Genomic DNA, 288,358 nt, shown 5'->3' on the forward strand with positions numbered 1-288,358 from the left:
AGTGGATAGCATCAATAGCACCTGAGGAATAACAGCCAATGTTGTCTTCTGGCCTCCACAACTAGGCATGTACATATATGTGAACCTGCACCACATGCACATAACACACACACACACACACACACACACACACACACACACACACACACACACACACAAGGTTCTTGGGTAATTCTGCAAATCCGAGGTGTGAGAAGCAGTCCTATTTGAGAGAAGCACAGGGTACAGAACACATATAACTTTAAGCTTTCTTGTAGTCAGATTGCAATGTTAAAGCAAATTAATGAGAATTATTTTAGCCTTAACAATCTATTTTAACTACACATATATCATAGATTGATGCAGAATATTGCATTATCATTGAGTCTTGGCATTTGAAATTTAACACTTACACATCTCAGTTCAGAGAAGACACTTTTTATTGACTCTGACACACTCTATGGGTGGGCTAGCTCCAGAGCAGGGTTCTTGAAGGCTATCAGGGATCAGAGCCAACTGAAGGTCTGGTGGAAACACATGCTGTATCTTCTTCCTCCAGTTCTTTATGTAGATCTGGCTCTGATACTGCCGATTCCACTTCTGAGAAAGTCCAGGTGGTGCCCATTCAGCTGACACTAGACAACAGTGGTAGCCATTGCTTCAGAACTATGTTTTACATATCCCAACAGGCACAAGTTTCTACAATTAGGAGGGAAACAAAGAAGAATGGGGTGTATGGGAGAAAGAGAAATGACAGTCAGAATAAGAAGGTTAGCTCCTCACTTCTGAGACACAATGGCAAAGGCTGTGTTTTGGAAGTCACATACAATTGATATGGGGGTTTTAATAGGTTAGCCTCCATAGACTCATATGTTTGAATGCTTAGCCCTTAAAGAGTGGCACTGTTAGGAGGTGTGGCCTTATTGGAGTACTTGTGGCCTTGCTGGAGGAAGTGTGTCACTGTGGGGGTAGACTTTAGTGCTCCTATGCTCACACAGTGTATGTGGCACACAATCTCCTTCTGCTGCCTGCAGATCACGATGTAGAACTCTCAGCTTTTCTCTAGTATCATGTCTGCCTGCAGGCTGCCAAGCTCCCTGCCATGAAGATAATGGACTAAATCTCTGAAACTCTAAGGCAGCCCCAATTAAATGTTTTGTTTTGTTTTGTTTTGCCTTAATATAAGAGTTGATGGGGTCATGGTGCCTGTTCACTGCAATAGAAATCCTAAGACAGCTCTTGCTCCTCTTTTGCTCTTGCTCTTCTCTTCCAGTTCCCATTCTCTCCCCAACCCCCCTCCTTCCACCTGCTCACTTCTCTAATTTCTGTCTTTCTCTGTCTCCATGTCTCTGCCTCTCTCTCTCTCTCTCTCTCTCTCTCTCTCTCTCTCTCTCTCTCTGACTTACTCTGCCTCTACTACTGTCTTGACTCCCCTCCCCATACCCTGAATAAATTGTATTCTGTACTAAAAAAGAATCCTAAGACAGTTGTCCATGGGAAGAAAAACTAACCATCTTGACAGAAATGAATATATTTTTGAGATACTTGTCCTGTCAGTGATAGCCAAATTAGACTATTAAGACAATGGCTACAAGGAATTGGAATTTTTCTGGGAATTTCATGCAGGGAAAGGAAAAGGGTGAGGTATGGTGCTTTTCTCACACAATTCTGGCAACTTGTCAGACCACCTTGCAGGAGAGATTGGAGTCAAGGCTGATTGGCTAATGATAAGCAGAACTAAACCTTGACCAGAACTGCTTAGTTAATAGATAACTCTTGCCTTCTATTTAAAACCTAAACCTTGTAGTAGAACCATGAAGATAGACTTAGGAATTCACTGGTATTCTGTGTCTGTTCCTCTTCCCAATGTGGCCACATGCAATAAGTCTGATTTTTCTGCTTTTTAGTATTGTTTGTCTGTTTATTTGGACTGTTAGGACTGCGAGGACCCAGGTTCTGACCCTAACAACTCTTGCAACAAAGTCAGCAGACTGATTTGACCATGTTTTTACTTGACTTAGAAAACAATACAAAACTGTGCCCCTGTGACTTGGGGTCACACCTCATGCCCCAAAACTAGGTTCAGTCTCCAAGCTTCAATAATAAAAGAGCCAACTTAATAGTAGAACACATAAGAGGGGAGATGTCGGCTCAATGTAGGCTCTTGGGAAGAGGAACAAAAAAATTCACTACCTCCAGCACCCCAAATCCATCAGGGTCCTGAAATCAAAGTAAAGTTTAACACAGGGCTAAGGATGTGCCTACCTACATAATCCTGGTCAAGTTGTGATCTGGCCTATCATTGATCCATCATTGCCTAGGCCTCAGTCTAATTCTGTAGGATGGTCTGATGATAAAGAACTAGGATTTAGATAGATTCCCTGGCAGGCTGACAGAGAGGAAAGAGGGCTGTGACTGGATAATAAAGATGACAAACTTTGCAGATGCTTGGCTGCTCCTTTATCCACCTGACCTGAGCCAAGAGTTTGGTAGACTTTTTCTCTAGCTAATAGAGCCCCTGCCTGTGGGTGGTCCAGCAATTTCAAAACCAGACCAGGATGTGCTTACTCCAAACTTGTGGACTCATCAGCATCCCTGTCAATTTTTCAAACTGACCAACCCTAAATTGGGGGAGGAGGACCTCCTCAAATTCTTGAAACCTCCATACCTCAAGGACAGATGGGGCCTTTGGTTTCTGGAGTCCCACCTCAGCATTGTGAAACATCTTTCTCTTTGTGTGCCTTGGTGTGGTGGTGGTGGTGGTAGCGTGTGTGTGTGTGTGTGTGTGTGTGTGTGTGTGTGTGTGTGTGTACCCCTGCCCATACAAACACCACACACACACACACACACACACACACACACACACACACACACACACACACACACTGCTGGGGATTTTTCCTTCTCCCAGAATGATACTCCTGGGGAAGTTCCCATTCTGGGGAGGGGGGCTGAATAGTTTGATGTATTGAGACACTTTTAAGAGTACCTTCATCTCTGTCAGTCCAATTATATGTCTGGACTTAGTGAATACTTCTCTAAAAGTTTCTGAAGTGTGTCCAGGGCCCATGACACTTTATGACACCATCTCTTGCATTTAGTGTCTTCTTTGAAGTTTCCCTTGACTCTCTTCTTCCTGTCCATCACATTCAATGAACTTTTTTCTATTCTGTGGAGGAGAACCTACCAGGGCTATCTGCTTCTCAACTTTTCCCATTCCCAGTTTGCCCTGCACATTGCTACCAGGAAGACCCTTCGGGAAGGTAAACCTATTCATATCCCGCTTTTGGTATAAATGACCCAAAGCTTCCCTTTACCTTCAGAACAAAGCTAACCTGTTGTTCTGATCTTTGAGGCTCCCCATGAAACCCTTGCCAGCCCTACTTCAGGACATTGGCTATTGGTGCTCACTCTCTCATTGGATGAGCTTTTATCTGACCTGGAACTGTATTCAGTGAGCCTTCTGTTTAAAGTCACATGTCTCCTGGCTTAATGGCTAATTCTCCATTTAGCTCCAGTTTAAATGTCCTCCTAGACCAGGAGGTACAGGAAGAAGTCACTGCAGGAACTGAAAGAGAGCAGCCAACCCTGGGTCTCCTCAGGGCACCGTGATCCTTCATACCACTTACCAAGCTTTGTTGGTTACTAGTGTCTCCCTCAGGAGGAGCTCAGGAGGAAAGGGGACGTGAATTTGGTCTGTTTCACACTTACTCCCTCTCAGTGCAGAACCTGGCACAGAGGTAACTGGCATCTGTGTATGATCTAACTGGACAATTCTGCCGTGTTAATTACAAGGAAACAACAATATTAAAGATTCTCTCTTGGATGTGTTTTGCTTAGGGCCATTCACAGGTGAGAAAAGGGAACTCAGCAGTATTGATATGAACATATTAGAATGTTCAAGGAAGATCTAAGAAGACAGAAAAGGGGATTGCAGCAGGCTGGCTGCACCATGACGGCCAATGTCTAGAGGAAAATGTATCAGTTATTTGCAGGAAAATGCTCACCAGGAGATCCAGGCTGATGGCACAGAGGACGGTTTTCATTTTCTTTATTTGGGCAAGCTCCTGTGCCATTTTAAATTAAACTAAATCCCATATGGTTGCTTGCTGTAGAATTTATTTTTAGGCTTCAGCTATCATCTCTGGGGTGTATCCTGTTTCTTTTTATAGCCAGACCACAGCTATTGATTCCCAGGATCGTTGTGTCTTCTTTGTCTAGGTGCAGGCAGTCTAGGCAGCAGTGATTGCTCCCTACCAGGGGAGCTGCCTGAAAATACCAGGGCAGCTCCAAGGCAGCCTCTCCTTTGCTGCTTCTGCTCCATGCCCACAGCAGAGGACCAGCTGGGGGTTTCATTGCCAGAAAAGCTGATATATCAGCTGGAATCCCACAGAGGGAGGCCCCCACCAATTCAGACATTTACATGTGGGCAGACCTTAGCTCCAAACCCATTCTTCATCCTGCCCCATACTTGCCTCCACAGTGGTGTCTTTTGTTGTGCCTGTGCTAAAGGGAGTCCTGGAGCCCCAGCTATTGTGAGCCTCCAGTCTGCTATCTGTGTAAGAGGGGTGGGGGTGGGAAGTACTCATGCTCATCTGCCTTTCCTCCCTCTTCTTTTTATTATCATTAATAATGAAATATTGAGTCCAGGCTGCTAATGAGCCTAAACTCCCCTCTGTTCGTTTATTTTTTTGCCTCCACACTGTCACTTCAGAGTAAATTACTTTTCTCTGCATCTTGTTCAGGGTATATCACACCAGTATGACCCTCCCCCTCCCACCCTTGTTCTAATCTCAGGGTTATTCAGTTTCTTTCACTGCAGTTTACTGAGCAAGGGAGGTCAACCCATCTATCATACTTAAACCTGCGCAACACGTCTTCTGCTGCAATTGAGACATCTTTCTTGCTGCACTGAGTTGCCTTGGGTTTTAAACACTTATACAATACACATAGCTGTAACCTATAAAAGAGTAAATACATAATATATGCTGATATCTCTGTGTTATGAGTCTAATGGAAAAATATTTAAAGACCAAGAGCAGAGAGAGACCTGTTCTGGAGGGAGGGGGCTAACTGAACAGCTTCCTACACCATGCAGACACATCTGCTGGGCTCTGGCTCCGGCTTATGGCATGCTAAGCACTTTCTTATCAATTGGGAGATGTCAGGATGTGAAAGCAGCTAACAGATTTTGTGCCAGGACAACAGCTAGCACCTCCACTATGCTTTTGTCTTTTGTTCAAAAAAGCTAAAGTAACCTTCATCCCACAGCCATTTCTTCTAGTCTACTCTGCTGCTCGTCACTGCAAAGCACTACTCAGTCCTCCTCCCTCCTTTTCCTTTCCTGATTCCATGCTCTTTACCTGCTTCCGGTGACATCCCACCTTTGCCTGTCAGAGTGTGACGTTAGACAAAGATCACAGCCTTCTTAGCTGAGTGTTAGCAATGCCGGTGCTTCCTTTGGAGTGCTTTGGAGCTGTGGCATGCTTAGTAGACTTTTAAAACTTTTCCCCACTAATTTACAGTTTCCCCTCAGGAAATCGTTTTCTGCCTCAGATAGGTATGTACAATAAATACATATATCAAACACCTGCTGATGATAAGCCATAAGAAAAGTATCTTAAACAATTTTTGTATGCATATAGTTCTACCATTTGTTAAAGAATGAAAGCAGATTGAGTACTAATGAGATGTAAGTGTTTGTATATTTTTACATAAAGATTTAAATCTCGACAGAGTATTCAATAGTAGAGGGGTATAGAGCATATTCAGTGTTTTTTGGAATTGATCGATATTTTAATTTTTCAATCATTGCTGAGTGTTGCTTTGCATAAATGCATAGTATATAATGACAGAAGTGTGCTTACAGACACTTCTGAGGTTGCTAGAAATTCTGTTCTAATCCCAAGCCAAAAATTCATACAGAGATTTCAAATGCAATTCAAGTCAGCAACTCAAACAGTAATTTTAAAAATCAAACATTTTAGCATAATATAACCCAAATATGCACTAATTTGGTACTTAAATGCCGAGGAATGATGTCAGGAGCATATTAAAAATCTTTGTTTCTTGTAATTGAACCATTATGTTTCGTTAAGGGCAGAACACTGACCCTCTAAAATAGTCTCTAATCTGAGCTGAGGAGTTCTAGGTGGTTTTTATTGTCCTTACCTGACAGTGTGCACAGTACAAAGTGCATGCTGCCTGTTCAGAAATGAGGTTGCTGCAAAGTTGTTTAACACAGCATGGTCAAACACTGCCACAAATTCCTGAGACTTATCGCACAATTGACTTTAGGTTAATTTTTGTTCATTGTCCATTCAGAACATTTTGCTGTGACCCCCACATTCAGTAATCCCAGGTAGGGTTGCAAGCCATAGTTTAGGAATATGGGCTCACCACAGAGCCTCATGCCTGGAAAATGCTTAATAGATTTTTTTCTTCTTTGGCTTCCTTTTCATATTTGTCACTTCTTTTGTTATCAGTATGAATTCTGACTCAGAGAATAAATGTTCTCCAATCACTCCTCCATCCTATACAAAATAGTACAAGTTTTATGTTGTGGTTGATAAAACTTTCAGGAGCTGAATAGATGATACACATCAGAAATTCGAAGCTGTCTCTTTATTTAAAATTTTAGTATCTTGTTTATTGTTAATTTCTTGCTTTAACTTTTAAAAATTACAGTACGAAACTATTTATCTTAAGTTTAGAGCTTTCGGTTTTTTGCCTGTAATGAGAGAGTCCTGGGCGTTAGTGGCTTTAATGAGCCCCAGTTCCCGCTGTCACAGAAGCATGTTTCTTCAGTTTCCTTGACTTTTCTACTTTTGCTATGTGTATATACTTGTAACATTAGACACATTCTTTATACGTTTATTTTCTAATTGTATATGTGTGATATGTGTGGCTTTGTATGTCAGTGAAGGGCCAAATGGTGTCAGTTTCTGTGGAAATGAGGCTGTAGCAGGTTGTGAGCTGCTCAATATGAGAACCAAACCTGGTCCTCTTCAGGAACAGTATGTGCTCTTAGAGGATAAACTATATACATTCCTGTCAGCATGCACTGTCTGGATAAAAGGGTCACCCTCTTTGTACTGCCATAGGAGAGCAAAGGAAGGAAGAGTCCATTTAACCCACAAAAGAAGAGATCATTGGACTGAGCATGAAGGAAAAGCAAGCAGAAGACACATTTGAGATCTCTGAGACCCAGATGACAGGTTTTCAAATCTTCCCAGCTGATCCATGAAATCTCATCTTGCATTCCTTGATAAGTCATGACTCACTTAGGGACCAGCCTAGACGTGGGATTTCTTATGAACACGACCTTGTGGGTACAAGACGTCCTAGTAAAAAGATTAGTTCTTTGTATATTTTGGATATAAGGCCTCTATCTGTTGTAGGATTGGTAAAGATCTTTTCCCAATCTGTTGGTTGCCGTTTTGTCCTAACCACAGTGTCCTTTGCCTTACAGAAGCTTTGTAGTTTTATGAGATCCCATTTGTCGATTCTTGATCTTAGAGCATAAGCTATTGGTGTTTTGTTCAGGAAATTTTTTCCAGTGCCCATGTGTTCCAGATGCTTCCCTAGTTTTTCTTCTATTAGTTTGAGTGTATCTGGTTTGATGTGGAGGTCCTTGATCCACTTGGACTTAAGCTTTGTACAGGGTGATAAGCATGGATCGATCTGCATACTTCTACATGTTGACCTCCAGTTGAACCAGCACCATTTGCTGAAAATGCTATCTTTTTTCCATTTGATGGTTTTGACTCCTTTGTCAAAAATCAAGTGCCCATAGGTGTGTGTAGACCGCAGGGAGACAAATAACCCTATTAAAAAGTGGGGTTCAGAACTAAACAAAGAATTCACAGCTGAGGAATGCCGAATAGCTGAGAAACACCTAAAGAAATGTTCAACATCTTTAGTCATAAGGGAAATGCAAATCAAAACAACCCTGAGATTTCACCTCACACCAGTGAGAATGGCTAAGATCAAAAACTCAGGTGTCAGCAAATGCGGGCGAGGATGCGGAGAAAGAGGAACACTCCTCCATTGTTGGTGGGATTGCAGACTGGTACAACCATTCTGGAAATCAGTGTGGAGGTTCTTCAGAAAATTGGACATTGATCTGCCTGAGGATCCAGCTATACCTCTCTTGGGCATATACCCAAAAGATGCCCCAACATATAAAAAAGACACGTGCTCCACTATGCTCATAGCAGCCTTATTTATAATAGCCAGAAGCTGGAAAGAACCCAGATGCCCTTCAACAGAGGAATGGATACAGAAAATGTGGTACATCTACACAATGGAATATTACTCAGCTATCAAAAGCAATGACTTTATGAAATTCGTAGGCAAATGGTTGGAACTGGAAAATATCATCCCGAGTGAGGTAACCCAATCACAGAAAAACACACATGGTATGCACTCATTGATAAGTGGCTATTAGCCCAAATGCTTGAATTACCCTTGATGCCTAGAACAAATGAAACTCAAGACGGATGATCAAAATGTGAATGCTTCACTCCTTCTTTAAAAGGGGAACAAGAATACCCTTGGCAGGGAATAGAGAGGAAAAGATTAAAACAGACACAGAAGGAACACCCATTCAGAGTCTGCCCCACCTGTGGCCCATACATATACAGCCATCCAATTAGACAAGATGGATGAAGCAAAGAAGGGCAGACTGACAGGAACCGGATGTAGATCTCTCCTGAGAGACACAGCCAGAATACAGCAAATACAGAGGCGAATGCCAGCAGCAAACCACTGAACTGAGAATAGGACCCCATTGAAGGAATCAGAGAAAGAACTGGAAGAGCTCAAAGGGGCTCGAGACCCCATATGTACAACAATGCCAAGCAACCAGAGCTTCCAGGGACTAAGCCACTACCTAAAGACTATACATGGACTGACCCTGGACTCTGACCTCATAGGTAGCAATGAATAGCCTAGTAAGAGCACCAGTGGAAGGGGAAGCCCTGGGTCCTGCTAAGACTGAACCCCCAGTGAACTAGATTGTTGGGGGGAGGGCGGCAATGGGGGGAGGATGGGGAGGGGAACACCCATAAAGAAGCGGAGGGGGGAGGGATTAGGGGATGTTTACCCGGAAACCGGGAAAGGGAATAACACTCGAAATGTAAATAAGAAATACTCAAGTTAATTAAAAAAGAAAAAAGAAAAAAAAAGATTAGGTAGCAGAAGTCAAATGGCATGGCTTAGCTGTTTTCATTTCCATATGTGCTAGTAGGACTGCAGGAGGTGGGGGAAGGGATCTTCTCTGTGTCCCATGATCAAGTAGGGGACATACAGTGTAGTTCCATACAGTACTTTTGGTTTAAGGATAAAGAGTAGCCACTAGTCAAGGAACAAGCTGACTCTTTGAGCTCCCAGGACTATTTGCCAAAGTAGCATGTAACACAGTTCTGTGTTTACCTTCTATGAGCATTCAAGATACTGTTGGAAAATTATGCAATTATTTTCCACGTCTTGCATTTCTGGCAGAGTCTTAGAAGTTTTCATAGTTTTTGGATAAATCTACTGTCTATTAAAACAAAGAACCTGTAAGTCTCACATAAATCCCTCAGCTAACCCTATTGCACCAGCCAAATCCAGCCAGTGTTTAGGCTCAGCTCCATATAAGTCACTAAGCAAACCTAAAATTCATTAACCGGATACAAACTTCTTTTTCTGTTTCTTCAGATTTATTCTGATTTGAAGCTAAGTGTCAGTAGCACTTTTGTTCCAATTTGTTCTTCTATTGTTTGTAAATATGCCTGAAGAATATATTAAAATGTCACAACGGAAGCATCAAACCACTTACCTTTATAATCACGATTTAAGATCTAGCCTGGTGCTGGAGTCTTACTGGGTAGTGGTCTTCAAATTCAGCAGACATCTACCAGAGAGATTTAACAGGAAGAATTATTATTCCCAGTGATTGGGATCCACATTCTAACTTAATGGGTCTGGAATGGTATCAGAAAACTGGCATTTTCAACATGTGCCCATGTGGGATGGTTAGTTTTACAGCATGTGTCCAGATGGGACAGTTAGTTTTGGTTGTCAACTTGACTGATTGGGAGATAGCTAGAAATCTGGTGTGGAAAAGAGTTCAGAAGCCTTTGGTATTGGCTTGTAGGAGGAATTTGGGGGAGTTTGGGGGACTATAGAATGCTGGTAGCAGAGCTCAGTGGATGATCCTGTTGAGGATCAGTCATGGTTGTGCTTGTGAGGTTTCAGATAGAAATAAGGACTCTACTGGGATTCCAGCTATGCAACCTGTGGTGTTACAGTCTTGGCAAAGAACTAAGATCTATTTACCCATACCCCAAAACTTTATATAGGCTAAGTTTAAAGGTGCTGGGTAGCTTTTTGGTAGAAGAAATTTTATGGCAGCCTAACATTAAAGAAGCATACTGGATGCTCCTATCTACCTTAAGCTAGATTTACAATGAAAGTCAGGAACAAAAGCCAGTGTAGAAATACTTTTTAAAAGTGTAGCTTGGACAGAACAGAAGTATGTGTGAATTTCAAGTTTAAAATGGCACAGTCTCCAAAAAGAGTTATAGCACTAAAAAGAAGTCAATTAGACTCCCTACTGGGAGAAAAGGGAAGATGTCTTGAGGAAATTGTCAAGATACCACCCTTACTCCAGTACAGTTCCAAAGGCGTGAAACTCACACTCATTTCAAAGGCTTTCACTACAAGTGAGAACAATAGGCCCCATTTGTACAGGGTTACCTAGAAAATAATTTTTCTTTGGATTTATTTCTATTTGTTCATCTATAGAGATATCAAAGACTGCTTAAGACATGGCTCAAGTGGCCTGAATACAGTTTGCATTAGTGCAGACATTGGTATTGTCCACATGGTGCTAATTCTGTTAATTATACCAGATGCAGGAGTTAGGGGATTATGGCAGCTTCTACCTAAGATTTCAGCAGAAAGCTCAGAAAACTAGGTGGTATATGATAGTTTTCTAAGATATTTTGTGTTGTTGTGATAAAATGCTGAAACCAAAAGCACTTCTCTCTCTCTCTCTCTCTCTCTCTCTCACACACACACACACACACACACACGTTAAAAATAAGAATAAAATCTTAAAACTCTGCAATAGCAGGATTGAGTTGCCTAAAGGCGAACTTTTAGAGGATGATTTGAATAAAGTCAAGCAGAGGCCCCAAGAAATTAGAGATGCCAGGAATGTGGAATGGAATGCTTTCTAAGGAGGCCTGGAGACAGCCAGAACAGCAAGTCCATGGGTGTGGTCCTATGGGCTTCAGCCGACAAGGTTGTGGGGACAGGGCTTCCTCAGCCTTTGGAGCTCACACTTTACTATCCTGTGTCCTGCACACCTGACAGGAAGTTTCAGGATTTAATTATTACACTGCTGGATTTTACTCTTGCTTCCATCTGGACTTGGCTTCCTCTTTCTCTTTTCCTATCTTCTGAAATGAGGATACTAGTGACATATCTGTGTGTTCTGAAAGTGTGTGACATTAAGTTTATACCTGTTTTTGCTTTGAGTTTCAAAGGATACTTTGTGCCTGGATGTTCAGGAATGCGGGAACAGTGACTATTCTATAGAATCTTAGGGATGAGCTAAATTTATTTTCACTATGAGATAGAATTGTGCTTCATCCAGGAGAAGAATTCTACACTTCACTTTGGGCCCAGAATGTCTGCCAAAGAAACCACCTCACCAGCTCCTGCCTCTCAAATATTGCACCACTGACTACACTACTAACTAGTAACTCATGGTAGTGTAAGTAAACTGTTCCTCATGAATTCAAGAATTTTATCTCATGGGTTAGTTCATGAGGAACAGGTTACTTAAAGTACTTCAAGCCAGTTTTTGGAATAGAATGGTGTGACCTTAAGAAGGACATTAAAAAGTTTGTCTTGTCTCTTTTTCTTTTCCTAGATATCATGAAGTGAGCTTCCTCAGCTATGTGCACCTCTATGAGGTAGTGTACTGTCTAAGACCCAAAGCAATAGCTCTAAGAGACCATGGGATAATCTTCCTAAAACCAAGAGCCAAAGTAAATCTTTCCTAACTTTAAGTTGATTACTTAGGTGTTTTGCCACAGCAATAGAAATCTGATCATCATCATCACATCAAGTATTGTAGATGCTGATTATCTGGAGACTGAGATCTGAAGACTATTGGTGTAGACCCTGGATGTATCAGTGATGCTACTGATATTTGGATGGTCCCATAAATTCAATAATCTCATAAACACAAGATCCTTTAGTCCACCATTACAGTAACCTGTGCTGCTACTCTTACACATTCCTTTCCAGTGTATTATCTGCTCTATCCTCAGTCTTCTCTTTTCTACCCAGCCAATGGGTAGAATACCACCCAGCCAGTGAGTAGAAAAATATGAAGGGCAAACTTCTCCACCTCTTAGCCATCTTATCCCACAGGAAGCATGTGTCATCAACAGGATGGTTCTTGTTGTCCAGATGTACCTAGGAGGAAGCAGAAATGTATTCGGTTGACTTCATATAGATCCTTCTGTGACACACCTAAAGGATGTTTGGATTTTATTTTGTTTGTGAAAGTTTAGTTAATGGCCTCAGTTTTCTACTTTGCATCAGTACTGATTGCATCCAAGCCAGGTTTCTATGTTTGTGTTTCTTTCTTAAATAATGGGTACTTTACCATGCTCTGTCTTGTCTTTGCAGAGAACAGGAGCCCTGATGGTGGAGCTGGGGTTTGAAAAGGATACCAGCAGAGGAAGAAGCACATACTACTTCAAAGAGCCACAGCTCCCTTCTGTAAGATCTCCCATGCATAGTAAAGCTAGAAACTACACCCATGAAGTCTCACCAACATGACTGCCTAAACATGAGCTGAACAAGGGCAACAATAGACATGCTAAAATGGACAAGGAAAGTCCACAAGTACTTAGCTCCACACAGAACTATAGGTAGCTAAGAAATGCCGAGGGTGGAAGAAATAATCATGCTCTTTTACTTAATGGGGGAAGAATATAAGCAAATATGGGGTGTGGAAAGGAGGAGAAGAAAGAATCTGGTTTTCTTGCTTGTTTTACTCATGCTGCTCCTTCTGTGTTTCAGTTCCACATGGTTAGTGTGAGAACTGGAGAATGAGCATCTGGCTGAGGCTAATTTTTGTTACAATCATGATTCTGACAAGCTGAATGGTGCCCAACTATATATGTAGGCAGCGGTGCTTAAAATATCCATGCAACCACCACCAGCTTGAAGAAGCATTATATACAAGTAGAAAAGATAGCATTGTGTGCCAAGTAAGGTTCAAAGGCAGACATTCATGTTGAAATCAGTTTCCTTCCCACGCCAGAGTTTACTGGGAGAGAGGAAATAGCTGCACACTCTATTCTGGCTGCTGCTTATTTATACACACATCCCTTTTCCTTCTGGGATGTCTTCTACACAGAAAGTCTGAGCCACCCTAAGTGTCTGTTCTGCATAGCTTTTACATTACATAGCTATCTAAGAAGTTATACCCAATGTTTAAAAGCTCACTTGTAAGGTGGGCATTCCTTGCCCTCAAGGATTGGTAGAAAACAGTGTACCTCCAAGGCAGAGTGACTCATGCTTGAAACTTGAACTGAGTCTAGAATTAACATTCTGCTCCACACAACAATGAACACAGGTTTGTGTCAGTGAACCTTCAACCCTAGCATTAAAGGGGGCTGATTACTCTCCCTTCCTACAGTCTACCCTATAATAATGATTTGTCAAATTATTTCTTATATAACTCCAGTAAAATTTAGATCAAATAGATCTTTTTAATGATAAATTATCAATGTGCCTAATATCTGCTTCAGTAAAATCCTACATAATAAATGTATGGACATCTAGCATTGATTGTGTCCAAAGCTATCCTAGAGATATTTATTTATTTATTGGAGAAATGTTCCTCTCAATGCTTTCTCTCAACCTTCATTGTTTCCAAATACCTCATGTAAATGTCTATCTTGTCACCCAACATACTTTGATATTATGTCAGCAAGTATCTGGCTAAGGCCAGGTTTATCACAGAAATTTGCTATGACTTATATATACCACTCAGTAAGGTTTTCTCTTTTTCCATGTCTTATAATCACTATTAAGAGAATCCACTCTTCTCTTTTGAATTCCAAGCTCCAGCTCTTGTTCCAAAATCCCTGCATTATCAAGACATCTAGAAATGTCTAACATCATCATGCAAACTGAGTGAACACTATGAGGGGAAGTAGTTAGTGTTTGTCTTGATGACCTTCAGACAAAGGGCAGAAGACTGACACAAAGCAAAGGCCAAGCACACTTTCTTATGTTTCTTTTCTCTAGAACAGACTGCTTTCCACATGTGTTCACTAAGGACTCTTTCTCAGGAAGTTTTGTGTCATAACAAAATGGCAGCTTATCTGGGGCACCAGGAAGCCTGCTTTGACATTTCCTGTGACCTCTCCTCAGATTGTGTTTTGACCTCATTCACTGCGAGTTTCTGGGTTTCATTCAGAGCAGAGAGCTGGTGTTGTGACTACTTTTTTTCCCCCACATTTGATCTTACTGTATTAAACGTCAGGTGTTTTTGTTTGTTTTGTTTTCACAAGTTGCTAAATTAGCATCCTTACCATTTTGGCCCATTTTCATTTCACTATGATATACACAGTAAACTATCACCTAGTGAGGTGGCCGTTTTTGATCTTCTATGCTTCTCACCTCTTTAGCCTTCACTTTTGTGAAATTAACCTAATGAAGATCCACTGGTTTGTTAGGAAACTATATTACTAACAAGAGGAAAAGAAAATACTACTCTGTCTATCAATAGATTGACATGTTTTATGAAGTGCAAGTGACAGCCTTTCATGCAGGCACTAACAGCATTACTGGTAGAGGGCTTTTAAAGATAACTAATATACTTTATGACATGAAATATATTAAAATGTCAATGTTTTAACCAATGTTTATAGAAATATATTACAGTCATTTATTGAGTTTATTAAACATGTTATGGACTAACAAGATAAAAGATGATTTACAAATAAAGTTGCTATTATTTGGATTGAGTCTGATATCTGAGATACATGGAGTGCTTTTCTTTTTCAACAGAATGGAGCTACATTTTTTGGAAAATAAATTAATGTGTGAAAGCAATGTTCCAAACTCATTTAGTCAAATTTATCTGTGCTTTTATACAACTACATTGATGTGAAGACTTGTACACTTTGAACTGTTTTGGAAACTCTCAGAGAAATTAATTCACAAATCCAGCCTATGCACTGTAATTGCTGGGTGCTTAGCTGTTGTCCTTATCCAACTCCTAGATCTGAATCTTGCTGAAGGTATGGTTTTCCTCCGTAGTCTCAACAGCTTGTTCAGGGAAGGACACAGACTAGGCAATCAGAACACATTTCTTAAATAAATTGTGGGAAAATTAATGACTTAACTCCATCTGAGATCTGTTGGTTGACCGTCTTTCTCACAAACTTGAATGATCAGGACAGGACATCAGTTGCAAAGAATGGCTTCCTGATGGAGTATACATTAACGAATCAGACTTTCAAAGTAACGATGGTTAGCCAAAAAGCCATAGACTCAGGCATTCAGATTATTAGCTTGAATTTAGCATAAGACTGTGAGTTCATTTTGTGGTAAAAGGACATTGCTGAGTAAAGGGCCTCTTGAGTGGAGGTCTACATAGCAGGTTGGATTTCATATGTCAATAACTTTTCATGTAAATTCTCCATAGTTTAAACAAAACCATGAGGGGATGGGGAACTTGCCTTGACTTGTCTTAAAATACCTATCTAAATTTCATTACAGCCCATCTGGCTATCATCCTTCGTTTCCCTGTTTTTCTAGAAAATTTTGGTCTCTACAGCACCAGAGCAATGCCAGTTTCAAGAGGAGTGAAGCAAAGTGTGAGCATGGAAGATGTTTTATTTTGCTGAGAATATTCAGCATAGGGAAATGTTGTAGTTAGCTCTGAAGGGGTCAAAGTGAAAGACTGGCATCTGTGAGTCTCTAAAACTAAACTTGGGCTTAAGAGGACTGCTGACTCAAGTAAAGTTTTTCTAAAAAGTCAATTACATTTTAAAAGAGTTGAAAATTAAAGTATGAGGAGACAGTGTTGCTATACCCCAAGGAAGTAGCCACTGTTTATCTTATATATTCGTATACATGGCCTATCGATGCATCAAACACATAGATACTTATAAGTGCAATTTATTGAAAGAGAAGCTTATACTGCTTATTTAATTTTGTGTTCTGATTTTGTTTTTTACCATTTACTTGTGTGTGTGTGTGTGTGTGTGTGTGTGTGTGTGTGTGTGTGTGTGTGTGCGCGCGCGCGCGTGCTCTTGCTATAGCATGCACATAGAGATCAGAGGACAACTATTCTCTCCTTTCACCATGTGGGGTCCAGAGATTGAACACAGTCCTTTTGCCTTGGTGACAAGCATCCTCATACCTCTGAACCATCTTAATAGCCCAGCCTGCCATTGTCTATCCAGCTGTATAATTAAATGCTGAGATGGATTTAGAGTACATTTATCTGTTGAGAGGAATACTACCATTGCACATTTAGAATGAGGAACACCTAGGGTTTAAAGGTAGCTTAGAAATCACTTACTTGAACCTGACTCCCTTTCTCACTCCACAAATTAGGAAAGCAATGACCTGGCAGTTATCAGCTGTATTTGTGTATGCTTTCCTATGCACTGTGGGATATGAGCACAGGGCATGGGGCAATGTGCCAGCTCCCAATCAAAGCATTGCTCACAGCCCGAATCAGGTACCTGTTAGCTTTATGATACAGGATATCATTAAAATTATATACACTACCCTCTCCCCCTCATGGTGTGTACTGGAGGGTCATTGTGAAAATTAAATGTGTAAGTATATAAGAACCATGAACAGTGGACAACAGATGACATGTGCTCATAAATGTTAACATTTTAGTCTCTGTGTGAGGAAATACAGTGGCAAGTTCATGACTATGACCTTTAGCTCTCTCAAAAGACTGACATAGACTGACTATAAAAGATGGTTATAAGCCCATGTTTCTAATCCCACATATCTAGATGTTGAGACAGAAGTATTGTCTTGAGTTAAGGATGGTATTGGTTACATTGAAAGCTCCAGGACAGCCAGAAGTATATTGCAAGACTATCAACCACTCTTCCCCCATATCAACAATTCGATTTTGTAATCAGCTCATCAGCTAATCAGAAACACACTGTGAGCAAATGTAGTAATGAACTAGGCCTTGTGGAATACGAAAGGAATTCTAAAGGGGCTTAGCAATTCCACTGTATGAACGAAACTTAAAGATGAAGCAAGCAAACTCAATAATTCTAATAACCATGTCTAGTCACGTGCGTCCACCCATGTGCACAATTGCATATTATTAACTCCGATAGGGGCCTTTATCCATTCTAATGGCTCCTGTTGGGGCAGGAACAGACAGAAGTGGTATACCCGCCCAGGAGCTGAACCACAGGATATATGGACTCCTAGCCCAATGCTCAGTGGTTATATTCATGTGATAAGGCTATGGTTTGAATTTGAGATATTCCCTAGAGGCTTATAAACATTAGTTATAAGCTTTATCCATATCCACAGTGCTAACAGAAGGAGGTGTGACCTTTAAGGGATGGAGTATATTTGCAGTGCCTGCCCTCCTCTTCCTCTACTGTGTCTATTACATGCTCATGTGCACAGCCTCAAAAGCAACAGAGTCAACCAATTATGGACAATCTCTCTAAAAAAATTGTGAGCTAAAATGAGATTTTCCTCTTATAAGTTTATTATTTAATCATATTTTATTTATAGTCATCAGAATATATGTAGTCAGAAGCTGATGGTTGTAGTATTGATTGGAATATAGTCGGAAGCTATTTATTGGAATATTATTTGGACATATTTATTGGAATGCATATAGTTGTAACCTGAATGGCATATTGGTTCAGAGGCAGGGCAAATTTAGCACGTGTGACTCAGAAAAGAAAGATCTCAGGGAAAGAGGATTTCAGTTCGTCTTAGAAGGAATGGGCAGGAAGCAAAGCTGTAAGTGGGGAGCCACCCAGGTATAGGGAAGACAGGGGTGGGAGGCTCCAGCATAGTATAGTAGGGATAGTGGGGTGTATCAGAAGACAAGGAAGTCAGCTCAGCAGGCTTCACCTTAGATGGAAAGAAATTTTACTCCTAGGAGTCTAGTTTGAACCAAGGTCCTTGGCAAATAGTATAAAGACCTCCATCATATGATGAAAATAAAGGGCAATTGAATCTTCTCACTCAGAGCTGGCAGTGAGCAGAGCAAGGTCTTCTCCACATTTGGAGATACAAAGACTTGAAATCTTTAGGAATTAAGAGGTGGAAGAAGCTTGAACATCCTGGCATCCGAATGTTACTGGGGACCTTGCCCACAGTCATGTGTACATCTATCCTATGGCTAATGCTCAGACATCCTGGAAGCACTGTTACTGGAGACGTTTTCCACACGTCAAGCATATATCTGTCCTATGGCCACAGGACCACACAGAGTATGCTTTTCTAAGATGCTCGTGTGTTCTGCTTTATAAGCTGCAAAGGGTTAACCATTGACTGACACAATGTCTGTTGCTTTGCCCTTCACTCCAGTGACCACAAACCACGCTAGCTCAAACCATTCACATGTCTCTCCTAGGACAGCCAATACAGCTGAGGCCAGCCACGGAACAGATGTTCTGAGCAATTGAGAAGCTCCTCTTGGAAACATAGCCCACAAGATACACATGCAGCAGAGAGACTGATTAAAAATACAAGATGAAATATTGCAGCCATCAATCCTTCTTGCACATGACTGCCTTCTAATGAAAGGGTAGAGCTTCCAGAGAGAGAAAAGAAATGAAGAAAGGGGTTTTTATCAATTTCAGAGAAACACTTTGATACAATCCTGAAAATTTTTCTTGGTGAAATATTTTCTATTACCCTCCATCATACAGCGTCTGTTTAATTTCCCCCTTTCAGCAGGTATATATTTCAGTTTTTAATTTAAAGAAAACACTGTTGTTCCTCATTGGTTTCCCCACTCCATTTCATTTCCTATTTGCTAGCTTCTCCATAGAAGTTCTGTAGTTGTTGTTGCCAGAGATGAGCAATTTCTTGTGATATTTTGTTCCCCAAAACTTTTGTTTGAAAAAAGAGAATATGGCCACAGGCAATTTAATTTCCCCAGACTTCAATTTTCACATCTGCCAAAAATATGCAATTTCTCCTTCAACCTCCAATACTTACAAGCATGATATTACCTTTATTAATGTATCCGTGTACAGTATTAAAAATAAAACATCTATAGTACAATTATATCTGGTATGGGTGTGAGGCAAGGGTCTTGCTAGGCTGAATCTGTAGGGCCTTATTGAGTTTTATAATAAAAGAACCACTAGGGTCGGGGAAGAAACTCAGTAAAGGGCCTGCACTGCAAGCTTGAGGACCTGAGTCATATCCTCAGGAACTACATGAAAACCTGGGCTTAGTGGCACATGTATGTAATCCTGTATAAGGAAGCAGACAGGCAGACTGGGGGCTCAGTGGTCAGCTAGTCTAGCCTAATTGGTGAGCCGCAGGCCAGCAAGCATCCCTGTCTTAAGAATAAGCGTGGATAGTTCCTGATGAAGACACCTGGAATTGATCTCTAACCTCTACATATACTCATGTACCAAAACACATAGACAAACATAGGTTGCACACACAAAAATAAATTTAGAACACTTGAGACTGTAGCCCACACATCTTTCTCTTTTTATCTTTCCCTTGTACCCAGTATGTATTTATCTTGTTTATTTTTTTACATATATATGTGTAGGTGCATTATGTGTTCTTGCATATGTGTGTGTACATGTTTGTTGGCACATGTGCAGGTAGGTACATGTGTGTAAATATTTCTGTGGAGGTCCAACTTGATGCTCCATTATTCTCCATCTTGTATATTGCATCAAAGACTCACTTGAACCCTGAGGTCTCTAATTCAGCTCCTCTACCTAACCAACTTGTCTGAACCACTGAACTGTACCTCCAATACCATGTGCTTATTTACATCAAAGCTGAAACATCTTTGGAGTTCCATGTCACGTGATTCTTGGCAAACAGATACTGTTTTAAATGGCACCCAATGTTCTTTTCCATAGAAGAAACCCTCATAATGTCCTCTGCAGAATGCACTTTTTCCTTTGCGTGAGTCCTGTTTCTGAGGATAGTATAAGTAGCCATGGGTGATCCATGGGGGGTCTGCCCATTTGCTGACTCAGTTCTGGTGTCCCATGTCCAACACAACAGTTTTCTATCCCATTCTGTAAGACTCAGACATAGAAGTAATTGCTGAGAGTATGGTAACTGTTAGACTTTATTTGCTTCTGTTGCTTTCAACATCTTAAGAGAGGTCCAAAAGAGTCTTAAAACACTTTTCCCCATTGAGGGCAACACAGGGGTTCCTCTGTAATGGAAACTCGGTACCTGACTTTGTGAAAAGGAGGTTGTAAAACACATCCACACAGAACCGTCTGTGTCTTCATAACACATTGATTGCTTGTATATTTCCAGGTGGTGATTGTCAGATCTGTGCGTGTTCGTGCAATTTGGGACAATCTGCCACGTGCTTAAGAGTGTGAGTGTATTTCACAGAAGCAGGTTGGGCCATAAATGTTGAAACTTTATCCTCATCTTTGGATAGAGTAATAAAAGTTTGTAGGCTTAAGAAAGCAATATTCCCTAGAACAGCAATATATGGGCATGATGAAACTGAGCTAAAATGTACAGTAATCTCTGAGGCCGGCCCAAACTGCAGAGGTGCAAAGTGAGAGCCATAAAACAGAATTTAACACCCGCCACACTAAAAGTCACTTTCAACCTCTGACCAATTTCACACAGAATTGGGAAATATGACTCATATCAAGGCCTGGGTCCCTTGGGGTGGGGTATTAAGAAGGAGCATGCCAGTAAGAAGAGTGATGGCCCATTCTGAGAGGGATCAATGAGAGGTGCATACAGCTTAACCCATAGTTCTACCATCCCCCTTTGCCAAATGCCACCTTTGCTGCTCTTGGACTCCAGCTGTTCTGCAAAATGAGATTTTCAGACATCTACAGGGGATGACAGACTCTGAAGGCTAGCAGTCTAGCTGCAGAGCAGATCTTTCCTTTTCCATGGAGTTTAGTTTGGGACAGAGGAGAGTAGAGCCTTTCCTACAATGTACTGTGTATAATGTGTAGTTCACTGTCTCTAAAGACGTCTCTCTAATAATGGCTGGAGAGGATGGATGACAGATTCATCAACCTTGACTACCTGTGCAAAGAATGTGATCAAGAAAGTCAAGGAATCTAATACTCTGTTGCCTGCATTTCTTATAAATATCATAATTTGTCTTGTATTTTATTATTTTCTGAATTTAATTTGATGACTATGTTGAGTACTGTGACACAGGATTCTTTTCTTCTCCCTGACTTTTCCTTCCTTGTTTTACCTTCAGAATTTTCTATCCTAGTACAAGACTCTGTAGAAAGAGAAAATTGTGTGTTTAGTTTGACCATCCCCTTCCATCTGCACCACCAACTAGACCAACCAGAACTGCACCGGCAAATCCAACCAGTCATCTGCTCTGGTTAATACCCATGACTTATTGTGGGAAACATTGCCATGACAGGAATATATCAGCAGTGGGTGATTTCTACTGAACAATGACTTCTGTATTGTGACTATACAAGCAGAGCAGGGGAAGATAAGCAATTATCTGTGGATATGATCCATGGTGACAGCCAATCTGGATAATTCAAATAGAAACAACTTTCTGCTTGCTGAAGGTTTGGTGCTTGATTTAGCGAGATCATTGTTTAACTTTCTTTGCCTGTGGGAAGGCATGGCATGTGTTGACTGGTTAAGGGAGGATTTGGGGTCCTAGCCATGCCATCTGTTAATCTGACATGCAAGGTTCACTCTGGTATTGAAGCCCTGATGTCTAAAATTTAAAAGTAGCAATACATACCTAACTCCCAGCTGTCTGGGAATCCAGACGGCATATGCTTCTTGGTTTTATAATCTTCCCAGAGAAGTAAAAACCATCACCTGAACCTGAGTAGTTTGCCTAATTGGATTTTTTTTTAATTCTAGAGATGCTCAAAGTGAATTCTAATGTCATAGTTGTTTGAGTGACACTGCAAGCTGAGCCAGACAGACCACTTACCTAGACTTGAAGATTTACATTTTGATGATGTTTTGTAAGTGCTGTTTTATGTAGAGTGGGGGAAAGCAGCGATTTAGCAGCTGCAGAATTCCTCCTATATCTGTAGGAAGCCCTGTCTTTTGCCCTGGGCAGGAGGCAGACTGGATGGCCTGTGAGTTTTAGAGTTGATTTGACCTGGTTCAAATCCCAACTCCAAAACTCAAAAGGCATATGATCTTAGGTGAGTTACTTATGGCTTTGTGGCCCCATCTTTTAATGGTGGACAATCATTATGATAAGCTCAAGACTGTTTGAGGGGGATGAAAGTTTTCTTTTTCACCGTGTGTTTGCTGTGTGTGATTTAGAACAGACGCTATGAGGGGTACTAGGAAGACAACGATGAACAAAGCAGATAAAACCACTGCCGTAGTGCAGGGGCAGCTTATTGGAAAAGACAGATAATAAGATTAATCAGGAAAAGGAATTGTAATTTGGACAGTTGAGAGACATTAACTCTGGCAGAGGTATAGGAATCGAGTAGAGGGAAGAACCAGGTTCTGTTATAAGGCAGTGATGTCTTCATTGAGAATCAGTGCAGACTGAGCCAAGAGATGTTTGGGAGAATAAATACAGATTAGATTGTATATTCCCCAAAAGATAGATTGTAATTCTTGCACCTGGTAATTTAAAGGGAGTCCTTATTTTGAAATATGGTCTTTGTTAAAAAAAAAAAAAACAAACGTTGAAATGAAGCCACAATAGTGCGTCTTCATCTAATATGGACTTTCTCTTTGTAAAAAGGTGAAATTTAGGCTAGGGATATGGCTCAGTCAGTTAAGTGCTTACTACCCAATTGAGGACTTGATTTCAATTCTTAACATCCATGAAAAAGTTGGGTGCAGTGCCACATGCCCAAAATCCCAATATCCAGAGGTGGAGACAGGAGGATGCCTGGTTATTGCTGGCCAATCATTCTAGACAAATCTATAAGTTTCAAGTACAGTAAGGGACTGTCTCAAAACATAAGGTGGAGAGCAATTGAGAAAGACACCTGACCTCTACACACAGACCCACTTCCATATACATGCATCCACACATATATGTACGTACATGAATATGCAAAGCAGAGGAGACATAGAGGCTTAGAGGGAGATGTCAGGTAAAGAAAGCTTGGTGACTGGGATGACACGTCTCCAGATGAGGGAATTTCAGAGAATGATGGTTGTTGTGTGACTTTTCCTGGGGAGACATAAACAGACATTTCCTTACTCCAGGTACGGAAGGCATCATCTGCAGACTCAAGAAACATCTTACTTGATTCTACCACAGTTTTATTTGAGGCACCACTAACTCTATTAGGGCTGCCTCTAGAGTATGTGTAAGGGGTTACTTTTAGAACATGTATGATTCAAGCCAAAAGTCCAACAGCATGGATGATTGCTTATGAGCCTGAATCTCTGGAGCTCCCTGAAAAACTCTGAGGTAGCTGGGCTGGTTGGAGAGTCTCCTCCCCAGCAATTGTGAAGGCATTGTGAATCTTGCATGTTTTATCTTTCCAAAACTTGATGGTTTTATTTATTTCCCAAGTCTTATGAAGTTCCATCCTCCTTTGGTTTGGAATACTTTAATTCAGAGGAAATGTACCCAACATCTGGAGTTCAGGAGGAGATGAAAGGGGAGAAGAGAAAGCCTCCCTCAGTGTCTGATGAGGTATGACCCTGCCTACACTTGGATTCAGATATATAGCTCTAGAACTGTAAAAAATCAAATCCCTAGTGTTTTAAAGCCTATTTTAAAAGTTTATTGAGATATAAAAACTGTGTATATTCATGGCACACCATGATATTTCTGTCTATTACACAAGTCAGGATTAGAGGGAGCTAACGGGAATATCCAGCACATCAAACATCTATTGCATCTTAATATTGGAATCATTCAAATTTTCACTTTGTCAAGCACTCAGTATTTAGTTTTTGGTTACAGCATCCTTAAGTAGATAATCCAACTGTTTGCTGAGGAATCAGTAAGTCCAAAAGTCCTGAGCCAGGAATGTGCCAGAACGTTGTGTGTCAGAAAGGCAAAGAGGTAAAATAAAATGGGTGAGAAAAAGGCAGATGCAGGCCACATGGGTCTTTCCAGCCACTTCCAGTCAGCTTTTATTTTTTTGTGGTAGAAAAAGCCATGGGTGGGCTATGATCTGACTTGCACCATCAAATTCCTACATGTTAGCAATTTAATAAATTTTTCACATATCCAACTCACTTTACTTCTGATAAACATTGGGTAGAAAATGGGCGGGAAGATCTTCAGTGCTTTTATATGCATAACTAGTCCTGTGCAGCTGTGGGAGCTTATATGCATGTTGACTTTGACTACTATCAGCAGTTTATGGTGACAGAAAGCTTCTTTATACCTGTACCACACAAATGCCACTTATGCAGGCCCAACACACACCGGAGAACAACTCATTTAAATAAATCTGTTTATTTAGCTTTGATTCTGTCTTGCATATGCATTTCTTTGGCTTGCGCAGATAATGAACCTAAATTGGTTTCTGCACGGCTGGTTGACCATTTCTGGAGAAACAGAGAAAAGTTTCAGAACACGAGATGAAAGAGCGATCCTTGACTGGAATAGCCTTGCTTGCTCGAGTTGCCGAGGTTACGGATAAGTGAAGAGGACCTGGAGAATGGAGGTGCAGATGTTCCACTACAGTATTTCTGAGGAAAGCCAACTGCAGTGGTTTGGGTAGGATGATGGATTAATTTCATTCAACCTGCAGTTAAATACTAGGTATTATGAAGTAATTGACATTGACCCTAATCTCAAGTAATTTTGCAAGTATAGGAATGTTGATGGCTGTGGTCCCAGCAGGTGGCACTCTTTGAGGAGGTAGTCGGATTTGAGGTGGGGCATAGATGGAGCAGTAGCTAACTGGGTGCCAGTATCTGGAGCCCTTGTCCCTGGCACCGTCTTTCCAGTCTCCATCTTTCTTCCTGTGTACCCCAAGGTGAGCAGCCCCTCCTCCTCATTATTTTGCCAGGTTGCACTGCCTCATCATGGACTCAGATTCAGTAGAGCCAAACCATGAGCAACATAAATATTTGTTCCTCTAAGATTTCTGTATCTGACATTTTGGTCACAGCTACACAATAGTCACTAATACAATGCGTCCAACAAGAAACGAGACCACAGAAGAGGAGACTCTTTGGTTCTGCTCTGGCATTAGAGAAATCAAAGTGCATTATAAGAACCCAGGGGACATGTAGTTCCAGCCACCAACCGTACAAAGAGGATCCTAGGAAGTGCTCAGTGAACCAGAGAAAGCAGAGAGACATATCGGGAGAAAGTTTTTTAACACAGTTACAGACACAGGGTTGGGATTGAGGGGAATGATTCAATCTTATGTGGATGGTGAAAAGGGAAGGAAAAAAGATGGGAGACAAGTAGTAATGATAAGAACAAGTAGGAGCTATCCTAAGCATGGTACAGAGAGATGAAAGGTAGATAAGGATCTAGATAGATGATATATTTATAGATGATCTAAATGTAAATATACATTGCATAAGGAGTACAGATGATACAAGTGATATACATGATATAAATATAGATGGCATCGATAACATACATGTTATAGATAGATACAGATATAGGTATAGATAAAGGTTTAAATGCAGACACGTATAGATAGTCTTCTGGTTATCAATCGTATTGATAATCATATCAAAAGATAGATGTTCATGTCCTGGAAACAAGGCATCTCCTCAATCATCAAAGTAGCACGAAAAGGTCTGAGAGACTGGATGCTGAAGCGATATGTATAGTATAACATAGAGTGGGTAAAGCTTGGTCAGTGGCGGGTAGATCAGGTTATACAATAACCTTACAGGGTAACCACATGACACTCACAGAGGAGAAAAAAGAACTTTGCCTATTGTAGTGGCTGACTGATCTCGCCATCACAAACTATCTATTGGTAGGAAGTCAGAGGTTGTGTGCAAAGCTCTTTCCTGTTCTCCCAGTCTGGAACAATGGGACCTCCAACCCTGCTCAGTCTAGCTGTGTGTTTAACTACACACAACACACATACACATACACACACACACGTACACACACACATATACACATACACACATATACACATACACACCTACACATATAAACACATACACATATAAACACACATACACACATATGCAAATATACACATATAAACACATATACAAACACACATACACACATAAACACATACACACATATACACATACATACACATAAACGCATACACATATAAACACATGTACACACATCTGTACACACACACTATAAAAAAAGAAAGGGCAAAGGGCAATTGCAGTCTTTTCAGGTCTGTGTCTTGATTTAGGTTTTCTTACTTTTTTTCTCAAGTTGGTTGGAGAGGAGAAAGAGCTTTTCTGGGCATAATCACTATAATTTAAATAACATCTTGGTTTTTCTTCCTGGCCTAAGGAGCAATTCTGGGAGGTAGAGTTGCTTGTAGATGTTTCGGTGGTAAGAGATAGGAAGTATCTCAAGAGACTTATTAGGGACGAGCGGAGGTCTCAAAAAGCATCTAGAAATCTACATTTATTCCACAACCTTAGCCACCCTATGTCTTCACACAATGTCAAAACCTTGCTGGTCAGAGACCAGACTGCCTGTGCTGTAGCTTTGCCTCCTACTAGGGTACAACTTTGCAGGATGACTTCATCCCATTTTCCCATCAATGAAATGAAGATATAGAAACTATATATTAGACAGGAGAAAAGAAATTAATGCTCACAATATTTTTAGGATGGTGGTTGGCACCGCAGTGCCCGATGAGTCTCTGCTGTTGTCAGCACCGCCATCACTCTGACACAGACCTCACCTGAAAGACCTTAGGTGAGCCTCTGAAATCACTATGGGAATCATTTGTGGAATGAATGGCTTGGAGAACTGAATCCCTAAAATCTTTTCTGTTGCTAAGTCTTGAAAGTTTGGCCTGGCAATGTTGCCATAAAAGTAAAATCAATACTTAATGTTTTCACATGAATGACAGTGTTTCCAGAATCTGTGCTTTTGGGGCTTAAAGACGAATGTCACTGATAATTGGAAAATGTTCTCATTTTCATGAATGATCTTCTCCATTTGCTCCTTATTGCTCATAAATTGAAAAAGTTGTCTGGAGCTTCGGTTTTATAAAATGTGAGTGTTAGTGAGGAAATGGGCGATATAAGGCTGAGTCCATTAGCCCTCCTCTGCCCACTCGGTTTCTGTGCAAAGTGTTTACAGCTTGCTGGCAAGGAGAATCCATCTCACTCTGACCCTGACCTTTACATAATATTTATTGGATTAGAAAAAACAATCTGCAGAGCAATAAAGATATCTGGGCCTGCATTTATTATACACAAAACTGTACTTCATTTTGGAGAAATCTGTCCCAAACCTGCTCAGGCGAATCAGGCATAAGAAGGTCACTGCAGACTTCACAGAAAGCCCTACACATGTCTTTTCCTTTGGCCCTGATGGCAGGAATGAGGAAAAGAGTAAAAATGAACAGAGAATTTTGCATGGAATTGTAAGGGAATGTCAGCAGTGAGCAGATGAATTGAAAATATTCAAGGTGACCTTGGGTCATCAGTTAGCTGTGTCTGGGATCCACATTGGTCTTCATCCATGGGGATGATTCCTCATCCTCTTTATACTCTATCTTGCTTTTCTGATCTTTTGACAAAACCCACAGATTCAAACCTTCTTTTTAGCTCCTGAGGGATCAAGGGTAGGCCACCATGTCTGCAAGTCTTCCAAATCTAGCTTCAACTCTTGCAGCTGTCTCTGGATTTTCCTCACCTCTCAGAAGCTTTCTTCATCAAAAGATTTGTTTTTCATTTGGGTATATCTTAGACTGGATCTCAGAGGATTGTAAAGGAAGTCTTGACTCTCAATTTAGTCTGTTATGGCCAGGAAGTCAGGGCTTCAGGAGCTCAAGGCAGCTGGTTACATTGTAGCTGTGTCAGGAAGCAGAAAAAGATTGCCTGTGTTGCATTTGATCCCAATTCCCAGCCAATGGCATTGCTCACATTGAGGGTGGGTCTTCTCACCTTTGTGAATCAAAATCTATACACTCCCTTAAGAGGGTAGCCAGAGGCCTATCTTCTTGGTGACTTAGGACACTGCCAAGTTGGCAATCAGTTAACCATCACACACTCAGAATTTAGACTGTCATCAACTGGCTTTCAAACACTCAGCGAGGTTATTTCTGGGAGTTCTGCGAGCTGGTTCCTCCCTTCAGTAAGCTCCCCTTCCACTGTGCAACATGTCTTCCCCAAGCCCAATCCTTCTTTATCAAGGTCCTTCTAGGTCCCTGGGGAGCTCCTGCTCTTTGACCCGATTGGACCCGACCTCCCAGAGGCCATGGTCCTGCCCCTAACACCACCTAGGACCAAGCCTTTCATTACAGTGACTGCAGGAAGCAGACATAGTCTCATCACAGCAGGTATATTCTTTTTCTTGTTATTAATAACTTGTATTCTTATGTTTTAATTAGTGCTTATTTAAAGTTACCACATGTTATTTATCTTTTCAAAGAATAAATTCTTGGCTTGTGAATTACTTTGCTTCATATATTATTTTTTAGTATATCTATTATTGACATCTTTCCCTTTCCCTTAATTTATTATAGTTTTGTCTAGCATTTTGAGGATGTTCTATAATAGCTATTAAAGTAGTAGCTTTGGCCTTTCTTCTTCAATATAGATCCATGTAAATCAGTACATTATCTTTAAGACTGCCTTTAAGGTTGGATATAACAAACAAATTCACATAATTTGTTTTTAACAGTCAGTTAAATATTTTCTAATGTTTAGCAGCTTTTTTGTTGCCCCACTCTTGTTTTCTTTTTAAACCAAAAAATTTTTTGTAACTCTTTGTATTCATTGATTGATAATAACATATGGGGAGTTCTATTGTCCTATCATTATTTAGAATCTTAATTCTTCATGCCTGTGATGGGAAGAGGACACTGTTTGACTTCACCCTGTAAAAGTTCTTTGATTATCTTATGGACCACCATATACTTAATTTTGGTAAATTGCTGGAGCTTGGGAAAAAAACTTGTTCTGAAGAGGCTGTGGCAAAGATATATGAAGGGGCTGTGGCAGAGGTTTATGAAGGGGCTGTGGCAGAGGTCTATGGGTATTGATTGACAGTTGATTGTGTTATTCAGATCTTTATCCATCCTGGCTATGTCTTTCCTGCTGTTGCTATCTACTGCTGAGATTCCCAACTCCACTTTAGACTTACCTTTTTATGACTTTATCTGGTTTCTCATTAACTATTTTGAGAATAAGCTGTTTAGGATGAGCAAATTTCAGTTTTAAGAAAAATCTTTGGGCCCCTTATCACTATGAAATTTCCCTTATTTGTATGATTATTATGATTTGTGAGGAGGTTACTTGTATTTTTTTGTGCCCTTTACAAGATTCTACATAACATTAATGACTTTTTCTGTTGTACTCTAAAAAGGTTGGCCCTTATTTGGGATATCCATCCTCTTGCCATTAAGAGTGATATTTGTACCTGTTGGCTTTCAGATTGCACCTCTCTTCCTGGCGTCACCCTTTGTTTTCCCTTTCTCACTTTGGCAACTGACAGAAAGTACGTTTGATGCATGTATGATCATAAAAACATGTATGATGCATGTATGATCATATTGTGCACTTTTCTGTCACTCTGTTGGTCACGTTCTTTTACTGTTCACTAGACCGTACGTACTCTTGAGCATCTTAAAGCCTGAATCCTCATTTTATTAAGGTATGGTATAAAACTAATTCCTTTCCCACATTCCACACAAGAGCTTAAATCCTTTCTTTTAGTCTATTTTTCATTTCCTGCTTTGTCATGAATATTCATGTGTATGTTAACTTCCTAAGTACATTGTTTTTCTTGTTCTGTCTGTGTTTGCTTTCATTTACCTACAAGTTTACTTCTCTGATGCTCTTCATGCTTCCTCCTGGGACCAGATTTTGCTTGCTTGCTTGCTTGCCTTCTTTCTTTCTTTCTTTCTTTCTTTCTTTCTTTCTTTCTTTCTTTCTTTCCTTCTTTCTTAACTTCTCTCCTTTACTTTTTTATCCCCCCATTTTCTTTTGCTTTTGAATTAGTTCTACTTTTTGTAGTCATTTCAAAGAACAAGGATCCCCATTAGCTTGCTTTGAGATTGTTTTAGAGATGATTCAAAACACAACTGCTCTGGACTTTGCCTGGTGGGCCCAGGGCCTCCAGGCTCACCATTCCGGCTCCTCCACAGCTTGAGCTCTTTCTTGCTGGGCTGGGAGCTTTTTCTAATATGAACTTCCCATCTTTCTGTCCGTGTTCCCTCATGAAGGCTATTTCCACACGGCCAGAACCTTTCATTGTGCTCGGCTTCCTGAGGCAATAACAGATCAGTGTAGGTGTCAGCAATAAGCATTCTGGCCAAATTCTCATATGTGCATTGCTTCATCTTAACTTCACATCAACATTCATGTTCTACATGAGAGAAAATGGACTCTCAGAAAGGTTAAATAATTAACTAGGGATCACAGTTGCTAAGGGATGCTACCAAAAAACCAGACATGCCCTCTTCTAGTTTAGTTTAAAGTTGAAACAGTTAATATTTAAATTCTCTGCATTTCCCTACCTCCCACCCCTTGGCCATCTCTACCCATACCAGACTGTACGTTACTACCTGACTTTTCCTTAGAGAGGGGCATGGAAGATTATCCTATATTAATGTCTGTGTTGTGTCTAAATCCAATGTATCTATGTCCTGGTTACACTACAGTCCTATTACTTCCATGTTCATATCCGATTCCTCACGGTGACAAAACAAAAACAAAAACAAAACAAAATAGCCAACACAGTGTCTATGGTGCTGAAGCTGCAGAACCCTGATTCTGGTGACATGCTTTTACTATCCAGTATCTGCCAACTAAACATTAGGCAAAAGAAAGCAGGCTAGACCCCTCCCACTAGGGAGTGGCCATCGGTTGGAGTCAGGCAATTGCTTAGACTAGAAGGACTTATCAGTCCCTGGAGCTGCTTAGGGACTGTTTTTGAGCCTAAAGAAATGACCCAATGTGAAGAGCCATGAGAAGCTGGCCTGAGTATGAATGGATGAGCAGATCTCTGCAGGTGGACTACTGACTGTTCAGGTGAAACCAGGTGGTGAACGAGTACAGAAGATAAGGCAGTATAGCTGGATAAAAGGAAATTTGCAATGTACCAGTGATCAAAGGGAATATGGTTATGTTTGAAGAACTGAAAATATATTAAAATTCTCCGAGTAGGAGTTAACTGTGGGTTACTGTGGTAAGATAGGAGGTGATCTCACCAAGACTGATCTCACAGAGGCTCTATCTTGACAAACTTTCCCTTAGAGGCAAATTTAAAATAGAACTAGGTTTCGATGGCATAAACACATTTGCCATCATAAAAAGACCACTCCCTCCCAAGTGTGAACTCTGGAAGAGTAGGACCAGAACCACCTGGAGACTTAAAAAACATACCAAGACCTCCCCCAATCAGAGTCCCTGAAGATGGAGACTAGACCTTAGCCATAAATGAAGCGACATTAAGCAATAAAAGCCTATTGCCTTACAGTCTAGAGGCCAGAAATCTGAAATCGAGGTGTCAGGGAGGCAACACACCTTCTGAAAGCTGGAGGGAGAATCATGGCTGCTACTACCAGCCCTTTCTGGACACAGGTGTTCATGACTGTTAACTATCACTGCTGTCCCTGCCTCCTTCCTAACTCACAGACTCAAGCTTCCCCTTGCCCTTCTCTCATGAAGATGGTGATTATTGGAGTATAAGCCCACTTCGACAAACTAAGGTGCTTTCACATCAACCTTAATTGTAATACCAAAACAAAACCAATAATATCACATCTACAAGCTCTGGGGGTTTAAACTCAAATGTCCTTTCCAGGCCCTTATCCAGGCCCAGTGATTTCTTTTACTATTAGACAGAGTAATGGTTCTTAACACCAGCTGCACATTAGAACCATCCAGGGAGCTTGTGACATTCCTGTAAAGTTCGATCTGAGTTGTTAAGAATGAAGCTTGAGTTTTCCCAGACAATCCCGATGGCGGCTCAGCTTGAGAAGCAGTACTACAAGGGAAAAACACGAACTGAGGAAGTACAGAGATCTCCATCTCACAGGTGCCCAGATGGAAACCAGGGTGTTCTTCATGTTAGACCAGTGCCTTACCACTAAACTAGTCCTGAAGGATGAGGAGGACATAAAAACTAGTTATAACTACTGCCTGACCTTTGAAGAAGGCTCTTTGTATGTATGTTAACCTCTTTGTTTGCCTGCTTGTGACAGGGTCTTATTATATAGCCCCAGATGGCCTCAAACTCACAGTCCTTTTGCCTCAACTTCTCCAGTTGCCCGGACTTCAGGTGTGTATTGCCTCTCCCAACTTGCCACTTTTGTTCTCTTAGCAAAGCCCAACACTTCTGGGAGTGGAGATAAACTTCTCTGTATCCCATTTTCCTATTATAACTAATGAAGTCAGGCTCCAAGCCATGAAACAGCTGGGCTTTCAGCTGTATGCATGACAGACTTCAGAACTTGATGTATCCTTTAGCCTGTTAACTGAAACATTTAAATAGCTTTCCACCCATGCCATCTCACTGCTCCTGGTAGGCGAATAGAAGGCGTGGTTTAAACTTCTCGTGGTTCTTTTAGCTCTCAGAAGGAAGTTAGTTCCATTGGACCCAGTACTTCATTTCCTCTTGGTTCTAAGGATTTATATTCAGCTGACCACAGGAAACAGCTCCCATTTCAGGTCCTAGTAATTTTTCAGAAAATCCAGTTTTGGGTTCATTCCCTCTGACTGTTTATGAAGCACTCGGTTGAGCCAAAGTGTCTCCTAGGAAGATTAAAGAATCTCTTAAAAGAATGAGAAATAAATTCCAATATTTTAAGTGTTTTGGTTTTGCTTTTTTTGTTTCATTTGAGGAAACAAAAGATTACCTATTATGCATTTAAGTGTCAGGGATTAGAGCTGCTAAGGTGGTTTTAAACTGTGTATAGCTGAGAATTTAGTCAAGAAAAAGTAGTATAAACAAGCAAAACTCACTATAAACAAATATTCAATTGTTTACATTTGCCATGACAAAGACTGTGATGGAGGATAACAGAATAATTTCAAGATTCAATATATTTGGGCAGAGTTGACTAGGGCAGGCAGGAGGTCTTTTGTCAGGAATAGACCCTGCAGCTGAAGTGTAAAGTGTGGTTAGCAATTATTCACATGAAGGGAGAAGGTGGCATACATCTGGTCAACAGGGCCTATAGAGGAATTTTAATCCAGCAATATGGCTGCTCTGTTAAGGGGTGGCATCCAAAGACCTTCTAGGTCTACGTGATTTGCCCGAAATGCTCACATATACATGCCCTTAAGACACACTTTTAATATCAAACAATGTAAGTAATATTAATTAGTAGAAGGAAGCAACCATGCTTGAAAATGATGCCTAGTTGAGGTACAAACAAAGCAATGAACCAGAGAAAGATTTGGCAGGATAGCACAAGAAAGAGAGTTATTTAAGAGCAACACAGGGCGAGAGAGTCAATTCAGTGAGTCAGTTGGGAGTTGAGTGAGTTGGGAGAGAGTGCAGTGAGCATAGTGCAGTGGAGTTGAGTTCCTTGGCTGAGAGCATCAAATAGAAAAAAGGAGCAAGAATAGGTGTCTATTCAGAGGTTTCAGCTTCCTCTTCCTTTAAAGCTTCCAGTCTCATATTGAGGACCACTATTATGACCTTCAAATTCCAGTTATTTCCTACAGGCATCACCTCCAAGTACCTTCAGCTCATGGACTTGAAGATTAACTTTCAATATGAGTTTCTAAGTAGACATTCCAGCCAGGAAATTTTTTTTAGCAGTCACCCCCTTTATGCAGCTTCCTGTCTACAGACAGTATCTCTAGTCTTTATCAAACATTCCCAGGAAGAAAACTTAGTTTTGCTTAGAACAATTCATTTAAAGAATTTCTAATTATGGCTTGAGCACTGTAATACAAAAAGTAGAACTAAGTGAGCATAGTGGTTTGAAAAAGAATGGACTCCATAGTTCATAGATTTGAATGCTTGGTCATTAGGGAGTGGTAATACTTTGACAGGGATTAGAAGGTGTGGCCTTGTCACAGGAAGTTTGGGTTTGTTGGAGGAAGTCTGTCATGAGGTGAGAAGGGGGGTAATTTGGGGGTTCCAAGTGTTCAAGCCAAGCTCAGTGTCTCTCTCCACCTGCTGATCCAGATATAGAATTCTCAATCATTTCTCCAGTACCATATCTGCTTGTATGATGCCATTTTCCTGCCCTGATGATAATGGACTAAACCTCTGAACTATAAGTAAGCCACCAATTAAATGTTTTTCTTTAAAAGAGTTGCAGTGATCATGGTGTATCTTCACAGGAACAGAATATTTACTAAGATAGTGAAGTAGAAGAGAAAACTCCAGAGGTTCTTGCCCTCCCTCAAGTGTATTTGGACATTTTTTAACCTTCTGAGTCTCATGAACAGAATAATATCCCTTATTTCAACATGAACAAACTATTATGCTTATAATTGGTTCTTGTTTAAGTCTGTTATTGAAAATATTGTTCCTGGGGTTGGGGATTTAGCTCAATAGTAGAGCGTTTGCCTAGGAAGCGCAAGGCCCTGGGTTCGGTCCCCAGCTCTGACAAAAAAGAACCAAGAAAAAAAAAAGAAAATATTGTTCCTTATGCTACAAAGTCTATTATAAGAAGCTCCAGGAGAATTTTTGTCTGTTGTCCAGAGAATAGACATGTCTTTCTTTAGAGGGCTTCCTTCCTGCTGATGGACACTATGAGTTACATAACCGCAGCTTCTTTCTTGATTGGGTGTTGACTATACAGTATGCACATTATATTATTTCTAGCATTATTCCTGATGGCTTTTTAGGTTCCTGCATTGGCTTATCTCTTGTGTTTTGTCTCAGCTTTGAGTTATCCACTGAAAATATACTTGGAATTGACATCACTAAATGCCTATCACAGGACAAGCAGAAAGCATTTGGCTCATAGATGCTTCCTTCCTTGAGATAAGAAAGCAAGAAGCTGTGTGAAAGTGGCTTTTGTAAATGGAGGAATGCTCTGATGTGTGAGAAGAATGCTTGGGCCGAGGGTGGGTTCAAGGTTAAAGAAACAGCTACAACTAGAAGCAAAAGATTTCCACAGTGTGAACTCCGCCAGGAAAATAATAACACCCAGTGCTAAACTTCTGCCCCAAGTCTGTTGATCCAAACCCTAGGGGTTAGAGAATGCTCATAAGTCCCACTTCTCCCACGCCCAGCCCCGAGAGCACACATTAAAGTGCTTGCACACCTCAAGGGTCATCCTCCTTCACAGTAGGCACAGTGAAAATCTGTAGGTTGTATTCCATTCCAAAGATAAGACTCAAGCAGTGCGACAAAGAGGGATAAGTTTAAAAGCACTCAGAAAAGGGAAAGCTATGGTTACATTATGTGAGAGGACAATGAGGCTTGATCAGCAAAGACAGAACAAGGTGAAAACTAAGAGGGCTCTAAATAGCCTCTGCCTTCTGCAACAGGACCAGTGCCTTTTTATCATAATTATAAGATCTTGGCAAGAGGCTCAGCAGCTTGGTACCCACCGCCTTCATGTTGGTGGCTTTCCCACTCTGCAATTTTGAAACCTGGCTGGCAATTGCACCCCAAAGAGCTGTTCTCATAATGCTGGTGAACACTTCTCCCTCTTGAAAAGTTCAATTTTATATGTATACACTAATGGCAAGCTACATCCTACCATTTCCTTCCTCTGTCTTTTTTCCTTATCACCATGTCATTAACTTCATGAAATTAAGTTAGGGATACTTAGACCTTAAAGAAGCCATGGGGATAATAACAGATGGATTAGGGTAAGGGGCATGGCAGAGAAAGGACAGTGTGACTTCCTCTTAGAAAAGTTAAAACCCTACAAAGAGAAAAGCACACACAAAAAAATAACATCACACTTCACAGAGAAAAAAATTTCAGTTCATGGTGTGATAAGCTCTACTAGAGACTCCTAGAATGTTAAATAATCACCTTCCCTCTAGAAGAGATATGTGGGATAAGCTGAAGTCAGGAGTTCTGTTTTTACACTGTGAAGGCATTCATGGTAGGGGAGAGAGGAAAGATAACAAAGTACTGTTGTTTTCTTCTCATTTATTTGACATTTTAGTTAAATAAATAATGATTCTGGGTGAAAACTAGTAAGCCTTGCCATGAGGGCCTTAGAATGACATTTGAAGGACTCTGTGGGAACATGGCATCTGGTGTTTGTCCTTCAAATGGCTTGTTTGATGCTGTCAATTCTGTTATGAACATTAACCTCTGCAGTCAGGTCTGACTACCACATTGGAGGAAGTAACTACACAGTAGCCCTCATTATGAGCTACTGAACCTTTATCATGTGTGCATATACTTCCAGTGCAAAACAAGTAAATAAGAGGAGATGACACTGGAATTATTCTCCAGAATACAGACATTTTTAGAGCATACAGATACTCTTACTGAGGGATGAAGAGGCAGGAGTGCTAAAAGAGGGATTTGTCCTTTCATAAATAAAAGACAACTTGTTTTTGTTGGTCTTACATAACCTTCCTAGTACTCCTTAGGGAGATGTCTCATCATCTCTATGCCATAGATATTGTGTCCCTGCTACCCATGGAAAATCTGAAGTTGGGTCCACCAAGAGATGTGTTATGGCTTTCACTCTATAACCAGCCTAGCTGGAATTCACTATGAAACCCGGGCTGTCCTCAAACTTGCAGCAACTCTCCTGTCCTGCCTCAGCCTCTAAAGTGCTGAGGTTACAAGTATAAACTACCACTCCTGGACTATTTTAAACAACTCCCAATGACATTACAAGGAAGATTCAAATAGGCATATATAACCAGGTGTTGCCCAATGTATCAATACTGAAAGAATCACCCAGTGGTTCTGTTTCTGCAGGATCAAAAAGAAAAACATCATACCTGGTCTTGTTTAGTTACAGAAATTGGCAGTGAGATTGACTGTGAACAGTTGGGATTAAATATGCCAAAAAAGAAAGAAAAAAGAGAAGGAAAGAAAGAAGAAAGAATTGAAATACTATTCTATCCTAAATAGACAAGACTCCTCAAGAATCATCAGAAACAGCTCTCTTCATGTTTTCTCCTCTGCCTGCCTTTGAGGCTTTCCCTACAGTGGATTATTAAGAAGATTGTGTTTCTATTGGCAAAATCAAAATTTCAGCAAATTGAGCTTAATGAGCTAATTGACTTTCACTGGCAACTCATGAATCAGGTGGTGTGCTGGCTACAAAATCCAAAGGTGCTCCAAGAGCCGCACACAGAACTAGGTTCATAGGTACAGGAGACAGAGGGAGGCAGACATAAGGAAAGTAAGGCAGATTGCTTGTATCAAAATCACTTTCCTTACAGGAATCAAACAGAGGCCTTTCTTTACTTGATGGGTCCCTGTGGACCAATAGTCAGGAATCTCTGTGTTGGGAGTTTGGTTTTGTTTTTCTTTGTTCTCTTTCTTTCTCTCTCTCTCTTTCTTTCTTTCTTTCTTTCTTTCTTTCTTTCTTTCTTTCTTTCTTCCTTCCTTCCTTCCTTCCTTTCTCTCTCTCTCTCTCTCTCTCTCTCTCTCTCTCTCTCTCTTTCTTTCTTTCTTTCTTCCTTTTTCTCTTTCTTTCTTTCTGGTGGGGGAACTTTTCCATTTATAAGTCTAGTCTGATTCTGCATTGGACTACTAAAGCTTAGTGTAGTAGTATCTCAATCCAATGCAGTGATGTCCCATGAATTTTTTTAAAGCTCACCCTTCAGTGGGTTAACACAAGAGAAGCTTGCTGCTTATTATATAAAGTTCAGCCATAGACTGGTGGAGCTTCTCTTGATATATTAAGTTTTAGGTATTTTATTCAGAAATTTAGGTAGATCCACCATTGCAACTCATAGTTGTCAAGGTCACCCTGGGTACTGGTAGAAAGTCAAAGGACTGGACAAGATCAAGTGTGGAAGAGTAAGTCAATTCTAGTTGTCCAAAGCTGGAGGTGGCAAGTTAGCTCTCATTCCACTTGCCAGGAGAAATCATGAGGTCCTGAGAAGCCTGAACTAGCTGGGTAGGGCTGGTGAATAGCAGCAGTCTCACTGTCTGCTCAGTGACCAAGTAACCCCTCACTTTCTTCCCAGAATAGACTCTCTCCCACTCTAACCCTGACACCCACCTGTCCTAGGGGACAATGTAGCCCTGTATGATCCTTGCTGCTGCTGTCTCAGAACCAGACCATAATGTGAGGCTTGGCCTTCTCTCTCAGCTGAAATGTTTGTAATTCTAATTACCTAAAACCCGAACCCCACAAAATAAATACTTTCCTGAACAATAGGGATGTAGAAGCCAAAAAAAAAAAGCATCAAACACTTTTCCAGGAATAAGAAATGTGCTCCCAATACAGAGCAACACCAGTAGGGTGTACCTGCGGAGGTCCTAGCTTGGATCAATAGAGATGCTCAGGTTCTAGTTGTTTTCTGTTGTCCAGCACCAGCAGTGAGTGACACCCTCTGAGTGGCTTCTCAGCACATTATTCTTCAAATCTAAACATGCCTTGAGATTGTATAACTTTTTCAACATGGTGTGTGTGTGTGTGTGTGTGTGTGTGTGTGTGTGTGTGTGTGTGTGTGTGTTTACCAGATGTATTAAAGTGCTGTTGAGTGAACATTTTATATGTTGAGGTGTACAACTTCATGGTTTCACATGCATTAGAAAATGATTTTCATTTATGTTGGCTCTATTTTAAACCTGCCTGCCTGTGTTTTACTAATGCAGTTGGGGTGGGTTAGCTTTTGCTTTTAGTTTCCCACAAAGATTTATTCTGTCTTGATTCACTGTATCTTTGCTCTAGTATATAATTATCTAAAAACTTTTATCAAGCTCCTTATTTATTTGCTTTCTGTGTCAGAAACCAGACTCGTTTTTCCAGATAAGGTTCTCAAATTTCTCTCCTTTATTGCCCCATACCTTTATTTCTTAATTGATTTATTTATTTACCTAAACACCCTTGGGAAAGACTGGAAAGATCACACACCCTTAGACTCACTCTGGTCACTCAGAAGAGCCCCAGTGTTCACTTGTTATATGTGTCTATGCCATCCTCATGAAGGACAGCTTCCAATGCTATTTCCTCTTTAAGTCTATAGGTCACGGAGCTCTTCCTCCAGGCACCAAATTTCTGCTATTTGTTTCTCTTTTGCTCTAATTAAAAAGCAGCCACTTGTATCGTTAGATTTTCTTTCTCGCGCTAACTTACCAGTGACCAGCAATCTCAATAACTTCCCCCTCATTCTGGCAGGTATCCTTTCTGGATCGCTGGCTCAGCAATCTTACCTCCGCAGTTTCAGAAATGTTGTCTTACAAATGTTTCTGCCACAGAGCACATCTACCTGCCCTGCCTACGAAATCAGCTGCCTTGCACTCTTTTCCAAGTTGCCTCCTGTTCTAGGCTCTCGTCCAGTCATACCCACACCTGACATTTATTTATGTTAAGTAACTGCAGCTCCTCTGAATGGATGTTTAATTCTCTTTTCTTACGGATTTCAAGAATTTCTAACATGCTGCTCCAGTCTTTAGCCACTGAGAATATTAGGCTAATGACTCATCAGCATTAGCCTTTAGACATTCCAGGCAAGCAAATGATCTGCCTCTGAGCTCCATCTCCAGTTTTTGCTGGGATCTTACTAAGCTAGAGTTAAAAACAGCATCCCTTCCATATCTCCTGAGTGACAGAACAGAGGTCCCCAAGAGTAAAGAGAGGGAACAGCTACAATGATGGGGCACACATTGGTAGTGGAGACCCTGAGGCTGGGATGGTGCTGATGCAGGCAGGCCTTAAGGAACTGAAGCATGTAATTCAGATGGATTCTAAGAGTGAGAGTGCACACAATAAAGTGAGAAGTCAGGGAATATGAGGAGCTTTGGCCAGTGTGAAAGTCATTGAAATCTGTGATTTCCCAGGTAAGGTAGACCCAGATGATAGAAAAACTCAAGCTTTGTTTAGAGAAGTATATTGCTGAATCCTGCCCTAGTGTCCATGCTCTAATGTTTCAGTCTTAGATTCCAGCTCAAAGCCATTATCATTATACAGGGCCAAACTAGAGTGCCACAGAATCCAAATACCTATTTCTTGCCCCTCAGTGCCAAAACTTTGGAGCTACCTGACCCTTGAAATGTTAACTTCTCTCAATCTCACTACATATCTGTAAGGTAACAAAATCCATTCTCTCCACATAATCTAAGAAAGACCCAGCACATGTAAAATCATATGACTCACGGTGAATGGTCATTTATAATCTGAATTACTTCTCTGTGAAGCCTGACCAGTTCTGTATCCCTGTCTCTTCTTCTAGCCCATCCCCACCTTAGATCTAGGAGGCTGAAAATTTTCCTATCTGCACGCAGTTCTCTCTAAAAGTAATATAATGCTATAACTTCAACCTTCCCTCCAAATTCATCACGCAACCATTAGATAGGAATTCTATTTGTGCTACATTAAGTACCAATTTCAGAGGTACAGGCTTCAACCAAAGTGGTTCCATTTCATTAAATTCCTCTTGAGAATAAGCACCAAAAAGAAGGAGGAAAAATGCTTTCATGATTGAAATTTGTCTAAAATTGGCAGAGGGTCCCTCCTGTTACATCATTGTGCATAGGTCTGTGCCACTTCTAATGTCTCTTTTCTCCCATGGCCAGAAATTCCCCATAGGCCCTACAGCCTCCCTACCTGAAATGAAGTCCTCAGACCAGCAGCAGCATTCCTGTCCTGGATGTTAGAAATACAGCTGGAAGCCCCATCCAGTCCAGCTACATCAAGCCCTGCACTGTAACAAGACATAGCATGCTTTTCATTTATCAGAATCCTAGTCCACAGCGAAATGACTGACTCTCCTGTCCCTTTGCCTGATAGAGCAAGAGTATCTTAAAGTGACCTGCCAAATACCAGAACTTATCCTTCCTAGTTAGGCATGGGAAGCTAAAAGTTTCTGATTTTCTCTAAATTTGAAAGGCAGAAGTGGGTAAAACCAAGACAGGTAGTAGCCTGTGTCCAAAAGTATCCAAAAGGTACCTTTCTCAGGGTGTCTAAGGAAATTTGTTAATCTCCCTTGTAGAAGCTTCTTCCCTAGAAGAGTGGAAGAGTACTATGTAAAATAATTTCAGAGAGTATCATAGTATGTGTTTGTGAGCCTCTGCTCCCCCTGTGTGTGTGTGTGTGTGTGTGTGTGTGTGTGCGTGTATATACATGCACATACATGTACCTTCAGAGGCAAGAAAAGAGCATTGAGTCCTTTGCAGCTCCAGTTACAGGCAGTTGTGATCTTCCTAACATAGGTGCTGGGATGCAAACTCCAGTTCTCTGAAAGAATAGCCACTGCTCTTAGGTACTGGCCCATTTCTCCAGCCTACACATATGTGTCTGTGTGTGGGTGTATTGTGTGTGTGTGTGTGTGTGTGTGTGTGTGTGTGTGTGTGTGAAAGAGAGAGAAACAGAGAGACAGAGACACAGAGACACAGAGAGACAGAGAGAAAGAGAGAGATTTCTTAGCAACATCATGAGATGTAACTTGAGAAAAACTAAGGTGGTATATATGGCTAGTGCTAGGATAATTCATGGCTTCCTCTCTTTTGGAAAATCCTGCACACACATGTGGGAACATTGTATATTTTATTCTCCCTTGTTCTCCCTTGAGATCACATACTCCATTTCGGTGTGTCTTCCTTTCTTCTCTTTCTCCTACTCCTTATGCTTAAGCCTGTATTAAAATATCTTAAATAAAACCCAACTCTGATTCACCCACTGGCTAGTTCTGAAATTCTTTCACCAGCAAATCGAAGAACCCTGGTTTGGCTAAGTCTCTAGGAACTCCTTAGGCTGCTGAGGGTGGCAGTATGGTGCACCTTTGTCCTTTTACCAGAGAAAATAAGAACTGTTAAAATATATCAAAATGTTGTTGGTATTAATGAAAAATTATATTTTTATTGCCAATATTCCTTTTGACATTCATTTTCCTATAAAAGAGCAATCATGTGAGGGATGGGACGAATTAAATCACTGTTTATCAGCTGTTGGATTTCCCCTTCCTATCCTGACTGCTTTGGGGAAAAGGACTGCCTGCCAGTCAAATATGCAAGCTACCCAATGACAACACATATACCATGAGGAAACTGCACAACAATCACAGATACTGTTCTGGCTCCTGAAGGTGACAGATTGCTACACAAGATTGCTACAGTTTGTGCCAGATTTTTGAGGTCTTGTTGAGTTTCAGATGACCTTGTAACCATGTCCACTTGGGCAAGAGGGGTCCCATCCCACTGGTGATCCAGCAGAGGGACTTCTATGATGATAGAAAAGGGAAAATAGTATGAATAGTGCAAATACAAAACTCTGTTAACATGGAATGTTTGCTGTGATGGGTGCAAAATCATTTTCCATAGGTATATGAGCAGAATATGCAATGGGATTGTGAACTGGCCAGAGGATGACTTCATGTTCTGTCTCCCTTGGGACGGTAACATTAGGTCCAATAAAGGGTTTCCCTTTAATAGTCTTTTATGGTTTATTTTTAGTACAGTGAGCTGACTGATAACTGGTAGAAAGAAACTTCACAAAACCAGAGTTGCAGAGGCAAGTGGTGACAGCAGAGAATCCTGTGCACACAGCCACAGTTGCATAGAGAAGCACCTATTGAAAAAGAGAAAGCATGGAGTGGTTAGCAGTTCAAGCTGTAAAAGCAGCAAGGCATCCATCAGCATTGATAGCTATGCCCCAACCAGGGGTGACAGCCACAGTAAAAGGTGGAAATAGCTGCCTTCTCAATGGTGGCCACTGTAACAATGGCCTTGGACACAGGAGGTAGCTGAACAGTTCAAGAAAGTAGCCAGGCCAGGAACAAGAGGAATGGCATAGCAGAGAAGAGAACTGCAGAGCCTGGGACCTGAAAGAGTCCCAGAGAACTGTCCAAATGATGAAGAGGGTAACAGACTTTGCTGCAGAATGCTAGCACCAAATTGCCAAAGACTGATGGGCCTGACACATACAGACTTTCCAACCTAGATGGTCACTTGTCAGGCAGCAATCACCCCTACCAACTGATACAAAATAGGGAGAAAGAAACATCATACTTTATACACAGTTTCCCCATTACACCATCACTAGGGAGCAGTTTCCTGACACAGCTTGGTTTTTACCATCTTCCAAAGGCTGCTGGAGGATCAAGGTTGTCATCTTTGTTATGTAAAGGAAAAGATGCTACATTGCTCTGTCTTAAACCATAATCTGAGCAGCCATAATGCAGGAAAATTTTCTCCTTTGAAAGAGATTTAAATAATTATAAAAAGCCAAATAACAGCGAAGCTTTGTGGACTACATACTTAACTTGGTTCTGCTAAGTATGTTGTCTTAATTATCTGTCACCCATGCCAACCATCCTGTGAAGAAGGTACAGTTTTCTTCTTTGGTTATGCAGATGTGAAAACTGAGGCACACAGTTCACTGGGTCTCATAACTAGAAATTATCAGTGCCACGATTAAAACTCAGGATGTCAGAGTTAAAACTCACATTCTTTCTGTCCTACCTCAGCTGTCTTGTGTCATAAAAAGATGATAAAATCAATTTGATGTGAGTCTAGCTATGCATATTGGAGATACTGAAGCAGGCTGATAACTTACAAAAATAACATTTGGTTATTAGTTTTGCAGATCCAATGCCCTGAATCAGATGATGGTCTTTTTGCTGATTAGTAGAGTTGAGAAGATGTACAGAACACTACACAGCAAGTGACTGAGGGTGCATATAGACACACACACACACACACACACACACACACACACAGACACACACACACACACACACACACACACACACACACACACACACACACATATATATATATATATATATATATATCATGTGCCTGTATGTGAATATGTATGTACGCATGTCTCTTTCTCTCTATAAAACACCAGGATTCAACCGTGATTTCCACACGGATAAGCTTACCCAATTTTTGTCATCTTGGAAAGGTCCTTCTAAACACCACAGTCATAGATGCTTCTTTTCTCTGGATAGCTCATTGATGGGGATAAAATTTCAATACCTAAACCCTTGGGCAACCCATCTGCACATAGCCAGCCATGGCAGATGCATATGATGAGAATGTGACAGACAGATCTTCTGCATTGGGCAGAAGCCACCTAGCCAGGGCTTTTGTTTTCCTGTTTCATTTTTCCCCCAGTTTTTCATTTGTAGATCTTTCTGTATACAGCAAACCACAGAAAGAGACTAGGACCAAATAGATACATTTAAGTTCAGAGTTCATATAGTAGTCCTGCTTGACTTTGCCATTAAGTTACACTCATTAATGAATAATAAAGGTTATATCTTGACCCTCTTGTGCCCTACTGAGTCTTATTTCTCAATTTCTTTAGAACTCAAATAGGCAAGAGAACGCTATTACACATGGAATCTTTTCAAACACCTAAACAGTGATATTTCATCATGGCGGCTTCTCAGACTTTTGAATCAGACACGCACTGTGTGTTCCTTTGATGCTAATAGCTACTGTTGGTAAAGGGATTACATGATCAAATGCATAATTTTTGGGAGAGCAAGATAAAATACATATCTTTACTGTAGGTCTTCTTGAAACCTTTGAGTAAAAATATACTCTGAATTTTAACAAGGAAATAGATTAGCCACCATTTCAGAGCACACATGTTTGAAGAGACTTTACTTTCTAGAATCCTGAAGTATTCATTTTCCTTGGAACACATTAAGGAAATACTGAAAAACTTCATAAATAATGTTGGATTAATTGGCAGCTTGAAAATTATTATAAAGGAAAATAGATAGCTACCTGTGCAATGTACAAATCTAAATTAGTACTGAATCTTAAAAGCTAAATGTGAGAAGAGCTGGAGAGATGGCTCTGAGATCACAACCCTCATAGATGACCCAAATTTGTTTCCCAGAACCTACTTGGGTAGCTCACAACTGATTATGACTTCTGCTCTAGCAGAATTGATATCCTTTCCTGATACCTCGGACACTTCTACTCACATGCACAAACACTCCCACATATATGCAGGTAAAACTATCATTGATAAAAGCGAAAAACATTGATAAATATACAAAAGAATGGGGGCACCCCCAAATATAGAAAAGATGGGACTGTAACAGAACACTAGATTGGTTTTCCTAATATTTAAGGCATATATAAATAACAGTAATGAGGATATTACAGGGAGAAAAGCAACGAGCTGGGAAAAGATTTCTTTTATGGATACCCAGTAACAGTTTAAATTGTTTACTGCCTAACAACACTCACTAATGAACAACAAAAGAGATGAAGACTCCAGACATAGAATGAAATCATGGTTTGACCTCATAGCCCCTCCAAAGAAATACAGTTGAAAACTAAACAGAATGTGCTCCTCAACGGTCAGAATTGCCAACTAAAGCAATAGTGAGGTTTTTTTTTAACTTTATTTTCTAAGTTGCACTTTTCCCTTTAGTAATATCTGAGCACTCTCCCAACCCATGCTGAAAGAACAGAAATGGGAAGAAACAACTTCTCTATGGAGCGACCTGATGAGATGTTCAGAAATCTTAAAAATGTGCATAATTTTTGACTCAGCAATTCTACCTCTGGAAATGTATTCCAAGGAGATGATTGCTGACACTAGGAAAGATTTATATTTAAGAACAGCTACTTTATCATTGCTTGTAATAACAAAAATCTAAAATATCCATAATGCATTACAATAAATATGACAAATTCATGGGCTGGAATACTATGCAGTCATTAAAAATTATGTAGTATAAGAATATTTAATGATTTGGAAAGATAATGATATAGTAAGTAAAAAAAAGTATGTTAAAGGCCAGAAATAAAATCTAATCATTTTCATTATAAAATGTGTGCAATGAAAAGTGTAGACACTAAAATACAAGTGGTGATTATGTCTAGTGGTTAGGATCATGTGCAAATGTTTTCCCTCTTTTTGTCATATTTTCCAATATTTCTTGCAAATTTTCTGTATTGTATAAACACCTTGTTTTTTTATTTTGTTTTTTTTGTTTTGTTTTTTTAACCAAGGAAAATGACAAGTTGCAAGGGATCCTACAGTGACATTTGCATTTACCCAAGGCAAATCTCTGTGCATACTTTTCCTTAAAAATCACAGTTAGCAAAACTTGCATACCTAGGTTTTAAAGGATATAATTCTTGGTTTTTTGTGCATTTTACAAAGGCTAACACAGTATAAACCAATATTGTCCATGGTTCTGGGTCTTTCTGCTATCACTCACAGATCTACATGATCCCAATAAGCTGCTCTCTAGAGGCCACATGGATCATTAAAAGTGCCCATCTTCCCACTAAATGTCCCAAGTCAAACGTCTTTCTTGTGACCAGCCTCTGCAAAATCAGAATTCTCATATGACCCACGAAGTCCACATTTTACAGCTGAACAGCTACAACTACTACTAACACTAAAGCTGTGGCCAAATGACACACGTTCGTGTATTTCTCTACAACTATGAGGTCTGTGGACTCAGAACCCGGGAAGAAAAAGGTGCAGATGGAAAAGAATATTTGATATGTAAAAAAATGCCATTCTGCCTGCTACTTGAAAACATTCATAACAAAAAGTTGTCCGGTTCACAGAACTTGTATAACAGAGTGGGTACTTGGGTTCTTTAAGACCTTAAAAAATAATCTCAGATCTACACCAGATCCAGTCTCTTTCTCTGATGCAGACGCCTGTCCTGAATGCTCCAGGAAGCCAAGGCATGGAGAACTATTTCTTTTTCTTTCTTTCTTTTTTTAAATTAAAAAATATTTTTATTTTGGAGAAATAACAAATCAATTTGCATTATGCTTTTTTCCCCATCTTTATTAAATTGGGTATTTCTTATTTACATTTCAGATGTTATTCCCTTTCCTGGTTTCCAGGCCAACATCTCCCAACCCCTCCCTTCTACATGGGTGTACTCCTCCCTATCATCCCCCCATTACCGCCCTCCCCCCAAGAATCCTGTTCACTGGGGGTCCAGCTTTGACAGGACCAAGGACTTCCCCTTCCACCGGTGCCCTTACTAGGCTATTCATTGCTACCTATGCAGTTGGAGCCCAGGGTCAGTCCATGTACAGTCTTTGGGTAGTGGCTTAGTCCCTGGAAGCTCTGGTTGCTTGGCATTGTTGTTCATATGGGGTCTCAAGCCCCTTCAGCTCTTTCAGTCCTTTCTCTGATTCCTTCAACGGGGGTCCCATTCTCAGCTCAGTGGTTTGGCACTGGCATTTGCCTATGTATTTGCCGTATTCTGGCTGTGTCTCTCAGGAGAGATCTACATCTGGTTCATGTCAACCTGCACTTCTTTGCTTCATCCATCTTATCTAATTTGGTGGCTGTATATGTATAGGCCACATGTTGGGCAGGTTCTGAATGGGCATTCCTTTAGCCTTTATTCTAAACTTTGCCTTCTTGTCCCCTCCTAAGGGTATTCTTGTTCCCCTTTTAAAGAAGGAGTGAAGCATCCACATTTTGGTCATCCATCTTGAGTTTCATGTGTTCTGTGCATCTAGGGTAATTTGAACATTTGGGCTAATATCCACTTATCCATGAATGTATAGCATGTGTGTTTTTCTGTGATTGGGTAACCCCACTTAGGATGATATTTTCCAGTTCCATCCATTTGCCTATGAATTTCATAAAGTCATTGTTTTTGATAGCTGAGTAGTATTCCACTGTGTAGATGTACCACATTTCCTGTATCCATTCCTCTGTTGAAAGGCATCTGGGTTCTTTCCAGCTTCTGGCTATTATAAATAAGGCAGCTATGAACATAGTGGAGCATGTGTCTTTGTTATATGTTGGAGCATCTTTTGGGTATATGCCCAAGAGAAGTATAGCTGGGTCCTCAGGTAGTGCAATGTCTGATTTTCTGAGGAACCTCCAGACTGATTTCCAGAATGGTTGTACCAGTCTGCAATCCCACCAACAATGGAGGAGTATTCCTCTTTCTCCACATCCTCACCAGCATCTGCTGTTGCCGGAGTTTTTGATCTTAGCCATTCTCACTGGTGTGAGGTGAAATCTCAGGGTTGTTTTGATTTGCATTTCCCTTATGACTAGAGATGTTGAACATTTCTTTAGGTGCTTCTCAGCCATTTGACATTCCTCAGCTGTGAATTCCTTGTTTAGCTCTGAACCCAATTTTTAATAGGGCTATTTGTCTCCCTGCAGTCTAACTTCGTGAGTTCTTTGTATATTTTGGACATAAGCCCTCTATCAGTTGAAGGATTGGTAAAGATCTTTTCTCAATCTGTTGGTTGCCGTTTTGTCCAACAACAGTGTCCTTTGCCTTACAGAAGCTTTGTAGTTTTATGAGATCCCATTTGTTGATTTTTGATCTTAGAGCATAAGCCATTGGTGTTTTGTTCAGGAAATTTATGGAGAACTATTTCTACCCCCATGTCTCTAAAGGCACACCTGCAGAATTAAATTCCATGCATTTCCAGTAAGGCTTTCAAAAGCTCAGAATCAATTCTTCAATCACTCCACTTTCTTAGCTGTGATTAAAAACATGTGTCCCCTAATTAAGCTAATGAGAAATTGTTAATTGGCACCAAACCCCCCTCTGTGTACACTTGCTAATGTCACCATCATTCTGACAGGAGAAAGGATCAAAGTCAAGGGTAGAAAGTTTTCGAGTGACTTTTTCATTATTGAAAGTCAAGGACAGGGGGCTTCATTTGTAAAGTGAATGCTGTCAGTTCAACCTTCAGGGAGGGAAACAGACTGACATTTCCTGCTATTTTTTTAGAAAAGCAGATGTAAGGATATGAGGGGCAGGAGTTGATCAACTGATTTCTTTTCCTTTCTTGCAGAAATAATGTCTACAGGATAAGCCAAGGTAAAGAAGCAGTGCATTTTATGGGGGGACATTAAGGAGATGTACTCTTTTGGGGCTGTATGTCTTCTTGTGGTCCTAGTGTGCATTCCATTGCCTCAACCTCTTTTCAGACGAGATTCGAATGGTCATATGACTGGTCAAATGGAGTACATGCTTCAGTGACATTACTGCTAGGAGTAGGTTGGCTCTGGACTTATTCAAGAGTATCTGCTGAACTGTAATCAAAACTATAGGCCACTACTGAGGATGGAGGGAACATGAGCTTGGCCTTTGCTTTAGAATCTGGAGCCTTCTACCTTAGATCAAGCCAAACTCAGGCAAGAGGTCCATCCTTTCTGGAAGAAACAAGTCCACAGTCCCTGATAACTTGTGGATACAAGACAGGGGAGTCCTTGAATGCCTGAGAGGAAGTACTGGGGAAGGACTCTGGTTCTGACCCTGCATATCATGATTTGTGATCACTGTTATCAGTTGGATGTAGGTGAAAGCCTGCTCATCTGGAGCCCTCAGTCCTCAGTTCTCAACCAACTCAAAGCTCAAAGGAAAAGCTCTATATCTCAGACACAAAAGAACACTCCCCCATCCAATGCTGGAAGAAAATGTTAGAGCCTGCAGGAAGGCATCCCCACATGCCAATTCCCTGACATGATTACATGTATGGGGCTGGGACAGCTCAGAATCTAAGAATAGATGACCTATAAAGACAAAGTTGTTTCAGAATGTGATCTTTCAGAATGAGAAATGTCCCCATAGCCTCTGTTTGAACATTTGGTCTCCAGGTGGTGGTGCTGTTCAGGGGGGTTTAAGAGGTATGATTTGCTGAAGGAAGTATATCACTGGAGTTGGGCTTTGGGAGACTTTGCCCTTGTTCTGTTTGAGGCTATCTCTGTAGCTTCCTGCTCCTGCTTCAATATATCTGCTTCCACCACTGCTGCCATAGCCCCTGGTGCTGCTGATAACAACAACAACAACAACAACAACAACAACAACAACAACAACAGTTCTATGATGTCTCCATACCATGACTCTTATTCTAGGATTCCTTGAGTTGCATTGTTCATGGTGTTTTATCAGGACAACAGAAAAGTAACTAATATGAAGATATGGGTCATGGCTGGGAGAAACATCCCTTCTGTACCCAGTTCCAAGGATCTTGGAGCTAAGAGAGATTGTTGGATACAGGCCTCAAGAACCCAGAAGCCAAGGAATTTCTATGCATGGTCCTTGGCTGCTGTCTTAGTTTTGGTTTAATTGCTGTGAAGAGACACCATGACAATGGCAACTCTTACAAAGGAAAACATTCCATTGGGACTGGCTTACAGTTTTAGAGTTTTAAAGTCCATTATTGCCATGGTAAGAAGCATGGTAGCATGCAGGTAGACATGGTGCTAGAGAAGGAGCTGAGAGTTCTACATCTTAATCCTCAGGCATCCAAAGGAGATTGTGTGTCAGACAGGGCATGGTTTGAGAATAGGAGACCTCAAAGCCTTCCCCTTACAGTAACATACTTCCTCCAACAAAGGCACCTCCTAATAGTGCCACTCCATATAGGGCCAAGCATTCAAACACACAAGTCTATGGGGTTATTCCTGTTCAAACTACCACAGCTCATTTGAACTAAAAAATGAGCCATACCTGCTCTAGTATTTCCCTGAAGTGCCACAACTCTCACCAGGACAGTATGACTCCAATCTCTTTAGGCTTCCAAGCAGACTTAGAAACAAGCTGTTGCTTTCCTTCAGTCTGCTCCAGGCTTGCCTGGCATGGTCCAGCTTCCTGACACCATCAGTTACCATAAGTCAGCATAGCATCACTCTTTCCATACCTAGATTCTCAGCAGGTCATGATGAAGGTGTTTTTTCTGGTTCTCCAGCAGCAGGTGCCCACAAGGAGCTGAGTGAAGCCCAAGAAACTGTGCCAGATATTGTCCCCCAGAGCAAAGTTGGAGTGAGATAGTTTGACATCGACTCTTCACTCCGTAGCCATCCTTTCTTAGCAGGGAATGCTGCGCTCTGGTTATGCTCCTCCACTCGTCTGTGCCTTCTAATCAATCATCTTTCTATCATCAGGTAACTGCAAAGAATGCCTCAGGATAGCGGACACTTCCCAGACAAGACACAGAAAATGGGTAACAGACTGGAAAGAAAGAGCCAATAGATCATATTTGGGATTCATTTGAAGTAATTCTGTTTTGGCTCCACTGCCAAGGAGAAGAGAAGTGTATGAAAGTTCTGTAAACCATGATGCACTAGTGAGCTGGCTGAAACCTGCTGACGGTATCAGAATACTCCATTTTTAATATCAGAAGAGATGAATGATGACAGACACTTTCCAAATTGTTAGTTCCAGTTTCTACCACCAAAGACAGGGTGAGTGGCTGTGGGCTTAGTGCCTGTGTTCAACCTGAAGACGCCAAGCTGAGCCAGGATGAGAACGTAATCACCAGCCCCCTGTACAGTAAATACCCTTATTAAGTTCCCTAAGCAATAAAAAAGGAAAGGTCCTGAGATAGGTCCAGCTGAATTAGGTACCATGCTTTAAAGTAATTGAACCTGTCCTAAACTCAGTCAAGAGATGCATGTCTTTCCAAGCATCTTCAATCCCTTCAATACTCCCTGTACCTTTGTCCCTACAAGAGGGAAAAGAGAATCTTCCTGAGATAATGACTATAAATTCCTACCTTCACTCATCTTTTGGATTTCTTCAGGCTTCTGTCATTGAGGCTCCTGTTACCAGTTATCACTGCTAGACCACATGCATACGTGGACTGCCCACCTAGTTACTGCATGCTGCCACATGCAGCTTATCAGTGCTAAATTCTGTTCTGACTATTCAATTCCAGATACTCTCGTACCCAATGTGGACCTCTGGCACACCAAGCTAGACCATAGATGGAGGTCTTGGCTTGACATCAGGTGTTTGACCAGTCTGACTCTCGGGTTCTACTGTCCATCCTCACCCAGATGCCACTGTAAATATGTTTCTATTGAACTTTCTCAGGCCGCATGACTACCATAGGTGCAAGAGAAAGATTGTGTGAGACAGGTCATGGAAGTGCTCATGGAAGGTAGTCAGTGCAGGGTAACCCAGTCAGCCTACCAGGAAGCCACTGCAATCCCAACCCAGGTCTTTTCTGGGGAGCTAATCAAATACCTCAGCCTCTGTTCCACTCTCACTACTTTCAGCAAGGCCACTCTTCTGCCTGTTCTGCTCTTCTCTGGAATGATGCTGTCCCTGGGAAGTTTTCTCCCTTACCACCTACCTGGGCTCCCACTAAGCACAAGTGACAGGGATCTAGTTGGTTAAATTTCCCTTCAAAATAAGGAGAAGAGGGTCATGACCAGTGGTTGACTGGTATTCCTGAAACTGCCCTCCAGGGTCACCACACATCTACATCAGGGGAGGAGCTGGGTCCAGTTCTACCCTGGGAACCTGACTACAACACAAATGCAGAATTTACCTCTAAATTTTATCCCAGAATGGGCTGAACATAAGTTCTTATGAAGTACCTGTTTTGTACTATGCTCTGTTCTGACCACAAGGAAAGAGCCATGAGGGCAACAAAGTCAAAAATCTGCCCCTAAGTAAAGCACAGATTGGCAAAGACAAGAAATGTGTAGTATGCTGGGCTGGGTGGGGCAGGTACTGCAACAGACAAGTAAAGATCAATGGGGGTGCTGGAAGCTTTGTTTTTTCTTCTTTTCCCCCCACCCAGATTAGAATGAGATGATCCAGGAAAAGTAACAAGGGACTCTTGAGAAGGGTGTGTGTGTGTGAGTAAAAATATGTCCAGAGAGTATTCCAGGTATAAGAACAGGCAAAAAACAAAGGAGGTAGATGTTGTCCATCCTTCCTAAAGGACAGATGAGTTACAAGGGCTCACAAAGTCAGTCACAATGAGTAAACTGGAACACACAGGATGTAAGTGAATATCTTCCCAGCACTTTCTTTCAAAAACAACCAGAGAGTGAAGTGGGGTTGAGGACAAGAAGAGAGCAAGTATGAATTACTTACTGGCATAATGCAAGTGATCCATGACTGTGGCTTAGGCCAAATGCAAGGTATCAGAACAGACTCGAAAAGTGTGTTGATTTTTAAAGTAGAGTCAGGGGATTTGGTAATGGCTTGAGTATGTGTGGGGTGGGGAAGAGAGAGAGAGAGAGAGAGAGAGAGAGAGAGAGAGAGAGAGAGAGAGAGAGAGAGAGAGAGGAGGATTCTCCTAACTTCCCCCAAGAGATCATATGGTGTCTAGGTACCTAAGGGGTCAGACTAGATGCTGGGTTTTTAGAAACTTAGCCCTTCCTCTACATAGAGACAGGCAGAACTTTCTTGGCCTCAGGCAAAGGGCAGGGATTAGGGGATAATTCACTAGACATAAACAACTTAAATGAGCAGGCCTAAAGGATTAGCCTCCTCCCAAAGTCCACAAAAGCTCTCCCTCCTTTGTAGGCTTCTGTTGGATTCCAGATGAGATCCTTGTGCCTGGCAAACTCTCAAAAGGAGCTCTTAGGTGTAGCTATTGAACACACTCCTATCCCCTCTTTACTCCTTCTGGGTGAGCTCAGGGCCCTGAGCTATTTATTTGTATTTTTTAAAAGCAGGGGAGTTTATGATCTTCCCTGCACGAGGAAGAAAATAGCCAGGTTTATTAAAGTACTCATAAAAGAGGCTCAGTTAATAAAACAGAGAGTTGGGGGAAACCAGGGAGCCACAGGCATGTGGAGTGGGACGCTTTAAGTCTTTTGAGCAGCCCCCCGTTTACCCCACTCTCTCCCTCTTCAGCTATCACCACACTATTTTCAGTTGCATCAGCGACTTTTCATCACATCTTTCTTTCTCACGGGTAGTTTTGAAACCTAATTTCAATCTGCTTGGATGAGAGACCAACCCTCGACTGTAGCCGGGCTTCCACAGCAATCTGGTGCTCTGTCCTGTCTACTTCAGCTTTGAGCTGCTAAATGACAGATGTTGGAGGGAGACTTCCCAGAGCTGCCTGGTAGATTCAGCTTTGTCAGCTCCACCCCAGAGAAACAGTGAAGTTGCCTCTAAGTGCTGAGATAAAATGAAAGGTTTGGGGAGTAATACCATGGTTTGAAATGGCTTCCCATCTCTTCTATTGTAACAGGAGATGCGTCCCTTTTCTTTGGAGAAGGATAGGCTATATACTAACTCATCCCAGCCTGCCCTTTACAGCATTCCACAGCCTCTTTCTCTTTCCCCTTCGTCCTCTGGTTTCTGTTATTCAATGAGATGGAATATGCAAGGCCTTTAAAAAGATAACCACCACCACACTCAACTGTAATACACCTTACAATAGAATGGGGACCTTACAATAGAATGGGGACCAGCAGGGCAGATGCAGCTGGGAGATGTGGCTTTTTCTCTGCCAAGCAAAGAATTTTACAAAGCATTTGGAAGAAGGGGAGGGAAGGGGAGATTCCTCAGATGTCTGAAGTGCTTGAGCAGCCATCAGCTGATACAGGTGAACACGTGCTGGGGCTGCAAAACCCCAGCCCCAAGCAAGAGCCCTTTCACTACACCAAAGGGAAGAAGGCAGCTGTTTGTGGGGAGGGAGGTAGGGAAATACTGCTATATTAAAAGGTAAATGATGGTTATCAGCAAGTAGGAATGGAATGTGAGGCGCTCAATTTCATTCTGTCTTAAGCTGGTGCACTGCTGATGTGGTTTATTAAACAGCTGTCAGAATCCCAGCCCCAGGCAGATGCAGCCAGTCAAGTGTGAAGAAGACATTCCAGTAGGGACGGGCATAGCAACTGGTTTCTCTGCAGGCTTCCCATCCCACAGATCCTGTTAGATGGAGACGGAAAAGGAAAGGAAAATTAAGGAGCCAAGGAACATGAAAAATCAGCCAAGAAAACAAGTGGATTAGGAGGAAGGTGTTCCTGTCAGGACCATTCGTTCCTTCCAGAACAGTTTAAAGGTATCTGGGCGGCGCGTAGCTGGCAGTGCTCTGCGCATGTGCACTATGAGCACAAAGGAAGATGGTGCTACCCTTACCTTTGAGAATTCAAGGCTAAAGTGACATTGAACTACTGGATGAGTGGTGTTGTGGTGTTGCCAGGATAAAACATGGAAGAATACAGAGAAAGTAGAGTGGGCAGATGGCTCACATCCTCCATTTCACAACCTAATCTCCAAAGTAATGGCATTAAGAAGTGGGGAATCAGGGGGAGGAAGAGAATATAAATTTTTCTACAAGCACAAGCTACCTGATACGTTATCAGATTCCAATTGATTAGACCTAAATGCATGTCCAACTGAGCAACTCTAAATGGACTCAATAGAATATGTATGTATGTATGTATGTATGTATGTATGTATGTATGTTTGTTTGTATATATGTATAGGTAACAATAATAAAGAAGAATAGGTCACAAATTAGGGGACACAGAAAGTTGGAGGGAGAGGGAGGGATACAGAATGATGTAAATACAGTATTTGTGAAATTCTCAAAAATTAGAAAATTATATAAATAAAACGAAAGAGAAACAGGATCTTTCAGGGAAATTTGTGTTTTGCCCACAAGGTCTTTTCCCTTGTGAATGGGACTAAGAACATTGTGAGAAAGGCTTCCTGTAGCGTTTGTCCTTCTCCATCCCTTCGCACCTAAAAACATGTAGCACTCTTTCCCTCTGCAGGTTACAGCACCAAGGCTCTGCTCTAAAGGTTACTCAGGCGCAGGTACTTACTTACAGCAAAGGACTCAGTGACAGATCAGCGTAAACCATTTCCAAATACTCAAAACTAGTAGTCTGAACCAACCTAGAAGAATGAAATACAGAAAGCTGTTCTTCCTCTCTCTGCTCAGAAAACCATGGAGAAGAAAGGCTACCCAATCCAAGCAGTTTTAGACCTTGCAAGCTTGGAGACAGAAGCAGGAGGGCCTGCGTCAGAATTCCTCTAACTAGCCTTTGTCTGACAGTTGTTTGTCATCCCCAGAACTCACACCCCTAAACACTCAAAATCTTTTTTGTCTTGTCACCTCCTTTGTCACATTTTGCTGCTCTATGTTGAAGATCCTGCACCATATGATATTAGAAATTATGTGCATTTTAGAGCAGTGCAGTGTTCCTCTGTCTCCTGTATTTTGATTAAATACACATAATAGATTTCTGGGCTCTTTTTTCATTAATATATTGTTTATTTGGGAGAATTTTATGTATTAAGATTTATGAAGGCGAAGGAAAATATGTTTCATCCCCTAGAAAGCTGTGTCACTTGTCATTTGTGTAGCTAGAGCATGTGATAGTAAGCGAGAATGGGTAGGAGGGAGCCTGATATGGTTCAAAGCTGAAACATTCCTCAGGCTCATGTTTAAACACTTGCCTCCTAGTTGATGACTCTGTGAAAGAAGGTTCTGGAAATTCTAGGGATGAGACTTAGATGGTGGTGATAGGCCACGCTCCTGCTGTATCCCTGGCTCCAGCCTCACTCTCTGATTTCTGACCTGCTGTGATATGAATACCTTCTTCTCTATTTCTACATCAGTCCTTTTCATTGGAAACATTTTAGGAAACATTTCCCTTAAAGATGCTTCAGGAATTACTCATCTGAAGGTTCCAGTGTACAAAACTTCAAACTGGTCTAGAGGACTTTCCTTCAAAAGAGGAATATTTTAAGTGTATTACACTTGCAAAGAACCGCTTAAGTATAGGAAGCGCTCAGAGACCTCTGCAACAGCAGTCTAAGGGCGCCTGGCTACTACTCAAGCTGGCAGCAAATCACTCAGGGTTAGTCTGGTAGGTATGCAGAATGCAGGGGTTATATGATCATGGAAATCTCTACTGGCAATAAAGAGAAATGTTTGTGAGGCCAGGCAAGATGTACCGGGGTCACATTATTCACAGGATGCTCCTGATCGAGACTGGCATGAAGCTGTAAGATTGATGCCCAAGTTGCAGTAGAGACTCCAGGATGTTCGAGATGCCAGAAACATGGGATACCGCCAAGGAAAACTTGGAGGCAGCCCAATAGATAGGCCATAGCAAATATGTGGGTGGGCTCCCTAAGCCATTGGCACCACGCATATCCTAGATGTTGAACATGGAGCTATAGGACCTCGAATTTTCCCTCCTGGCTTTCAGTCTTGCCTTCATCTCATCTCTTGCAATGGCAAAGTTTCCTTTGTGCCATTGTATTTTAGTAGTATGAAATTTTCTTTTTATTTTACAGTGAAAACATTGAGTCTCTTAACAGACTGAGATTGAGTCTCAGTAGAAAGTTTAGGCTCAGGCATTTTAATTTTAGATTCTAGATAATCTTAAAGTGATATTTAATGCAGTTTGCATTCTGAGATGCCCATGAGTCTTTAAGGGTTGAGTGGAACGTTATGGTTTGAATTAAAGTGCTTCTAACATTTTTTTAGAATGTTTGAGGCTCAGTTGGTGGTGCTATTTTGAGAGGCTTTGGGCACTGGGTGAGGTATGGTCTGGTTGGTAGCTCGGTGTGGCCTTTTGAAGGTTATGCCTGGTCTTTTCAATCCTTGTCAGGCTCTTTTGTCATTCTCTCCAGATCTACCATGATGTAAGCAGTCTCCTCCAATACCTCTGTCCCCACACATTAAGCTGTACTCCACACCTTGTCCATCATAATGGGCCAAAGCCCTCTGAAACTGTGAGTCAAAATAAATATTTCCTTCCTGGAGTTGTTTCTGCCCAGAGTTTTGTCAAACTAATGTGAAAGGTAACTATTAATACACCACATTTGGCCAAATCTGGGAAGATCCTAGAATTCTATCCAATGTCATTGAGATAACGTTCCAGCGACAAGGTGGATTCTTGAAGGTGACAAGCAATATGCTATCAGATAGGCATTGTAGATGAAGCCTACTGCTCCTGAAAGGTAAACTGATCCAGAGGAGACAAAACTAGACCCAGAAGAGGGTCAGTATACTTATTCAACAATAAAGGATGGTCACATTCCTTGCTGTAAGAGAGATGTGTCCTATCTTCATGGGTGTTCGCCAGCATGTACTCAGATTGCTAATCTAGAATATCCCTAAAAGGCATGTGTGTAATAGTCTTGTCCTCCCAAGTTTTCTCTTGGGATGTGGTAATGACTGTGAGAAGCAGGGTTGAGGGTAAGGTCTTCAGTTGACTCTGAATCAACCTTCAATGCAGACCAAGAGTCTTCAACTCTTTTTCTCTCTCTTTTGTGCTTATCCAGGATAAGCAGCTTTGCTCTCTGCAAACTTCCACCACAATGTGCTGCTTCACCATTGTGTTAGAAGGCAGCTCATATCTGGACAGATCACAACAGGCCAGCACAGTTCCAGGAAAAGAGGTCTATTGGGGGTTAGGGGGAGCAGGGAAGAGAAGAGGATGAAGAGGGCAAAGGAGGAAGAGAAGGGGCAAGAGGTTGGGGGTCTCTATTTTTATTTGAGCTGTGACATAATCGCTGGCACCACTATGCACTGGTGAGGCAACACACAGGTGAAGCACAGTAAGGTGCACACTGGGAATGTGTGGCAGTTGCCACGGCAACTGTTGTTGCCTAGGGATGACCTCATTGCTGGGTTGGGAGGTGATCATAAAGCCAGTTTCTGATGCCTACAACCATAGGCTCAAAAACAGCAGGGTCAGTTGATTATGACCTTGAAACCTCCTAGACTGTGAGCCAAATAAATGTTTCTCTTTATAAGTCAGTAGGTTCAGGTGTTTGTTAGAGTAAAGAGAAGATGAACAAAAGATAGCAGGTAAAGCAGCTGCCTAGGGAGGGTAGCAGGAGGAGCTTATGTAGTATGCAGACACTGTGTCCCAGGAAAGGCAGCAAAAGTAGTCTATATAGACAGCAGACACTTTATCCAGGATGGCCAGGGGTGGGGGAACCTACAAGGCTAGCAGACATTGTATCCCAGGGAGGGCAGCAAGTGGAGTCTACATGAACAGCAGACACTGTCCAGGGTAGGGAGCAGGAGGAGCTGGGATAGGGTCCGGGGATGAAGATAAAGTTGTGGGATTCGAATACACCTCAGCTTGTGACTACCCATCCACAGACTCAAGGACCACAAAGAGTCAGAGAAACTCCAAATGTACCCAATAGCCACGGGCAGAAAGCACATTGGAAGAATTTGGCTTTTACATTTAAGCTAGATAATAATTATCTCATTTTAACATTCCTTAAAATAGTATGGCTTTTACTTCCTTCCACAAGCAAGTTTAATAATTTCTTATGATACTGTGCTATTTAATTGTTAATTACATCATTATTTTATTATCCAGAAATGAGGAACACTTGGTGTGCCTTAACAGTTTTGAGTTCCGGAGGGGAAAGAAATTGGGTTGTTAACCTTTTTTTTTTTTTTAATAAAAAGTAAAATACCTTAAGCCAGCCCATTTTCTGCCTCATAGTGGTTTTTTTTCCCCTTTTCCAGCAAGTGCTGCATGATAAAGTAATTGTATAATTAGGAATAAATTTTGTTGTTAAAAGGTGTAAGTACTCTGTATTTCTTTAAATGTACTCAATTTGAACTAAGAAAAGAGGAATATAGGATAACCCTAATAAGTTTGGAACCCACAGTAGCCCAGTTGACAGCATTTCTACATCCTCACCCTCAATATTTCAGGAACTTTGCAGAATGCTGTGGGAGAAACTGGCTGTCTTGCTCTGCATGGCTAGTTTCAGCAATTCTCATTTATGTCCTCATTTATGTCCTTGTCTAAGCAGATAATGGAAGGATTGGATAAAAAGCTGATGAGCCTCAAAGATTCACCATGTTTTCTTTTTATGATGGCCTCAGTTGAGGAGACTTCGACTTTGCTGCTGTTTTGTTCCTGTGTCAATCATAGTCATGGCTGTAGTACACTGCAGCTTTTACACACTTGCTTAATAAATTAGCATTCTGTCCTGATTGAATCATTGGGTGGAAACATCAAATTTACATGTCAAGTAGAAGAGAGAAGAAGGGAGGAACTCAGAACATTGAGAAGAAAAGGCAACAACTTCAGTGTATTACAGTCGGCTGGGGAAACAAAAAGAATTTTCATTTTCATTCTAAATCAAGGATTGGTGAATAGGAATAATCCAAGTGGATGGAGAAAGCCTTCGCTCTTTTTGTAGGGCACTAACCTGTTAAGAAGTTTAGAAGGCCAATGGCTGTCCATTTGCCACAAGGATCGTTGGAAAGACCTTTCAGTCAGCTTGACATTTTTTGCATCTGAATAAAAGAAGCTTTATGCCTGAAGGATCCATCATTCTCAGGGGTATTGGGATGAGAAAATGACATAACAGATGTGAACACATTTCGAAAATAAAGGCAATATATAAATGTGAGAGAGTCTTCGTTTTTATTGCACATATCCATCTCACCCGCCATTTTCTGTCAGCATCGGCCCTATTAGCCCCATGCATTATAATAATCCATTATTGGCACAATCAGCCTTGGGTAGTAGCAGCTGGCCTTGACTATTAGAACAGAAATGGGTGAAAAATGTGATGGATGAAGTCTGTTTCTAAAGAAAGGAGACTGGTTATTGTGTGTTACCTTTCAGAACCAGTCTAGGTTCTGTCCAAGTCTGGGAATTCCTCCCAGAGAACCCAGGTCTCCATGAGGCCAGCTGGAGAAATCAAGCTTGATAGTCAATCTCCTAGTACTTAGATCAAGTCACATCACTTACTCACAAAAGTAATCTGTACAGACTGAGCTATGTACTATGGCAGTTGCTAAGTTGGTGGATGCTGGCATCTTTAAGTCCCAGATAATGACAATGGTTTTGTAGTAACACACAACAGAAATTTGCATTCAAATGGGTCCAAGTTGTTGCCATAAATATATATATAATCAGTAGATGCCCTTTGAATGCTAGAGAAAGAAAGAAGTAGAGTCCGAGTGAGCCAGCTTTCAGTGTCAGAGGGATCAAAACACAAGATTAGAGACAACCTACCTATCTTGGAGCCAAATGTCCTGGAAGTCCAGCCAAGAGTGTTCAAACATAACCAGAACTGTTGATTTACCTCTGGTCCTGATTCTGAACCAAATGACAGTCGTTAGTCTCAGAGTTTAGAGCATCCTGGGTTACTCAACACAAGCTGACCCTCATGAAAATAGATATGGAATTCTGAGTACTCAAGTGTCCCAGACAGTTTATGAAGCAAAAAGACTTAAAAATTGAGCAACTGATGTCACATATGCATTTTTGTGGTGTCATTTCTTTTCTTTTCTTTTTTTCTGGAGCTGGGGACCGAACCCAGGGCCTTGCGCTTGCTAGGCAAGTGCTCTACCACTGAGCTAAATCCCCAACCCCATTTCTTTTCTTTTAATTGTTTGTGCCACCTTTCTCCTTCACTCACCATTCTCTATCAAATCATCAAGAAATTGTAAAAACAAAAAATGAATACATTTTTTTAAAAAGTCTGTTTTTGGTATTTAGATTTCTTCCCCAAGAATTCTCTAAAAACAACCCTTGTTTACATTGAAGGAAATGGGATAATTTCTGCTCAGTCCTGTTGATAATCCTTACAGATTTGAATTCATCTAGATAAGGAGGAGGCAACTGATTTATTCTCAACTGACCTGAGTGCTTGTTACCAGAAGTGGGGTCTCCCATCCATATGACCTACATGTAGGTCATGTGTGAACAAAATGCACATCTGTTAGCTAGCCCAATGGTGTCCTTCATAGGTTGGCCAAGGCCTCATTTGAAGAGGATGAGAATTTCTGTACAACAACATACTGCCCCACTCCTATGCCTAGTCCTAAAACAAAAGTCTTGATAAGGAACACAAACTAGCATTTTAAGCTAATATCAGTCATGTTTTTTTATTCTTACATTACAAAACAAAACAAAACAAAACAAACTTTTTTTTAAAGAAGAGGATGGGCATGGAGAGGCAGAGTTTAGAGACATTGTAAATGAACTGTGTCCTCCCAAGAAGTATGAGGAAGAATAAGTGTAAGCTAGGGAGTAGGGGGTACACCATGCTCTGGTTCTCAAAGGATGTTGCCCTGTTTGGGGGCACCCAATTCAGAGGTCTCCTTTCACTGCCTTTGTCTTTTATAATCTGAAAAGGCTTGTACTAAACAAAGAGATGGATTTCTACTATATAGCTTTTAGGTAATTTAATAGTTTCATTTATTGAGTTTATTGATTGTTAATCCCAACACTTACAAATTCTTCTTGTGAATTGTTTTCTTTAATCCTTTCAAAGACTCTCATGAGATTCATAGCATCCCCATCTTCATTTTGGAGATGAGGAAACTGAGACTTAGAGGGATTTTGTAGATTGCTTGAAATTTTACAGTGCTTAAGTCATCATTACAGGATGAAACTTCAGGTTGCATTCTAGGGGGTAGAAGCAGGTCCCAAGAGCAGTGAATCTGGGGACTGAGACTCAGCCCTCTGCATCACCTAACTCCTATTCTATCAGATCTTTCTCACAGTTTTTAATGGCCTTACCTGAGTTTTCTGATAATATTTTTCAACTATTAGGATATTGTGTGCACGTGTTGATTCATTTCTGATGTTCTGGCTAAATATCTGATGCCTGGCCTATTCCATACAACACATATTTTGCAGTGTGTGCGTGTGTGTGTGTGTGTGTGTGTGTACACTTGTATTATGAGTATGGAGGGTCTTTCATTGATGACCTGAAACTCATTCTGCCAAGCTAGCTGGAAAACAAGTTTCAAGGATCTACCTCCTACCATTGAGATTGCAATCATGTCCTATCATCCCTGGATCCTTTTATTTTCCTTTGAGACAGGATCTTACTGTGTGGCTTTGAGTGGCCTGCCTCCCAATTGCTGGGGTTAAGATTTATGCCACCATGCCTGACTCATCCCTGGATCATTTTTACATGGGTACTGGAAATTGAACTCAGATCCTCATCCATGTGTAGTAAGCAGTAAGTATTTTACCTGTTGAGCAGTTCCCAACTCTTAAGAGCTTAGAAAATGTGTTTAGTAAGAGCTTTACATAATGGAGTACTACTCAGCTATTAAAAAAATGACTTCATGAAATTCTTAGGCAAATGGATGGAACCAGAAAATAATCATCCTGAATGAGGTGACCCAATCACAAAAGAACACACATGGTATGCACTCGATGATAAGTGGATATTAGTCCAAAAGCTCAGAATATTCAAGATACAATTCACAGACCACATGAAGCTCAAGAATAAGGAAGACCAAAGTGTACATGCTTCAATCCTTTTTAGAAGGGGAAATAAAATGCTCTCAGGAGGAAATATGGAGACAAGTGTGGAGCAGAGACTGAAGGAAAGGCCATCCAGAGACTGCCTGATCTGGGGATCCATTCATATACAGACACCAAACCCAGACAATATTGTGGATGCCATGAAGTGCATGTTGACAGGAGCCTAATATAGCTGTCTCCTGAGAGGCTCTGCCAGAGCCTGACAAATACAGAGGCAAATGCTCCTAAGCTAACCATTGGACTGAGAAGAGGGTCCCCAAAGGAAGAGTTAGAGAAAGGACTTAAAGAGCTGAAGGGGTTTGAAACCCTAGAGGAAGAACAACAATATCAACCAACCAGACACCTCCAGAGCTCCCAGGGACTAAACTACCAACCGAAGAGAACACATGGAGCGACCCATGGCTGGAGCCACATATGTAGCAGAGGATGGCCCTTGTATGAGAGGAAAGGCCCTTTGGGCCCTTTGTCCTGTGAAGGTTTGATGCCCCAGTGTAGGGGAATTCCAGGGCGGGGAGGCAGGAAAGAGTGGGTAGGTGAGTGGGTGAGCACCCTCAAAGAAGCAGGGGGAATGGGGATGGGATAGGGGTTTATGGAAGGGAAACCAGGGAAGAGGATAACATTTGAAATATAAATAAAGAAAAGGAAAAAAATGAGCTTGTATTTAGCTGCCCAGCACCACTACTTCTGGTCAAAGTGACCGGAGTTTGGCAGCAAACACATTCATGTGAGCTGGGTAGTTAGTACCCACAGAGAGGCTGCTGTTACACAGTCTCTATTTATTAAAGCCACATCATCCTCTTAGCCTTGAATTAAGAATTCTAACCCTGGTTTCTGTAACTGCTAATGCCAAGGAAATACCAGGGCTAAGCTGCAAAGAGCATTTGACAGGCCAAGGTCAGGCTGGTGGTCCCAGAGACTTACTAAAGTCCTCTTGGCTGGAACAAATACTCCTCTTAGCATGGTCCATCATTTTTATTTTTATTTTTTTTGACAATTTCTAAATGTGTATAGACACAACCTGCCTACCCTTTTATTCATGTATTCCCGCAGAGCATCTGATTTTCTGCATGGCAGGAGCTAGACCCGTATCCACCCTGTTCCCCATTTTAACACATTTCACGATTTGGTTGCTTTGGTTGCATTTCAAAATGACATATCTGATCAGTTCTTTAGTAATATTGATGTTTTGCCCTTTCAAATGTGTCATTTGATTTTCTGATGTTTTTCTCCATCTGCTTTGGTAACACTTTCATTTAGTGGCAGCTTTTTATTGGGTCCCTGCAGGTTTACAGAAAGGAATCTGACTTCAGGGTATTTTATTTTAAAATGTTTTTGCTCCAGTTTTTGCTCTTACGTACCCATATCTCTGCCTCCACCAACCTGCTTGCTTTCCTTCCCCCCTCCTGTCAGCTCACCTTCTCACCCTTGCCTCAAAACACTGAATAAATTCCTCACTTACAGGGCTTCAAACACTGGCCTTTCCCCCATCACATTTAAGTATTTCATTGTGTAAGGTCCATTGCCTTGCTTCAGCTGTTCCCTGTGGATTCAATCAAAGAGCAATTTTTAAAAGCAGGTATGGAGAGAGGGCTGATATTTTACATTTCTGACATGTTTTTATTGCCCTGGTTGAAGACATTTTCAAATAGGAGTTCCAAATTTTCTAAGGCATAAACAAAAGCCCAATACATTAAGTTCTTCTCTGGCTATTTGACTCTTCCTGCTTTCTCTCACCAGATCCAATGCACTGTCCTGATGTTCTTGGCAGATTAATTTCCACATTTCTGCTCTCTTAACCTCTTCCTCAAGTACAGTAAATGCAGATGTTAGAGAGTAGAGAGACTGACTGAAGGAAAACACACAACAATTCACTTCTTGTGAAATATCTGAAGAAAGCTGACAGGTGGAGTCAAGTAAAAACACAACTTAGATTTTGTTTATAATTGTGATCACAGATTGTCACAAAACCTTAGATAAAGAAAAAGACTCTATGAGCATCATTCTCAGGTGTGAAACACTCAGCAATATAAACTATCTTAACTCAAGAACATAAGATTTAAATAGTGCTGTGGTAGTAGATTTTGGTTGTCATCCTGATGGGCTTGAGAACTGTGGAACAAGTCTCAGGGTGTATTTGTGAGGGATTATCTAGATTAGATTAATTGAGGAAAGAAGACACACCCTGAGTGTTGGTGGCACCATTCTGTCACCTGGGAGTTCCAGGGTGAATAAGAGGAGGAAGTAAGCTGAACATCAGGATTCCCCTCTCTGCTTCCTGGTCTTGGATGCATTGTGCCCAGTTGTCTTACATCCCTGCAGCCATGGCCTTCCCACCATGATAGATTCTACTGAGTCAAAGCCAACCCTTTCTTCCTTGAGTTCCTTTTCTTAATTGTTTCATCACAGCAATGAGACAAGTGACTAAAACAAAGACACAGAGATATGAGTTACTATTGGTGTCTTGCTTGCTTCACTAGGAAGAATTTATAGAAATCATTAAGCCTCCATTCTGTCATCCCACATAATTGGGAGGCTGAGGCAGGAGAATCAAAAGTTGAAAAGTTGCTTAGGCTACAGTGAATTCAAGGCCAGCCCAGGCAACTTAATGAGAATGTCCCAAATACTTTTAAGAAAAGTCAAAAGAGGATTGTAATATTGCTCAATAGTAAAGTACTTACTTAGCATGCACGAAAACCCAGTCTTTGGGATTATAAAAAGAAAATGGAAGGGGGGAAGACAGAAAAAAAAGAAAAGCAAAACTATCTGTTTTCCATGGTGAAAAATGAGGAAATAGGTTTCAGGGGTCAGGTCTAGCATCAACGTCAGCCAAGATTGTCATTAGGTTGTTCAATTTTCTCTCTGACGAGTTTGTACTCCTGCTGCAGCCCCAATTGCTTGTGAAGAGGGCTAGTGTGTGAATTTTAGCCAATAGATGACAGTACATATGGAACTTCCCAATTTAATTCCATACCTAACAGAGAGAGAGAGAGAGAGAGAGAGAGAGAGAGAGAGAGAGAGAGAGAGAGAGAGAGACTATCTATATCCCATATATTCCATAGAAGGGTAAACAACATCTAGTGAGAAAGAGCGTGGTAGAAATGGAACTGCAGACAGATCTTGCCCTCCTGAGGAGCGGAATGGTGTGCTGTGAGCACAGAATGACAGCATTCTGGGGAAATAAGAAATACACAGGCTCAAATGTATAAAACTCAGCCTGTTTTATTAAGGAGATGATTAGCTCGTACACAACAGAAGAGAGAAAACAGTCTGATATCTGGGATGCTTCTTGGGGAATTAATGGTTGTATACTGCAGCTGCTGTGCTTACTGGATCTCCAGGGAGCTCAACCACGAAACCAGATGCCCTGAATGCCAGCTATGAAGCTGTATGAGGCAGCCTTTGTCCTACTGGGCTTCATCCAGTCTTGCTGTGATTCTATTCACCCTTTCTATGCTACAATCTTCTTCAGGACTGGAAATGCAAACCCTGTGCCTTTCTGACCATCGAGTAGCAGATGTATGTGATTTTTTTTAATTTGATAGTTATGGTCTCAAAGCTAAAATTTCCTTTGAACTTTAGAACAGACTTTGGGCTTGCCAGTTTTGAAAGATGCTGGAACTGTTAAAACCCCAAAGACCATGGAGATGGAGTAAATGTATTTGGCATTATGAAGTAGACATGGGCCTTTGCAGATTAGTGGCAGAATGTTATGATTTGCATATGTCTTCACAGGCTTACATGTGGGTCACAGGAGGTATTCCACAATCTTTTCCTATGTTCTCTACTCTACCGGGTCCTTCAGCAACAATCTTCTGCCTCACTATGGCCCAGAAACCACAGAACCATCTAAACATGGACTGAATCCTTTTTACACAATGAGCCCAAATAAAATTTTCCTCTATTAAAATTATTTCTCTCAGATATTTGTGGCAGTGATAAAAAGAGACAAAAACAAACAAAACTTGGTAACAGCCAGTGGTGTCATCTTTCTAGTTGGCTATGTCCTTAATTACAAATCTGAATTCATTTTTAACTTAGACTTCTTTTTTTTTTTAAATCTGGATATTCAATCTTTTGTAGTTTATTAAAGGCTAGTAAAGTATAGGAAGTTTTTAGTCCTTACTGTGCTCTATACAATACTACTCCAACTTTATTTTTCTCTTTTTTTGTGTGTGTATTTGTGTGTGTGTGTGTGTGTGTGTGTGTGTGTGTGTGTGTGTGTACCTCTGTGTGCAGGCCAGAGGTCAACATTGGGTGTCTTTTCACCTGGATTTTTGAGAGAGTCTCTACTTGAACCAAATCTTCTGTCTCAAGTGACCAGAAAGCCCCATGGGACCTGCCTGTCTTTGCCTTCCTAGTGATAGAGTTACCTGTGCATGCCACAGAACACAGTGTCTCATACTATGTAACAAGTATTTTCTAACTGAGATATCTTTCCAGCCTCATATTTTTCCTGTGTTCTTTTGTCTCTCACTGTCTCTCCTTACTTTCCAGCACTTAGATGGAAAGAGAAAACTATTTCCAACAAGTTGTTCTCTGACCTCCATGAATATGCATGCAAACATATATGAGCGTACACACACACAGACATACTCACATAAATTAATTAACTAATTAATGTAAAAATAATAGTCACAATAATAAAACTTCCTAAATGTCTTCACCAAGGATGAAATTTATTATATAAGGGAGTATTTTAAAAAAGAGGTCATAATAATTGTCTTATAGAAAGAAGGAAAACACATCTGAAATGGCAAGTCTATTTTCCTAATACAAAAAGAAAACCTTGGTCTTTATTACAGCCATATTCTGGGCCACTTAGGAAGCCTCTGCTTGAGGATCTCATCAGAGACTCTTCACGCTTCATCGCTTCTGTTCAGATCCCTCACACTGGAAAATAAAATCCCCCATTCAACTGAAAGGAAACTTGGCTAATTTCTCCCTACCAAGAGTCTTTGAAGTTCAAAGCATTTAGATTTCTCCACAGTATGTTGTGACATAAAATCTTTCTCCCAGCATTTTACAAACTGGAATTCTTTTAGATGATACTCCTCAACTCCAGAAAACAGTCTTCATAATGGTGCTTTTGAATGTGCATCAACAAGCCTCGATATATACCCGAGAACCAACAGAATCATCCAGAAAACACACTACATTGTACTCTACTGTTGGACTCTTTGAACTATATGGTTTTTCTCCAGCAATTTTCCTAAGATAAAGAATGAATGTTGTGTCTTTATGATGCCTATGGGATTAGGGAATAGCCAAATGATTGAGCTTTTTTATAACAGCCAAAGAAGATTTACATAGTTTTGATTTATTTTAATTACAAGTAAAGTGAAATCCTTTTATGGTCATTTGCTACTATTTGCTATCAGATTACTTGTATATGTTTTAAGTTTTTTTTTTAATTTTCATGTGTATGACTGTTCGTCTGAATGTATAATTATGGTAACATGTGTGCCTGTTGCCCTCAGAGGCCAGAAGAGGATGTTAAATCCTTGAAACAGAAGAGGGTCGCGAGGCTCTTATGTGGCTGATGGAAACTGAACCCTGCTCATCTGAAGGAATATAAGGACTCTTAACCAGTAGGTCATCTCTAGCCCTGTTCCTATTGTTATTTTATAACTCAGTCATTTGATTTCCTTTTTGTTGCTTGCATTTTGTAAACTGTCGGCAAGTCTTCTTACTGTGATCTTTTCTCTCAATGACAGACAAGGGAGCCCCAAGCAAGACATTTCACAACTGAGGCTTTTGACGAGCTTGCTATTTTTAAGCACCAAAGTGCTTGCTTGGAGCTAAGATTTTGCATGGCCCTAAAAATAATTTCTCACCATCTTATGAACTAGATGGACATAGATTATGAGCGTTTCCATTTTTTCTAAAGGAGGAGATTGAGCTGCAGACTGAGTTTCTTTTGTCTAGAGTGACATAACTATTGGATTTATGGTCTGAATCAGCCCCCTGCTGAGCATTAATCTAAGATGACTTTTGCTTTGTGTAAAGCTGGAGGATGGCAGAAGTACAAATGCTCACTATTTCCAAACACCAGCTTCCTATTCTTTTGCTGGGGATCAGGAGCCTCTTCACTGCAGGTGTGTTGGCATTATTCTTTGATTAATCAATGCTGGACAGGGCTTCTGGCTAATCTCATTAGCTAATAGTGCTTCTGGGTAATTAGCTTGATGTGTGTAATTATCCTCAGATTTTAGGGCTTTTTTCCACTTTGACAGCATTGGTATGTATTTCATACTTTGGAGAGCTGTGAGCACTGGAGAGAAAATACTTTGGAGAACTCTGGTCATTGGAAAGAGTGAGCAAAATTTCCAAATCTTTTCATACCAAGAAAACCTACCCCACAATGGAATTATCTGAATCTTATCTACCAAGAACACTTGCACATCCAGAAATTTCTCAGGCATGCACACACATGCACGCACACATGCATGCATGCACGCATGCAGGCACACATACATATAAATACATACATATGTACATAAATACATACACATAGTAAATACATACCACAGACAAGCAACAAAATTATATGCACACACATACACACACACACACACACACACACACAACCCAATAAATGAAATCTGGTATTATTTCTAGAACTTTACAAATTGGCTAAACTCATGAGTCTGTAGTTTTGTGATTAAAAATACAAGCAGAATTCAGCTGAACATAATATACAAGAAAGAAAAACAAACAAACAAATAGCAACAACATAATCCATAAGGGAGAAGGCTATAGCACAATGGATAATATGTTGAATTGTATTAAATATTAAATTATTTAAATATCCATTCCTTTTTATATAAGAAATGTTAGGTGTGAGCTCCAGTCTAACCATTTCTGCCGTTGCCTTACATTTAAGCCCATTGATACTTTGTTGTGTTGTGAATTTGTAATATCTCCTTGGGCTCATATTAAGCATCTTGTCCCCAGCTCATGGCACTACTTTGGGTGATAGTAGAAGCTTTTGGAAGTGAGCCTAGCTAGAAGGTTGGGTCACAGGAATATATTCTTGGAGGGGTGTCTTGTTCTTGCTTCCTTCCCATCTTACTCTCTGCTTCTTATCTGCTACAGTAGAGCAGCTCTCTCTCAAAGCAAGCGCTGGTCATGGTGATGTTCTACTCAAGTGCATGCAGACATGTGAATATTTGTACTGAACTCACTGAATCAATAACCAGAATAATCCTCTTCCTTCAAGCTGTTATATATTTTAGTCACAGTCACATATAAACTGCTTGCATAATACTCGGTGTATGGGTCTGTAGAATGAGAAAGACCTTTTAATCAACTTGCTTTAAACCATTGTTGTGAACTGGGCCTGTACTGCTAGGAGAAGCCTAGAACATAAGAGGACTTGGCTGTTGAGTTTGTTGTCTCACAAGGTTGGACTTCTAAGACTATTTCAAAGGTAATAACCTGTTACTCTATCATCAATTATTCTCCTGTTTTTATGCTTCCTTCTAAGATCCACAGGAAGAGAGGATGAAGGATGAATACACTGGGAAGCAAAGCATTATCAGGATGCTTCAATCCAGGAGTCCTTTAGGAGAGGGAAAAGCTTTTCGCTCTGGCTTCCTTTTCCTACCCTTCCCAATATAAGTCATAACTACATCTATCCTGTGCTGGAAACAGGGATTGTGTGTGCTGGGCATATCGTCTGTCATTTCCTGGGTATATATCTGAGTCCTCTCTCTTCTCCTAGCACAGCACCCAGCTGCTTTGGGCCAACAGCAGTCACTCTCCACCTGCTGCATCTCAGATATTTGATTTCAAGGCAGTCCAGCAACCTTGCTCAAGCCAATGTTGTCAGGTAAATAACCTGGATCTAATGTAATTCTCATAATGAATTATCCTATTCTAGAAACTTATCATGTTTTGTTATGGCTTAAGCAAATTGAAGTTTGATTTTTTTTAAAACCAGAAAGCATTCTTGCCTTCATAGTATCCATTCCAGGGGAGAAGCATCCACTTTGACTCAAAAGAAATTTGCTGCTGAAATGCATTATTATTCAGCTGCTGATGGCCTCTCACTTGGGTGCTGAGGCCTGGAACAGAAGCATTTACTGTCTTGTGTGAGCCAAAGCTCATTTCTATTAATAATCAATGCAACAGTAAATGTATTGAATTTTATTTTCCTTCTAACCTTGCCTCAGTAATAATCTTAATGAGAAAGGAAGCGCTCCTGATCTTTCTCAGTAGCCTCATGCTCCTGAATGTAGATATTGTCCCTTGAGAGTTGGAGAATGGAAACAGAAATGGAATATAGTGATTTTTTTTCTGTTACATGTTAAAGATAAAGGGAACATTTGAGTACCTAAAAAGTACAAGAAGGAACAAGAAGTCAGCTAGTATTTTCTGTTCTTCAGTCATGGTCTGAAGAAGGATTCTCTCCTTTATTCTTCAAATTGTGCAAATGAGAGATGTTGGATGACTCTCTAAATAGCTAAGCATCGTGCATTTATAGTGTTATTATTATTTTTATGTGTGCTATTTTCCCTTAGCAATAGAAAGAAAATAAATCGTCTTTTCATTGCCAGTTCTATTTTTGTTGAGGGCTTAACTAGAAGATATATCTAATCATAATGAGCAGAGCATAAAGAATATTAAGATTAAAGGAACTTATATTTTCCTTTATCCTCTCAACCATCTCCAGATGGATTTCCTAGGGGTTGCCTTCTAAATCTTCTTGCACAGTGAGCTGTAAATCCCAGACCCAGCAGGCTCTGGTTCGGCTGAACATAGCCTTTCATGTACAATATGTACAGCCTGAATAATAGTAGAAAATTATTCAGAAGATAATTACAGCAATTGATCTTAAGATGTTTTGTAGCTTCCGTCATAGATCATTCTTCAAAGGCTTTTGGAGGAATGGTGTCTGTGGATGCTGCCAGAAGCAAAAAGCTTCTAGTGGCTAGTATAAAATAAATAGCCTGTATAAATAGTAGTTGCCTAGGAAAGAAGGTCAGCACCTTGGATAACTCAGGTCAGAGGACCGAGACAATTGTGGCATGCTTGTGGCACTCTCTGTGCTCAGTATGGAACTTGACACCTATATCTTCAGGCACCCCAGAATACCAAGTCTGAAAGTATATGTTAATTCATAGTTGCCCAAGAATCTCTGTGATTCTGAACACTGCTAAATGAGTTGGAAAGGTGGGGAGCCTCTACCTTGTATTATAAAGAAAATAATGGTGAAACCAATTCTGTCTCATCAAAGTGACCCTGCAGGTCAACAGCACCCCAGGAGATCAGTTTCCTGGTCATCAGTCAAACAGACTCTGTGGACCTTCCACTGGCTCTCAGCAACCTCAAGTAGGGAGTAATTGCATTTACCCTTTGGGAGAATATCACAGGAATGCTAAAGCTTCATATATCTCCTACCAGAAAGATAGGATTAGAATCCCCATCTCCACTATCAGCACCATCTTTCTATGTATACTCAACAGATTCATAAACAGGTGCATGTATACACACACACACACACACACACACACACACACACACACATTCAGCTTTGGGGAGACACTGAGAGATGAAAAGGCACACAAAGAGATAGAAATGTACAAATACCTCCATGGATTTATATAGATCAACATATATACAAACATGTCCATGTTTACACATACAGAAATGGACAAACACATTAATTATGTGCACACTTTTATAGATACACCTAGAGATAGACAGGCAGATAGACGCACACCTTCTTTTTTTTTTTTTCGTTCCAATTTTAGTATATGTGCTGCCAAAGCGAGCACGACGCACACCTTCTTGTACACTCAGAATGGGACAAACAGATACACCCCATGGACATACAGAGATGGACAGACAAATAAACATCTTCATAGACTTGTACAGAAAGTTTGGACAGACACATATGCACACCTGAACACCTTCACGAACACACAGATATGAAAAAAGAGACAGGCATCTCCACAAACATACCCAGAGATGGATAAACATGCAGACACCACCATGGACACTTGGAGAGGTGGTCAGTCAGGCACATGCACCTGCATTACCTTTCCTTTATTTTTTTTTCAAAATGGCCCTGTACCCAGCAGAGAACATGTATGCTGAGCAAGCATACATGTGCAGAGAAGGAAATCAATAGAGACAGTTATTTTATAAACAGCCAAACTAGGCAAGATGAAATTCATGGCAAGATGAAATCCATGGCTTTATGAAGGCAAGTGCAGTAGAAATAAGAGCATCGTTTCTTGATGGCAACTTATTTTCAGAGATTTCTAGCTGAGCTTCTTAATTCAAACACTAGACTAGGGTGTTTCCATTTTGTGTCTCAGACACCTGTTGTGATGCCTCAGTTGATAGTTTACTCATAATTACGTAAATATTGTAATATACATTGTGTGCCACATGCTTTATGATTTATATTTATGCCATTATATAAATATTTTATGTCACGCACTGTTGATTATTTTAAGCTAAATGGATTTGAATTCAGTTGATAATATTATTCCTGACAAACTTCAATGAGGCCCCTGCAATTGGAAATTGTAACCTGAAAGAAAAGATTTATGTTTGAGAAGCATAAAACATGTAAATGAAGTGGTGAATGGTTTAATCTGGTCAGTTAAAAGGAAACAGAAATGGCTTAAGTCAGACCTGTAATTATTAACTACGTCTAACATCTCCTATTTTTAACAGAATATTTTTTCTCTCTCTCCCCTAAGGAATCATTATAAACAACAACATTTTGTCTACTTGTTTGCTAATCTGTGCATCAGCAACATAAGTTTCCAAAAACAAATAATTCTGTATCTAGTTCCTTGTAAAAGTGACTTGTTTCTTCTGTGAGTGAGATTGCATCAAGAGAGCATTATATATGTATTCTCATGAGTGTGTGCGTGTGTGCCTCTGTGTGTGTGTGTGTGTGTGTGTGTGTGTGTGTTTTCAAGCCTGGTAAACAGGGTTTTGTGTTTGTATTCAAGCATGGGCAGATCATGAATGTTTATATAGAGAGGTGTTCAAGCTCAAGCTTCTCAAAAGCCTTTCATGAGCTCATAATCGACCCTAATAAGGTATACATGTATTTGTGTGTGTGCAAATGAACATGTAAAAGCCTGGCTGTAACATCTAAGATATATGTCTCTGTACATGTGTTTAAGCCTGGGTTAAAAGGGCATGTATTTGTGTGTACAAGTCCAAGCCTGAGTAGGACACGCAGGGCTTCCCCGTGTTTGAGCTTTTAAAACCATTGTTACTTATAATGGGAATCAGAGTTCGTACTTCCTGGGAGAGGAATCTACAGCTTAATACTGGAATGACTGTTCTTACCTTCCATGTGAAAACAAACTAAAAGCTCCTGACTGAGAGCACTCAGATAAACTCAGATAATTCACAAGGTCTTTTACCCATTCTTTGTGGATAGCTGTGATCTTTCAATCTCTCTCTCTCTCTCTCTCTCTCTCTCTCTCTCTCTCTCTCTCTCTCTCGTGTGTGTGTGTGTCTGTCTGTCTGTCTCTCTCTTTCTCTCGTGTGTGTGTGTGTGTCTGTCTGTCTGTCTCTCTTTCTCTCGTGTGTGTGTGTGTGTGTCTGTCTGTCTGTCTCTCTCTCTCTCTCGTGTATGTGTGTGTGTGTGTCTGTCTGTCTCTCTCTCTCTCGTGTGTGTGTGTGTGTCTGTCTGTCTCTCTCTCTCTCGTGTGTGTGTGTGTGTTGTCTGTCTGTCTGTCTCTCTCTCTCTCGTGTGTGTGTGTGTGTGTCTGTCTGTCTCTCTCGTGTCTCTGTCTCTGTCTCTGTCTCTGTCTCTGTCTCTGTCTCTGTCTCTCTCTCTCTCTCTCTCTCTCTGATTTAATTTGCTGGTGAGTCTGTGTGTCCATGTGTGTGCAAGCAAGAACATCTGAGTTAATAAATGATATGGACCCGGCCCGCAGCAGCTCTCTGCTCCCAGACCCGGTGAGAGAGAGACCCAACCGCCTGGTCAGGTGGGCACTCCTGAGGCTGCAGAGCGGAAGAGACCACCAACACTGCTCACCCCTGCCCACATCCCTGGCCCAAGAGGAAACTGTATAAGGCCTCTGGGCTCCCGTGGGGGAGGGCCCAGGAGCGGCAGGACCCCTGCCACAGACACCGCCGGACCCTGAAGGAAACAGACCGGATAAACAGTTCTCTGCACCCAAATCCCGTGGGAGGGAGAGCTAAACCTTCAGAGAGGCAGACAGGCCTGGGAAACCAGAAGAGACTGCTCCCTGCACACACATCTCGGACGCCAGAGGAAAAAGCCAAAGACCATCTGGAACCCTGGTGCACTGAAGCTCCCGGAAGGGGCGGCACAGGTCTTCCTGGTTGCTGCCGCTGCAGAGAGCCCCTGGGCAGCACCCCACGAGCGAACTTGAGCCTCGAGACCACAGGTAAGACCAAATTTTCTGCTGCAAGAAAGCTGCCTGGTGAGCTTGGGACACACGGAAGCAGAATTTCTCTAGAACCGGGCACGTTCTGTGTTTACCGGAAGTCCCACACCCGCGGATCCCGGCCCGCAGCAGCTCTCTGCTCCCAGACCCGGTGAGAGAGAGACCCAACCGCCTGGTCAGGTGGGCACTCCTGAGGCTGCAGAGGAGAAGAGACCACCAACACTGCTCACCCCTGCCCACATCCCTGGCCCAAGAGGAAACTGTATAAGGCCTTTGGGCTCCCGTGGGGGAGGGCCCAGGAGCGGCAGGACCCCTGTGCCTAAGACACCACCAGAACCAGAAGGAAACAGACCGGATAAACAGTTCTCTGCACCCAAATCCCGTGGGAGGGAGAGCTGAACCTTCAGAGAGGCAGACAAGCCTGGGAAACCAGAAGAGACTGCTCTCTACACACACATCTCGGACGCCAGAGGAAAAAGCCAAAGACCATCTGGAACCCTGGTGCACTGAAGCTCCCGGAAACGGCGGCACAGGTCTTCCTGGTTGCTGCCGCTGCAGAGAGCCCCTGGACAGCACCCCACGAGCAAACCTGAGCCTCGGGACCACAGGTAAGGCCAAATTTTCTGCTGCAAGAAAGCTGCCTGGTGAACTCAAGACACAGGCCCACAGGAACAGCTGAAGACCTGTAGAGAGGAAAAACTACACGCCCGAAAGCAGAACACTCTGTCCCCATAACTGACTGAAAGAGAGGAAAACAGGTCTACAGCACTCCTGACACACAGGCTTATAGGACAGTCTAGCCACTGTCAGAAATAGCAGAACAAAGTAACACTAGAGATAATCTGATGGCGAGAGGCAAGCGCAGGAACCCAAGCAACAGAAACCAAGACTACATGCCATCATCGGAGCCCAATTCTCCCACCAAAACAAACATGGAATATCCAAACACACCAGAAAAGCAAGATCTAGTTTCAAAATCATATTTGATCATGATGCTGGAGGACTTCAGGAAAGACCTGAACACACTTAGGGAAGCACAGGAAAACATTAATAAACAAGTAAAAGCCTACAGAGAGGAATCGCAAAAATCCCTGAAAGAATTCCAGGAAAACACAATCAAACAGTTGAAGGAATTAAAAATGGAAATAGAAGCAATCAAGAAAGAACACATGGAAACAACCCTGGATATAGAAAACCAAAAGAAGAGACAAGGAGCTGTAGATACAAGCTTCACCAACAGAATACAAGAGATGGAAGAGAGAATCTCAGGAGCAGAAGATTCCATAGAAATCATTGACTCAACTGTCAAAGATAATGTAAAGCGGAAAAAGCTACTGGTCCAAAACATACAGGAAATCCAGGACTCAATGAGAAGATCAAACCTAAGGATAATAGGTATAGAAGAGAGTGAAGACTCCCAGCTCAAAGGACCAGTAAATATCTTCAACAAAATCATAGAAGAAAACTTCCCTAACCTAAAAAAAGAGATACCCATAGACATACAGGAAGCCTACAGAACTCCAAATAGATTGGACCAGAAAAGAAACACCTCCCGTCACATAATTGTCAAAACACCAAACGCACAAAATAAAGAAAGAATATTAAAAGCAGTAAGGGAAAAAGGTCAAGTAACATATAAAGGGAGACCTATCAGAATCACACCAGACTTCTCGCCAGAAACTATGAAGGCCAGAAGATCCTGGACTGATGTTATACAGACCCTAAGAGAACACAAATGCCAGCCCAGATTACTGTATCCAGCAAAACTCTCAATTAACATTGATGGAGAAACCAAGATATTCCATGACAAAACCAAATTTACACAATATCTTTCTACAAATCCAGCACTACAAAGGATAATAAATGGTAAAGCCCAACATAAGGAGGCAAGCTATACCCTAGAAGAAGCAAGAAACTAATCGTCTTGGCAACAAAACAAAGAGAATGAAAGCACACAAACATAACCTCACATCAAATATGAATATAACGGGAAGCAATAATCACTATTCCTTAATATCTCTCAATATCAATGGCCTCAACTCCCCAATAAAAAGACATAGATTAACAAACTGGATACGCAACGAGGACCCTGCATTCTGCTGCCTACAGGAAACACACCTCAGAGACAAAGACAGACACTACCTCAGAGTGAAAGGCTGGAAAACAACTTTCCAAGCAAATGGTCAGAAGAAGCAAGCTGGAGTAGCCATTCTAATATCAAATAAAATCAATTTCCAACTAAAAGTCATCAAAAAAGATAAGGAAGGACACTTCATATTCATCAAAGGAAAAATCAACCAAGATGAACTCTCAATCCTAAATATCTATGCCCCAAATACAAGGGCACCTACATATGTAAAAGAAACCTTACTAAAGCTCAAAACACACATTGCACCTCACACAATAATAGTGGGAGATTTCAACACCCCACTCTCATCAATGGACAGATCATGGAAACAGAAATTAAACAGTGATGTAGACAGACTAAGAGAAGTCATGAGCCAAATGGACTTAACGGATATTTATAGAACATTCTATCCTAAAGCAAAAGGATATACCTTCTTCTCAGCTCCTCATGGTACTTTCTCCAAAATTGACCATATAATTGGTCAAAAAACGGGCCTCAACAGGTACAGAAAGATAGAAATAATCCCATGCGTGCTATCGGACCACCACGGCCTAAAACTGGTCTTCAATAACAATAAGGGAAGAATGCCCACATATACGTGGAAATTGAACAATGCTCTACTCAATGATAACCTGGTCAAGGAAGAAATAAAGAAAGAAATTAAAAACTTTTTAGAATTTAATGAAAATGAAGATACAACATACTCAAACTTATGGGACACAATGAAAGCTGTGCTAAGAGGAAAACTCATAGCGCTGAGTGCCTGCAGAAAGAAACAGGAAAGAGCATATGTCAGCAGCTTGACAGCACACCTAAAAGCTCTAGAACAAAAAGAAGCAAATACACCCAGGAGGAGTAGAAGGCAGGAAATAATCAAACTCAGAGCTGAAATCAACCAAGTAGAAACAAAAAGGACCATAGAAAGAATCAACAGAACCAAAAGTTGGTTCTTTGAGAAAATCAACAAGATAGATAAACCCTTAGCCAGACTAACGAGAGGACACAGAGAGTGTGTCCAAATTAACAAAATCAGAAATGAAAAGGGAGACATAACTACAGATTCGGAGGAAATTCAAAAAATCATCAGATCTTACTATAAAAACCTATATTCAACAAAATTTGAAAATCTTCAGGAAATGGACAATTTCCTAGACAGATACCAGGTATCGAAGTTAAATCAGGAACAGATAAACCAGTTAAACAACCCCATAACGCCTAAGGAAATAGAAGCAGTCATTAAAGGTCTCCCAACCAAAAAGAGCCCAGGTCCAGACGGGTTTAGTGCAGAATTCTATCAAACCTTCATAGAAGACCTCATACCAATATTATCCAAACTATTCCACAAAATTGAAACAGATGGAGCCCTACCGAATTCCTTCTATGAAGCCACAATTACTCTTATACCTAAACCACACAAAGACACAACAAAGAAAGAGAACTTCAGACCAATTTCCCTTATGAATATCGACGCAAAAATACTCAATAAAATTCTGGCAAACCGAATTCAAGAGCACATCAAAACAATCATCCACCATGATCAAGTAGGCTTCATCCCAGGCATGCAGGGATGGTTTAATATACGGAAAACCATCAACGTGATCCATTATATAAACAAACTGAAAGAACAGAACCACATGATCATTTCATTAGATGCTGAGAAAGCATTTGACAAAATTCAACACCCCTTCATGATAAAAGTCCTGGAAAGAATACGAATTCAAGGCCCATACCTAAACATAGTAAAAGCCATATACAGCAAACCAGTTGCTAACATTAAACTAAATGGAGAGAAACTTGAAGCAATCCCACTAAAATCAGGGACTAGACAAGGCTGCCCACTCTCTCCCTACTTATTCAATATAGTTCTTGAAGTTCTAGCCAGAGCAATCAGACAACAAAAGGAGATCAAAGGGATACAGATCGGAAAAGAAGAGGTCAAAATATCACTATTTGCAGATGACATGATAGTATATTTAAGTGATCCCAAAAGTTCCACCAGAGAACTACTAAAGCTGATAAACAACTTCAGCAAAGTGGCTGGGTATAAAATTAACTCAAATAAATCAGTTGCCTTCCTCTATACAAAAGAGAAACAAGCCGAGAAAGAAATTAGGGAAACGACACCCTTCATAATAGACCCAAATAATATAAAGTACCTCGGTGTGACTTTAACCAAGCAAGTAAAAGATCTGTACAATAAGAACTTCAAGACACTGAGGAAAGAAATTGAAGAAGACCTCAGAAGATGGAAAGATCTCCCATGCTCATGGATTGGCAGGATTAATATGGTAAAAATGGCCATTTTACCAAAAGCAATCTACAGATTCAATGCAATCCCCATCAAAATACCAATCCAATTCTTCAAAGAGTTAGACAGAACAATTTGCAAATTCATCTGGAATAACAAAAAACCTAGGATAGCTAAAGCTATCCTCAACAATAAAAGGACTTCAGGGGGAATCACTATCCCTGAACTCAAGCAGTATTACAGAGCAATAGTGATAAAAACTGCATGGTATTGGTACAGAGACAGACAGATAGACCAATGGAATAGAATTGAAGACCCAGAAATGAACCCACACACCTATGGTCACTTGATTTTTGACAAAGGAGCCAAAACCATCCAATGGAAAAAAGATAGTATTTTCAGCAAATGGTGCTGGTTCAACTGGAGGGCAACATGTAGAAGAATGCAGATCGATCCATCCTTATCACCCTGTACAAAGCTTAAGTCCAAGTGGATCAAGGACCTCCACATCAAACCAGACACACTCAAACTAATAGAAGAAAAACTAGGGAAGCATCTGGAACACATGGGCACTGGAAAAAATTTCCTGAACAAAACACCAATGGCTTATGCTCTAAGATCAAGAATCGACAAATGGGATCTCATAAAACTGCAAAGCTTCTGTAAGGCAAAGGACACTGTGGTTAGGACAAAACGGCAACCAACAGATTGGGAAAAGATCTTTACCAATCCTACAACAGATAGAGGCCTTATTTCCAAAATATACAAAGAACTCAAGAAGTTAGACCGCAGGGAAACAAATAACCCTATTAAAAAATGGGGTTCAGAGCTAAACAAAGAATTCACAGCTGAGGAATGCCGAATGGCTGAGAAACACCTAAAGAAATGTTCAACATCTTTAGTCATAAGGGAAATGCAAATCAAAACAACCCTGAGATTTCACCTCACACCAGTGCGATTGGCTAAGATCAAAAACTCAGGTGACAGCAGATGCTGGCGAGGATGTGGAGAAAGAGGAACACTCCTCCATTGTTGGTGGGATTGCAGACTGGTAAAACCATTCTGGAAATCAGTCTGGAGGTTCCTCAGAAAATTGGACATTGAACTGCCTGAGGATCCAGCTATACCTCTCTTGGGCATATACCCAAAAGATGCCTCAACATATAAAAGAGACACGTGCTCCACTATGTTCATCGCAGCCTTATTTATAATAGCCAGAAGCTGGAAAGAACCCAGATGCCCTTCAACAGAGGAATGGATACAGAAAATGTGGTACATCTACACAATGGAATATTACTCAGCTATCAAAAACAACGAGTTTATGAAATTCGTAGGCAAATGGTTGGAACTGGAAAATATCATCCTGAGTGAGCTAACCCAATCACAGAAAGACATACATGGTATGCACTCATTGATAAGTGGCTATTAGCCCAAATGCTTGAATTACCCGAGATCCCTAGAACAAACGAAACTCAAGACGGATGATCAAAATGTGAATGCTTCACTCCTTCTTTAAATGAGGAAAAAGAATACCCTTGGCAGGGAAGGGAGAGGCAAAGATTAAAACAGAGACTGAAGGAACACCCATTCAGAGCCTGCCCCACATGTGGCCCATACATATACAGCCACCCAATTAGACAAGATGGATGAAGCAAAGAAGTGCAGACCGACAGGAGCCGGATGTAGATCGCTCCTGAGAGACACAGCCAGAATACAGCAAATATAGAGGCGAATGCCAGCAGCAAACCACTGAACTGAGAATAGGTCCCCTATTGAAGGAATCAGAGAAAGAACTGGAAGAGCTTGAAGGGGCTCGAGACCCCAAAAGTACAACAATGCCAAGAAACCAGAGCTTCCAGGGACTAAGCCACTACCTAAAGACTATACATGGACTGACCCTGGACTCTGACCCCATAGGTAGCAATGAATATCCTAGTAAGAGCACCAGTGGAAGGGGAAGCCCTGGGTCCTGCTAAGACTGAACCCACAGTGAACTAGTCTATGGGGGGAGGGCGGCAATGGGGGGAGGGTTGGGAGGGGAACACCCATAAGGAAGGGGAGGGGGGAGGGGGATGTTTGCCCGGAAACCGGGAAAGGGAATAACACTCGAAATGTATATAAGAAATACTCAAGTTAATAAAAAATAAAAAAAAAAATAAATGATATGGATTAGAGTGCTATAATGAAGTGGATCCTTGACACTCTCCCCTACTTGTTTCATACCTGCCTTTACCCTGGGGATTTCCTGTGGGGAAAAGGCATTGTTACACTACATTTTAATCCTAAAGGGAAGATATGCATTAACCTGAAACACAGGTGGACATACTTTCAACAGGGACAACCTTACTTAAATTCTTCTGCAACCCACTTCTAAGTTAGGACCTCTTTCAAATGGACATTATCTATTCTGAGCAGTAATTTTGAAAGCTAAGTATATCCCCTAGAGTGGATCTTAATCTGTGGCAAGGCTAGAATAATGCTGGGTTCTATTTTGGCGATCATGTACCAGTGTGAGCCTACTTCTTATACCAGCCTATCCCCCACCAAGTCATATGTCCCTGGATGCTTGGTCTTCTTGTTTGAAATTGGGAGGTTAACGGTCTCTCACATTCCTGATACCCCTAAAATCACATGTATCCTTGGCTTCTGTGTTCCAATTCTTAGAAGACTTTTGGGAACTTCATTCTGTTCCCCTTGTTCTTCCACCTTCATTTCTTTGCTGTTGAAATTTGATTTCTTTTGAGCAGAACCCCACCAGGACCATACACTAGCAAGGTGACCTTTTTCTGAGTTTCATGCAGGATGATTTAAGTGCAAAGACCATTCATATGATAAAGTCATTTTCTAAAGAGACACATGTTATTTTCTTGACTAGACAGATTGTTAAATGTTGGGGTGGAGTCAAAATAGCCCTGTCATATTTTAAAGATGTTTAAAGCTGCATTGTGGATATGTCCATCTAGAAATGTACTTTATGTTCATGGTTCCACGGCTGGAGAGCTACTGTGTGACCAGCTCACCCCGGGGCCACCACAGTCTCCTAGGGTTGACGAGGACACTCGTGGCTACACTAGTGGATGCTACAAGTTCACACGGCCACCATCAACAAATTTAATTGATTTCTTTTGTTGACAATAACAGCAGGTAACTTGTTCAGGGCATGTTGAACATGTTAAATACATGGATTCATTGTTCATTTTTAAGAGACAGAAGTAAATTAAGAAACTGTGTCTCACAGAGATTAATGCTTTGTAGGGTACAGAAACAGCAATTGGTCAAATAATATTTAAAAGTTTCTCTCACAAGTCAGACTGTGGCAATGGTTCTCTGTTGATGCAAATTCAGAATTCAAGGATTGCTGAAGAAAGAAAATTTCTCCTCTAATTGTTTTTTAATGTGTATGTTTTAGTTTATGTATATTAGTGCTTTGTCTTCCTGTATTTCATGTGAGCCATTTGTATACCTAGTACATGCAGAGATCATAAGAGGACATTGGGTCCCCTAGAACTGGAGTTTTGGAGGGTTGCAAACTTCCATGTTGGCGCTAGGAACTGAACCCAAGTGTCCTCTGCATGAACAACAAGCATTCTTAATGGCTGAGTCACCTCACCAAATCCCCAAATGAAAATCTTTCTTAAAAACATTCCACTCTGCTTCTTTTAGTTTAGATTTCTCTAAATAGTAGAGCCTAACATGGCTATATACTGTGTACTTGTTACTGAAATACAAAATTAGGCAAATGGGACTTGAGGAGAGAGGTAAGGAGGTTTATCCACTGTAGGCACTGAAGGTTTAGCTCTGTCCTCCTTCACACTGGGGCTGTCTATCAACAAAAGAGGCCAAAGGACATCACCAAAGACAAATGGCTTCTGCAGGCCAAGGGTTGTGCCCAGTGATGATACCTGTGGAACTTGCCGTGTTCACTAGTCAGTTGGTAAACAGTATTCATTAAGAGAGATTCTAGGCAGAATACAGAAGATGATAAAGGGTGAGCTCAATGTGGAAGCAGGATGGGGTGGAAGGAGTGAGAGGAACTGGAACTGTTAGAAACTGTCCCTACAAGATTCTGCCAGAGCAGCTGTTCCCAGCCCCACTGCACTATGGTGTTGCAATCTCTTTTTTCTCTTACCTTTAAGTGCCCTTTCTCTCTTTCCCACCAAGATCCCAATTTGCCTCTATGCTTCTCCTGGCCCTCCTCCTTCCCCATGGGGCCTCCTTGCTGCAATTCAGCCTCAAAACCTGCTGTGTTTTAAAGCTCCCTCACTAAGACCTGTCATACTCACTAAAGTGAAAAGCTTCAGTGTAGATAAACATAGGCATTTCCCAGACTATCTACAGCATTTAGTTAATGAAATAAGTGGATGTTGGCTGTCTACCTGTAGCATGGACTCTGATCGAAATTTCATTGTGTCCTCCTTACCTCTCTTCTCAAGTCCCATTTGCCTAATTTCAGTTCCCCAGGTGGAGACAAATGACCTTCTCTCAGCCCTCACTGATCCTGAGATGGGTCATCCAGAACTGCCTACAGTGGTCAAAGTGACATGGTATTGTAGATGTGATCTTGTATCTTTCTCTCTCCCCATAAAGCAGTGGAAGTAAGAGCAGCAGCAGCAGCAGCAGCAGCAGCAGCAGCAGCAGCAGCAGCAGCAGCAGCAGCAGTAACATAGCCTTATTTCTAGAAATTGTTTTGGTTCCTTGCATTGCAATGATTCATGCATAGGTGTCTCTCCCCTAATGGATTCCTGAAGGGCAGAAGATTGCCTTATTCATCTTCCTATCCCCAAAAGGGGACACCCTTAGTAGTCAAAGACAGTTACTTTTTGTACCGTGGTACCCATGATGAAAATACTACTGGGTGGTAAAGTAATTTACAGGCCTCTCTCCCCAATCTCAGTGTGTAAATGCTTTCTCATTATGACCTAATAACTCATTTCACAAAAAAGAAAACTGAGGCTTGATTAGAGTAAGTGACTTGTGTAAGACTATGCATATAGCAAGTGCTGAGGTCAAGACTGAATTCAGCTCTTCCTAAACCTAGTCAAGTCTATATAAATCCAAAGTATGTGGCCTGCAATGGGGGACTTCCAAAACACAGAAACAGCACCAAACATGAAGCATATCAAGCATATATGCCCAGGTCTCTTTTACAGCAGAATCAGCTTTCTCTCTCCTCACCACCCATGCTGTTCAAAGAACACCACACTGCCTTATGCTTATAGAACTACTGTAATGGTTTGTACTGAAATGTGACTTTGTCACTTATATGGTGCTTTGCAAAACATACTAAGGGATTGTATTGTCCTTAAAGTTTGATTCTAATAAGTCACTTGTGCTTAAACCAAGCATGATGTCCCAGGTCTGTAAGTCCAGCTTCTACTTGGGAGACTGAGGCACAAGAATCTCAAGTTCAACATCTACCTGGATTGTAGAGTGAGTTCAAGGCTAATCTGGGATGACTAGCAAGGAAATGTCAAAATAAAAGGTAAATAAGGGACTAGGAATATATCACTCAAAACCATGGGTTCAATCCCTAGTCTGTTATAAACTACAAAAGATACAATTCTACTAAGCTAGACCCTTATGATCCATTCTTGTCATTTAACCTGACAACACCATTCTGGCAATTCTTTCCCTGTTCAGGCTTCATCCAGACCCTTTTCAGCTTTCCCACTTTGACTAGGCATCTTATATTTATACCTCACACATACTGATGCACTCCTTATCTTGTAACTTGATCTCAATTTTCATAAATAATGTTGGTGGTCAAGGGCACCTGTGTACACTCTGGAAAGAGCTCTGTCCTTCATCCAGTTTCTTTTCAAACCCCTCATGTATGCAGCCTTTCACCAGGGTATGAGAAGTGGACTTACCCCTCACAATAATAGAAGAGTATAGAAGTCTAGTTAATAATAAGTTTGGGGAAATTTTCTTGATGTTGGGGGTCTCCTGGGTGATTATAGAGTCATCTGGGTGGCTTAGAATGGACATCTAAGTCACAAATTTCTCTGTACAACTCTAGATGTCTATTATATTCAGCCTGTAATAGATTACTGATGATCAGGCAAGAAAAAGAACAATCAATATGGTGAGTGAGTAAATAAGTTTTCCATGACTCACTCACTGTGTGAAACAGTAGTGCCAAGGTGAGTGTTGTGAGCTTCAGGGGTTCCAACAGGTGGAAACCTTTCCAACTACTGCTGTGTTCTCAGTGCAGAATATGCAGATAATCACAGGTTCCCTTCCTCTCTCCCTCTCCTCTCCTCTCCTCTCCTCTCCTCTCCTCTCTGTCTGTCTGTCTGTCTATCTGTGTCTGTCTACCTGTCTCCTCTCTGTTTATGTGTGTGCTTATCTCTCAAGTATGTATATAACATGTATAAGTCTATGTATATTATCACATATACAAAGTCTCTCTCTCTCTCTCTCTCTCTCTCTCTCTCTCTCTCTCTCTCTCTCTCTGTTTATTTCTCTGTGTCTTTGTGTGTGACTGTCAGTCCACCTCTCTGTCTATGTTAGTAACCAACCACACTTTGGAGGTGAAGGGAGAACACATTTCATATTTTACCACTTTCTTTTTTTCTTTCAGTTCTTCACTGAAAGTTAAGGCAGTTAAATGTTATAACAACTACTCAAAACAACACATTATAGAAATGAGTAACAGGATGGCTTGGGACAAATAAATTGGTTTGCAGATAGCTCTAAGCTTATGTCATTGCAAACTCTCAGTTTTATTCACGGAGTTTCAGCTCTAGCCTACTCCCACCCTTGATGGATCCATCTTCCTGTAAAGCTGGTCCTGGATCATGCCTCAGCATTGGTACCTCAGTGCACAACCATCAGAATGTTCCTAGAGGGGTTGGGCATGCTCCTGTTGCTGACCACTCACTTTGGTTCAGTAGTAAATTCCTCATTTGTAGTCCGAGAGATGTGTCTCAGATACATGGTTAGATCTTGTGTTAAGTGCAGACAGCTACTATATTAATCAAAGATCTTCTGATATTATATTCAGATATTTATGTCACGCTACAGTTGCCTTTCAAGGCTTTCTGAAGCTCGATTATTGAAGTTTGTAATTTTAGATCCAGAACAAACATTCAGTGTTATCTGCTAGTTTAAAGACACCACATGTTGTGTCTCCTGTGAATTTTTCTTATAAATACTTTTTCTTTGTCATACTTGCACTTTTTCAGTGAGAATTCTATCATTCTTCTGACCCAGTCTAAAACATGTATCTATGGGTAAAGGGCTCTTTCTACCAGGGCTGCAGTGAAGTAGAAAAGAAAAATTTTATGCTTCAGTATTGCAGTACTACCCTGTGTGTGTTATCATCAGCCAGTGCTCTGCTGTTCAATGCCTCTCTGTTAGCTAATAGATACACTCAGAAATGAGAGACCATATAGAAAATTAGGAGACGGGGCTTCTGACCTCCATTGTATGGCTCTGGGTTTGCCCTGCTTTTTGGGATGCCAAGAGCATCCTGTTTCTCTTTTGAGGCTTACACAAGGTTGAAGGGATAGGCAGAAACAATGAGTTTGGATTTCTCCCCCACCAGGTCCTTGCCATTGTGGTCCACCTGAGGCACAGACACCAAAGGTGAGCCATGGACAGGACCCTGACCTCCATTTTCTGACTCGTGGGTCTCCCTCCCTTCCTGATGAGCTCAGGATCATCCAGCCAACACCAGAGACAACCAGATGGCTAAAAGACAGCATAAGAACACAATTAACAAGAGACAGGGGTATGGCTATCCTGACACAGCAAGCCCTGGGTATCCTAACATAGATAAAGCAGGAGAAGACAACCGTAATTTCAAACTTATAAAGACGATAGAGGCTTTTAAAGAGGAAATGAACAAATTCCTTAAAGAAATATAGGAAAATGCAAACAGGTGAAGGAAACAGAAAAAAAAATCCAAGAACTGATAATGGAAATAGAAGCAATAAAGAAAATATAAACTGAGGCAATCCTGGGGGTGGAAAACCTAGAAAAGAGAAAAAGGACTAGAGACAAGCATCACCAACACAATACAAGAAACAGAGGAGAGAATCTCAGGCATAGAAGATATGATAGAAGAAAATGATATATCTTTCAAAGAAAATGAAAAACCAAAAAAAGTTGATAACACAAAACATCCAGGAAATTTGGGACACTATGAAAAGATCAAACCTAAAGATAATAATAGAAGAAGGAGAAGACTCCCTCCTCAAAGGCCTAGAAAATATCTTCAACAAAACCACAGAGGACAATTTAGCTTACCTAAAGAAAGAGATTCCAGTCAAGGTACAAGAAGCTTAGAAAACACCAAATAGATTGGACCAGAAAAGAAAATTCTCCCAACACATAATGATCAAAACAATAAAAGTACAGAACAAAGAAAGATATATTAAAAGCAGAAAGGGAAAATGGCCAAGTATATAAAATCAAACCTTTCAGAATTATACCTGATTTCTCAACAAAGGATAATAGGTGGAAAACTCCAACACAAAGAGAAAAACTACACCCTAGAAAAAGCAAGGAAGTAATCTTCTTGCAACATCCAAAAGAAGAAACCTGCACAAATGTAATTCCTGCCTCTAACAACAACAACAACAAAAAAAAAACAGGAAACAACAATCACTATCCCTTAATATCTCTTAACATCAATGAACTCAATTCCCGAATAAAATGACATAGACTAACAGACTGGATACATAGTGAGGACCCAGCATTTTGCTGTTTACAGGAAACATGCCTCAGTGATAAAGACAGACACTACCTCAGAGTAAAAAGCTGGAAAAAAGTTTTTTTTCTAAGCAAATGGTCCCAAGAAACAAGCAAGAGTAGCCATTCTAATATCAAATAAAATTGACTTTCAACCAAAAGTTATCAAAAAAGACAAGGTAGGACACTTCATATTCAACAAAGGAAAAATCCACCAAAATTAATTCTCAATCCTGAATATCTATGCTTCAAATGCAAGGCAACCTAAATTCATAAAAGAAAACTTACTAAAGTTCAAAGCACACATTGCACATCACACAATAATAGCTGGAGACTTTAATACCCCACTCTTATCAATGGACAGATCATAGAAACAGAAACTAAACAGATGAAACGGATAATTTTCTAGACAGATAAAAGGGACCAAAGTTAAATCAGGATCAGATAAACCATCTAAACAGTCAGATAACTCGTAAAGAAATAGAAGCAGTTATTAAAAGTATTCCAACTCCCCGCCCAAAAAAAAAAACAAACAAAAAAACAAAACAAAACAAAACAAAACAAAACAAAAAAAAAAACCCCAGGACCATTTGGCTTCAGTGCAGAATTGTATCAGACATTCACAGAAGACTTCATACCATTATTGTCCAAACTATTCCACAAAATAGAAACAGAAGTAGCACTTCCCAAATCCTTCTATGAAGCCACAATCATGCTTATACCTAAACCACACAAAGACCCAACAAAGAAAGAGAACTTAAGACCAAATTCCCTTATGAATATATATACAAAAATACTCAATAAAATTCTTGCATACTGAATCCAAGAACACATCAAAATGATCATCCATCATGATTAAGTAGGCTTCTTACAGGGGTGCAGGGATGGTTCAGTATATGGAAATCCATCGATGTAATCCACTATATAAACAAACACAAAGATAAGAAACACATGATCATTTCATTAGATGTGGAGAAATTGTTTGACAAAATTCAACACCCCTTCATGTTAAAGTCTTGGAAAGATCAGGAATTCAAGGCCCATACTTAAACATAGTAAAATAAATATACAACAAACTAGTAGCCAAAATCAACTAAAATCAAGGACTAGACAAGGCTGCCCACTCTCTACCTACTCATTCAATATAGTACTCAAAGTCCTAGCCAGGCAAACAGACAACTAAAGGAAGTCAAATGTTCACAAATTGGAAAGTAAGAAGTCAAAATATCACTATTTGCAGATGATATGATAGTATACTTAAGTGCCCCCAAAAGTTCCACCTGAGAACTACCAAGCCTGATAAACAACTTCAGCAAAGTGGCTGGATATAAAATTAACACAAACATATCAGTATCCTTCCTCTACTCAAAGGATAAACAGGCTGAGAAAGTAATTAGGGAAGTGACACCCTTCACAATAGTCACAAATAAAATAAAATACCTTGGTGTGACTCTAACCAAGCAGATGAAAAGACCTGTGTAACAAGAACTTCAAGTCTCTGAAGAAAGAAATTGAAGATCTCAGAAGATGGAATGATCTCCCATGTTTATGGATTGGCAGGATTAATATAGTAAAAATGACCACTTTGCCAAAAGCAATCTACAGATTCAGTGCAATCCCCATCAAAATTCCAACTCAATTCTTCATAGGAAAAGCAATTTGCAAATTCATTTGGAATAACAACAACAACAAAAAAAACAAAGAAACAGGATAGACAAAACTATCCTCAACAATAAAAGAACTTCTGGGGAATCACCATCCCTGTCCTCAAGTTGTATTACAGAGCAATAGTGAAAAAACTGTATGGTATTGGTACAGAGACAGGCAGGTAGATCAATGGAATAGAAATAATGACCCACCTATGAATTGAACTCACACATCTATGTTCACTTGATATTTGACAATGGAGGTAAAACCATCCCGGGGGGGAAAGGATAGCATTTTCAACAAATGGTGATGATTCAACTGGAGGTCAGCATGTAGAAGAATGCAAATTGATCCATTCTTATCACCCTGTATAAAGCTCAAATACAAGTAGATCAAGGACCTCCACATAAAACCAGATACACTCAGACTAATAGAAGAAAAGTGGGAAAGAGCCTTGGACACATGGGCACTGGGGAAAATTTCCTGTCAGAACATCAATGGCATATGCAATAAGATCCAGAATTATCAAATGGGACCTCACAAAATTACAATGTTTCTGTAAGGCAAAGGACACTGCCATTAGGACAAAATTTCAACCAACAGATTGGGAAAAGATCTTTATCAATCCTACATCTGATAGAGGGTTACTATCTAATATATACAAAGAACTCAAGAAGTTAGACTCCAGAGAACCAAATAACCCTATTAAAAATGGAATACAGAGCTAAACAAAGAATTCTCAGATGAGGAATATTGAATGGCTGAGAAGTACCTAAAGAAATGTTCAACATCCTTAGTCACCAGGGAAATGCAAATCAAAGCAACCCTGAGATTCCACCTCACATCAGTCAAAATGGCTAAGATCAAAAACTCAGTTGACAACAAATGCTGGATGAGGAAGTGGAGAAGGAGGACCACTCTTCCATTGTTTGTGGGATTGCAACCTGGTACAACCTCTCTGAAAATCAGTCTGGAGGTTCCTCAGAAAATTGGTCATAGTCCTACCTGAGGATCCAGCTATACCACTCCTGGGCATATACCCAAAAGATGCTCCAACACATGCTCCCCTATGTTCTTAGCAGCCTTATTTATAATAGCCAGAAGCTGGAAAGAACCCAGATGTCCGTCAACAGAGGAATTGATAGAGAAAATGTGGTACATCTACACAACAGAGTATTATTCAGCTATTAAAAACAATGACATCATGAAATTCATAGGCAAATGGACGGAACTAGAAAATATCATCCTGAGTGAGGTAACCCCATCACTGAAAAACACACATGGTGTCCACTCTCTGGAAAGTGGATATTAGCTCAAAACCTTGAATTACCCAAGATACACTCCACAGACCACATGAAGCTCAAGAAAAAGGACAACCAAAGTGGGGATGCTTCAGTCCTCCTTAAAGGGGGAACAAAAATATTCATAGGAGGGGATATGGAGACAAGGTTTGGAGCAGAGACTGAAGGAATGGCCATTCATAGCCTGCCCCACCTGGGGATCCAGCCCATATATATACAGCCACTAAACATAGACAATATTGATGAAGGCAAAAGTGCACACTGACAGGAGCCTGGTATAGCTGTCTCCTGAGAGGCTCTGCCATAGCATGACAAATACAGAGGCGAATGCTAGCAGTCAACCATTGATCTGAGAATGGGATCCTTATTTAAGGAGTTAGAGTAAGGATTGAAGGAGCTGAAAGGGTTTGCAACCCTAAAAGGACAACAATACCAATCAACCAGAACTCCCAGGGACTAAAACACTACTCAAAGAGTACACATGGGCAGACCCATGGGTCCAGTTGCATATGTAGCAGATGGCCTTGTTGTGCATCAGTGGGAGGAGAAGCCCTTGGTCCTGCTAAGACTCCCCCCACCCACCCAGTGTAGGTGATGTCAGGGTGAGGAAGTGGGAAGGTGTGAGTGTTTGGGGAGGGGATACACCCTCATTGAAGAAGGGGGTGGAGGGATAGGATATGGGGTTTATGGACAGGAAACTGGGAAAGGGAATAACATTTGAAATGTAAATAAAAAATATCCAATAAAAACACCTGATTTTGTATAGAAACAGACAGGTTTATCAATGTAATCAAAGTAAACACCCTGAAATAAACCCACACACATAAGGACACTTGAGTTTTGACAAAGAAGTTAAAATGATACAATGGGGAAAAAAAGAAAACATCTTCAACAAGTGGTGCTGGTCTACTTGTATGTCTGCATGTAGAAGAATGCATATAGATCTATATTTATTACCCTGCACAAAACTCTAGTCCACATGGATCAAAGATCTCCACATAAAACTGAATATACTAAATCCAATAGAAGAGAAACTGGGGAATAGCCTTGAATGCATTGGTTCAAAAGACAATTTCCTGAACAGAACACCAATGGTTCAGGCTCTAAGATCAACAATTGATAAATGGGACCTCATGAAACTCAAAACCTTCTGTAAGGCAAAGGACAGCACCAATAGGACAAAATGGCAGCTTACAGATTTTGAAAAGATCTTTACTAACCCTATATCTAACAGAAAGGTTAACATATACAATATATAAAGAGCTCAAGAAATTAGACACCAACAATTAATCCTATATAAAAATGAGATACATAGCCAAACAGAATACTCAGCAGAGGGATCTCTAATGAATGAAAGCACTTAAATGCTTAATGTCGTTAGTCATCAGGGAACTGTAAATAAAAACGACTCTGAGATTCAATGTTAAACCCACCAGAATGTCTAAGAGACTCAAGTGACAACACATGCTGGCAAGGAAGTAGAGAAATGGGGAACACTCCTCCTTTGCTGGTGAGAATGCCAACTTGTACAGGTACTCTGGAATTCAATTTGTCAGTTTCTCAGAAATACCAGTGATTGTTCTAACTCAAGACCCAGTTATATCACTCCTGGATATATACCCAAAAGATGTTCCACCATACCACATGCGTATTTGCTCTACTATGTCATATCAATTTTCTTCATAATAGCCAAAAACTGGAAACAGCTCAGATGTCCCTCAGTGGAAGAAAGGATAAAAAAAAATGTGGTTCATTTACACAATAGACTACTTCTCAGGTCTTAAATACAAGAACATCATGGAGTTTTCAGGCAAATGGAAGGAAATATCATACTGAGTGGAGTAACCCAAAAGGTATGTACTCACTTATAAGTGGATATTAGCAATAAAGAAGAGGATACCCTTGCTACAATCCACAGACCCAAAGAAGTTAAATAACAAGGAGGGCCCAAAGGAGGATGAGGAAATAAAATTGTCATTGGAGTTGGATAGAGGAAGGGAATTGTATGGGGAACAGAAGGCAGTGGGATCAGATGTAGGGAGAGCTGGGGAGAGTGCTGGGAGAGTAAACAGAAATTGGTAGTGAGGCATATGTTGTACACCTTGGATGGGGAAGCCACAGGGAGTCTATGAGGGTGACTCTAGCTGAGGTGCCTAGCAGTGGGAGACATGGAGTCTGAAGGATCTACCTCATGTAGCTATGTAGGAAGCTCAGTAGATGGATAAGGACATCAACTCATACAAAACCTTTGACCTGAGGTGTCAGAGTGAGTTGGTACCAGGGATGAATCTCACCTTTCTGAGAGATGAAGTAGAGAGATGAGGGGAGGGTCCATGTGAAGTGGACACTGGGAGGGGTTGGAGCTACAATTAGGATTGAAAATGAGTGAATGAATGAATGAATGAATGAATGAATAGGAGAAAGTATTTAAGAAATTGTTTCTAAGAAATTTCAAATCTCAAATATGACCTGAAACATGTTTATTTAACATGAGCTACTGGTGCATGCAGTGTCTTTTTATAAATAAAAAGATTTTCATCCTTAAAATAAAAGAAGAGGAAGAAGCTGAGAGTTGGGTTGAAGGCACTACCTTCTGAATAAGCATGTACCTGCAGATGCTTTCTGGAAGCATTCCATGCTTTCTTCTTCATTTTCCCTAACCTCTCACCTGAGCATAATAGACTAGAAAACAGGGTACTTGTTTCACAAAGATATACACCTTGTAAGTAAGTGTCTAAGAATGCTCATCTACCTCAGTTAAATTATGACTGATTATTTTTCTAAGCCACACTATGAATATCAGCAGGAAAACACTGAACTAACCATAATAACCATCAACAAAAGTCCAGATTCTACCCATAAGGGGTTTGTCTTTACACTGAGTCAGAGACAGAGTTAAGCAGCAAATGACAGTAGCCATTTTCACTAAACCTTTGGGTGCCATCAGGAGGTGGCTCTGAATTGTTACTTTCACGTCATCGTCCTGTATTATGGAGTCTCAGGAACTTTTTCTTCATAGATAATAGTTCTTGGGAAGGATAGATAATATGTATATGTACTTTTAGAGTCACTGAAAATTATCAGCACCATTCTATGTGACTTTTGAAGTATTCAACGTACTTTCAAAATAGTTCTGCTATTGAGAGAGAAAATACAGAATAACTGATGTAAAATAATAAAAATATGTGCTTCTCCTGATGATTTGCATGGACTATGTAAAAGCTTGGAACACATGGGAGAAGCAGAAGAATACTTGGGACAACTGAGACAATTTCCACTTGAAGTTTGTGTAGATGGGTTAATAGCAATAGAAAGAGAGGCTGTGCTCAGTATTAAGAAGAAAGTTTCAGTATTCCCAGCACCGGTGGCAGAACTATCTCCAGTTTGAAGAGGGCTTGGGCAACATAGTAAGACCAGGTGAGAGAGGAAGGCAAGGTGAGGGTTGGTAGGAAAAAAGGAAGGCAATGGTGAAGAAGTGGAAATTCATTGTATTTAACCTGGATCTGACTCCTGGATCATTTATTTAGCACGGCAACATGGCAAGCATCTAGATAAGAGATGGAAATATGCACAGGAGTGGTAACAAAGGCTGGGTTTGAATCAGAGCATTGTCCTTTGTTCCTCAAAGGTCCATTCTGCATCTCATGAACTCTGACTGCAGGCAAGGATGCCAGTCCTCATTCAGGTCCCTACAAGGGCACAGTATCTCAGCTCTGCCTTTTCTCTCTGAAGCCACAGTCCTGGAAACCCCAGAGGAGTTTCTACTCAGGAGCAGGTGCAGACAAAGGTGGAAGGAAATATTATTTTGTAGCAACGGGTGCTCCATCAAAACAGAGGCCATGTGAAGTGACGGCAGACATCAGTAATAGCCTGGTGCTGGCCTTATTTATAGGTCCTAGGCAAAAATAAATACTATAGAAGCATTCTAATCAAGGCCATGGATTCCCAGCATACAGAGTGCTGCCTTTCATTTTACCTGTCACTAGGGCCTCAACATCATACTCTGCATTCTCCTAGTTATTAGTAATTCTGTGCTGACAGAAATAGATGGAGCTCCAGGTTGGCTGTGGAGTATGCATATTTAATCTGCATTTTGTCCAGACTCAAAAGCCCTCCAGTGATCATTACCATTGCCCTCAGTGGCTGACTAGGTGTCCTCAGTGGTTGACTAAGTGTCCTCGGTGGCTGACCACAGAGTGGGGATTTAGGACTGCTGGCCCAGACCATTCAGGTCCACCATAGTGCAGTAGAGAATAGAGAAGGAAAATCTCCACAAAAATAACAGCAACTCATCTTCCATGATAACTAACAACCAAGGATATACTAAGTGGGAAAGAGATTCTCTGTTCTCCTTGCACATAAGTCCATGTGGGGCTTTGAAGAACATGGAGCTAATGCTGGTCTCACAGTTCCACAACATATTACACAGCACATCAGCATGTGAGTAATGATCCTTAGCACCAACACTGTGGTGACCTAGAAACAACAGGATTGAATTTGGTTGTAGTCATGTCATAGGACTTCTCAGAATGCACATCCTGGCCTCCTGACATAACTGAGCCTAAGTTCATTTCTTATCCAAATCAATCTAAAGTACTCAGCCGGACCTGAAATTCATGACTATCATCAATGAAAACAAATCAAAACACCCAAGATATAACTCAAAATACTAATATCTTGCTATTTTAAAAAGTTCTATGTATTCTTAATTTCTCAGATTAGGTTTAACTAAATATTCAAATAGAATTTTTTTTCTGAGTGCATTTTTTTTGTCATTGTAAAAGAAACTTAAGTAGAAATGTACCTTCTCCTCTGCATGTCTCTTTCTTTCCAGAAACATGGTTTGGTAGCTGTCTTAGGGCATGCTCAGGAAGGGCTCACACAGGAGAAAAGAACTAGGTAAAGATGGCATCTTTAGTCTGTATCTTCCTTTAGCCAAGGTCATGAGTCAAGAAAGTAGAAGCAGAGACAAGAAAACAAGGCTCAACCACTGTTAGAGTACAAGTCCTTAATTTTTTCCTTCTTGGGAATTTTGACTCAAAACCCAAAGAAATAATGTTTGAGTTGTGGCTGATTTTTCCTCTAAAATCTCTATTCCTTTCCAACAGGACTCTAAGTCTACATGGACATATAAAGACATGCATACATGCATGCTATTCATGCCTGTGCATAAGTGCTGTATATACTCATACTGAGAGGACATTATTCTTAGTGGATACAGTTCCTTCCCTTTGTATAGAGTGCTACCTCACACAGAATGTTATTTTTTTTATTAACTTGAGTATTTCTTATATACATTTCGATTGTTATATTTTTAACCACCAAGACTTACCTGTGTAGTTGCTAAAGTTTACCATGGCACATTTGAGAAGCAAAACATGTAATTGGGTGGAGAGAGAAGGAATATCCACCCAATGTCTGCTAGAGACATGACAAAGTCCTGAACATTCTGTGTTTTTAGAATAATTTATTTCTATCACATGAATAATAACCCCTACCTGTCAACAATTTTAGTTCATGTCTACAGTAAAAGAAAGTGAAGTTAAGTAAATGAAGTAATTTATCTAATATTTAATAGCTATGAATATAAGCAGTAATCTGTTTAAACCTCTGGAAGCCAAGACTGGGGATCGGAACTTCTTAGAGAGGGCTTGTGGGTAAATTGATAAGGCCAGATGGTAAAGGGTTGTGGCCATTTTTGAGCATAGAGTATTGTGTAATATGTGCCCTAATACAGCATTACACCAAAGCAAGGTGATCAGACCAGATACAGCAACAAGAGGACAGTGTAAGTTCAAGCAAGAATGTGGGAGCTCACCCAGAGTGCAGATCGAGTCAGAGAAGGGCCCTCAGATTCAAACATGGGGAAAGAAGGCTTGGGGAACCAGCCAAATGCTAGACAAGAGAATAATTGAACTCTAGAACATTAGATCCAGTTGTGGTTCCTTGAGGAACTCCTATGACTGGGTTGGTGTTCTGCCAGTCAGCTCTCATAGAATGTTTTTCACCACCACCCTCTCTAGCACTCATCTTCCACAGTGGAAGAAGTTGGTCTTCTTTAAAACAGGATTTCCTAAAGCCAAAGGCAATGGTTTGGGGAAACCAGCATTAAACCCAGGCCTTTTGATTCATTCTAGGTGCTCTCTTTGTCTCTGTCTGTCTCTGTCTCTGTCTCTGTCTCTCTCTCTCAGTCTCTCTGTCTCTCTGTCTCTGTCTCTCTCTCCCCCACTACGTCCCAGTTTGTGTGTGTGTGTGTGTGTGTGTGTGTGTGTGTGTTCACATACAGAGGCCAGAGGGACTCTTATGTGCCTAAGAGATCTGTTTGTCTCTACCTTCCCAATGCTGAGATTTCAGATATACACTAATTAGGTCTGGCTTTGTTTTTAAATTGGCTTCTGAGAATCAAACTCAGGTCCTTGTATTTGTGAAGTAAGCACTTTAATGATTGATCCATCTCCCCAAAGCAAAGGATTAGTAACACAATGATCACATTTCATTTGTAATAGACATATTTACTTGGCCTTCAGTGACCTCTCATTTACTCAGAAGCAATGTCTCACATCATTCTACAAGAGTCTGCATGATCTTCCTTAACGATGCAAATATCATCTCAAGACCTTAGCTTTCTGTGTGTGTCCTCTGCATGATGCACATTCACAGATGCTATAGCACCAGATACTTTACCTCTTTGAGGTTATTACTGTACTTGACAATAAACAATCCTCTGTTCTTATGTCTGCCCCCTTGTTCTAGTTTCTTACGTTGTTAACACAACACAACTTAGATGCCAAGGGGTTTTAGTTTACATTACAATACAAATTGCTCTATCACTGTGGAAAAGTCACAGTGGCAGGAACATAAGATAGCTGGTGACATCACATCCCCAGTCAAGAGCAGAGAAAAATGAACACATGTACAATCACTTGTTTTGCTCAGCTCAATTTCTCCATTCTTATATACTTCAAGAGGGAATGGTGCCACATATGATGGGCTGGGTTTTCTCACATCAATTAATTTAATTGAGGCCAATTCCCCCAGAGACATGTTCATAGGCCAACCATATATAGGCAATCCCTCATAAAAATTCTCTTCCCAGGTGATTCCAAGTTGAATCAAGTTCACCATCAAAACCAACCATCACACCTCTCTACCCATGTGTTTGCTCTATTATCTAGTCACTTGCCACTGTCAAGCATAGTCTACATTTAACTAAACCATCTTCTAGTTTTCTCCTGTCTACCTCCTGGAATGCAGCTTTGATAAGACATTAGTTTTGGCATTTTTTTTTGTTCTTAAATCCTCAGCAAAGTGAAGGGCACGTAGTAGAAAGACATGGCACATGAGGGAATTAAAAATATTTAAATACTCAACGACTGAAAGTTTGAAATTAACCATAAAAATTTAATCCACATAGGAGTTGATTGACATGAAACACAGTAGAGCTCCTGTCTTGAAGGCTGAATAATGTCATGATGTTGTAAGAGGATGTGCAACATGTAGCTCAGCATATTCACTCAATAGAATATTTCTCTTGGTTCCCCAATGAGATGGTTCCATGCCTCAGGAGAAAATGTGTTACTATCACAAAATTGATAGATCATGAACCATATGAAAGATCTCATAATTTTCTGTAAACACAAAACATAAATTTTGAATCTACTTTATGTGTATGTGTATGACACAATTGCAAAATAAAAATAGAAAATGAAAACTAGAATAACTGATTATCTCTTCATGGAACCCCCACCTACCTGTTCCTGGTTCCACATTACCTTGCCCTATGTGTGCTCATCACAATTTTGGTAAATATCATAGCTTCATGAGAATCATCAAGCCTGAGGCAGATGGATTTGGGTTCATGTTGACACACTAGCTGCAGTATCCTGCTCAACATTGTAACTATGATTATCCTTTATATATTTGGTCAGTGTTGCATCATAAATTAAATCTACCAGTTATGAACTTACCATCTCTTTCTGAGTGTCCCAAACCCACCATTAGGCAGATCAGTGGGAAGTGCCATGGAATGTGATGGAAAGTACAATGCCTCCCTGAGAACAAGTTGAAGGTAACTAATGTCTGGTTATGCTTTGTGCTTGAGTTCATTGGGAATCCAGACAAGTTGAATTATAGCTGTAATAAGTTGGAATCAGGAACTCTACCATGATAAAAAGTTCACCAGCTAAAGTAAGTTGGAATAAAAACTCCAGTATGGACCCACTATGACATGACCTGTGTATGTTAGTCCTGGGCTAGCAGCTCAGTATATGCCCTGGTGTAATGTTCCCCAGTTGGTTGTCCTATCATGTTTAAATGTTTTTCTCTAGGTATACCTGACCTCAATTGCTATTCCTCAATCAAGCAGTACCCTGCTTCTGAAGTCTCAAAAGACTTCAGTGAGAACAAAAGAAGTGTGGACAATTACCTAAAGAAACTGCTAAATTCATGGGGTAGACAAGTTTTCTACAAGTCAGAGTTGCAACCCTGGAGACCAGCTCAAGGGAATGAAAATCATTTGTGTGAACAGTACCATTTGACAGTACATCCTTTTTGTGCGTATATGTATGTATATGTGTATATAGGGGTGTACAGCTACATGAGAAGGGAGAGTGTATATACATGTGTACATCTGTAGGCCAGGTGTCTTCCTCAGTTTCTCTTTGCCTTATTTTTGAGATCTGGGACTCAGCAGTTAAACTAGATTGTTTAGGCATTGAGCCCTAGAATTCAGCCTATCTTCAGTTCCCCAGTGCTGTGATTATCTTACCACACACAGATATTTTTACATGGGTGCTGGGAATCAAAGTCAAGCCCTCATGATTGCAAGACAGGTGCTTGGGCAACTGCACCATTCCTCAGCCTAGTACATGTTGTTTAAAACTTTTCTTTGATCCATATTATTTTAGCAACATAGGAGCAGCCCATCTGAGCAGGTAGTAGGTAGAAGTCATACCCTTATTCACAGATTTAACCTTGTCTTTTCCTGTACGATTCAGACACTTAATATACTCGCAAGTCTATATATGCCCCTTAGAAAACTCCTAGTGATTAGATTTTTCTTTTAAAGCCTGCAAAATTATTGTTAATTTTGAGTTAGTTCATGCTAATATTTCTTTGGAATCTGGTCCATGTCCTGTCCCTCTGATCTTAGACTAGACACATTCAAGTGCAATATAGCCAGAGGGGTTGCTGGCTATATTTGGTTGGATATAAATGAAGAGGCAAGACAACAGGCCCTGAGGGGAAGGGCCTGAGTTTGCATGGTGGATTGCATCAGAGATCTCCAGGGTTTAGTCCTGAATTTCTAGGATTCAGTACTGAGTACTGGACACAGGTACATTTCCCTGTAGTTGGACACTCCCCAAGACATTCAGTTCTCTATCAACTTAGATTTTTAAAGTATCTTCATCTCTCATCAAATTCTTCTTATGAGCAGAAGCAGGCTTTTCATTCCACAATTCCTGATGTGTTTCTGAGGAAATCCACAGTGTAAAATTGCTCTGTGGGGAATTAAATATTGTCTTTGACTTTAGTAGTCAGATAATGAACAACATAGCATAAATCAAATTTTTGACCTGTGAGAAGAAAGCAAAGCCCTTTGCATTAGTTTTGAACAGTTTCACTGAAGAGAAGACTGCACACTTCCAGAGTTCTCTTCATTCCGAAGACCAGTGGACATCCTGAGCAACTCTCCTTACCCATACTGCTCATGGTTTTCAGAGCCAAAAAACGCTCAGGCTCAGCAGAGCTTGCATCCTTCTAGCACAGAGTCACCCTGGAGCTATATAACACCTGCAATTGTTGCCAGACTTTCAGAAACACAAAGGAATCCCTAGACGTCCATGATGAAGCTTCTCTTGCTCAAGGTATGACACAGAAGTGAGGGCTAGAGCACCTGGAATGGACATGAGGAAACCCAGCGCTCTAGTCCCTCTCTAGAGGCTTCAGTTCTTCCCCCAGGAGAGCAAGGACACTCCTCCACTTTTTAAGGGGAAGATAATGTTGATGGAATTCCAGAGGCTGAGGTATACATAGTTTAAAATGATGAATCAACTCAACAGACCATGGAGAAGAACCAAGACAGTAGGTAGCTGTCAAAACTCATGAACAATGCTGATGACTAAGGACTTGAGCTAGATGGACAAGTCAAGGCTGGGAGGTGGAGGAGGGAGCAGCCACAAGAAAGAAAAACTGGGTCCTGGACTCAAAGCACAAGGAATGGGAAAGTTAGAAATCTCATCTCTGTTCTAGGACAACTCGATGAGTGAAACCGATTAGCTCTAGAATATCATTTAAATCCCCCGTTTAAGCCAATCCAAGTATGTAATCATTATCTCCACTAACACCACACAGCTCCAGACACACACACCAGCCTCACTGAGAGACTTGTCAAGACCACAGCAGTAATTCACAAATTCTCTGAAATTCCCTGCTCCGCCAAGCGGCATGACAGCCTGGCGACCGCTAACATTTCTATTCAAACTGGCTTTGGAGCTGAAGCTATAAATATCCTCGCAGTATTTCCTGCTTCAGAACATAAAGACAGCTTTACAGCACTGATAAAATAGAAATTACTTTCTCTCTGAGGTCTTGCTGGAATTTTAATGTCTGTTTTGCAATAAAGCAGCTCCTACACAATTTGATTTGAGGGAAAGAAAACAAACGGTCTAATTTAGTTACAATAATGACTCTTGTATTGTTTGCCCTGCTTGCTTCTCTAGCTGCTGGGCTGTTAAAGTTTGCAACAGCAGGGCCAAAGATGATGTTTATGAGAATATTACAATTTTTTTATTATTTAAAGATACATAGTCTGTGTCCCTCCTCACCACAGAGGGACCAAAAATTTTTTTAAAGAAGAATTAGAGAGAAGAAAACAAAACTTATGACCCCTAATAACACTTTGTGAAAGTTGCTTGTTAGAATTCTAAAGCTGTTCACCAAAGATGACACACACTTAACGGGCCTTTGAAATGTAAAAGATCTTAGCAGCTTTAATAACTCTATGCATGTTATCTATTCTTGTTTTTTTTTCTTCAAAGCTCAGCAAAGCACTCTTTTAGAAATTGTAATTCATATATACCCCTCTCCATTGTATATTATATGATGGAAGAGGAAAGGGGTAGGAAGGAAGAAAAGGGAGAAAGGGGATAGGGAGAAATAATGAGATAAATTGAGTTGGAAGGGAGAGGAAAGAAGTGGAGGGGAGAAGAGAGGAATTTTCACTGACATGGTAGACTGTATCAAGAACTGGACAGGAAGATGAGAAAAGATTTTAAAACTGAAATAGGGTCTCTGAAGAAGGAATTAATTATTAGAAAGTGCCAGTGGTGTCCTGCTAAGACTGAACCCCCAGTGAACTAGACTGGTGGGGGGAGGGCGGCAATGGGGGGAGGGTTGGGAGGGGAACACCCATAACGAAGGGGAGGGAGGAGGGGGATGTTTGCCCGGATACCGGGAAAGGGAATAACACTTGAAATGTATATAAGAAATACTCAAGTTAATAAAAAAAAAATAAAAAAAAGAAAGTGCCAGTGGTGAGTATCCTCAAATTTCATCAATGCATTGACTGAATGCCCCAGACTTCCTAGCAACCAGGATGAAAACTATAGAGTTTAGGTGATCAGTAGTAGAGATTAGGTTCCCACTGCTTTATCTTCATGCATTGAAAAGATGCTTCAGTGTTGGAAGGAACCACAGTCCTCTCCCATTTCTAACCACTTCTTTTTTTTTCTTTTTTTTCTTTTTTTTTTTATTAACTTGAGTATTTCTTATATACATTTCGAGTGTTATTCCCTTTCCCGGTATCCGGGCAAACATCCCCCTCCCCCCTCCCCTTCCTTATGGGTGTTCCCCTCCCAACCCTCCCCCCATTGCTGCCCTCCCCCCACCAGTCTAGTTCACTGGGGGTTCAGTCTTAGCAGGACCCAGGGCTTCCCCTTCCACTGGTTCTAGCCACTTCTTATGGGTTACTCTCTCAGGTTACATGTGTCCAAGAAACCACACATGTTTAATTTCTTTTCTAATCTGTCCCTCTCTTCCTTTATGTAATTTCCATCTGCTGTTTCTTCTTTTTCCTCTTGATTTAAGACAGATTGAATTATTCCTTTCCTTTCAGATTCTCAAAAACACCCTATTCCATCCATCTGAATAGTATATAGGTATGCCTACATCATCTTCAATGTCAGGGTGCAGCAAATATTCTTCCCTTTATTCTGAGTGTCATATCCTACACTCTTGAGTTCATGAATTATTTGGTCTAGGAAGGAAGCTCAGCTGTTGTTCCTCATTAAAAAACTAATTGTTAATAGGACCTTCCAGATTAAAAACAAACAAACAACAAAACAACTCTCAGCTATTGTGAGGCAAAGAGTCTCAACCTCTCCATTCTTATCAGGTACAGTTCCACCCATTTAACCAGGAGAAGACAATTTCAGATTTCTGTTTTTAAAGAAAATTTAAGAATTGCTGCTCATGTGCAAGTTTTCACCCGACTCAAGGGTAGACAGCTGCAGAGAGGGGTGAATATGTACCCTTTGTTTTCTTAGCATCATAAAGATTGAGCAGAACAAGAACTCATGCTTGCACCCTGTTGTAAGTGTTGGAGTACTATTGTCTTCTGAGTTAAATCATACTATCTCAAACCGTGTCTTCACAGGTAGGGACTATTTAATTAAGAAATAATGATAACATTCAATAGGTACTGAAAAAGTATTTTATAAATGTTAACAACCTTCCATGATAAATCTCTGAAACAATAGTTATAGAAGAAGGTATCTGAATCCAAAAAGACTAGGTGCATGATAAGCTCAGCACAAATGCTATGTTGTGTGGCAAAAAAAGAGGAAACATTATTTTTAAGACCCACAGTTAAACAAGGATCGCTGCCTTGGCTACTTCTATTCAATGCAACACTGAACGCCCTAACACTTAGTCTAAGAAAGAAATAATAAAAGCTATATAAATTGGAAAGAAAACAATTTGTCTTTGTTTGCAGATAACATGATATCATATTGGAAAAAATCTGAAACTCCACCAAAAACCAAACAAGAACAACAAAAATCTGTCAGAACTAACAAAGGAATTCAGTTATAGGAAGCACAGGCAACCCACAAAAATTGAAGCATTTCGCATACTAACAGTGAAAAGTAAATTAAGAGAACAATGTCACGTATCATAGCTATGAAAACATCAGTTAAATACTTCACAGTAAACTCCGTCAAGGCTGTAAATGACCTCTCCTTTCTATAAGATTTTGAAGGAATAGACTGAAGGAGAAAGAACTAAATGAAAAAAAGATTTTACTCATAAGTTTGAAGAACTGATGTTGTTAAAATATCTACATTTTCCAAAAAGAAAGATACAGGTTCAATGTATAAATTCTAGTGATATTTTCTAAAGATATTGGAAGAAATCAACCCACAATTTTACATAGAAGCCATAAAAATTTGAATTGCTAGAATGACTTTAAGCAAAAAGGGCAAAAAAGGAGGGATCACATAACATGGGTTCAGAATATACTATAAAGCTCTAGTCACCAAAGCAGCATGACATAAAACATGTGCAGAATGGAGAACATAAAGAAGCATTATATTTATGATCAATCAATTTTAAATAAAAGTGCCATGCATATAGAATAGAGGAAAGGATTGTTCCTTCAGGGAATGGTTCTGAGAGAACTAGATGTAGTTTTCATTCTGAGGAATGAAATCAGACCTCTATTTACTTCACATGCAAGCACTGAAATACATTAGATAGAATTAGCCAATTTAAAATGTGTTAAAGACTTAATCATGGGCCAGAAATCCAACATGGGGGTTGCTCTGACATTACTCTTAGAATTGATACTTTTTAATATGACCCAAAAGTATGGACAACAAAGCCTAAAGGAAGTAATGGGTTGTTCACAATATAAGGCTTCTGTACTGCATGGGAAATGAGCAAAGTAAAGAAACAAACAAAGAATAGGGAAAATCTATGTAAACAAATAGATAAGGAATACAAAAATTTCAACATCAAGAAAGCAAATAAATACACCAAAGACAGGAATCCCCTAAGTGTACAACAGGTGCAACACTGATCCTCATCTCCACTAACCACAACAGAAATACAAATCCAAGGTACACAGAAGTGTTAATCAGTGACTAGTCAGCTCTGAGGGGTTCTTATTCTCTACCTAGAAAGGAATTTGGGTACACCCAGGAAAAACTCTTCCATGGCCAGCTTCCTAGCCGTAGGCTTCTGATGTCAGGGAGCTGCAATCTAATGGCAGGGAGCAGCAGTCTGATGGCAGGCAGCTGCAATCCAATGGAAATGAGCTGATATTGTACTTTAGCATTAAGAAACTGCAATTACTATGTAGCTCTCATTCTGTAGAACAGTGTTCCTAGAAGGGACAGGTCAAATGACCCTTTCATAGGGGTCATCTATGGTCATCAGAAAATAAATATTTATATTATTATTGATAACAGTAGCAAAATTACAATTATGAAGTAGCAGCAACATACTTTTATGGTTGGAGGTCACCATGGCAGTATCAGGAAGTCTGAGAACACTGCTGTTAGTGCTGCCTTGAGGGTACTCTCCTGGTGTCTTGTCTGACAGTAAGGTAGCCAGGACACTAGGGAGGAATCTAACAGCTACCAATTAGGGATTCAGATTACCCCATTCCCTGATGTCTTTACTTATTTACAGTAAAATAAATATGAGTAATGCTATAATAAGAACTTGCTGTTGACATTAACAGTCACTTAACAGTATTTAACAAGAGTTGAGCAATGCCCAACACATTGCCCGGTGCCTGAGGGAGGGGAAGAATCTCCCTCTCCCAGTCTGTCTCTACTTCACAGCTATCAAAACTATTTCATGAGGAAAGATAACAAGTGTTACTGATGGTGGATGTTACTTGGTACAACCTTTATGGAGACCAATGCAGGGAGTATTAAAAAGATTAACATGGAGTACACATATAATATAGCAGTTGATGGACGTCTGAATGACTACTTTCAAAGTAGAATTACTATCTAACTGAAAACATCAAAAGTGTCTATCAGCAGATATATGTAAAAAGACAATATCCACAGTGGGATGTGATTTTAAAGAAGAGTAAAATCTTATCCTTTATGATGAGATGGATGAACCTGAAGCATGATATGTTTTAGGATAGAAGCCTGGCACCCAGACAGCACATCCTGATTATACTTTTGTGTGGAATCTGAAAAAGCCAGACTAAGAGGCAGAGAGTGATGACTAGAGGCTGGGAAGTGGGCAGCTGCAGGAAATGTGTGTCAAAATTGTGCAAAATTGTCAAAGTGTGCAAAATTTCAATTAGAAGAAAGTATGTCAAGAAAACTTTTTTTTGCAATAATGTTTGTGCCTTTAATCGGAAAGTAGAGTACTAGCAAACATATATTTCCTACCAAAGCTTGATGGACTAATGTGCATCAGAGTCCACCATTAAAGAAAGTCAAGAGAAGAGCCAAAGCCAGAACCTACAGGCAGGAACTGAAGCAGAACCATAAAGGAGTGCACGTATTGGTTTGCTCTGCAAGTCCTGTTCAGCCTGTTGTTTACACAACTCAGGACCTTTGGTTGAACCATACCACAGTGAGCTAGGTTATTCTACATCAACAATTAATCATGAAAATTTCTAACACACTTGCCTATAGGCCAATCTTAAGGAGGCCTTTTCTCAATTCAGTGTACTTCCCAAATGACTATAGCCTTGTATCAGTCAACATCTACCCAGCGCAACTACTTTGATGAAATTAGTGGTGATATCTGTAAGGGAGAGACTGTTACTGAGTACTGAGACCAACCAGCATTCGGAAGAGCTGGATTATATAAGAGGAAATAGTTTCCAAATGCCGATATTTAGTGTTACAAAGTTATATTTGACTAAAGAGGTCATTCTGTATGTAAATAAACAATCAATAGATTTGAAGAGATGCTTAGCAGTTAAAGTGTCTGACACACAAGCACAGGGACCGAAGTTTGATCTCCATCACCAGCATAAAATATCTGATGTGGCATTGTAAATCTGTTATACCAACACTGGGTAGGTAGAGACAGATGAATCCCTGGGGCTTGCTGGACAGCTAGCCTAGCCCACTTGGTAAACTCTAGAACAACAATAAACCCTGTCTCAAAAACCAAGAAGAATGGCTATCCTATGATCTCCACATGTCTCCACATACATATGCACACACAAGTAAATGTACAGGAGAGTGTGGCACACACATATAGACAATGGAGTATAGACTGTGATGAGGGGGCTCTGGGCATTTATCCAGAAATTAAATATGTGTAAAACATTTTAAATTTGGTGATTACCTCAAGTACTTCCTTGGGTTTAATAATGGGGTCTAGAGACAAGAACTTGAAAAGTCCACCTGCAGGTAATTTGGTATATTTCCTATCAAATTTCACTGACTGGATTGATACTTTAATGTCAATTAAAATTCTCACTAATTTCCTTCAGAAGTAATAACTTCTCATGATTCTATCACTTGATTAAATCATTTTGCCTTTCAAAGTTTGAGTTATAAAGGGAACTCAGTGAGAGGCAGAGGGCTCGCAACCAACTTCTGAATCCCAAGACCTGCCCTCCCTACTCTTCCTCTTCTATCAGTAGAAACCATCTTATATGCATCCCCATTGGAAGGCATGAAGCACATTGGATACCTGTAAACTCTGTCCAAACCTTTAGTGTGTGTGGGCAGGGGTGGAGGTTGAAGTTTTCCAAATAAGGTGGAATTGTTCTCTTAGAAGAAATAAAACCCAATCTAGAAACTCTATGTGTTTTGAATTTTCATTTCACTAATTGTCTCCTGAGGTTTCCTTTGTGAGATTGTCAAGAGATCAAAGGCTGATCACAGTGGTGTGATCACTTCAAGAAACAAAATGTGTTTTATTATGGGTAAATGCTCAGCTGATCTCACTCAACATTGGTTCTGGCTATATCACTACTGAGCATACCCACAGAAGATTGTAGAATCCTTCCCACTCGTGAAATGTAAAAGGAGAAAGCTCTGACGCAGAGAATTAGTGAGGGCACCTCTTGGAAATGTTTTGCCCATGCTGGAGTGTTCCAAAGCAGCTGCCAGTGTACACTGGGAACCAGTGTTAGTCTGAGAATGCCAGTGAGGAGGTTGGTTTCTCTCTGGACTTCCTTGGCTTTATTGCTTTTGGAATAGAAGTCACCATGCTTTCCCCATGCTTTCCCCATGCTTCCCGCAAAGCTACAAGGTGCAGAGAGAAGAACTTGGACTGAGATGTCAAATGCCAAGTTTCAGTACCAGCAGGTTACCATCAACCATGTGACTCACCATTATTCTGCCCGGCCCCTTTATCTATCAACTGTACAAAAAAATTGACAAATATTATCCTTATTTATTCCTAGCATCCTCCAGCTCAGAATCTTGTATAATCTCAGAAATCCCTGGATTATTGATTCTGTACAAGGCAGAGAAGGGTCTAGAATGTTTCTACATTTATAAAGACCAAATATTGATATGGGGTAGCTCTACATATTTTTGTGGATATTTTAAGTATTTACGTTTCAAATGTTACTCCTTTCCCTGCCTCTCCCATACCTCCTCCTCCTCCCTTCCCCTGCTTCTATGAGGATTCTCCCACTCCTACCCACCTACTCTAACCTGGCATTATCCTACATTGGGGAAACGGGCCTTCATAGAACCAAGGGCTTTTCCTCCTATTGATGTTGGACAACGCCATCCTCTGCTACATATGTGGCTGGAGTCATGGGTCCCTCCATGTGTACTCTTTGGTTGGTGGTTTAGTCCCTGGGGCTCTGGTGGATTCTGGTTAGTTGATATTGTTGTTCTTCCTATGGGGTTGCAAATCCCTTCAGCTTCTTCAGTTTTTTTTCTAACTCCTCCATTGGTGTCCCCTTATTCATTCCAATGGTTAGCTACAACCATCCTCATATGTATGAGTAGGGCTGTCAAAGATACTCTCAGGAGACACCCATAGCTCTACAGAGTTCTCTCTCTCTCTCTCTCTCTCTCTCTCTCTCTCTCTCTCTCTCTCTCTCTCTCTCTCTCTCTTATTAAATGAAGACGAAAATCATTTTTAAGACCAAGAATTCTAATATATTCTAGGTCTAATGGTTTGAAAATATCCCGGTATTTGTCCCAGTGCCATTTTCTAATTTCAAGTTTCAATAGCAATCAGGAAGTGCAGGGGAGTGTGGCAACAGGAACCAGAAATTTCTCCATCTCCCTCCAGAAATCCGCAGTCAGGAGAGCAGGAAGAGCAAGGCTGCCTCAGGAGAAACTGAGATGGGATACCCCCTTTGCTTGCTGTACCCGACTTATGAAATCAGGTATGGAAATTGAGTTATTTCAAGAAAGATAACCACACATTTCCTCGGAGCTTATACAGCTTTTATTTTCTCACCCAGATCATTTGAAATAAAATCCGCATCTGTGTTCCCTTTATATGGAACAATGAATCAATCATTTTTTTATTGAATGTTCCTCTTCCCTCTGCCATCATAATGGCCAGTTTCCATGCAGTTGATCAGATCAACCAGGTATTGATTTGATTTGGTCATTGGAACGGTCCCTGAATTAGGTAATTTCATGTTTTCATCTTTGGAATGGAAATTGTACTTAGCAACGATTCTTGAAAACGTGGCCTGGGTGCTGCCCACAGGAAAAAAAGAAACGAGGGAAGTGCAGAGTCTGAGCCTGAGCCTTGCGCATGAGAGATCCATGGTGAATCTTTGCAAGCTCAGCAGTGTCCCCTCTCCAGAGAAATGCTCTCTTTGAGGTCCTCTCCCCCTCAAGCTAAGTCTGTGGACCACTGCCTTCTTCACATCTGGAATGCAGAACTTTCCTTCTGCCAACTCACTTCTTCCTGCCATCTTTCACAGCAACTCTAGCATTTTATTAGCATAGTCATTGAAACACCCCTTTTATTCTAGCTATTTCTAATTCATCTTTGGGACGCTCCTTAAGAAATAGGAAAGATAGATAACAGTCCTGCAAACCTTCTGACTAGAAATATGAAATGTATCCCTATTTAAGTCGAGTCCCCTTGTGTGGACACCAATCCTCATTTAACACCAGCACAAGCTCTCTCATGAATTCTCTTACCGTAAGTCCCCCAGTCACATTCTTCTTTCTATCATAAATGTTATACTTTTCAAAACATGTCGCTTTGTGAAACATTCAAACAAATGATTTTCCAGAGAAAGCAGTCTGATTTATCTTTGAATTGTTCAATGTTAGATGCTGCCTTTGCTGTTAGAAGTTACTCCTTGAGTTCTTTCTAAGCAGACACAGTTGATGCTGGTGTTATAAAATAAAAGCCCACACACTCATCCTTCTCTGTGGCTGACTTCAGTAGTCAGTTCATTTGGCAAATTTCTTTCTCTAGGCATTTATGTTAAAAATTTTGTCTGCTTCATCCTGATTGGTGCTTTAAAAAGTGAAATGACATCATATTTTGCCCTGTGACTGTTACCCAGCCTTTTTGTTTTGGGGAGCTTATGGTAGTGGCTCACTGAAAGCTTGCTTCATGTGAGTGGGTTTAATGTGTCCTAATCCCTTTGTCTGAGAGCTTCAATACAGATTATAGGAACTATTCACAGTCAAACAGCTACTTAGCAGCAGAGCCAGAAGCAATACCTTTATGCTCTTAGCATTCCTTCCTTGAAGTTCAGACTTTACTAGACCGTGCCTGTGTGTGCTGCAGTACTTGTCTCCTTTCGTCCAGATGTTGTGTGCTAGGAACCTGTGTCATTTGTGCTCACAGAAACACCATTAACTCCACATTCATTCTTTTATCTCCCTGGATGCTCTTCCAGTTTTTTTGCAGAATACCTCGATACCTCGGGTCTTTCACTCACGCGCGCGCGCGCGCGCACACACACACACACACACACACACACACACACACACACACACACATCCTGTTCTCTCAGGCACCCCAGTGGCAGTCATGCCACCTTTTGTACACAGCAGGAGAACACTGTCTGTGTTCCCAGCCTCTGTTCTGATCACATCAAATAATCTGGGCTTTTGGCAGAAATAAATTCAGATAAGATGTTTCACAGGGCCAATGTGATGCTCCTGTTCCCCTATTCCAGACAGTAGATGCCAATGAACACCCCTCCCCCTCATATTGGTATCACCTTTGTTTATTTTTTAATGCATCCTTTATACAAACTCACATGAAGTTATTGTGAGAGACCTTAGCTTCTTACTATGGCCTGAGCTCTCCTCACAGGCTTACTGGCTCAGACCTACCAGAGAACTTCCTTCTGCATGATTTTCAAAATATTTCCTTAAAAAGCAATCTCATATGTGTTACAGCATCAATGGTTTGTCTGTTACTGCCAGGGCATGTAAAGACTATGGTACCTCTTTTGATCCACCCTTAATCCTTGTCTTCAGGTTAGAACCTAAACAATATTAATGAAGTTTTCCATATTTTTCACAACTCAAAAAAAATTCCTTTAGGAAACTGACGAAGATGACAAGGCGTGTTATATAAAACTATGTGCGTCAGTTTCCAGGGCCATGTATTGATAAAGATACAGGCAGTATCTCTAGAGGATGGATGTGATGGAATAGTAAAGTTCAGGATCTTCCTCTGCAGGACAGAGCCTTTCAGATGCCTAAGGCAAATCTTGACAAGACCACCCCAGGAGCTCCCAGAGGGGGAGCTGTGGCTTCCTTCTCTCCGTGTTATTCCTGTCATTCTAAATGGTGCCTGTGCCACTGAGATGTACAGAAGCTCCTACCAGCTCTACTAAAGAGTAAACTCTCCTCCCTCCATTTTTTCATTAGTAACGCTTTGTCTTCGAGATCAATCACTTCTAAGACTCACTGGACTAAGAGGTCCACATATGCATCTATGTTTGGGAACAGTCCCTGGGCAGGGGTCTCATTTTTTCTGGTTCATCAGCTGGTATTTCAATAACCAGACTTCATTTTATGGGTGTATATATTCTTCTCTGCATTAATTCACTCAATCAATCAATCAATCAACCAGTCAATCAGTCAGTCGGTCAGTCGGTCAGTCAGTCAGACAAATAGAGTGTGGCTTGTGTTTTGGCCTTTTGAACAAAACTGAAGTGAGCAATATCCTTATGCAAGTCACTGAATATTTCTTTTTATTCATTTTTTTCTCTTTAAATTTTTCTGGTTCTATTTTTTCATTTGTTTGTATTTTTTCAATTTTTTTGACCTTTAATTTTCCCCACCCAATTCTTATCTTTCTTCATAATAACAAAAACTGAGTCATCTCAAGTATCGTCTCCATGGTTTCCTGATGTTTCTATCTATATTCACAAAATTGCAGAATTAGAAATCTTGGAGAGATAATATATAAGTTGAAAAGCCTCCAATTTTTAATAACAAGTTTTCTTTGTGTGAACATAGAAAAAACATTTAATGTCTCTGATTCTCCATCTGTCAAATGAAAGTAATATTAAAAACATAAAATGAAATACTAATAACACAAATACATTAAGAATAATAAATGCGGGCTGGGGATTTAGCTCAGTGGTAGAGCGCTTACCTAGGAAGCACAAGGCCCTGGGTTCGGTCCCCAGCTCCGAAAAAAAGAACCAAAAAAAAAAAAAGAATAATAAATGCTTGTGACTGCACAAAACCCCAATGGGAGCGCCTCTCTAAACGTTGGCTGTTCCTGTTCCTGATCTTCCTGTCAGCCTGACTCTGACTGGCGAGCTGGTGCTTGGGCTTGCTTTTGAATTCTGGTCTACACCAGACACTGCATTTATAGAAGAATGACCAGAATGAGCTTCCCTGTTTCCACACAGGCTATCATTCCTGCTTTACAGCACCCTGAATGCCTAGCCTCTGAAAAGGCCTCTTTCCTAGGATAGCCATTTGGTGGTTTTTCTTTCTTTTTTTTCTGAGCACCTGCTCAAGCAGAACGTGTGATTTACTGTTGGTCGTGAAGGTGAAAGAGATTTTTGACAAGCAGAGAAATGGAAAAAGTCTGAGCTTTGTTCATTAACATGCAATCCTCTTTGTGTGTGTATAGGGGGTGGAGATAAAGGGAGGGGGTGGACATATGAGTTACAAACTTGAAGCCTAATTTGCTTATGAAGACAGATCTGCGTCTGGCAGAAACACATGGCACTCCAGTCCTTGGGCCTGGCATTTGGGAAGCCTGATGCATTTAATTGGTAAATCATCTGTCTTTCATTGTCCCCCACCAGCATTATCTGTGAGGCAGCTGCCCACCTTGGCTGATTAAATGATTTAACAGGATGGCCTTCTGTCTCTCCTGCCAGGGCACTCAGAGTCCAAATGAATGTTGATGGTCCTTTCCACCCGACTGTGGGTGAGAGCAGATTTTCTCACTGGAGGACTTAAGAGTTATGTCTTCCCGATGCCTCTCAATGGAAAGTGTTCTGCCCTCCTGTACCCGCTTGCAAATACTTTCTGTTTGTCTACAGGATTCATTGTGTAAGCAGATGTCACACAGGCATTTGGGACTCTGTGACACATTGTGGACAAACTAGCCCTTTCAGGCTACTTGGTTACCTTTTCTAGACTGCCAATAATCCTCAAAGTGGCTGGCAAAATTCTGTTTTCCCCTTTGAGAAGTGTGAGGAGAATGCCATTTATACTGTAGTCGACATACTTTTAGGGAACAGATTTTGTGGTAAATCTTTTCATTGGTTGATGTGGATGACAGTTTGGGTCACAAGCTACATCCTGAGGAACCAGCTGGTGTATGGCTAACCAACTCCACGTGAAATAATTGGGAGCTACCGCAAGGTGTTGGAAACACTTGGGCTTGAAGTCTTCCCACGTTGTGCTGTCTGATCCTGTTCTTCTTTCCACTTTTGCCTCCTCCTTCTTTCCATGCTCCTCAGAGGGCTGTAATCTCTCTCACCCTTCTCAATCTTTTCCTTTTAATATTTCTTTCTAAACCTTAAGCACAGACACTTGCTGGCATCTGTGTGCACACACGAGAGAACTTCTCTCAGTCCTGTACTAACACATGAAATTGTCAGATGCCGGAATACAGCCATGATTTTTACTAGGTGTTGCCAAATTTGATCTTCAAAATACTTGGGACAATTTGTATTTTCACCAGCAGTATTTTAGAGTTCTTATTTTTTCCTTTCTTACTGACATTTGGTACCCTCTGATTTAAAGATCTCTGTTAGTTGGGTGGTATTAAAGAATATGTCACAGTAGTGTTTGAATCCCACTGATTACAGGCAAGCAGACCAAATGCTCCCACATTCATTTTACCTCGGATTTTATCTCAGAATTGTTATTTTGCACCTTCCATTTAGTTTTCCATTTGTTTCTATAAATTGATTTGCAAGAGTTTCTTTATAGTTGAATGTCAGTGTTTTGCTTGTTACATGCATGATAATGTTTCATTTTGTGGTGTATCTTAATTTTGTTTATGGTGTCTCTGGTTGTACAGAAATTTCGCATCTTGAAGATTTCTGTTTTAGTTGATACAGTTACAAAATGTCCTATTGTGACGTTTTTGCTGTTTCTTTTGTATTAGACATAACTAGTTTTTAAAGAATTTGCTCACATTTAGATCTTTAAGATATTTGCAGTTTGTTTTGTGCTTTGCTTTTGAAAGGAATCTAATTTTATTTTATTCCCCATGTACATGAAAAGATAAAGATGTTGGCATCATTTTAATCCCAGCTGGCCTTGTATGTCTTTCTAATAGATGTGAAGGCCTCTAAGGTGCTTAGATTTTTCTCGGCCACCCTGATTATTTCCATCTTTCTTGGCTCTCTACATTCTTTGTTGACCTTCATGGCTCAGTGCCCTCGCTACACCATCTAGCTTTCCTTAACAATGGATTTAGCATTGTTTATTGTTTTAAAAATAACTGATTTATTTTTATTTTATGTGTATGAGTTCTCTACCTGCATTTTATATATACTCACTGCATGCATCAAGGTACCTGAGACTGCAGTTACAGGTAGTTATGAGCCACCACATGGGTGCTGGGAATTAAACCTGGTTCTTCTATATGAGTAGCTAGTGTTTTTAAACTACTGAGCTATCTCTCCAGACTCCAAGATTTGATACCTTAGAGTGTGTATGGTGGTTTACATCTGAAATTCTATGAAGCAGGACATGGAAGGAGCACAACCAAGAGTTCAAGGCTAGTCTCTGTTACATAGAAAATTCAGTGGTGGGGCAGAGAGAAAGGGAGGGAGGGAGAGAGGGACGGAGACAGAGAGAGAAAGAGGGAGACAGAGACAGAGAGAAAGAGAAGGGGGAGGAGGGGGGAATAAAGGATGAAGAAAGGGAGTAAGGGATGGATTGAGGGAGGAGAGAGAAAGAGAGAGAGGATAGGAGGGAAAAGGGGAGAAGTCTACATTTGTACTTTTGGTTTTAGGAGTCTCCCAGTTGCTTTTTAATGTTGTTTCTTTTTATGGCACTTTCCTGCATGTCTTGTCATTGTCTTGCATTTCCAAATGATAGGGATCTGATAGAATACAACACTTACCTGCTATGCCATGCTTCTCCATGCAACCTTGCATGGCATAGCAATATCTCCTATCTAGACATCTGTATATATAACACACATTTACCCCCTCATGTCTGTTGCTCCATATTCTAAATTCCTAATGAAAGCAAGTACTGTTTTCTTAGAGCATACTGTTTGAAGAACCAGCTGTCAAGTGTAGGTCTGTGTAGGCTGACCTGACTGCAAATTCTAGAGTATGAAGGACTTGGTTTGGCAGCCTGTGCTCTGTTACTTCAGATATTCTAAGATGCAGATGCTAAGCAGTTCAAAACATCTGTAGATAAAAATATAGGAGCAAAGAGATATTCCATCATGATGTAGTCTCATGGCCGTGAGACGGGATCAAAGGAAGAAACATAAATGATCTCCGGCTCTTGGTGAATCTTAAGAGTCACAGGGAGTTCTTGGGGGAGTAAAGTCGCAGCTGTCCACTAGAGGAATCACACGTCTGTACTACTGGATGCTTTCCAAGACCTTTACTGTGCTCTGTCACCCTGTGGAGGGGGCCTAGAAGCCCGTGGCTATAGTCCCAGCAGTTCCATGCCTCTCACGTATGGAGTTTCCTCTTAAAAAGACCTAGTAAAATATTCCATAGAAATGTCTATGCCCAAACAAATCATTTGCTTCTGAAATCCATGTGGTCATTGTAGTGACATGTGATCTGTCCAGGAGATCTCTAGAGTACAAGCCTTCTGCAGTGAAAGCTTGGGTGTATGTTTTGAATGCTAAGGGTTTGGGGAGGAATCAGAACTGACATACAAAGAGAGGCACATTTCATTGTGCCAAGGGAACAGGATTGAGGGAAATACAGTGCTATATTTGGAAAGAGGTATATCTAAGAATGCTGCAAAATACTCATGGGAGAAAAAATCTGTATCTGAGAAGCGCATAGAACATGATCATACATGCTTTCTACAGGATAGAGTCACATAGACTTTGTTCCCTTACTTTTCGTTTGTCTATAAACTTCTATGGTAAGTCATACAATTATAAAAAACATCTAGGAGAAGAAAAAATCAAGGACGGGACATGACCTATCAATCTGTTTTTTATTGCTATAACTGAATCAATGGGAGTTGATAATATTTTTAAAAAATCCAGATGTGTGAGATCATGGTTTTGAAGGCTAAAATTTCAATATGACATAGTTTTGCTTATCTTCTGGAAAGTACATCATTGTGGGTGCTATTGCGTTATAAAGTGACTGAGAGAGGTCATATCACATAGTGAGGAAAGACTCAGAAAAAGGTTTTGGGTCAGAATGCACCACAGCCAAGAGCCCCCATACTGCTTCATTGTACATCCATCTATTTTTCTTTATTTTTATACAGTTCAGTCTATGGAGCTTAGTCAATGTTCTATTACTATGAAGAGACACCATGACTGTAGCAACTCTTATAAAGGAAAACATTTAATTGGATTGGCTTACAGGTTCAGAGATTAGTCCATTATTGTCATGACAGGAAACATCGCAATACTCAGGCAGACATGGTGCTGGCGAAGGACCCAAAAATTCTACCTCTGGATAATTAGGCAGCAGAAAGAGAGAGGCACTGAGACTGGTTAGAGCATTTCAAACTTCAAAGCCCATTCCCAGTGACACGCTTCCTCTGCCAAGGCCATATCTACTTTAACAAGGCCACAACTCCTAACACTATGAGCTTATGGAGGCTATTCCTTTTGAAACCACCACACTAGTAAGTGTTACCACCAACAGTAGGCTTAATTAATCATCAAGAGAATCTTCCATAGACATGCTCACAGCCCAACTTGATCTAGATAATTCCTCAGTTGAGACTTTCTGCACAGGTGATTCTTGGATGTTTCAAGTTAACTTTGAAGCTAACTAGCACATTCCAGTTTTACCAGCACACAAGTCTTAGCAAGACTATCACATAAAATGGCACTTTACCAAAAGTACAATTAAGACACCACTTCCCTCTGAAACCCCATGAGACAGATCCAAACAGTGTGCACTTCTTTTAACAATACTATCTCCCAAGCTTCCACTAGAAGGACCCATTAAACTCTCCCACCAACATTCAATAGCGTTTCATCCCAAAGTTCCAAAGTACTCCACATTCCTCCTCATAATATGAACAGGTTCATCACAGCAGCAAACCCACTCCTGGTATTAAATTTTGTTCTGGCTTCATTCCTATTGCTGTGCTAAAATGTCCTAAAAAGTAACTTATGAGGAAAAGAGTTTATTTTACTTACAAATCTAGGTTAATGTCCTTCACTGCAGGGAAGCCAAGGCAGGAACTTAAAGCTTCACATCTGTGGTCAGGAGCAGAGATTATCTGCTGCCTTTTGTACCAAATTAATTCCATGGATCCTTGCTTGCTTGTACTTAGCTTTTATCTTGTCTTATACAGTTTAAGACCTCCAATCTAGATAATGTTGCCACCCACAATGGGCTGGGTCTTTCAATGTCAGTTAAGAGTCAAGACAATTTCCCACAGACATATCTATAGGCCAATCTAATGCAGGCAATTCCCCATTAAGACTATCTTCCCCAAAGAGTCTAAGTTATGTCAAGTTCATAGTCAAAATTAAGGAGCACAGGAACTAACTAAGTAATTACCTTAATCATCAAACAAAAATGTATTCACCTACCAAGAAGTTAACATTTCTTAAAGGTACCTCTACCTTATGATATCACTGCATCAGAGATCAAATTTCTGCCATATAAACTCTGAGGTGGTGGAATGCTTTTCAGCCAGATGTGAGGTCAAAATATTAGCTGTACTTAAGAGATTACCTTGAATCTGAAATTTTTCCATCTATACTTTTTCAAGTGATAATTCATTCATTGATGATATCAAAACCACTACGAGAGACCAGTGCCTTCTACCTGAGGCATCTGCTACTTTTGTCATCAGTACAGAGTTCCTGATCTCAGAATTTACATCTTGGATCTTGTTCTTCCTTCTTTACAATTGTCACTCCCTGTTCATAATTTGTATTCTCTTTCTTTCCCAGTTGACCCAGTTTCCACTGTTGACCCCATTGTTCTGCATTTTGACTGCTCAGCCAGCTTCTCACTCACAGCATACTGCACCTAGATTTTGGGGGAAATTTTTACAATGTTGAGGACATTGCTGAAAATGTATGTGCTACCACCATAGGGTCCTCAAGGCCATTCAGTCCTGTTTCCTAGTCAGAATTTGTCCTCTAATGGTCTCACATCTTTATCACCTCAGTTTTCATCTCATTCTTAGAAACTTTCTTCCTGACCCACCCAGAAAATAAAGACATAGACTTTTATGTCATATAATTTGCCCTTGAATATAGGTGATTGCAGCAGCCTCCTGAGCACAGTACTGTCACCTTCCAGCCTTCCAGTGCATCCCTCTCCCACACTGCAGACTATCTGGCCATTTCACTGTCTTATCTAACGCTCTTCAAAAACACATGAAGAAACTCATTGGATACATGATGGGAGTTTAATATATGTATAAATATGAGAAATAAAGCTCAGACTAGAAGTGTTGTGCTTTAAAACATCCACCAAATTAGCAGATAAATTTGAACCTTGCACCAAAAAGAAACCTCTCACTGAAGTTGGCTAATATTCAAAATTAATATCGTGTAATAACGCAGATGCCTTTATTTCTACTTGAACTTCTATGGTGAAATTGCTTATAACCTTGTTTCTCAATATGGATAACAATTGCTTCTCCTTTGGAAAAAAAAAGATGTGTGAGTGTGTTTTCCTTCATAAATGAGAGTTAGAGTCAATGAGAGCAACAACTCTTTGTGACTCGTACCAATCTGGCAGAGTAAAATGTTCATAGAGAGTTCTAGCAAACACCATCCATTATTTCCTTTAGTACTACAGTGAAAACTGATTTATGAACTTCTTAAATATGCTCTTATAACATTTTTAACATAATATAACTAACAATTCCAAGTTAGAACTATTAGAATAACATCTCCCAAAGCAGTCGTGGCAACTCAGAAGCTTCCCATCTGAAAGACGTGTCTTCCAGCTTGGTTGAAAGTGAGTTCGGCATCAGGAAAGTTCTGCCTTCTACCCTCATTAAATAGGACTCATGACCCTGTTAAGCCCAAGAATTAAATCTATGAGCTAAATTCTTAAATTGCAGTAAGTTTTACAACCCTGCCAATTGGCTTAAGGATCTTAACTTGTATGCTAATTCCACGTGTGTTTTGCTTGTAATACCAGGTTTAATAGTTATGTTAGTTATTTTTCTGTTGCTATGACGAAATGTCATGACCAAAACAACTTATAAGAAAAAATTTATTTAGGCTTATTGTTCTAGAATTGTGAAATTGTGATTCTCATTCTGTAGGTCATGATCTTTTTGTGGATCACGTATCAGATACCCTATATATCAGATATTTACATTATGATTCATAGCAGTATCAAAATTACTGTTATAAAGTGACAACAAAATATTTTTATGGTTGGGGTTCACCACAACATGAGGAACTGTATTAAAGGGTCACAGCCTTAGGTAGGATTCAAACCACTTTTATCCAGAAGGATGAGTGTCCAGCATGATGAGCAGACACAGCAAAATCAGCATAGCAATGAGAATAGAAAAGTAAAAGTTCACATATCATGAAGAAAAAAAAAAAGAACTGCAAATAGGGTAAAGACTTAAGCTCTCAAAGTCCACCCACACACAGTAACACATTTTCTCCAGAAAAACCATACTCCTCAAAACTCCCCAAACAGTGCCATCTAGGAATATTGTATTATATTCTCTTTCACAAGTTGCAACTTTAGCTGTGTTGAGTATTACCCTCAGGACACCATTTCCTTTACTTCAGGTCAGAGAAGGAGGTCTGTCCTTGATCATAATAATCCCTTATCTCTTCTAATATAGACCTTGGTTGGAACATTAGATTTCCCAGAGTTCTTTTTCTCTTTAAAGTATATGTTTTGCATTTCTTTCTACCCTGCTTGCTTTCTTTTATAGTAAACCTTCAGGACAATTAAAATAACCACCTTATATATTCAATATTTTCCTGCCTTGAATAGTCTCAACCAATGAAAGTAGTCTATTATTTTTCATTTAGCTTCAAGCAAGTTCTTAGGACAAGGTCATAAAGCAGACATATTCTTTGCCAAAATTGCATAGTAATAGGATTTAGTGCAGTTGTTGATATTGTTCCTCTCTAAAACCTCTTAATCTCAGCCGCTACATTCCACAATGCTCTCAATACTCTTGACTTCCAGGTTTCTACTAGGACAGACCTTTAAGCTCTGTTTACAGCATTCAATCACTTTTCTAACCCCAAATTCCAATGTTTTCCACATTTAAAACATAAAACAAAACCAAAAAAATGAAAACAAAATATGGTCAGGTTCTTCATAATAATAGTCCACCCTCTGTACCTACTTTTGTATTAGTTATTTTCATATTTCTCTAATAAAACCCCATAATCAAGAATCTGTTTATTTAGAAGGATGAGTTTATTTAAGTTTATGGTTTCGAAGGGTAAATCTATCATGATAGGAAGGCGTGGCATTCATAGAAAGAATATGAGAGATCACACCTTGATTGTGAACATAAAGCAGAGAGAGAAAACAAAGTAAGATTGTAGAGGAAATTTAATCCAGCAAGACAACTGCTCTGATCACATCCAAAGATCTTTTAAGTTTATATGATGTGAATGGAAAGCAGACCCGCCCTTAGTTCACACCTTTAACCCAAACAATGACATCTAATTGGGGAGCAGACAAAGTGATGAATCAGAGGATGATTTCACAGAATGAGTCAGAGACTCCTGCTCACCTCTCAGGAAAACAAAACAAAACAAAACAAAACTAAAGGCAGCATAAGGAGAGAGAGAGTCAGTTTGTGAGTTGAGTTCGAGCAATGCAGTGGAGTTCAGTTGACTTCAGTTCAGTACAGTTCAGTGCAGTTCAGTTGAATGCAGTTGAGGTCAGTTTAGTTCATGTGTTCTGTTCAGTTCCAGTCAATCAGTTCCAGTCAATTGGGAATCAGTGCAGTTAATGAAGTGCAATGGATTTGAGTTAGTTCATGAGTTCAGTTCAGTTTTACAGAGACAGATTACAGATGACAACAGAATAAGCCAGAAAATGAGAATGAGACAGAAGATTAGAACAGATTGTCAGAGTTTGAGGCCAAGCAGAGAAATTCAGTCAGAAGCCAAGAGATGCTAGATTGAATCAGTCAGCTTGGAGAGGAGTTCAGCTGAGTTGAACAAGCTACCTACAGTTCAGAAAGATGTAGAAAGGGAGAGCTTATTCAGCAGTGAGACTCTGAAATAACAATTATATTTGGAGAGTAAAATTTACCTTTACCTAACATGAAGACTTGAGCTCTCAAAGTCCCAGTGACAAGCTTTACCTAGAAAGGCTCATACCTTCTAAACTTCCCATACAGTGCTACCAACTGGGGACTAAGTTTTCAAAGACTGGTGATAAAGTGGGACAATTCTCATTCAAACCACTACAATAATCAAAGGGGAAATTAATCCACTCTAGAATGAACCATCCCTAGGATGATAGGATGGTGCCATGACTATGTTTTTCTACTGTTACCTGGAGAAGGCATATGGAGGCAGTATGAACTGAAGAGGACAGAAAAACAAATGAAACGGGATATCCTTAGAGTCAGATCTCTTATCTCCTCCAGAGCCTTCAAATCACAAGAAAGAAAGAGGAGCTAAACCCATGCTCTAAGATTAACAGGAATACAAATTGACCAGATCTCAACCTTCTACTTAAATACTCCAATAGCAATACCAGACTCAAGTAATTCAGATTTGAATAATCTGTAATGGCTTCTCAAAAATCTCTGGAACACTAATTTGTTCTCTGTAACAACATAGCCCATGAAATAGATCCCCTTTTTTCCCATCCACAGATTATAGAAAACCAAACAGAGAAATCATTTTTCTTCTATAGCTAAGAACAGAGGACTTAGAAATGTGCAATGATTTGCCAAAGATCATACAATTAGTTAAGATGGACTCAACACCTATGTTCAAATTTCTAGCTTGGAATCTACTCTGCTGTGGACCTTCCTCTATGATCTTACCAGGAAATTCTACTGTACTGATATCTCATTCTTCCTATTACTCTGTCACATTTTTAAACCATAAAAGTCAATGCCTTCCTTCATTCTTCCCTCATCTCAGTGAGATGAACTAATAAAGAAAAGGAAGGAATCATTACACATGTCATGTAAACCATCTCAGTTTCTTCTGTTCTAAAGAAAACTATCACACTTAATGTGTTTCATGGTAAAGGATAGAGTAAAACCATAGCAAGAAGCAGAATAAGATAAATGATGAATTATCAGTAAGCTTCTCATCACTATGATGAAACATGATGAGATAGTCTCATGCAGGAAAAAGTTTGGAAGTGGATTGGTGGTACAGATATTTACAAGGGAAGTTGGAGTTTTGCTTCTGCATAGAAGCTTTGTTTTCTATATTCACTGTGGGACAGAATCTGGCTTCAGGAATGAAAATGGAAGTGAATGGTTAAATGTTAACTAGAAAGAAATAATTAAAAGGATGGAGCCCTGGAGAGTTAGGAAATAGATACATCTGTCTCTAGCAATAGTAACAGAAAGCAGGACAAGAAGCATAAACAGTGAATCAAACTCAAGATACAGAGAATGTTCTTCCTGGGAGAGCAGTGATGCCTGAGAATGTGAGACATTCACAGGAGGCAAAAGAACAAAATACTATCCATGTCCTGGGTGAGCAAATAGCATAGCTTTTTCAGAATCAAGGGATACAGGAGAGGAAGAACATGGCCTTTGGAAGAGGTCAGTATCTACTTGGCAAGATGAAGATCAAGAAGAAGTGAGCACCTAGATGGGGGCAGTTGATTGGTGTTATGCACATTAGATAGAATATGGAAGAGATGTGGATAACAAGAAGAGCTGGCAGACTGGTCATTTCAGGGCTTATGGAGAGTAACATGGTACATAAATTGGTGTGGTAATAGGTGCTTGGATAAAGTTATAGAGCTGTATTCAGCAGCGTCTACTATGAACACCTCATGACTGTGGGAAATGGCACCAAATCTTGATTTATAAAATTTATCCTCCAATAAGTAAAAGCGGAGCTACCTGTAAGAATAAGTTATATCATAGAGCAGAGAGCATGAAAACTTGAAACGTAATGTGCCAGGAGTTAAGGTCAAGGAAAGCTAGAGCTTTTTCAGGTTTCAGGAGCCAGTGTGATGGCAGAACCCCATTCCTTGGTCTGGGATTTGGCCTATATAAATGGGAAAAGGTGAAATGAACACCAGTATTCATCACTCTCTGCTTCATGACTGCTAATGCATTGTGATCAGTTGCCTTAGGCTCCTGCCACCAGGACTTTCTCACCATGATGGATGGATTGAGAACTGAGAGCCCAAACAAATTCTACTGCTTTTAGTTTGCTTTTGTCAAGATAGTTTATCATGGCAACAATAAAAGTAACTTAGCAATGCAGTAAGACTTATGGGATAAAGAAAATTTACATGGTTTCAAGGGTTCTTTCTAGGTGAACCTGAAAACTGTCCTGTTAGTCAAGGGTACTAGCTCACTAGTTCACTAGTGGACAGTGCTAGAGACTGGATAGCTTATGAGCCAAAGTTCTTTTTCTTAATATCAAAAGCAAGAGATCCAGAATCAAAGTATGTTCAGTGTTTGTATCCACTAGAGACTCCATGCTTACCTTCCCAAAGCCTTGTCTTTTTCTTATGGTTTGTGGGCCCCTTTCCTTGATCTGTGTCCTGATATCTGGAAGTAATCAGGACACTAGTCATGTCAAGAACAATTTAACAGTCCTATATGAGCTTATTTAACTTTTAAAAGATGCCACCCCTGGGTCCGAGAGATGGTTCAGCAAGTAAAAAATCTCTTGTTGTACAAGCCTGTTGATTAAAGTTTGTTCTGTTTTTGGAAACTTGTAAAGGAATGAGGGAGCTGGCTTCATCAAGTTATCCTCTCTGTCTGCACTCACACCACAACAGGAATGTTCTCCTTCTCATCCCACAGTAATAAAAGTAAACAAATAAATTTATAATCATAAATAATAACAATAATTTAAAATGCTTTAAAACAAGTTATCATCAATGGCACTTACATTCTAGGAGACTAAATGTCCAGACCTCAACACATTTTGGAGAAGTGTGTAATTGTTACATTTATTCCCAATAACCATAGTCAAAATCACTAATCATAAGCAGCAATGTCTTTGAAAAAATGGAGGTGTGATTTACACATAATAAATTTCACATCTTTGAATGTCTAATTTGTCACTTTCATAATTCCTAGCATTCCTCATTTCTTTGTATAGATTTACTTTCCTGTCTGGCATTTCTTCTGCCTGAGGAAATTCATTTAATGTATCTCATTGTATGTTACCACTGGTAATTTGTTTTCTCAGTTTTGGTTTGCTCAGGAAACTTATTTTTATTTCACTCTCTAAAGATATTTCTACCTTGTACAAAGTCCTGCATAATTTCTTTTTAAAAGTTTGCTTTTTTAGACTTCATAGGTGTTATTCAACTTGTGTCATTTCTTATTTTAAAATTTTTTTAGATCTGTCCTTGATCTATCTGTTAACTGCTTTTTCTTCTGGCTGTCAAAAGTATTTTCTCTGATTTTCAGAAATTTGATCACATGGCATCTCAGGGATTTTATTTACTTTTGGTAGTGTCCAAAATGTCTCTGTATCTTTGACTTGATTAATGTCATTTAAAAAAATTCTTCATTATTGTATTATGATTTTCCATTTTATTTTTCTACTTCCCAGTTCAAGTGCATTTTTAACTCATATGATACCATTCTATAGCCTTTTAATTTCTACTATCTCTCTTCTCTATCTTTCTTCTATCTTATTTTGTTCTTTCTGCCTTCTCTCTTCTCTCCTCTGGGTCTGTATCTACATCTCTGTCTTATGTCTTTCCTCTTCCCTTCTACTTCCATGTCTCTTCCTTCCCCTTTCTCTCTCGTATTCTTCATACCTTCACTCTCTTTCTTCTCCTCCTTTTCTCCAAGTATCTACATATAAAAGTAGACCCACTGTCTCTATCTTGATAGACAGCAAATGCTTGCTGTTGGAAGTTCACTGCCTTGACCAGGCGTTGAACTGGCTAAGGTCTGTTTTGACCCTAAAGGCCTCCTTCAGTGAATCACTTGCTTTACCTCCATCTAACATGGCTTGGTCTGAAGTTGGACATGCCATTGGCAGTTGTCAAGTTGAGTATTAGACTTCTATATGACTCTATACCTCAGAGAGGCTCTCTCTCCAAAGTAGAATCCCTTCATGCAGTAAACTATATGTGGAAGTGGGAGGGTGGTAGCATGGCTCATCAGGTAAAGGTACTTCCCAGTAAGTCCAGCAACCTGACTTTGACCTTATGTGGTAGAAGGAACTCTGGTTAATTCTGGTAATTTGTTCTCTAACTTCCGTGTGCATACCATGGCACATGTGTACTTACGTGAGTACACTCAAACATATACACAGGTAAATAAATAAATAAATAAATAAATAAATAAATAAATAGTCATTTAAAAAAACCAAAACTTTGGTTTGACTTCAGTTCTAGAAGTGCCCAGAGTTCCTGGCTTTAAGGTAGATATTCTTCATAGTCCTTCCCTTCCTCTATGGGAGTAGGGAACTTGGTGGTCATTACCATGATGTCTTCTGTCCTTTCTCCATCTCTCGGGAGCTTTTCTGCTTTCATCTTCTTTATCCAGCACAAGTAACAGCCAATCCCCTGTGACTTGACCTTTATTTTCCATTGGAAAGAAGAATCTTGTGACAGATCTGGTTATTTATTTCAGCTGATCTCATTCCTAGCTTTCCCCAAATCTGTTTGTTACTTCTTAGATGTCAGACAAGCTGGCTGCTTTTGATATCACTCTTTGATGGGCTCATAAAAATAATAGTTTTTGTAGATCACCTACCTATTTGTTGGAAGTTTGAGACTCACGCCTTTTCCACTTTTCTAAATCTTAAGTGGAAGCTGATTATTCTAATGTTTTCCTTTAACAATATTGAGCCTATTCCCAAAGCCTCTCAAACCATGGTTTTCATATAGGTGGATATAGAGATGAGGTAACATAGACCCGTAGAATTTTACAAGACATCAGTGGGTAGGTTTTACTTAAGTAAATTGGTGATAGGCTGTTGAGAAAAAATAACGGTCTTTGGAAATTATTGAAATTCTTTTTAAAATGTCAAATGGCCAGCTTTTATGAATGTTGCACGGACACTTGGGAGAATATATTAATTTCATAGTGATTAACTAAAAGTGATTAATTTTACAGATTTAAGTCTGGTTTTATTAAGTCTGATTATTTTCACTAATTAAATTGTTTAAAATGTGTCTATTTTTGTATTTCTAAATTGCCAAAATAACTCTTTGTCTTCATCATTCTAAGTTATATATGAGCTAAGTCTTATTGATATGCATTGAGGATTACATGGTAGTATGATTCATAAGGATTAAGTAAAGTCTTTCTTACCTCAGCTCATCATTATACAATCATTATAATATAATGTAAAATATCATTTTCTTATATGTTACTTTCAAGATTGTTTTAACTTTAGTTCTCACATTTTTACAAAAATCAATTTAACATTCCACTAGTTCTGTTCTTGTGAACTAATGTCTCTGGCTGATAGCCTTTTCCCTCTTATTCCTTTCTTGGGCTTCCACACTTGCTTTATGTATTTGTCAACTGGATCAACTCATAAGAGGGATGCACGACTGGAGTATTTTTAAAACCCTTACATATGTAAAAATATATTTCTGCTGCCACAACTCATGAACTCCTCTGTTATCCAGAGTAATTCTATATTAATGGAGATTGGAGATTCTATATGGTTCTACAAATAAAATGGACTAAGAGAAGAAGGAGGCCGAGTCTTTGTAAACTGATGAGAGGAGTAACTAAGTCATTCAGGTACAGTGTAGGTACAGTGTAGTTCCCTTATCTGACTGTAGAGCAATCTCATTCAGCCTCTAGCATTGCATGGATTTGGATTCCAAGAAGCTGACTCTATATGACATCATTGAATTATTTCATTAACTTCAAATGATCTGACTTTTTGTTTTGCTTTGTTTTTTGTTTGTTTGTTTGTTTGTTTTAGGCCTTTTGTCTGTTGTTGGATATTGAAGTAGGAAGCTGAAGAGGGTAAAACAGCTGCCTTAATCACTTTTCAGGATATTCCCTTACTAAATGAGTATTTGAGAGGTTCTTACTTAAAGGTTCATTCAACTTAGGAAGCTTCACCAATGCTCAAACGTTTATTTACTCGTGTTCAAACACTGATGTAATTGTAAATTTATTACAGGTGAAGTAGTTACCAATTGCAAAAATAATGCCCTTGGGTGAGTTCTTTTTTTTTTTCTTTTTTTCAGAGCTGGGGACCGAACCCAGGGCCTTGTGCTTGCTAGGCAAGCGCTCTACCGCTGAGCTAAATCCCCAACCCCCCCTTGGGTGAGTTCTTAATGTGGAGTTTCCAGAACAGTGATTTTTGAGAACCTTGGTGCCTCACTAACAGCCTAGCAGTGTGCAGGGTGCTCATCATCACTCTGTGCTCCCTGACCTGAATTCCTAGGTGTGGTACTTGGGATGTTTCTGTACCCACTGCTCAGAGGTGACTTTTTCTAAGCTCCACAAGTCCAAACCAGCTGAACCACCACCCCCACTTTTTCCTAGTAGAACTGCCAAAGGCAAAGTGGGAAGGGTTCAAAATCAGCCATGGACAAAGGCCCAGTAGCTCCAGAGTGGGTAGCCAACTCTTCAAATGAAGGACAAATGAAAGCACAAAGAACATCTCTGGGACTGGATTAGAAGCTCTGCTCCCACTATGAAATCTGATTAGGAGCGAAGGAAGCTCATGCTTTTTAATACTCTCTTGACTCTAGCATCGGCAGCATCTCTGAATTCGATGGCAGCTTAATTTACAGCAGACAGGTTAAGTGGTAAGAATTTTCCAGTAGTGGTGGTGAACTAACATTTTCCAAAAAGAAAAAAAAAAGTTAAATTCTGCAGAATAACAGCTGTGCAGCTCATTATTTCCTCTGAAAGGGCCAGCTCCACAGGCTGTCCCTGCTCTGCAGCTTCCTATGTGGTACCAGCCCCAAATCATTCATCCCTAAGTGCTCATACTGTTCTGAAAGTCACAATCTCTACCTGATTCTCTCGTTTGTACCTGCAAAGCACCCAGAGCTCATCTGACCCCAGGAGTTCTCAGAGAAGCCCTGCAACTCAGCAGTAACAGGATTTATAAATGCTGTCCAATAGCCAGTTTCAAGGGAAATTCTATTCAAAAGAAATCTTATATGTAAGATTTCGTTTAAAATGCAAAATTAGCATCTTAAAAGCATAATGGTTGAGTCTATGAATCAAATCATCTGGGCTTGGCTTTGTCTAGGTATGTCCAGGAGGCATCCATGTTGGAATTGGTCAAGTGGCTAAAGCACACAGCCCTTTCCAGCATGGGCTTCATCCAGTTCACTGAGGCCTCAATGAAACAAAAATGCAGAGGAAGGATAGCTTAACACCTGCTTGACTACATGCACTATGGCAACTGCTCCTGTCCTCCTAGACTCTCCTAGGCTTCTAGGATGCAGATGGCAGATCATGGGGTTTCTCGGCCTCAAGAATCATGACAGCCAGTGTCTTGAGGTAAGTCTCTTTATATAAATGCACTTATTTATGCACAGGGCACACATCAATATCTATTAATTCTATGTTTTGAGAACTTGAGAAAACTCTATGAGAAAGATGATCATATAAGTTGATAGATGATAGATAGACAGACAGACATTCAGATAGATAGATGATACATAGATACATTGATGTGTGGTAAATGGTGACCCCAGGTAAAAAGCCAGCCAGGAACAAAACTGAGAGTGAGGAAGCAGAACTTACCAACAAATGCACTGTAGTTTCACAGTGTCTATTCAGTGACAATGGAGAGATTACTAAGAGAATACGGAAGCCCCAATGGGAGGGATATCCAGAGACTTGTTCCAACTGTGCTGCATTTCCAGAACATTTCTATAATTCCAGGGCATGCATGTAGCCATACCCAAAATGTTTCAGGTCACCAACTTCTTTACCTAGTGATCTATCAAGAATTCAGTGGTTAATTGGGCCCTCCTCTTTTGAGTGTTTGTGAATTACCATCAGATGGTTTTGTTCATGTGGGGACTGATTCCTTTTAGTCAACATAATGTTATACTGATATAAAGTGTCTGTTTCTGGTGGTTCCATCACAATTTTTAAGGTTAGACGCTGTACAGAATCTTAAATATTATCTTGGTAAGGCAGAGTATATTCACTGTGGAAGCAGCTTTGAGGGAACACTAGAGCTGGGGCATGGCTTAGAGAGCATGAAACTTCTTAGTTGGACAGCTACAAATACCTTAGTCATGGAGTTGCAAACAGAAACACTCTCCTCTGACCTCCATCTTGACATCCTACTTTACACATTTATGTGGCTTGAAACTGAATAGGCTCATATTCTGATTGGTAATTCTCCACCAGGTGATGCTATTTAGGGAGACGGCAGGGAGACCTTTAGGACATGAGGTTTAGGAGTAAATCTTTCATGTAGATTCTTGGAAGTATGTTATCATAGCTTACTTCCTGTCTTGCTATCTGTACCATGACGTGAGCAACTTCTGCCACACTCTCTCACCACTGTTCTTTGCCTACTGTGGTGGCAAAATATTCTGAAACTATGAGTAAAATGAGTCTGTACTTTTTCTGGTGTTAGTTCCATGTTTACTTTCTCTGATGTTAGTTCCACCTTGATTAATTCCAACTAGTGACTGTATGCTGGTTTCCTTCCTACTGTGCCTTGGTTCTGGAAATAGAATGTAGTTCCTGTTACTGGTCCTGATAGTGTATACTATAGACTAGTCAAAGTCAAGTAAGGTAGGTAGCTTCTGATCATTGGCCATAGAGCCATGGGTAATTTTAAAGCTGTTATGGTTTGAATATAAAATGTGCCCAACAGCCTCATATGTTGGATGTCTGGTCTCCACTTGATGGTGCTTTGGGGGAGGTTGATGAACCGTTAGGAAGTCAGACTTAGAAGGCAGAAGTTGATCACTCACAATATATCTTGCCCTGGGCCCATCTCTGTCACTGTCTACTTCCTTTCTGCCCTTAGTTTCATGAAGTACCTGCTCTACTACCTGATCTTGTCACTATAGTGCTCTGCTCAAGTGCACTGACATTCCTGAAACTGTGAGCTTAAAATAAACCCTTCTTCGTTGTAACTTGTTTCTGTCATGTATTTTATCACAGCAGCAAAAGGTCTGACTAATACAAACTCTTCTGCAAGCAAAAACAGGTGTTAAAAGGTTCATTTCTATGGTAAAAGAATTACAGTGAATTGAGCAATCTTATTTAACATGCCAAGTTTCTCTGACAGCTTCAAAGATTTGCTTCTGTCCACTTTCTTGATTCTTCATAGGAGGTCCACAGAAAGGATGTAGAAGCAGAGATTAAACACAAATTCTGTAAAAATCTTTAAAATCCAGGAGAGATTTTATCCTGACCTAACTAGAACATTAAAATGTTGCATTTAGGTCAGCATGTGGTCTATATATTATGTGAAATATTTATAATGAGCATACATTTATGTTGCTTATCAAAAGCAATGCTCTCTAGTTTTGAAAGATGCCATCAGTACATCATTTCTACAAGGAAAGATTTCTGATTCCTGTGGCAAGTTATAAAGAACTTATAACGCAATATATCCACGATCTCTGGTTCTCCAGAGACTGCCAGACTCCATCAGGAAGTCAACAAAATTCCCTTTCTCTTACAGTGTGCAGGCTTATGACCACATCAGACATAAAGAATGTAGTAGGGCTGATACTGCTGACCTCTGAAGATATTCTAGAACAGTCCACAAAATCGCTCCAAGTCTACTTCTTTTCTAATGCCTTCATCCTTGGGGCCTAGATACCACATTGTGGAATGACGATGCCATTGGAAAGGTGCCAAGGTGTGTTCTGGTTGAAAAGCCCAAGAAGCCTTCACCTGAGAGTCAATGTCAGCCCAAAAAATGTGAGAATGAGACTCCAGTGACTCCAGCTCTCTTAGAGCACCTTGCTACTATGGTGTGAGGATAAGATGTGTAATTAGCAGATCCATGAGTGGTACAAGAACAGTCACTGTTTTTAACTTACAAGAATTCAGATTGGCTTATTATGTAGCCAGAATAACTAGAAGGAATTTGGGTATCTAAAGTGGAAAGTTTTCATTGGAAAAATCTATGTGGGTGAAAGTATCTGTCATGGTAGTCTACAAAGTGCCTTACCTGGGTGCAGAATAGGCAACCAATGAGTGAACATCAAAAAGCCATAAAAAAGCCATAAGCTGAGGCTTGATGGCCCTAGAAATACTGTCTGAGGGGGCTTTAAGCAGTGAAGGAAATAGTTTGGGGGGCTTAGAAAAGGGGACCTTGAGATAAAGCAACAGGAAATTGAGCAGAATTGCTATCTGCCATCTGCATTGACACAGGAAATTTACCTAATAAACTGAATGGTGGAATTCAGGAGATTTCCAGGCAGAATGTTGCAGGACTGTGTTCTCTCAATCCCAAATGCTTATACTAAAAGGCAAGAGGAAAGTGATAACTGTCCAAGATAGAGGAAACAAGAAATGGTCTCTAGGTCTGGTGAGATGGCCTGGTAGGTAAAGTGCTTGTCACATGAGCAAGAGGATAGGAGTTAGAACCCTAGCATTCACCTAATAGTTGGGTGAGGACACAGAGTCAGGAATATCTCCAGAGCTAATTGGCTAGCCCAGGTGAGTCAATGTCCTCTGGTTCAGTGAGGGATACTCTCTCCGAAGGAAAGATGGAGAGTGATAGCAGACCTCTGGTGTCCATACATACATGCATATCCCACTTTAAGATATATGTGCTAGTGTGAATGACAAATTCTTTCCATAGGTTCAGGTATTTGAATGATCAGACCATAGATGATGGTGCTGTCTGGAGGTGGTTATGGAACCTTTATGAGGTGGGTCCTTACTAGGAGAAATACATCACTGAGGGCAGGCTTCAAGAGTTTGTAGCCTTGTCCCGTTTCCTTTATTCTCTTCCTCTTCCTCTCCCTCCCCCTCTCCTTCCCATCTTCCTCCTCCTTCCCCTCCCCCTTTCTTTCTGTGTGTGCTGTGTGCTGTGCTGAGTCTGTGTGTGTGTGTGTGTGTGTGTGTGTGTGTGTGTGTGTGTGTGTGTGCATGTATGCTTGCTACATATACTTGAAGATGTGATTGCTCAACTTCCCACTCAGGCTGCCTGCTGCTACGTCTTCCCTGCCATTGTGGACTCCTTCTGGAACCACAGTCTCAAATAAATTCTTGTTTCTATTAGTTACCATGGGAATGATATTTTATTGTAGGAACAAAGGTTACTGATATGGTACATGAATAAGGACATATTTCCATTTTAAAAAGTCAACACAAATAGTTATAATGGTATGATTGATAATAATTAAAAGTTAAATTTATCCAAATGTCCATTGATTGGTAAGTGATAGATAAAATGTAGTCCACAGTTCTGATGACTTCATTAGACTTCTCATCTCTGTGATAAATGGTGAAGGGAAACAACTTGAAGAAGAATTTATCTTGGCTCAGTGGTTAGTCATTGGTGAGCTGGCATCATAGCTATGTAACTGAGGGGAGACTTATTATCAGAGCAGAAAATATGATACAGAACATATTATGGGGGCAGATCAGCTCGGTTATAGGTAAATAGTAATATGAGAGAGGAGTGGACTGGGGAACAGGTATACTCTTTAAAGTGACTCAGTCAATTCGCCCAGGTAGGCATTCCTCCTAAAGGTTTCACAGCAAGCTCCAATAGAACTGCCAGTTGGAAACCAAGCCTTTGACACATGAGCCTACAGGAGACAGTATTCAACCCATAATACAATGCAAGATAATGTATTTGGCATTAAAAAAAGATGAAGTATCACAATATGTTATAATCTGGATAAACTATGAAAAAGAATGTCAACCTCATACACATAAACCCACTGACAATACATTATATAATATCATTTTATAAAACAGTCATAAGATGGGACCCCAGAGAGAAAAAGGAAATGACCAGCACTTGAGGACTGGGAGATTTCAGGGAAGAAAATGAATAGTGTATGCAAATGATTTGGGGTTTCATTTTTTTTTTTATTAACTTGAGTATTTCTTATATACATTTCAAGTATTATTCCCTTTCCCGGTTTCCGGGCAAAATCCCCCTCCCCCCTCCCCTTCCTTATGGGTGTTCCCCTCCCAACCCTCCCCCCATTGCCGCCCTCCCCCCATAGTCTAGTTCACTGGGGGTTCAGTCTTAGCAGGACCCAGGGCTTCCCCTTCCACTGGTGCTCTTACTAGGATATTCATTGCTACCTATGGGGTCAGAGTCCAGGGTCAGTCCATAGTCTTTAGGTAGTGGCTTAGTCCCTGGAAGCTCTGGTTGCTTGACATTGTTGTACTTTTGGGGTCTCGAGCCCCTTCAAGCTCTTCCAGTTCTTTCTCTGATTCCTTCAACGGGGGACCTATTCTCAGCTCAGTGGTTTGCTGCTGGCATTCGCCTCTGTATTTGCTGTATTCTGGCTGTGTCTCTCAGGAGCGATCTACATCCGGCTCCTGTCGGTCTGCACTTCTTTGCTTCATCCATCTTGTCCAATTGGGTGGCTGTATATGTATGGGCCAACTGTGGGGCAGGCTCTGAATGGGTGTTCCTTCAGTCTCTGTTTTAATCTTTGCCTCTCCCTTCCCAGCCAAGGGTATTCTTTTTCCTCATTTAAAGAAGGAGTGAAGCATTCACATTTTGATCATCCGTCTTGAGTTTCGTTTGTTCTAGGGATCTAGGGTAATTCAAGCATTTGGGCTAATAGCCACTTATCAATGAGTGCATACCATGTATGTCTTTCTGTGATTGGGTTAGCTCACTCAGGATGATATTTTCCAGTTCCAACCATTTGCCTACGAATTTCATAGACTCGTTGTTTTTGATAGCTGAGTAATATTCCATTGTGTAGATGTACCACATTTTCTGTATCCATTCCTCTGTTGAAGGGCATCTCGGTTCTTTCCATTTTCTGGCTATTATAAATAAGGCTGCGATGAACATAGTGGAGCACGTGTCTCTTTTATATGTTGAGGCATCTTTTGGGTATATGCCCAAGAGAGGTATAGCTGGATCCTCAGGCAGTTCAATGTCCAATTTTCTGAGGAACCTCCAGACTGATTTCCAGAATGGTTTTACCAGTCTGCAATCCCACCAACAATGGAGGAGTGTTCCTCTTTCTCCACATCCTCGCCAGCATCTGCTGTCACCTGAGTTTTTGATCTTAGCCATTCTCACTGGTGTGAGGTGAAATCTCAGGGTTGTTTTGATTTGCATTTCCCTTATGACTAAAGATGTTGAACATTTCTTTAGGTGTTTCTCAGCCATTCGGCATTCCTCAGCTGTGAATTCTTTGTTTAGCTCTGAACCCCATTTTTTAATAGGGTTATTTGTTTCCCTGCGGTCTAACTTCTTGAGTTCTTTGTATATTTTGGATATAAGGCCTCTATCTGTTGTAGGATTGGTAAAGATCTTTTCCCAATCTGTTGGTTGCCGTTTTGTCCTAACCACCGTGTCCTTTGCCTTACAGAAGCTTTGCAGTTTTATGAGATCCCATTTGTCGATTCTTGATCTTAGAGCATAAGCCATTGGTGTTTTGTTCAGGAAATTTTTTCCAGTGCCCATGTGTTCCAGATGCTTCCCTAGTTTTTCTTCTATTAGTTTGAGTGTGTCTGGTTTGATGTGGAGGTCCTTGATCCACTTGGACTTAAGCTTTGTACAGGGTGATAAGCATGGATCGATCTGCATTCTTCTACATGTTGCCCTCCAGTTGAACCAGCACCATTTGCTGAAAATGCTATCTTTTTTCCATTGGATGGTTTTGGCTCCTTTGTCAAAAATCAAGTGACCATAGGTGTGTGGGTTCATTTCTGGGTCTTCAATTCTATTCCATTGGTCTATCTGTCTGTCTCTGTACCAATACCATGCAGTTTTTATCACTATTGCTCTGTAATACTGCTTGAGTTCAGGGATAGTGATTCCCCCTGAAGTCCTTTTATTGTTGAGGATAGCTTTAGCTATCCTGGGTTTTTTGTTATTCCAGATGAATTTGCAAATTGTTCTGTCTAACTCTTTGAAGAATTGGATTGGTATTTTGATGGGGATTGCATTGAATCTGTAGATTGCTTTTGGTAAAATGGCCATTTTTACTATATTAATCCTGCCAATCCATGAGCATGGGAGATCTTTCCATCTTCTGAGGTCTTCTTCAATTTCTTTCCTCAGTGTCTTGAAGTTCTTATTGTACAGATCTTTTACTGGCTTGGTTAAAGTCACACCGAGGTACTTTATATTATTTGGGTCTATTATGAAGGGTGTCGTTTCCCTAATTTCTTTCTCGGCTTGTTTCTCTTTTGTATAGAGGAAGGCAACTGATTTATTTGAGTTAATTTTATACCCAGCCACTTTGCTGAAGTTGTTTATCAGCTTTAGTAGTTCTCTGGTGGAACTTTTGGGATCACTTAAATATACTATCATGTCATCTGCAAATAGTGATATTTTGACTTCTTCTTTTCCGATCTGTATCCCCTTGATCTCCTTTTGTTGTCTGATTGCTCTGGCTAGAACTTCAAGAACTATATTGAATAAGTAGGGAGAGAGTGGGCAGCCTTGTCTAGTCCCTGATTTTAGTGGGATTGCTTCGAGTTTCTCTCCATTTAGTTTAATGTTAGCAACTGGTTTGCTGTATATGGCTTTTACTATGTTTAGGTATGGGCCTTGATTCCTATTCTTTCCAGGACTTTTATCATGAAGGGGTGTTGAATTTTGTCAAATGCTTTCTCAGCATCTAATGAAATGATCATGTGGTTCTGTTCTTTCAGTTTGTTTATATGATGGATCACGTTGATGGTTTTCCGTATATTAAACCATCCCTGCATGCCTGGGATGAAGCCTACTTGATCATGGTGGATGATTGTTTTGATGTGCTCTTGAATTCGGTTTGCCAGAATTTTATTGAGTATTTTTGCGTCGATATTCATAAGGGAAATTGGTCTGAAGTTCTCTTTCTTTGTTGTGTCTTTGTGTGGTTTAGGTATAAGAGTAATTGTGGCTTCGTAGAAGGAATTCGGTAGTGCTCCATCTGTTTCAATTTTGTGGAATAGTTTGGATAATATTGGTATGAGGTCTTCTATGAAGGTTTGATAGAATTCTGCACTAAACCCGTCTGGACCTGGGCTCTTTTTGGTTGGAAGACCTTTAATGACTGCTTCTATTTCCTTAGGAGTTATGGGGTTGTTTAACTGGTTTATCTGTTCCTGATTTAACTTCGATACCTGGTATCTGTCTAGGAAATTGTCCATTTCCTGAAGATTTTCAAATTTTGTTGAATATAGGTTTTTATAGTAAGATCTGATGATTTTTTGAATTTCCTCTGAATCTGTAGTTATGTCTCCCTTTTCATTTCTAATTTTGTTAATTTGGACGCACTCTCTGTGTCCTCTCGTTAGTCTGGCTAAGGGTTTATCTATCTTGTTGATTTTCTCAAAGAACCAACTTTTGGTTCTGTTGATTCTTTCTATGGTCCTTTTTGTTTCTACTTGGTTGATTTCAGCTCTGAGTTTGATTATTTCCTGCCTTCTACTCCTCCTGGGTGTATTTGCTTCTTTTTGTTCTAGAGCTTTTAGGTGTGCTGTCAAGCTGCTGACATATGCTCTTTCCTGTTTCTTTCTGCAGGCACTCAGCGCTATGAGTTTTCCTCTTAGCACAGCTTTCATTGTGTCCCATAAGTTTGGGTATGTTGTATCTTCATTTTCATTAAATTCTAAAAAGTTTTTAATTTCTTTCTTTATTTCTTCCTTGACCAGGTTATCATTGAGTAGAGCATTGTTCAATTTCCACGTATATGTGGGCATTCTTCCCTTATTGTTATTGAAGACCAGTTTTAGGCCGTGGTGGTCCGATAGCATGCATGGGATTATCTCTATCTTTCTGTACCTGTTGAGGCCCGTTTTTTGACCAATTATATGGTCAATTTTGGAGAAAGTACCATGAGGAGCTGAGAAGAAGGTATATCCTTTTGCTTTAGGATAGAATGTTCTATAAATATCCGTTAAGTCCATTTGGTTCATGACTTCTCTTAGTCTGTCGACATCACTGTTTAATTTCTGTTTCCATGATCTGTCCATTGATGAGAGTGGGGTGTTGAAGTCTCCCACTATTATTGTGTGAGGTGCAATGTGTGTTTTGAGCTTTAGTAAGGTTTCTTTTACGTATGTAGGTGCCCTTGTATTTGGGGCATAGATATTTAGGATTGAGAGTTCATCTTGGTGGATTTTTCCTTTGATGAATATGAAGTGTCCTTCCTTATCTTTTTTGATGACTTTTAGTTGGAAATTGATTTTATTTGATATTAGAATGGCTACTCCAGCTTGCTTCTTCTGACCATTTGCTTGGAAAGTTGTTTTCCAGCCTTTCACTCTGAGGTAGTGTCTGTCTTTGTCTCTGAGGTGTGTTTCCTGTAGGCAGCAGAATGCAGGGTCCTCATTGCGTATCCAGTTTGTTAATCTATGTCTTTTTATTGGGGAGTTGAGGCCATTGATATTGAGAGATATTAAGGAATAGTGATTATTGCTTCCCTTTATATTCATATTTGGATGTGAGGTTATGTTTGTGTGCTTTCATTCTCTTTGTTTTGTTGCCAAGACGATTAGTTTCTTGCTTCTTCTAGGGTATAGCTTGCCTCCTTATGTTGGGCTTTACCATTTATTATCCTTTGTAGTGCTGGATTTGTAGAAAGATATTGTGTAAATTTGGTTTTGTCATGGAATATCTTGGTTTCTCCATCAATGTTAATTGAGAGTTTTGCTGGATACAGTAACCTGGGCTGGCATTTGTGTTCTCTTAGGGTCTGTATGACATCAGTCCAGGATCTTCTGGCCTTCATAGTTTCTGGCGAGAAGTCTGGTGTGATTCTGATAGGTCTCCCTTTATATGTTACTTGACCTTTTTCCCTTACTGCTTTTAATATTCTTTCTTTATTTTGTGCGTTTGGTGTTTTGACAATTATGTGACGGGAGGTGTTTCTTTTCTGGTCCAATCTATTTGGAGTTCTGTAGGCTTCTTGTATGTCTATGGGTATCTCTTTTTTTAGGTTAGGGAAGTTTTCTTCTATGATTTTGTTGAAGATATTTACTGGTCCTTTGAGCTGGGAGTCTTCACTCTCTTCTATACCTATTATCCTTAGGTTTGATCTTCTCATTGAGTCCTGGATTTCCTGTATGTTTTGGACCAGTAGCTTTTTCCGCTTTACATTATCTTTGACAGTTGAGTCAATGATTTCTATGGAATCTTCTGCTCCTGAGATTCTCTCTTCCATCTCTTGAATTCTGTTGGTGAGGCTTGTATCTACAGCTCCTTGTCTCTTCTTTTGGTTTTCTATATCCAGGGTTGTTTCCATGTGTTCTTTCTTGATTGCTTCTATTTCCATTTTTAATTCCTTCAACTGTTTGATTGTGTTTTCCTGGAATTCTTTCAGGGATTTTTGCGATTCCTCTCTGTAGGCTTTTACTTGTTTATTAATGTTTTCCTGTGCTTCCCTAAGTGTGTTCAGGTCTTTCTTGAAGTCCTCCAGCATCATGATCAAATATGATTTTGTAACTAGATCTTGCTTTTCTGGTGTGTTTGGATATTCCATGTTTGTTTTGGTGGGAGAATTGGGCTCCGATGATGGCATGTAGTCTTGGTTTCTGTTGCTTGGGTTCCTGCGCTTGCCTCTCGCCATCAGATTATCTCTAGTGTTACTTTGTTCTGCTATTTCTGACAGTGGCTAGACTGTCCTATAAGCCTGTGTGACAGGAGTGCTGTAGACCTGTTTTCCTCTCTTTCAGTCAGTTATGGGGACAGAGTGTTCTGCTTTCTGGCGTGTAGTTTTTCCTCTCTACAGGTCTTCAGCTGTTCCTGTGGGCCTGTGTCTTGAGTTCACCAGGCAGCTTTCTTGCAGCAGAAAATTTGGTCTTACCTGTGGTCCCGAGGCTCAGGTTCGCTCGTGGGGTGCTGCCCACGGGCTCTCTGCAGCGGCAGCAACCAGGAAGACCTGCGCTGCCCCTTCCGGGAACTTCAGTGCACCAGGGTTCCAGATGGTCTTTGGCTTTTTCCTCTGGCGTCCGAGATGTGTGTGCAGGGAGCAGTCACTTCTGGTTTCCCAGGCTTGTCTGCCTCTCTGAAGGTTTAGCTCTCCCTCCCACTGGATTTGGGTGCAGAGAACTGTTTATCCGGTCTGTTTCTTTCAGGTTCCGGCGGTGTCTCTCGGGGTTTCATTTTGTATGGACAAAATGCCTTTAAATGGATTGTGAAAACATTGCCCAATAGTTTGAACACAGTAACAACACTTAATCATAAATTTAAAGGGACGTATTTGTGGTACCTCAGTAGAGCGTTGTTTTAAAAATAAACTACATGCCTAGGTGATAAAAGACAAGCAAGGGCCAAAAAACTGCCACAGACTGAAGGAGACAAAGAAGTGTAACTCCTTGGTGGGTTGGAAAAGATGACACAGTTTCTACCTGCTTTCATCTTGCATAGTGACTCTAGAAAAACAGGCATTGTATATCCTAAGAAGGCCCAGGCCCTGTGGAATGATCGTATGTAAGTACAGCCCTCCATAGCACTAGCATGCTCTGTCAGATGCCCCAGTGAGTTAGAGGGAATCTGTGCCTGTCTTTGCGCCTCCCCAGCTGAAACTCATTGAAGCTGACATGAGCTATGTCTGCCCAGCTCTGGCTCAAGTAAATGATACTTCATTTGATAATGACAATAAATATTTTCCTTTGAGTAAAATAAATTATACCATTGCTGCCCATTCCTTTGTGTTGGGTCATTTGTCAAGCTGGGGTGCTGGGAAGTGGGACTGTCACAGTGAGAACACTTAGTGGCCCTGGCTTTACCTTGTTCAGCAGATGTTGTCCAAAATGTCAGGGCACTGCATTATAAATGGCTTACGATAAATACACACAGACAAATTTTCTAATCTTGTTAATCTGAGGCGGGTGTTACTCCATCATCCAACCTAGCCTTGAACTCACAGATATTGTTCTGCCTCAGTCTTCCTCATGTTGGGAGCCACTGTGCCCTTGTGAGCTTTGGTGATTTTACATACACATACAGCCATATACTAGAAGAAACACAATCATATTTCTGTTGTCTGAGGCTCCCTTCTGATTTTCATTCTACCACAGGTTAGCTGATTCTCATGGCACCCTGAGTGTCATGAACATCCATTCCTCACTCCGCATTCACTCACACTGGTTAGAAAGAACACTAGCTCTGACATTGCACAAAATAGTGCTCTAAGCAAATGCTCTAAGTCAGATTCCTGGACTGACGTCCCCGCTGGTGGCTGAATAAGTGACATACTGTTAGCCCTGCTCCTTCCATTCTGCCCTCCTTATGTCTCTCACTACTTAGTCTTGACTGTTCTTCAGTTTCTCATGCTACAGTAAAGTGTGCATCCATTAATGTCTGTCTTCTTTCACTGAAGGAATTAGGTCTCTGCACATACTAATACTAATTACCTTTTAGCTGATGAATAAATGTATTAATTGTATAAACATACAGAAAAGTTATTTTCTTTTGTTGACTGCTTTTTAGTACTGCCTATATTGGGCAGGTCGCTGAACCACCTGCCTTTCTGGACACATGCCTCCACTTCTTTTGAGTTATATCTAGAAGTAGGTCACTGTGTCAGGCATAGATACCTTTGTAACATTATCGGGAATAAAGAAAACTAGCCAGTGTGGTGTAACAGCTGACTCACTATAAGCAATGTGCATTTACAGTCTGTGAAGTGGTTTTTTTTTAACACGCTTCCCAAAGTTTGAAATCATTGACAGTTTTTTTTTTTAATTTTAACATGCTTGTACTATGTTTTATTTTGGCTGCAGTTTGCATATCCCTGATATATGATGATGTTTGAGCCCATCTTCATGTGATCAATCTCGTGATCAACACTAGCAGTCTCCAAATACTCTGCCTATTTTCAGTTGGGTTGTCTGTTTTCTTGTTCTCTTGAAACAGATTAGGGGTATTTATATATTCTTTTTTCCTTTTAATTAATTATTATCTTTACATCCCAATCGATGCCCCCACCCAGTTCCCCCCTCACATAGTCTCTCCTCCATCCTCCCTCCCTTTCTCCTCTGGGGAACAGACACCACAGTCAGGCTACAGCTTTAGGAAGAGCCTCTATCCAGTTGTTGGGGTGGGGCACATGGAGATTGAGCTGCACATATGCTACATAGATGTTGGTTGGGGGCTGGAGCGGGGTTGGTCTAGCCCATGTATGCTCTATGGTCGGTGGCTCAGGCTCAGAGCTCCAAGAGGTCCAGGTTAACTCTGTTGGTCTTTCTGTGGAGTTCCTATTCCCTTCAGGACTTTCAGTCCTTCCCCAAATTGTCCCCGAGCTCCGTCAATCGAATGGTATTTTTTTTGTTTGTTTGTTTGTTTTTTGGGGTTTTTTTTGTTTTGTTTTGTTTTGTTTTTTTTTGTTTTTTCATGTTTCAGTCAGCTGCTGGATAGCGCCTCCCGGAGGACCTTTGTGCTCGGCTCCTGTCTGCAGGATAAACCTAACGGAGTTATCATTAACAGTGTCAGGAACTGGTGCTTGGCCATTCCCTCAGTCTCTGCTCCATCTTTGCCCCCGCATTTCTTTTATTTATTTTTATTGGATATTTTTTAAATACATTTCAAATGTTATTCCCTTTACCAGTTTCCTGCCCATAATCCCTCTATCCCACCCCGCCCCTTCTTCTGTAAGGGTGTTCCTCCTCCCCAACCACTCCTCCACTCCCTCTTTCCTGCCTCCCCAGCCTGACACTTCTTTTAAACAGGACAAATTTGAGTTGAAAGTTTTATGGGTGGGTTGGTGTCCTTATCCCTCCACTGGGTTCCATATTCCCCCATCCCCACGCCCCTGCTGTTGTGAGTCTCTTGACCAAGACCACCTGCATTGATATCTAGGAGCCTCCCTCATACCAGGTCTCTGGCACTTCCTAGAGATGCCCCCATACTCAGATTTCCATTCATTCTACTGGCCCTCTGGCCCTCTTGCCTGTCTCTCCCCACACCTGAGCCTGGATCCTGACTCCCCCATTCCCCTCCCATACCCCACTCCCCAGTTCCCTCCCTTTCCCTGCTTCCTATGACTATTTTATTCACCCTTTATGTGAGATTCAAGCATCCTCACTTGGGCCTTCCTTTCTGTTTAGCTTCTTTGAATCCATGGAGGATATCATGGGTATGCTGGATTTTATGGCTAATATTCACTTATCAGTATTTATATATTCTTTTAGCAGTTTATCTAACATTTTTGTGGTGTTAAGGATGTCAGTCATTTGTTTAGTCTGTCTAGCTGCCTATCTGTCTGTTTATCTGCCTGCCTATCTATCTATCTATCTATCTATCTATCTATCTATCTATCTATCTATCTATCTGTCATCTATTTATCTTCTATCTATATCTGTCTATATCTATCATCTACCTACCTATCTTCTGTCATCTAACTAATCTATCACTTATCTATGTATCCATCATCACCTGTCTAGCTATCTATCATCTATGATCTGTTTATATAAGTATTAATTTGTGAACCCATCTAACCATCAATTTATCCACCCATTCATCCATCCATCCATCCATCCATCCATCTTTTCATCTATCCAAAACTTTTTCAGGAAGTTGTACGTGGGAAAGACAATTGCCTTCTCTCCTTTATAAAGAAAGGAGAATCATTTCTCTCTGTCCCTAGCCCACACTGTGCCTGCACATGCACAGGAAGCTTTCCTGGATTGAAAGTGTATTGCTGCAGGAGTGCAGCCTGTGGAGGAGAAGCTGTGAAGTATTTAACAGACATATTGTTACTGTAAAAAATAATAAGTATAACTATGGTCAATACATAACAACAAAGAAATAATAACAACAATCAACTTAACTCTGAATTCCTTGTATATGTCCTTGATCCCTTCATTGAATTTATAAGTGACATCAAATGGACTATCTATTTGGGATTATTATGAGCCATTTGAAATTGCCTTGTCCATAAGTGTCTGCCTTCTGTTCCTATCCTCAACACCCCCCGTCTCCCACCGTGTTTACTAGAACTCAGGTAGTTGAGTCCCACAGCTTTTGTTTTAGACTTTGTGATTGTTTTGGACTTTTCTAGGTAACTTTAATTTTTTATATAAATTATGGAAAGAGTTTGTCAATTTCCTCAAAATAGCCTGCTGCTTTTTATTCAGATTGTGTTAAATCTGCAGATAACATGGGGAAAATGGACCACAAAATTGAGTCTCTCAAATATGGTGTATCCCTCAATTTATTTCTTTTTAAATTTCTCAGCACTGCTTCAAGTCTGCATTGAATATTTATTTATATATTTCTGTGAAAATTGTTTGATTTGTTTCTTAGTCCGTGATTTTCTTGGGCTATTGCAAATGATATATTCTCCTGTTTTCTGTGGTCATAGGAAGAGGTTTAATGCTTCACCATTAAGAATGACATTAGATGCGTGTATCTCCCAGATGTGTTTAAATGAATTGAAAAAGTTCTTTCCTACTTCTAGTTTGTTTTAAGTTGTTGTCATAAGTGGATATTGAACTGGACAAAATGTTTTCATTCTGTATCTACTCAAATACACATTTTCTTGCCTCTTTTGTTAATATGCATTATTAAGTTTTGTGTAATGTTAACTGATAAACTGCTTGGCCAGTGATTAATGTTTTATTTATTTTTTACAATATTTGGTAATATTTTATTGAGAATTTTTGTTTTTATGTTCATGGGCTACATGAAAACCTAAGTTTTTTCTTCAGAATATCTTTGTTAAAAATGTACATTTATGCTTATATGAAATCTGTTTCTCCATCTCTTCCTGGTTAGGAGGTTCTGTAGGTTCATTCTTTAAATCTATGCAGCTATTCCTTGTGAATATTTTTATTACAACTGTTAACTATTTAAAATTACTTAAATTAATCAGTTCTCTTTTCACTTTTATACTTATATGAGAGTTGTACATTTTATTTTTGTTGAATTATGGACATAAAATTTGCCAGGTACTTGACTATTTTCTTTATTTTTGTGGATTTTGTAAGTCATTTTCTGATAGTGGCAATTTGTGAGTTTTCAACCAAAAACCTTATAAAGAACTTATCAACTTTTAATCTGTCATGCATGTGAGCTATTTAACATCTTGACTTTCTCTATTTGTCTTTCTAGAGCTTTATATGAAAGGAATGATGTAACGTGTATAATTGTACTCACTCTTTCAAATAGCATAGTGGTTATTATCTTATTGCTAATTTTCATGCCTACTCCTCCCCCTTACTTGGTCATATTCCAGTGGATGAGTGTGAGTGTGTAAAGGTGAAGCTTGTTAGGTTGTTCCCAGTTTGGACTCTTATAGATATAGCCACTGATACAGCTACTAATATAGCCACTGGCAAGATTTTGTTTGCTGTTTTAATCACCTGGGGTTCCTATCAAAGAATAGAGCTTCAGAGTTTTATAGCATGTGTAACTTTTTAATGAATGAATAAATTATTTCCCTAAGTAGTTATAATATATAGTCTCCTATGAAATGTTTAACCATTGTTGAAACAATAGAACTGTTTTTAAGGTGATAGACTTGTTCAACATCCCATTATAAGTAATGAATGTTTTACTTCCTTCCAATACACAGAAAAAGTGGTATAATTTACTTTTTCAATCAAAACATTATAAGCATAGTGTATAGACATCTAATTCTCAAGCTTTGTGCTCCTTAGGGGAGGTGATGCTGTATATGTCTCTGCCATTCACTGATTTGCATCAGGAGAATCTGTTTAATTTCAATTGCTTAATGTCTCTTAATCCTTGAATTGTTAAGAGTTCCTAATGTGTCCTAAATGTTACTCTTGTTTCATAAACATATCTAGAAATGTTTTTCCAAGATTTACATTTGCCTTTTAATTTTAGTAAAAGATAATTTTAAGAATATTCAAATTTTTACTACATTTCAATTTTTGAAATTTTCATTAAAAGCTTACATTTTATATTTATTTATGAAACATATGCTGAACATGAGACCATGAATATCATGAGGGTTTTCTCTTTATTTTTTTCTAGAAGATTGACATTTTGAGTTTTCATATTTAATTAGTGTGCTATTTAGATTCCTTATTGCACAGTGTAGTAGACACTACTGAAGCTCATTTGTGTTTGACTGTTCAATCATTTGGGCACCATGTTTCAAGAAGATTATCTTTTTCCTATTGTTTTGGTAGCTTTCTGGGAAACTAGCTGATTGCATGTGCATGTGTATATTTTCTTAATTGCTTATTCCATCAATGAATGTTTGTGCCAAACCTAATTCAATTATTCTAGCTTTCATTAACATTAAAATTAAGTTTTTCTAAATTATTTTAGAAGCTATTTTGGTCCTTTAAAAAGTTACTCTGTTAATTTGGATTTATTACATTTCCATACAATTTAGACACTCTTTTTTATTTTGTTTTAATTTCTAAAGGAAAGAAATTACATGCTACCAATTTTGATTAGGATTTCATTGACCTTAGAAATTTACCTGGGGGGAACTGAATTCTTCAACCTGCTGACCCTTCTGCTCAGTGAAGATGCAGTATCAATTTATTCAGTAAGTATTGCTAGAGAAATCTTAGAACTTAAATGGTTAGTTATTCACAGCAATTACTAATAGAAATATAAGGAAACATACCTACGTGACAGATACCTTTCTACTCCCATGCCTGATTTCCAATCTTAAAGATACAGTCCATGGGGAATTTCTGTTCAGTGCTTTCCTACTACCATCACCATTATCTTCACTTTCTTCTTGGTTGTATATTTTTAAATGATTTGACAAATTAAAATGGAGTGGCGGACCAAAGAAATACTGCACAGAGTCAGAAATAACACCATGTGCTCTAGTCAAACACAACCGAATACCTACATGTATTTAAAACTCAGAACCAAATAGTAGTCAGTCTCTCTCTCTCTCTCTCTCTCTCTCTCTCTCTCTCTCTCTCTCTCTCTCTCACACACACACACATACACACACACACACACACACACACACACACACACACACACATGCACACACACTAAAAATACTTTAAGACATTGGCATCTGTAGTAGTGCTGGGTGTAAGAAACCTAAGGTGGGGTGAGGCCTGGAGAGAAGGCTCAGCAGCCAAGAGCACTTATACTCACAGAGGATCAGAGTTTAGTCTCTAGAACTCACACAATCACATGTACCACTAGGAGACCTGACATCATCTTTGGTCCTCTCCAGGCATCTGAACATATGCAGCATGCACCCACATAGGCACACATACTACATATAAATAAAAAATAAAATCAACTGCGCTACTGTTGTGTATCTATATGGAGAAAAAGACATTAACATAACAGAGACAAGTACATTCCTGCATTAATCCATAAAGCAGCTACAACTCAAGTATGGAACCAACCTGATGTCTATTAGAGATGACCAAATGAGGAAAACCACGAACACAGTGTGGAATTGTATTCATCCATCAATTATGGGGGACTTTATACATCTTAAAGTAAGTTGGTTACAAAAAGGAAAACTACTGCATGGTCTCTCTCATTACTGGGTGCTTAAAAAGTAGACTGAACTTACAGAGATGACCAATAGAAATAGGGAAGGATTGCAGAGAGTTGAAACATGAGGAAGTCAGACAGCAGGTATCCAGACATGGCCAGATATAAGTAATAAATATAGTGTGTTATGACATTTAGCTTATCATGTTTTCAAAACTAAAGGAATAAAGTTTCAGGAATTCAAATACAAAGGAATGATGAGGGCAAAGAAATATCAATTATCCTGACTTGGCTAACGTACATTCTATGCTGGTCTTAAAGTAGTACTTGGCATCTCATACACAGGCACAATCATGTGTTAGTGAAATGGGTCTTTGAAAATGAAAAGAGGCCTGGGGAAAAGGTAGTTCAGAAAGTACTTTCCCTTGAGACTGACACCTGAATTCTATCCCTAGGATCCACATGATTGAAGGAGAGAGCTGACTGAAGAAGGTTGACCCCTGATCTCCACACATGTAAGGTGGCACACCTCTCCGACAATAAAATGATAAATACTAAAAAAGAATCAGGTTTAAAGGAATTAAAACACTAAATACATGGTTAGAATGTTATTTTTCATATATTTTATGTCTATTCAAAAGAACTAAATTGAAAGTCATAAATATTCAAAATTGAAATTAATAATTCAATAAGTGACCATGAACTTCATTAGTATCATGAAAGATGGTAGTAGACCCTGTCTGGAGTGCAAAATGCAATACAAACCCAAGCAACTGAGCTATGGCCTGAGAGAGATACATGTGTGTTTGCAACAGCCCACATCCAATAGAATTATGCAATTTAAATGACTTTAATATGCATCACTTAAATCCACTCTTTCCCTTTCATAGCAATTTCATTTTTAATGTTTCGTATTCCAATTTTTTCTTTTAATCTTGCTTTTCTTTCTCCATATGTAAGCTTATCTCAAATGGGAGAGCTATTACCGACCAGGCAGGTAGTTCCCTAATTGAAACACTTATGGGGCACACTGGGAAACTGTAGAGGCCTTTAAGAAGCAGGGAAGCTTTAATGGGTTCTTGCGTGTTCACGGTGTAACCTAATTCAGGGCTCTCTTGGCAATGCCAGAGGACATTGCTAATTTATGGCTGTGATGAGCAATAAAGTAATAACAGTAATCGAAAGGTATGATATTCCTCGTTTAGGGGCATTTATGGTTATGTATTAAAACTGTAAATACTTCAAAAGCCTGCAAGGCTGATCTATAGAAAATAAAAGATAAGATCTCACTGCTTTCTAAAAGTGCTTTTCTAACAGAAATCTGAACTTGACTTTATGGTTTATAAATATAAACAAAGGAAAGTGGAATGTTCAATGTCTACCCTTCTAAAAGGGCCACTTAAGAACTACAAGTGCTCAAACCTATAAGACCTGGGAACTTCTTTCCTTTGTATGTTTTAGCTTTCGGTTTTCTTTTCCTTCCTCCTTTGTAACCACTATTCTTCCTCCTAAGGTCATTGACAACCATTTACTTCCCTTACCTTCTTCTGTCTATTTATCCTTTCCTCCTATACCCCTTCAGATGTAAAGAGAAAACAGTCCTGGGCACCGGGGGCATCTACTGGATCCTATGATTATATTGAATGATCTCTTGGAGATATGTGGGGGGAAATGTCTTTTTACCCCCGGTCTAGCATAGTGTACTGGCCAGTTTGTTGGAGTTATGCTTTCCACCATATCTACTGCCACACCCTATTTCCATCAATCCTTTCATTTTCCATTTTGGACCCACTGTTGCCCTTAGCTAACCACTTCCAACTCCTTTCTACAGGAGGAAGGAGCTTGCTGCTTCTCCACCCAAGTATAGCTACTGACTAATCTTAACAGAAGCTTCCTGTCTCTTTCTGGAAAAACAGCTGCCAAGCAAGACTCTGCTGAATTCTTTTATCCCTCTGGCACAATAGTCAACAGCTTTTGAAATAGAGGGCTTCTCTTTCAGGTTGGAACTCCAAAAAACAGCCATAGGCTAAGACTCCGGGCACACCTGAGCAGACAAGGATGGGCAGAAAGAGATTGGCTTTTACTACATTAAGCCATGGAGATGTTTTTCATAATCTACCTCATCTTGACTGGGAAAGGTCCTGACCTCTGTCTCTTGAGTTCCAAGTCTTCATATTACATAATAGCTTAACATTTCCATGACCAAGCATTTTCATTTGGTGACAAATGTACAGTTTCAATATTAAATCCTAAGCCAACCACCAGCCTGTGTGAATCTATTCTCTTCAGCGGTGTGTTTGTTACAATGATTTACAAACCAATCAGAAAACAGAAGTGTTCGCACAGCTAATTGGTTGCTGTATTTGTCCTCATCTCCTCAATCCTGCCACACCCAGACTCTGCTCTTCCTGAACAATGTTGTCTCTCTGGTGCAGACCCTTAACACCTCTAGGTGGACAATCCCATCTGTCTTATATCAGCTTTATAGGCAGATTGCATTTTCCAGCTCACCCTCCCAAACCATAAACCAAACTTCCTGTAAGCAAATCTGTTTCTCTATCCCTGGTGCTTCTGCGTAACCTTTAGATGAGATTCAGCCTGTCCTGCATGAGTCTGCAAACATCTTCAGAAACACTAGAAAAGAACCAGTGGGATCCAATAGAGAAGAAGCAAAGAGTAAAACAAGAGAAGTGCATGCAGGTGGCTGTGACTTCCACAGGCATTGAGCAGAGGGTGTGTGTGTGGAGTGGGGAGGTAAGAACATCTTAATATTGTGTTCTCTGTGGTAGTCATCCTTTTTTTCTCTCTAGCCTTACATCTTTTTAACACTTAACTGATTTTTCAAGTATCTACTTTGATGCCTGGCACCCCAAAGTTTTACTTGCTCATAACATTTCATAGCTTATCTTTTCATTACTCACCTCCTTCACAAAGATAGAAGCCCTGTGAAGGCAGAAACCATTTCTAGCATGGGCTCATGTGTTAGCAGCCAGAACAGTGGATTCCACACACCAGGTTCCCAGCCAATGAGTAGAAGGATGAGTGGATTCTTGTTCTTTACATGCCTTCTCTCCTAACCTCTCTATGCCCAAGATCAAATTCAGGACCTTGTGCATGCTAGATAAGCATTCTACCATTGAGCTGCACCCCAGGTCTCCTGCCAATACTCCAGTCAATATTCAGAATGAGCTCTTTCCATCCCAGCATCCTAGAGTGACAAAGGAAGAAGCTCATACTCTGACAGCCCCACGCCTAAACCCTGTCAGCAGCCAGCTGCTTGGCAAGATGCTGTCAACTCAGCAATTCTCCACTCATGTCCCTTGAGGAAACCATTCACCTTATCACCACAGACAGAGCGAGGACTCCCATCTGTTACAGCTTGGAGCTGAAACCTCATAATCACATCAGCTCACAGTCTGCATATCAGATTTCCTTGTTTTAGGGAGCACTTAGGGAGATTTTGCTCTCCTTTTATTGTTGTTTTCTGTCTAGCAAGTGACCGTATTTCATCTCCACTGAGACACAATGAAAGAAATTTCCAAGCAAATTTGTTGCTTAATGATTCTAGGGAAGGTGCTTCGAACCACAAATGTCTTCCTACAAAGCTGCAAAGGAGCCAGGCTCCATGAAGTTCCAATCAGTACAAAGGGATGGCAGAACTCCTGCTCTGGGTCAGCACTCAGCAGAAGGTGATAATAGCATCAGAGGGGCTCACTCCATAAGCAGAGCTCCAGTGTAAAATTTAGTGGTCTTTGAAAACGGATGAAAGGGTTTCCAAAGACATCAGCAAGGACAGGATTTAAATTATAGGACAAGTCCTCAAACATGAGCCTGTGGGACTTTTAAGAGTCTCAGGAAATTGCTAAGCTGGGAAAATATGCCTTGACTTACTGTCAAACTCCTGAATGCTTGCATGATCAATGAATTTGCTTCTCCACTTTTTTTTTCATTTGTATAGACCAAAAACAGGTCTTCTCAAGGAAGAGAAAAGAGGGTGAATTTCATAGTATTTGAGCATTAAGAAATAAACATGCGTTCATTCCATTAACACACAACTATGGAACACTACATGACACACACATGATTTGATCTTTGCCTCATGGCACTAAGTCTGAAAGGAAAGGTAACTATCAAATATTCACACAGAAAGTATTTTGAGTTTCATACTATAAAGGAAGAGCAGAGAACAGTGTGAGAAACACGGGGAGGGGTTGAATTTGAGGCTGGTGAGGCATAGAAGCTGAGACTAGAAAAGGAGACTTTGAAAGGAAGGGGATGGTGAGTGCAATAAGCTGAAGAAGCAAAGGAGCTGAAATGCATAAGAGATGGGGGACCTCAAGACTGGCAGATAGCTTCTGCTGTGTAAGCCATGGTTGCCACCCTAAGAAGTGACTTGAGTCAGTCCTAAGAGTATCGGCCTAAATGCCCACATACTCCAAAGCCTCAGATGGAGTGCATAGAGGACTAAGTGGTTGTCAGAGAAGCTTATTTTGGCTGAGGTGGAGATTTGAGTGAGTCTATTCAATTTTTCCATTTGTGCTTCTCACGGAAGTAAGAATAACAGTAAGCTTTGGTGTATTACCTCAGGGTTGTGAGTACTTACTGCTTAAAGTAGAAGGCTTCAGATCCAGATAGTAGCTGTGGGTTTATCTTACTCTTTTTTAAATATTACTCTTATTATTATGCATATGGATGTTTTGCCTATAGGTATGTATTTTCACCACATGCTTACCTGGCGCTTCCAGAGGCCAGAAGAAGGCATTAGGTTCCCTGAAACTGGAGTTACATATGGTTGTGAGCTGTCATTTGGATTCTGGGAATTGAATCTGAGTTCTCTGGAAGAGTATCTAGAGCTCTTAACCACTGAACTACCTCTCCAGCCTTTCTGCTCATTAGTATCCAGTGAACAGTTCGGTGATAAGCCCTGAAGGGTAGAGTAGAATATGTTTGTAAGCTATCTCATGTCCATAGAAGTAATGTCAATAAGCATATGCTGAACCCAGGTACTTGAGAGTGCATTTCTCAAGTTCTGAATGTGTGCTCATCTCCTAAGGAGATGGCTAAAGGGTCACTGTGCTCCTACTTGTCACATGAATCCATGTCCAATCCATGCAATCCATGTCACATGAACTGATATCCAAAATGTTCACCGTTTTCTTACAATTGAACAACTGCTCCATGATTTGGACTTATGTCTTGAAAGCCTCATTTAATCCCCCTTAGATCCTGGGAAGTGGGTGACATTATTTCTGTTTTACTAATGTCAACACAGAGACATGCCTTGAGCATCTTGAGGCTTATGAAGATTAAGCCAGGGATCAGGTATGAGCCTTCTTGATCCTAAAGAAGGATGACCAGGCCTCATCTGTGGACCAGAAGGAACAATTGTCTTGTGCCCATGGTCATCATAGGAGGGTTGTACAACCTGTGCGGAACTTGCCACAGATTAAATTTTTTCATCTCTAGAAAGGATAAGAGTAAAGAACCCAAGAATCTAAAATACTAACCACTTCTAGAATTAACAGGATCATACTTAGATTAAAATTTCTCCTTTAGCTCTGTGCCTACAGGTTCATCTTCTCAGCACCTGCTTAAATCTCTAACTGGCTATTGGTTGAATATAACTTATTCTATCTGAAATTTCCATTGAAATTTAATCTCTATTATGGTATATTGAGAAATGTGACGAGGTAGGGCTTTGGAAAGGCACATAGGGCTGTTCCTTCATAAAATAATTAATTAATTTGCATCATCAATGTTTTCCTGAGTTATTCTGAGAGTGAATATGGTCTGAAAGACCTTTTGGTTAAGTCTTTCACAGTTCCTTCTCTCTTACATGGGTTGGCCTGAACTGCCTTGAGATCAGGCAGCAAAAAGAATATCACTAGATATTTAGCCCTGAAACTAAACCACATTCATGAGCCAAATCCATCACTTTCTGATTTTCCAATGCTACAGTACTACATACTCTAAACAACAGAAACACCCCTGAAATAGTCAACCCAGTGGTATTAGCTTTTTTTCTCATCTTGATGACCAAGCACTTGGAAAAGGCTGCTTTATGGAATTTACTTTATACAGACTTACTTTTCATGTTTTAAAGAGGCATATCATGGGGAAGGAACAGTCACGAAACAGCTCACATCTGTGTGGAACAAAAAAACAAACAAAAACAAAAACAAAAACAAAAACAAAAACAAAAACAGAGAGAGGACTGGGAGTAAGATGAGGCTATAAATCTCGGCAGACACTGCCTAGCAACTCACTTCCAGTGGCAAGGTCCTACACTTCCTAAAGGTTCCCCATCTCACAATGCACTACAAGCTTGGATCCAAATGTTTCAACCCATGAGTGGTGGGGGACATTTCATATTCTAACCTCGGCACCTGATAAGAAAGGATAGGGAAGCTCAAATAGAACCACTGAAGGCTAGCTGGTTTAAAGGCAGCATCTCTCTAACATTATATACTTCCCACTACACCTCACTCTTTCAGATTTCCTTGGGGAAGGGAATGTTGATATACAGTACTCTAGAAGTTGCTACAGAAAGCACATAGAATATTTTATATATTCTGTACTAACAAAAAAATCCACTCAAAGAAACACTTAAAGGGCAAATGGCCAATATCACACATTCCATGATTAATTGAATTCTAGTGTTTTAGTACAGCCACCTTCATTTGATATTCCACCCATAAATAATGCCCAGCGCTCTGCTCTGAGGATGATATGAAATTAGAGGCAAAGGCATGTGACTCCTACAGGGAAGAACAAAGGAGACTGTAACTCAATTTACTTATTTTTTTTTAAAATAGTTGTTATTTGAGTAAATTTTCAGCAGTCAATAGAGCATTCCTGTAGGGCTCCTCCATCCCTGGGTGGCCTTTAATTTCATTTGCATATTGGACAGTCAGCACCTTTTCCTGCTGTAATCAAACTTGCCCCAAACCAAGCTGACTTTCTATAGTAAAGGTGTTTTAAACACAAGAAAAGTCAACTATTACTAAAAGCATGAAAGCATTGTGAGAATACCTGTAAGCTCATGCTCTTCTTCCCCAGGACAGAGGACCTGGTAGGAATGAGCACTCAGCAGCAAGGTGCCAGCAGGCTCTGTCCTCACTGCTCATGACTCGCACATCTTGGACATGACTTGAATTCTTTTCAATGTCTTAGTTTTCCAGTTATTAAAATGTATATGCTGACACATGACCTTGCATGTAACATTCTCTGCTCAGTGTTGCATCTTTCTTTATTCCTCTCTGGTGGGTGTGCTTCTCTCCCTCTCTCCTAAGGGTGTAGCATCTCTCCTTTCAGCACCTGGTTCATCAGGATGGGGTTCTCAGGGTCCTGTTCATAGTCTGACCTTTCCACATGCTCAGTCCTATCCATTTCAAGCCCAAGGATGAGGGGCTGCATTTTTCTTTCTGTATCTGATAAAGTTTTGGGGAATAGGAGCAGAGGAGGGAGACAAATAGCTGAGCAGCTTACCTTCCAGCTGTTTTGAGACATTAAAAAAAAAAGAAGTCTGCATCTCTTCACTGAAGGTAAGAATAATTTATGAACAACAGATTCCTACTTAAAGAGTTTTGCTGTGAAATTTTATTCTTTTCTATATAGAGAGAAGAAAATCCTTGTCTTGTAGATGTTAGCGAAGGATTTAATTAGACCCCACCGAGGACCCACAATTTTATGCCTGGAACCAGAATGCCCCACTGCATTGCATGAGTCAACAGCTCTGCTTGCAGAGCTGGATTCACACAAGTCTACAAATCCAGAGTTATTTGCTACTGAAAAGAGCTGTCAGCACAGATTCTACAGATTTCGTGGCACTATATTTGGTACACAGCATAATAAGTGTGAATGCTTGTCTTTTTGTAACAAAATTTTAAGAATATAATCTATTCTAGAGAGCAAACAAGACTACAGGATTTTTTGGCTCCTAAAATTTTAAATATTATATTGAAATACTTTTTAAGAACTACTACTCCTGGAGTTTATCAAAAGTAGGAACCTGCTTCACATTTCTGCTGTCACAACTTTTAATCATGTATGGTACTCACCATGTCCACAGAAAATGCAAATGAAGCTTACAAAACCAGATAGTCCTCTCCTCTTCTTCTCCTCCTCTTCATCCACCCCAGCAACAGGTTCACCTCTAATCACCAGCATGTGTTCATTGCCCTGAAAACACCTCAACCTCTTCTAGGAAAGTTTTTCTAGAAGTTTCTTCAAGGAAAACCTCAGAGAAACTTCACGTTTTTAAATACAGTCCAGGCCATTGGGCAAACTGTCTGAGAAAGATCCAATAATCACTTTGAAGGAAGACCAGGGTCTCCTAATTACCTACCTGTGTCTTTGGATGACTGAGATAAGATTGACCTCTGGAAATATGAGAAGCTACATTTAGATGCTGCATCCTTGGGTAAGACTTTATTTATCCCTGAATTCTCTGCAGAAGCTTCTGTTTAATTAATGAACCACAGTTGTCCCCTGAGGGTACAGATGGGTTAAATAACCTCTCAAACTCTTCCAATTTAGCTAATCTCTAGGCCTCGTGTGAGTGCTAACATTTAAAAAATAATAAAAATGTTCAGATAATACAATCAGACATAGTTAATTGAATATTTGCCGAGGCCACAATTTCAAATAGCTTTGGAGGTCAAGCAGGCAAAGTGTGATGAAAACATTCCAGTAGAAACATAGAATGTGATAGCAAGCCTTGTATCTACATTTTCCCACTGCATTCATGATGGCTTCAATGTTGTAGCCAAAGTCTGTCCTTGGTTTAGCAATTGTTGGGTCCCATTCACAGCACACATTCATTAACTCAATGCCTAACAGACAGCAAAGGGTCCTATGTCAAATGTTGATCTAGACACTGAATGGGGAGAAACAAGATGTATGGATCCAGAAACTTAATTCTCTCTGTGTCTACTTATTAGCCTTCATTCAAAGTGGTGACAATTTTTAAAAGTTGATATGAAGAGAATTATGAAAAGGTGCTAACAGTTTAAAGTGGAATTATCAATCAGAACTTGCTTTTCTTCACAGAAATTACCTCTAAAACATTTGAGCAGGAATAAAAAGCAAAATCTCAATGGGCTACAGTGAGGCCAGGGTTCTGGTGCAGGCATCATACCAAAGCCTGGTCCTGGGGAGACGGAAGAAGGTTGAGAAGACACAGAAACAGCTAGACTCTGGGAGCACTGTCCAGAGAGGATGAACTGTGGCATTGGCCGTGAGGCAAACTCAAAAGAATCCAAACCTAAACTCTTGCAGCTGACTAGATACACAGCCCTGACATCTCCCAACCACACCAATAGCTGGATTATTTGAAAACATCTCCTTTAAAGATGAATAACTCAAGAGGAGATGATAGAGGTCCTTAAAATTAAAAACAAATTTACTATGTGAAATAAACAGAAGAGCTGGGACAGATGTAGCCCAGTGATGGAGTGCTTGCCTAGTATATACAAAGTTTGCTCTCTAGCACTATAGAAAAGGAAATGTGGATGAAAGATAAAGCCTTTACCCTTATTAAACAAGAACACAACAGAATAATACATAAACCTAAAGAAACAGGAGTCGAGGTAGGATCTAGCAGGACACATGAAAACAAGTATTTATACTGTCAGTAAAAGAAGCAAAGAAAGAAAAGAAGGAAAGAAAGAAAGAATAAGCAGACAAAATAATAATGTAGAGTCCACACCAAAGATACAAAGGAAATAAAAAGAATTTGTCAGGCTAAATTTTGTACAAATAATCCTGAAAACATCTAGGTGTGGAGCCTTACATCTATAATCCCAGAATTCAGAGGCAGAAACAGGCAAACCACAGCAAGCCCTAGGCCATCCTTGACTATCAAGTGAGTTGCACTTTAGCTAAGGCTTCATGGCAAAACCCAATATCAATCCCAGACCCTACAACAATACACGTAAAATATCAAAGTGGTCTGTTACTGTAAGCAAAGTAGGAAAATTAATGGCATCTTCCTTCTCTTCTCCACCAAACAGGAAAGTTCTAGTAAGCATTTGCAGAACAGAATTAAGTTTAACTAAAACCACCACAGAAAAAAAAAACCCTAAAATGGGAAGAATATAACTTTCTCATAAGAAAGAAAGAATCTAATCAAGTCCTAACAGAACCAAAAGTGCCATTTGCTGGTTTCAGGACTGAAAATTACCTAGTAATATACCTAGTGTGTATATGCAAACCTGTGAGCATGTGTGTGTGAGTGTGTGTGTGTGTGTGTGTGTGTGTGTGTGTGTGTGTACATGTACACATATGTACATGTTCTACAGAGGTCATGCAACAACTTGTACAAACCTTTACTCATACCATATGAGTCCCACAGATGATGATCAATTAGTTTTGACCTGACCGTCCATATTAACATGCTCCCAGTTTAAAAAAAAATCAGTGGTTTATTTCTTCAAATAGCCAAACTTATTCTGAGATTCATATGAAAAAAATTAAAATATGTATCATAGCAAAAGAGGCACTGCCACTGCCAAATATTAATATGTATTACCAGGCTTCCATAATAAAATGTTGGCTACTGTGTTGGGATAAACTGGCAGTCAATGAGATAAAAGGAAACTTAGAAATATGCCAAGCTATTCATGTGACTTTATGATAAATTCCCCATTTGATATCAGTGAGAGGGGATGATTATTCATTAACTTTGTTGAAAAATTGGGTTACCATCTGGGAAAATTTAAGTTGGATCCATACTTAAACTTTTAGGTCAGAATAAATTATAAGCAGATAAAGGATGTAAGGATAAAGATGAAACCATATAAATACTTAAAGAAACCAAGATGAGAGCCTCAGAGAACAAAGGGCCCTCTAACCACACACAATCTCAGAGGCAAAGAAAAATACCAACCCCACAAAAGACAGCAAATTAGCAAAGACATTTATGGAAGCCAAAAATTTTAAGATAAATTTAGGATACAATTTTGAGATGGTAGTTTAACATTTTAATGGGCAAAAGGACAATTTTGATAATATAGAAAGAACTCACATAAACCAATATCAAGATTAATAATAATAATAATAATAATAATAATAATAATAATAAATCATCTGGAAGTCAGGCAGTTCTAGAAAAAAGAAATGCAGTTGGCTGTGAAAATCATAAGAGGTGCTCAGTTTATTCAAGGCAGAGGCAGGTGTGAAGAAAACACAATAAAGAAAGAATTTTTATCTATCATAGTGTCACAGAAAAAGTGATGACACTATTGTCCTGTTGAGGACTGTAAAGAGAGACAGTAGTAGAAACTGGAGCCGCCTGACCGTGGACATTGCTGGTGCATAGTGTATTTTGTATACCTGCTAGTCACTGCTGAAAACTCATTACTCTGAAGATAGAGTTGCACATGAGAACAAAGATAAATACACAGGGCAGTTCAGTGAAGAATGCTTGTGACCGAAGATAATAGCCTGTGTTTGTCAGCAAGAAATTACCTTACACGGGTTATGAGGCATCCGCACAGTATCATGTGGCTGCTCACAAGAACAAGGCTCATAAGGAAAAGTCCACAAAGTTCAAAGTAAGAATAAAGAGTGGAGTGGTCTTTTGCATGCATGTGGCATGTGTGCAATAATACCTGATATATCCTTGCTCACACACAGGCATATGCACCTTATGCATGCATGGACTTATGACCACATGTGCTAGGCTCTCCTGAAGTGACCATATGTCTGTCCATCAAACCTAAAAAATAACTGAGACCAAAGTGGGAAGACTTTGAATATATTTTTTAACCATTAAATGTTGACTATATCACTTACATATTTTAAGATGTAATTTAAACAAAGTTAAAAATTGAAAGGGAATTCACCTCAGCTAAATGTATTCGTTCTTCATTTTACTTCAGTATTTCTTGATTTTAAAGTGTGATGGTGATATTTAATAATAAACACTACTTTTAATTTTATGTAACATTCTTATTTTTCATAAAATATAGCTTTTAAAGAGAATATTCTGATTCACGTGTCTGGTACATCTACACATGATCTTGATAGTTGAGAAACACTTGAACAAATAAAGAGGATCAAACGGTATGTAATAGAATGGAAAAAGTGACTCCTCACATCTTCATAAACAGCATTCAAAGGCAGCCTAGTTGTTCCTAGTTCCTAGTTGACAGAAACAGGAGCATACAATTATTGGAGGAAAAGGCATAAGATGAGGAATTCGAGATTCCCTCAGAACTTTGGCAACAGCTGTTTGCTGAATAGTAAGGGGATGTAAAATAGTGAAAGTTAATTATATGCTTTTTATAGCGATTTGAAATGGACCGAGTGAGTGATCTGATTCCATCACTTTACAAACACTGTCGTATTTTTTTCTAACCCTGCAGGGTTGGGCCAGGGGCCCCAGGAAACCAGCCTGCATTTCAGGGCCTATGGCATTTTTGCCTTACTACCATCTACATGATTTCATGGTCTTGTTGAACATTTCATTCCAAATAACGGTTACCCTGTAGTTTCGCTTTTGTTTTGGTTCACATAAGAAGATGAAATTCCTCTGACTAGCTTAGGGTCACACAGTCTAGAAGTGTGGTGCTAAGTAAGATGGAAAATGGCTTACCTCCTTGTCCCTACAGCCCCAGGCTATCTAGCTGTGGCAGTGGCAAAGACTGCTGTTTCCTGAGGATGCTAAGAAGGCTGTTCTGCAGATGCGGACGTCAGCGTCTGCCCACAGAGCCAATCATCCTCATGTTAACCCGATAGATTTCTCAAAGGCAATCTCCGTCTAATTGTGTGTTCTGTGTGCGCAGCCTTTTCTTTGGTGTGCGAATGTGAGTGTGTGTAATGATGTTATCTATATGCCGTCGGGGCACCTGCACATTTGCATATTGGGGAAGAACTGAATAAAACATGAGGTGCTTTATTCCAGTGGGATGCATCATCCTCAAAGGATATTTACAAATGTACTCAAGTCCCCCAGAATCAATCAGTCTCTGAATCAACAAAGGTTCTTTGATTCCCAGGGATGTGCCTTACACTAGGATAAACGCTTTCAGGAAACAACGGAGAAGGAAGAGAGCCCCCTCCACACCTGGGAAGCATCCCCTTAGAGAAAATAACTGGATTTCCGGCGATCTTTGCCAGTGTCTCCAGAGGACCACTTTTATTGGGCATACCCCCGCCCCCAAGGAGCTTCAGATGGAGGGAAAGGAGGAAGAGAAATAGAAGTTGAAATTGGTGATCCCCATAGGAGTCACAGTTACAGGCACAGTGCCTCAGGAGGTCATATCCCTCCTCCTGTTGTATGAACACTGGTGAACCAAGAGCTCAGAGAACAGTGGTGCTGCTTCTGTGAATCACAGGGCCTAATGCTTGGCCAGCCTCCACTCCTGCCTCTGCGAACTGAAAACAGGACAGGGATTTAATTGAATGCTTCATTCTAAATCACAGGTCACTCAGTGAGCGAGCGTCTTTGTTTGAATTTCACAGATCAGGGGCAGGAGTTCAGCTTGTTTACCAGACTCTTCCAAGCTCAGGAAGCTAAGAAGCTAAGAGTCCAGTACCTTTCCCTTCTATTACCCAACAACGGCTTCCCCTTGCTCTTGGACTGAGACTGAAACTGGCAAGATAATGGCAAGCTTCCAGATCCTCTCCCAACTCCTTAATTCCTTCTTCTCACATGTGACTCTCCACACATTTTCTTTTTCCCTCTGCCCCCATCTTTACCCAGAGCAGGCTTTGTTCACTGGCAATGCTCTGAAATGCATTCTTCTGGAATGCTCTGCCCCAGGTTTTTGCTCTATTGACCTCTTGTCATCATTCAGATTTTAATGCAGCTATTTACATTCATAGAGACCATTCTTAGCCGGCAGATCTGGTCTCTACCTCCCCTGTTCCCTGAGCTCTGTACTGCTGAGTTCCTTGCTTAGTCCTTGCTGTGTAATTACCTGATACATTTGTTTTTGTGTTCAGTCTCCCCCAAGCAGGATGTAAGAGCTCAGTGAAAGTGGTAGCCTGCCTTAGCCTTGTTTATTGCTGTTTATGCAGTTCCACAGACAGCATGCTGTAAGTATTTAACTAATATTTATTGAATGGCTGAGTAAGAAGCCCAAGGAATGCTGCCCCTGCCTTCCACTGTCCTCTGCATTCCTTTATTGCCACATTAGTATTTGAAGATGACACCCAAGATTCCCCTTACCTCCTCCTCTTATTAAACTAGGGGCTCCCTTTGCCTCAGGGGAGAGTAAAATTATTACAACCCTAATGTAAAGAGAGAAAAATAACAGTAAATTCTGATTTTCAACATTTTAAATCCATTTAAATTATGGTCTCTGGCTTATAAGGCCCAGGGCATTTTTGGTATCAGAGATTAAGTCCTTCAGGAATCTTGGCATAATATGAATGTCACAAGCAAGTGACTGAAGGAGAAGAGAAGGATTGTTCCATACAAGCCTAGAGAAGAGGGAAGATGGAGATCAAGGTGACAGAGGCAGATGGGAATGGCAGCAAGAGGGAGCCAGGAAGATAAGGAGATGTCGCAAACTCCTATGTTTTGTTGTGCTCTTAATTTGCACCTCACCTATGTTTATTTCCACTTGACCTGATCTTGGAGGACAGTTGATTCAGAGTTCCGTTGCCACCTTGTACATTCTGAAGAAGCCAGTAGTTTCAGATTAGAGAAAAGTCAGACTTACCTGTGCAGGTATAACTAGGAGACTTGGGAGAGACATTCCAGTTTGATGTGGACTCATACTGACAAAAGGGAGGTGGGAGGTCTAGTTGGATCTGAAATTAGTGTCCATATTCCCAGAAGAGAAGCAGAAGGCAATGTGTGGCATTTCCTGAGGTCCCATGAGAGGACTGAAAATAACTGAGATTGAAAGATGCCTAGAAACCTGAGGACATGAGGTAACTGTTTCTGGGATGAGAGCCAGGGACTTAGGCTCTTATATGCCAATAGAGAGACAGGGACAGCAAGTAGAGGACATATCTTTCTCCCATCCTTAAAATTCCACTTTTCCAAATGGTAGAGAACCTCATGATGAAATGAGGCAGGAGATATAGTCATCATGGATGAGCATATATTCAAAATGTATCATTTTAATACCCTGAGTTATTAAAATATGCATATATTAGGGCTTTGCAGTCAGGTAGAAATAAATGGGTCTGGATATATTAAATTAAATGTTAAGCATAGAAGTTTCCATTTCACACATTAGATAGTGGCATGGACTTTTAATTCTTTACTCACATTGGAGGCACATTCAGAAACTTTGGAGGTCATGTCTCTGAGGTCAGTAGCTCAGAAGCTAGCCTGAATATTGCATCAAAGAATATGCAACCAGCCTTCATGATACCTTTTCTACCCCTAACTGGTCATGGAGTTTCCAGATAAGTGTACTATGCCACTTAAAAACCAGGTCCAGACAAGGAACCAGGTAGGTCAGACTTTCAGTCAGTGCCTTTCATATTTGTGCCACCATGAAAGCTATCTTGATAATTTATGCCATTAGTTGTATACACTTAAGTTCTACAGTGTGAGAAATTTCTGGAATAAGCGTTGGAATCATCTGGCTTACCTTTCCCATTTTATACAGGTAAAAATAGAGGCCTCTGCAGAGGTCACTTGTTGGGGTATGAGATGGAAATCCCTATGAAGCATCTACAGCTGTGTAACAAACAAAACCACCTTGAGTTTCATTATCTTAAATCTCAAAAACCTTCTGTTCAAAAACTATAAAGTCAGTGCTAGGAGGCCATACTCTACTGGGCTTAACTCCACAGCCATGTCTTACTTCACCTGTCTTTCAGGTTCTTGAATCAGCTACCACTAGGAACGTGTTCTTTCTGTAACAGATTACAAAGCATTTTGAAGATGTTGCCTTCTGAGACTTCCACTAAGAGCTAAACAGTCATATTCACACACATTCCATTGGCTGAACAAAATCATACATTTATCCCAACTAGCAATATGTTCGAAAACATCCTCAGCCCATTCTGTAGTAGAAACCTCTAAATCAGGCAGGCAAACTGGGGTATACAGAATTCCAATAAAGAATGGGCATAAGAGACAACAGTATGCCAGCTGACCTTTAGAAACGTTCTCTAGATTTCTAACCAAATAACTCATTCATCTTTCACACAGAAATTATAGAACAAAATAAAATAAGCGGAGTTCAGTAGCCAAGAATGTCCTTCACCTGTCTATAAACCAAAGGCTTGGTAAAGTTTCCTTCAGTAAAAGGGGATTTATAGTTTCAACTTTATCAATTGTTTTTTAATTAAAAATGTATTGAGGTTCTTGAGAGTAGAGCACATAAACTAGCCATGCCAATGCTTGGCAGAGGCAGCCCAGTGTGTATATAAATTACATCCAGGGTGACTCAGTCTGGCTGGACGATAGTGCAAAGACTGAGTTACTCTGTCTCTGAGTCAGAGCTATGGAAAGAAAATGCTTACAATATTCAAAACATCCATCTCAGGCCCCTAAAAGACAGATTTTCTTCCTCCCTAGGACTTCTCCTTCAGCACTTTCAGATACTGACTTTATTTGCCATAAAATGGCTTGACTTTTATTACAAAGACAATATCAGAAACATGACCATGGTGCCTTTATGACTTGTACTTAAGTCCAAGTTAGGAATCTGGCTTCAATGTCTTTATTCTCTTGATGACCTGGAGAAAGAGCAAGGATGACCATTACTTTGAGTCTTTGAAGGATAAATAGGTGGAGCCCAGTGATATCTATGTTCTTGTCCTTCATCTATCAATTCACTGTCATCACTATCAACAGGATAATCACAGTGCCAGAAGCCAAAGATAGAACTGAGCATGGGGTTTAGCTCTTGGTAGAAAGAAGAAAGAGTAGGAGCACAGGCAGAAGCCTGAGAACAAGTATACATTAAAACAACAACAACAACAAAAACAACAACAAAAAAAACCAAAAAAAAAAAAACAGAGTACGAGTATGCATTAAAAATGTATGTCAAACTCCTGTTCTCATTTTAAAATGTGATGAGGAGATAAGAGCTCTTTGCCTCTTGCTTGGTACAGAACTGATCTGGTGAGTCTGTCTACAAACCCTACAGCATGGCATAGTAGGAAAGGGGAAGCTGCATTTCTGTCTCCTGTAGAAGAGTGTTGGAAACTTTCAGTCTTGGACAAAAGCAAATGAAAAGGCCCTCTTCGTTGTTAGAGAACATTCTGGGCACTGAACACTGGAGCAGATGAGTTAGTGCAGTAGAAGATGCTCTACTCTGGAAGTCATTCATAGCTGTGTGACCCTAAAAAAATTTCTTCTGTGTCCCTTTTTCTTTCTTTCTTGCTCCCCAATTTGAAACATCAAAGGCTTGAATCTGTCAAGCTCTAAGTTCTTTACCCAAAGCCAGAATCTCTGGAGCCAAAATTTCACTGGTTGCCATCTAGAGTGGTCCTGTGTAACAGTCTCGCCTTGTGTTACATGGTATCCTGAAAGAGTACACCATTTGGTAAGAGAGCCTTCAACTTTGAATAATAGTCCCATAGGAATATGATCTTGAGGGTATCACAATGTCAATGAAGTTCTTTTACAGTTAGAGAATGTAGATTTAAAAGTAAGAAACTAAGTCACTGTTTGGATACTCAGGAATCAGTACAGAGGGAACTATGTCACAACTGCCATACCCCTGTTCCATGATTGATATCTTGATGATGGAGTATATCACTGCTTGTCATAACCACATAAGAGGGCAGACATAGGTTCCTATAGTTAAAAAAAAGTACAGACTTTGCTATTAGGTCCATCCAGTTTCAACCATTGGCGCCAATACAACCTAGGAATATTCACTGGCTAAATTCATTCATTCATCCACCCATCTATCTATAAGTCATGCCTTGAGTTATTGCTGTGTTCAACACATGGTCATCTAGGCAAAGGAGCTACAGAAGTTAGTGGAAGCACAGGCTCTGATTCTGAGTGACAATTTTAGTGGAAGAACCATAAGGGTTCTCAGTTACATTACAATGAGTTTAGTGCTAAAGTCAAGGCAGCATAAGGCATCATGGGATATCAGAGGTTTTTTTTTTTCCTCTGTTTAAAAACTAAACAAAATATATAGACTATACTTTCTCTTCACATCCATGAAAACACTTTTTTTTTCTTTCCTCATTGTGACAACAGCCACTCCAACAGGACAGGTGGGTTAGAACTATATCAATAATCTGGTGATTAATTCATGTTGGGCATTTCTAAATGTCTTTCAACCATCTGTGTATCTTCTTTCAAGACATTCCTGTTCCTATACTCTACCCATTGTTTACTTATGCTATTTGACTTTAGCTACTGAGTTGTCTGTGTTGCTTATCTATATTGAATATTAGTCCCTTATTGGATAAGTGGTTTTCAAATACTTCCTGTTGATCTGCAGCATTCTCTATGGTGAGTCAATCTTTGTGCAGAGATTCCTTGCTGCCCTGGAATTCCTTTTGTCTGTTTTCTGTGTAGAGGTGTCTCTATCCCTGGGATTCTGTCTTTCTGTTTTTCCCCCCTTGAATTCTATCCAACATGTCTTCATTAAGATCAAGTGCTGTAGAAATATTTTTGTGCATTTTATCCTACAGCTTTAGTTCCTATGGGTAAGGATTTCACCCATGTGGAAACAATTTTCTATGAAGTATGAGATCAATTTTAGCTTCATCATTTTGTGCGTTGATACCAAATTTCTCCAGTATTGTTTATTGAAGTAATGGCCCTCTGTCCTTTCCTCATCGAATGTTTTTGGCACCATTGTTGAAGATCAGCTGATTGGAACCGTCATTGAAAAGTATACACTAGGCATTTTGGATAACCACAGGAAGATTCCTCAAAGACTAAGAATGGAACTGCCATGTATTCCAACAACTTTATCTGGGTGTATCTGTTAAGAAATGTGTGTGTGTGTGTGTGTGTGTGTGTGTGTGTGTGTGTGTGTGTAAGAAGTATTTATATTCTCATATTCACTCGGCACCATTCACATATCCATGCCATCAGTGGGTAAAGAATAGGAAATATGGGATATATTCACATGCCCGCATACATAACAGAATACAATAAATACAATACATAGTAAGCCTCATAAACATAACCAACTGGCACAGATTGTAGTTACAATCTGATTGTATAGGTGTTAAGGTTCTGTGTAGCCACACAGCTTATACAGTTCCTGATGGAGGAAATGGGATTGACAGCCAGTCCTGGCTCAGATGCTATATACATTCTTAACAGTGTCACATGATACTTTCCCCTCTACAAATGGGCTCTCATTTTTCTTGAAGAACATATAGGTCCTTCCTGGTTGCTGCCGCTGCAGAGAGCCCGTGGGGAGCACCCCACGAGCGAACCTGAGCCTCGGGACCACAGGTAAGACCAAATTTTCTGCTGCAAGAAAGCTGCCTGGTGAGCTTGGGACACAGGAAAGCAGAATTTCTCTAGGACCGGGCACGTTCTGTGTTTACCGGAAGTCCCACACCCGCGGATCCCGGCCCGCAGCAGCTCTCTGCTCCCAGACCCGGTGAGAGAGAGACCCAACCGCCTGGTCAGGTGGGCACTCCTGAGGCTGCAGAGCGGAAGAGACCACCAACTCTGCTCACCCCTGCCCACATCCCTGGCCCAAGAGGAAACTGTATAAGGCCTCTGGGCTCCCGTGGGGAAGGGCCCAGGAGCGGCAGGACCCCTGTGCCTGAGACACCGCCGGAACCTGAAAGAAACAGACCGGATAAACAGTTCTCTGCACCCAAATCCCGTGGGAGGGAGAGCTAAACCTTCAGAGAGGCAGACAAGCCTGGGAAACCAGAAGTGACTGCTCCCTGCACACACATCTCGGACACCAGAGGAAAAAGCCAAAGACCATCTGGAACCCTGGTGCACTGAAGTTCCCGGAAGGGGCGGCACAGGTCTTCCTGGTTGCTGCCGCTGCAGAAAGCCCGTGGGCAGCACCCCACGAGCGAACCTGAGCCTCAGGACCACAGGTAAGACCAAATTTTCTGCTGCAAGAAAGCTGCCTGGTGAACTCAAGACACAGGCCCACAGGAACAGCTGAAGACCTGTAGAGAGGAAAAACTACACGCCAGAAAGCAGAACACTCTGTCCCCATAACTGACTGAAAGAGAGGAAAACAGGTCTACAGCACTCCTGTCACACAGGCTTATAGGACAGTCTAGACACTGTCAGAAATAGCAGAACAAAGTAACACTAGAGATAATCTGATGGCGAGAGGCAAGCGCAGGAACCCAAGCAACAGAAACAAAGACTACATGCCATCATCGGAGCCCAATTCTCCCACCAAAACAAACATGGAATATCCAAACACACCAGAAAAGCAAGATCTAGTTACAAAATCATATTTGATCATGATGCTGGAGGACTTCAAGAAAGACATGAACACACTTAGGGAAGCACAGGAAAACATTAATAAACAAGTAAAAGCCTACAGAGAGGAATCGCAAAAATCCCTGAAAGAATTCCAGGAAAACACAATCAAACAGTTGAAGGAATTAAAAATGGAAATAGAAGCAATCAAGAAAGAACACATGGAAACAACCCTGGATATAGAAAACCAAAAGAAGAGACAAGGAGCTGTAGATACAAGCCTCACCAACAGAATTCAAGAGATGGAAGAGAGAATCTCAGGAGCAGAAGATTCCATAGAAATCATTGACTCAACTGTCAAAGATAATGTAAAGCGGAAAAAGCTACTGGTCCAAAACATACAGGAAATCCAGGACTCAATGAGAAGATCAAACCTAAGGATAATAGGTATAGAAGAGAGTGAAGACTCCCAGCTCAAAGGACCAGTAAATATCTTCAACAAAATCATAGAAGAAAACTTCCCTAACCTAAAAAAAGAGATATCCATAGACATACAAGAAGCCTACAGAACTCCAAATAGATTGGACCAGAAAAGAAACACCTCCCGTCACATAATTGTCAAAACACCAAACGCACAAAATAAAGAAAGAATATTAAAAGCAGTAAGGGAAAAAGGTCAAGTAACATATAAAGGGAGACCTATCAGAATCACACCAGACTTCTCGCCAGAAACTATGAAGGCCAGAAGATCCTGGACTGATGTCATACAGACCCTAAGAGAACACAAATGCCAGCCCAGGTTACTGTATCCAGCAAAACTCTCAATTAACATTGATGGAGAAACCAAGATATTCCATGACAAAACCAAATTTACACAATATCTTTCTACAAATCCAGCACTACAAAGGATAATAAATGGTAAAGCCCAACATAAGGAGGCAAGCTATACCCTAGAAGAAGCAAGAAACTAATCGTCTTGGCAACAAAACAAAGAGAATGAAAGCACACAAACATAACCTCACATCCAAATATGAATATAAAGGGAAGCAATAATCACTATTCCTTAATATCTCTCAATATCAATGGCCTCAACTCCCCAATAAAAAGACATAGATTAACAAACTGGATACGCAATGAGGACCCTGCATTCTGCTGCCTACAGGAAACACACCTCAGAGACAAAGACAGACACTACCTCAGAGTGAAAGGCTGGAAAACAACTTTCCAAGCAAATGGTCAGAAGAAGCAAGCTGGAGTAGACATTCTAATATCAAATAAAATCAATTTCCAACTAAAAGTCATCAAAAAAGATAAGGAAGGACACTTCATATTCATCAAAGGAAAAATCCATCAAGATGAACTCTCAATCCTAAATATCTATGCCCCAAATACAAGGGCACCTACATACGTAAAAGAAACCTTACTAAAGCTCAAAACACACATTGCACCTCACACAATAATAGTGGGAGACTTCAACACCCCACTCTCATCAATGGACAGATCATGGAAACAGAAATTAAACAGTGATGTCGACAGACTAAGAGAAGTCATGAGCCAAATGGACTTAACGGATATTTATAGAACATTCTATCCTAAAGCAAAAGGATATACCTTCTTCTCAGCTCCTCATGGTACTTTCTCCAAAATTGACCATATAATTGGTCAAAAAACGGGCCTCAACAGGTACAGAAAGATAGAGATAATCCCATGCATGCTATCGGACCACCACGGCCTACAACTGGTCTTCAATAACAATAAGGGAAGAATGCCCACATATACGTGGAAATTGAACAATGCTCTACTCAATGATAACCTGGTCAAGGAAGAAATAAAGAAAGAAATTAAAAACTTTTTAGAATTTAATGAAAATGAAGATACAACATACCCAAACTTATGGGACACAATGAAAGCTGTGCTAAGAGGAAAACTCATAGCGCTGAGTGCCTGCAGAAAGAAACAGGAAAGAGCATATGTCAGCAGCTTGACAGCACACCTAAAATCTCTAGAACAAAAGGAAGCAAATACACCCAGGAGGAGTAGAAGGCAGGAAATAATCAAACTCAGAGCTGAAATCAACCAAGTAGAAACAAAAAGAACCATAGAAAGAATCAACAGAACCAAAAGTTGGTTCTTTGAGAAAATCAACAAGATAGATAAACCCTTAGCCAGACTAACGAGAGGACACAGAGAGTGCGTCCAAATTAACAAAATTAGAAATGAAAAGGGAGACATAACTACAGATTCAGAGGAAATTCAAAAAATCATCAGATCTTACTATAAAAACCTATATTCAACAAAATTTGAAAATCTTCAGGAAATGGACAATTTCCTAGACAGATACCAGGTATCGAAGTTAAATCAGGAACAGATAAACCAGTTAAACAACCCCATAACTCCTAAGGAAATAGAAGCAGTCATTAAAGGTCTTCCAACCAAAAAGAGCCCAGGTCCAGACGGGTTTAGTGCAGAATTCTATCAAACCTTCATAGAAGACCTCATACCAATATTATCCAAACTATTCCACAAAATTGAAACAGATGGAGCACTACCGAATTCCTTCTACGAAGCCACAATTACTCTTATACCTAAACCACACAAAGACACAACAAAGAAAGAGAACTTCAGACCAATTTCCCTTATGAATATCGACGCAAAAATACTCAATAAAATTCTGGCAAACCGAATTCAAGAGCACATCAAAACAATCATCCACCATGATCAAGTAGGCTTCATCCCAGGCATGCAGGGATGGTTTAATATACGGAAAACCATCAACGTGATCCATCATATAAACAAACTGAAAGAACAAAACCACATGATCATTTCATTAGATGCTGAGAAAGCATTTGACAAAATTCAACACCCCTTCATGATAAAAGTCCTGGAAAGAATAGGAATTCAAGGCCCATACCTAAACATAGTAAAAGCCATATACAGCAAACCAGTTGCTAACATTAAACTAAATGGAGAGAAACTCGAAGCAATCCCACTAAAATCAGGGATTAGACAAGGCTGCCCACTCTCTCCCTACTTATTCAATATAGTTCTTGAAGTTCTAGCCAGAGCAATCAGACAACAAAAGGAGATAAAGGGGATACAGATCGGAAAAGAAGAAGTCAAAATATCACTATTTGCAGATGACATGATAGTATATTTAAGTGATCCCAAAAGTTCCACCAGAGAACTACTAAAGCTGATAAACAACTTGAGCAAAGTGGCTGGGTATAAAATTAACTCAAATAAAGCAGTTGCCTTCCTCTATACAAAAGAGAAACAAGCCGAGAAAGAAATTAGGGAAACGACACCCTTCATAATAGACCCAAATAATATAAAGTACCTCGGTGTGACTTTAACCAAGCAAGTAAAAGATCTGTACAATAAGAACTTCAAGACACTGAGGAAAGAAATTGAAGAAGACCTCAGAAGATGGAAAGATCTCCCATGCTCATGGATTGGCAGGATTAATATAGTAAAAATGGCCATTTTACCAAAAGCAATCTACAGATTCAATGCAATCCCCATCAAAATACCAATCCAATTCTTCAAAGAGTTAGACAGAACAATTTGCAAATTCATCTGGAATAACAAAAAACCCAGGATAGCTAAAGCTATCCTCAACAATAAAAGGACTTCAGGGGGAATCACTATCCCTGAACTCAAGCAGTATTACAGAGCAATAGTGATAAAAACTGCATGGTATTGGTACAGAGACAGACAGATAGACCAATGGAATAGAATTGAAGACCCAGAAATGAACCCACACACCTATGGTCACTTGATTTTTGACAAAGGAGCCAAAACCATCCAATGGAAAAAAGATAGCATTTTCAGCAAATGGTGCTGGTTCAACTGGAGGGCAACATGTAGAAGAATGCAGATCGATCCATGCTTATCACCCTGTACAAAGCTTAAGTCCAAGTGGATCAAGGACCTCCACATCAAACCAGACACACTCAAACTAATAGAAGAAAAACTAGGGAAGCATCTGGAACACATGGGCACTGGAAAAAATTTCCTGAACAAAACACCAATGGCTTATGCTCTAAGATCAAGAATCGACAAATGGGATCTCATAAAACTGCAAAGCTTCTGTAAGGCAAAGGACACGGTGGTTAGGACAAAACGGCAACCAACAGATTGGGAAAAGATCTTTACCAATCCTACAACAGATAGAGGCCTTGTATCCAAAATATACAAAGAACTCAAGAAGTTAGACCGCAGGGAAACAAATAACCCTATTAAAAAATGGGGTTCAGAGCTAAACAAAGAATTCACAGCTGAGGAATGCCGAATGGCTGAGAAACACCTAAAGAAATGTTCAACATCTTTAGTCATAAGGGAAATGCAAATCAAAACAACCCTGAGATTTCACCTCACACCAGTGAGAATGGCTAAGATCAAAAACTCAGGTGACAGCAGATGCTGGCGAGGATGTGGAGAAAGAGGAACACTCCTCCATTGTTGGTGGGATTGCAGACTGGTAAAACCATTCTGGAAATCAGTCTGGAGGTTCCTCAGAAAATTGGACATTGAACTGCCTGAGGATCCAGCTATACCTCTCTTGGGCATATACCCAAAAGATGCCTCAACATATAAAAGAGACACGTGCTCCACTATGTTCATCGCAGCCTTATTTATAATAGCCAGAAAATGGAAAGAACCGAGATGCCCTTCAACAGAGGAATGGATACAGAAAATGTGGTACATCTACACAATGGAATATTACTCAGCTATCAAAAACAACGAGTCTATGAAATTCGTAGGCAAATGGTTGGAACTGGAAAATATCATCCTGAGTGAGCTAACCCAATCACAGAAAGACATACATGGTATGCACTCATTGATAAGTGGCTATTAGCCCAAATGCTTGAATTACCCTAGATCCCTAGAACAAACGAAACTCAAGACGGATGATCAAAATGTGAATGCTTCACTCCTTCTTTAAATGAGGAAAAAGAATACCCTTGGCTGGGAAGGGAGAGGCAAAGATTAAAACAGAGACTGAAGGAACACCCATTCAGAGCCTGCCCCACAGTTGGCCCATACATATACAGCCACCCAATTGGACAAGATGGATGAAGCAAAGAAGTGCAGACTGACAGGAGCCGGATGTAGATCGCTCCTGAGAGACACAGCCAGAATACAGCAAATACAGAGGCGAATGCCAGCAGCAAACCACTGAGCTGAGAATAGGTCCCCCGTTGAAGGAATCAGAGAAAGAACTGGAAGAGCTTGAAGGGGCTCGAGACCCCAAAACTACAACAATGTCAAGCAACCAGAGCTTCCAGGGACTAAGCCACTACCTAAAGACTATGGACTGACCCTGGACTCTGACCCCATAGGTAGCAATGAATATCCTAGTAAGAGCACCAGTGGAAGGGGAAGCCCTGGGTCCTGCTAAGACTGAACCCCCAGTGAACTAGACTATGGGGGGAGGGCGGCAATGGGGGGAGGGTTGGGAGGGGAACACCCATAAGGAAGGGGAGGGGGGAGGGGGATTTTGCCCGGAAACCGGGAAAGGGAATAACACTTGAAATGTATATAAGAAATACTCAAGTTAATAAAAAAAAAAATAAAAAAAAAAGAACATATAGGTCACAATCCAGGACTATTTCTCCTGAAATGAAATAATAAAACCACGAGGATGCTCATTCCCCCTTGAGTTGCCTCCTTGTCCCTAGGAAGTTGCTCCTATTCCTGGTGAGAGACATCTCCACTGAGAAAGGCTTTGCAGGCAAGGCTGCCCTTCTAGGAAGCCCAGTTCACAAACCACAATGGTTTGAAAGACCTGGCTTTCCATGACACTGTGTCTGGAACACTGGATATTCTTGAGCTACCAAGCTTTGCTCCTTTTCTGATGCATCTAAATGAGAATATGTAGAGGAAGCCAAGCACACAGCATAACTCAGGGCTAGCAGCCCAGCAGCCCACCACTTCTGCTGGTGAGCTGCATTCCTAATGATTTTCTTCAAATAATGCAAACACTATTTTTTTCCTGAGAAAATGAAATATGAGAGCTCCATGTTCCACAGATGATGGGGAAGACTCATAAAATATTTTAATCTTTCCTTGTCAGGCTTCAGAAATGTGGACAGACTTGTCCTCATTTTCTTTATGCCCCGGACTTCTAATTGAAGGAGCTGGCATCAATTATGCATGTGAGTACTGCTGGGGAGGGAGCGAGAATAAATATTTGGGGGTGTCGTTAGCCAGACATCACTTCATCTTTGTGTCACCGTAATTCCCCATATCGTACAGCTTTAGATTGGAACATATGGCACTAAGGTAGGTAATGAGAACAACAATTTTCCGAAACATTATAACTTTTCCCTCTTTATGGTCACATTTAGTTACAGTACATGCTGCCATTTAGGCACAGAGTTTTATGAAAGCAAATCTCCAAGAAAAGAGGATTCAGGGCAGAGGCCTAGGATGGTCAATGGCCTGAGACTAGAGCAACCCTGCAGGTGAGATTTTGGTGGTGTGGATCAGTTGGTTTTATTTCTATAATAATCCCATTTTCACAGGAGCTAGGAAGAGCAAATCTTCATCAATTGTTCAGTTTTGTCTATGGGTTACCACTTTCCCTGCCTTCTCAGAGGTCACACTGAAAATGGCCATAGTTGAGACAGACTGAGGTCATGATGCAATGTCCAAGAGAAATCGCTCAAGTGCATTTGACATGTCTACTTGGGAGTACATGTGGGATATCCATTCCCCTCTACTACTCACAGCAAGTCTCAGGCAGAGTCTGTTAATAGAATAGGTGAGTTTAACAGTGATGCCAGTTCACATTAAGTACTACTGTGGAGGAATCTGAAACTATGAATGTAGAATCCACAACAGGGATCAGCCTGCTCTGTTCCTATCCCCACAGTGGGGCAGTTTAGTCAACCAGCAACTGAGAAAAGAAAGTCTGACCCCATGCTGTCGACGAATACAGATTTTATTTCAATACAAATCCAGGCACTATGCAATGCATTCTGGGAAATCATGCAAGCTAGTCAGAAAAGCTTGGTTTTGAAAGGAAAATAATGGGGGTGGAGCAAGAATTAAGCAAACAAATAACAAAGTGAAAAGGTACAACAGAGTGACATGAAAAGGAAGGGAAATTTAACAGCTGTTTTAGGTGGGTGACATATTACCTCAATCTGCACAAGATGTAGAAGCAGAAATAATGCAAACAAGCATATGTGGACAAGCTTAGTGATTAGCCTACATAAAAGCATGGGGAAGATGACAATCAGAACACTCTCGAATGGGCTGGAAGAATATTGCCTGGGATAGAAACCACACCATCATTGTGGCCTTGCAGACAGGCCTAGACATGGAGATAGCATTTCAGTGGACAGAGGGAGAGACAGGTAGATAGATAGGCCACTGTAGAGAGTAGCATGGGTGAAGCCCAGAAGAAGCAAAGCTTCTCAGGTGTCTAGGGAACAGTAGACCCATAGTACCCGTGCAGACTTTTAGAGATAAGTGGTGTGCAACTTGAGGTCTCTGAGGATTATCAAGGCAAATACTAGCATTTAAATTCAAAAACATATAAAGAAATGTATAACATATGCAATTATTGTGAGTGGAGCATTTGATCAGAGTTTAACACTCTCAGTTTCTCGTTTTAGATAGAGTTCTTTAAGGTGACAGTGTTCAAATGTTTAGTGTTATAGAGAAGCTATGGAGAAACCGTGTTCAATGCTCATACCCAATCTAGTTGCTCAGAATACCACAACAAATGCTACCCACCAGTCACTATCATCTGAAAGCATTATAGTTAAATAAAGCCCATTTCTCCTCCCCTGAAAAATTTCAAGTCTCACAAAGACAGAAACAGGTCTAAGGGTTTTTGTTTTGTTTTGTTTTGTTTTGTTTTGTTTAATAATCATCTCTACCCAGTGCTACTGCAGTATCTGGAACTTAGAGGAGATGTGATCGGTATTTGTAGAACTCAATAAATAAGGAATGGAAGATTTGAAAGCTGGAGAGATGCATCAGTGGTTTGGAGCACTAACTACTCTTTCGTAGGACCTGAGCTCAGTTCTAAGAAACCACACAGTGGCTCACACTGGTCTATGTGAGCATTACATGAGATGGAATTTGTGTCTAATTTAAAAAAAAAAAGTTTAGCCAGCCAGAAGAGAAGCAGACATTCTTTTCCAATGAATAGATCCAGGAAATTCATCACCACAGGAAGCACAGTGAGTGCCCTGTGCAGAGGCAGAAGCCAAAGGAACCAAGACAAAGCAGTGTGAGGTGTTAGAAGAGGTGAATGTGGCCAAACAGAGAATAGTATTCTCCTTTTTCTAAAAGTGCTTAGTTTGAATGAAACCCAAGCAATGGACCGATGGTTTGGAAGATAAGTTATTCTTCTAGCAGGATGGGCAAGAAGAGGCAAAACTCAGGAAGAGAGAATTCCATCCTTGAAGCCCACTCTTCTTAGGCAGCTGCTGGCACTCACCCGCCTCTTACTCTACGTGTGCTGGGGAGCAATCCAAGCCCTCAGCAGTTCTGTCTTCCCCAACACCATAGCCCCCAATCTGTAGAAAGCAAAGCTTCTTGGGCTACATCAGACCCCAGGTCCAACTTAGAAGCCTCAGGCTTCCCTCCGTCTGCCCTTCCACCTCCTCCCTGGTAAATGGACTACAGAGACTTCTCACTCACAGTCCATTGTTTGAAAGTTTGTGTCATACACATTATTGATCCTGCCTCCTGCTTCCAAACAGAATCTAGATGTTGAAGCACTCCTTTAATCAAAAGTAAATTATGTACAGGCCATGCAGGTCATTCAAGCCAGCCTCGAAAAAAAGGCAATCCATCATTTACTCCTAAATGTCAGTGGAATCTGGGGGTCGATACAGGCACCAATGTGGATTATGTTTATTATTTTTCTGTAAATATCAATGCTGAGAAATTATTGGAGGGAGTATATAGATGCCCTGGGAAATCAGAATATCACCTGGGAATGCAGTTGGATGGTAAGTTCAAAAAACAACTGGGATGCATGTTAGGGTGGTAGAATCCAAAACTAATCTAGGTAGGTGGTGGGATGGTGAGATCTGATCCTAACCTCGGCACATAGTTAAGTGGTCAAGGCTGTCTTAGTTACTGTCCTATTGTGAGGAAATGCCATGACCAAAGGTAACTTATAAAGAAAGACATTTAACTGGAGGATTACTTACAATCCAGAGTCATGGCAGAAAACATGGATAGAGGCAGGCAGCCATGGCACTGGAGAAGTAGCTGATAGCTCACATCTGTTGCAGAAGTTTCAGGAAGAGAAAGGGTAAAGTGAGAGAAACTAGGTCTGGCATGAGCTTTTGAAACCTCAAAGCTGATATCTAATAACACTTACTCCAATAAAGCCACACCTACTCTATCAAGGTCATATTGCTTAATATTTTCCAAATAGTTTTACTAACTGGAGACCAAGTATTCAAACACATGAGCCCTTGGGGGCCATTCTCATTCAAACTACCACACTGTCCTTCAGAAGTCCAGTAAGCTTTTGGATATGCAATACAAGAATCATTAGTGATTGAGGGTACAGAAGTCAATAGTAAGGCCCAAGGCACATGGGTAGATACCTGAGGTATATGGGTAGATGACCACGGTGCACTGGGTCTAGGCTAGATTTGGCTGTAGTAACAAATGATTCCCAAATCTCTGAGGTGAAAAGAGATTTTACCTTTTTCAGTTGCCTAGGTTGAGTATTTTTCTTTTGTTTGTGTTTTGGGAGAATAGGTTGTGAGAAAAATTCACTGTGTAGCACACATTGATCACAAAGTTGTGATCTTGCCTCAACTGGGATTACTGAAGTGTACACATGCCTAGCTAGCCTAGCTAAGACAGACTTCACTTCCTTTCATGTTTCTTATCCATCCTGGATCAAGGAGTGGGATGCCTTGTCAGTCATGTGCTTGCTTTTCCTCTTAAACAGGTGATGCTTCACTCAAGATGGACAGTATGACCTTGCAGTGGTGAAGAGGAGGAAACCATACACAGTTATCAAGCACTACTCCTAATTCTCACCGAGACCCCAGGTTTGGGGGGTGAAAGAGCATGTTAAAATAAAGCAGACACGTGGCAGAAAGTTACTCAGCAATATCCACTGGTATCTTCTCAACCCTTTCCCAGATCTGAAGGCTGAATTTGATCAGAGAGAAGATATGCTGTCACTGTGGGTCAGAGATGTAGAAGGATGACTATATACTGAGTGGGCTTTTAAGATTAGTGTCGAATGTTATGAGTTGAGGGAAGTGATAACACCCTCCTGGAGGTGAGATATTTCCATCGAGTGGCTGTAAAGACAGTATATGTCTATAGATTCTCACAGGATCTTGCAGTTCTGGAAAAGAGAGAGAGAGAGAGAGAGAGAGAGAGAGAGAGAGAGAGAGAGAGAGAGAGAGAGAAAGTAAGTCCCTGGGGAGAGAAACAGGAATCCAAGCTACCTACTGTAAAAATCTCTAGGTAATGTTGTGGTCACCTAAAATTGAGTATCCAAAGTCACTGCTACCTCCTTTCCCAGAAGTCTCTTCCTTCTCTTTTCACCTTCATCTCCACAAGCAAATTTGTGGAATTTCTGTTCTAGATGGGGTAACATGAGACCCCACACCTAGAGCCATTACTCACACTATCAGAAATCCTGCCCTCTCATTTGTAAAACAGACACATTCAAATTCAGCATCCATTAGGTCTCTATTCAAACCAAGCTTTCGGCTTTCTGAAGAAGTCCAGCCATGAACAACAATTACTCTCCTGTGAAAAAGACAACTCTAACCAGAGGATCTTAGACTTTTGATAGCCATTTGTGCATTCTTGTGTTTTATAGGGTTAATTCTACAAAGTTCTAGAATAGGAAGGAAAAAAGTAAAAATAGAACGCATGTGAATTATGGGAGTTGTTTTCATATATTTTAAATAATTAAAAGAGGTGAACTCAACTCAGATTTTGCAATTTAATGTCTGGAAAATTCTCATAAGCTCCTCAGAGGATTCTCCTCAAGTTTGCTTGATAGCAATGGGGACCACTAGCACCTAGCTCCATATCGTGGGCTAGTCCCCATCACTGGGAAGAGTTGATAACCCAAACATGTGCTCCATGAAAACCTTAAAACAAACACAAGTCCAGCAGAGAGAAAATGATCTCACACTAGACTCCATTCATAGCCACTTCCAACTTCACTCTTGTCTAAGAACTTTTCCTTATGTGTGTCTCCATATTTCTCTCTCCTCTATCAGACAACATAGGTAAAACAGTGGTGCACACATAATTCTAGTACAGGAATTCCCTGATGCTGTAATAATCTCTTTCCTACCTAGTGTCCAGTCTTGAAGGCCAACTCCTTACAGGGAACTTCTTCATAGATATACAAGAAGCTTTGGTCTTCTCAACTCTGTAGGTTTGAACCAAGACTGGAAGGACTCTTTTACCCTCTTTTGTTAAGAAAAATAATAATTTGTAAAAGGTCACAAAAAGTGTGTAGTCTCATTTGTGAGTTTCCAAAAGAAATTGCATGAGATTTCCAGAGAGTCTGACTTCAGGGACGCTTAAGAACCAGGCATTGTTCATTGCTGTTTAGAGAACATGCTACATTATGTCTGCTTTCTTAGTTTTAATTTCTATTTCTGACTTGGATGAAAATGATAGTAACTGTTTCCAAGATCACTTTAACACAAAGCTAATGGTTAGAACCACGTTCATTAAACAAATCTTTGTCCAGTGATGCTCAGATTGACACATATGTTTTCACTTCCCAAAAAACTTAAAGCAGATAGAAAATTCATTCTTGTTCCACTTTCCTCTTGCTAATTAAGAGGTATTGTTCATTATTATTATTATTATTGTTATTAATAGAATACTAGATAGGACTGGAGAGATGACTCAGAGTTCTTGCTGCTCTTGCAGAAGGTCTGTGTTCATTTCCCAGGACCCCACATTTGGCAGCTCACACTGCCTGTAACTCTGGCTACAGGGGCATCTTATGATTCTGCTCTGTGAGCACCTATATGTATGTGTGTTTGTGTGTTGATTTCATACATATATATTACACATTATATATTTTAAATTATATAATGTATTATTTATACATAATATATATAATCAACACACAAACACACATCCACATAATTAAAAATAAATCTTAAAAATATATACTAAAGGCAAGTGTTCCAGGAGTTTATCTAGATTATTTCCTCCCACAAATCAGTGTTAGAAAAGTAGCAATTATAAAATAAATGTAGCAGAGTAGAGAACCTTAGGAAAGAGCAGGAAAGAGGAGGTTGAGCAGACTTGGCTTCCGCCTTGGAATTCTAACAGATCAGGTGCAAAGGCTTTCTAGCATGACAGGGGCTCTTAGATGTAAGGCACATGCGCATGTTAGGCACAGCATACTCTCCTTGCTGTTCTCAGCGCTTCTCTTCAATCACACATAGACTTTTATCACAGTTGTTTTCTGTGGGAAAAATGCCACCTTTGGATTCATCTGAGAGTGCAGGAGGTGCAACTGAAGATCAGTGGACTAGAACAAATAAATTGACTGGAGGGTCCTTGAAAAAGTCCTCAAAAGGAGACCGCAGGTAGTGCTCATACATGTACCTCTGTGATGCAGATCCTATGAGCATACAGGATGTGACTGCCCAAGATGCCGCAGTTGATATGGGAATCGCTCTGCTAGAGACTTCCTCCCAGACTCAAGGTAGCTCCTTACCTGGCCGGCTAGAGCACTGCATGTTCTAAGCTAAATGGTTCCTACTAGAGAGTGGTAAAGAGAGGTTGCTGGCTAAGGAATTAGACCCCTGTATTCTTGGGGAATAATTGGTGGCAGGCATTTTTCCTCACGCTGCTCTTCTTTGAGTTCAGATAAACAAGTTAGTTGCCCTTTTCCTTCCAGATGCCTCATGGGGTTCTACCACATCTCTGAGCCCTAGAAAATGTTGTCAACATACCAGGAAGGGGGTGGTGTCCCTCGTTTATGTGTATTTCTTCAAGTCCAGAGTACTTCTGACCCTTGAATAGGACTTCTATCGCTGTGAAGGAGATGACTCTCCAGGTTGCTTCCATATTGACTATGTGCCCCTTGAGGCACTTCCTCTGAAAGGATACAGATGTTCTGTGGCAGAAGTTTTTTCAAGGGACGTGCCATCTAGCGGCTGCTATAGTTAATTGCAGCCTGCCGCTCAGCAGGCCCGTTGCTAAGGGCAGCAGCTGCAGCAGTTCATCTCCCTGTCTGAGGCAGAGAATCATGGGATGTTTACACTGAGAGCGACCTCCAGAGATTTCCTGTCAAGACATCTGCCTCCAACCAGCACGAACAATATGTCTTATGCTTATAGTGTTGTAAAAAAAGAAAAGAAAAGAAAAAAACAGTTACAAATAGTACCACATTTTAATTCAAACACCAGCCCCATGAAGGTTGATGTAATCATTATTTCCGTTTTAGAGATGAAGCTATGATCCCTCATACTTTAAGTTTCTTGGGCACAAATCACAATATCTCCCTCTTAAGTCAACCATTTGCTGACCTCGGGAAAATATGTGAGCATTTAGAGATTTAAAAGAGACTTATTTACTCCATCCCACATCCGAGTTTTTTGCTGGAAAATCAGGCCGGTGTTAGGAGCTGATTTTACATAAATAGCTTTGAGTCATGAAGCAAGTTTATTCTACCTATAAATTTATCTCCAAATTTCTCTGTCAATGGACAAATCAAAGGGTGAAGGGATCAGGAAGAGTTGCCATGGGCCAACTATGAAGAGGAGGGCTGAGTCCAGCAGCTGGGTTGGTGAGGCACCTGGGAATGCGGGAGAGCAAAGGGTATCAGAAGAGGACTTGTAAGAAGAAATTAAACCAGATAGAACAGTGATGTGAAGTCACTGGGCACATCTAAAGTCCCTGCTTTATTCAGCAGTCTTTGGGGAAGGAAACGAATTAGCCAATAGGGTCATCAGACAGCCTAATGAAAATAGTGTTTGAAAGTGAGGGGGTAGGAATCTACCATTCAGCAACCATTAGAGTCTCTATTTTCTCACAGAGGTTGAAAGCTCTGGGTCTGCATCCTCTGATCTACTCTTGTGTGCATATTTTTTTAAGCATGTTTGTGTGTGTGCAGGTAGATGGGGAGGGTTCACGTCCACATGCATATGCATATGTGTGAAAGCCAAGGTCAATGCCCTGCGTCTTTCTCTGTGGCTGTTCACCTTATATTTTGAGAAAGGGGTTTTCACAGAATCTAGAGCTCATTGATTTGGCTAGCCTGGTTGCCTAACTATTATCTTGGATGTCTTTGTCTTTGCCTGGGATTACAGGCCTGCACAGTCAGGGTTAGGTCTAAGTGTTTAGTGACTGAGCCAAGTGCCCCTCCAGTCTTCTTACAAAATCTTGCTCTGGCTCAAACCACCTATCATCTACTTCATTTCATCCTCTCGGGTGAATGCTGGAGGACAGGGCTCTCAGCAACCTGTACCATCCCAGGGTAATCTTAGGCTAAGGTACAATCCTGTGGGCTTTGGCTTAGAAAGGGAGGCATTGCCAAGGGAGGTCTCAACATGTAGGCTGCAACAGCAAGCCAGGAGGTTTGCTTTTCAGATCATTTGCTTGATAAATGAAAAAAATACCTATTTATAAAGGAAAAGGGCTATATCCATATTTTGGGAGCTGTAAGGGACAGTTTCTTGGATTGAAGAAAGACAAGGATAGGAGTCTCTCTACACAGACATAACCTCTCTTCTGAGTTCTCTGAAATCATATTCAGAGATTTCATACATGGAGGTTGCAAGGAAGTATCCGTTCCTCCAGCAGAAGGCTGTCTATGGTGCCAGATGAGTCCTAAAGAGGAAATCAAGCAGGATGTAACCTCTGTGGTACTGCTCTAAGAATTGGGAAGCCAGAGAAAGATGTTCCTGATGCACTACATCGGGGGATGAGCTGAATAAGTCACATGTGCAGTATCCCCTCAAGCTCACTCCCATGCCTCAGCCTGATAATCACTCCAGGAGGACAACGGAGAACCATTTCTGGGTTCATTCCTTTCCCAGATCCCTATCAGGCAATATGTTGAGCTCTTTTCTCATGAATGAATTCCAGTCTGTTTCAGCTCACAGAGATACCCTCTTTTCTATTAAGATCTTAGGGAGTCTGTAACCTCCACTGTGGGGGATCAGAAGGAAAGCAAGTTCTTGAGGGGAATGAAAAGCCAGAAAAATTTCTCCTCATGCTGGTCTCCCTCTTCATGCTCTTCAACACTCAGAGGAATCAGTAAGTTCCTTCCTCTGCCATTCTTCATAAAGCACTTTGAGAATATGTTTTCAGAGCCAGCCAAGATGATGGTGATGTGTTGTTGATGCTGGACTTCAGATCTGGTGACTCATGTGTACAAGCTTTGGCTTGTCTTAGCAGCATACATGCCTTCAAGGGCATGGCAACAAGATCTCACATTCATTCATAAACCTTGTTAAAGGGTTGGTTATAAACTAGACATTCTGTGTAAATATTTCTATACTTGAAGAACTTTCATGATCATTCCCAAAGACTGTCCTTCAATACATCTTATAAGACTTGCAAGACCCCCATGAGTGCTGGCATCTGAACTTACTATTTTTACAGAGACAAATGTGTTTATCTTTCTCCCGGTATCACGAAGCACTTCTCTCCAGCTTTAAATCAAACATCTGGCCCACCCTGTCCATAATGCCTTTCCTGATTTTCCCCTGCCAAATATTCATGCCAACATATCGACTTTATTTCCAATGCTGCCAGCTTGGTGTTGTGGTAAGAAAATAAATCTAATATGAACCTGTGCTCAAATTCATTCTTCACTACTCACTAGATTATTAACCTTGCTTAAGGCCTTTTATTCCAGTTTCCTCACAAAATAAAAGGAATAATGAAGGCGTGATGAGAAGACCACAAGCCCCCACTTAAGGGAGGGGGTGCAGTGTCTTTGGCGGTGTGCCTTTATGTAAATGAGACACAGAGATCCTATGAGCTAAGCAGCAATGGTCCAGAGAAAAATCTCTCTGAAGTCTGGAGTTGTAAGAATAATGAAGTCAAAGGAGGAGGAATGGAATGGGAGAGGGGAGACAAGGTGGGGAGAAGGAGGACTGGGAGAAGAGGAATGAGGGGAAACTGCAGTTGAGATGTAAAATTAGTTAATTATTAATAAAACACCACCAACAACAACAAAACCACCAACAAATAATAAAGTGTATGCTCAGCTGTAAACTATGTTGTCTGTTCTGAATGAAAAGATGGACATATGAGGTAGACAAGAGAAAACAGGAAAAAACAAAACAAAGCAACAACAACAACAACAACAACAACAAAAAACAACCTAGTTTGGTATGGAGGCCAGTCAGTTTAGACTTAGTAGAGAAACAGAAATTCCCATGCCAGTCAGAACTTTCTTAGCAGCCCTGGGAAGCAGAGGCCTGAGAGAAAATTTAATTCATCACACTGCCCGAGTCAGGGTGACTCTGGAGACAGCTGATGGCTCCGAGTATCTGCCAGTAAGAACTTGGCATCAACTCGGGAGTCCTTTAATGCAAAGGGCCAAGAAACGACTAGAAGCTTGTGTTGACTTCTTCATGAAAATTTTTCAATGAAAATCAAATGGTAGGAAACATGCAGATGGCCCCTGGAAGGACACTCTATTCAGAGTCTAACTCGTTCCATTCCTGGAGGATATCTTCTTGCATACAGAGTCTGAGCACCAAGTTCTTCCTGGGAAGCTGCCGCACAAAGCAGCTCTACCTCCTAACAAAGCTGCCCTGTTGGAATGGAAGGCTGGGTGCAGACATCTCTTGCACCAAGGAAAGAAAAATGATATGAGAACAGCTTGGATGGGACGATATTTCAGGCATGGCTAGCTGTTAAAAATGAGCTAATTCAGAAGAGGCGCATTTAAATAAATATAATGCAAAGGCACAATGGCACAAGATAATAGTTCTGAACGGGGAATTCTAATGACTTCAAGCGTGTCTCACAGGGCAATTAATACACATGGCCAGGCTGCAGCAGCACTAGGCAGAGAGAGGGAAGAAGCAGGTCTCAGCAGAAAGGGGGAGGGGGAGCCACAGCAGCTGACAGAAATAGGATTTGATTTTCTTTGCAGAAAGGAGTAATGCTTACAAATATAATAAAAGAGGAAAATAAGTGTGTCAGGTTTTTATAATTCAACTTGTAAAATTCAGAATGATTAGTTTTTGAAGAGGGCAATTAGTCCTCTTTTGCATATTCATGAAGGTTTAATGAAATGGGGTTGAGTTTTCACCATTCTTTTCTGGTTACCCCCTTTAACAATCCTGCCCCCACCACCACCACCACAAACCAAAAACATATCTGATACCCATCAAAGGAAGCCTCCTTTCACTCAATTCATGGAACAGTTTTTCTGCTGATTGCTACAAAGAGATGCCCAGGGTTCTCTTTTAAAAATTATTTATTAATAAAGTCACTGTAGCAAAATGTAGGTATGTGAGGTGTGTGAATCTGTGTAAATGTTTGGTGGCAGAAAAATAGGAGATTACTAAAGGCAAGAGGCTGACCCCTCACCCAGACAGAGGGCCAAATGGTTGAAGACAGAGAAGACAGAAGACAAAGAAGAAAAAAGTCAGGAGAGAGAAAGAGGACAAGAGAAAAGAGAAAGGAAAGGAAACAGAAGGACCAGAGGGAGGGAGGGAGGGAGGGAGGGAGGGAGGGAGGGAGGGAGGGAGGGAGGAAGATGATGAGGGATGTATAGAGGGAGAACAGAGAGAACTAAAAGAGAAGAAGAGAGAAAGGAGGAAAGGGGAAGGAGGAGGGGGAGAAGGGAGAGGAAGAGAGGAGGGGAAAAAAAAGAGAGACTAAGAAAGCCACAGTCCAGTTCAGCAAACGCCTAGGGGACAGTGTTAACTCTACCAGCAGATATATTTTTCTCTTCTTCTGTATATGCTTTGCAACGGTTTCCAAGGGCAAGCTGATCTAGCAGCCTATGAACAAAGAACTTCTAAAGCAAGACAGCCAAAAACCACCTCAGGACGGAGAGACTCTAGACTCTAGCTGATCTAGCTGACTGCCTTCTTAGTACACTGATTTCACTTGTAACTAGGTGTTTGCTTGTGTTTGCTTTAACTCAGTTGCTTTCTTGATGTTTGCTACCAAGAACAACTTTGGTCCACTCTAGGCTTCCAGTCCTGGCATTCTCCCTCTTTCTTGAAGCAGCTTAAAGTTTCAGGGCTTCCAGACACTGTCTTCACTTGGGTCTACCCATTGTGCAAATGTTTTAAAGTGTGTTTCCTGTTTCCTTCCATTCTTTCCTCTCAGGAAGGCCTGAGAGAAGTGACAATATTAGCAGCGTCAGCATACTGACGTGTGGACTGCTTTTTGTCTATACTAGAATTTGCCCATGAAGCCCTCAAGACTTAACCAGAGAAGTTTCTTTCTGCAATGAAAGGCAGTGGACACAGGGACAGATGACTGCTCTAGGTTCTGAGAATAAGGGGAGGTTAAATGTTCTGTTATAAATGTGGCATTTATACCATCCCCTCTCAGGTCTGGGAAACACTGCAGACGAACAGGGAAAGAATGTAAGAGGCAAAAGACAGGAGGATGTGCAGTCATTTTCTGGACATGACATAACAATTTGAATTTAGAAAACAATGCAACTGTGTTTGCCTTCCCAAATTCTGCACACTCAACAGCCAACCATGGATGAGAGTCTCAAGGGAACCAGGCTTCCTACTGAACTAATGGCTACTATTGGAGGAATCACGGCTAGTGGTTTCACAATCACTGTTTAGTCCACCCAATCCTCCTGGGCACATAGATTTCCTGGAATACAACCACTGGGTTCCAAAATAAAGAAGAAAGTGCACACACATGCACACACACACACACACACACACACACACACACACAGAGAGAGAGACAGACAGACAGACAGACAGACAGACACACAGACAGACACACACACACAGACACCACACACACACACACAGAGAAAGAGACAGACAGACAGACAGACAGACACACACAGACACCACACACACACACACACACACACACACACACATATGGAAGTTATAGAGATAGGTAAAAGGGGGTGGAGTAGTGAGAATAATCAGAATACACTGTGTACATGTAGAAAAATGTCAAAGAGCAACTTAGTCATAAAAGATCCTTAAGACCAATAAATTCATTGGTCACAATTCTAGTCAGAGGTAGAACTGACATTCTCTACTACCACACTCCCAACAGCTTTGGCTTCCCAGCATCTAGATTGTGCATACTATTACGGGAGAAGTTCCTATTCTTTGTAAAAAGAAAATGCTTTTTTTTTATTCTGGGAAAGAGAAGGAAAATTGGACCAAGGCAGAAGAATGCAATATGAGAATGTTTATCACCCTTAATGCCCCTTCCATTAGGGGCAATGTCATTAAACATGGCACGCTGCTCCTTTCTCTGTGCCTTCTCTTTGGCTTCTAGCAGACCACCACAATCTTGCATATGCTAAGCAAATGCACTATGTGAGCTGCTTCCCCAGTCCTGTATTTAATTCTGCTGTTCAGCCTTAGGAAGCCTACATTATATTTTCCAATTCCATTAACAACAACTACAAAAAAAAAGTTAGCATTTTGAACTTGATTTCCTTTCATTGCTTTAAAAACTAAAAGCAAGCAAACAAAAAGTGTCAGCCACAGGAAACGATCAGCTTTCAGTGTTAGTCCACTGAGGGCCTCCTGGGAGTAAGTCAGAGTGTTGATATTTGCAGACTTTTTACCTTGAGATAGTTCCCAACAGGTAAGGGTGGGTATCTGTGAAGATGTGTGGGCATGCTAGCCTTGTGATTTAACCACCTATAAATTGTTAAACACTTAATAGGAATGAACTGAGATCTGAATGTGGAATCTTTAAAACCTCAATTTGGGGTCTAGGCCAGTGAATATGGGCCCTGGACACACTCCCCCCGCCCATCTCTCTCTCTCTCTCTCTCTCTCTCTCTCTCTCTCTCTCTCTCTCTCTCTCTCTCTCTGTGTGTGTGTGTGTGTGTGTGTGTGTGTGTGTGTGTGTGTGTGTACACGAAGGGCTATGTCTATAACAGACTCTTTGATATCAGCCACTATCTTGAAAATCATAGTGAATAGCACCTGCATTGATGTAAGATCAAAATTAGCTGCTAGAATTCTTCCCTAAATGACATAGACTATTTACCCATATTTTCGGTCTATAATGTACCATCTTTCAGACACACTGAAAACTGAGAAATTCAGTTGAAATCGGGAAGAACAAATTCATTTGACCTATAAATTCCTGCTAAAAGTTCCAACTTGGTGCAGAGTATAAGAAGGGTGGGCATTGGAACTCTGTCCTTTCCCTGCTCCCTGAGTGCCCCTGCCCAGAGTCTCGGACTGCTCTTTTCTTCCTGCCACCTCTGCACACCTGCCCTGGTATCGTGTTGGCTCCTTGCTCTGCCTGCAGAGAATTCATACTCTCTCCAAAGGTAGCTGCATGCTATCCTCGTGAGGAAATAGGACTTCACAGTGCATGACCGTCTAATTCATAAATAAATATTACACGTGTTCCCAGGCGGCCCATTAGCCAGTTATAGCAATCAGCATCTCAACCAATTAAAACCCTTTCCAAGACTTAAGTCTGTTGGCTCTAGGAAACGAGAAACCTAATAGCCAGGCAGATATACCTGAGTGCAAACGGCACTCTGCGTAAGGAGAAGAGAGACCTGACTGAAGGTGGAAGGGGAAAGACACAGGGGTGTGTCTGTGAGGTTAATACCCAGAATGAAAAGACCAGGGGAGAAGGTGGTTTTACTCACCCTGTCTGCACCAAAGCATGCTTGTAGTACAACCAGAGTCAAGAAGAGCTGTTCAAAGTGTTTTTTGTCTTGGTTTTTATGAGTTTTTATTATTATGTTTTTTATTTTTGGTAGATTCCATGAAAGAAGTGCCCTGTCTTGAGTGTTCTATTTTCATGGCCCATCATACTGCCTTTTTGGCATACAGTTGTTAGCAATTTACAGTGAAAAGTTTGGGGCCAGATCAATCTGCATAGGTCACACTGGGCCACATAGGAACTCATTGTTTTAAAACAAAACAAAATTTAAAAGATCATCATCATAATAATAATAATAAGTTAAAACAGTCAGTCATCATTTCCATGGTCTGATTGTGTCAGATTTTACGTGTATGGGTGCCTAAGAGAATCACAATCATGAATTCTGATTTGGACTTCTTAATTTCCTTAACCGCAAACACAAACCAAGAAATCCTGCCGAATTTTCTCTCTGCTCAAAGCCTTTCCCAGGGAGGCAGATTCCTTCAGTACTAGGAATCCAATGCTTTTCAGGGACCCAGTCCAGGGGACAGTGGAGGGTCTGGGATTCCCACCCTGCTGACTGCCAAGAGGTCTGGCTGTGCTCCCAGCAAATGTATGTATAGGCCCTCCCCCATCTCTCTACAGAGCTGCCAGGACCCTCCACATGGAAATCTGCTGCCTGTGAAATTGTACTGGTACAGCAAGGGAAGGGAAGCGCAAAAAATAACTTCCCTAGACAATCAGAGCAGATTATTTTAATGAGGGTTTGGAAATGGGAAACAAATGATACCAAATTAGCCTTGCTCTCGTTAGTCAACCATGTGGTGAAGGCCTAGGTCTTTGCCTGACTCAGCAGTGGCTGAGCTCAGGAGGCTGCCTCTGGCTTCGGGAAGCTCCTCACAGGAGACCCCCCCCCACATCCTGACAAAGAAGACACTTCAACTCTCATGGCTCCTTTCAAATCACTTCAAGGCTACAGTAGCCCATATCTTTACAAAAGTTGCTCTGCCTAAAAGCTCAGATACATGTAGGAAAAGGGTCCCAGAGCCAGCTTGCAGGGCAGAGTGGCAAGTGACAGAAACAGTTCCAATTTCCCAGGTGCTACTCCAGACCACATGTATTCCATTACGACTAAAAAAAATAAAATAAAATAAAATAAAGCAGTTTCTGTGCTCCACCTCACTGTTTAGATGATCAGTCTTGTCTCCTGCTACCTCTGGGATAGTCAATGGAGGTGGGCCACTGGCCAGGTGAGAGATGTGGAGTGTGGAGGTTATTACTGTAAATCCACGTAGCAAGTCTGGTTTTCTGAGTCTGGGCCTGGGGTCAGGGGGCGAACAGCAAGGACTACAATAGATTATTATATTAAGCAAACAAAATTGTTTCCCCGCTGGAAAGAAGGAAAGTCATTAACTCAGAAGGTCCAGTTATCAGGAAAATGATATCACATCTGCTGTGTATTTTGGATTGCAATTTAAGAGGGAAAATTGGAAGAGAATGTGATATAGGGATGGAGGGTATAGATTGACAGCTGCAGTGGGGGGAGTCTGGAGCACAGTGCTGTGCCTGCTTATGTTCTCTCATATATATATATATATATATATATATATATATATATATATATATATATATATATCTGCCTACACTGTTGATCTTTCCTTCTTTTCCTAAGAAGGAACCTTGTGAGAATTCAACCCATTCCAATTTATAAAACTTGAGCCTTAGCATGTAGGAAATTCCTGGGGTCTCCTGAACAACTGATTATTAATTTTTGCTACTTTAGGGGTTACTGTTTTAAAGCCGTTTATTGAAAGAATGATGGAGATAGCAGAGAACTAAGGAGGTATTCCTGACAGAACTGAAAAACTTGTGTTAATTATTCAACTAAAATGTTTTGGCTGAACACATATCGTTTGCAGAACACTAGACTCTATAGCCAAAGGCAGCAATATAAATATGACCCAAGTGTACCCCGAAATTTCAGAATCAAAATGAGCAAACCAAAGGACACATACAAGAATAATTCTGACATATCTAGACTATGGATGATCTCAGTCACTGAAGAATCTATGCTGTGCCATCATTTCTCAAACACTCCACTCCTGATTCTGCTTCCCACTGGGGATGAGTCAACCATGAAGCTAATCCATTTTCATTATCTTTTTAGAGTAATAGTTTGACTTGGTAGAGGTCTGTTCACTTATAAAACTTTAAACTGTACCCACTCATATAACTACATTGCCAGGCAACAGAGCCACATAGGGCTGAATCCATGAGGCTCAGTCTGCCCTAGCCCCAGGAAATGTGTTATCTGGCTCCTGAAAACGCTATTGGCTTTCTGATTCTACTAGGTGGCCTTGGTTGGAAAATCTGCTTATCTGTTTCAGTCTTCAATGCATTGGATTAATTTATTAAGGCATTAGTAAAGTAAGTAGTATTGAGTAGGCAGGCAGTTCTGCTCCAAAGAGTTATGAGGGATCTAGATTGGCTACTGAGCACTTTAACCATCAATATGGGCCTTGTAGGTTAGTCTTTAAGGTAACCTGATGCTGTTTTGTCTCAGGAATGGAGCAGAGAGAAAGAGGACAGAAAAAAAAGTCACATCAAAAGCTCCTAGTCTGAGAAGCCCCTACCTGCTATCACATAATGCAGGTAGGGCAGAAGATACCCAGAGGCCCAGGTACTACCACAATGAGCAAGTGTGTGGTGGTAAGATGGGAGAAAAGGGGAAGTGGAATAGTTTGTGTACTGTGAAGAGATGAAGAACTGTAAATGAGAGAGTGGTATTGATGAGAATAGCCTGCTTTGCCAACTGAGGCCATGGAGATGCCCCAGCTTGTGTTGCCACTGAGAGCCACATCTAGCTCTTGGTCCTGCTGCAACAGGGGTCTGTGTCTGTGCATGGCCCATGATACTACCAAAGGCCACTTTAGGCTATGGTCTGGGGCCATGTTGATTCTGAGGGCTTCCCAAAGCTGCCCCTACCCCTTACCAGAGCAGTGCTGGAGACCTGGCCCTGGTGGCAAGGGTGGAGGAGAACTTTCTTCAAGCCTGATGGCCAAAAGTTGGCCCTGCTTCTTGCCAACTGCTGCAGGCAGGAGAACTGGATTCATCCTCCTCTGAGCAAAGCCAGAGAGCTGGACCTGATATGAGTGAAGAGGATTGGTGGGCTGACCAACTCAGCCACCCACCAGGCCTAGATCCAGGGCTTTGAGATGGCCCATCCCAACATTTATCCCATCTATGAACTGCAGAAATGTGAAAAGGGGCTGGTCCTAAAGAGCCAAAGCCCCAGGATCTCCATGAGACAGGGAAGCAATAGGATATCCAAGAGGAGTCCCAGCGATGATCCAGTATTTTTGGTGTAGCAGAAGCCTTGAATCAGACCAATGAACATTTGCAAATAAAGCTGTTTGGGGAAAAGGTATATTGTGTGACACACAGTGACACACCACAGCTTCCATGGTGAGATTTTTAAAATTAATTAATTATTTATTTATTTATTTATTTATTTATTTATTTATTTGGTGTTTCCTTTGGACGGATTGCAAGGGCAGAAGGTGAATATGTAGGGATGGGGATTTGAGTGAGATTGGGGTGCATTATGTGAAATTCACAAAATATCAATAAAAAGTTAAAAAATAATCTTCTGGTTCAAATTGGTATTATATGCAGAGAACTAGCATATCCACATTCAAAGGAGATTGGAAAGCATAGGCCAGGCAAGGGAGCTCATCCTCCCAAGTAAAACAGGACATTATGGTAGTGGGATTCAGTCACCATCACAAAATGCCCATGGAAGCAACTTAAAAGGAAGAACAATTTATTTTGACTCAGTGTCAGAGGTTTCTGCTCACAATAGAAGAGAAGGTATGGCAGAGCTACTTGCCTTATGGCAGCCATGAGTGGGGAGTTCACCCCCAACCCTAACTCATCCTCTGTGGAAAAGCCCTCAGAAGCACATACAGAGGTCTGTGATGGGTAGTTTTAACTGTCAGCTTTACACAATGTAGAAAATTACTGAAAAGAGAGTCTCAGAGAGGGGCTTGCCTACATTAGATTGAGCTATGGATATATATATATATATATATATATATATATATATATATATATATATATATATGGTGTTGTTGATGTTTTTTATTGTTGATGTTAATTGATGTTTTACCTAGCCATTGTGGGCAGCACCAGTCCATGGTCTTGGACTCTGGACTGTATAATAGTGGGAAAATCCAGCTAAGCACAAGCCACTGTGCAAATTTTCGTTTACTTCTCTTTCCTCTCTACTGTGGTTGTGATGTGAGAAGCTGTTTGACATCTACACTATAGTGGATTGTAACATGGAAAGTTGTGCTTTTGTAGAAATATTTTATCACAACAACAAAACTGAAATGAACAGGTTTGCTTTACCAATCTTCCTAGGTGCTCTGGAATCCAATCCAGTTGGCAATCACAAATAACCACCACAGATTCTATTACTAAAAAGAAAATGGAGAAGGAATAATGGGAGAAAATTTCTCTCTTCCATGCCATTATACCAGTGAAAGCCAGAGAGAGAGTGAGAGAGAGAGAGAGAGAGAGAGAGAGAGAGAGAGAGACTGTTCATTTCCCTCTGTTTCTAGTGTCCATAGTCATGAACCAAATGGATGTTTTCTCATTCTTAATTTGTTTATATTTGAGTGCTATAGTTTTACTGGAAGCCTCAAAGCTCTTTCTAACCTTCTACCTTTAATCAACATTACACTTGCTGGGTTTCTTTTGGGATTTATCAAGTGTCTCTCTCATATGCAGCCACAATAAGAAGCAAAGAACCTGGTGTCTTTGGTCAGACCCTTTCTCTTGTCTACAGCTCCTATTTTCAGAGACAATGAGATCCTGAGGGTCAAGTAGCTTAAACATTGTTTAATTCTGCAAATCTGAGACCAGAACACCAGCTGGGCTGAGTTCTTGCTGACATTCCTCCTATTGGTTTATATATGGTCATATCATTCAATGGCGGGGAGTGAAAGCTGTTGAATCCCTCTACTGACTATTTATAGACCTCTAATGCCACTAAGGTGATTTCCCTCATTTCCTAATCATCTCCTGGAGCTCTATCTCCTAACTCTTAAATTTTGGAGTTTTATGGAGAGTTAAGCACTGTTCATAGCACTCCAGATGTCTTGCCCCTCACTAACTCCCCTGCTCTTGCCCACATCTACCTTAGTTTGTATTTGAGTCTCATTGCTAACTTAAAACTGGTCCACTTTTGACCTTGCACCCATCATGTTCCTATTCAAATATCTGCTTTCATATAAAAATATCATTTGGTTTACATATTTACCTATTAATTTTTCCAAATTCTAATCATCAACTACCTGTGTGACAATGGACCAACAATAAAGGTATGGTCATAAACTGAGAAGTTTCTGTAGTCACAGGCCTTATCTCATTGGTGGAGACAGGCCTTTTTAAAAATGTACTAAAATATATTTAGAAAGACAAATATTACAAAGACAAAAATTGTGAAATTTTTGGTATCAATCTGATGACATGATGTCAAACCTGTAACCTAAAAGAAGACAAAGGAAACGTAACAGCCTTTTGAGCAGAACTCAGCATTTGAGAAATCCTGAAGTAGAGAAGTGTGTGTGTGTGTTGGGGGGGGGTGTATGGCACTAAGGAATGGAGACTTCAGATGAAGGGAGGGGATAAAACAGAGTTCTATATGAGGACAAAAAACTCAGCTTTGTGAGATGGAAACATCCCGCGAGGGGTGGATAGAAAGCAGGACACTAACCAGAAAAACCCAGCTGTATTACCAAGAAAAAAAGGTAGCTTGGTCCAGGAGGAAAACAAGATCGATAGGACTATACAGTCTTTCTGGACAGGGACTTGGTAAAGTTACCTTGTGTTTGGACTAGTACTAGCCAGTTCCACATTATATATGGCTGCTTTCTTTCTCTTGAATGGGAAAAATAAAGATTTGTGGCAGAGACTATATGGCCAACAGAACTAGGTATTTACTCTTTGACTAGGGAAACCATTGTATGGAGCCCTGCTCTAGACGATAACTTCAAAACATAGACAATCTACCTCTCTTCACTTTATCCAAAGTTTAAAACTGCCTTTCTTCTGTATGCAGTGGAAATTTCTCTTATTTATTTAGGGACAGTGAGATGGACCAGGAGGTAAAGAAAGGATCTTGCTGCCAAGCCTCACAACTTGAGCTAGGTTCTTAAACCCACACTGTAGAAAAAAATGGCTTTTACAAATTTTCCTTCAACCTCAACACACATGTTGTAGCATATACATGTACATTAAAATAAACTAACTGGTGTACACATTTTTAATTCTAGTACTCTGGAGGTGAGGGCAGGTAGATATCTGTGAGTCCCAGGACAGTCTGGTTTACAGACTGAGAATCAGACCAACCAAGATTACATAGATCCTGTCTCAAAAATTAAAAAGTTGTACATTTAAAGGAGTATTTATTTTTTGTTACTTGACAGAGGGAGTTCTGACCATTTTTCACATCTAGCCTTTTGAGCAATACAAGAGATCTTAATAAAATCATATCTTAGGGCTGGGACTGTAAGTTGGAGATGTAAAGGTTCTGGGTTCCATTACTAGCACTGGAAAAAACTTTCTTAGGGGAGTTATTCTTTAGTGGGAGGTGGAGGTAGACTGGAAGCGATGAGGAGACATCTGAGGTTAGGCCAAGTGAACATGCTAATTGTCTTTAGATGAATTTATTTTGTATGCATTAGCATTTTGCCTACATATATGTATGTACACTGTGTTTGTTCCTGGTGCCCGCAGAGCCCTAGTAATTTATCTCTATTTCTCTGGAGAGGGGAACCTTTCCTTTTCTTTTCTTTTCTTTTCTTTTTAAATTGGATATTTAGTTAGGGGAACTACTGAAGGAACTGAAGGGGCCTTACCTGGCATCAATGGGAGGGGAGGCTCTTGGTCCTGTGAAGGCTTGATGCCCAAGTATAGAGGAATGCTAGGGTGGTGAGTGAGTGGGTGGGGGAGAACCCTCATAGAAGCAGGGTAAAGAGGGATGAGATAGGGGGTTGGCAGAGGGGAAACCAGGAAAGGGGATAACATTTGAAATGGAAATTTCTCTATTTAATCAGCACAGGACTAATAGGATCTTAAGAAGAACATTCTGTGAACTACAAGACACTAAAGGACTAGAAATTTGAGAAATGCTGGACTTCTACTAGTGCTGAATGGGATGTCAACTAGAGAAATCTTGCCCACTAGGACTTTTCCATAGGAAGACTTGTCATAATCTCTACTTCCAGATTACCTTGCAGATGCAATAGTTGGGCCCTGAACATTGAACTCATAATTTACAAAATTATTTCTTCTCTCAAGGAACATCATTCACATCCTATCGTGGCTGGAAGGCTTTTTAATAAAACTGTCTAAAGTTTTGACTGTAAAAAGAAACCCATGGAATAGTCTTTCCATTGCTTCTTTGTTTTCCTGGAAACTTTTCCCACAGAGCAGGTCTGTTTCTAAGCAGATTCCTCTTTTGGAATGTTCATAGAGAGCGGCACTCTCTTCCCTCAGTAAGCCAAGCTCCAATGATCCACATTGTACAATTTGCCAGAGATGCTCTTAATTTAGGATGCTTGCTCAGATTGTATGCCCCCACTCAAAGCACAAGGAATCTTTCACTCAAGCTGCAGTTCAGAAGCACTCGTGTATACTCTGCCATGCTTTGTTTTGAAGCCTGCATCCTCTGCATCAAGCTTAAGGGAGTTTATTTGCCTTCTGGGCAAATGGTCACTGTGTCCCCACCCAGAATGAAAGCCCATTTTTAATTCAGGAAAAATCACCGCAATTCATTTCAGAGGAAGTTAGTGTGAGAAGACAGCAGAAGTCCCCGGCTCTCATTTATGAAAGAATCAATTGAATAGGCACAAATGAAACATCCCTGGGTACATGGAAATTTGTGATCACCTACTACGGAGGAGGCTGAGTGTGGAGGGAATAGCTTGAAATCCAGATCTCTTAATCACAGGAGTATGGAGAATTTTTGCACTCTTAGGATTAAAGTCCAAGTCTGGAAAGGCCCCTGAGGGACTTTGTGAACTCAATGATTCTGATCCAGGTAAACACTAAGATGCTGCATATCTGGCCAGATCTGGAGTGATGGTTATGATACCAGTCCATGGATAACAGACCATATATCAAGGGCCTAACTACAGAATCCACAAATTTGTTTCATGTGTCTTTGTGGTTTCAAGAATTAAAGTTAAATGTATTTATCAATTGCCATTTAATTTCTACACCCTTTCTCTGTGTTTTTCAGGCTGAAGGCTAGTAGAATTCCAGGATTCAGAATCCAGAAGAGAGCTACAAAGGCTTAGGGGAATGCCTGTGTTGTCTAATGGAAGCAGAGGGGTTTATCAGAGAACTTACAAGGGTTTTGGGGCCCGTATACCACTGTGGGTCAGCTTGATTGTTTAGATGCTGAACTTGAGCCAGATTCAGCTGTCAGGAAAGCCAGGGGGAGAATACAGCTTCATCTCCTGAGCCTTTGGTTTCCATCTGTAAAAATTTCTCTCATGTTTCTAGGAGCCCTGAACAACACTGTCCATGTGTTTTATGTTAGCCTCTAGAAGATAACCCTGCACTAATGATTCATATGAGAGCAATTTCCTGGACAGGGCTCATTGGAAGGACCAGGAGAGTAGCTAGAAGTGATGCATAGTAGGGGAGAAAGCAAAGAAAGTGAGGATTAGTAACACTCGCATGAAGCCATGTGCATGTAGTCATCAGCAAAGAAAGGGAAGACTATGGCGAGGCTCAGGCAATACCTGCTACATCATGGGGAAAGTTTCAGCATGGCTGCTGACAATCATCAATTATTAGTAAAGTATCCCTCTGTTGTACACAGGACATACAGGAGATATGACATCATCTAAGAAGGCAAAGACAAGGTAGAAGGAGATAGACATCCCAGGGAACACTGGACATTGCGCCTTAGAAGACAAAGATAGTTCTAGGACAGATGGAGATATAACATTACATGAGGAAACTGGGATCTAGTTAGTGCAAGCCCTAAATGATCAGAAATCCTGAGACTCTATATTGTTGGGAAAGTGGCTTTACCAAAGTTCTCTTCGGTCCCCAGAGGCCTAGACCAAGATTGAGCATAGGAATGTTTCTATGTATGAGTGACCACACTTCACTGCTGAATCTTTACTTCTATATCTTAGTGGCTTGATATACAACTGGATATGAGATGAATAAGTATAGAATCCAGATATCTGAACTGATCCATAAACCTGTGTATAAAGCAGGCTGTAAATGTTAAATCACATTCTATAAGTTCATTAACCCTAAGCATAATCTGTCCTTTCCTCTGTGAAAAGTTACCAAACATAGTGGTTTTCTATATCTTTCATCTTTTTTGAAGATGTATGAAGTGCTCATATAGCTGCTATCTATATCTATGTTACTGTATCTCTTATTTTCTCCCTCCCATTTGCTCTCTCCTCCTTTCTCTCTCCCTCCCTCCACACCCTCACTCTTTTCTGTTCTCTCTCCTACCCTTTCCCTTTCCTCTTTCCCTCTATCTATACTCCCCTTTATCCTCTCCTTGCTCTTCCTCTCCTGCCCCTCTCCCTTCCCCTCATTTGCCCCTCTCATATATATGTATATATGAAATTATATTATGTATATATAATAGAGGGATATTATGTATATGCATATACATAATATAATTTGTACATTAAGAAAAGGAAAATGTATCTTCTTCCTCTGCTTTTAAAGACTATAATTTTTTGGCTGTATGGGGTGGGACAAAAGGCAAAATCAATTGTATTCATGTAGGATTCTGATGCTGCTAATTACCAAGATATGGCTAAGGCCATTATTTAAGCAATGGTTTGGCTCATTTAAAATTCCTTTGTTTTCATTTTCAGAAGAAAGAAAAGGGAAGAAAGTCAACAGGATAAAAGAACAAAAGAAACTCCCATAGCAGGACAGGATCTTTGCCAGCACATTTAAGAATCTACATTGTGCCAACTGACAGGCAGAGAGGAACTGGGTAGTGAATAGAAGAAATGGGAGGAAGAAATAGGAGTCAAATGATGCCTTCTGCATGGATGGCAAGATGTCAGAAATGATGACATGCTGAATGCTAATTTTTTTGCTTCACTTAGTAAGACAGTTAGGCCTGAAAGGTTATCTATCTACAGTGGAATCAGATGTGGATTTAGCACTCCAACACAGTATTCTTAGGTGGTCTGCCATGCTTGGTAATCCCAGGATACAGGAATGTAGTAGGTGCAATTTATTAAACTGAGGTGAGGTCCTACTTAGTTAGCTAGGGTTGGCCTTACTCTAATGACTCCTATCTGAAGAAGATAGGGAAAGAGGAGGGGGAGGGGAGGAATCCTTTGTGTTCAGAGGAGGCCATGGCAAACAGCAGGTAGAAGCTCAATGTGATAATACAGATGAAAGATGTGAGAAGAATCTGATGACCAACTCTAGAAAGCCACAGTTGCCTCCTTTGGGCACAGTCTACTCTGAAATCAGACAGTGAGGCACCTGTCAGCAGGAAAGTATTACAGCAATGACGATTGGAGGACCCAGCCTCATTGATGTAGCTAGAAGTCAGGCCCTCATCCTCACTTAGTGAGCTTGAGAATTTACACTGCTGTTCTGGGTGGCAGCAGAGACTTGAGAAGAACTGACCAGAGGAAAGATGCAGTATTAGTTATAATGCTATGTTAATTTCTAAGGATACCCTAAATAAGTCCAGTAGCTTAAAAATAAAGTTTGTTCTCCCATATGACTCTGTTATCAAGGTATCAGGCAGGCTGACTCTCAAGGAGTCTGAGGACAAGTCTACTTCAAGTATCTTCCCTGGCTTCTGGAGATTAGATAGTTCTTATGATCCCTAGATTTGCAGTAGCATCATGCCAGTATACATGCATTGTTATACAGCGATCTCCTGATAAGTCTCTACCTCTCTTCTTCCTCCTCATGCTTCTTCTCCTCTTTCTTTTCCTCTTATTCTTATTCATATTCTTCATTATCTGCTTCAGACATGAAGCATTAGAGTAAGGCCAAGCCTAGTTTGGTAGGACTCCATCTCAATTTAATGAACTGCATCTACTGCATCCCTATATTAGGAAAAAAAAACAGAGCCAATGATATATATATATATATATATATATATATATAGCATATATAATAATCTATTTTTATAATATACATCAATACAATTTGCATTATCTCTAATATATAAATGTTTTATTTATATAACTATCTTAACTTATTTATATCTATATAATTTACATACATCTTTATATATCACTAAATCTATACCTACATCTATAGAAATTGGCTTACAAAATTGTGATGGTTGAGAGGTGCTAAGACCTGAATTTGTGAATCTAGAGATATGGAGTCCAGCCTCAATCAGAACCTGGAATCTCAGAGGATCAGTGGTCCTCAAAATTGGAAATGGTCAGTGTGCTAGCTCAACGCAGACTGGCAGAAGCTGCTTCTTTACTCAGAAGAGGCCTGTGTTCTTCAGACCTTTAGTTGACTGGGTGAACTAATTGTGTGGCCATTCACATTACAGTAGAGAAATTTGCTTTGTATATATCAGCATATGCCCACACAATACATGTGAACTCACAACACATGTGCACTCACAATACATGTACACTCACAACACATGTACATACAACACAGGTGAACTCACAACACAATTTTGTGGGTAAAAGCAGAAACAAAGAACTCTGAGAGACCAACTCACCGTGTTCAGACAAATCCAGAAACTCTAATGGAAAGCCAGCAAAGTCAGAGGTCATGAGAGGACTCAAGACTTCCTACTGGAAGACCTTCTCTCAGATAAGGATGTAGATCAGCTATAGGGTGATATCTGCAACTTCATCCAGGAAACTTTTTTTTATCTTCATTGTGATTTAATGTATGCCACTGTCTTACAGTTATAAACAAGAAGTTTGGATTTCAAGACATTTTCAATTCACTCCCCCTGCAGGGATATCTGCCACATTCTAATGGTCTCTAGGCCACCCTTCTTTGCAGTTAGGAATAGTCACAGTGTAATGAAAGTTCATTTTGTAGTATCTATAAAAGACACATAGTAATGTCATTGTGTCCTATAAGCAGCCTTGTGGCATAAGAATTACTGCTAACCCACTTTGTACAGGACAATCCATATGATAACTAGAAAAATGACCGACCAGTGGAAACTGGTGGGGAACTTCCCATCCTGTACTATACTACCTTGGCACATTGGAGGGAAGAGCCTTATTTAACAGCTCTATCAGCCTTAGGGACAAGTGGCCAGCTGGTGGCTTTCCATTATGACTCAAAGCAGAGCTGGATAAACCCTTAACTGGAAAACTGACAGCAGTTATTGAACTAGGTTGGAAGGGCTTGAACTCTCGCTTGCCACTTCTAAAGACTGCAAAACAACCCAAGTCAGAAGTAGCCCTAATCACTTAATTAACAGTATCAGACTCCATCCTCGGTTTCTCCTGGACATTCGCTATTGTGTAACTTTCTCAGCTTTTCATTCTGTGAAAGGCTCTTTTATCCCAGCTCCTCTAGCCCTTGGCTTGTTGCATAGGAAAAGAAGAGGGGGTGTCAGAGATTCTACACACAGGTCTGCCCTGTGCTCTCTTTCTTCCCTGTGGTGTTTCCTGGGTGGTCCTTAGACAGAACATTCAAAAACATTTCAACTCCATTTCTGCTCACCAAGGTATAGAAGCCACAATTCTGTCTCTCATTTACAAAACCTTTTGCTATGTGAAGATTTTTGGGGGTGGGGGTGGGGTTGAAAGAAAAAGAGAAGAAAGAAACAAATTCAGTCCATGAAGAAACAAAAGCAATTCCCTGGGGCTGGAAAGAGACACTGTCAATCCATCAAAGACGCCCAGACAGTGACAAGTCGCAAAAGCTGCCCAACATGCATCACACACAGGCACTGAGGAGCAAACAGGAGCCAAAACTGTAAAAAACTTGCTCTAAATTTCAGAGAAGTGCAATTCTCTTCTGGCTGGCTTTAACTCTAGCCTGTTAGCAAGAGAAGTTTGAGATGGCTGTCAGAGATGAAACACTCGCAAAAATACAGCAAACTGCGAGGGCAGGAAGAACCCCCTTTTAACTTTTGCTCTACATCTAACACAAAGACATTTTCAGGTGGGGTCCTTGGGCAGGTAAAGTGGAAAAGAGTTGTATACAGCCTGTGACAAAATTTGCTATCTGGTCCACCATTGGGAAAGGACAGTAGATGAGTCTCAGTACCCAGCACTGACCTCTGTGAGAGCGGTAGGGCCAATAAACCCCCACTGTAACCGGAACCACTATTCTACAGGCTTGCTGTTCTCTGCTCAGACTCCCTGTGCCAGCTTCACATCTCACTGACTGTGTGGGAGACACAGAAGTGGAAGAAGTACTCCAAGGCCTTACTTCAACTAGCAATTATGATTTGTCTCAAGATTTCAGACACTTGGGCTGCCTTCCGATGTGTGGATGAGGACATAGGGGAAATAGGATTAAGAGGGGGAAAAGAGAATTGAAAGTGGGGCTGCTGGCTCAATTCTTATTTAATTTAAACTGCCAAGAGGGAGAAAATAAAGAGACCTCACTCCTTCAACTCCTTCAACCGCACCCTTCTCTTTTCAGCCAGCATACTTCCAGTAGCCTCTTCAGGGCTCCTTCTTGGTCCTCCAAATTTCAGGAGTGACTCGTTCAGCCTCTGTCAACAGTGGAGACTTCAGGTACGAGAGGTCCTTTGCAGAGAGAATCTGTAACAGCCTCATGGGAGTTCAGAATTAAAGACTTTGAAGGAACTTAGAAGAAAAAGAAGGGCTTCATTTTAAGGCTCTGAGAGTCTTTGCTTCTCAGTGTGCCCTTGAGTTTGAAGGAGGAACAAGACAATGTAGAAGGAACCATCTCCTATCAATTGACCAACAGAAATAACCAGTCTCTGTAAAGATTCATGAATAAGATATTGTATATAATCTCTGTGCTATGAATTATGCAGGGCCTGTGGACAGAAAGGAGGTCACTTCCCGCTGGACTCACCTCTGACTGGTTCACCTTCACTTCCTTCATTCTGGCAGACCCTGCATCACAGATACTTCAGTCTTTGGGGAAGAAGGTTCAGGAAAAGAGGTCTGTTAAGATCAAACATCCTTGACTTTGGTGAACTCATAAAATTCTCAAAATTCCATTCCCTTGATACCAATTTCAAATTACCTAAACTAATTTCCATTTCAGAACTCCTGGCAGAGACTTCTCATTGCAAATTCTAGTTATTGTTAACCAAGGGAAAATATGAAAAATGGAAAACCAGCCAGTTTAGAAAAGCAGTGACAGATAGAGAGAGTAATGAAAATTCCTTCCATGAGGGCCAGTGAATGTGTCATGTAAGTATCTAAGTTGGCACAAAATGCAGCTGTCACCACATAAAGTATTTTTAATTTTTAAAATCTAAACCTGGATGCTATCTCTCAGGTAAATGCTACTTTATGTGACGTACTTTCAACAGAAAGAATACTGGAGTCTGGCTTCCTTTCCATATCAGCTCTGAAATCACTAAGCATTTTAGCAATAGCCAGGAGTAGGCTACAGTCTGCTTCTCTCATCTCAAACAAACCAATGATATCCAAGATTGGACAGCTAGTTCAGGCCATGATGTTCACATGAATATTCTAAGTAGATTTGTCTCCTGTATGTGTTTGTTTTTGCAATTTTGTCTCACAATATAAGTCAGACTTGCTTCAAACAAATGATCTTCCTCCCTCAGCCTTCTAATCATGATGGGTGTAATACAGTGCCTGACACTGACATACATACATATATATATATATATATATATGTATATATATATATATATATATATATATATATATATATATATACTTTTAAGATCCCCAAGAAAGTAGGGCTGTAAGATACCACCTACGGAACAGTGTTCACTACAGAATTTTATCCCACTTTACTCTTCTCTGTATAGAATGTCAGAATAGACAGCATTGAGTAAAAGACAAATGATATCTCTCCAATAACCAGAGCCTCATAGTATTCTGGTGCTATGCATACTTCTCTGGGTGATTTCATTCTCTTCGGTGTTTAGATATTGCTTTCCTTTTATAAGTTCATAACATGAGGGCTCTTTCTTATGTGTGTATGTCTTTTTCAAGTTTTACCAAAGGAGAAATTAATATTGTGAGCATCACACATGCCGCATGATATAATTAATTTTCATGCTGGCTAGAGAAACAGATGTGGTGTTGATGGTTAAAGAGCTCAATTTCTAGGGATGACCAATTGGCCCTGACCTCACATTTGAAAAGTCTCTGTCTAAAAGCTGACATGTCAAAGTGCAGGTGCTTTCCAAATCTATAGCCTCTACCTCTCTATCTCGAGGGAAATTTCAATCTTTCTTGGGATCCTAGTGGGTGTCTTACCATCTAAAAGCAAATGTTTCTTATCTTCACCCTGTCTATTGCTGAACAAGTGCCTTCCCTGTCTCTTTCTTCACTGATTTTAAGCTGCACTCCAAATTTAAGTCAAATATCATTTAATCCCTTTGGGACAAAGGCTATTTTATGTTATCACTCTGGGTATCCATGAAAGTTGTCTTAGGGTTGGGGCTTGGGTAAAAGGATAAATTCCTTGCTGCTGCAAAATGCAGACACACTCCTCAGGTAAAAAGAATCTGTTCATAAATTCAGGTACAGTAGGCTATGTTATCCATAACATACACTGTAATCCACTTCTGCATCCCAAGGTTCCCAATCATAGACTGAACACTTTGGAAGATTGCTTTAAAGCCTTTCATTATCAAACAGTATATTAGGAAAGTGAGTATGTCATGAGGAAATTGGCATGTATCCCAGAGTAATCTGAGAGGCTGGGATTCAGCTAAGCCACCATTCAAAATGTAAGTAATTAAAATTAATTAAAAATCATTAAATAAACCTTCACTTTTGCTATTTGAAGATGCAACCCAAGTCACCAGAGCTCATAAAAGATGTGTATGGCATCAAATCTATGTGAAGCATTTTCTTGACCTGAGCATGGACTGTAAGACATATTGGAAAACACAGAACACAAATCGCAAATCTCAAATCCACTGTTAGTCTTCTCAGTTCACTCCAGAAACACAGCTTGCTCATTCTTACATCCAAGACAGTCATCCTTATCCTTCAGTCCGTCTTACTGTATATCTCATATTACAGACTCTAACAGCAAGGGCTTTGTAGCCACAAGCTCCAGCCAATCTTGCCCCTTAAGTGTTCTGTAAGTGAATAAATGATATCTCCTTCCACACATTAGAAGGATATTCCCAATCAAAACCATGGGTAGAAACATAGATGCCTGTCCATGCATGTGGCTCTCAGACTTTTCTGGCACTGATTTATCCATTCAGTCTCTGATCATAAACTAACAGTATTTCTTCAGTTATTCCCCAGGATCCCTGCTAGCCAGCCTCTTACAAAACAAAATCAGATGTTACCCTTAATTCCCTATTACCCAATTTGGATGGATGGAAAATAGACCAGAACCCACGAACATCATCAAAAATACAATGTGAAAAGGATCACTCTCAGCAACTCTGATATGATTTGACTCTGAAATGTCCCTCACAGGCCCATATTTTACATGCTTGTTCCTTAGATAATGGTAATATTTGGGGAGTCTGTGGAGTCTATAGGAAGTGTGACCTAGCTGGAAGAATAGGTCACTGTAGTGAGTCATTGAAGGTTATGCTTGGTCCTTGCTTATTTTCATGCGGCCTCATGCTCTCTCTGCTTTCTGGCCCACCACAATGTTAATAGCTTCCATCACACTTGTATGTAGGCACGTACTCTGCCTTGCCTTCTCATCTTAACTGTGTTGAACACTCTAAAACTGTGATCCAAGGTAAAATATTTCCTCCCTTAAGCTTTTCCTATCATACATTTTGTCAGAGTGACATAAAGGTAGCTGATGGCAAGTAACAGGATAGGAAAAATGTCAAACAAAAGAAAGTATTTAAAATGAGAAAATTCTTTGTCATAATCACTTCTGAGAGGATTAGGGTTCAGTACAACAGGGCATTTTAGGTGAAAATTGACCTCTATAGAGCTATGCCCTTTTATTGAAGACCAAAAACAAATGAGAAATTTAATTACATAACTTCTATAGTGCTTTTTATTTGAAGAGTAATCACATTTATTATACTAAGAACAGATATCCAGGTAACTACATTCTTTATACAAACTGGAGACACTGAAGGATTTGAAAATCAAACTGTAGCTTCAGCTCAAAGAACCAAGAAAATTTATTCTGAAGGAGAGTGAAAGATTGGGGAATGAAAATAATGACTGCTCTCAAATGCTTAAAGAAGCATTACTTAAGGAGACAAATTGCTCTTAGGTAATATTATTTTCTTTTTTTATGGTGACGCCTAGCAAATAATAATGTAACACAGATGTAAAAAGAAATGGAACAATAAGAAGAAAAAGAGGTTCTCACATTGAAGCAGGTGATCCAACAGACTGAGTAGGCCTTTTCCTCTTCATCACAAGCAGGTGCAAAGGGATCCCCAGACACCCTCAGTTCAATTCTGTTTAGTTCATATGCACAAAAGGTTGGGACCACATCAAGCCAAGGTGGACCTGAAGTTAGTGGTAAATTTCTAGGCCAATATATGGAAGAATTTTCCAAGAACTAAGGCTGAATGACCAGTAAGGAAATGAGATGTTTTGTGTGATGGCACACAAGTCTCTGTTGTTGGAATAAGGATTGCAGTAAAAGTCTTCCATGCATTGGGAAGAAATAGTTGTTTTACCTCTAATTCAGCTCAGGCTCCAGGAGCCTTTGACAGGCTGAAACTATTCCCAGCAGTGGGAGACCTTTGCCTGAGTCTTCACCTCCAAATTATAACAAGGGTATGATTTAATTAAGCATCAAGAACAGTTTTGGATGAGAGATTTTCTCAAAAGCAAAGGGGCAGATGAAACACCTGAATTTTTCATTTCATCATTTGCTTAGGAAATCTCACAGCCATTGAGTCATCAAGGACTCCAGAGAAAGTCAACACCTTGACCCCGCAATGTTTGGGGAAAGAGACCACCCAGAAGATAGGATATCTCTTTCCTGATGTAAATTTCAGAAACATATTTGTAAAGACACAATTTCTCCATCTATAGCTGTGGTTCTTAGCCTTCCTAATGCTATGACCCTTTAACACAGTTCCTAGTGTTGTGGTGATTCCTAATCATAAAATTATTTTTGTTGCTATTTTATAACTGTAATTTTGCTACTGTTATGAATTATAATGTAAATATTTTTGGAGATAAAAGTTTGCCAAAAGTACCATGACTTACAGGTTGAGAACCACTAATGTATGTAGTTCTTCTCTGTAAATAACACAGTTCCTATGGGAAGTATAAGCTATTTTGTTTTGATTTGAATTTTCAGACAGTTCCTTATTGCATGGGCTGGCCTAAATATCACTATGAAGCTGAAGCTGGCCTTTAACTATTGATTCTCCTGTATTCACCTCTCAAGCACTAAGATTATACATGTGCACCAGCACATATAGCTGGGTACTCAGGTTATTTTAACATGAGTACTTGCTTTGGGTTAGACGGTATCCCCTCCAGTAAAAATGACTTGTTAAATCCTAAGCCCTCATAATTCAAAATGTGGTGTTATTTAGAAATAGGGCCACTAAAGATGTAATTAGTAAAGGGGAGGTCATAATGGACTGAAGTGTGCCCTTAATCCCAGATAATAGTGCCCTTGTAAAAAGATGACTAGAAAAAAGTAGATGATCCATTCTGGTTGTATTTGCTTCTTGGGCAGGAACTTATGCCCAGGACTCTAAGCCTGGTTAACAACTTATACCTTGGAGGTTCTAGGACTGCATGGGAAAGTTCTAAATATTTATATATTTATACCCTCAGACAAAAGCAACTCTAAGCCTTAATCAGAGAAGACTCTCTTTGCAGTGAATGGGGAGACTTGTGGCTGGTCATAATGCCAATGGTAGATGACAGTTGAGGATTCATTTATAAACATTTAGATTACCTTCTCTAAGGCTCTGAAAACATTTGGAAAAGTAGGGCTATAAGCATGTAAGATCCAGAAGATAGAGAAAGGGCCTGTACAATGTCATTTTCTAGACTGGATGTACCCACTATAATCAACATTTACCTACTATGGCCTTCACAATGTAGGTAAAGCTTTATTACAATCATGGGTGGGTGAAGGGGCTCACAGGTAAACTACCCTTACTCTTGGGCTGTTAGATACTGATAAAGTTTGACAAAGTGATTACAATTGTCTTTAGCTATGTAACTACCAGAGCTGGATAGTTAATATCAACTTGACACAAGCTAGAGTCCTTGTGAGAAAGTGAACACCAGTTGAGCAAACACTCCCACCAGACTGACCTGTAGAAAAACCTGTGGTTCCTTTTCTTGTTTGATGATTGGTGATTGATATAAGAGGGCCCAGTTCCCTGTGGTAATGCTACCCCCGGACGGGTGATCCTAGATGCTATAAAACACAAGCTGACAAAGGTAAGAAAAGCAGGCCAGCAAGCTGCCATGCACTCCTCCACGGTCTCTTCTTCAGTTCTTGTCTTCACATTTCTGCCTTGAGTTCCTGTCCTGACATCCATCAGTGACGGAGTGTGAACTGAGAATCGTCAGATGGAACAGTTCCCCCCTCTAGCTGCTTTTTGGTCATGATGTTTTATCACTGCAGTAGAAACCCTAAATAAGTCACTACTGCCAAGCACCGAAGGGGAAACTTGAAGGTTCTTTGGAAAGTCAGTTGGATGATGTTTTGCTGGGACAAACACGTGAAGGAATGGTGCCTTAAAGTAGACACAGGTGTGAAAAGCTAAGGCAGACTACAGAAGGAACATTCACTGAAGCAGACACAGGCTTGAGGATGTTCTGCTAAAGCAAGCATGTGGAAGGACATGTGATAAAGGATTCTTTGCTAACAACACACATGTATTGGTCTGCCTTACAATGCATAGTTGAACTGCATTTGCTAAGACTCCATAGAGAGAAGCACACCAAATAACTTCTAGTGGTACACTGCAGTTTCTTGCAGCTTCAGTGGACTCAGGCTGGTTGGATGCACACGATGCAAGATCCATGTTGAGACAAGACCTGCGATGAGGCACATGACGAGACGTGAAGCTTGGAGAATATGAACCAGACTCCACAGAGTGATGGAGAAAGAGCTTGGCTTGCTGGTACAGCTGGCTGTGCAACTCTGGTGGGTCTCAAGTCTTCACTGGTCTTCGCTTCCCTGGGAGAGGCACAGCCAAGAACTTCTCTTGGTGTTCCTCCTAGTCCCTCCTGCTGATTCCAGCCCAGGCTGCAAGTAGGTCATATCACCACTGTTGCTAACCCTGCTCTACCAAACTGGACTGCTAGTGTATCTGTGAAATGTTTGTGAGTGACTTGAGCTGCCAGTATCTGCTGACCTGTGAACTGAACTGCTGATTTCCAGTCAACACAAATGAGAGTTGCTCCAAAGAACCTTTCCAAACAGGTCCATTCCTCTTTATCCTTTCTTTTTCACTACCTCTGGTGTGTGGTGGGAGGATAAAGCATTTAAAAACCACCATTAAAATAATATTTGAAAAAATTAAAATTTCAAAGTCCCTGGGCTTCAATGTTATTCAGTGATTCAAGTAGACATGAAAATGAAAAAGATTTGTAGGTAAGAAGAGGCTTATTAAACAGTAGTAATGGTATTATGGGCTGGATTGAGACTAAGAGTGGCCGGTATACATAGCTTGCCAAAGGGAGCCCTGTAGGCAACTTGATTTGGGACTTGTGTCTTCCTGAACTTTGAGGCAATGATTTGTTTCTTAAAGCTGCCTAGTTTATTTTACTTAGTGATGGAAATTCTAGGAAATGAAAACAACATCTCTCCCAATATGCCCCTGCTCACAAAACAAACAAACAAATAGACAAACAAACAAAAATACCTTCCCATTTCCACTCCTTGCCAGAGGGTTGGGGATGCTCCAAAACTTGTACATAGTTTTTCCTGCTTGTGTTGTTACCTTCTATGCTAGGTGATCTGAAATCTTAAGTCTATAGGTAGGGAAAGCAGGACAAGTAGCCAGTTCTCAAAGTGATCTTAATTGATTAACCTATGTACCTTACTGTTTTTGAGTTTAAACTATTCATAAATTGGAGAGAAAACTCTTATGCTTTCTTCTTGTGGTTACTTCTTATGGGTAATGAGAGGCCAAGGAAAGTACATGAATAACTGAGCTTCTCAGCCAGAAACACAAAGGGATGGACACAGAACAGAAATGCTCTCTGCAAGGGCAAGAAACTAAGGCCAGGACAGAATGGTTCCAAGACACCAGAAAGGTCCAAATCATGGAAGTATCAAGTAAAGCAGAGATGGGTTCTGGGAATGAGGTAAACCATCATGCTGCATGAGCCAAGAGCAAGCAAGCATGGAAATAGATTAACAAGTCTGGGTTCTTCAACTAGACAAAGGAAAACACTGGATTGGAGCTTGTTACAGCATGTGGGTTCTTTTGGAATTCATCATTAACCCATTGGACAGTATCATCTGCCTTCTGTCCCATGCATTTTCAAGCTTACTCAATGTGGGTTGAAGAGAGCTGGAATAATATACAAATTTTAATTCTAAGAGATTATGATGTAGAAAACTCATGTTCAGCAGAAGCACAATAAGGCAATTTTGACAATCACATCATTCCTGGGGTAAGGTAGGCTCTGTGGGTATTGGTGGATGACACTTGCACCCCAACTCTTTTCTGCTGGGATTGTTATCTATCATAGAACAATAAATATCAACTCCTCATAACTTGAATGAAAAACAAAATTCACCTCAATCTGAAAACAGCCAGAAACACCCTGTCTTTCTGTGTTATTTTCTCATTAGAGCTCTGACCTACTCATTTCTAACATACAAGCTTAGAGTTTTTCAATCTGCAAAGCAGAGGCTCTGTGTTAAATCTCAGCCCAATAAAGGCTGAGGTCAACATGTCTCTGGAGCTCCTGGTCTCTCCCGTAGGTGGTTGGTGCTGATGAGAGAAGGACCTGGTAACCCAGAGTGAGGGCCACATGTGTTAAAGCAGGGTGCACCATCTCCCTAGAGTTCAATAAGCAGCAGAGGCAAGCCATAGAAAAACTGTAATGTTATATAATCTGTTGGTAGAGGTTTTATTTTCATTTCATAAGAGGCATTCAAAGATTTCTAGAAATAAAGAGACTGGCCTTTGCAGGGCATGCTGAACCTGAATGCCCTTTTTTGCTGAGGTGAACACATCTCTTATTAATTGCTTTTTCTCACCATTTTTGGTAATGCAAACCATTTGTCTTTTCTCTTAAAAAAAAGTGCAAGTGTTACCCAACATAATTGTCTTATCACTCACATCTGCAACTAATCGGTATGTAGGAAAATCTGCTAATAACATCGTTGAGAGCCACTGTAGGCTAAACACGCTGCATGTGTTATCTCAGTTGACTGCATTCTAACCACCCTCTGGTTCAGGGCTTCGTATCTCCATTTATTTCTGATGAATCTCAGGCTCTGTGTGACTGTCATATATACCCAGCACTATATGCTTCAGCAGTAGCCACACAAGACTGAGAATTAGAATGTTCCTAACTAGAAGTCTAAACAGTGCCCACCATAGTATTTTAACCTAGCTATGAATGGATTTGGTTATAGTTTGAAGCAGTAAGTCTCTCCTGTTGAGAACAAGTTGGTGAGAGGAAAAGTGGAGTTCATTTCCTCATCGGGCTCTGGATAAACTGTTTATTTCCATATGCCCTGTTTAGTTTTTATAGTCAATTTGCTACAGCCTAGAATAACTGAAGAGAATGCCTCAGTTAAGAAACTGAGCAGGAATAGATTGGCTTATGGGTATGTCTATAGGACATATCACATTGATTGGTAATTAATGTAAAAGGGTTTTTACTGCTCTGAGCATCATCCTTAGACAGGACTAAGAGAGCTATATAAGAAAAGTAGCTAAATATGAGCCCAAGAACATACCAACAAACAGAATTCCTCCATGGTTCCTGCTTCCATGTTCCTGCCGTGAGCTCCTGTCCCAGCTTCCCTCAATGATAGACAGTGACATGGAAATGTAAGCCAAATAAACATTTTCTCCCATGAGTTGCTTTTGGTTAGAATGTTTCATCATAGCAACTGAATGAAAGTAAAATATCTACTACTTCAGGCATCTCCACTAGCCCTCAACTCCTCAATGTCCTTGTTTCTCCCTACTTTGTACTACCTCTCTACAGAAATATGGTCTTTCTTGCCTTACTTTGAATTTTCTTTTCACCTCCCTCTCCTTCCCATGCCCAGCAGACTTCTCAGAAAGTCAGACATAACTGACACAGTATGTAATTTCATATAGCATTCACAAATAAATTTCTAAGTGTTGGTCTCTAATGGATTCCTTGTGGGATTTTCTCACCTAATCTTCAAACTATCCATAAAGCAGAAAGTATTTTATCCTCATATATGGATGAGAATATCCATTCATCCCCTCAATTCCCACTCTCTCATTCAAGTTTATTAAAGGATTTTTGTTCCCTGTACAGAAGAATCTGACAGAACCCATCCATCCTTTCCTTCATGGCCCACTGAATGGATCTGCAGTTGATCCATCCATGACTAGGCCACCTCTCTTCTGTGTTGGGAATCTGAGGGTGGTATTACCTACATCCCAGAAGACAATAAGTGTGAGACACTGGGTGAGGTGGCTACCGACTAACTGCCTGTGTTGAGATGATGATGGACAGGCAGCCCCACCTGCCAGTGTTGTCCTCTAGTCAGTCTGTGTTTAAAGTGCATCCTGACAAGTCCACTAAAGATGAAAGAGGTGCTAGGGCAAGGGACAATGGACTGGCTAATTGCAGGAATAAACTTTATGGCTTGGGGACAGGGCCACCATAAACCTTCTCCATGCTGTACAGCACAGGTCGAGATGGCAACAGCATGCCTTGGCTGGTAGCTTTACTTGACTCCTCAAGGGAGCAATGGTATGCCAACCAGCCTGTTCTCTGACTGCCTCCTTGTCCATGTGAGGTCTGCCATTGTTGAACTTTGAGGTAGTTAGAGCTCCTGGCACAAGGCAGGATCTATAAGTCTCAGGGGCCTCAGAGGATGTGAGATGCTCAACTCCAGGGATTGGCACTTCTGAGTATTGAATTGTTACCCACAGATAAGACCAAATGACAGAGTGCAACATATTCCATCAACTTTTAAAGGTCATCTTATCTACCCTCCTGCCTCTTCTTTGGATCAATTCAGAATCATTTCAGGCTAAAAATGGTTCCTGTTTTAAAAATTGCCAAGTATGAAATTGTGTGTGGATTTATTTTAACAACTGAAATGACCCAAAACAAAAGTTTCCTCAAGTCCAACTTTAATCATTTGGGACAAGGGCTATTTCTCCTTGTGAGATGGTGGATAGTATCTCACTGGCATCTTGAACCTTTTAGAGGGACTTGGAATTCAATTTTATACAATAAATATTTCCTGAACTGTTAAGTCCCTGGTGTGATGTTAGGGGTGAAAGGACTACAGGAAACAGCTTTCCTGCCAGGTGTGGTGATATGTGCCTGTATTTCCAACACTCAAGAGTCTGAGGTAGGAGGATAGTGAATTCAAGGTGAACCTGGGCTACAGAGTACAATTCTCTCACCCATAATAATCAGAATGTCACCATTGACATCATAAAGCCACCAGAGGAGTTGGGAGCCAGTGATTTTATATGTAACTTCATGTGGCAGGCAATGTGTGTGAGAGGGTAGTTTCATCCTATCATCTCCTCCAAAAGAGGGATATAGAAGTCTGAGCAAGTTGGGCACTTGTCTTCTCAGAGGAGGAGGCCTGAAGAACCTGGTTGTACTATCAATTTGGAGATTTGCCTCTGATGACATAGGTTCTCCCCATAGATCACAAATCTTATATGCTGATCAATCATTTTTTTCAGCCATCCATGTTCTGAATTAATAGTTATTAAACACACATCTTCCCTGGACCTGATCCAAGGTGAATCAGAGAAGCTCATCACTATAGTCTGAAGGTCTGTATTTCCATAATTCATAATTGAAATCTAGTCCACATAGTAACAGTACTGGTAGGAGCATTGGAAGAAGACTGGGTAGAGCCCTTGTATAAGATACTTCATTGAGTAAATTCATTTCTAACTACCTGAAGCTAGAAGGTGCGGACTTTTAGCCAGAAAAGACAAGCTGGCACTTTGTTTTCAAGTCTGCCTGCCTCTAATACTGTGAGAAATAAACTTCTCTTGTTTTAAGATATCTAGCTTAAGATATTTTGTTATGGTGGCCCAAACAGACTAAGACACATACCTTTGTGTGCAGGCGACAGATGAATAAGAGTAATTGATTAGTAATATGTATTGATCTCAAGCTCTGCAGTAAAACACTACAAAAAGGGAGAGGGAAGGAGTTTACTGATCTTAAAATGCAGTGGGGATAAAACTGAGAGTGCGAGGTTATCTTAAATTGTTGTTCACTGAAAACCAATCCCTTTAATGTCACTTTGCTTTATCTCCATAGTAACCATACACACTACACAGTACATTGCACTGTCTGTTGTCTGATGGTTTCTCACTTGTAGTTGGAATGTTCTATGAGCCAGGAACATTGACTTACCTGTTACTCTATTATTATAGAGTCTCAAATTATACATTTCCCTATGATAAAATTCAGATGTCTTCTATTTACCTATCCATCTCATCCATCCATATATCACACCCATCCACCTATCTGCCCATCTGCCCATCCACCTTCCACCCATCCACCCGTTTGCTCATTTGGCTGTCTACCTATCCATTCACATACCTACTCATCTAACCATACATCTATCTACCAACCTGCTCACCTATGTATTTATGATAGCATGAAAAAGTTAATGAATTCTTTAAAGCAATGAATTATTTTAAGAGTTCAAAGAATGAAGTAAGCACACAAAAGATGCTAAATTAACATCATTAGTCATCACAAGACAGAAGATTAAAAGCCCAATAAGAAAGCATTACATACCAACTAGAATAGCTAAATTTTAAAAACCTAGCCAAGCACTGGACCACACAAAGTGCTGGAAGAGCTGAGTCTTCTAATTCTTCCGACAGAATCTGCCTTAAGAACAGTTTTAGGAAATGTTTTAAAAAGTTAATCTACACTTATGCCAGATACTAACCTTACAGATACTTGTCCAAGAAAAGAAAAAAATAAATGTACACATGTTATATCTAAGTGTATCTCCCAAATTCACACACTAAAAACTTGTCCTGGACTTGCTTTTGGGTACATGTTCAGTTTAGGTCATGACTACTATGACCTCATTGGTAGGTTGATAGCATTAAGAAAGGCAGAAGGATTTGTCCCTTTGTCAGTCTATATTCTCTTGTATGAGGACACAGCATCCCCTCCTCCCAGACGATGCAGCATTCATGATGACATCTTAGAAGCAGAAATTCCAGATTTCTTGAAAGCCTTTTCCAGATATAAACATTTTGACCTTGGAGTCTCAAACTCCAGACTGTATTACCTTTTTATTCTCTGTAAATTACCCAGTATCAAGAATTCTTCCTGAAACAGCTCAAACAATACACAACCTATTGCATAATGAAGCTAGAACAAATATGTGAACTATGTGCTTTCATTCACAGAAAAGTCTAGAGGTTTCCAGCCAATCTGCAGTGATACAGAAGCTTGTTGGCTGCCTGAGAACTGATTACAGGGTACAGGAGGCGTGAAAACAGATGACACAGACAAAGGAACACAAGGAACTTAGGGGTAAAATAAATGAGCTCATTATCTTGATTTCAGTGAGAGTTTTATAGGTGTACACTTGGGGGAAAATTCATAATATATATATATATATATTCAGCTATGTCAAATTAAAAAAGAAAATATTAGAAAATATTAAAAGTGATATATTTAAAAATATCTTGATAAATATTTAAGTTGTCCTGGACATTCCTAAGTTTTAAGTATTAGACTGTGAGTATGAGGCATCTATCTCCAGCCTCAGAGATGATTAGGAAGAACTTTGATGGATTTTTTAAATTTGTCATGTGTCTCCCAGATTCTAGGTCAATCAGGCTCGGAAACAATCACAGGGTAATTACTCTTGTTTTTGGGATTTTTGTTTGGCTTTGTTTTGGTTTGTTTTGGTAAAGGCTTCTCTGTATAGCCCTTGCTATCCTGGAACTTACTAGGTAAATCCAGTTGGCCTCAAACTCAGAAATCCAACTTCATCTCCATTGAAAGGTGTGAGCCACCACACTCAGTTTAGGGTAGTTACTCTTATTACCACCAGCTTCAGTTACAGAAATAAATTCAGGAAAATCAATAATTTGTCAAACATCCCAGGGCTACTGTGGTGACTTGCATATGCTTAGCCCAAGGACTGGCACTATTAAGAGGTATGGCCTTGTTAGAGGAAGTGTGCCGTTATGGGCGTGAGCTTTAAGACCCTTTTCCTAGCTGCTTGGAAGCCAGTCTTCTGTGAAGTTGTAATTGACTTATAGACCTCAAGATGTTAAAGATGCCAGAGCTTTGGGATACCTGCCAAGGAATGCTGCTAACAGGAAGTGGAACCAGCCCAGGAGAAAAGTTTGTTGCAGTCAACAAAGATGAAAAAGGAGGTGGAGATCTGAAGGCTGCTTTGACGTCAGACATGGAGATGCAGAGTTTGGAGTTTACCCATCTGGTTTTCTGTCTTGCTTTATGGATTACAGTTAAGTGATTGGATGAATCTCAGAAGAGACTTTGAATGTTGGACTTTTAACATTGTTGAGACTGCTATAGACTATGGGGATTTGGAAGTTGGACTAAATGCATTGTTTATTATCCTATGGCTAGGTATGGCCCCCACAGACTCTTGCTTGAACAAGCCTACGGGGGCTAGGAAGTGGGATATGGTGGTTTGAATATGCTTGGCCCAGGGAGTGACACTATTATGGCCTTGTTGGAATAGGTGTGTTACTGTGGGTCTAGGCTTTAAGGCCCTCATCCTAGCTGCCTAGAAGCCAGTCTTCTCTTGTTTGCCTTGAGAACAAGCTGTATAACTCTCAACTCCTAGACCATGCCTGACTAGATGCTGCTATGTTCCTGCCTTGATGATGATGGACTGAACCTCTGAACCCGTAAGCCAGCCCTAATTACATGTTGTCCAAAAGTTGCCTTGGTCATGGTGTTTGTTCATAGCAGTAAAACCCTAAGCCAGTTACAAACAGATAAAAGCCCATACTTGAAAACAAACCTATTTAATACAGGATTTTAAATTCATTCATCAATATTCAAATGATATAGAATATCTACTACTCCGAAAAATTGGGAATGGTCTGGATAGAAAGGTTGGCCTGAGACAGTTGAGGCTACTGAGGAGGACTTACTATAAATATTTAGACTGGAAATTTCTATCATAACTTAAAAGTATAAACAGTGACAAATGCTACAATTGTTTGTTCTTTCTCAGCATTATGTTTTTATCCCTGCCAACAACAAACCCCCACCCCCACCTATCACCATAACTAACCCTACCATCATTTTTTACTGAGACAGATCAGCCTCCCATTGTTCTTCCTTGCTCACATGCTTCAGCACAGCCCAAAGCAAGTATCTGTAGCACTCTGTGCTATCTTGCTGATTTCTTCAACTCACCTAGTGATTTGCTGGGATACTGAAAGTCCAACCTCTATTCCTAATTTAACCTGTATGTATTTCTCCTATCCTGTCTTACATGATGCTTTCTTAACTCTCTTTGCCCTCATCAGCATTCTCTCTGCTTTCTAAGAAAATACAAATGGATTCTGCAATGGTCTAGATGAGTCCTCTGCAAAATTAAGCTGTCCCAGAGCAATAGTAGTAAGAGAAGGCCTTAAAGAGACAGATTGATAATACAAGCTCCTCCTTTCTGGGTGGGATTAGGTACCCTTAAAGGGCTAAATGAAGGTAGTTTGTTCCTTTTGTTCATTTGTCTTAAACTACATAAATACAGTGCTTCTCCCATTTAGAGCAGTCAGGGTACTCTTTTACAAAAGATACCAGAATGTAATTAAGTACTGAGCCTCCCTGTGGTACAATCTTAGACTTTCCAGTCTTCAGAACTGTGAGAAATAAACTTCTGTGCTATATCAATTGCTAGTCTATGGCATTTTGTTACAATAGCAGCATAGATTAAAGATGAATGTCTGTCTGTGTTCTTTGTACTTGATACCCTATGGACTTTATGTCTCACTCTTTTACACTATGATCTTAGCTTAAATTTCAGGCCTCCTCTTGCTGTCACAAACAAGCAATTCTTACAGTTGACCTCACAGAATTCTTTTCACAATTATGTACCATGGTCTCACATGGCCTCTTATGCTTGTTTAATTATTGTATTACCTGTTTATTGCCTGAACATAAGAACAGTAAATGTATCAGTTTGTACTTACGATTGTATTCTCAGAGCTTAGAGCAATACTAATAATTGTTTAGAATGTAAAATGTTCTCCTACAGGCTTAAATGTTTGAACATTTGGTTTCCAGATCATGGCACTATTTTGGAAGGTCATGGAATGTCACAGATAGTCATTAGAGGTAGGGACAGAGGTTTGATAGCCCAACCTCACTTCTTATCCTGTTACTTTCCACCACTGTGAGAAGGTGTAGGAACTCCCATCTGCATTCTCTGCCCACCATGGAGCCACCTGCAACCATGATGGCTTGTATTCCATCAAAACAGGATTCAGAATAATCCTTTCTTCCTTTAATTTGCTTCTTGTCAGGTATTTGGTTACAGCAACGAGAAAAATAACAAATACAGCTGGACCACCCATAGGTCCTTAACAACTGTTAAATGAACACACTGACTATGTGACAGAGTATGTGGTCCCCAGTGAGCTCCAATCCAAATCTTGACCTGTAGATGCTAGAGCCCAACACATGGGGTCAGCAATGGTCAATACATAATCTTGGATAAGTGCCACTCCTAATGTGTATGGCTACATGTTAATGATTTGTGTGTTTTTTTTTTAATTTTTAAGTGTGAAAATCATATACTAGAAGATAACAAAAGGAAAATGTCTGAGAAATCTGATAGAATATCCAAATATAAAATTTGCCATACTTTAACTGACCTACACTAACTCTCTAATTTCACCCCTTTCTACTTTCATAGGGTCAAACAGACTTGATCTGGTCTCTGGACTGAGCTAAACATTGCTTAGCAACACCTGGCCTTACTGCCTGCATCCTCTCAGAACTTATCTGCTATGATTATTTGTTTGTGAAATAACCTCAATCTAAACTCCAAACTAGTTGAATATTCAACTGTTTCTTAGTCTCACAAATCATTTGCTTCTTTGGAGCTATTCTAAGCACAGAACTTCACAGCACCTCTCCCTGGATTGCTGAACCCATCAGCTCTTCCTTCTGGCTGCCAAGAATTAGCAGTATCAATAAATAGTCAGAAAAGTCAGCTGTAAATAACTTGAGTTTCCACCCATTATAATCAATAAATAAATTATAGTGGTACTGGGCAGTGGCCCAGCTTATTAGGGGGTCTTACTGTGGCGTTTATAAAACCTCAGTTTTTCATGGTTCTCAGTGGTAGTGGGCAAACTGCACCAGGAAAGAAACTCCGACTGGAAAGCTAATGGGGCCAGAGATAAATGACAGTCTGAATTATGCAGCATTTCTTTAAAAAAAATCTTTCTTTGTGAGGGCTATTTCCTAGTTGCAAGAACTAAGCAGGAAACAAAAGAATTTTCCCTTTTACTCTTTTTTTAAACAAACAAACTATTCTGTGTCTGTCTGCTTGTAGATGGGTACCATTGACAACACAGAGAGTAGAGAGAACCCAGACAATAAAGCCAGTCTCTACCCACGCTCTGCCAGACATTGAAAAAAAGAACAAAACTAAAGGAATGCTGTTGAGAAAACACAATGGCCTTGTCTTCTACCTTTCTTGTGGCACAAAGCCCAACTGGCTAGCATGGTTCTCCCTCCTCCCCACCCTGACTCACTGTCTATTTCAAGAGCATTCCCTCTTCAGGTCTCCTGCCCACTTCCTCACAAGAGCAAGACACAAAGGTCCCAGAGTTGACCAGCAATTACCATAGCTCAGAGACCATTTTTTGAATGACTATACAGGTTACAGACTGAGTGAGTAAGGACATTTCTTCTTGTTTATATGTAATAAAATGTAGGAATAGTGCTTTATGAAGAGGGTTTAAGGGTGCTTAGATCTCTTTAGATATGTGCTGGTACTGTCTACTGTTAGAATTGAGTTGCTATGGCTCAGGCATGGTGGAAGAAGCCCTTCCACTATTTCATAACACCCTTTGACAGAGTTCCCTTTAGGCAGAGATGTGGAAAGGTTTGACAAAGGTTAGAGCTCTAGGAGGACTTGGCACTGGCAGAGGTAGGGTAGGAAAGGAGGTGAAACAGTGCCATGCATACACACACCACTCTATATGAGTGTATGACTATATGTTTCTATGTATACAAAGACAACAAAAAGAGATTCTAGACATTTTTGAATGAATAAATAATTAAAACAATGATTATAATATTTTGTAACCTGTTGTTCTCAATCTCAGTGAGTGGACTTCTTAGACCACCAAGTTCCCGGTAGATTCCAAAATTCAGCCTAATAAACCCAGTTAAAACATCTAGCAATTCTAACTTTGGTGTTTCTTTGCCATGGACATTATTTCCTTACTGTGAAAATTTCCTGACTTCTATAGAAAACAAACACAGACTTCAGATCAGTTCACTATTTAATAAATACAAAGCCTTAGAAAATAAGTTGACCTTTCTGGCTCTGTTTTCTTACCCACAGATGTGACTTGTCTATCCACATACAAAGGGTCAGATGCATACTCCATGCAACTGTGTGTGTGAAAGTGCTTTGCAGGTTGGAAATGCTGTCTGATACCAAGCATCATTTCACTTCCTTTGCTCTTTAACCCTGAAGAGAAGGCAGCTGCATCTGATGATTCTGGGTTCCTAACATCATGTTCATATGACAGTAATTGGTTGGGGAGAGGGGTTTCTGATTCAGAATCCTGAAGAAACAGTAGTGGTTTCTCCAGAAAACAGAAGCCTAGCAACTACTTTTCAAAACACTTGGCAAAGCTGAGCCAGTGCATGGCTCATGCTTGAGGCTACTGTTGGTTTAGTTGTGGGTTTACTTCGGAAATTAAAACAAGTATAACATGAATTACTTGGTGTCTGTATACGTTCTGTATAAAACAAAAACAAAATACGGTCATAAAAGTGTACTGGCTCACAAACCCAGAACGTTATAAAACCAGACAGCAGACCTAATGAGAGCTGGAGTGAAGTGAAAGAGCAACACTCCTTGAGATCCATCAAGATCCATCTCTATGGAACCTGGGAGGCCAACAATTTTGAGAAAAAGAGAAGGGTGGGCTGAGCCAAGAGTGGGAAGTAAAAGAAGTTGAGCAGGACTACAGCATTACTAGAAAAAGCAATAATAGACAAAAGGAGACTACAGAGAAAGGCTTCTAGAGGGCAGAGCCAGATTTCAAAACAAGGCATTAAAGTTTGCAGCCTAGAACAAAATATATGGCTCAGTCAGTAAAGTCCTTGCTGAACAACATACAGATCTGAGTTAAATTCTCAGCACCCATGTAACAAAAATTAGACACCATGATATATGCCTATAATCCAGTGCTGGTGAAGAGAAAACCATACATAATACTTGGAGCTCACTGGCCCGCCAGCCTAGGTGAATCCGTGAGCTCCAGTGCTAGTGAGAGGGCCTGCCAGAAAAATCAAGGTGGGGAGCTCCCAATGAACAGCAGTAGAGTTGGGCTTTGACCTCCCCAAGCATATCACACACACACACTCATGTACATATGCACTTGTACAAATACATATGCATGCGCACACACGCACACACAACAAACAAACAAACAAAAACAGCTCAGTGTCAGAATCCTGAATTGTTTGAGGTATTACTTCTGTCTGTTGTACTTTCTACAGGGTGGGGAAATTAGCAACAGGCTAAGTTCATGTAGTACCATCATTAACAGGCCTATTGGTAAAACTCAACTCTTCATAAGAGGTCCTGACTGCCCTTGACCTCAGCCTGGGTCCAGACACAGCAGTGTACTTCTGTGTGGCTCAGAATTTCAGGGGACTGCAGGTTCCCTGCACATTAGCACCAGGGCCTATGATGATCAAAGCTGTATGGTTGTCCAGGCTCCAGTAATGCTCCAGCTCATACCTGCTGTCTAGTCTGTGAATGAGGTCAACACAGAATATCTAAGAGGACCATTTGGCATCATTCATCCCAATATCATTCTAGGCTAGAAAAAATTCTAAAGAAGAGGTGCTTGGAGTAAGAATGCAGATACACTTAGACAGGAACCTACATTTTTGGGAGTGTTCATAATGGGAAGGGATATCACTCCAGTTCTTTTTTAGAAATACTCAGAGCCATTACTGTCTTCCTGGTATGTTTCACTTAGAAATTGTTTCCTGTGGCCTCACATTATCATTTGATACATATGCCCATCAGTTCAATAGAGGCAAAGAAATGGGCTGTTGACAGCCAGATGCATCACAGAAGCTGAGAGCTTAAGTTGTGAGGATTGCATCAGGCTAACTCTAAGTTCTTACCTGTGAAGCAGATGCTCCCCAATCCACTTCCAGGACACCACCCTGGTCCTTTTGTCCTCACACTGAGCTTACACTTTCTTCTGAAACTTAAATTACTGGAGCCACAAGTCATCAATTTGAGAGCACTATCCACTTCATTTCATGGATGTAGAAGTCTTCTCAGAAAGGAAAAGAAAAAAGGAAAGGAAGGAGGAGAAGACAGAAAGCAAAAGGGAGGGTGTGGGTTAATCTCATCTGCATAGGGAAAAGAGAAAAGGGACAGACCCAGTCAACTAGACAAAAATGGCCCAGGACTAACACCATGATGTCTCGTATGTTTCTAGCCCTAGAATAAGAAGTTTCACTTTCTCATTTCTTCACCCAAAATAAAACTTGAACTTCTCACTTCCTCATCTTTTCACTTCTAGCTCAGATTGCACAAGTATCTTCCACACCTACTTGTGGGACATGTCTGGCCCACTCCCTTAGTCTTGAATGTCACAAGAAGTTCTGAAATTTGCTCAGTTGCAAGTATATTTTACCAGTTTCTTTGCAGCTCCCACACACTCTTGGATTTTAACTTATTTTAGCCTTTCTAGGGTCCAAGCTGCTGCTGTGAGGTGGTGATATAAAACCCTGAGCTCTGGCTGTAACTCAAGCCAACAATCATTCCATGAGCTAAGAGTCTCCCCTGTGAAGACTGACCATTCCTGGTCTTAGAGTCAGACTCTTTTTTTTTCTTTATTATCATGATGGAAGACATTATTTGAGTGAATTGTAAGTTTATCTGCATGGATCCTCTCTGCATTTGCAACTTTTTAGCTTCCAAGTTTCTTATCCTCAGCTATAGATTCTCATCCCACAGGGTGCTGTCAGCCCTGAGCTGTACCTGCCAAGCGTGGTCACAGCTTCTCATGACTTGGTACCAGAGCCTTTCTCTGTCTATTTGGTTATCCCTTTTACATCTCTAAAAACAGTTCCTAACTTGTTTAAATCTAATTTTCCCCTGTGTTTCCTTCCATGACATCTGTTTATTAAGTGCTCACTGAGTACTGGTCAGGGACTGCAAAAGGTCTGCAGCCTTTGAAAAGATGTATGAGGCACACTGCCCACACTGAGAACTTCCTGTTCAGAAGGACTAAGTGGAGCACAGAAACAGTTATGATGTCAAATATACAAGCCATGTTGGCAAAATGGGTATAGAGTCTGATATGAAGGACAGGGAGGAACACAGTGACTTGGGTTGAGGAAGGTGACGTTTGAAGCAGATTTCCTAAGATATTGAGGGTTGTAGCAGCTAGCATGTTGGTAGACATCTATCTACATCTTTACAATGACAAAAGCAAGAACAGTGAAGTAATGGGTTGAAGTACATGTGGCTTTTTACAGTGTAAGCAGCAATTAGCTAAAGCAACTTAATAATAAAAACACTCATTGAATCTTTATGAATGGATCCAGGTTGGTTATCTCAGTGGGACAGCAATGACAGGATTCTGTGTTGGCCTGTCTGCAGTTTTCCTCAGCTGATTTCTCCCATTTATGGAAGAATAACTTCAGAAACTCCAATAACCATGTCCCCATATAATAAAAACTAAATGCATAATGTGCTATGCCTCTTACATATTTTTCCTTGTTTAGGACAGTATGCCTGGTATACTGGCAGTAGGCATGATGTGAAAAGATTAAACACTATTTGAACTGAAAAAAAGAGTTATTTGCCCATCTATTTAATTTTCAGATATTTCTATGCTTTTTGGATAGATAAATCCTGCTACCCTTACCTGGAAATCCTAAAGTATGCGCCAGTCAACAACCAAGTTCCAGAGTTATTCTACAGTGAGCCCTGTACTTGTGAATGTTACTGTCAGGGATTACTTGTTTCCTGGTTTTGTCTCTAGCATGAAGCCTGCCCTGTATTAGATGCTCAGCCTATTGTCTATCAACTGAAGAGATGTTGGTATGTTCACAAGTAGGTCAGGATGAGAGAGAACTGAATGAAAGGGGAATGAATGAAGAATGACTGAATAAACAGGAAAGCTGTGTGATTAGGCATGAATGAAAGGAGGCTGAATAAGTAATTAGGAATAAATAAATGAATGACAACTTATAAGGGGTGGTAGGTGGTAAGGCTGGCACTTGTGGTAAAGCTGAGGGGCATCTCAGGCAGTTCCTAGGTAGTTTATGCCCCTCTTTCTCCTCCGCCTTCTATGATCTAATAATTGACCAAACTCCACAATACATGGCACAGCCAAACTCCTCCTGTAATGAACTCATGTGGCAAGTTTAGCCAAACAATTCACTGGCTCAACTTGATAAGGAAGAAGGGTAACTTGCTCAAGCAAGAGGAAATGGGAAAGGGAGAAGACTCTATCAGAGACACTATAAGAAGCATCCTTGGCTTCTTAGAGGAAACTTTATCTTCCCTCTTGTTTTGATATTTCAGCTTTTAATTCCAAGCAAAAGCTCGCCATTAATTAAGGGCATATTTTATGGGCTTGAAAATATCTTTGAATTGATCAAAATTTTCCTTTTCGTGATGAACCATCCCCAAGAATATGTGACCCAATGACTTGCCTTGAAAACTTTATCATAGTCACATTATCATCTTAGGTGGATTGACCTGTGGGGCTAGAGCCATAACATTCTAATAGCTTAGCAGTAATAACAAATAATGTCCCTCATCCTTGGGGAGGGTGTGTAGTATGTCCACATTCTTGTACATGCCTGTAGTGTGCCCACTTTGTCCTGTATGTGGTGCTACCACCATATGTTCACTCCCAGTTCCTTCTATCACTAATTCTTAAAAGAGAAAGAACTAAGTAATTCCAGGACAATTTTACCTCTGCATTCTGCATTGTCTACTTTCAGTATCCAGAGAACTAAGGTATTTATGAAGATGTGAAATCCCAGGTTCTGTTCAGCACACATCATTTTTTTTGAGGGGGGGTGATAGTTAAGGATACAGGCTCTTCAGTGAGAGTGGACCTGAGGCCAAGTCCTGTATATCTGCAACTTAGGAATCTGTGTTCTTGAGTAAGTTACTTCCCAAGCTTCTTTGCACCTGCCATTCTTCCTTTGTAATGTGGGGTGATCTTAGCATTTGCTCCATGGAGCTGTTATAATAAATAAAAGCCATAAAGGAGTAGAGCTAAATGGAAGGTGCCTCTTACAGAGTCAGAATTCAATAAACATTATCTTTTATTATCATCACTATTATCATTGTTCAGCTTACTTCTTTGGAGACTACTCGGGTGAAACAAGAGTCTCTTGGAGAAAATATGTGCTTTTGTGTCTCACAGAGCTGCATGGATTCAGTCCACAAGAAATGTCCCCCCAGGAAAAAGGACAAGACAAAGGCACCACCAAAAAAGGGAGACTGATTTGTTTTGAAAAGAATATCAGAACTGGAAAAGAAAACCAAATCTGATCCATGAAATTGAGGGATAGATAATAAAAGTGTCAATAAAAAGCAGTGATCAGTTACTGACTTGGCTAAAATAAATTCATAATAGTTCAAAGAAATATGAACTCAGTCACCTTGTCAGCCTGCATGTGTCATCCCTCCCTCTGTCACCCTGGCAGCGGATCTGCTTCATTTACTTATAACAAAAGAGGAAGAGAAAAGAAAGTTTTATTATCTCTTAGCTGCATGCCTCAGGGCCAATAGAGCTGTCTATGGAAGACTGCACCAGTCTAGCTCCCAGATCCCAGAGGCAGCATGCATCACCAACAAATGGAAGCTGAATGTAGATTTCACTCCTCCTCCTCTAGCCTCTGGGATGTGTTTTTTGTAGGAACAAGAAAAGAGGACTCTTCCAGTTTCAAGGGAGGGCTTAAGACTCTCCAAAGACCCTTCCTTCACTGAAATTACAAGAATCTCTGAAGACCCAGCTATGAATTTCAAGCACAAAAACACAGAAATGTGAAACTTAATGTTGAGAGAGCCCATGTATGTGAACACTGGTCAAAGAGCGTGAGTTTGTCTCCTTGGTAACTACAGCCCTCCTGAAACACCCATAGAGGCAGTAACTCTGCATGGCAGGATGTCCTATTAGAGAAAGTATTGCTAGCACTATATCCTATGGCCCCATTGCTGACTTGTACCTGCATGACCCAGTACAGTGCCTGACACATAAAAGAGTCTCTATATAGACTTCAAGAATTAGCCAATTAGAACTAACATACAATATGCAATAAGAGGGAAAAAAAGGAAAATGTGTGTGTGTGTGTGTGTGTGTGTGTGTGTGTGATTCCTCAAGAGCTTTCTGCCAGATAAGATAGAATCTCTGTACAATATTATATTATCTGGCAGAAAAGAAAAGGCAGAAAGATGCCCTGTCCCTCAGTGTGTCACAAACACAGGACACTTCTGAAAAGCAGTGATTGGTCTCCATCTACTCTAGGCTCACTGGCTATACTCTACTTGGGGTGAAAACTAGATAATATATTCACTGGTTTTTACAGGGACCTCTCAAATAAAAATATTGGAAATCTAAAGAAGCCAGATGTTGAGCCATACCCAAGCTAACAAAATATCATTTCTTCTGCAGCATCCCACCAAGGAAAGATAATGATAGAGATAGACCAACTTACAGTGTTCTTGGAATTCATTTCTTTATTTCACCGTTGTCAGGAGTAAATCAATCATGAATACAATTGACTCAGCCAGACACTGTGTACTCCCTATGACAACCTGTTCCATGAAAAGAAGACTTCCAGGCCTGAGATGGTGTGTGTGTGTGTGTGTGTGTGTGTGTGTGTGTGTGTGTGTGTGTGTGTAAGTATACATAGTAGGATGTGGGTAAAGCTACATGGAATCACATGACTCAGCCCTATATTTCCTACATGAAGAACTCCTGCACTGATCTCAAGCCTAACCCTCTCCACAGGTCTCTGTTTGGATGTTTGTCACTAGTTCACTGCCTTACCTAAAGTACAAATCAGGTTTGTCTGGTCCTCTTCAGTGACCAAGGACTCCATTTGGTAATTGGCATCAGCAAGCTGTTTTGTAAAAAGCCAGAGTATGAATAGCTTGGGCTCTCTGGACTAAGCAATCTCTATATAACTGCTCTACTTTGCTTATGAAATTTGAATGTCAGCTCAATTTTTGTGGCACAAAATGTTCTTTTTCTTTATTTTTATTCAACCATTTAAAAATGAAACAGCAAAATAAAACATTTATCTTACTAGGTATTCAAAATACCTGAAAAGGCTGATTTTAGTTAGAGCAGTTTGGTGTCACCTGAGTTAGGCAGAATGATACAGTTTGGGAATGAACAGGGGACCTAGGCTTCATGTTCACAGTTTTATAGGGACATCAGGAAAACATATCTCAGCTAACAACATAGGCTAGTTCTACTAAAAAAGGCACTGAGGGGATAGAGAAGTGCTTCATTATGTAGAGTGTTTACCATGTAAGCTTTAGGACCTGAGTTTGATCTCCAGAACATTCATAAAGCTTTGTATAATATCAAATATGTATAATATCAGCACTGGAGAAGTGGAGATTAGTGGATCCTTGAGCCTTGCAAGCATAGCCTACGAGGCAAGCCTCAAGTCCCAGTGGAAGATTCTGTCAAAACCAAAAATAGTAGGCAGTACAGGAGGCAGAAGTTGACCTCTAGCCTACAGATACAGGTGTATATACATAAACACCTGTGCACACATGCACCTGCATTCACAGGAGCAGAGAGGGAGGGAGGGAGGGAGGGAGGGAGGGAGGGAGGGAGGGAGGGAGAGAGAGAGAGAGAGAGAGAGAGTGCACAACTGAGGAAGGGTCAGGAGCAGCTCACTCTTCAGAACCTGGGTCCTATTAGGACTTCCAAAGAACAGCTCATGCAGATTGGAGGAAGTTGAGGGGTGATCTAAAGAAGTTTGCAAGAATAGCATTTGCTACATGCATCTTATGGACCCCAGACAAGGCTCCTTACTGTGCCAGCTGAAACCTACTTATGTACAAAGCATTTTTAAAGTATTAAAGAAGGATCAGTATTTAGGGAGGAAGGAAACTTAAGGTTTCTAGAACATACTTGAGGGAAGAACAGAGAGAAAACAGTGTGACTCCCACTTAATTGAAGGTATGGGTGTGTTGTTATTTTCAAACTAACTCCCAAATAGATTGTATTTCCCTTGCACTACAGTTATTTCCTAGTTCTGGAATTCAAATTAACTCTTTATTTGATATAATGTTTCCTTCCACATGTTCCTCTCTAAGCCCTGTAGCTGGAAACCAAAAGGTAAAAAACAGAAAGGCACAGAGTCCAGGTGTACAGCACTATCCTAGAGCAAGGTATGATTTCTTCTGTGGGGAGAATTTGAATGTCAACCATTCTAGCTGCTGTAAACAGACACCATGACCAAGGCAACTCTAATAAGGACAACATTTAATTGGCTTACAGGTTTAGATGTTTAATCCATTATCATCAAGGCAGGAGCATGGCAGCATCCAGGCAGACATAGCGCAGGAGGAGCTGAGAGATCTACATCTTCATCTGAAAGTTGCTAGCAGAATACTGACTCGCAGGCAGCTAGGATGAGGTTCTTAAAGCCCATGCCCAGAGTGAGACACCTATTCCAATTAGGCCACACATCCAAATAATGCCAAGCATATTCAAACCATGACACAACCCAAGAGTTTAGTATTTCTCAACAAATTTGTTTATTTGAGGCTAGACTCAGAAATATTCTTCAGACCCTGTTTTAAAAAGAGTTACTTCCTCCATAGCTTGATTCCTAGCTTCAGGTACACAGGTTTTCCTTTTGCCTCCTAGCTTTTTCCCAAGGCCAGTACTGGCTACCCCAATGGAGCCTGCTCAGGTGAGCACAGAACACTGAGACCCAGCCTGAATCCTCATATAAAGCTAGACACCATTAGGGCTCTCTGAACCCCATCCCACCTACATTTTTTATTTCTCTATGCAAATGTTCTACTTGGTCCCTTGACCACTAAAGGTCCCCTTTAACAGATTTACATAGATAAACTGTAAGTTTTTGTTGACCCTGGCCTTCAAACTCAGGAAACTCATGATCCCTTGTTAGTTATCAGTAATTTTCATTTATTTCAGGTCAAGAAATAAAGCAAACTATAGATATTATTGTAAACACTAGAATGGTATACTAGAAAGTTGATAGAAAGCCAAATGACTGGGAGGAGATCAGAATGTACTTACCTAGCAGATAAGAGGGCAAGAGATTAAACTTACCTGTGGGCTGGTAAACAGGCTTCTGTAGCTAGTTATATCCAAAGCTCACCTACCTCTGGCCCTGTTTTAGTGGTTTGCCTCCTAATAATTAAAGCCCCCATACACAGCTTGCTTGGGCTAGGCTTTGGAGGTGCGCAAAGCTTTTTCTATCTGAAGCTACATGGTTGGCAGATTGGGGAGCTCCTAAGGACTGTGGTTTCTGTTTGGCTTTCTTTCCTCCTGAGGTCTTGGGTTCCCTTCATTTTAATGCAATTAAAGAAAAGAAAAATCAGTAAGTTTTTAGCACTACTGGGAAAGGGCTCTATTGACAGACGCTTAATCATTGTGCTAAACGAGGTTAATTCTCACCCTTGATCTTTAATAGGCTTGGTCCTGGTATGAATTTTTCAACCGATGCCACACTCAGGTCACCTGGCTGCCTGTTTTAATCAGAAGGCTTCCTCAGCTCTAATTTTTATGTTTCTAACTGTTCAACCAGCCTCCTCAGGGGCTAAAATCATTCTGATCTTAAAGCAGATTCCTTCCATGCAGAGTGTTGCACAGAGAATGTTAAGGGGAACTTGTAGCATGCCCTCACCCTCTTTTTGATGCTGATTCTAAACATACCGTGGCCCCACCACACCCCTCCAATTCTGTCTCTTCACTGTAAGACTGAGTTTTGATGTGAAGATTTGGGTGAGCTTCCTTCCTTCACTACTTAGCTTACCAGGGACCAAGGAGTTCATGTAGGTCCTCTAGCCTGAAGATGTATAGATGCAGGGATGGATGGGGCAGACCAATACAAGAAGAAAATATGTTAACTAACCATGTATGACTTGATGGCCCAAGATTATTGATGAGTGACAGAGAAAGAAACCAAAGTCTGTCATCTTCTTGGTGGTCTTGGAGAAGCCATCCCAGCTCTGAAAAATATACATCTGTTATATGATTAAGGCCTTCTCAAAGGCTCCTCTGGGATGAGGAGTATTCTGTAAGCTTCTCAAAGGCAATACTATTAAGGGTAGAGCTGACATGACCTAGGTCCTAGAAATATCAGGACCTAGGATTACATCATCTTCAGATATAGCAAGGGTGTGAACCACAGGCCTGCCTGTGCTTTTAAGGGCACCACTAAAACACCAGGGCACACTTAGAAGCTCAGCCATGGGCAAGTCATACAGATGGGTGACCTCTGTAGCTCTATCACCAGAAATTCTGGGATTGGCTAAAAGTGGAGGCTACAATTAGCCAAGCCATATTTTTAGTGCTTGCTCATGTAAAGAAAAAGAGAGCATCGTATTTGAAATATTTACTACATAAATTTGGTCTAAGTTGACAAAAAGGAAGTATTCTACCAGAACATATAGATAACCCTAACTCTTTTCTACTCTCCTGCCCATTCTCCTTCTGGTTACTTCAGAGTGGAGCAGGCTATGAACTGCCAAAGAATGGACTGCCAGTCAGGTATGCCTTTCTCCATATAGGAAGCTACCCCCCCTTGCCATGACTCTAGCTCTTCATTTGGTCCAAAGGAAAGATTATATTGCATAGTGTGTGTCAGAATAGATGAGCTAACCCCCTGGGGTCTCTGGGACCATTTAGGGTACTGTGATACCTACTTGTCTTTCAAAGTGTAGGGGATGACTATAGAGAACTGCTTATGATTTCTGCCTTTCTCCCAAGGACCCATGAACTGCATTTTCCTTGTGTGCTTACTCAGTCTCTACTGTTCTGCTGCTGATCTTCCATCACCATCACCTCTGTCAGAAAGCATAGCTCCCCCTTCTCCTGGCCTTGTTTGCTTTACATTTGTACATGGAACTCTTGCTTAAGTCAGGATACTTTGACTACAGAGCTTGTAGGCAGAGTTCATGCATAAGGACTGTTCTTTAGAAGTACTGACATCCTTACTTACCATAGAAAGAAAGAGTCTAGGAAAGTTGGAGTGATAATAGTAGTTTGGCCTGAGTCTAGTGACTCTAAACTGCCTTTATTGAGAACAGGCTATGGTAGCGCACAAACATCAGGTGTTTTAAACTTATGTTTAGATTTATTTTTTATATATGAGTATTTTGTATGTTTGCATGTATGTTTATCATGTGCATGCCTGGTTACCTTAGAGGCAAGAAGATGGCATTGGGTTCCTGGAACTGGAGTATGGTTGATTGTGAGCTGCCACATGGGTGCTAGAACTAAATCTGGGTCTTCTGGAAGAACAAGTCCTCTTAGCCACTGAGCCACTCTAGCCCCTAAAGGATTTTTAAAACCCTTCCTGGCTCTTCCTTCTGAATGGTACAAAGAAATGGATCCATGAGGACATCTGTCTCTCTAGTTCTCCGACTACTTGTGTAGTCATTGTGTAGTCAAAGTACTAAAATACTTTGTAGTAATCTCTAAAGGGTGAGGGTCTATTTTCTCTCACTGCCCATTAGATTGAGATTATAAAAGTTATTTTTCATTACAGTCAATTTCACCAATATTCTACAAGATTATTGTTTCTATTTCATTTTATATCCCAGAACTTGGAATATATTAAATTGTACCTTTAAGATTACACAGGTAGGAAGTAATGTATCTAGCATCGAAGTCCCCCTCCACCTGCTTCTAAAAGCTGAGCCCTTTGCCCTATAGCAAGTGTGTCTGGATGATCCTCTTCTCCCCCCTCCCCAGCCATTAATCTATGTATACTCAGACCCTAGCACAGTGCCTTATAGGAGGTAGGTCACAAGCTAAGTGATTGATGATTGAATAAAAATACAGTCCCTCACCTCAAAGAATTTATTTACAATCTAGCAGCAAAGTCAATACATAAAGGGGCTAAAACATAATAGCAATTCAAAAGATATATAACAATCCCCCACAACTATACAAAGCTGTCACTACGCTGTGTGAGATTAATTGCCAAATGAATGATATAGACACTAAGTCTGTAGGGGCAAAATGACTGGCAAAGAATCCTGGAAAAACAAGGATGCATTTAGGACAATATTAATATTTATGAAATGCTTACTTTGGGCAAAGCCTTACATACAAAGACTACAGAACTCTACCCATGCTCCCCAAGTACACTGAATTTAGAAAGAAAAGACACATAGACAGGCAAATATAAGATGAGGTTTTGAAAGTCCATTTTGAGGTTCTAGAATGACCCTCCAAAAACTCAGGTGACAGCAGATGCTGGTGAGAATGTGGAGAAAGAGGAACACTCCTCCATTGTTGGTGGGATTGCAGACTGGTACAACCATTATGAAAATCAGTCTGGAGGTTATTCAGAAAATTGGACTTTTTGGGCATATACCCAAAAGATGCCCCAACATATAACGAAGACACATGCTCCACTATGTTCATAGCAGCCTTATTTATAATAGCCAGAAGCTGGAAAGAACCCAGATGCCCTTCAACAGAGGAATGGATACAGAAAATGTGATATACTGCAAAATGGAATATTACTCAGCTATCAAAAACAATGACTTTATGAAATTCATAGACAAATGGGTGGAACTGGAAAATATCATCCTGAGTGAGGTAACCCAATCACAGAAAAACACACATGGCATGCACTCATTGATAAGTGGCTATTAGCCCAAATGCTTGAATTACCCTAGATGCACAGAACACATGAAACTCAAGAAGGATGACCAAAATGCAAATGCTTCACTCCTTCTTTAAAAGAAGAGCCTGCTCCACATGTGGCCCATATATATACAGCTACCAAACTAGGTAAGATGGATGAAGAAAAGAAGTGCAGGCTGACAGGAACCAGTAGATCTCTCCTAAGAGACACACCCAGAATACAGCAAAAACATAGGCAAATGCCAGCAGCAAACCACTGAACTGAGAACGGCACCCCCGTAGAAGGAATCAGAGAAAGGACTGGAAGAGCTTGAAGGGGCTCGAGACCCCATATGAACAACAATGCCAACCAACCAGATCTTCCAGGGACTAAGCTACTACCCAAAGACTATACATGGACTGACCCTGGACTCCAACTGCATATGTAGCAATGAATAGCCTAGTAAGAGCCCCAGTGGAAGGGGAAGCCCTTGGTCCTGCCAAGACTGAACCCCCAGTGAACTTGATTGTTGGGGGAAGGGTGGTAATGGGGGGAGGATGGGGAGGGGAACACCTATAGAGAATGGGAGGGGTAGGGGTTAGGGGGATGTTGGCCCAGAAACCAGGAAAGGGAATAACAATCGAAATGTAAATAAGAAATACCCAAGTTAATAAAGATGAAAAAAAAAAAAAGAAAATATCTTCATCCACCAGTCATACTGCACTGAGGATCATACAACATAGATCACTGTGAGAAAAAAAGCAGCAATGGTGTAGTGAACTACATCAGCTGATTTTTATCCAGGAGAAAAACAGGCAGGCATCAGGTCTTATAGCCACACCCCTTACATCAATATAATGAAATTTGAAGTAACTGGTTTGCACCACCATTTCAACACTCCAGAAGCAAGAAGATCTCTGTAAGCTTGAGGACAACTTGGACTATGAAGGGAGTTCAAGGCCAGCATTACCTACAGAATAAGGCTCTATCCCAAAACACAGAACAGAAACAAAAATACAGATGCATGAAAGGAAGGGGGAGTCAGATCTCCCCTCTTTCTATTTCTTTGCTTGTGGAAACTCAAAGTCCTGTAACCTCCACAATCAAAGCAAAGTCTACAGACTTGGACAACATTAGATTAATTTGGAAGAACAGCAGAAAATATAAAATCTTCGAACCCACCAAGACCTATTAGCTTAGTGCCTATATAGTACTGGTTGTTCTTCCAGAGTACTCTGGTTTAATTCTAGCACCCACACTGTGGCTCAAAGCTGTCTATAATACAGTCTAAGATGGCCACACCATCTTCTGGCATCCATTGGCATGGCACACACAGGGTACACAGATATACATGCAGGCAAAACAGCCATGTGTATAAAACAAAACTTAAAAACATTAGAGAGTGATTTCTCTATTTATCTAAGTGTGGAGAACTTTGATCCTTGGCTCAAGAGTACTAAGCAGCTGAGAAAATGGTCCCTGTCCTTATCAGTTTCACCTGTCCTTCTCTGAGGCTGTTGCAGTCCTTTAGAAAGTGATTAGCGCAGCATATAAGGAAGCAGTTCAGAATTCTTTTCCGTGTCCTTTACCATGTGCTTTGTGAATAATTCCTTCTTCTCCTAAATCCCTGACTCACTCACCCCTGTAGCTGACTTGTTGCTCCCAATCCCCTGCTTTCCAGCAGCTAGCTAAATAAGAACTTCTCTTGCTACTCAGTCCCCTTAAATGTCAAATTCTCTTTGGAGCTGCTGGACATGCTGGGGGGGGGATTATCTTAGTGCTAAATATAGACTCTGACCCTCTTTGCCACCCAGCACCTTCCCCTGAGTCAGAATTGGCAGCCAAGAAAAGTAAGCAGAGAGGATGCTTGGCTTCTCAGAAAGGAAAGGATTGATCAGGTGAGAACAAAAACAAACAAAAACAGGAGAAAGCAATGGCATTCAAGCCCTAGGTGCACCTGGCCAGGATACAAAAGGGCTGTTGCAGTAGGCATGGATTTCACTTTCTAGTAAACATGCAAAGAGTTGATCTGAGGAAATGAAGCAAGAATTAAATGCTTGTGGCACTTTGAACAGGAGAAAAGACATGAGAGCTGTGATGGTTAAGAATCGACAAAATGCATACAAAAAAAAAAAAAGAATCGACGAAATGCTTTTCTGAGATAATTTTAAAATAAAGTCAAAACTGTTTTCCCAAAATGAAAGTTAGAGGCACTCACCATGGATGGTCTACTGGTAAACAAAGAGGGGACTTCCCTTCAGCACAGTAAACTTGTGTATCTGCAGTGTCATTTCAGGTTTCACCTCTGATAATCCTCACAACTGGGCCATGCAGACCTATAAATCCTTTCTTTGGTAAGTGAAAGTTTAAAGAATCAGGGACCTTGTCAAATATCTACATGTTTACATTCATTTGTCATTTCCTAGGTCATCCTAAGGCAAAAGCTGAAATCTCATCTTTACTCTGTATGGTGGGCATCTTCTAAAAGCCGAAAAATGCCCTACAAGACCAATAATATAAGAACAGTTCACTTGCTACCCTATCTTCTAGTAAGGTATATTTCCTGCTTTTGCTATTTCTCTCTTTCCATATTTCCACCGCACTTGTCTCTAGCCATGTCTCTGTCTTTCTCTCTCATCTCTCTCATACATAATTTTTTACCCTTCCCTCAATTCAATGTGCTCCTTTAAAACTGTTCACTTGCTCTTGCTAGATACCAAAAATAGTAGGACTCTTATATTGTTTATTTGTATTCTCTCTCTCTCTCTCTCTCTCTCTCTCTCTCTCTCTCTCTCTCTCTCTCTCTCCACCCCCCTCCCTCCCTCTCTCTTTAATGGATTTATTTATTACATATGAGTACACTGTAGCTGTCTTCAGACACACCAGAAGAGGGCATCAGATCCCATTACAGATGGTTGTGAGCCACCATGTGGTTGCTGGGAATTGAACTCAGGACCTGTGGAAGAGCAATCAGTGCTCTTAACCACTGAGCCATTGTATTCTCTCTCTTTAGCCCATAACATCTTTCCATTTTTCTCTTTGAGACCTTATAGAATGAGAATCATAATCATGGAATGTTAGACCAAAAAGACTCCAGAGACTGTAGGAATAAGGAAGAAAGAAGAGTGACCATATTAAAAAAAAAAGTCATGGCTTCCAAACAGCAGCATTTCTAACAGCACTACCTCAGTATATACATAGTGCCTGGTACAAGCAAGTCACCATCTAACCATAATGCATAAAGCAGGGATAGTTCTGGACAATCTACTTATTGGCAGAGATAGGGTACATTCAAGGAGGTAGGTCACTTTTTCTGTGGCCTCACCTTTCTCATCCCCAGAGCGAGCCTCAGGCTAGCCTTGGCGAATCACGACAGCAGAGAATCATTTAAGTACAGTCATGCTGTCCTAGAACAGTCCACATTGTGCTGATGACAGTAAACATTAGAACCTCACTGCTCACAATTAAAGACCTTGGGATTCAATTGAATGGAACAGTTGCTAAGCTGCAAAAGATATCTGTGTGGGTGGCTTCTGCCTCAGCCTGTGTGTAGTCATTTGTATGAATGTCCTTGTCAGGGTCTTAATTCTGATTGTAATATTTATAAAGGGTCTTTAACTTGGAAAGACCCATGCCAGGTCCAGTGTGAAGAAAAGAAAGCATGGAGAGGGGAAGAAACCTCTTTAGAAGTGGAATGTGTGATTCAGTGAAAAGTTTGTCTCCTAAAGAGTAGCTGCCAAAATGTACTTACAGACACTCCTGTATCTCTGAGTCTCCTCATTCTGGTAGAAATGGGGGACTGGCATTCACATGGCATGGATGTTACACTGTAAAGTCTAATCATTCCCAGTGAGCACCTAAGGGTCGAGAGGGCACAGGTACAAAGGACCTAACCAGATGTGCCTTTGTTTCTACAAATCTAGGAAGTTCCCAATAAATTTGGCATAAAAAAAGCTGAAAGGAGAAGTCTAATTCATTTTGCTATCTCACCAATCTTTTACTAATAGACTTTAAATATATAACAGCCTAATCCCTGTCATCCTTAAGCCTTTCTTTTTAATTTAATTTTTATAGACAGCCAAGGGCTAGATTGTTTTGATTAAATTGAAGAAGATAACGCATGTGGAAAATGCTTCGTAAATTGTAAAACACCATTCTAGAGTTAGTCATCATTGTTTTCCTCTCTTAACCTGATCATCATTTGGAAGAGTTCATGAGCCTGCCTCCTGCTTAGCCAACCTCAGCAGAGTGCACTGTTACTTTATGGTATAAGTAAGCTGAGCAGAAACAGCAGCAAACTTTCTCTGCCCTCAGAAGCAAAGGTCTTGATTTAAGGATTTATTCATTCAGCAAATACTTACAAAAAAACTATTATTTGTGGGAATGACACTGGTTAATTAAACAGTTCCTGCTGTCAAAGACCTTAGCATTGCACAGGAGAAGAGACACATTTCAAAATTAAGAAAACTATGACAAATTGTGCTTTAATGTCATAAAAAAAAATAGGGTATTAGTAATGAATACAGCAGAGGGGCTTTGATTGGATTGGGAGAGAAGCCCAAAGCCTCGTTCCATGCCTAACAATACTGTGTACTTTGATATGTATGTATATGTGTGTGTGTGTGTGTGTGTGTGTGTGTGTGTGTGTGTGTGTGAATGTGTGTCTATGTGCATGTGTATGTGTGTGTGTGTGTGCATGTATTTAGTGAATAATGAGTTGATTAATTAATGGTCATTCAGAAGATTAAAGCTGAGAACTGGAGGGTAAATAGTCATGATAAAAGCTTCTAACAAATGAGAAATGGCTAGTCCACATGGCAAGCCAGGGGAAAGGTGACCTGGTGATGTGAGAACGGAGCAGGTAGATTGCAAAAAGCACTGCAGGCCACCGGATGGAGGAGGTTGTTCTAGCTGAGATGGCTACCCAAAACACTTTAGTCTAGAAGAGACTTAGCCTGAATAATCTGTGAAAGGCTCATGCTGGCGGCATTTTAATCCAAAGACAAAAGCAGAGGGGCCTCCAGCAATTACACTGCCCAGACTGGAAGGAGGGGCAACACAGATGTAGGTGATCATGTGTGTCTGAGGTACCTGGATTTAGAATGAAGAGCCTTTGGATAGTTGATTAGAAGGGTATGGAGCAATCCAAGACAGATCAAGAGGATTCTACCTTGTGTAGGTGAGTAGGTGCATGTGGGAACACTGGAGAAAAGTATTAACGTGGGCTGTGAGGATAGTTGTAATTTTAAAATAGAAACATGTCAGGTATTGTGGTCCATGCCTTTATTCCTACCACATGGGAGGCGAGGCAGGAAGATCCCTATAGAGGCCAGCCTAGAGTGAAAAAATGAGTTGCAGGACAGACTCATCTCAAAATCCTGTCTCAAAAAGTCAAAAGGAAAAAAGAAGGAAGGAAGGGAGGGAGGGAGGGAGGGAGGGAGGGAGGGAGGGAGGGAGGGAGGGAGGGAGGAAAAGTGACATCTTGGTAAAGTAAGCACACCATGCCAGGTTGGATATTTAAACTAAGCTGTGGTCACAAGCTTATTGCCCCATACTATCTGCTCAATCATTCTCATAATGCTTTGTTTTTTAAATGACATCTTCAGAGTTCCTCAGTTATGTGATTTCTCTTTTAATTGTGTTAAAATGCATTTAACACTTTCAGTCTTGTTTACATTATTCAAAGGTATTGAGTGGTTCACTCTGCTTTGTAACTCTTGCCATCGTCTACCCTAGTTGTCTTTTCATTTTAGAGAATATAGAATTCTAGCTCTCCCTTTTTTCTTTCTTGATGATAATCTTTTAAACCGAGATTTTGTGTCTTTAGTGACTTTATGGAGAAATATCTGTCTTGAACCAGGTGAGGTTCTGCAGTAGGTAGAGAGCTGAGCTGATACACTGTCTCCAGCAAGGAACAGCTTTGCTACTAGAACTAGACCTAGGATGGGGATTTGAAAGCTCTGGGGTGATAACCACACTGGAGGCCACAGCTGCTTTCATAGCACTACTGAGCCCAACAAAAACCTTGGCACATATGAGTGTTTTGAGTTGTCATTCATATAAAATAACAACTTATCAGTTTAAATTGCCCAGTGTAATGGCTTCAACCAAAATACAAGGTCCACAGCCATCACCCCAATCAATGATCACCCCAGAAATAAACCTGTATCAAGTAGATAATCATTCCCATCCCCCTTTCTGCCTCACCCCAGCACTATTCCCAGTTCTAAGAAGCCACTCATCTCCTTCCTCTGCAGATTTGCATCCTTTGGGCACTTCCTATCTGTGCCATCTCATACTACCTGGCCCACAGTGGCTCAGGAATTTATTTTAGCAGTGATGTACAGCCTTTTGCAGGACTCCTAGTAAGCAGAGAAAATATCAGCCTGCCTTAAATCGTGTTGGTAGGATAGCAGTGCTGGAAGGGATGTAAGATATCTCCCCAAGCCTCAGGCTCCCCCAGGGCAAGAGCCCCAGAATTTCTAGGGCATTGCTTTCTAGAAAAAAAAGGTGGTTCCTATCAATGGGGATCATGTTAGGCTCAGTGATCCAGGTGCCAGGAAAGCCTCAAGCCTACAAAGATTTCAGGTCACAGTTCTCTGCCCATTGCAAACAAGATGTGGGAGAAACACCCAAGTTAAAACCAAGTACCATGGATCAAGGCAGAACTGTAGGAGTAGGCAGCCTCCTGAAGTCGAAACAAAGACTAAAACAGTTCACAAAATATTTTCCAGATAGTGCCTTAACCACCCTCTCAGACAGCAGTAGCATCTTCCTTTGGACAAATCATGAACAAATCTCCTTCCTCAACATTGAGTGTATCAGATCACCATGCACTGGGCCACACAACCTTGTCTCTGCTGTACCCTTTATTCTATTCATTCCCACAGAAGACTGTCCATTTGTTTCCTTGCAATGTGACTCTTTGCCTTATTGATGCTGTCAGACCACTTTTTAACTTCTCTAAATTATAGTACATGTGGTCTTTTATTACTCCTACTTTCCACAAATTTTTTCTCCATTTGTACTGCAGATTTGCTATAAAATGGAGGCCACTGGACAGACCCTGTACACAGAGAGCACATGGTGAGAGCAATGAAGAGTACAGTGCTAATAAAAACCCTATTTTGCCAGAAGAAAGTGAACAAAATTTGAAAATTCACATGAAACCAAGTCTGAGATTCCAGACGCAAGGTTCTTTGTACTGTGAATTAATATTTATCCTTACCTGTAGAGTTGTAAGGGGAAAGTGAGCTTCATAGAAAATTATTAAGGAAGGTACAATATTTTAGAACTTAAGAATAATGAAATTGCCCTGATGAGATGTCTTAGTGAAATGCTTGCCAAACCAGCATGAGGACCCAAATTCCATGCCCAGAATTTGTTTCAAAACAAACAAACAAATGAACAAAAATACTAGCATCAAAAGTGTGGTGGCATACCCTTTTAATTCCAACAGTGGGAGGTGGCTATCCTTGAGCTTGCTAGCCAGCCTTGCCAAGGCCAACGAGCTCTAGGCTAGTAAGAGACCTTGTCTCAAGAAATAAGATGGATAGCACTTGAAGAACGACAGTGGAGATGCTTCTCTGGCTTACATACATACAAACATGTACCCACTACATTAACATGTACATGGACACACACACACACACACACACACACACACACACACACACACAGAAAATGGATTCAGAGATGTTCAGTCACTGTTGAAAAAAGTTAGCCTGACACATGCTAACTGCTGGACATTTGATTCTAGCTCTGTCTCTTCTGGCTGGCTAGTACCTCATCTCTAAAATGATAATGGGGAGTCCTGTCTTAAGATGTTTCTGCGATTATAAAGGAATATTAATACACAGCTTGGATCATCATAGATGCTGAGTTAGAAGGTAACTGTTAGGATTGCCAACATGAAGTGTGAGACCAACAGTTATGGTTACAGAAGTCCTCTTTGTGCGTATCTTTATCATCTTCTTTAAGAGTATGCACACCTTTGGGGTAACAGCATATTGAAGTGGGACAGCAGAAGAGATACCACAGACATACTGAAAGAGGAAAGAATGTTGCTAAAGGCAACAGAGAATTTTTTTTACATAGGAGTCATTTATCCATGGGTAAGAGAAGGGTCATGGTATGTATGTATTTGTTTTTTTTTTCATTTAGTTTGTTTGTTTGTTTCTGGCTACATGTACATTTGTATCTTCCAGACACTGCAGCTGCAAAGCTTACATTTCTATAATCAAGACAGCCCAGAGTTCTGCTGTCTCTTCCCTCTCGCTTAGTTGGCTCCCTGGCGTGGGGCATAATTCCACCTCACAGCTCACATACTCCCCTGAAGCTGGATTAAATGTGTCTCAGGGTTTGATCAGAAAGCATGTGCATTTGTCACACTTTGATGTGTCAGCACTTGTCCACACATGACTCCTTTTACACGTATGGGAAATGGGGGGCTCAAAGATGTTACCTCTTGCTTTAGCCACATGTCTTGAGAAGCCTCATTGCTCTGCATTCATCTGCTGTTTATGAGAAAACCAGCTGTATTTCCGTCGACATTCCCTGACCATTATAATGCAGTTACTGTAGATAATGCTCTGTGAGTGCAGTATGTTATCACCACTTTAACAGCCTGACATACGATCAGCTCATATTATCACTTAAATGAATCCATTAAGCAGCAGCTAGAGGCTTCCAGGAGTTGAAGCAAAAGCATCAAATGGGCCAACCTGAGCCACTGCCAAGGCAACCAACCTCTTCTGCTGAAGAAAACTGCAATCTACCTGAGGGTCAGACAGCTTGCCTCGAGACTTCTGAAAGCATTTTATTCAGGGACAAAGATAGACCTTCTCAAACTTAGATTAAAGGGTAAAATTCCCATTTTACTTCATCTGGCTTTGAAACAGAGAAAGAGACTAATACTGGAGATTCTATTTGGCCTTGACCTTGAACTCACTGACTGCCAGTGGAGTTTAACAGGCAGGAGAAGTGCACCAAGTTTGCAAACTTTCTGCAAATGCATTCTTTCATTCGATCTCTGAACTCTCTCAGTAAAATCGGCGCTATTACTATTGCCATGTTTCCACAAGGATATGGGGATTGTGATCAGTTCCACCTTACAAGATCGACAGGAAAGGATAGAATCACACTTGTGAAATGCTGAGCTTCACATAAGCCCTTTCCCTTTGGTACTCGCTATGACACTGAGATCCTTCAGTAGTGAAGAACATCCGTGGAAAACTGTTTCCAATGGCGTGGAACTTAATCCCTAAATCCCATATAAATCACAACTCTTACTTATTTGGCTCATGGAATGGGTGCTTGAGGGGAGGGGACCACAGCTCTCTGAATCCAAAGCCATAAGCTCATCAAAAGTTGGGTGTGAAAAGAACCAGATATTATTAAGTGATAAAGTTTTAGACTAGTAGAGTTTCAGTTACCACAGACCAGCAAATGAATTGTAGACAAGAGTTCCTAGAGCGGAGGACAGTGGGCTGCCCTGTGGCTTGGAAGACTGGATCAAAAGAGGTTTTGAATTTTAACTGAAACATGGAAAACATGTCTCCAGCTAGGATAGCACAAACAGCTTCTCAGAGCTGGGTGATATAGGTAGTAAAGATTTCATTGGTGGATGGGATATAGTCAAGGGTGACCTCTCTCCTGTATTGTTGAGCCTATGTGCCTTTTGCCCTAGTTCTTTCAGAATCCCACAGTCCCACAATCCATAAGTGACCTTTCTTGTGATACATGAGACTTCCTACTTGGGAATAGCCCCCACCAAAACAGCTTGCCTTTTGTAGCCTGGTACTAATACGCCTTCACCAATCATAGAGAAATCCAGTGGCTCTGTTTCTCCATCTCAATTTAACCATTCTTAACCAGGGTGAAAGAAGATGACCAATGGGAAATAAAAAGTACTGCAATGAACTTTATCTACTTTGCAGTCATTCTAGACACTAATTCACCGGAAATTTTACCCACCTGCTAGCAAAGAGCTAAGAGAGCTAAATCGGTAGAAAGACTGTAGCCTACAACAAGAGCATGTGCAAATTACTCTAGGACCAGCTAGGTTCCAGACTTTGCAACCTCAGACTCCTGGAAGACACAGGACAAGGCTGGTCCTTCCGGCATCCCTCCCACCATCCTACATTCTGTGTGCTAGAGCCAAAAAGGATCAATGACTATTTTGGGGCTTGCAAAACCCATTCTGAGATCATCACTATATATGGTATGAAGCAAAGGCTCACTGGTGAGGTACAGACAAGAGGACTGAAGGGGAAACAGTCCCTGCCCACCAGAACAGATTTGCCCATCTGTGGCTAATGGGGTAAAAAGAAAAAAAAAGGGTACTTCCTCTGTTCTCCTGCCTGTACCACCACATAAATTGAAACAGACAGAATTACCATTGATACAAATTAAAAACAAATAAAAAGGGTACACAGAGCTGTTTCTGAGAGTTCAAACTCCATTACCAACTGATTTACTGAGCAGTGACCTGTGATTGTTGCAGGGAGGGGAGAGGGGTGAGGAGCCTCTGTGAATCCCATCAGCCCCATCTCCACATGCCAGACCAGTCAATAAGCTATTTAATTTAATGGGAAATGGTATTGACGAGGCAGAGAATGCAGCTCACAAAAGATGCAGCTGCAAGAAGCAGATAAAGTCTTCAGCCTCCTTCTCAGGGTGTCCAACCACCAGCATCCCCTCTGCTGGAATCAGCATGAGATCCATGGAATTCATGGGATGCTTCGGGCCCTTTGGTGAAAGGTTGGTCAGAGATTGCTAAGAAAATGGGAAAGAAATCTTCCAAGCCAAATGACATTTAAGAGAAAAGGTGGCCAGCAAGGGGAGGGTCAGTTCTTCCTGAGGGAAACAGCCAGGCACTCCCCTGTAGAAGGAAGCCATTTTTTTGTGTAGTTTTTATAGGGTCAGGCCAGGACTGCAATGCTCTCAGAACCAGAAGTGTTCTGCTCCCTCCACAAAACTGAGGCTGAGGAAACCAAGGTCACACATGTCATTGCAGCCAGGGTGAGGAGGCAGGCAGACTAGAAACAGATTTGAAATTTAGCAAGTCAGAGCTTGGGGAAATTTGGGAAAGAATCAAGCTCAATGCTTCCCATGCCTAAGGATATGACTGAGGTCAGAGGCAGTGTGGCAGAGCAGACCACTGTGCTGTAGATTCAGTGCAAACCCACTACTTTGAAGGATGTAATGGGCTCAAACAAACATCAAAGATTGGATGGTGACTTTTTACAAAACACAATTCTGGGATTTGAGGACTAAACACGAAAGGGCTGGTGAGTAGTGCTGTCTCTTAGACTAACAATTATCTAACATATGCATGGAGTGTGCGGGGTATGGTTTTAAGTGTCCTATAATCAATCATTGACTTCTGCAAGCACAGTAGCATCCTTGTAAGGTGGACACTGTTTTTATTTATTCTTATATAGATGAGAAAATTGCAGCAAGGAAAAGTGGCTTTCCCAAGGCTAATCAAACAAAGAAACAAACGGTGAAATTTGCATGTAGCTGTCTAGCTCCAGAGATAGATATGTTCCTTGAAAAATGGAGGCCAGAGGTAGATTCTCAGTGGGAGAGGATAAGCCTAGCCTTACAGAGACTTGATGTGCCAACATAGGGGAATACTGGGGATCCCACCTGTTCAGAGGAGAAGGGGAGGGAGGGGGAAGAATTGTGGGAGGGGGTAATCCTGAGGGACAGGGAGCAGGATGTAAAATGAATAAGTATTAATAATTAGTTAATTAATTAATAACATTTAAAAAGACAAGAGCATGATATTAGTACAGGAGGAGACATGTACTACAGGACAAGTGGAAAAAGAAAGCATCCCTGGACTTTCTCAGAGCCATTAACATGTTGACAATAACTAAGACATGTCTGGAAGTCAGGGTGTCAGTGGCTAGAACAATGAGCTCTGGTGAGTCCTTGGGTTTACAACGCATGCTGGGTAAAATAGCTGTTTTAATCAAGGTGCTATAGCCACGTCAAGCTGGATCACTACAAGGAACTGACTTGTGTCAGTTTCACACTTGTAAACCATCTTTGAGTGTCCTCTGATGGGCCTATATGTTAAAGGTTTGGTCACAAGCTCATGGTGCTGGCAGGAGGTAGTGGAACCTATAATAAGGCAAAGTCTAGTAGATGAAGTCAGTCCCTGGAGACATTGTCTTGAAGGTGATACTTGTACCATGCCCCACACCTCTCTCCTTTCTGGCTGTGATGAGGTGAGCAGCTTTGCCTCACTACTGACTTCACCACCATGACTTCACTCTGTCTCACTGAGGGCCCAGAAAGAAAAGTCTCATTTTGTGTTGATACCAGGCTTCTTCAGACTCTAGGTCCCATCTGCCTTTGGCTTCCAGTCTTCATACATCGAGAATAGATTTTTGTAAAATTTAAAGACTATAATTAAGGCTGAGAAGATGGCTGAATAACATTGCTTTTGTACCTAACTACTATGGGCTGAAGCTTCTAAAATAAACCCTGAGCCAAAATAAAACCTTTCCAAGCCAATACTTTATATAGTTTTTGTTACAGTCAAAGACAGGTAAGTATCAAATACACAGTATAATCTCAAGTGTCAGCTTCTCGTTCCTGAGAGTAATGAGTGCTCTAAGACAGAGCACCTGGACTTCTGAGAAAGTTTGTATTGGCCTAGCAAACATGCTACTACCTCTCAGCGTTCAACACTAAACAGCAGGTAAAATAACCAAGAGAAATTATAAAAGAGAACAAAAGAGCTTCATGTTGTAACACTTAACATTTCCTTGCCTTTTGAACAAGGTTCAGATTTTTCACTTGTGGCGGGCCCCTGCATTGGCTTTTCTGGGCTGTCAAACTAAACAGCACACACTAGGGACTTACAAAAGTCGCACTTTCCATAGCACTGCAGGAAAGAAGCAAAGTGTCAATGGGGTTTGTGCTTCCTGAGTCTTCTTTCTTTACTGATTACAACCTGCCCTGGGTCCTCACTGGATCCAGCATCCCTCTGTCCATATTTGTCTCTGCTGTCCCTTTGTGGGGTAAACTTATTATTAAAGGTCACTAGCTAGACTGAAGGAGGACTCACCCTAGTGACCTCAGCTGAAATTAAACATTAAAATTCTACTTCCTAGAAATGTCAAAGAAGCTATACTCATGAAGTTTCACCAACATGGTTGTCTAATCATGGCTAGAATACAGATCATATTAAAGACTTGATAACTTGAAAGGAGGAGGGCTTATAAACTACAGGCAACTAAGTAAAGCTGAGAGCAGGAAAAATAGTCTTCTCCAGGGAAGAGCACACAGAGTGGTTATCCAATACTAAATGGCCAGCCCTGAAAACATATATACATGTAATACAATGTGGACTGATCAGGTTATATTTACATATTTAGGAATATACACACACAAACACACACACACACCACCACCACCACCACCACCAGCAGCAGCAGCAGCAGCAGCAGCAGCAGCAAAAATTTAAAGAAAAAGAAGAAAGGGATTTGAAAGAGAACAAGGGTTTTGACATACAGAAATATGTGGAAAATACATTTCAACCCATAGCCCCTCACTCAATGCAGCAAGTGCTACGTAGAAGAACTTATTTTTGTGACTGAGGAGATGAGTGACTAAAAGTAGATATGGAGTGCTGAACTGTAAGTACAAATGGCCCCAATAGAGTGTCATTTCAAAGGATTAGGGCCTGTGGCCTTGTGGGGGTGTTTGTTTGTTTATTTGTTTGTTTGTTTGTTTGGTTGGTTGGTTGGTTGGTTTTGTAGGCAGTGTGTCACTGCAGGTGAGCTGTGAGGTTTCAGAAGCTCAATCTAGGCCCAGTGGCATCATTCTTCCAGATATCTGCCAATGTGGATATAGGACTCTTAGCTATCTCTCTAGCACCATGTCTGCCTGCATGCCACCATTCTTCCCACATGACTAACTTCTGAACTGTAAACTGGCCCCAACTAAATACTTTCCTTTCTAAGAGTTGCCATGGTCATGGTGTATCTTCATTGCAATAAAACCCCAATTAAGCCATGGATTATGTCAGAAGGGAGTAGGTGTTGTGAGGGACAACGATGTAAGAGAAAGAGAGAGAGAGAATAGCAGGGGGATACATTATTGTTACATAATAGAACCAGAGAAAACATCTCAGATAACAGAGTTAAACAGAGACCTGAAGAAAGTCAGGAAATGAAATATATATATATATATATATATATATATAATTGACATTATATATATATATACATATATGACATAAAGATGTTTTTATAATAGTGCTTTGTTCATGGTGAGTCACATAAGTGTATGCAGCAACAGCGACAACAGTAGCAGCAGTGGAAGGGGCTTCTTATTGCTGTTATAGACATACTCTGATGTGTGTACAGTCTCCCCAGCTCCCCAGTAATCAGACCAGGACCAGCCATGTACATTCCTGGTCCATTGCTGGCCCTGTCATCAGGTGAACCCATAAATCAATCCTATTGTTGGTGCTCAGTGTTCACAATACTCAGACACAGAGCCCTGGGGCCTGCAGAACCTCACAAATTCTAGTATTCAGTATCCATAGTCCAGAGATACAGAGCTCTGAGGCCAGCAGCTCCCTGTGGCTGGTCTTTTCCACTTTGTGGGTTCTCTCTTCCACCCTTCTTCACCCCTTTTTCTTCCACCCTTTCAACCCCCTAACATTGTATAGAAGAGAAAAAAAGATACAGAGGAAAGGAAAGAGATCCCTGAATAAAGTCATGGGTCAGAATGGGAGCAACGTTATCATTAGACTACCTCCTGTTGATAGGGGACATAGAGTTCCTTGGAGGCAAGTTTGATCTTTGCTGTTAGGATATATAATTTCTTCCTTTTGATGTTTCTTCTTTGCAAAAGACTATTCAATACACTGTGACCAACAACAACCAACCAACAACCCCCTACCTCTTTTGGGGCCTTAACATTCATACACACTCCAAAAAGTCCTCAGAATTACAAATATCACACAATTGCAGAAACTATCAGCAGCTGGCAAAATCATGCCTCTGATAAAGCATGAGGCAATCACAGTTAGCTACTATGGACAATCTGAAGCAGCTTCATATCCCACACCTAGTATTAAAATGAAAACATATTCTTAGAATATTTCTGTGTATTTAAAAAAACCAGAAATTCTAAAATTGCCATTATAGCTCCCCACAAATCCCTTACTGAATTGATTTTCTACACACTATGAAGGTGCAGAAGCCTAGGTTTCTCTCCAACATTTTTTCTTAACATGGCTAGAGTTCAGTTTTTGTGCTGGGCTTTTGCTTAGGGCCCAGCTCCATCATTTCTGTCTAATCACTTCTGGGTTATTTTCCTGAGGACAATGGCTCTCAGCAAGGGAAGAAAGGTTTCCTCCATCTAATGAAGCATTTGATAATGTCCGGAAATAATTTCATTTTATGGACTCAATCCCTTGAGCCTACTGACACTTGGTTAATAAAAGGCCAAAGATAGTAAATGTCTTACTGGACTGGGTATGGTGGCACACCTTTCAGCTCAGCAGTCAAGAAGCAGAGACAGGATCATAATGAGCCCCAGGTCAGTCTACAGAGTGACACCATTTCTCAAAAATAAATAAATAAATAAATAAATAAATAAATAAATAAATAAATAAAGTGATTTAAAAGATGAATGTATATCTTTATGCAGAGAATGGCTTCCTCGATGCAGAATTTTTCAACCCACAATGTGGGTAGTGCTAAAGTTAGGAAAGTCTGATAAAGGGCAAGAAATACAAATGAATATAATATACCAACCAAAGGCCAAAGAAGTCAGAAATCTGGGCTATGTCATGACAAAGTGTTCCTTAAAGTGGAACATTTCCTCTTTCCTTGTCTTTCTACTTCCTGAGCATCCCCCAGTACCTGAAGTCTGCCACAGGTAGCCCCAGGAACTGCTACCTATACCTCATACTTTTTCACTATTTACACCTCTACAGCCCAGCAGGCACACTTCCCTGGAGAGATCACTATAGCTCTTGATCTCATAAATACTTCTAGAGACTGGACATTTCAGTACTTGCTGCTTCCTAGTATAGACAGACAGTGCATGAGAGGCTACTGTACTAAGGCTCAGGCTGGGTTTTCTGTCTTTCTCAGAGATGGATTATTGCCAAGTCTATTTCTAGGGCTGCATGGGATGGCCTTCAAGCAGACCAGTCATTTTTTTCTCTACCACAATCATATCTGAATCTACTTCACTGAATGTGCTAGGCCTAACTTCATTTGTTAATTCCCATGATTCTATGGCACAGAATCTATCTTTACAACCATTTTTACCATAGACATTAGGCTACCCCAATGATAGGAGCCCTCCCCCTAAGTACCTGAGAGTAGCACAGCACTTTCTGCATTCAAGAGGTTAGCCACCCTCCTTGCATAGGAAGCACTTACTCTCTTCAGTTCCCTTGTGCAGAGGCCTGTGTGAGTCAGGATCCAGTAGAGTGAAGGAGCACTTTACAGGCCAGGGAACAGTGGTGTTGGGACTGACCAGCCCCAGCAGTGTCTGAGAGCTTTTGTGGGTCCTTGTAGCATGTTCTAGCAGCCTGAAGAGCCCCTGAAGGCAGATTTCTATGGCAACAGTCTGTCCAAGAGATAAAAGTTGCGTTGTGAATGACACCAGTTTCTTGAGTGCCAATAAAGAGTCTCTTAAAGATGTGATGCAAAGATGACCCTGGAGTACTGGCAATGTGAAGTGAGGCTGACGCCAGGTTATAGATGGAACAGAGCATTTTCCCCCAAGACCCAATATAAACAAGAGGAGGAAAAACCTACAACATAAGTGTTAACTAGGAACAGGGAATGAGTGGAAGTGGGCAGCATGCATGGCATCAGGATTGGCTGTGGGGTTAACCTTACAATATATTCCACCCTTCTTCCTGACTCTGGAAATAGATCACGGTTTATCAAAAAGGACTAAAGATTTGGCTTGAATTAATTCTAGCACCAGAGAAAGGAGCGATTACTGACATTCCTCCCGTTTCGACATGCTTAGAATCTGCCTTCCTCCTGATAGTTTTTGTCCAGTCAGTCCTGGCTGGTAGTGAGCCTGCTGTAAATCATGAATTTTTCCACAATAAAAACATTTAAGCACTGTGCCTCGCCAGAGACCAATCTGAGATAATAACTATGAATATGTTTTGTAAATGGTGAAACATTAAGCTAGCATTTACCATAATGTTCTCTGTAGAACATTAATTCCATGGGATATTAGTAAGATTCTCAAGTCAAAAAACAACAATAAAGTTAAAAGGCAGTAGATGCTGTTTTAATTGTGGGATTTGTGGATATCTTTTCAATGTTGGATTTGCTGTAGAACCCTTCACTGCAGAGCCATCTTGAATGATAGAAGTATTCAAAGTTCACTCTGGGGCTTTGTTGGTGTTTGTTTTTGTTTTCACCTTCTCTGAAGCTCAACTTAAAAGCTCCTCGGTTAAGACAATGAACTCCATGGATCAAGCACCAAGGTTATGATGCTCTGTGGGACTCACAGCTCTTTTACCTGGTGTCTTAGTTAGGATCTTATTGCTGTGAACAGACCCTATGACCAATGTAAGTTTTATAAAGGACAACATTTAATTGGGGCTGACTTACAGGTTCAGAGATTCAGTCCATTATCATCAAGGCGGGAGCATGACAGCATCACAGCATCCAGGCAGGCATGGTGCAGGAAGAGCTGAGTTCTATACCTTCACCTGAAGGATGCCAGGAACAGACTGAGCATCCCCAGGCAGCTAGGAGGAAGGTCTCCAAGCCCAACCACCCCTACAGTGACACACTTCCTCTAACAAGGTCACACCTTCTAACAGTGCCACTCCCTGGGCCAAGCGTATGCAAACCATCACACCTGGCATATCCTGTGTGCCTCATAACTGTGCAAGCTCTCTTGTCCTACTGGGTCACAAGTATATGCTACTTTGTCTGTGTCTACCACACTGCTGACACGCTATCACACTACAAATCATCTCCAAAGAGCCTGTCCCATGAGGACTTTCAAGGGCCCTCATATGTAGCTGGAATCAAGCAAGCAACTTCAGAGCCAATCTTCTGATTCTTTTCTTTTTCTTTTGAGCTATAAGCAAATAATATTTGAAAAACAAAGCAATACTTAAGAAACCCTGACTACTAGGGAAAACAGTTGCCCCCACCAAGAGTAGAATAAAAAGACTGCAGTAATAGTTAAGGTATGCATTTCTCTTCAATAAAACCATCTTTTTGAGCTATCCACAGCTGAGAGATGGGTCAAGTATGTCAAGAGCAGGGACGCTCTGCTTAGACTAGACATGAATTGTGACTATGGTGTTCAGCACCTACCACAGAAGGGCTGTTGAAAGGGGAAGGACGACACAGTGTTTGACTAGGTCCAACTTGCACCATGCCAGATTACTTGTGGTTTTAACTCGTTTTAACCAACCTATCTTTGAAGACACATGAGGGTTGACTCAAGTGTTATTTGCCAAGGCACCATTTCAACACAGATTTATTCTAAGGTAACCAGCTCTTACAGATATTTGACAACATATTGATACTTTTCTCTCTGACCTCTGAAAGGGTCAAATATTTGCCCTTCTTTGAGTTGCAGTGTGAGTTCAGAATCCTTACACTGGAATTCCTGATTCTCCATTTCACAGAGTTTCATTAGCGCTCTGACATTTCTTTCCAAATTCTAATGTATTATGTTGAGCAAATTTGCTGTTGGTGGGTTTTCTTTTTCATAAACTAACAAATGGAAAAATAACATAGACTAAAAAAACAGCATGCATTTGCCCAGACTTCCAGGAAGCTCTAAGCTACATTAAATGTTCATTCTCAATATTCATTAGCCATTTTGTCTTCTCCGTTTTGTTGTGAGCATGTGGCTTGGACTTTGTGCTTCTGTGTTTAGAGCTTCACTTTATTCTAGCACTCAAAAGCACATTTTTAGTTCTGTTTCCAAAGCTCTGAACCCTACATCTCCAGCTATTTCTTGCATCTCTGCCTGAAAACTCAGAAGGCCTCAAGTTTAAGGCAACCTTGAACCTTCCAAAAAACATGGCCTGCTTTTTCTCCATAGCTGGTAGATGACCTGATCTCACTTTTCCAGGCATAACATTTAGGAAAACTTCAGAAGCTTTTCTGTAACCACATATAAACACTCAACCCACTGTCATTCTGTTAGCATAGGTTATTTTTCAAGCTAACCTACACTCAAGTCCATATACCATATTTATTTTGACTTAGGTTTTGGTGGATTCCTCTGAGGATTCCTTCAACTTCACAATGGAAAACAATCTTAAATATCTACAAATCTCTGAGCCTTTTTCTTTTGAGTTGGTGACAGGAACGTTATGTTTTGCAGCAACTCTAGACTCAACTAGAGATAACCATTGTCTCTTCTGAAAGAAAATTTCAGAGGGAAAGCAGACCTTTGAAGTTGCTGTGTTTTCTCCCATTCTCTGGAATTCCACGCAGGTTATTGATAATACTTTATCACTCCCAGACTCACAGCTATCTTACCTATACATACACAGGATACCTCATACCTGTGCATCCTCTCTTTCCCTACTATGTCACAAGTCTATTCTACTCAGTCTGTGCTTACCATTCTCTGGCACAGAATGTTAAGTTCCTTGAGAAACAGAACTAGTTTGTACCAATTCCATTGCAAGAACTCAACAGTGGCCATAATATAGGTGGATTCAATGACATAATGTATTAAGAGATGAACAAATGTGGCAAAAAATATATATTGTAAGTAACTGGTGAACAAACATAATAGTTTCCAAAATATAAAATTTAGGCCAGGCACAGCAGAAAATGCTAACCTGTTTTATGGTGGTGTATGTGTGTATGTGTGTCTATAAGTATGTCTACAGCTGAAGTAATGACATTGTCTATGTATGTCAGAAGCAATTACCTTAGCTTTGTTGAATGGATTTTTGGAACAAGGTTTCAGATTAGACCCAAGCATGGCTATAAAGACATAAAGATGTGTTCTTGTGTCTCGGTATAAGACAGTTTTATTTTATAAATAATGAAACAGGTAGTGAGAGAATAAGAGATTTTTCACAAAGTTACTCTGAGAATCAAAATAAGGATGCAGATTCAAATTTGGATATTCTCCCTCTAGAGTCACATGATTTTTTATCTTAACCAACTGAGCTATTAAAGGGAAATCTGAAACATAGTGTACTTTTAGCTCACAATGTTATAATAGAAAAGCTCTGGAGTCAGAGAAGTAGATGGAAAAGACAAGATTCAGGAACAAGGATAGAGCTGGCATCAGAGAACTGTCAATCTGTAAATAAAAAAAAAGAAAGAAAGAAAAGCATTTCAGAGAAAGGCACTTAAAACAAGAATTCCACTTGGCCAAGTCAATAGGAAATATTCAAGCAGTAAAAGGAAGTTAAATATTATTATCTAGAGACAATTACAACCAACCTACTTTTCAGTCCACGTTTTTTCTTATAAATGCAGGTTTTATTCACTTTTCCAAATTTCCATGTTTTCTTTACAATATTTAGTAACGCTTTTAAACTAGAGCATTAACAAACATTTTTGTTACCATAAGCTATGCATGAACATTAGTTTCTATTGTCCTTTGATCATTTAACAGATGTAAGGTAATTTAATTAAATACTTCCTTATAATTCCTTAAATTGGAAGTAAATCTGGTAAGAATTTTTCCATTCTGTTCACCACTACTTACTTAGCATAAAATTACAATATCAAGTTTCCTAGGTCTAAAGTTATTAATTTATTTTTGCTTTTTCCCCAGGTAAGTACAGTAACATTTTCCATGTATAGGTTATAAGTTGAGTTTACTTTCTAGAGGAAAAAATAAATTAATAGAAATAGGGTAGTACAATACAGTGGAGAAATGCTTTAACTGAAAGGACTATAAACAAAGCCTGTAGGAAAACAGCAGAGAAAATGACAGTCTTGTTGAAAAACAGTCAGGGCATGCATAGCAGAAGAAACGACTTCCAAAACATTTCTGTTAACAATTTTCCTCTGACACTGTATTCTGGGGAGACAGCTGCTGTATCTGATGAAGTCAGAGCTGCTGAGATATTTAAAGGGAGTGCTATCAACCCAGAAGACTAGACATTATAAATAAGATGCACTATTCTTCACTGTGCCTATTTTGATCATTATTAGCTGTTCATACAACAAAATCACAAAAACACTGAATTATGAGCTTGGATTTGAGGGAGCTCAACACTTTGCTGGATCTGTTCAAGTCTGTTCCACCTCAAAATAGAAAGACACCATTCCATTTTTGAAATATTCTGGCACCAGCCCTGGATTAGTGTGTTTTCCATCCCTGTATGAAATACATAAGGTGGCATTTTTTATAAAGGAATGAGATTTATTAGCCTATAGTTGTGAAGTTCAAGGGCAAGGTGCTATCTTGGTGAAACACAGTGCAGTGGCATCATGGCCATAGTTTGTGACACAGAGTGATGACATGACATGAGATAGGATGGCAGGGAGAGAGCTGGGCCAGCCTTTTCTCTTTCTAATCTTCTTCTCCTTCTCCTTCTCCTTCTCCTTCTCCTTCTCCTTCTCCTTCTCCTTCTCCTTCTCCTTCTCCTTCTCCTTCTCCTTCTCCTTCTTCTTCTTCTTCTTCTTCTTCTTCTTCTTCCTCCTCCTCCTCCTCCTCCTCCTTCTCCTCCTCCTCCTCCTTCTCCTCCTCCTCCTCCTCCTCCTCCTCCTCCTCTTCTTCTTCTTCTTCTTCTTCTTCTTCTTCTTCTTCTTCTTCTTCTTCTTCTTCTTCTTCTTCATCTTCTTCGTCTTCGTCTTCGTCTTCATCTTCGTCTTCGTCTTCTTCTTCTTCTTTGTTATAATGTTTGAAAGAGAACTACATCCCACAGAAACCCCCTCAATCCTTTACAAGGATGATGACCTCCTAACATGACCTTCTATTAGGGCTGCCTCTTGACATCTAACTACCTTCTATCACTACAGCACTGAAAACCTCGCTTTTCATACATGAATCTGTGGAGGATCTAATTCAACCACACCAAGGACCACAACAAGTACCTTATTTACTGAAACTACTATGAAAAGATGAAATAAGCCTGTATCTTTCTCTAGGCCAGAAATTTCTACAGCTTCCTAATCTGTGGCACCCTAGTGTCTTCACACAGTGCTCCTATGCCTGCTTCTGGGTTTCTAACAGTGCTATCACCTCTTTCTCAGGGCTCATCTCATGCTGAACCCTCTAGAAAGCTTTCCCTCACCCTGTACTCTTCATCTAAAATATTCCTCCTTGTTCTTCAAACTTAGTGTAGATGTTGTTGCATCTGCCCCAAAAACCTTTTCTTGTGGTTCAGACTAGCCAGCTGGGTTATTTGTGGCCCTTGCTTCACACTTTCTCTTGGTAATAGCTATTTGAGGACAGGCATTTTATTTGTCTCTCTACTCTTGGGCCCCCAGTGGTCAACACTCTTGATTATCAAGGCCTTCTGAAGTGCAAAGTCAGGGCCAACACCTCTGTTCACATGTGTACTGTTGTTTAACCAGACCCTCCCTTCAGAAGAGATAACTTTATCTGCATTTCCATTATAGTAAACTTGCTCAGAGTAGTCACCTAGAGCTCCTACGACTGCACAGCTAATCTCATCCTCAATGTAGCAAGGTATCCTTTCTCTTTCCTGTCTTCCTTGACTTTACCCTATGCACACCCAACTCTGGGAGAAGAAAGCATTGCACAAGTGTTTTCCCTGAGGAGGCAGTCTCATTTTCTTGGGTGCTGGGGCTCATGGAGAGCTGAAAGCCTGTGATCTCATCTGCCACTTAACTGAGATTAGCTGGAAGCAATCTGCTTAAAGTTTAAGCATCAACTTATCACTTTGTTAACTGTGCATTCATTTTCAAGGGGATGGTTAACTTTGATGGGAATGGGGGTTTGAATCATGTGCCAACAGGTTCTGTGACATGTGGGAGCCAGAAGGAAAGTGAGCAGCCATCCTGTCAGCTGCTATGTGGTCCAGAGCTGGTATAAAATGCTGGATTAACCTTCTGCCTGCCATTTGCCACAGAGGACAGACAGACAGGGTGATTCCTGCTCTTTTACTCAATGATTAACCTTTAGAGTTCACTCTGCTTGCAAGACAGAATGGTGCCTAAAATGAGGAAGCAGTTGAGGGGAGATGGCCAGGATGTCTCACAGTCACAGAGAGAGGCTCAGAATTCATATACTAAAAGAGGCCATCATCATCATCATCACTCAGTCCTCAGATAACAGGAAACCTGAGTCCAGGTTAGCACAGCAGCTCAAGGTATAACACACAAGCACACAGCACACAAGCACACAACACACATCATACAAGCACACAGCACACAACACACATCACACAAGCACACAGCACACAGTACACATTACACAAGAACACAAGCACACATCATACAAGCACACAGTACAGAGCACAAAGTACACAAGCACATAGTACACAGTACATAAGCACACAGCACAGGAGTATACAGAACACACTACACAGCACACAGCACACACACACATAGTACACAGCACACAGCACAACATACACAAGCACACAGCACACAGTACACAAACACAAAGCACATAAGCATGCAGCACACAGTGCAGAGCACACAGAATACAAGCATACAACACAACGCACAGTACACAAGCACACAGCACACAGTACACAAGCATGCAGCACACAGTACACACCATACACCATATAACACACAATACACATCACACAAGCACACAGTATACAGCACACAGCATACAAGTACACAGTACACAGTACATAAGCATACAACACATAAGCACACAGCACACAGGCATACAAGCACACACCACATACCACATACCACACACCACACACCACATACCACATACCACACAAGCACACAGCACACAGAGCTGCACACGAACTCTACGGCTATGTTACCACCTCTCACCTTCAGAATCTCTTAACTTCTGAGTTAGTCATGTTTACAATGCAGTGACCACAATACCTGACAGAAATAACCCCAAGGTAGAAAAGACTTGTTTGAGCTGATAGTTGCAGAGGGTGGCAGGCTCCACGTGCTATCAAAGAGGCTGCTAACATCATGGTAGACCAGAAAGCACAAAGAGCAGACAAGAACCCAGGAGCTGGGTATAACTTTCAAAGGCCTACCCTTCTTCAATCAGCTAGGTGCCACTTCTAGAAGGTTCTACAGCTTACTGAAACAGTTCCACTAGCTAGGGAACAAGCACTCTAGACAGGAGCTTGTGGTAGACATTTCACATTCAAACCATGCTGGCATCCCTGTGGCAATTAAGTACAAATGGTTTACTTTCACCAATAGAAAGACAGTCTTTCTGAACTTTTTATAAAAAATATTCTTTTATGTCTTGCCTGTAGCTTTATATTCTCCCAAAGGAAACATAAAACTTACCTCTGAGAAAACAGACTCAGAACTCCTTGAATTCCCAAGGTTATTTCTCCTAGTTATCTTTCAGAACCATAGTAGCAACATCCTTTTTCCCCCAAGGGCCCTTAGTAGGTGGGGGAGGAGGCCTGGCAGGTTTAGTTTAGTTGAGGCCTGGGGCTGATATGAAGGACAGTTTTAGGAAGCACAGTAACTCCAAAGAAACCAGCCTCACTGGTGGTCTGGCAGCTCCGATCTCCATCCCAGCAGCTGGGATTAGAAAGCTCCTTTGCTTGGCACCTTGTATTACCATAACCCAGCTCTACCTTAGCAAGTTAACCTTATAAGACATCAAGTGGGTTAGGCAAGTGGGCCTTGTTTTTCTTATGAGTTATTGGTAGTTTTGAACTAAGAGTGATTTTGTAGCTCAGGAAACATCTGGCCATGTCCAAAGATATTTTGCTCTTGACCTCTGGCAAGTAGAAGGCAGGTGTTTTAAGGTTTCTATTGCTGTGCTGAAACAACATACCAAAAGTGACTTGAGGGGTGGTACTTCAGCTTGTGACCTGACAGCTTTGAGGAAGATGGAGGCAGGAACTGAAACAGGAGACTGCTCACTGACTTGTTCTTCATGGGGGCTTGCTCATCCTGCTTTCCTATATAACCCAGGACCACTTGTCCAGGGTTGGCAGTGAGCTGAGCTCTAAAACATTTATCATTAATTGTGAAATATCCCCACCTCTATGCAAATCTTATGGGGGGGGCATTTTCCCATTGAGATTACCTTCTCCCAGATGTGTGTGGGTTTGTTTGTGCCTCGTTGACAAAAAACAAAAACAAAACAAAAAACAAAGCAAAACAAAACAAAACAAAAACAGGCCAGGCACATTACAGTGTACAGAACATCCCACACGAAAGAGTCATTTGGTTTCAGACGTCAGTTCTGGGAGCTAAGTGGGCAGAGCAGAAATGTAGGAACCCAATTCAGAGCCCTAGAATCCATACATAAATCAAGCAGGAAGCCTATTTCTGTAACCCCAGTTATGGTTCAGGGGTGAGAGCAGAAGGCAGACTCCAGATTACTAGCCAGCCATTCTAGCCCAATCCCTGAGCCCCATGTTCAGTGAGAGAACTTATCAAAAAAAAAAATAAGGTATGGAGTGGTAGAGGAAGATAGATATGCAGAACTCAAGAAACCCCATGCTCACTGACCCTGGACTCTGACCTCATAGGTAGCAATGAATAGCCTAGTAAGAGCACCAGTGGAAGGGGAAGCCCTGGGTCCTGCCAAGACTGAACCCCAAGTTAACATGATTGTTGGGGGGAGGGCGGTAATGGGGGGAGGATGGGGAGGGGAACAACCATATAGAAGGGGAGGGGGAGGGGCTAGGGGGATGTTGGCCTGGAAATTGGGAAAGGGAATAACTATCGAAATGTAAATAAGAAAATAAGAAATACTCAAGTTAATAAAGATAAAAAAAAAACCCCATGCTCTCGGCCCTATGTGTGGGTCAGACATAACAGTTTTCCCTGGGCATAGCTGGGGCTTCCCTTGATCCATGATTCTGTTGGAACTTAGTTAATGAGTTAAATGTCCACACATCAAAAATTCCTTGGCGCTTATTGATCACACTGCTCAGCAGAAGGTGTCTTCTGTTGTATTCATGGTTCAGGTTTTAGTGTTTTCAGCTAGAACTTCATCACAAGCAGAGCCATGTAAATCCTTGTTTGCAGTTCCCATGCAGGGCAGTGAGTCCTCCCAGGCATGTGACAGGCTCTCAGCTGGGCTTACTCACTTCCAGATTCTCATTCAGATGTCGTGGTGGTTGCTCTCCTTCCTCCTCATTGGTTTTTTACCTTCACAAGCTACAGTCTCCTCTGTAAATTAGTCTTCCTATATTGGAACCCTGCAAGTCCCTCGCAGCGCGTGAGCCTTCACGCAGCTCCATCTGAGTGATTAATATTGGAAACCAGGAACACAGTAAAAGCATCATGCTGGCTGTTTGGGGTATCAGCAGATAAGCTGTTTCCTAAGAGGAGTGCCATTCCCCAGGAGAGCAGCAGCTGCCTGTGGTAAATGGTTTTCATCAGAAGGCCTGGGGCACCTGGCCTCCCCACTGGCCATCGCCCAGAGCAAGACTGTTTCACAGAGTCGCCTCATGCCCTCAGATTTGCTCTGCAGCCTGACCTCTAGAAGTCAACCCTGCTTCCCTTAGAAACTTTATTTCCCAAAAGAGACTTAGGGTTGAACTAGGGGCCTGGACATCTGAGTCAGATGCCTGCTTCTTCTCAGCAATTTCTGTTTCTAGTTGCCAGATTCTACAGCCCTTGCCAAGTCACTCACATCTGTTCTCTCCAGAAAATGAAGATGCCAGTCTCAGGGCTTTGAGGGACCTAAGAAACACTCCTGGGAAATTTCTGAGTACACAGTATTGGGCTAAAATGATACAATGAAACCAGACCTTCTCCATAGTTGATGACTCTGCAAATGTGAGGGAAATCTGGTCCCTTTTTCCCTATCTGTACTTGGAGGAAGGGCTTGGTACCACATACTCTCTTACAAAACAATACCTGAATATATTTTTTAATCCCTAAATATAAAGATTTAAGAAGTAATTTCAGTTTCCTCCAGGAAAAAAATTAAGAAAAAAGAAAACCAAAATACCTAGTTTGTCAAAGAAGGTTTTAAGTTAGAAGAGAAAACTTGGTCTTGGCAATGTAGACTAATACATTAATAATGTATATATAAAGGAGTGGTACTTTACAGTTTAGAAATAGGTTCTCTGGAGGGCTCCAAGAGTAGAATTGACAGTGACAGTTTCAGAATTCACTCACTCAGAAGCCTTTACAGGGCCTCTTTGGTGTGCATATTGGAGATGAGACCCTCAGGACACAGTATAGAAGATGGCAAGCAAACCCATTTATATGGAATGTAGATACCTCCAGGAGACAGGCTAAGTTGCATTAAACTACAAGCTGAACAAAATGTCAAGTGCTGACAAGTGCTACAAGGGAGAGAATGGAAGAATAGTAGACCCAGGGCTTCAGAAAGTATGGGGGTGCCTTTTTAACGAGGAGGGTTAGGAAAGATGTTTAGCTAGAGATTTTACTGGAAGAACATGGAGACATAGATTTCTGGGAAGAATGGTACAAAGTGAAGGGAAGTGCAAAGGCCCTGGGGCAGGAACATATTGTCTCCTCCTGTACAATTAGATGCTTTCTCAAGATCCTCCCCAGCATGTCTGCCACTGTGAAGGAAGCTGAGTTTTTTTAATTATTACCTATCCATCTTCATGAGTAACATGAGAGTACAGAAAGTTTTAATACAAGCGGAAGAACATTTCCAGTCAATCCTGGCTGAGTTAGCATGTAGGTGTTTCACCTAAATCCTCTGTCTCTACTTTACCAATCCTTCCTTGTATATGCCTCCCATAGCCTTTTCTGTCTAGAGGACCCAGCTGGGATAGGCAGACCTAAACTCTATGGGAAGAACACTTGGAAAGTTCTGGATGCCATTTCTCCTGCTCATGTGAGATCAAAGATGCAGATCCTTTGCTAGGATTCACACCCAGCTGAAGTTTTCCCTAAATCACCCTCAGAAGCGACCATGTATCACCTATTGGATGTTACAGCTATCCTTAAGGGAAAAAAATGGGTTCCCACCTAGGCTCTCTACAGATGAACATGTCTCTAGTAGATACATTCTAGTTGAACATATTTTTAGAGATGAATATATAGAGAGACGTCCTATAGTTGGAGCTTTACTACCATGTTGGTGAAGGAAAGACAAAGTGTATTGTGTCCTTCAAACCAGAGGCCTAGGGTAGTGCTGAGGAGCAGTGGGTCTCCTGTCTTCCAGCAACCAGGCCAGAGCTGTCTACCACTCTCGTAAGTTTTCATGTGGTATTTAAGTTGCCAGGGACTTCATCAGGATTGTGAAAGCTCTTGCCTACATGCTCCAACATGCTCTAGTACCGGAGATCAGAGCAGGTTCTTTTTTTTTCACCGACGACTTTCTACATTTTGGAGGATGGTATGTTCCACAAGAGTAGATGCATCTGGTTAAATAAACCACCCCACCTGGGAGCTCCATGTCAGAGACCCCAGGGTGGGCCATAAGTCTTAATTGTCATGAGTTCTCTGAGGATTCTGATCTATGCTCAAGAGAAGAGCATCACCCACTGGTGCCATGCCCCTTACAAACCTCTCTACTCTTCACTTTACTCCCCTCCCCCATTATCAAGGTCACAGGGGTACAGGTTCTCAATCTCAGGAAGAAGTGTGCTAGCTGAAAGGGAAGCACACCCATGGCTGCCCTGCCAGAACAGGAGACATTGGTCTTGGCAATGGCTCCTGCAGAAAGCTGCTTTCTTCCTGAAGCTGCCTCCAGGACATCACCAAACTCCCCAAGGAGGGGCCTCACTTATTAACATCATAACTCAAGTGAGTTGTGTGGAGTCACCACACAGGAAAAGCTGTTCCGCAGAGTGTTGAAGCTGCAGAGTCGCCAGCTGAGTCGATAAACTTTTATTTTAACCATGTTTGTGATCAATATTTAAACAGGATTGACCCAGCCTGCTGCCAGTGCACCTCTCTCCTCCCAGCTGTTTGTGAAAGATAAAATATTTACTGAAGGAGGGGTAGAGGGGGTGTTACAATGGCTTGAAGCCAACCAGGGAGATTGGGGTAGGAGAGCACAAGACTGCCATAAGACCCAGTAGCCCTGGAGTCTCTGAGGGCCAAAGGTGCTTTTTGTTTTGACATTCTGGGTAGATTATAAAAAATAAATTTCTAGAAGGATCTGGTCATCAGTAGAATAAAATTTGAAGCATTAGGAGATCATCCTAAATGGTCTTGCTGTATTTAATCTTCCTTTTATTGAAACTTGGCAACACTTAATAACTAAGAGCTTTCTTGTGGGTTCTGACAGCTTAAGTGTAAGTGTCCCTGGCTGCTGTGTTTGTGCAGACATGCTACCCAAGGTCTCTGAGATTCATTATTCTCATCTGTATACTGAAGCTGCTGAGTTTGGAAGTAAGCAATGGGACATACCACAGAGGAACTGAAATGTTGGTTTCCTGGGTTCAGTGACTGAAGTGAGGTAGAGCTAGGACTCAAAATTCAGATTGATTTCTCTCTAACATTATAATCTCAATGACTTACATGAACTGTATACAAGATTAGGTAACATGTTAGGATATAGTATGATAAAGCCCTAAGATATGTTACACAATTCCTTTTAAAGAAAAGTCCAAATGCTTGAGTTTGGATTTGCAGCACTCATATGAAAAGCCAGGCATGTCCATATTTACCTGTAACTTCAGCGTTATTCTATGTGAGATATGTAGAGAGGCAGACTGGTCAGGCTTGCAGGTTGCCAAAAAATAACAAGCACCAGACTCAGTGAGAAACCTTGTCTCAAGGGAATAAAGTAGAGAGTCATAGAGATACCAGAAGTTCTCCTTTGGCCTTTGCATGTCCATCTGGACACACACATACACAGACACACACTCATGCTTATGCATACATACATACACACAAGACAGACAGACAGACAGACAGACAGACAGACACACACACACACACACACACACACACACACACACACCAGAGACGGTTGCTATAGAAACCAGGTAAACTGTTTACAGATCAAACTGACCCTAGACCTAGAAAGACAAAATGGACAACTGGAAACACAGCAGAAGAGCATCAGGGGAAATGTACATGTGTGGTGATTTTTTCAAGAAGGTGGGATCTGAGACTTCTGCATCTGTCAATACACAGTAAAGACTGAACACCCAACACACAAAAGCCTTGAGAAGCAACACTGGGAAGAGAACACTAGAACCCTCTTTCAAAGGATGGGTAGAGAAGATGGGCAAGGTCTGAGGGTACCCACCTGGACTATGCCATCATACCACCAGATTTGTGGGGTCCAGAAATCCCTAATTTCTGGACAAGATGCTCAGCTTATAAACCTAACATTATGTGCAGAGGAGGCCCCTTCAGCAGGGGAAAAGCTAGATGAGTGCTATTTCATTTGTCTTAGGACTTACTCAGATCAACAATAAGTGACCTGGTCCATGCTCAAGTACCCTCCCCATAAAGTAATTTTTGTACAGCCTGTGTGTTTGGCATTGCTGGCCTCTGGAGCAGTAAGAAGAGTTCAATATGTGGGTCTCTGGTGTTTGTTCATAATGATTCTGGTGTTTCAAGGATGGCCAATGACTGACTGCAGCATTGATCGTGGGAACCTGAATGTGGATGATGGATAGGGCTCCAGGCAGCTGCCTGTAGGAAGTTGGATTTTGTTCAGATGAGCGCCTGCAGACAGCCTCCCCTCCCCCTCCAGATCAGCCATCTGCTTCTCTCTCATCCAAACCATTACCTTCCCAGACTCCTCACTTCCAGCCCTCCTCCACCTCCTGTCCTCCCACTCCTCCCCCTAGTCTCCTTCCTCCCTTCCTTCTTCCTCTTTCCTCCTTCTCTTTTCCTCCTTCCATTTTTCCTCCTTTGTATCCCTCAGTTCTTTCTCTTATCTCTTTCTCTCCCTTTTCTTGCTTAACCCTCTTTTCTTCTTTCTCTGGCTCTATTTTCTATGCTTGCTTTTATTTTGTTGGAACTTGGCAGTAGGGCAATACAAAGAATTAAAACATATTCTTTTAAAGCACTGGGCTGCAATCCAAAAGCCCTCTTAGCACATCCGTGGGTCTCAGGATCACATAGCCTCTGGTAATAGTCAAGGAATTACCTAAACCAAGCAAAAGGGACACTTTCCTTTGCCTGGACTTGGAGCTTTCTGGACAGACACACTAATGAGACTGGGCCACCCAGTCTCTTTCTAATAATACTTTTATCCAAGGCATAGGACAGCAAACCTCAGAGCTCACTGATTTCTCTATTGTAGAAGACCAAAGGATGTTATTCAGGGTTGCAAAACAGATGTGCAGAAGAGGTTTCATTCTAAATAGAAGGCTGAACTGAAACCAGTATGGATTGTTTTAAAAGCAATGAGATATTTTAAAAATCTCCTCAGTTTGGATCCTATTAAGTCTGACACTCACCATGTGCAAGTCAGCTGTGGATAAGAACATAGCCAGGTGTTTTTATCCTCCTCAGACCTGCGAAGTCAACCCTCAAATCATATAGTGGATTGGCCTGGAAGCTTCAATCCTCCCTCCTTAGACCCCACTGCACTGACAAAGAAGCCAAACATAGACAAACTGCTTGTCTTTAGATGTCTGAGTGGCCAGATCACGGTGTGTCTGAGGGTCAGGACAGGTTTCTCAGGTCCCTCTCTGGTGATGTCAGATAAGAAAATTGAAACAAAGCTCTGATTGACATCTCAGAACACACTGTGCTGCCAGTAGCAAGTACCATCATTTTGTAGAGCAATGTGTCCTCTCTGCTTTGCTTTATAGCATCCTGGCCTCATAGTACCATAGTGCCTGTCCAGATACCCTCCTAACACATTTGTGTCTGCATATCCATACACATTCACAAACTATAAAGTTATATTTTTGTGTATACGTACACACTGAGAGAAATGTATTTTGGGAGCAGTGCTTAGAATAGACTGATTATTATGGCATTTTTTAAAACCCCATACACAATCCTTTTACTGAATACATGTAGCCCTTTTCTAAGGAAAAGCATTTTCAAAGTAAATTGATCCCATCTTACTTGGCCCTTCCTTATCTGTATTGGGTGGATCACTTCACCTGGGTCTCCTCCAGCTTGGAAAAAAAAAAACTTTCTGAGCAACTTTGACAAATACTGCAGCCTTAATCCTCCTTCCTGAGAGCCAGGTGGGGTCAGTCTGTCCTCATCTTCCCATCTTTCTTTTCTACCTGTGCCCCTGAGATTTAGACTCAGTTTGCATCTGTCCTACTGAGAATCATTTTCTTAGAGAATCTTCACTTCCAAGAGGTTTGGCCAAAGACATTGTGACCATAATCCCTCGGGTCCATGTTTCAGTCCTCACCTGTGGGTTGTTTCCATAGTGCCAGCTCAACTTATGATTACATAACTGAAATATTCTATCACTACATTACTTTCTAAAATCAAGTCTAATATAGTTTCCTTCCAAATTAATTTTTCATCCTTTATTCCTTACATTTCAAATTCATTAAACCAGGACGTGGCTATTTTACTCCTCCTTACCACCCTGTCCCCATATCTTATCACCCTCTGAGGGCTGATAGGTTCGCTCCACACTCACACATTTCCTCTATCATGAGTTCCTCAGATAAATGTCTAGTCAGCCTTCTCAGGTTCACCCAATAAGATCTTTGTTTTATCCTCTGCACAAGCACTTCCCAACCTCCATGCCAATCTCCAGAATTTCTAATGAGAGATGCTCCATCTTTCAGCCTCTTATTATTCCTCAGGACCTAGCAACCTTGTCACCCATTCAGGAAAAAGACCTCTTATCCAGACGCTATTTTACCTTTTACTTCCTTGATCATGTACTTCTCCATATGATGTGTTTTATCACTGATAGTGCTGGACAATCTTTTCCTCCACCAACCTGAAATTCGTATTTCCATTTTGACCATGAGGAAGCTTTCCCCGAGTCACTTTGCCTGAACATTCACTGGGTTATTGTTTTTCAACAGTTATTGAAACACTTATGTTTGTAGATAGATATTTTCTATGCAGAGTCCATTGTCTTCTTTCTCATTTCCTTTCAATGAATATGAAACAATCTAGCACACCAGACTTTAAAAAAAAATCAACACTTAGTCTAGCATAATATTTTAAGACTGAGAGATGCACAAAACCCATGCGTGTTGGAAAGCAGCTATGTGAGTGTCTGTGAGGGTCTCAGGGTTGGGGTGGTTCCCTGTCGGGAAGGCAAACAGCCCAGAACCAGGACCTGCCCACCCTAGACTCTGCTCTTTTCATACTTTCTAGCTTTGCTGTGAGTGACCTCCATGGCTCCAGGCTTCTTCCCTTCCACCTCTAAATCTCCCAGAAAGGGAAGTCAAGTTGCTTTCTGAGAAGATTACCTGGAACTAATTTTTGCTGTATTCATCTGAGCTGTGTTTATCATGTCCTCTGAAGTGGGGAGTGTGCTGGCTGTCAGCAATAGGGACTTCATATGTCCAGGTGAGTTCACCAGAAGACAAAAGTACTTAGTGCTGGGATTGACAGGCAGCCCAGGGCCAATGACCTACAGCTGGAGCCTCCATGTCCTAAACAGGAACTAAACATGAAGAAGATAGATTTCTAAGTAAATTATGGTTTTGTTGTAACAGAATAGGATGGATGTTAAGCTACAGCTCCCACGAAAGGAAGTTATTCCCACCTGTCACCGTCTAGAGAGAACAACTGGGTCCAAGGGTGGATGGCGGGAAGTGAAAGAGGCAACAGTAATTAGGATGTGGAGTCAGGCCCCTCAGGCAATGAAAGAAGACACTGACTCTAGGCTGAGTTCTATTCTCCGCTTCTCCCTTAGCCTACGTTTATTCATTCTCTGTAGTAAAAAGAAGCCTATTCAGTTCAAAATAAAACATTCAAATTTTGTTGTAACCTCAGAACTAGAAATAAAACACAAAATAGATGGAAAGCTAAGTCATACTATAGGACTTCTTAGAAAAGAAAAAAAAATGTTCTCTCTTTGCAGATTTAAAAGAGAGAGAGAGAAATCTGTAAAATGAAATGAGACTAGCCTTAACATGTAATTAATATTTATTAAGTTTTTAATACAACAGACATCTGAGGTGAAAGGCTGATTATTGGTTCAAATTTCGTTACATAAAACTCGACCTTTCCCAGCTGGGAATCTTTCCAGCTCTCTGAACAAACGATGGTGCTATGCAATCCTCATGCCTGTGAGGTGAAGAAATTGGTTTTGATAGAAAGAAACCCAAACTATGCCTTTCCCTTTCCTCCCTAATAGAATGAACAAATGCATTGATCTATTCGTCCTGCTCTGTTTCTGTATCATACAAATTTGCTAGAGCTTGGCAGGAGGCGAAATGTCTGGGCTCCCAATTGGGTCACCAAATTGCCCCATTAACCATATTGCAGTCTTTCTCTCCTCAGTTGTTGGTGGCCTTCGCTCTCTAAGTGAAAACTAATATCTTTCCTTCACATGGGGCTCCTTAATGACACTGGGAAGCAGACTGGTGACTTCTCATATTAGAGCAATTTGTTCGAAGCCCGAAGGAACTCCACAGCAACTTCATCAAGCTGTTCCTCCTTCCCTGGCCTAACGGTTTTGGGCAAGGAGACCAAGTCTAGCTGTTCATATCAACCATATACTTAACCTACCTTGAAACACTAGTAATTAAAAAACAACAAGGAAATAACTTTCTTTGAAGCCCAATGGGAGAGAAAGCCCTGATAAAGGCCTGGAAAATGAGAGAAGAGTCTATTCTCTATATTGCCAGATTATCTCCCAATAAAATACAAGTGCATTCATCCGCATAGCAATGGTTCTTGGGTAGAGAGATGCTCCATTCTGAGCTCAGCCTAGAATTCAGTTATGGTGGGGAATGCCCTCACCCCTAGTGAATGTGGCCAATATTCTTCTCCCTGCCAGCATTTGTCTCATGGCCATGATCAATGTAAACTATCTCCTGCAAGAATGGAGCCACACTTTCAGGTGAGGCATTTCTCTTTTTAGTCTACTTATAGTTTCACTGGGGCTCTTACTCCAGGTAGTAGCTGAAGCCTCTCTTCACCAGCTCTACTCTATTTCATGATTGCTTCCTCCCATTTCTCTTCTCATCAGACCAATCCTCCAGAGCTGGGATATATATTTGAACAAAAATAAGCTCTGGAACTCCTATGATAAAGAAAATACAAACACTAGCACTTCCTCCCCTGTGAATTCCCTACCTCATAGCATTGGCAGAGCATTAAAGGAGTAGAATAGTCCCTTCCCAAAGGTGAGTGCACAGCTTCACTCTTTGATGGCCATTTGATGGCCCCTATTATTTCCCCAACCCAAGTTCTTTAGGATGCTTCAGTTAGCTCAAATGCAAATTAGGTAAACCAAATCTGCTTTTCAAAAGAAAATTGTAGGACAGACTTCAACAAGTTACAGAAAGGCACCATGACAGGCCAACTGGCAAAGGGAACTCAGTGGATTTTTCTTAGCCAAAAAATGTCCCTATCACATTCCACTGGGTCTGGAGATAGGGGTTGTTTTTTACTGAGAATCAAGTTTGTTTTCACCCCTAGGTATAACTGAAATCTTCCTCTCTTCTCCTTTCCAACAATTCAAACCCAACCAAAACAGAAGAATAAAAATTTATTTGGCAAGTGTCTCTCTGGCACTGCCCTTGAGAAAAAGAGGCGGAAGGAAGTGGAGTCATCTTTAATTAGCAACTTGCTTACTGCTCAGCTGCTGGTCCTTGCAGCAAGAACTAGAATGAAACAGGCATCTTTATCCATCCTTTTTGGTTTTTCTCTCAACTACCCCTCCCTCTCCACTCCATCTTCTATATCCTAACATACAACAAAATGTGGTGGTGTTTTCTTTTTGCATGAAATCAATACCATGATTCACGCACAAACGCTAAGCAAAACCTGCTATGCAATCGTGGGAGTAATTTTTTTATGAGCCAGACTCCTAAGTGCCTGCCAGCCAGTAGCATTATCTTCCTGTTAAGTGTTACATATTCTTTCTTTCCTCTTTTCTATGTACCTTCTAATATTGATATGCGGAAGAGCTGAAGAGCCCATTTGCATTTTTCAGCAGCTCTCAATGTAGAAAGCACATCAAAGTGTCTGATGCCCTGCCTCTGTGTCTTTCTTCTCAGCACCTGAACTCTTTCTGCCCAGATGTCCATGAAATGACACTGGGAGGGAAGAAGAAGGTGATGCTTGAGAATTTGGGTTTTGAATCTATACCAAAAGTCATGTGAGGGCTGGGTTTAATGTTTCATAATTCAGTCTATTAATCAATTAACCAGCAGCACTTAGAAGGTATCACAGTCTTCCTTCCTGTTCTCTATCAAGGACTTTGATAGCCATGAAACTAAAAATAAATTTTAAGAAAAATGTACTGGTACAGATAAAGTAAAAGTGGTTTGTGAACAGTCGTGTACTTGATGAAATTTAGAATCACCATGGAAACAAATCCCCAGGCATGTGTGTGAGGGATTATGTATTTTAGACTAACTGATGTGAGAAGACTCAACCTAAATGGGGGCAACACCATCTCATAGACTGGGGTCCTGCTCTGGCTGCCATACCTTCCTGCTATGGAGGAGGGTACATTCTGGTTCTGTGAACCACTAGCCCTTTCCTACCATAAGTGATTTCTGTTAGGTATTATGTCACAACAATATAGCAAGTAACAATGCAATATCACAGGGCCCACAAAGTAAGATCAGGTTACAGAAGAGGAGGAGCAGTTAGGGGCCTGGAAACTGGGTAAAATTTACATGGGGTTAGGCAAGGAACATCCTTCCTAGAAGGGAGAAGGATTGTCATACTTAGATACTTGGTTTCCAGTGATCTTGACCTTTACTGCTATGCACAGCCTTTAGGTGACTCCCTGAGACTTCAGGGACAGTAGCTAGGGGAAGTAAAACCAAAGAGGAACAGGAGAAGAAACTGAGGCTATATTTTCTCCAAATTGAAACACTTCCATGAAAGGGGTGAGGAAGCTTAGAAGGTCAGGAAGTTCATGAAACTTATAATATCCATGAGGCTGTCCTCAAGGAACTACACATAGTAAACTATGCTAGGAGAAGAAACTGTTGAGTGGATTTTCCAGTAAGTTCTACAAGGAGCTTCAGGAATGCAGCTTTCATGAATCATTCCCCAGGCTGGCCCAGGACTTTTTGATGATGCAGCTATTGAGTTGTCCATGGTCTTGTACTTAACCTTTCTCCCCTGTACTCCTATAAGTGATCCCAGTAAATCCACTGGCTCACCAAACTTGACTTATGTGGAATCATTTCTTCAGTCTGTCTTTGGAGCCCTACCAATATTAAATAGATATTTGTCGTGCCTCCCAGGGAAATGTCAGACTGCAGCTAAGTCAGAGAAGGTAGAACAGACTAGGATTTCTTGGGCTGTAACATTGCATAATATAAACTCATCTAGCACATACTTAAAGAAATACATGCTTAACAGTATATGGACATGCTACGTGTATATAGCCTTTTAGCCCCTATTTTATTTGTAAACCGTGAAATAGTTTTTTGGGGGGACTGGGATGCTACTTTGATAAATAAACATTATTTTTAAACAAATTTAATGCTTGAACAATCTATCATATTGGTTTGCCTCACTATACTTAAAGACTCTCAATTATTTAGCCTATTTATATAATTTCCAATTATTTTCCCTACAAACACTACTGTGATAAATATCCTTTACTATTAATCTGTAATAACATTCTATTAATTTTAAGACATAATCCTAGAAATAGAATTATAAAGTCACAAAGTGCTAACACTTTAAGACTTTGTATAAACAATTCTTAATTACTTTCCAGAAATACTATACCCATTCTTATTCCCAGAATTAGTTTTTAAAAAGTTGATCTCATTAAAACTGCTTTAAATATTCAATGTTGTATATAATTTTATTTATATTTTACATTTTAAACAGTTTCATATTTACAAAGAAATATATTATTCTTTCTAGATGTCAAACATGTATATAACATTACAATAATTTATTCAAATTTTAAAGCATATAAAAGCATGTTAAAACACATTGTACAAGTATAGAAGAGTGTTGGAACGCATTCTGTGAATGAAGCTGTGTGGGAAGATTTCTGAGACCTTGTGAGGAAATTTCAAGTAGGCAAGACAAGAGTCTTGTAGTTTCTGTTTCTCTATAACATGGAGTGTTCCTGGAATGTGTTTTCATGCCCCTACCAGGTGTAGCAAGTTTACATCATATTATCATTACAACTGGCCATTATTTGTTTATATGACTCTATGGAAAAGCATGATTTTGCCATCAGCAGTCTGTCCCTGTGATTGTACACTTCACTCCAGTGACTCTTCTTCTTTTTTTTTTTTATTATTAACTTGAGTATTTCTTATATACATTTCGAGTGTTATTCCCTTTCCCGGTTTCTGGGCAAACATCCCCCTCCCCCCTCCCCTTTCTTATTGGTGTTCCCCTCCCCATCCTCCCCTCATTGCCGCCCTCCCCCCAACAATCTAGTTCACTGGGGGTTCAGTCTTAGCAGGACCCAGGGCTTCCCCTTCCACTGGTGCTCTTACTAGGATATTCATTGCTACCTATGAGGTCAGAGTCCAGGGTCAGTCCATGTATAGTCTTTAGGTAGTGGCTTAGTCCCTGGAAGCTCTGGTTGCTTGGCATTGTTGTTTATAAGGGGTCTCGAGCCCCTTCAAGCTCTTCCAGTTCTTTCTCTGATTCCTTCAACGGGGGTCCTATTCTCAGTTCAGTGGTTTGCTGCTGGCATTCGCCTCTGTGTTTGCTGTATTCTGGCTGTGTCTCTCAGGAGTGATCTACATCCGGCTCCTGTCAGCCTGCACTTCTTTGCTTCATCCATCTTGTCTAATTGGATGGCTGTATATGCATGGGCCACATGTGGGGCAGGCTCTGAATGGGTGTTCCTTCTCTGTCTGTTTTAATCTTTGCCTCTCCCTTCCCAGCCAAGGGTATTCTTGTTCCCCTTTTAAAGAAGGAGTGAAGCATTCACATTTTGATCATCCATCTTGAGTTTCATTTGTTCTAGGCATCTAGGGTAATTCAAGCATTTGGGCTTAACCCTCAGAGTACAAATTGTCTGATGCTCTGAATAAAGTTGGCTATGGCATGAGACTTTCCTCTGCCTCATTTGTAGGCCCTGCTCTCCAAGGTTCATGCTGTCAACTAAAAAATAAACAGAAAAGAATCTGAAGTGCCTAGTGCCTTCAGAGCTTCTGTCCAAAGTACACAAGGTAGGCTAAGATCTCCCATCTTACGTCTTCCAAAAGTAAACAGAACACTGAGTTTTTGTAAGCTATTGCTTTTATAAATTTGCTACACACTTGATTAAATTTGTATGTAGTTGAACTAATCTACAATTTCAGTAGGTTGCTTTGTTTAGAAATATCAAATTATATTTTTAAGGCAACTTGAGGGAGTTTGTTTTGTTTTGTTTGAGACAAGGTCTTTCTGTGTAGCCCTGGCTATCCTGAAACATTTTGCAGACCAGGCTGGCTTTGAATTTAGAAATACACCTGCCTCTGCCTTCTGAGTGCTGGGATTAAAGGCATAAACTACCAGAACCTGTCCAACTTGGGATTTTTAAGCTCATTGATTTCACTGCAATATATTATTGTATTAATGTATTTTAGCTTACCTATTCTCCCCTTGATGGGTTTATGGGTTGTTTCTAGTTCATGGGAAGAACTGTTTGCCTCCTGATATTGTTGAGTGGGACTTTTTTCCTAAGAGATTTATAATCTAATGTGTTAGGTCCTGGGGAGACAAAAAGTTATCCTGTGGCTTCCAGGAAATTGCCAGGGTCTAAAAACAGGTTTATGAGTCATCGATTTCTCTATATGTATTTCCCAAAGTGGATCCTGCTATATTCTCAGGTATCTTGATTTCTATCCCACTGGCACTATGAATCCAAAATGTAAATCCCCCAAGACAGCAATCAAAGGGATGCTTCAAATCTTAAGATCCTGTTAAGGAAGCAAATGGCCTTAAAAGGTGGAAAACAAATAATTTTGCAAGTCAAATGCTCTCCTGTTGTTATTCACACACCCCGGTGCTCAGTGGTTAGATTATTAAAAATAATTTCTGATGATGAAACCATCAACCACTAGGTGATACTGGGACATATAACTGAGAATGAGTTTAAAGGATGAAAGGTCCTTGTGAAAGAAAGCTGCTTTTGACCTCCAATTTAGTTTAGAGAAACAAGGATTTTTAATTTAAGAAAATATTAAATTACGATTAAATAATTATTAAAATAATACATTGGAATACATTTGATGCTTTTTGTGCTTCCTTCTAGTTTTAAATAAGAGTCATAGTTATATAAATAAATTGAAATTAATTCTTTATTCACTTACACAAGATATACATTTCTCAGTAGTATTTAAGTTTTCCAAGTCAGTGATAAGCTAACAAGACAGATAACTTTCTCATCTTGTTTTGGTCTGTTACATATGATTAATAGCTATAGCGGTAACTCAATCTGGAAGGGTTTTATAAATATATTATGAGTCAAATATGAACAACCATGACCCTGAAACATGGATTTAAAGAACCCTGAATGACACATTCCCCAAGGAAGAAATTGTTCATCCTTAGAACCAAAAGGTCATACAGAAAATCTTTGAAGAATTCGATTTATGCACATAATTTTTCTCTAAAGATGTATGATAGAGCAACCAATTAAAGACTTGAAGCATAAAGCTGTTGAAATTACCTATGAAGTCATGGAATTTAAAACTCCAGGTTTAAAGAGTAAAAGGGTAACTAAAACCTTAAATTGTTAAAAAGAGTTTGAATGTGGGCTTGCCCTTTTTGTTTTTTAAATCTGAAGTCAACCCTCGGGTAGGGATATTCAGGTATTCGTTACTTACAGTAAAATTTTCAATGAAAAGTTTAGAGGACAATTTTGTGTGAACTGTGGAAAGAGTTTCGGAATTGGGGAGTGTTCGGGTGTAAATATTTGTCAACTGCTATTTCTGAAGAACAAGTATCCAGGAAGGACTTTGTATTAAAGGTAGCTGTTATGCTTATTTCTAGATAATATTATTGTCTGTCAACTGCAAACCCTACCAGAACCACAAAGCCCATTTGCTGTGCATCGCCCTCAAATATTTGGGATTGTGGGAGTTCTCCATTGTTGCCAAGCTAGTGGGTGTTAAATGGCTGTTCATTGTGATTTTTAATTTGCATTTTTCTGAATTAATGAGGTTGTGCATATTTTCATTTGCTTATTGGCATTCAGCATTACCATTATTTATTTTTAAGCTTTACTAATTTGATTTACAGAAAGTGATCCTTCGTTTGCATTTCTTTGATAACCAATAGGGTTAATACTTTTCATATGCTTATTAGTCTTTTTAAAAGGTAAATTGTCCATTCATGTGATGCCTATTTCCTATTGGGACTTTTGACTTTCTTATGAGTCCAGAGGAGCTCTGCAAAGGCCCACCACTTGTCATATCCATTGTATGTCCATCTCTGATGATCTGTGCTTCCTTGTGTGATACCACAGTTCTTTTAATGTAGGTCTGAATGGGATTTGCCCGGCTTTAACTTTAGATTTTTCTCGTCAATATTTACAAGTCAGATGCCATCAGGGTTCTGCTATGCTGGTTTGTTTTGTTTAGTGGGGTGTTGCTCTGTCAAGCCTGTGTATTCTGGTAGTGCTCATGCTTATGAACCCAAAAGATTTCTTTTCTTTTTCATTTTTCTGGGAACACTACAAATCGATTATACACTGTGGAAACTATTGGAACAACTGGCAGAAAACAACTACAGAATAACTTATAACTGATTTCGGAGGAGAGAATAAGCTTTACATCTAGTTACAGCGTCTTCTTTCTTTCCTTTTCTTTTTGAGCCACATTTAGTATACATACAATATGCATTAAGTCAGCTAAGAACCTAAAACTCATCACCACAGGTGTGAATTGTTTGAATTGTAAGATGTTCTGTGTACTGGCTGTTTTGCTGTCTTCTTATTCTTTCAGACGTTGGGTGTTTTTACTTTGCTCCTATTTTCTGACTCCAAAAAATTTAAAAGTTCATCTTCTCAAATAAATGAGTGTGTATATTTTAAAAATTTCTTTTATTTTATTTATGGTCAGTTTGGTTTTTCTTTTTCCTCTTAGGTTCATTTTTATTTTATTATACAATGGCTTGGGGTACTCCTTGCCCTTGATATTCTATTTAAGAACATTTTACATTTCCAGCCAACTCCTACTATTTTCTGTGTATTCAGAAGAAAGCTGGACACTGCTTTTTCCCAGGTATTTTTACTATCACACACTTACTGTGTCTCTTCCTTCTACTGGGAATGCCCTCCCTGCCCTACTCTCAGGAGTGCCTCCACTCTAACACTTTTTCTCATTGCTAACAAAATGCTCAGAAAGCATTTTGACAAAATCAAATAAGGACAGGAGGCGTGTTTATTTGGCTGACAGTAAGAGGGTACAGTCAAACATGGCCCAACAGTCCAGGCAGTGGGAGCTGGAAGCAGCTGGCCATACTGCATTCACATTCAGAAAGCAAACAGAGGTGAATGCTCACAGTTAGCTAGCTTTCTCTCTTTTTATGCAGTCTGAGACCTGAGGCCATGAAAAGGCATCATCCATGTTTAGGGTTGATCCTTTCATCTCAGTTAACTCAAAATGGAAACTCCCTTATAGACATTCCCAGAAATTTGTGTACTATGTGATTCCTGATTCTTCCAGACTGACAATTAGTACATTATCACACTGTATAAGATGCTGAAACAAAGGGTAAGCCTATGTCAACCTAGTTATCTCACCTAGGTTTTTGCAGTGTGTTTTGTGAATGATTGACTGAGTGTTGGCTATTACCAATATCGGATATTAGAATTCTTTGTCCTATCACTGACCCCTGAGGAGTCAAGTTGAGTGAACACAGAGATGCATCTGGTTCAAATCATCCAAGGGTATTATGCTGACCTCATAATGTCTGAGACAGATCATGGTAGAAAGCAATGTGATGTCCTAAAGTCCTCACAGAGACACATTGTCACAAAGATTTTATAGCTCCCAGTGCTCCAGTATTTTCTCAAGTCTTCCTCTAGTTCCACTCCCTCTCTGATCGTTACCATGACAACACTCATTTCATTAATAATGGAGACTTTCAGGAAAGATGCAGGTAGACCTCTCCCAGGACTCACCTCCTGCTTTGCCTTTCCACCAAGCAATTCTGATTCCAGACACTTCTCTTTGAGCTTTCCAAGTCATTATGATTTTACATATCAGAAAGGAGGCTGGTTAGACACTGTAGGTGGTAAAAATACATGATTTAAACAGAATTTCCTAAAGCAATTAGCTTGCTCAACCCATTTAAGAAATTAAAGTCACTATAAAAATACTAAACCACTCAAATATGAAGATACACATCTGACCCTTAGCTCTGACACAGAGGAAAGGGAAGAGACAGACAGAGAGGTTTTTAGACTGTCTTCACAAATCTTTCAATGTCAGTAGCCAGGAACAGGGTAAAAAGTACTTATAGAATGAACTGGTCAAAGCAATTTCACTAAATTTATATCCTGGGAGCCCAGGAACTCTTCTTTGTTTAGACTAGGCCAGTTTTAAAAATCAAATTTTAATGCAACTTAAAAATTTTTATTGGAATAATTTCCTAGACTATGGAATCCCAGTTCTAGCCGTGGTCAGTTGTGAAACCTTGCACACAACAATTTCCTTTAAATCACTATTTTCTTTAGCAAAATAGAGAGCTGTGTTTATATTGAACACAGAAATTAATGTATGGAATATGCTGACAAAAAAAAGTTGAAAGAGAAAGACTAAAATATTCACCACCATCATGGTCATTAATGTGATCATCAGCATCATAGACAGGTTTGAGAAGTCAAAAGTCCTCAGGTCACACACACACACATACCACACCACCACCAACAACAACATCCTCTCCATGGCGCTGGGTCAAAAATATCAGGCCTGCTGACTGCAAGAGAAATCATAATAATCCAGGATCCAACAGACCAGATTAACTTAAGGTCAGGAATATAAGGAGATAAAGTCATTGATAACAAGTTTTTAAAAATGAACATCAACCTTTCTCCTAGAAGAATGTAGAGGCGAATCAGAATAGGTCCATGAGAGCGTGTGTGGGTGCCTGCATGTGTGTGTGTATACACATGTGCACCTTCTCTGAGAAGGATTACACATTGGATGCATATCCATTCCATTTTCTCCTTCTTGGTGCCCTAGGACCATGAAACAAATAGGAGCCAAACAGAAGTAGGGCTGTATCTTCCTGTAGCTTCCAACAACAGAGACCCTCTCTACTTGGCCCAGGTCAGTAGAGCTGGCTTCAGGTTTTCTTTCTTTCACTTCTTATCACCTAGTATGTACTTACATGGTGAATGTTCTTTTTTGCTAAGGTGTTTCTTTGTTTTGCTTTTCTATTCTGGTCCCATTGCCACCACCCTCCATTTAGCACCTTTTAGCCATGCCTGATTTAATCCAGCACCTTCCACTTAGATGTCTCTGTCTCCAGAGGCCGTGTAGTCCCATACATCCAGCAGAACTTCCAGGAAAATCTTCAGAAAGCAAGATTTCTATTCCTATATCCCTATCCCAGGTGGCTCTAGAGTCTTCTGTCTCCACTGACCCACTCCTTGCTTCTCTTCAAAACTACCTTCCTCTGAAAGTATTTTCTTTTCATTCCCTTGATCTGAAAGTTTCTCCCTTCTTCTGCTCATCTATGCTTTTGATTGATCTTCAAGCATTAGCTTAAAGTGGCACCCTTCTGTATACCTCTACTGGAGCAGAACTTACACATGTTTAGCCTGGATATGTGTGGGATAAACCATGAGCCTCACTCAAATCCTTTCATGGTGCCCAAGAATTTACCGCTGAGTTGGATCTTGATCCTTACCTGATGCCAGCTGTGAAATACAGCTTCATGGCACAACAGCTCTCATTTGGTGATATGTTAGTTTATAAATGTTGTGGCTTCCTTTCAATCTCTCTCTGGATGAAAATTTCCCTAGGCAGTAACTAGTTTTTATTTGCAGCCACTCTGATCATATATGCATAACAGCACATATAGCTGGTATGCCAAGCATATAGTCTACCACACACATGGCCTCAGGAAAATTGACCTTTCTATCAGAAAAATAAATAGGAAATAAGTACTTGGTACTCAACCTTATAAATACATTATGGAATATCCTTACTTTAAAAAAGGATATTCAGGCTGTAAACATTTTTGAATGATTGTCAAATGACATGAGAAAAATTTCACTAAATAAACTATATTTATATGAAATTTGACATGAATATAACTCAAAGTTTCAGTATAAATATGGAATAGAAGCAAGGCAGAAAGGTGGGAAGTCAGAGGAAGTACAAGGGGAAGAAAGGAATTAGGGAAAAGAGGGAAGGAGAAAAGAAAGAGACAAAGGAAAGAAGGGAAAAAGGAGGAAAGAAGGAAGGAAGAGAAAGAGGGAGGGAAAGACAGAGGCAGGGAAGAAGGAGGAAGGGAAGGGAAGGGAAGGGAAGGGAAGGGAAGGGAAGAGAAAAAGGAAGGTGGGTTTCAAGAACTAAAATAAAATAGCATAGACAAACACGGTGGTCTCTGAGCACCTGCTATTTTATGGGTTCACTTTCTCTCTTTATAAAAATAATTTTCCATCTTTTGAAAGCTTGCACTGTTCATGAACATGAATGGAAAGCACAACCCACATTAAAACTAAGATCAGGCAATAGAAGATGCTTAGTGGGTGCAGTGCTTACTGTGTGAAAACTTGAGTTTTGATCCCCAGCATGAATGTAAAAAGCAGAGCATAGCTGCACATGCTGTGTTGCAACCCCAGCATTCCAGGGTTAAAAACAGACAGATCTGGAGCTTGCTGGTATCCTAGCCTAATCAGTGGGTTGATTATGCGGTGAGAGACCCTGCCTCAAGGCTATAAAGCAGATCACAATAGAGAAAGACACCTGGTATTTTCCTCTGTCCTCCACATGCTTGCACACCGGTATTCCTGCTCCTCATCGACTGCAAATGAAGTCATACACCACATAGAGAGACTAATATTACTTAATAAAAGTCATATTTTTAAATACTGGTTTTAAAATTAGCATCTCAGAAGAAACAGTAGACATGTGGTAAGGTAGAGAAACCATGGACTGAAACAAACACAAACAACAAACACCCTTACAATTCAGAAAATCTCTAGGAGACAGAGAAATGTTTAGTGGTAACACTCTGTCTCCTACCAGGTGGATGAAAAACTCCGATGTTTCCATTTTGATGCCATCCCTTCAATGGCAAAGTCATGGTATCTAGACACACCAAAATAATACTTCCATCATCAACTCTGTTTCAAATCTAGTGGCTACTCAAGCCCAGGTACCACTATCAACTATATCCCTGTTATAATTCCATTTTTGTGCTGGTGACGGATTCCCTGACCATAAACATTAGAAGTGAAAGGATTTGTTTGGCTTACAATTCCAGGTTGCAGTGCGTCATTGAGGGAGGATGAAGACTGGCCTGTGAGCTATTCCACATAGTGTCACCTTCTTCTAAGGAACTCAGTTCACTGCTAAAATGTAGCTGGAACCATAGAGATCCTGTAATCTGGCTGTCTGGCAGGCTTATACTCAGCTAGATTTCTTATAAAGACCAAGACTACTGCCTGCCTGAGAAGTGGTGCAGTTCACAATAGCCTGTGTCAACTAACAGTCAAGGTAATTCTCCACAGACATACCCACAGGTCACTCTGATCTAGAAAGTTCCACAACTGAAGGTCTTAGATGTCTCAAGACTGTGTGAAGTTGACAGTTAAAGCTAGCCAGGACACCCCCCAATGCCATCACCATAGTCTCCTTTTCTGTCTCCATCCTTCATACTTCCTGTCACCTCCATATTATCAACCTACAAGCATAGATAACTCCTGAGGGCAGTGGTTCTTGATCTACAGGTCACGACCCCTTTGGGGCCAAACAACCCTTTCATAGAGGTCACCTTAGACCACTGAAAACCATATAAATTTATATTACAATTCCTAATAGTAGCAAAATTATGAAGTAGCAACAAAAATAATTTTATGGTTAGAGGTCACCACAATATGAGGAACTATGTTAAAAGGTCACAGGATTAGGAAAGTTGAGTACCACTGCCTTAGGGTAAATTGGATGGGAGATGAGAATATGGGAAATCATTATACCCTCTGAAGGTACTATACTAAAAATGTTAAAAATAAACGGAACTTTTGAAATATGTCCACACAGTTGGTTCATAGTTACTAGGGGTTAGCAGCATGTTGTCAGAAAGATAGAGGGGAACTCTCAATGCTTCCTGAGCTGAAGAGAAAACTTTGACCTTGGTGTGCATTTTGCCCTCAGTGTCAGGAGTTCATATACAATCTTTAAGATCTAGAAAATGACTGAATCCAGCATTATATTCACTCAGGGTTTGCTTTTAAAAAAATGATTGCCCAGTTTCAGCCATGAGGAATAGAAGGGGGAGACATAAGAGCAGAAGATAGGAGAGAGCAGGGTGAGTATGCTTGTGCTCCTATGTGAGAACTACAAAGTTTTAGCATGCCAGTAGTGTTATTTGGTTATGCTTAGACTGCTACATATTTTCAAACACAAATTGAATAATAGTCAATTTTGTCCAGCAGCATAAGAGGCTGTGGTATTGTAAATTAATTAGTCTAGTCTTTGAAAGAAAACACATTTGCATGACATAACAAAGAGAGGGTTGGGTTCAATCCTTGGCTCCTATTACAATTAGGTAGAATGGGACTTCCAGAACACAGGTAGTCAGAGAAGGGTTAGTGGAAGGGGATTCAGTCTAAGTACCTGCAGAGGGTCACCCAGGAGGGCCAAGAGAGCACAGTCATCTGTCCATTTGTACAGATAGTAAGGAGGATACAGAAGTACCATCGTCTGTACAGGAACAGAAGTCCTAAGTATTAATAACAAAATGTGCAAACATCCTATAGCCAAACAAGCTCTGAATGTTCCCAGTTTTAGAGTAGGTGATAGGACTATTCATTCGTGCCTCAAACATTAATTGGGCATTTACTGTATATTCCTACATGTTGCTGTGGAGATTTTTAAATACAACAGTAAACAAGACTGGCAAAGTACTTCTTTCTTCGAGGCAGTGTTCTAAAAAGAGATATGGAAAATACATAAGTGTTATGTACTATATAATGCCAGGAGTGGCATAGCATATAGGCTGGATACGTAGACAGAATGTACCCACAATGCCAAAGTATACTCCATTTTAAGTATTGAGCATGCTTGATCATAAGCAGAGAGTGTGACTTTAAGTCTAACTTGATGGGAAGTGTGTGTGTATGGAGGGAGGGTCATTTCAATGATAGATTGTTATATGCTTGATGGTTCTTAGTCTTTACAAATATAACTTCATGAAAAGTTACATCTCTGTAAAACAAATGTGTCCAAGTCAACTGCTCCCCATCTCTTCCTCTTCTTTCACTCTACAGGGTAAGTTTATAGTGGTCTATCCTTGCCTTACTCAGACATGGCCACAGACACTCCTCTTGTCCTCATTATGTACTTCTCATTTATATCCTCAGAGCTTCTCTTGACTCCCAAATTGTTGTATGAATATCCTGACACTTGGTGGTAGTCTCCTTTGACCAATAGATAGCAGAAGGTAATGAATAAATGCTTATAATTTATATGCCTAATGTTCTTTGAGATCCTGGTGAGGATGTTACACAACCTTATGCTTCCTAATTACTCCCCCTGTTGAGCATCCCTCTTCCTAATTTCATCTTGTGTCCTTCTGTCTGATCACTTTTCTCAATGATTTCATGCAATATTTGCTAGGCACATCATCAAGTGGACATGGGACATGATTATCATCCCATTTCCATACAAGAAAAAGAGTCTACATAGGCTGTATATGATCATACTGAAGTGGAAAAAAATGGACCTAAATTTAGATATTATCATCAATCATGATGTTAACCACTCTACTATGTTGCCTACACTCAGAGTTGAATAGGTAAGAGCATCTTAGGTGTGGATGACCCTTCTTCTACTCTCCAGATGAAACTGCATCAGATTTACATGAAGAAGCAAGGCACTGTGTGCATGCCATCCCCTCAGATTTGTGATTCAGGGAAACATCTTCCTGTTAAAGAAAAGGCCACTGCCCATCAATGACTGAAGAAGTGTGAAATAGGCTACTCCTTTCTCAACAGTACTAGACACCACCTCCAAGTCTACAGATGAACTTAATGGCCCACCCTGCAGGAGGTTAGTGAAGAGTCTCACTTGCTAAGAATGTAGGTTTGTGGGGTAACTTCTGCCAGATAGCTCTTTAGAAATATAGTTGAGTTGATAATATCCTCTAACTCAGTGTCACCAAGGCAGGGGCTGGACTGAATTCTCTTCATCTGTTATCTTCCCAGCCATGGCTAGACATGACTGTCCACTTAACAATAGTTAGACAGATAGCTCAGTCAGTGTAGTTATGAATTCTAGAATAAGGGCTCAAATCAGGTCTGTCTGATTTGAAAACAAAGCAGTTACTTCCCTTGAATGCCTGAGTGAAGACTCCTTGAGGAGGTGATGAAAAGCCATTTGAACATAGAAGATATTCCAGGAAGAATATGACATAGAATGAGACTATTGGAATGATAAACAAGACACTGTGTATGTGTGTGCCATCCCATTATGGTACTATGAGTGGAAAGGATGAGCTGAGCTGTGACTCAACCCAAATGAAAAACAGGGAAAGAACCTGCAAGGCCACAAAAGCATTGAAGCAGACCCCTAACTGCAGAGTGAGGCAGACTAAAGACTGGTTCTGATTGAATAGTGATGTGCCAATAATAGAGTGAGAGCAAAAGGAGCTGGAGGAAGTGACATCATCTTTGTAGGTGACAATAATCTTATATAAAAAGCACACCTACAAAGGCTAATTAAAATGTGATTCAGATGAGATCAAATCTGAAACAACTTTCCATCATTGTGACAAAATAGTTGAGATAATCAATGTGTAAGAATGAAAGATACTTTAGCTTATGGTGTCAGTCCAGGGTCACTTGGTCCTGTCACTTTGGAACTATGGCAAGGCAAAGTATTTTTGGCAGAGAGTGCCTGATGGACCAAATCACATCACCTTATAGCAGATAGAATGCTGGAAAGAGAAAAGAGGGAAGGGGTTGGATGTTATATTCCCTTCCCAACATCTTCCTTGTGGCTCTTGTTAGAACTTTTTGTAGCAATTAGGAACCCCTGAGAAATTCACTTGAAGAGCTAATCGTTTATTTTAGCTCATAACTCCAGAGATTTCAGTTCTTGGTCATGTTCATTCTGGACTGATGATGATACAGAGAATCATGGTAGGAGAAGCCCATAGCAGAGGCTACACTTTGTATGGAGAAAAGAAGAGGCCTAGAATAAGATACAACTCCCAATGACACAGTCAGTGACATATTTCTATCTAGGCCCCACTTAGTTTCCAGACCATTTTTTAAAAGTAAGTCTACAGGAAGGGTATATGGAAGGAAGAGAATGAGGAAGTGGGGAACCAAACCTCAAGCCTTCAGTAACAAGCCCCATGGGGGAACATTACGTGTTCAAACTGTAAGTCTTCTCAGCACTGCCACAGGATGATTAGAGTCTCAATACAGCCTAACAGTGGAGTTAGCAGGAGGAATTAGTTCAGCACTGTAGCCCACTCATGAACACCCACTTCTCTTAGATTATTGGTTGTGAGCCTATCCTTTAACAGTTGAGTCATCACTCCAGCCCAAACACCTACTTCTCCTTCTCTCTTGCTCTTTGCTTTTTCTCATAGTCCAAAGGTCTATGAGGGCTTTGACTTAACATTGTCATTATACAGAGGAGATTCACACACAATCTGTCTAGCTATTGGAAGTTAGGGACTATAGAAGCTTCTTTTCCCTCTGTGCCAAATGATATTCTAGTTGGTTATAGGTACGGTATCCTACTGTGTTTTTACTCTTGTGAAAACAAATCCCAGAATGTAAAACATATTATCACTTTGCTTGAGATCAAGGCCATTCAAAGCAGAAATGCCATATCCAAATCACCCACTTTCCAATTCGTTCATCTGCAGACTTCTAACCACAAATGGTGGCAGGCTTCCCTGCACCCTCAGCCCACACTTTCTGTTCATAATCACCACTGACTCTCCATCTTCCCACTCCAATTGCTAGCCTCAGGCAGTTGAGACATAGGAGCCTTGCAATTAAATTCTCCCCTCCAGCCAAACTGACCCCAAACCTTAGTTATGAAATTTCTCAGGTTTATTGATTGCCTTGTTTTTGTTTCTCTGTTTTCTGTAGTCACACAGGACCCTCTCATGCAGGTTGCTTTGCTGGGTTCCGGAAGGCATTTACCTTGGGGCATAGAAGCCTCACTGGCCAGAAAGTAACTTAGCCTTTTGTCCTGCCAGATCTACAGGTCACTTTGACCACAGTAGCAGGTCTATTGCTGCCTGTGGGTGGGTCAGGCCCCTGCTAACAAGAGAAACAGCCAAGACAGAACCTCATCTCACTCCCACCACACCCCCATAGGTGTCATTGTGCTGACCCCAGCCTTTCTTGCAAGACTTTTTCACCTGCACGAGTAGCTCCTACTAACTCTGCTCTCCTTGGTACAGCTCAGTGTGAACCTATTCAATGTTGTCTGTAGGTTGGATCCTTGGGTCCTTAGGTGTAATTCCACAGTGCACAGAGCAGTTCTTTCTTTCAAGCAGCACTTAGGTTAGTGGGGAACAGGAAAAACAGATAAGTGCAAAGCAGGGGTACAATATTAGAAAAGAGATCATGAAACATAAGGAATAGAAAAGGTCTTAGATGTTGTCAGTGAAGGGAAAGCCTCTCATACACAGGGTAGACTTGTCTGGGTCTGATGACCTAAGAGCCTAGCAAGCAGACCAAGGCCAAAGCATTTTTAGAAGCCCATTAAAATAAATTTTCATTCAGAAGAACAGATGAATATCATACGGCTAAATACCCTACAATGAATTTAGTTTTTATTTCACGAGTCTTTATACCAACATAGTTGCAAAGATCTACTCTTTTTTTATTATTTGTTTGCTTGCTTTTCTTTTTTTAAAGCTCCATAAAATCAATATGGCTGAGGCCAGTGAACTTACAGCAGTCCTGGATAGGGGAGACAGCTTTAGGTAGATCTCTGGGATAGTAGAAGAAGAAGAGACTCTTCTGCACAGACCAGAAAGCATATATGTCCTAAACTCAGAGGTGCAAGGGAAGAGGTCAGAGTCTGCAAACAGTGGAGTGTTGGGTAAGGAAGTGGGTAGACTGTGATGGAGTTGTGTCTGCTTTGTTGAGAATATGGAATTCATCCCATCAGGGTGTCTCCCTATGTTTTCACTTTATTCTTATAGGCAAAGATTTCCCTATCATGGAGTATTTCCCTGGTCTAGAGAACCACTGTGGGCTAAGCAGACTGGCATTCTATTTCCTATATAGAGGTAGCTGTGTAAACTTTCAGTTGCTGGTGAGATGGGAGGTTTGGAGAAGATGGAATTCAGCTGCTTCAGCTCTACAATCTTAGAAAGGCTGCTGATAACCTTCTGCTTACACAGAGCCCAGTGACCATTTGCAACATAAAGTAAAGGCAAGATAAAGGAAGAGGAGGAACGTTCATTATGCAAGATTATAAGAGCCCTCCCCCCATGCATGTGTCACTTAAATTCACTGTTAGGGTATTCATTAGTTTCCCCATTATTTAGAAATGTGCTTCAAAGGCCCCTCAAGCAGCAGTGTGCCATCACGTTGTTTAAACATATGATTTGTTAAATCATCACCCTTAGGGGGCTGGAGCTCTGGGGTTATTGCCTAAGAGCAGACACAACAACTTGGGGTCACCCTGCTGTGAGACTGTCTCAGTTACTCTACACTCAGCCTTGATGACTAATAAGAACCAGTGTCTGAAAGGCAAGGTCAAAAGGAGGACTAAATATCTCCTGAAGCAAGAAGAGGGCCTGTGAATTTTCCATTGGCAGACACTAGTGAGGAGAGAGCTCATTGTTTTCAAGGAGCTAAGAATACAAAGCCTGGCCTATCCTAGACTAGAATTAAATGGAGGCTTCCATAAGGATCCAGCTCTCCACTCTGAGGAGAAGCCCTTTTTATCAGGATAATTCTTCGAGAAGTTATACAGAGATGCATTAAGTGTCAGCAATGAACTTTATACCAAAGATGCTTTTAGACACCTGTCCCCTGGGTAAACTAATGGGTTTATTTACAATTATTTAGGTTGTAAAATAGAAATGCTTATGGCAAGACACTCATTATAGAAAATCAAACTCCCATGCATTCATTGATTTGAGAGAGAAATGAGAATAATGGGGAGAAAGGTTTCACATTTTAAGAAATCCATTTATGTAAATTCATCAAGGTCTCTAATGAGAGATCAGTTCTTCTCCTGTGCTTTACACAGCAACTATCAACCCTTGGCTGCTTTTTGTCCTCTTATCCCACAATGCACTGTCCCCAACAATGCATACCAGTTTACATACTCTACATACATTGTTTCTAGGAAGTCAAAGATGAACCCGTAGAAACATACATAAAGACCCCATGGTACTAAGTGGCCAGATGCCTCTTCCTGAGCTTGTGATGGGCTGGGTGGTCCACAGGCGATAGATGCTGTGTTTGGGAGGAAGACTCTGCCAATTCTGATAATAGAATCAATCTCAGATGATCCCCTTCTCAGAATTCCCTTTTTAGCTTTTGCCACTACAGATCCTCTGTGTGCAGACTGATGCTCTTGGACATAACAATTACTTACCTCTGTTAACCCCCTAGATGTTATCACCCATTAAATTCAAGCTTGTCTTTCCTGATAATCATGACTCGGCCTTTATCTCTTCTTCCCACTACCCTTTATTATCCATGTTTCCTAAAATTTAGTTTGTTCAATTCCTCTTCATGCTACATGAGAAACTACAGGGCAGTCCAGACTGAGCTCTTCCCACTGCAAGCATTCCCTTCTCCAACCTGAAGCTCCCTCTGTTCTCTCACTATCTTAGCATCCACAGCTATACATCTCCTGAAAGCATCACTGCAGACTAGACTAGAACAGATACATCCACAGAAGAGCAAGCCATGGCACAGTTTAGTCTAAATTCAGATTTCAAAAACAGCCTCCGAAGGAAAGTCTATGAAGAGTTGGGTTCTGTTAACTGCATAGGGGATTCTGCTCTAGGATATGGAATGCAGTTCAGCTCTTTCAAACACACCTTCTGTGTCACTTCAAGGAGAGCCTGGCACTGCGATCCGAACTTTCCATGGGTCAAATGAAGTCTCTGTATCAAAAGTGTGTCTGCATCTCTACCACACAGTGTGAGAAAAGAAAACCTCACCTGTATGACAATGATCTTCTGAGATGTCTCAGCTCTATTATCTATCATCTATCTATTATCTATCTATCTATCTATCTATCTATCTATCTATCTATCTATCTAATGAAATAAAAAGTCTAAATGCTTTTAGACCAATTTAATGAAGATATCAAGTTCAAACAAATATTTGGGGGTCTCTCTGGAAGGCAAGTGATGGGCATACTCATTGTTCCCCCCCAGTGTGAGGTCAGTGAGCATCTGTGGAGCAGGGTTCCAAGCCATCTCAGGGATGAGGGAATGTTCCAGGTTATATCAAAAGTGGAAAGTCACTCTTCACCTCCTGTTAGGAAAGAAAATCACTCCCTCCTTGCACAACCTTATTCTACTTTCCTTAAACCACACTGAACTAGACCTGAGCTGGACTCCCAGACGCCTCCTTGACTGGTCACTTTTCTCCTC

The 288,358-nt window shown here is 40.6% G+C and overlaps 3 long non-coding RNA genes across 6 annotated transcripts; 1 reads left to right on the plus strand and 2 right to left on the minus strand.

Annotated features, from left to right (window-relative positions):
- Nucleotides 1-401: 401 nt before the first annotated feature.
- LOC102549557 (uncharacterized) lies at nucleotides 402-185,887 on the minus strand. Of its 4 annotated transcripts, XR_010057159.1 has the most exons (5): nucleotides 181,372-185,887; nucleotides 179,585-179,692; nucleotides 12,389-12,456; nucleotides 9,803-9,877; nucleotides 402-678 (listed from the first exon to the last, which is right to left on the minus strand). It is a non-coding gene; the product is annotated as an uncharacterized LOC102549557 (long non-coding RNA). The 4 variants fall into 4 exon arrangements; XR_010057160.1 differs by lacking the exons at nucleotides 179,585-179,692; nucleotides 181,372-185,887 and adding an exon at nucleotides 89,694-90,570; XR_359258.5 differs by lacking the exons at nucleotides 179,585-179,692; nucleotides 181,372-185,887 and adding an exon at nucleotides 23,267-23,461.
- Nucleotides 58,833-60,474, plus strand: LOC134481548 (uncharacterized). Its single transcript, XR_010057161.1, has 2 exons — nucleotides 58,833-58,897; nucleotides 59,869-60,474. It is a non-coding gene; the product is annotated as an uncharacterized LOC134481548 (long non-coding RNA).
- A 20,803-nt stretch (nucleotides 185,888-206,690) lies between the features above and the next one.
- LOC120096363 (uncharacterized) lies at nucleotides 206,691-215,505 on the minus strand. Its single transcript, XR_005492783.2, has 3 exons — nucleotides 215,320-215,505; nucleotides 214,467-214,542; nucleotides 206,691-212,192 (listed from the first exon to the last, which is right to left on the minus strand). It is a non-coding gene; the product is annotated as an uncharacterized LOC120096363 (long non-coding RNA).
- Between the last annotated feature and the right edge of the window lie 72,853 nt (nucleotides 215,506-288,358).

The sequence above is a fragment of the Rattus norvegicus genome, chromosome 13 (genome assembly GCF_036323735.1).
Source record: "Rattus norvegicus strain BN/NHsdMcwi chromosome 13, GRCr8, whole genome shotgun sequence".
Classification (NCBI taxonomy): Eukaryota; Metazoa; Chordata; class Mammalia; order Rodentia; family Muridae; genus Rattus; species Rattus norvegicus.